Source organism: Cervus canadensis, chromosome 14, assembly GCF_019320065.1.
Source record: "Cervus canadensis isolate Bull #8, Minnesota chromosome 14, ASM1932006v1, whole genome shotgun sequence".
NCBI lineage: Eukaryota > Metazoa > Chordata > Mammalia > Artiodactyla > Cervidae > Cervus > Cervus canadensis.
Window position 1 is genome coordinate 1995057 of NC_057399.1, and position 256034 is coordinate 2251090.

At 43.2% G+C, this 256034-nt stretch overlaps 2 protein-coding genes, 1 long non-coding RNA gene, 2 other non-coding genes and 1 pseudogene across 12 annotated transcripts in view; 2 read left to right on the forward strand and 4 right to left on the reverse strand.

The window, feature by feature from the left end:
- HMBOX1 (homeobox containing 1) overlaps nucleotides 1-2555 on the forward strand; it is a 195021-nt gene extending 192466 nt beyond the window's left edge. For all 6 annotated transcript variants that reach the window (XM_043487169.1, XM_043487168.1, XM_043487167.1 and 3 more), the window contains one exon: nucleotides 1-2555. This exon is cut by the window's left edge and continues 3311 nt beyond it. The gene's annotated coding sequence lies outside the window, so the exon portion shown is untranslated.
- A 9207-nt stretch (nucleotides 2556-11762) lies between these two features.
- Nucleotides 11763-214265, reverse strand: KIF13B (kinesin family member 13B). Of its 2 annotated transcripts, XM_043487164.1 has the most exons (40): nucleotides 214116-214265; nucleotides 195579-195672; nucleotides 147249-147261; nucleotides 141242-141302; nucleotides 139556-139648; nucleotides 138167-138347; nucleotides 133894-133981; nucleotides 131600-131734; nucleotides 129605-129717; nucleotides 128333-128444; nucleotides 120073-120285; nucleotides 118424-118534; nucleotides 112706-112840; nucleotides 105254-105384; nucleotides 100598-100684; nucleotides 98162-98352; nucleotides 97155-97365; nucleotides 95913-96075; nucleotides 92970-93116; nucleotides 91674-91823; nucleotides 91265-91393; nucleotides 86954-87124; nucleotides 85288-85445; nucleotides 84200-84332; nucleotides 80195-80341; nucleotides 79582-79611; nucleotides 78006-78105; nucleotides 77350-77476; nucleotides 76457-76512; nucleotides 74322-74446; nucleotides 72662-72838; nucleotides 69742-69834; nucleotides 63508-63660; nucleotides 62192-62269; nucleotides 60416-60469; nucleotides 50472-50583; nucleotides 42609-42742; nucleotides 23410-23472; nucleotides 18782-19628; nucleotides 11763-16513 (listed from the first exon to the last, which is right to left on the reverse strand). In XM_043487164.1, the coding sequence occupies exons 1-40, from the start codon at nucleotides 214168-214170 to the stop codon at nucleotides 16227-16229; spliced, it is 5658 nt and encodes a 1885-aa protein (XP_043343099.1). In that variant the 5' UTR covers nucleotides 214171-214265; the 3' UTR covers nucleotides 11763-16226. The 2 variants fall into 2 exon arrangements, with proteins under 2 accessions (XP_043343099.1, XP_043343100.1); XM_043487165.1 differs by lacking the exon at nucleotides 23410-23472.
- LOC122453427 lies at nucleotides 90235-90341 on the forward strand. The gene has a single exon (XR_006273050.1). It is a non-coding gene; the product is annotated as a U6 spliceosomal RNA (small nuclear RNA).
- On the reverse strand, nucleotides 166366-166438 carry TRNAK-CUU. The gene has a single exon. It is a non-coding gene; the product is annotated as a tRNA-Lys (tRNA).
- LOC122453253 lies at nucleotides 169132-181147 on the reverse strand. The gene is made up of 3 exons (XR_006272987.1): nucleotides 181132-181147; nucleotides 177333-177338; nucleotides 169132-169297 (listed from the first exon to the last, which is right to left on the reverse strand). It is a non-coding gene; the product is annotated as an uncharacterized LOC122453253 (long non-coding RNA).
- A 1974-nt stretch (nucleotides 214266-216239) lies between the features above and the next one.
- On the reverse strand, nucleotides 216240-217643 carry LOC122453083 (annotated as a pseudogene). Its single transcript, XR_006272941.1, has one exon. The product of XR_006272941.1 is annotated as a keratin, type I cytoskeletal 18-like (transcript).
- Nucleotides 217644-256034: the final 38391 nt, after the last annotated feature.

Consider the following 256034-nt stretch of genomic DNA (forward strand, 5'->3'; position numbering starts at 1 on the left):
TATTTTGTTTAAGACACTTTCATTGAATTACTGCAGTCACATGGGTAAACTTCCTCCGCTTCTTAAAACAGATCCGTACAGAGGGACCTTTTAAAGATGGACCATCCTAATGCCATTTTTGCATTAAATGAGAACCTTAACACCAGATGAAGGCCAGTCGGTACCAAGTAAACAGTGTGGTTTATTTCAGAAGAGTTTGTAAGGTTGGAGTAAAGCTTAAGGCAGTTTTCTTCATAATCTCGGCCCTTTGAGTGTTAAGAGGAGTGTGGTTAGCGTCTCCCACCTTTCGGGTCTGTACAGTTCCCACGCTCCGGCCTTTGGCAGGGTTGGGTCTTCCCCCACATCCCCATTGTCCTTCACAGGAAGACAGAGCCTCAAACAGGAAGACCACTTAAGTCTAGTCCAGGAGATGGGAGGGTCCACACCCAGGCCTATAGGGTTGCACCAGCTCCTCTGTCCAGATGTCCAGGTATATCTTTACCTCAAAAGGGACAGCTCATGAAGAGCTGGTGACAGAGTTGCTTCAGTTCTCCCTACTTGGCCTTTGTGCAAACTTCCCTCTTGGATTTCAGCTTCCCGGTGTGAGGAAACCGTCTTGCGTCTCATCAGGAATCTACAGGCACCTCCTTTCTGTCTGTGGCTAACTCCTCTTCTCTGTGGGCTCCAGACCAAGGCCTCCTCTTGAGCTGACTTCCTGCTGGAATTTTCTCATGTTCTGCAGCAGGCAGAGTAGGGGGTGTGGTCCATCTTGTCACACAAACACTCCTTCCTGTCTTGCAGCCCTGCTTTTTGACTAGCTACTTATTCCAGTGACCAGCCATTCTCTCTGCCCACCCAGTGGGAATAATCCCTTTTTTCATAAATGAGCCCCTGCCCCCATCCTAAAAAAATGTGAATATCAAGTCCTTCTCTCTCTTTGGTCTTAAGAACAGTTTGGGTAGAAGCAGTCTTCCCATGCAACTATGGCTCTGCCTTTTAAAATTGCTTTTTCTCTTTTTGTTGTTGTCAGAGAACCACCAGAGGATTTTTTTTTCCCCAGTGAGTCTCAACAGATTCTTAGGCAATAAGTTCTCTTATTAATGACTTTGTGCACAGTCGCACGCGCTCTGCATTGAGTAGCCTGACCCTCTACTTGTGCGTTGGTTTTCTGTGCTAACCTGTCTGTGATTTAAATCTTACGTCAGAGTGGTGATAGAGTTTGTCATTTTGTTGTTGTGATCACATTAGTGTTTTACTGCTGTATTCACTGGGGCTGCGTTAACCAGCCAAATCCATTTATAGCTTTACTGAGCCACATTTGTTGTCAGGATTTCCCAAGCGCACGCTGGGCGCGCTGACCAGCTCCTGCTGGTGGTGTCTGTGTGGGGCGGGGGAGGAGTTACAGAAGACATTCCTTTTTGTGTGTTCACTCAGGATTTGGGGATCAGTTGTTGGCAGACTGAGCCGTGTGCTCTGGAAACCCTCCTCTGTTTCTTGATCTCCACACTGTCTAGTTGACCATTACCCGCTCATACCTAAGTTACCCAGTTGAGAGGTATTACACCACACCAAAAGCAGAAGGCTTTACCTGAGAGGCAGCCGTGAGTGCCCGGGCTCTCCTGAGGGAAAGTCTCCCAGAGCTGAGGGGACTGTGAGGGCCCTTCCTCTTCCAGTCCTGCAGGCTCCTTCACTATGTGCTCATCACTTAAGAGGGATAAGGAAATCTTTTCTGTAAAGAGAAACCGTGAACCCACTGTGCTCAGGTGGTGGGAAAGGCTTTCTAAACACATCCAGCCCACAAGCCCATCTTCCCCCACAGAAACCCCCTCACAAACCGGTCATACAAGAGGCTCTTCTTCATGCTCACTAGCTGTCCGTGCCAGCTGCTCATCTTGCCGTCTCAGAGGCGGACTCGCTACACGCTTATAAATTGAGAACTTTCCGTATCAGCTGCATTCTTCCTCCTTAGTGGGGAGGGAAAACAGCAGCAGAAGGAAAGCTAACAAGCTGAGAGATCTAGTTTTCTATAACAGTGCTTTTCTAATCAAGAGGGGAATAAATGTAGGCGAGAAGAGAGGGAAAATCTGGCTGCACCTGAGGATGCGGCAGGCGCCCTGGGAGTACAGGTATATCCGTCCTCAACTTAGTGCTCGTTCCCATAACACCTCAGGCCAAGCAGCAAGCAGAACTAAATCTAGTTCATTCCATTCAAGTGAACTCTAACTAGCATTTTTATACCCCCAACAGTTTACCACCCACATTTCACACCCATTAACTGATTAGCCAGCTCCCAACACGAGGAAAAGGACACTTTGGCAGGGGCCTCTGCCTTTCTCTCCTGACATCCCGTTTACTTGGAAAGTTCTGGGAGCCATCTGCCCCCGTCTGGACGGCAGCGTTGTGCCCACCAGTGGGCGTGGGGGCAGCAGTGGGATGGGGACCATTGCCTCGCGCCAGCCCGCGCACACAGCTCGCCTGGCGCTTCAGACACGTCGGGACGCTGGCTCCCTTGACTCTGTTCTCATTTTTCTCTCTTAAATAAAAATGGCTCTCTACAGCCATAATTAACTCTCAAATTCACATTGGTGTGCTGTGATCAAATGAAGGTTTGCCCGCATCCTTTCAAAGTGTAACCATGGTAATTGAGGGGGGTGGAACAGAATGAATATATAAAAATATAATGACAATTGTTCTGAATGACTGAGTGTCCTCCTGACATGTAATTAGCTGTTTTAGCAAGATGTAGATTGGCATGGTCATAATTAAAAGGATTTCTGTCCTTTATGTGACTGGAGATGGCAGATCTCCCGTTCCCTGTTCCCTTCGAGCATTAATGCTCCCTAGAACGTTTGGAACAGCAACTCAGTAAACTGAAATAATGACATAGTGTTTGCGTCCGCGCCGAAGTGAAAGGGAAGGATTTGGAGTGATTTCAGCTCCCAAATGGAAGCCTTTGATTAGTGCTCCCCAGTTGATTTCTAAGTCGCACTAAACCTCTCCCTTATATCCAGTCTCAGCCTGATCCATCTTTGGGATTCTGACTCGAGCTTCTGCCAAACAGAGTCCGCCACTGCAGAGCCTCCAGGTCACTCTGTCCCATATGCTGACCAGCTCAGCTACCGCATTGGCCTCACCTGAGGCTTCCTGCTTAATGGACTCTGTAGAATTCTCCATTTCTCCTTGGTCACTTGATGTCTCCATTGCTGTCACCATCAGAAAGTGTTTTTCAGACAAGAGCTTGCACTTGAGCTAAGTAAGGTTTTCATAACCTAAGGCAGCAGACACGATGAACACAGTTGAATGAACCAAAATGTAAAGAACGACGAGGCCTAAGTGGAGTACTGCTGTCTGCAGGGTCCCACCGTTACTGGCAGGGTAGGACCCGCCTGAGTTTCACCTAGGTCTGCTCACGTCACTGGCGGTTCCCAGCTTCCTCGTGTCAGCAGCCTCTGGTTCTTGAAGTTTTCCCCCTTGTGCCGCCACGTCAGTGGGGTTGTCCCCCGGCCCTTCCCCTTCCATGTTCCCTCCCTCCCACTTCATCCCATTGAAGACCATGGGCTCCTGACACCGTACGTGGCCTGCTGCCTCGCTCTCTAGAACAGGCCTCGTTTGGTTTCCCCATCAATTCGGTTGTACGATGCAGAGTGAGTCTACGTGAATACCAGCACCAGCAGAGTGCCAGCAGCCCCTCACAAGCCGCTTCCCCTGAGGCTCGTGACCGCACTGATGAGCCTGGCCCCTAAGCCCTTTCTTCTCCAGGCCTGGACACTCCAGGGCGGGGCAGCAGCCACCCTAGAGAAAATACAGCTCTTGTTTTTGTTCACACTTTGCTGCTGACCTTTGTGCAGCAGCCTTGCCCCCTCCACATATCAGAGGGACTCCTACACCAAACACTAAACATCAGTTCCATGAAAGTGCTGAGGCAGGCTGCTGCTTCATAACCATCCTCCCCCACACAATCAGGATAGTTGCTGCCTTGGGGTTCTTTTCTCCCCCCTCAAAATACTCCCAGCCCAGTGTACAGGGGTCAGGGAAGATATGCCATAAGAGGTTCTTCCTCAGTGCCACGTCTCCTGCAAGATCAGAAGCAGCTTACCCTGCTTCCGCCGTCCATGCTCGGTCATGGTGACTCTGGGGGTCCCCTCCATCTTCTGACGGTTGGATTGGTTGCGGGTTTATGAAGACCAGAGTAGCACATCTTGTTTTCCCAACTGCTGAAAGATAAGTGTCTCCATTAGAATCGAGAATCCGTCTTAAGATTAGCGATTCAGAAAACTGACCAGCTGAGTCTGTGATTTGTGAGCCATGCATTCAGCCAGCGAGCAGAACATTCTGATTATTTGCTTACATTCAAAGAAAATAGAACTATCACCACAGTTAAAACCTTCAAACACAATCTTACTATTTTAGGGATCAAAGTCTTAGATGTGCTGCTTAAAGGATAGTGCTACTTAAAAAGAACTGGAGCTGGTGAGATATTTCCCTCCCCAGATGCTTCCAGAAGCCTCTCTGGTGATTCAGGAAACCCTTCACCACCACAGCCCCCACTAAAAAAAGTAAAGCCAACTTACCAAAATGAGTGAAAACATAGATAGTGCTTATCCCTGACTATGTACTTTTTGGGAATAAAGTGCCAGAAGTAACCAGAGTACAATGCCGCCATCCTAAATTGGCACAAACTCAGACCGCCCAAGCGTCTGAAGTGCATAGGAGCTGCCAACACGCGCTAGCCTGTCCTGTCCCATGTGCCTGGCGCTGTGCTGAGTGTGTTCACTGTCTTGTTTATTCTTGAAGCAGGACCCCCCCTTGCATGGACTCAGGTAGAATCTCCAGGTGCTGCTTTGATCTTAGTAGGAAGGTAGCAGGATGTCCACCTGGCCTTGTTGAGTGAATTCTCTGCACTCCATCTGCTCCTCGCTCATAGGCAGTGCTGGCTGGTCCCCGCTGTTGCCATCATTTCTTTGCTGACACGGGGCCAGTGTCACCGTGATGATCTAGACACCAGGTCACCCCTTGTCCTTGGTTCTCCTTGGCACCGCTCCTCTGCTACCTGTGGTGACGGGCACACAGTGACACTTGGCACCTGTGACGTGAGCCCTCATTTCCAGTCCGCTGTCCCATCTCCACCCCTAGACGGCAAATGTGAAGGTTTTGCCCTTTCCTGGGAAGGAAGGTCTTGGCTCTGTCTGTCTCTGAGTTCCGGGGGGTGGGGAACCTGAATGTCCCAGCACTCGGCTGTAGCTGCGTTTCGTGGACGCAGAGAGTATCAAAGGTCACTCTTCCTGTTCTCTCTCTATTCTGAGCATCTTTTCAGTGCCTGTGTTTGGAAGTTTCGCTAAGCCATTCCAACTCACTCCACCACGCCCTCCATCAGGTCACAAGAGGTAGTGGGGCTGGGTCAGTGTCTGCTCCGCCGTGGGCTGTCCGGCAACCAGAGCTTTCTGATAACCATGGTTCAGCCCAGGGGCCAGCTGCCTGGATGTCGGTGTGTCCCCTCAATGACCGTTGTCAGGGACACGGGCTCCAAGGTGACCTGAGGACTTCAGCTTGACTAAAATTCATGTCCATTCTTCCCCTCTGCTCCAGCTGTTTACTTCCCAAAGTGGATGGTTCTCCAGGGGCCAGCTCTGTCACTTCTCTCTCTTCCAACCACTAAGTCACATCCTCAGGAGACGTGAGAGATGCAGGTTCGATCCCTGGGTTGGGAAGATCCCCTGGAGAAGGAAATGGCAACCCACTTCAGTATTCGTGCTTGGAGAATCCCATGGACAGAGGAGCCTGGTGGGCACAGTCCATGGGGTTGCACAGAGTCGGACATGACTGAGTAACTAGCACTTTCATGCATTATTGAAGCCCTCAAGAGTAGAAACCTCGCCAGGAGCAACGCCTCACTGGGAGTGGCCCTGAGAGAGGGTCTCCAGGTTGACAACAGGGCTCGGTGGCCCCTGTGATTGGCACCTGTTTCACTAGCTGGCTCGTGACTCCCCACCAAATAAACCCACCCTTAGAGTGAAGGGAAGAAGGTGCTGGTCCTGACTTGACATCTCGGGGGCTGGGGGGCGGTGGTTGGGGGCAGTGAAATGTGAAAAGGGAGACATGGACTCTCCCCGAGGAAGGCAGTGTGACTCACCAGTCGGGGTGCATGCCGAGCTGGTCACAGCACGCGGGTTCCTTTCTAACATCCCAGCGCTTCCAGGTCGGGTCTGATATCAGTCTGGCTTCCGTGGAGCATGGACACCTCCTGCTTTACTGGAACCGTGAGCCCTGCAAAAAGTGGTGAGGGTGATTTTTCCAATCCATCATTCATTGAAGCAATTAAACTGGAAATAGAACATTAGTGCTATGTTAATGTAAACAGCAGCCCGTCTTGGTGGTGTTACCCTGAAGTCTCTAGTTTTTAATGCCAGATCTGTGGGAGGCGGGCAGTACCTGTTAGCGATGGACTGAAGGGAGGTGAGAGACTCGGGCGTGGGCTGCTGTCAGGAGCAGGAGTGAGTCGTCATTTGCCTTGAGAAACACACCTCAGTATTGTTAGCGCACCCCTTAATCATGCATCTCTAAAAACGGGCGCCACAAAACCAAAGTTACTGGGGGCAGGGCGGGGGAGTGCTCTGGCGAGGCTGCTCTCGATGGCGCGCCGGTTCTCCTTGGACGCTCCTCTCAGAAGGGTCTCTCCTCTTCCTAATAGTTACTCTCATGCTGATCATAGAAGGCAAGTCCGTGCAGCCCACGCCTCCCCCTAGCCCTCTGGCCCTCTGCCTGCCCCTGCATGTGTTCTGCCCACCCTGGGTTCACCCGCTGTCCCCACCAGAAGATGCCAGGAACATCCTTGCCGCCTCCCTGGAAGAGCCCACAGCCTTCTCTGACCCCCTGGGCTCCCCTCCCTCCCATGGCCATGGTCACTCTGGGTACGCAGTACCTTCCGAGGATCAGTTTCTCTTTGTTTTTTAAGTGCCTGCACAAGGTACAGACCTCTGGGACCCGCCAGAGGGTCGGCCTGTGCCCTGCTCCTCCCTCCCCGACCCTGCACTTGGCCCCCGGGGCGCCCGTGGCGCCTGCCCCCTGCCTGGGTCCCCGGGCCCCACAGGCAGGACGGCTCCAAAGGTGAGCGCGGGGTGAGGTATCGAGGCTGGCTGTGTCACTCCTGCCTGCGCCGCGCTGCCAGGGCGTGTGTGCTGTTGGGTCACGGCCGCAGAGACTGTGAAGGCGCCTGCTTAGCTAGCGAGTGAGGAAGGTGGGAGCGGGGCAGCTGCCGAAGGTGCACCCAGACCCGGGAGGGCCACGAATCAGATAGAGTTGAGACCAGGATGACTCACACGCCAGTCACTGGAACCCTGGCTGCCCGGCTCACCCTGTTCTTCCGTGTGTGGGATCGAGGTGTCTGCCCACAGGGGCCGAGGAAAGCTGCCATCAGTAGGGGGAACGAGATCAGAAGTGCGCCTTTGAAGATGAGTGTGAGAGTATTCATTTGCTTCTCTCTCAAAGTACTTGGATTCAGGGCCTTGGCCACGTGGCAGGTGTACGAGGGTTCTCCTGTGACCGCGCTGTTGACGTCAAGGCACTGAGCAAGTGCTCAGGTGGAGGCTGGTGCATTCCAAGGTTTTGCAGAATGGGACAGTCCATACCCAGGCACTTTATTTTCATGAATAATCCAGCCTTTTTGTTCAGACAGTGGAATGACCCACACGCTGGGCCTCCCCATTTAACACATGTGGCATTTGCCGGAGGAACTGTGAGCAGGTGGCACAGGGGGTTTTGACGGAGGCAGTGGGTGGGCGAGTCTGCCACGGGGCGGCCACACACGGACCCCGGCTCTCCAGGGGCCAGGTCCAGGTTCCACCAGTGCCGGTCGGCTCCCTGGGTGGTAGTTGTGGTGAGGCTGAAGCTGGGGGAGAGGCTGGTTTCTCTCAGCTCACCTGGATGTGGGCTCCGGGTCGCCGGGCACTGGGTGATGGTTTGCTCCCTCTTCCTGGGCATTCGTCACGGGGATGGGAGCTAGCTGGTGCAGTGAATTCTAAAGTGGAAAGTGAGTTGACGATGGTCATTTGATCAGATGCCTCGGGACTGCCCGAAAGTATTTAGCATCCACCAAATAGTCGAGTACCTGACAGGCCGCAGGGCCCTGCCTGGGCGGGGGCCCTGCCCGGCGGGGGCGGCGTGTTGCGGGGCTCACCAGCCCTCTGCCCCCCGTCACGTCTTGGTCTCTGTGTCCCCCCCTGGCGTCTCCGGGTCCGTCCCCGTCTCGTGCACCGTGAGTCCCTGAGGGGGTCGCACCCGTGTCTTGCGTCTGCTGTAAGCTGTTCAGTCTACCTCAAGGGGTCGTCATGGTCAGCTCTGCCCCATAGCAGTCCTTCCAACGTCGCCACACACACTGGAATGTAGATCTGCCCTGGCCCCGGCCCGCCCTCGTCAGTTACCCTCCTGACCCCATCTCTTCCTCTGTCACCACAAACTCCTAGTGCAAATTGGATGCTGCTTTAAATGTGAAAACAATTGTTCAAAAGCTATAAAACCTGAATGAAAGCTAAAGCTGAATTTATAAGCCTTGTTGCATATGAGCCAAAAGTGCAAAAAGCTCTATATAATGAACTAACCTGCCACTCGTATAAATATAAATATATATAAATATATTAAAATCAGACTGTTCTACAAAATTGTGTATTTGTATTTTTGTGTACGTACAATTTTCTGCTAAGCAGAAGGAGGATGTAGTATAGGATGCTGTGAGAAGAGATTCGGTTTAATCCTGTTTCTTTGTTACTTATTTTTGTTAACATCAGATGCCTGTCTTTGTCTCACGTGTATGACACTGTTTGGAAATCTGCAGTATCTCTCTTCCTTAGGGCCAGCGTCCTCTAGAGAATGAGACCTGGGGTGGAGAGAGCCGTCCTGGGCACCAGACATGGGGCAGTGGCCCAGGTTGCCCGGGTGCCACTCGAGGCCCTGAGGTGGGACTGAGGGAACCAGAACTCCCCTTTCCAGAAATCAGCTTCCAAAACAAGACTGTCAGCTTTAAGGCAGACTCCCCACTGTGTGGTGGGGGCGCGCACGAGGGCCAGAAGGTCGGCCAGAAAGCCAGCCTGACTCCTGGGCTCTGGCCCCTCTCCCACCTAGTTGCTGCCTTTTTCAGATCAGGTTACAAAATGCCTCCCCCTCTGCCGAGCTGCTGGCGCTTCATCCCCCAGGCCTCCAGCCCCAGCTCCCTGGAGGGTCTCAGAACCCACCTTCCCGGTGCTAACACACAAGAGGCAGTAGCGCGGCTGCCGGCAGTGGCCAGAAATGAGCATCAGACTGGCTCTGCGTGCCCCGGGCAGCCGGCCTTCCCCCGACAGAAGGCCTGGGCCTGCCCCCTGCTCCCGCCCACTTCTCAGCGTGCTCCCACCAGCCAGCGCCCCCACCCCCAACCCCGACGTGAACCTTCTCTAGGGAGAGCGATACTGCACCTTCGCCTGTGGGACTCATATTTATAACAATGTGTGATGACTGTAGCAAACAGCCCTTGTTTCTGGATGTACAAGGTTCGAGAAACAAGCGCTCTCTTGTATTGATTAAAATAGTTCCAACGAGTCCTGTATCCTTGTATCTCCTATTCTGGATTAGTGCCTTTTGGACAGTAGACTGTTCTGTAATTAAAATGTAGTATACTGCTTTTTTGTACAGTTTTGTTTTAATAAAACTTTTTTTTAATTTGTGTTTATTTTAGTATTGTACCTATTAGAGAATAAAATGTATAACTGAATAAAGGCTGGCCGGGATTTCTTTGAGTAAGAACAGTCATTCGGGAAGTGCCCAACCCTTCTGTCTTGAACACTCGTCCCTTCGTGCTTTAAGAACAGTCTAGTGTCCCAGAGACCCTAGGAGATCACTGGGAAAGGGGTCCAGGGGATGATCAAGCATCTCCTGGTTGAAGGAATGTCTGCTGGGAATCTGGCCCCTGCTGCCTCCAGCCTGCACTCCCTTCGCGTCTGCCTGAATTCCCCAGGAGAAGCCACGCTTTCCCGTAGGTTCCCCTCCGTGGTCCCCCTCACCACAGGCACCACGCCCCATGTCCTGAAGTCACGAGGATGCCGGCAGCTGCTCTTCCACGAGGACCACAGCCCTTGCTTTGCGAGCCGCACCCTCAGCACCTCACTTTCCTACAGAAACCCTCTTCCCTAGGGCTTCACCTTCAGCAGTCAATAACAACGTGAGAGAAAGCTGAAGCTTTGTTATTTGTGTTTCTTTAAGGCATCTGATGGTTGGGAGCAAATTCTTAAGCAAGACCGAAGGACCAGGTGCCCAAGCTCCCATCTCACCTGACAGGTTTACCAACCCCTTCTCAAGAGAAAAGGAAGACGTGGTTTGTTTTCTCACACATGATGAGAAAAAGACTGTGCAAAGCTTTAAGCTGTCTTCAAGCTTTAGGTTGCCAATAGAAACGAGCAGGTTTTCGGAGGAGGGGGATGCCCAGGGCCGTCGCCACCCCATGCTCCCCCTATTTGGGCCAGAACTGCTCCTTCTGGCTGTGCCCACAGCATCCCATCCCTGCGCCTCATCTAGAGTCCTCCAAAGGACCCTCCTCCGCCCCCCAGAGCTCCAGGGCCCCCAGCTAGTGGGCACCACGCTCTAGCTCCATGACCCCGGGGTCATCCAGCAACACAGGCCCAGTGCAGGACGGCGCGCAGGTGTCCCGAGTGATCCAGCGAGTGAGCGAACGGACACAGTGTGACATCCCCACTGGCACCCATCTCAGGGTCTGAGCGACTAAAAGCCCCACAGCCTCATGCGGAGGAGATCTCATTGAGTTGCAAGAGAGTAAGTAGCCGCTCAAAAAACGAGATTTATCCTAGGAGCTAGATCCATCTGAGACGCTTGCCTCGGAGCAGGACAGCTCCTGGCTGCCAAATTTCTGTCATTATTTGGCAGCGCTTATCTCTGAGACCAAGTCCTGGGCACTTATGAATATAAACAAGTCCCGCCAGGACGTGCTCTGACTGCCGGCCACCTCCCCATCAGCCCTCCCGGCGGCTGTGGTCCTCACGTTTGCAAGTACATTTTATCTCAGGCGAGGCGCTGGCAGAGTGACTCACCAGTGTGGGGCCACCAGCGTGCTGGGCTGACCACGTCCTCGCGGGGAGGGCGGGACCCTGGGGCCACCGCAGAAGGCCTGCTCCTGTCCCCAGTGCTGTTCGGGTTCTCGCTGGGTGCCACGCCCTGAGGATGCTGGCCTGAGGCAGGCAGGACCCAAACATTTGCCATCAGTTTCCAAGACCAGTGGAGATGGGACCTGCTGGCGCCCACAGCCTTAATCTTCCTCCCCCATCCCCTTTCTGCGGAGGCTTTGAAGGTCCGCTCACCTGTGTAGCTGTGCAAGGAAGCCCTGCTCCCTGACTGCGGCGTCTGACGTGGGGCACAGCACGCAGATCCAGGGGGACACGAAGGCCGAGGCCCAGAGCCAGGACATGCCTGCTCCAGAAAAGTGGCCTTCCGCCGAGTTAGCCCAGAAGCTCCAAGTCTAAGGTCATCAGGAAGTTTCTCTTCTTGGTCCTTGGCTCCTGAAAGATATCTCGACCGACTGGCCACAAAACCACAGACGTGACAAAAGACCGCCGGGCCAGGGGGTGTGCGCTCAGGGGACCTGCTACTGCCCTGAGCCTCCCCTCCTCCAGTCTCTGTGCTGAAAAGCCCTGCCCCATCACTCAGAACCAGGCCACCCCGGCCTCTGGGGGACAGTCTGGAATGAGCCCAAACACCCCTCCCTGCCTTGGTGGGGAGAGGGGGAAGCAACAGGAAGACCACAGACGTAGGCAAGAGATCATCTGGTTTTATTTAAAGGCTGTTGGTCACATGGAGGGAAGGCGTATAAGGTACAAAATTACAGACGTTTAGTTCACTATACAATACAAATCATTAAGTCTTTACAGGTCATTACAGAGTCTTTGGGTTTTTCTTAACTCCCATTTCACGTGTAGGAATCAACAATCCCCCAATCAAAATCAGTTCCTTGTGTGAACCCATCATATTTACAGAACTCCACACAAACAGAGGCTCCAAGACGCCCCCAACACGATTAATGAGCAGCACGCAGAAGGCACGAGGGGTTCCCCCGAGAAGGGTGCACGCAGGGACAAGGGAGTTGGGGTCTCAGGCTGCACAACCTGTCCTGGAGGTGAGGAGTGACGGACGGACGGACGGAGCGGCGACCCGGGGAGCTGGAGAGGTGTGAGCAGGCAGGCCGCGGCCAGGGCGGCTCATCTCAGCCCAGCAAACCTCCCCGTGGGTCTCACAGACAAGGGAGCTTCATCCAAGAGGAGGGGGAGGGTAAGGAAGGGGGTGGGGGCGGGGGAAGGGGGTGCGCTGAATGCCTGAGCCTTTCCGACTCCTCAGGGGCCGTTCACAGCTCACTGAGCACGCAGGGCCCTTCTTGCCAGCCTGGCCAACCCGACGCAGCCCCACCGCTGGGTGTCCTCACCCTCCCGCTCCCTCTGGGCATCTCGGCCAGCCACCCCCACTGCCTCCCCGCACAGTCCCCTGGGGTCTGGGCTGGGCGACCATCTCGGAGCAGAGCCCTGACCTGTCCTCCGGCAGCCTGCAGCGCCCGGGTCACACGGCCCCCCACCACTCCTGCTGTCTTACCAAGTCCCAGAGCCTGATTGGCTGATGTTTAAAATGAGGTCTGTCTGTCAGCAAGTCAATGACAGAAGACAGAGGGAAGGGGGAGCCCCCCACTCCCGCCCACTCTCCAGCCACACCCTACCCCCAAAACTTCAGGCGGAGAACCGCCTGGCTCCTGGCCTAGGGACTGCAGCTCTTCAACTCACGAGCCGACATCAGTGTGCAGCAAGCAGCGGGAACAGGCGTGACAGCCCGGGGCAGGGCGAGCTGCCTGCCCCGCCTGGAAGAGGACAGTCCCCAAGCCCCCAGGAGGCGGGCGACAGCGCGCGAGAGGCCAGGGCGTCCCAGGACTCTGCTCCATCCATCCACACACTGACCCAAGCGATGTGAGGTCGTGAAACAAAGTGGGGTGTGGTGTGGGAGAAGGGGGGGACGATGGCTGCCCCCCCACACCCTGTGAGGACCCAGCAAGGCCTCCACGCCCCGCTGTGTGTAGCTCCCTCACTGCACTCAGGGTCCCAGGCCACCCAGGGGCCAGAGCGGGGTCAGGAGAGCCAGGCCAGCCCCTGCCCTGCCAGTAGCGCTGACGGGTGAGGGTGCCTGGGGAGGCCTGCGTGTTGACCTCCTGGCCCCGGGGACAGCTCACCAGGATGAACAGTGACGTGGCCTTCCTAACACCACAAGCATGGGCCCAAACTCGCTTCATTCTAAGAAAATCCCAGGCGAGCCATGGGCTACAGACTCAAGAGCAGCAACAGAGTTTCCCTCCCGGGAGGAAGGACCACCTCTGCACACAGGGGCCTGGCCGCTGCCCCCCAGTCTCAACAGCACGAGGCCAAGGGCTCTAAGGAGATGCCGCCTCACTGCGTAGGGACGCCAGGCCCCGGTGAGCGCAGGGCAGGGCCGGTGGGAGACGCTCAGGCAGAGGGAATTGGGGACGTTTGAAAGACAGGCCCCAGGAGAAAGGGGGGCAAGGCTGGGAGGAGAAGGGGGTCCTGAGGCCTCCTGGGACAACAGGGTTGGAAGGAGCTGACCCACATCACCTAAGGCTCCTCCTGGCCTCCCTCAAGGTTGGAAGGAGCCAGCCCGTATCACCCAAGGCTCCTCTCAGCCTCCACAAGCTCCAGCCAAAAACCTTGTGCGACCCTACTGTTGTCTCATCCACTTTAGCTCAACCAGCAACAAAATGAACGTGGCCCCTCGTGACCCAGCTGACCACCCCAGGCCAGTTCTGCGAGGTTGAGACGCCCGTCACGGGGCAGACGGGCCCCAGCAAGTACTGGGCTCCGTCCATGAGGATCACAAACACCCCGACCACTTTCTGCTTCCCCACATTGTCTCTCCAAGTGTGGGGTGCACGATTTTATGCCCTCAGGCAGGTCATGGGGGCTCTGGGAGCAAGGCCCCCCCCCCCCCAGGGACAGCAGGGTGTCCAGGGAGCAGGGTCTCACCCTGGAAACAGGTCTGAAGGAGAACGTCTATGCTGGGAAGGGGGCTGCGTAGAAAAGCTGACACAGAGGTGAGAGCACTTAGTTCAGGCACACGCCCTGCCTGGCAGGGGCTCCCCCAGCAGACCCGTGGAGGACAGGAGGGGGGTGCTGGGGGTGGCCCCACAGACGGGACCCCCAGCCCCCTGCAGACCTGGGGCTCCGCCAGTCCTGGCCCCGAAGGAAGGAGACAGGCTTCTTGTGGTGGAGGGCAAACGACCAGCCTTGGAGCTGCACCGGGGGAATGAGAAAGATGCCTTCTACCGGTCAGGGCAGCTGTCATGGGGAGTCCCCCACCCCTCCCCGGAACCCCTGGCCAGCTGTCTGCTGGGGCAGCAGATGGAGCGAGGGCATACCGGGCCAGGTCACTAAAACCTGCAGACTCTGTGCTGGGCAGCTGTGCCCTGGGTGGGCGGAGGTCCAGGTGGGCTGGAAGCCACTTCTCAGGGACACAGAGCCCGGATGGGGAATCAGAGGCCGGGGCTTCCACACTCTGGAAAAACCAGTAACTCTCCTTGGTTTCAGCCTATTCACTGTGAGAACCCTTCCAAGCTCCCAAGCTAGGAGTATTTGTTGAGACGAAGGGGTGCAAGCTTAGACTCCCGGGCCTGTCCCCGCTTCTAAATCAGGCCAGGGAGGCTTGGGGTGATGAGATCTTGTTCTGGGCGGGCGAGCCCATGCCGGCAGAGCCTGCACGTGGCTCCACCCTGTCCCACAGTCCCGGAGGTGACAGGAGGGTGCCTTGGCGTTAGCACGCCGGGTCGTGGAGGCCACTTCATCCGAGCTCCTTCCTGTGGCCCCTCCCAGGGGCAGGGAACCAAGGCCGCCTTCAAGTGAGGGGCTTCATGTTGCTAGAGAACCGAGTTTTGTTGTTCTTTTTTTTTCAAGCTTTCTGGCTATCATTTTTAAGAGTCTAAACATGAGAACTGAAGAGGCAGGCTAGAATGCTGTGTGCAAACTCCAGCTCCGAGCTTCCACCCCCGACTGCAGGGTGTCCCCAAATCTTGCTCACAGCACAGGCCCAGTGGCTCCCGCAATGACAGGCAGGGAAGGCAGCCGAATGTTCGTCACCAGGTCACTGGACCACCACCTTGGTAATTCGAGAAGCACTGATGGAAAAAGGGCTCAGGGCCAGGGCTGTCTGGCCCATGGCTCCTAGAGGCCCCCAGGGGTGAACCCTGCCAGGCTGCAGCCCTGGGCTGAGTGGGCATCAGGTCACAGAACTGCCATGAAGCTCAACTGGTCTAAGGACCCTCCCAGGCCCCAAACTGCACCAAGGAAGGCTGTGACGCCTCTGAACACAGAAGCACAACCACCACCTCCTCCCGTTTTTGCTGTCAGCTGAGAGTAAGGCCACTTGTGCATCTGTGTTTAAGACACAGGGAGGAGCTGAGTGTCCTCTGGGCCCTCCAGGAGCCCCATCCGAGGCAGCAGGCTGGCCGTTCTGCAGCGGTCACGGAGGCCGGCTATGTGCAAGGTGGGCCCTGGGTACCGGTGCTGAGTGGACGATTGTGGCTCGCGAACAATTTTAGACTTTGAAAAAAATAAATATAAATAAATATAATCCAGGAACTCTGTTAAGGGAATAAATGGCAAAGAGAGAAAACTTTCCAGGTATAAAAGCGCTGAAACACCCACAAAGGAACCTCTAAGAAACCCTGTGGAAAGAAAGCGGGAAAGAGGGGGCAGGCCCGGGGCCCAGGCACTTAGAGGAGCTGGCACTTGGGGGGTGTTGGGGGTAACTGGGGTGCAAGCCAGGACTTGAGGCGCTGGGGGCCGCCTCCATGGTAGTGACAAGGCACTAGTTAACAATTATGTTTTAAATTAAGAGGTTAACGGGGTCACCAGATAGAACAAAGAGCAACAGCGGCCGTGAGTGGGCAGCCCCAGGCCTAGGGACAGTGGGGACCTCACTCCGGGCTCCTGGAACCTTCCACCTGAGGTCCAGCTGAGACGCGCCCTCACCCCCTGGGGAGAGGGTGAAACGAGGGGAGGGAGGGGCGGGGGGGTCACCAGCCGCACGTCACCGTGCAAAAAGCATTCCTGGCCTGTGTCCAGGGGAGAGGGGCTGGAGGGCCCCCCAAGGACTGTCCCCGCAAAGGCTCGGAGGGGCCCGGAGCCCTCTGTCCATCACCCCGGAAGGACGGGAGGCAACTGCCCTGCCGCTCAGCTGGCCCAGGACTTGCGGTTCTCGGGGTTCCTATGGCCACGCTCAGCCCGCAGCGCCGTGCCCTCGGTCTTGGCCAGCGCCGCCGTCAGCGAGGCCAGGTTGCTGGCGGAGCCGGAGAGCAAGCCACTCCTGCGGGGCTCGGGGGCGCCCTGCAGACGGAGCCCCGCGCTGCGCCTCCGCCCCGCGCCCGCTGCCCTGCGCACGCGGTCCGGCCTCACCAGCAAGCCGTAGCCCGGGTTGCACTTGAAGTACTGCTTCCCGCCGATGGAGCCGTCATTCTTACCTGCGGAAAGAGAGGAAGGTGTGGAGGTGGCTCCCAGCCCCAGGGGACCCCCGTGCGCCCGAGCAGCCGCGCCCCGTTGAAGGCGTGGGGCCCGCGCAGCACCTCCCCGGCAGCACCAGTGGTCACTGAGGACAGATCCCTGTGGCCTCAGACTCGGTCAAGGCCTGGTCGCTTCTGATGCCCTGTGCCAGAGCAGAGCCCCCTGTTCTCCTTCGGCACTGACCATTTTCAGTCTGGACAGTCAAAATGCAAACCAAGCAAGGAGGTCATAAGGTAGAATGATTATTTTTTCTAAATCTATCAGATGGGAACTGGCAAATCACCAGACTGAAGCTAGAGAGATGGGCTTCCCTGGTGGCTCAGTGGTAAAGAATCCACCTGCCAAGCAGGAGACTCGGGTTTGAGCCTTTGGGTCAGGAAGATCCCTTGGAGGAGGAAACGGCAACCCACTCCAGTATTCTTGCCTGGAGAATCCCACGGACAGAGGAGCCTGACAGGCTATGGTCCATGGGGTCGCGAACAGCAGGACACAACTGAGAAACTCAACAGCAACAGCTAGTGAGCTGTCAGCCTGGTGTGTCAAGGTGGGGAGATGTTTCCTTCATAAAAGCAAATAGAAAGTGCTTTAAGGTGAAGGGCAGCACGGGGCGGGGGGATGAGGAGTGGGTCCCTGACCCCTACGTGTCCCCCAAGCTTCCGCTCAGGGAGCGGCCGCCCCGCCCCGGGACACAGGGGAGGAGGGAGAAAGGCAGTCAGGCCGGCGGGCTCAGCGTGTGGGCCGCAGAGAGCCGCCTGCAGCTCCTCAAGAGAAAGGACGTCCACACGAAACTTAGATGAGGATTCCCCGCTGCTTCACTCGCAACGGCCAAAAAGTGGAAGCAACCCAAATGTGCATCAACCGACAAGTGGATGAACACCACGGGTGGCCTTATGACGGGACAGCACGGGCCATAAAAAGGAACGAAGAGCGGGCAGGCGCGACTGGCTGGGCCCGGGGAACTGGAGAAGTGAAAGAAGCCAGCCACAGAAGCTCGGGTCTTTATGACTCCATTTATATGAAAGTCCAGATTAGGACCTTTCATATCAATTTTGACAAACAGTATAGATTAATGGTTTACCTGGGGCTTGGGGAGGGCAGTATCTCACTAATTGACCTATGGCTTCTTTTGGGGGTGATAAACCCATTGTAAAATCAGGTTGCACAACTCTGGAAATATAGTAAGAACTGCTGAACTCTACCCTTTAAACTTCTGGATTTTTTGTTATGTGAACTGCATCACAATAAAACTATTTCCAAAAAACAAAAAAACCTGCTGTCCATTTGCTATATACAATGTAGCTAGACCTAGAGGGCATTATGCTAAGTGAAATAAGTCAGACAGACAAATACTGTATGTTCTCTCTTGCATGTGGAACTGAAAAAATAAAACAAAGGACTATAACAAAACAGAAGCAGCCTCGCAGACACAGAGAACAAACTGATTTACCAGCTGGAGAAAGGGAAGTGGGAGCGGCAGGACAGAGACAGGGGATTTAGGAGGCACAAACTACTGTGTATACAACAGGCTATAAGCATACATTACATGGCACCCGCAACACAGCCAGTGTTTCAGAATAACTTTAAATGGAGTATAATCTATAAAAATTTTGTATCACCGGTTTGTAACCTGGAAACTAATATTGTAAATCAACTGTATCTCAATTTTAAAAAAAACAACAGGAAAACAATTGCTTAAGCCCTGCCCTCAGTTTTTCTGCAAATGATGATGTCTTGGCTTGAAGGTGGGCCGTTCTATACAGGAGACTCACCTCTCCTCCCATCCTCCTGCTGGGGGCCCAGGAGCCTGGGGGTGTCTGGGGAACACCTGAGGCATCTGAACCTCCAGATCGGCATCACAGTTTGTAACCTGAGCTAGCAGAGCAGACAGAGATGCTGTGACAGTTCAAATGCAGCCCTTTCTGTGACTAAAAACTAAAATCCAGGATTTAAATTCATTATCGAATATTTAGTAGCTTTCAATGAATGTCTTTAAAGTTCTGACAAATCTCTGCAAGTTAAAAAGAGAGAGAGAGAATCTGACTCTTAAAACACTTAGGAGAGTCTTATCTAGAGAAAATTCCTGATTTTGAGAAGTGGTAACTCCAGGGCTCAGAGAAGGCAGCGATGTGCCCAAGGGCACACAGCAGGTGCTTGGCAGTGCCCACACTTTTCTGCCAGACTGCAGTGGGCATGGGGGCAGGAGCCTGTCCCAAACTAGCATCACTCACCTGAAGGTAAGTCCAGCTCCACTCCAACCCAGGTGCCCTCCTGAAAGTCGGTGGGTCCCACGTATCTCACGATGCCCGTCTTGTTGGTGCCCACCGTCACATACTCCCCCTCCTTGAGCCACTCTGGGACCTCACTGGCTTCTTCAGAATCCGAGGAGACTTCCAGCTTTCCCAGGGCCTGAGCCCCAGCGCCACCGTCCCCCAGGTCCCCTGAGGCCAGTGGGTCCTCCGTGGTCCCCGAGGGGCTGCCGGGGTCCCCGCCAAGCATGCGCGTGAACGACTTCAGCTCCGAGGTCCGCACCTTCTGGATCCTGAATGGAGAGGAAGGAGCGGGCAACTGCAACCGGGGGTCTGAAGGCGGCGGTGGCCTGGAGACGTCGGACTCTGGGCCGGCGACTGGTTTCACCTGGGGCTGGGTGTTCTCTGGCTTCTGGGGGGCGGCAGGGTAGCTCCTGCTTGCCTGGTTGGGTGGTGGGGGGCCCGCTGCCTGGTTCTGCTTCTCTGCAGACGCCCCGACTGGGGCCAGGGCTGCACCATTGCCCGGTGCCTTTCCCTCCACCGAGGTGGCCGGGGGCTCGAGGGTGGCCAGGCCGGGGCCCGGAGGGGTCGAGGCCATGGCATCCAGACCCGGGCCACAGGCATCCGACAGGGTGGCGGTGGAGACGCTGTGTGAGAAGTAGCCGCTGGACGCTTCGCTCAGGGGGCTGGGGGGCCCCTCCCCACCCTCGGGGGCTGGGGAGGTGGGTGTCACTCTCGGGGACCCATCACAGGTCCTGGGCGCAGGGGTGGCCGGCGGGGCCACAGGCATGCTGGGGGCCACGCGCAGCCCCCCGTTCTCCCGCTGAGCCTGGAAAGGGGAGAGTTCAGAGTCAGGCATTCCTCCACAAAGCCGCGAGGCCAATCCTGCTGTCGGTGGAGACAGACAGCTCTGATGGCGACTACAGGGGCCGTGCAACAGGGCGGAAGGCTCCCACATCAGCTCTCCGTGCCACCTCTGAGCACGGACAACAGAGGCAACAGGCTCCAAGCCACTGCTGCCCCTCCCTGCCCTGACCCGGGCTGAGCAAGGCAGCCCAGAGTGCCCCTCATTGCCGCCCCCTTCCATAAGCACAGCTCCTGTAGCTGCCTGTGACGGTATGGTTTCTAGTTAAGAATTACACATTTGGTCTTAAATGTCTTGTTTTTTGGTATTTCCCAAATGCTAGAAACAATAAAGGTTTCCTGATACTCATAACAAGTCCCTTACAACCACATCTGAGTTTATGTTAAGGGGGGTGACTTTTGGAAAACCCCCAAGGGAGGGGCCGGAGAAGGCAATGGCACCCCACTCCAGTACTCTTGCCTGGGAAATCCCATGGACGGAGGAGCCTGGTAGGCTACAGTCCATGGGGTCGCTAAGAGTCGGACACGACTGAGCGACTTCACTTTCACTTTTCACTTTCATGCACTGGATAAGGAAACGGCAACCCACTCCAGTGTTCTTGCCTGGAGAATCCCAGGACAGGAGCCTGGTGGGCTGCCGTCTATGCGGTCGCACAGAGTTGGACACGACTGAAGTGACTTAGCAGCAGCAGCAAGGGAGGGGCTGGTTGCCAAGGGGACCAATCACACGACTAGAAGGGTGTAACTTTCCATCCCATCCTGACCTCTGGGAAGAGGCTGGAGGCTGACTCACTCACCAGTGGCCAACGATGTAATCAACCATGCCTATGTAATGACCTCCACAGAACACCTAAAAGGACAGGGTCTGGAGAGTTTCTGGGTAGGTGAACACGTGGCGATGGGGGCAGACACCGTGCCCAGAGAGCATGGCAGTGCCTTGCTTTCCCCTGCAGGCCTCTCCCGTCTGCCTGCTCCTGTATTACATCCCTTTCTAATAAACTGGTAGTCTAGTAAGTCAGATACTTCTCCTGGGTTCTGTGAGTCGCTCCAGCAAATCCACTGCACCTGAGGGAGGGGTCGGGGATCCTCTGGTCTGGAGCCTGCGGGACTTGGCGACTGAAGTGGGGGCAGTCGTGTGGGGCGGAGCCCTCAAGCTGCGGGCATCGGATGCTGTCACCGGATAGAGAGGGTCAGGTGGAGTTAACTGTGGGACACTCCCCTGGGGTCAGAACTGCCTGGTGGTGGGAACGCCGACGCGGGGCGGCAGCTGGGCAGTGTGGTACAAGACGGGCAGGCGAGCCTTCACGTCAAGCATGGCGCATGTGAACGCCCGACTCCCTCTTACACCGGCACTCAGGCCCGGAGCTCTGCTCTCTCGGGAATGGACACCCCCCACCCCCCGGCCCAGCACCAACTTCCTGGGGAGGCTGAGAGGATCGCTGGAGGCCGGGAGAGCACCCTGCTCCTGCAGAACTGAAACGGTGGCCTCGGCGAGGGATCCGGACGTGCCAGGGCACAGCTCGGGCAGGAAGCGACACCCCTGGGGCCGGCGGGGCCAGGAGGCAGGGGAAGAGGAGGGACAGAGGCTGCCTGAGGGCTGTACCCTTCCCCTGAGAGGCTGTCTTTCGAGACGCTGCTCAAGGCTGGTCCCACGGCCCAGGTCAGGGTCTCTGATCCTGGAGACTAGTGGGCCGAGGAGCAGCCAGCCCGGCGAGCAGGGCTGAGTGAGGCCAGAGCTGCGCTGGGCTCCCCGCCTCTCATCCCTGGGTCTGAGTCACAGCAGCAGAGCCACTCGGAGCCCCGTGCCCTGGGGACGCCAACGGCTGACTCTCCGCCGAGCTCCACGGGCCCCGACCTGCTCCCGGGTGTTCCTGCCATGAAAACTTCAGCCACCAGGAGAAGGCGGCAGATTATCTTTCTATTTCCGGTGCACAATAGCAGGGAATGGGAGGCGGAGTGGGAAGTGGGTTGTGGGGCGAGAAGGGTGCTGCTCAGAAAAAGAAATATGTTCTCAATATTTACGGAAAGATTATTTATCTTACAGGAACGGCCATTTTCCATTTGAAATACAGGATTTATTTGAACTGGGAAACAGCTGAGATCTATAAGTCTCTTACAGTTACTTGGCTTAACTCAGCAGTTTGATAAATCATGCATTTTCACGTGAATTGTCATTTATATTCCTGTCTCCGGAGGCCCTCCTTCCCCCACAAGGCACACTCTCAGGGTACGAAATTAACGGCACCTCTTGAGATTAACAACCCATTTTTGTGATGGATCTCTGGGCTGCAAAATTTACTAAATCCAGTAGATCAATAACTGTCACCAGCATAAATACTCTAAAAGATGAGGCAATCCTTCAATCATTTTTCTCTCGCAACTTGTACATGTTTTATTTATCCTTTTCTATTCTATTTTTAATCTCACTGACCAGGCAGGGAAGAATACACAAGCAAAATTTAGGAGACTCTGAAATCTGAACAGTAACCATGGTTCTGAAATAGTCTGCAGTTCCCCACTCCCTGGGGATAAGCCCCCACCCCACCCCCCGCCCCGCACCCGTTGCAGGATCTGCTGAAGGAAAGACTTAGTCCTGAGGAGTGGATGGCCCAGGGACAGCGCCTCAGAGCCCTATCAGCTTCCACCCCATCAGTTTCCACAGAGTCCTCTGATGCGGGCTAGAACGGACTTACTTTATGATGTAGCCCAGAGAAGCTATTCACCCAAAGCCTCCAGTAAGGGAAAAGCTGGGGATCAGAGGTCAGACCCACAGCAACAGGAAAGAGGAGAGGGGGGTGTGGAAGGTGATCTCTGACTACCCCAGTTCTTGGTTCTTTCCCGCTGAGCCAAGCGCAGCTCTGATCCTTCCGCTTTGGCACTGCAGGTTCCCACTCAGTTGGAGTTGCTATGTGAGTGGGAATCTCCCTGCCGTCTCTGGGTCACAGTTTAGCACAGACGTTCCTAAGGCTGCCGGAAAAGCCTAGATCTGAGCAAGCCAGCAGGGCGGCACCCTCGTGGAAGGGTCTCTCTCTGCCCCACTGGCCTGGGAGCCCCAGTCCTGCCTCGAGAAATCATCAACACAACTCATGGGGGCAGGGATGGGGGCAGCTCTACTTTTGGTTAAATTCGTGAACACCTAGGATTGAAATGGGCCACGCAGAAAGGAGTGAACTCTTGGACATCTGAATTATCTTTCAAATTATTTGGCCTCTTTTGCTCCTATTTTAAAAAATAAAAAGCTTCCTATGGAAGACACAGCATCTCCTCAGAGGATGAACGGCACAGTGGGAGAAAATAGATTTGCTATTCATAAGATGAGAAGTGCTGTTCATCTGTGGGAGATCATAAGAGATGATTTTCTGCCCCAGCTTAGCGTCAGTCTTTTCACGCTGATATCATGAATCAGAATAAAATGCAGAACTGAGAATGAAGCCAGCACTTGGGATAAGGAGAGGGTTCTGTTTATAGAAATCGCCTCTGCCGAGCAGTGGGCTATTAAAACAGCAGACGGCATTAGCAGTCAAGCACCTAAGAGTTTAGCAATCATATGATTAACAAGTTGAAAATAGAAAAGTGTAACAAGCAAAACAGAGGGAGAAGACAGTGACCTATATTATAGTTCATTATCGAGACGGGAATGCTAAAATTAAAAGCCACGGGCGTGGACTCCACAGTTACAGCACTGGGGCCACCCGCCGTATGTGGGACAGCCGCGGAGAAGGCACCACCCGGCCCGACCAACTCACCTCGGCCATCCTGGGTGACCCGGCGTCCGGAAGGGCCGGCTGCACCATGATTCGGGGCACGGGCTGAGGAGACAAGGGAGCAGGTGGGCTCGGGGCTCAGGGGGAGCAGAGCAGACAGAACCAGAGAAGCCTTCAACTGAAGAGACGGGAGAGCTGTCAGGAGGACCCACCCAGAGTGAACTTCTACAGCTTGCAAGGATTCTGACAAGTCACTGCCTGGCAGGGCTGTCGGGGGCTGGGTGGGGATGCTCTGCCGGAAATATACAAAGCCAGGAGCAGAGTCAGTGGCCCAGCCCCAGAGACACCAGACATGGGCTAAAGACAGTAAGGAGCGGAGGTGCTCTCTGAGTGCACGGCACACGTTAGCCAAGCGCTGGATCTGTACATGGAGCTTTCTGGATGGCTCAGTGGTAAAGATCCCGCCTACCAATGCAGGAGACGTGGGTTTGAGCCCTGGGTCCAGAAGATCCCCTGGAGAAGGAAATGGGAATCCACTCCCATATTCGTGCCTGGAAAATTCCAGGGACAGAGCAGACTGGCGGGCTACAGTCCCTGGGGTTGCAGAGTTGGACACGATAGAGCACGCATGAGTATCACTTATTATCTGTACACAGAAGCATTACAGGACCTAACAGAGAGACGTGATAGGACAGGAAGATCAGCAAAGGCTTCAGGGGAGGTGGAATATAAACCAAGCCTTGCCTGGCCAGGGAGATTCCTGGTCCAGAGGCGCACGGGCGGGGCCATCCCAGGCAGCAAGGGGGACGAGGCTGGACGCCAGTGTGGCTGGGGTACAGAGGGACAGCAACGTGAGCAGAGGCTCTGGGGTCTGAGCGAAGCTCCTGGGCGGAGGGGGCAAGACGTGAAGATGACCAACCTGGCGATGGACGGCAGACTGGCTGCAGAAACAGTGCAAGAGTGAGGTGGGCAAACGACAGGTGCCAACGACAGAGCAGGGTTGATGGGATAAGAGCCTGAATTGATGGGCACAAGTGAGATCACATGAGTGGAGCCGGTTCCTAATGGATGTGTGGTTCAAGGAACAGCTTTTTAAAACAGCTAAACAACACACAAAAACTAGCCCCAGAAGAAAGAAAAGCCGGGAGGAGGATCTGGTAACCCTGAAGGAGTTGGCAGCTGCTGCGTTCACAACGGCAGGTGGGCACAGAGCAGACGCAACCATCTTGAAGAAACCTGGGGTCTACCATGTTCTGCATTTATTTCCCCAACCAAGGTCTGGCCCCTTCCTGGGCCTGCCTGCTCCGATGCACAGGTCTGGAGGTCACCTCAGACAGCTCAGCTCTAAGAGGGCTCCATCCGGGCCAAACACCTACCCTCAATCCCGTTTCACAGGAGGAGTCAAAGCTGGGTGTCAGGGCTTGTTGCCACGCAGTAGCCTGATCTATCTAGTCTACTTGGGCTGGAAACCTTTTCGAGTCCCTTCCTCCAGCCCTGAGCACCTGGTCCCTCCCAGGCCCCTGGTGTGTCCGGGCGCCAGGGCTCCTCTGCGGTCATGACTCCCCAGGAGTCTGCAGGCATGAAGGCTGACGGCCCAAGTCGTGCTTCCTTTCTAGCAGCCCAGACTCTTAACTGAAGGGAGAAAGTCCATCTGGAACAAAACAGCCCACGGAGAAGGGTGTCGACCTACACTCACACACCAAACAGCTGCGTCGTAGCAAAGGTACTGCTGCAGCCAATCCTGCCCTGGGACAGCCTCTGGGAGAAAGGTGCTAGAAGGGATTAATTCTGCTAGAGGTAAGGGAACAGCGCCAGCATCCGAGAAAAAGGCCCAGAGACAGGGAAGTAGGACATGGTAGGAGATATAGCCAAACAGATGCGCAGACCTAAAGTAAACTAAGCGAAGATACACTCTACCCTGCAGACACTGCGGAGCTCCTCTGTGAAGGCCAAGGAGAGCCGGGATCAGAGGTGTGTTTAAGAAAGACAATGGAACAGAACGAGGGAGGGCGCCCTGCCAGCAGCAAGGCCATGAACCCCCCAGCCTCTCCCTGGATTCCCTGACCAGGAAAGACCCCCATGCCCCCCAACCCAACTCCCGTCACACATCTTGCCTGCCCCGGGCTTCCTCTCAGGGATTCTCCGTTTTAAGCATGTGCCCTCCACTGTCTTACGGCCCCTTCAGTGCAGGGGCTAGCACCTTCATTTTCATTTTCCCCATTGTGTCCGAAGGCCCCCACGAATGGAAAGGTGTTCAGACCACATCTCTCAGTGAGGGCAGAAAAAAAGTTTGTTAAGCTGGAACCCCAAAATACTTATATTCTTCAGTTATATCTTATTTAAAAGAGACGAGATTGAGATGAAAACATTCTCCTTTAAAGCACAAAAATGTAAAAATCCACCCAGGATGAAACCTTTTCTATGTCTTCCTAAATGGAGTACAGAAAAATACACTTTTCTTTATGATACAGAATAATTTTTTAAAAATCCAGTAAATGCTTGGGAAAGTATCTGCTTGACTGGGATGCAATACTGGAATCCAGCAGAGCCACAGGGCTTCCTGAGGGACAGGGCCCCAACTTCATGGCTCCAGGCTTCTATGCTGAAGACCTCACGCTTCCCCTCACTGTCCCTCACTCTCCACGACCACTACTTTCTGCAACCCCCACCCCCCACCCCACCACCACAACCACTTCTTCCCGAGTAGCTCAAACAGTAATGAATCTGCCCGCAATGCAGGAGACCTGGGTTTGATCCTTGGGTCAGGAAGACTCCCCTGGAGAAGGACATGGCAACCTACTCCAGTATTCTCGCCTGGAGAAGTCCATGGACAGAAGAGCCTGGCGGGCTACAGTCCATGGGGTCAGAGAGTCGGACATAACTAACACTTATACTTCTTGATCAGGCAACAGATCTGCTCCGTAGGGACACCCGCCCAACTCCTAGATACACCTGAAGTGGCTGGAACCTATGTCAACGATAAGATCACATCAGGTCTGAGTGGGTCCTGAGCGTAAACTCAGGTACTCCCGCCACACCTACTTCTCCGCTTCCCACACTAGGCACTTCACGTGCCCCCTCCTAGCAGCGGCTGCAGACAGCAGCTCTGGATGAAAGCACAGCACGCCAACTGTTCTCCAGCAGAGGGCATGCTCAAGAGGGTGGGCACAGACGCACAGACCGCAGGACTGGCCGCAGACACGTTTCCATGGAGGCTGGGTGACGAATGCATAGGGATCCACCACAGTATTCCCTCTATTTTTGTGTATTTCAAATGTTCCCACAATGCTGCCCTGCATGACAACTTAACTGGGGCTCTGCTTTGGTGGGGCTTTCCTTCAGCTCAACACGGATTCAGGGACTTCCCTGGTGGGCCAGTGGTTAAGAATCCACCTGCTAATGCAGGGTACATGGGTTCAATCCCTGGTCCAGGAAGACTCCACATGCCTCGGAGCAACTAAGTTGGTGTACCATGACTGCCGAGCCTGTGCTCTGCAACAAGAGAAGACGTGGCGATGAGAAGTTCGTGCATCACAACTAGAGAGTAGCTCCCACTCACCAGAACCAGAGAAAGCCCGAAGGTAACACTGAAGATCCAGCACAGCCTCCCCCGCAAAAAAATAAGTAAATAATTTTAAAATATTTTAAATATTTTTAAAAAAAAAGTAAGGACTCAGGTCTCAGGTGCACAAAGTGTTGCAGTAGTGCTGTGGGAATACGAAGACCAGAAGGATACGGGCTCACTCTTAACAAGGCAGCGACACCGTCTGGGGGAAGGACACGTATGCAAAAAAATGAAGACATCAAGGAAGATGACAGGTATCGGAACGAAAGTGTCCAAGCAGAGAAGATGCGGAGGAGGAAGGGGTAATCCAGGGACCAGACCGAGAACATCTCCATGGGGGTGACCACCTGGAGACAGACCATGAAGACACAACGGCTCCTGGCAGGGGCCAAGCAACCCATGAAGAGTAGGTGACAAAGGCAGGCTGCCCTTTCTGTCTGGAGGCTCCCTCCTCTCACTTCCCTGCCCGGGAAGAGCTTCTCAACCTTCCAGGAGGTCTTCAAGAGAGGGAAGGATCTGCAGTGACCAGAGCTGGGCAGGGGGAAGGGAGGTCAGGGCATGCGGAGGAGGCCTTGTGAGCTTATGGTGGATTTTTGCAGGCAACGAAGAGCTAGCAGAGGAACTGAATGAAGCGGTACTAAGAACTAGGCTTACAGAAGATCATCCCTAGAGGAGGAGACAGAGAATTTGGAGAAATCAATTAAGCAGTTGCGTCAGTGATTCGGCAGAGCACCAGTAATGTAAGAGCCTGAACTTGGCTGATAAGAGGAAAAGGAGACGGGAAGGAGAATTCAGAGAGGTGAAGGAGGCCACCGAACACCTGGAGACAAGCAGGGGCGAGAGTGAGACAGCGCCCAGGAAGAACAGGAGACAGGGTGAGGGGGACGCTGGCTTCAGAGGGGGCAGCAAGTCGGCGCACATGCACCCACGCGTGTGCCCGACCCGGAGGGAGCGCCAGCTTTCTGTACCGGGCGGTGGCCTTCGGTGAATTCAGCAGCCTCACTACGCGCACCAGCAATACCCTCAGAGTGTACCGAACTCTTCAGTGTCATCTGTCCTTCACACAGAAGGGCTCACATTTCCAAATGGTACTGTTTGCATTTTAATGCTCCTCTGCATATCCCCCATGCAGGCGGCTGCCTCCTATTTCGAGAGCTCAAAACATTTCAGATCATAAGTTCATTAATCCTTACGACACATCTGGTAACTATTAATAAAAATGACTGCAAAGTATTTTGCAGCTATAAATATTAAGAAGTCCCATGAGGCGCGTGAATATAAGTATAATTATCTACATTTCACACTTCAGAAAGCGAGGCTCAGAGGCATTCACCTAACGGTTAAAGGCTGGATGGCTACACCAGGGGTCAGAGACAGGATCAGGAGGGACTGTGGCCTCAAGGCCAGCTGAAGCCCCCAGGGCACTGTCCTGAGTGCGGCTCAGGTCTAGTGGACCAGCACGTGAGAGGCGCAGGGTGGCGCGGAAGTGTTGTGGGCAAAAGGTGACAGTTACTTCTCAGACCCTCTCTTGTCATTTTTAAACTCTGGCTTTCATATACCACCTGAATGAAACCAGAGCTCAGGATGTCCTAACTAGGCATAAGAGCTAATTTGTCTGGAATGAAGTCTTAACTCCTTGACACGATATGAAAGCACATCACCTCTCATGAGACTGAGCATGCTTCTTATCCAGAGACTTCCCCGCGCTGTCCCTTCCCTGAGGGAATCACCGCCCACCTGGTGAAGACTTAGCCATCCTTAAGTCTTAGCTGGAGCATGATCTACTCTTCCGGAAACTGCAGGAAAATTGCCTCCCCCCCCCCGCCACCTTCACTGTGTCACCTCAACACACCACCTAAAACCTATTTATCTGTCAATGTGTCTTGACGGGTGTCACTCTCAACTGCAAGCTCTTTGCAGGGTAGAGATTATGTCTCATTCATCTCATCCATAAAACAAGAACTTAATGTTTGTTGTCTGAACAAGTAAATAAGTGAATGAATGACTTCAGTGATATAAAGACTGAATTGTACACTTAGGATTTGGAAAAATCCTGTCAAATTCCAAATTTTGGGCACAGGGATAGGTAGAGGGGAGAAGAGATATCTGTTGAAGCAATTTAGTTAACACTTTGTTCAAAAACACTGTATTTTCTGATACCTTTTTTTTTCTTGTCTGAAAACGAACCTTTCCTAATAATCACCCCTTACCATCAATTTGATAAATTCTTTACAAGTCATGTTCTAATGGTTCCTAAGTAAATATGATCCTCTAAGTCTTTTTTTTTTAACTCCAACCAATCACTTTAATCCAAGCCTAGAAAAATACAACAAGAGATATAAGATTTATTCTTGCCATAAATACTCAATAGCCAACCTTTGATTTTCATGCTGATAAAGTGAGGAAAATATAAAGAACACTACCAAGCAGAATCCTTCCTCATCTTTGAATACGTTCTGGTAAGTAACAAACGTTAGATAAAATCAGACATGTACAATTACCTAAAGACCAAGAATCAGCAATGGCTTAAGCAATATAAACAGATTTTGAAAGGTTGTGTTAATCAGAGAGCAGGGTGCTGAGCCGGCAGCGACAGGGAAAGCTGGCGGCGGCCCCAGCCACCGTGGGGGGCTGGGGGGCACCCCTCAGGCCCGCTCCGCCTCACATAGCCAGCACCCCACCCCCTCTGCCAGGGGTCCATGGTCAACCTCACGATCTGCACTCTGGCTTTCCAGGAGGATCCGGCTAAGACCGTGCTGGTCACGGACGACACAGCCCTTGTATCCACCTGGCCGTCAGAGTTCTCAGTTTAAATGAGTAACTCTCACCCTAACCACTCCCTCAGTTCTATGGGTAAACCTGATCACCTCTGGGTTGCACACCTGGGAGTGGCAATCCAGTCCACAGGAATTCTCTGAGCAATGTCAACCAGGGAGAACGGTGGGTGGCCACCAGCTGCTCCTGGCCAGAGACACTGCTTCCCGACTTGCCACATGCTCCTTCCGACCAGCGACAAATGTCAGCAAGGGATGGTGACTTCCCTTCTCGGACCAGTATTACAACCCCTCATGAGGTTTGTACATTCACTTGAGTAGACTGCTCCAGTTCTATCCTCTTCCAAATCCACCTCCCAAACTGCAGTGAGAGGAGCCTCCTGAGACACACATTTGACCACATCACTTTCCTGCTTTAAGTCATCAATGCCTAGAAATAATTGTTTTTAGAAACAAATGGGCCAAAAACCCCAAAGACAGAGTCTACGCAGCGTTTTTCCACAGTATGACTAGCTCCTCCTTCCTACTCTATAGATTCATTCTATAAATATTATCACTTACTGTTTTTCATCAAATCCAGTGAAATCTCTTCAGGTCACAGTTGTGCATTAAATTCTGTTTCTTGACTGTGTCTCAGTCCTGCTCCTCACTGCGCACTGTAACCCTAGACAGGATGCTACCTCAGTGAGACTCATCGTCATCTCTGAGTCAGCACCTTTCAGCCTGTGTGTCCAGCATGGCGGCCACCAGCCAGGCGGCTTCTGAGCACCTGAAATGTGGCTGGTGTGACTAAGAAAGCGGGTTTTTTATTTTACTTAATTTTAATAACATATAAATTTAAAAATTAAAGTGCCTTTTAGTATGTTTTTGTAACGTCTTGGGCATGCGGATTTATTTTTTCAATTCTATGAACTCTGAATGCAGACCAAGTATTTCCAAGGAAAATTTAGTATCTGAATCGAGATGTACTAGAAATGTAAACTACACACATGACTTTGAGGACTCTACAGAAAAAAAAAGAGAAGGATATCTCAGATAGTTTTTTTATACCGATGACAGGTTCAGATGGCGATATTATGAATATACTGGGTTACATAAATTATTTAATTCAACCTGTTTCTTTTTACTTTTTCAAGTGTGACTAACAGAAATTTTTAATGACACACGTGGTTCATATTATATTTTCATCAGACAGCACTGTTGTTGAGCTGATGTATATAAAATCCCTGGCACAGTAGGCACCATGGTAACCCTAATTACTGAAATTTCATGCACTGTCTTCCCAGGTACTTGTCTAGATCTAAGTACAACATGTACCACGTGCCTGTGCTAAGCCGCTCGGCTGCGTTGGGCTCTGGGACCCCCACGGACTGCAGCCTGCCAGGCTCCAAGGAGCCTTCTATATTCTACAGGTTGTGTCAGGAGTTGAGAATACAATATGTGCAAAACCAAACATAAACACAGTCCTCCTCTTCAGAAAGAGGCACTCAGGGTCTATACCTGATATTTCTATTTAATTTTAATTACATAAACAACTGAAGGGCTTCCCTCATGGTCCAGCGGTTAAGAAGCCAGCTGACAATGAAGGGAACATGGGTTTGATCGCTGGTCCAGGAGAACCCACACGCTGCAGGGCAACTAAGGCCACGGGCCACGACTGCTGAGCCCACTGCTGCGACTGTTGACGGCTGCAGGCCGTCGAGCCTGTGCTCCACAGCCAGAGAAGCCACCGTGATGACAGCCTTCACACCGCGCACTCGCCACCACGAGGGAAAGCCCACAGCAGCAAGGACCCAGCACAGTCAAAAGTAAATGGATCTCAAAAAAACAAAAAACCTAAAAGGCACACTCTGTCAACATGTACATTATTTATCAGTTGATGAAAGTGAATGAGCCTGTCCTAACAGACTTCATGGTTGGATGGCATCACTGACCCAATGGACGAGTTTGAGCAAATTCCGGGAGATAAAAAAACAGGGAAGCATGGTGTGCTGCAGTCCACAGGGCCACAAAGAGTTGGACAGGACTTAGGGACTGAACAACTATATATGTGTTAGCTCAACATACTTGAGATCCCACGTATGGAAAATTTTAAACACTAATATTTCTGAAGTTGTCAGGAAAGACACAGTTTCTTATATATTAGTTTACTTTTTAAACGTCTACATGATAATTGGTAAAACTTAAGTATTTATGTGGAAAAAGATTTCTATTTTTAAAAAATAGAATGTAATAAGTCACTCTATCCACTCAGTTTCTCAAGTATCCATGAAGAATGAAGGATAATTTATGAAACATAGTGAAGTAAAAGTCGCTCAGTCATGTCCGACTCTTTGCAACCCCACGGACTATACAGTCCATGGAATTCTCTAAGCCAGAATACTGGAGTGGGTAGCCTTTCCCTTCTCCAGGGGATCTTCCCAGTCCAGGGACTGAACCCAGGTCACCCACATTGCAGGTGGATTCTTTACCAGCTGAGTCAATAGAATGGCTGTGAATCTAAAAACTTAAAAACAGAGTCTAAACCTAAACTGTCCCCAGCTCGGTATGTCCTACAAGCTAAGAATGGTTTTTACACTTTGAAACTATTAAAATATCAACAAAAGAATACTTTGTGACATGTAAAAATTATATGAAATTCAAATTTCAGGGTTATAAATAAAGTTTTATTGGAACAAAACCAGACCCATTGTTTGGCATTGTCTGCAGCCAGTTCTGCCAGCAAAGCCTAAAATGAGCCTAAAATAAAACTATCTGGCTCTTGATCAAAAAAGCCTGCCAAAGCCTGGGTCTACAGACTTATACAAAAGTACACAAGGCCCATTTCTGAAAAATAAGTGGAAGATGAGCCCTCTTCAAATCAACTCCTATCCTGCCTCAGAAACTATCTTCTTTTCATTATTCTTCAGATTAGCTACTAACCCTGACTCTGAAGACAACCTGGCCACTTAGTGTCTAAGTATGTCAATATCCATACATTTCTGGGACAAAGACAGATGGTAAGATGTAAAACAAAACAGAGATAAGAGTCTCATTTTGTAAAGCAGGAAGAATTGCCTAAGAATTCATCCACAAAGCCACTGAACAGAAATCATTTTCCTTGAATTTTCGTTAAAACTCTGTATTCCAAAAGGTCTGTGCACAAGAACAAACAACACAGCATAACATATCCAGATATAAACTACAGGGGAAAAGACCTTTAAAAAAACCTGAATACGTAAGGAAAACTCAACACTAGAAAACAAGGTCTAGATCCTTTTTCTTATTTTTAGTTAGTTACGATGATGAACGCTTGGTACTTCCCTGGTTGTCCAGTGGTTAAGACTCCAGGCTCCCAATGTAGGGTGCCTGGGTTCAATACCTAGCCAGGGAACTAGATCCCACATGCCACAACTTAAGCCTGGAGCAGTCAAATAAATTGTTTTGTTTTTTTTAAATAGCAGCTTCCTTCGAGACAAATTCCTACACCTCAACCAACTGAAATAGAACTTAAGGGGGATAAAAAAGATGATAAACCCTTAAGACACCACGGCAAGCATTTATACAGCCTATTTCATCAGAGGAGCCTGAGTAATGAAGAGTCTAAAACAGCATCTTAGTGCACAAGGGAAGAACCAGTAGCTGTGTTTGTTGCTCCTCATTCTGCACACGGAGCAATCACTCACATGAAAGCTGAAAGAACTACCTAAGCATCTCTGCAGCTGGGTCAGTGTAGGGCACTGCTTTCTCTACTCAAGGCTCTGTCCACCTACCACACTGGAAGCTGTGTTGAAACTGGAGACAGAAACACTTGTGGTCAGCAGGGCAGGCCTAAGCAAAGCCCAGGACACTGGAGAGGAGCTAAGAGTAGAGCAAGGATAGGCCAGAAATGTGGCTGTGTTTTTGATGGTAGAGATTAAATGTGAGCATTAACTCAGATGGTAAAGAATCTGCCTGCAATGTGGGAGACCTGGGTTCAATCCCTGGGTCAGGAAGATCCCCTGAAAAAGGGAATGGCAACCCACCCACTCCAGTATTCTTGCCTAGAGAATCCCATGGACAGAGGAGTCTGGTGGGCTATAGTCCACGGAGAAGCAAAGAGTCGACAGGACTGAGCGACTAATACTTTCACGTTTTCCTTTCATTAACTCCTTAATTCCCCAAATGAACCAAAGATGCCATTTGGAATTCAGAAGTTGAAGTACATAAATAGCTTCATCTGAACACCAACTTCTAGACACATGAAAAAAGCTATTATGCCAAATTAATTCAATCTAACTAATTAGAGAGCAGGAAGTTCTTTCAATTATTTTATGTGCTGTCTGAGAAACACACTTGAATATGAGTACAGATTTCATTAATTGCAGTTCATTATTTTCCAGATTCGTTACTAAACTTGCATCAGAAGGTCAGAGACAGCAATTTTGTCAGCTGCCACCTCTTTCGGTGCTTCTATCTTTTGCATTTCTGGAACTCAGACAGAAATTGATTACAAACAAAAAACAAATCTCCATAAAAATGAGAAACATAAGTTTTATAAATATGTTCAAGCCAGATGATTTTGTAAACTATGAGAAACTTTGTCTTTAAAGACTTCCTTAAAATCATTATTTTCTTTCTTTATAAATTTATTTGTTCCAGGATGAATTGTTAGCTTCTATCTTACCAGAAGAGATCCCTGAATCTTCTCAAATACTGAAATATGCCCCCCAAATAATAGAATTTTGATCTGAGAACCTGCTGATTCCAAAGAACAAGTTAATAAACACTAATCTTTTCATTAGCGATTATGTGTTTGTATCTTTGCATGAGGGACGGAACTGAACATTCTTGTTTGAAAATGTCAAGGACACTCTGATTAAAAGTACTTTTTTGTTAATAATCATTCCTTCATCACTTCTGCTTCTCTCCCACCTGATCTAACAAAGAAAAGAGGAAATATGACTGGTAGAAACAGGACCTATTTCATTCCTCGGTTCTTACTGGGAATACTCTTACATTTTCAAAATCTTATTTTTTAAAAACTAGAAGTGACTGAAATCCATGGCGGTTTTGAGAGAGGACCCTGCTATCTATAAATCACTGCACTCATTCACGGTTATTACCTTCTCTTCGTTAATATCACTTCGTCATTCTGTGCCTTTCATTCTGCTGTTTTCCTGGAACCATCCTTATACAATTCTTCCCCGCTTTCTGTGTTGCGATCCCTTGAATGCTTATACAGTCAGCTCTCTTAGTCATTGTTCAGTCAAGCTATAAATAACTCCTTTAATCCTTCCTCATAAATCATTTCTGATGTTATTCTCTGAAATAATTCCAGTTGGTCAATGGGACGCCCAGCAGTAAGGTGCCCAGAACCATGTGCTGTGATCTAAGTGTCCTCCAATGAGGCCAGAGAGCATCCAGGCGTGGGTTTAGGTGGGTTGCTGTGTCTCTGCTACTGTGACTCTTCCAGAGAAGGAGTTTAAGTCCCCAAACTAACTTGGGACAGAAACAGAAAAAGCAAGGAGCTTTAAGATCTTTCATCACAGTTAGGTGGGAAAGAGAGAGAGAAATGGCTTTGAAAACGCTGAAGAGAGAAACGAGAGTGTGCTTGCCTTACTCTGTGGCCTGCTGGGTGACTCTGGGCTGTGTCTGCGGTTCCACTGTTAGTGGATTTAGTGGATTTTAGGGGGTTTCTGTTTAGCTTTTAATTTTATTTCTTTACTGTTTCTGGCCATGCTGGATGTGGGGCCTTTCTCCAGTTGCAGCGATCGGGCTCCTCATTGCTTCTCTCATTGGGAAGCACGGGAATGAGGGCGTTCAGGCTTTGAGAGCTGCCGCTGCCAGGCCCCAGAGCACAGGCTCAACAGTCGCTCCTCGGTATGTGGGATCTTCCCAACCCAGGGATTGAACCCGTGTCTCCTACGTTGGCAGGCAGATTATTTACCACCGAAGCCACCAGGGAAGCTCCCCCTCTGTTTAGTTTTTTGTATCATCTCACATTGCAAATCTTCAGCAGTGCTACTATCTATTTATTATCTCTAAGTTTTATGACTATACCAAAGCCTTCGACTGTGTGGATCACAATAAACTGTGGAAAATTCTGAAAGAGATGGGAATACCAGACCACCTGACCTGCCTCTTGAGAAACCTGTATGCAGGTCAGGAAGCAACAGTTAGAACTGGACATGGACCAACAGACTGGTTCCAAATAGGAAAAGGAGTACATCAAGGCTGTATATTGTCACCCTGCTTATTTAACTTATATGCAGAGTACATCATGAGAAACGCTGGGCTGGAAGGAGCACAAGCTGGAATCAAGATTGCCGGGAGAAATATCAATAACCTCAGATATGCAGATGACACCACCCTTATGGCAAAAAATGAAGAGGAACTAAAAAGCCTCTTGATGAAAGTGAAAGAGGAGAGTGAAAAAGTTGGCTTAAAGTTTAACATTCAGAAAACTAAGATCATGGCATCTGGTCCCATCACCTCATGGGAAATAGATGGGAGACAGTGGAAACAGTATCAGACTTTATTTTTTGGGGCTCCAAAATCACTGCAGATGGTGAATGCAGCCATGAAATTAAAAGACACTTACTCCTTGTAAGGACAGTTATGACCAACATAGACAGCATATTAAAAAGCAGAGACATTACTTTGCCAACAAAGGTCCATCTAGTCAAAGCTATGGTTTTTCCAGTAGTCATATATGGATGTGAGAGTTGGACTATAAAGAAAGCTGAGCACCGGAGAACTGATGCTTTTGAACTGTGGTGTTGGAGAAGACTCTTGAGAGTCCCTTGGACTGCAAGGAGATCCAACCAGTCCATCCTAAAGGAGATCAGTCCTGGGTGTTCACTGGAAGGACTGATGCTGAAGCTGAAACACCAGTACTTTGGCCACCTCATGCGAAGAGTTGACTAGTTGGAAAAGATCCTGATGCTGGGAGGGATTGGGGGCAGGAGGAGAAGGGGATGACAGAGGATGAGATGGCTGGATGGCATCACCGACTAGATGGGCATGAGTTTGAGTAAACTCCGGGAGTTGGTGATGGACAGGGAGGTCTGGCGTGCTGTGATTCATGGGGTCGCAAAGAGTCGGACATGACTGAGCGACTGAACTGAACTGAAGTTTTATGCAATGTTCGTATCAATATTTATCCCTTCCTGTACTGGGAGAATTGATCCAGCTCTCTTTTAGGCATATGCACTGATTTCTATTTTTCTGGGTTCTTTCTTACACATTATTCTAAAATCTATGTTAAGTTTTTTTTAGAGTGGTATTGATTATTTAATGATTATTTATATAGGCCATTAAAATTAATGTACTAACAAGTCACTAGCAGCAAACAAAAACCAGAATCAAAATAGAGAGCAAACTTGGAGGTATATGTGTATTTCTTTATGATACACTAGACACCTCACCGGGGTACAGCAAAGCCAGGCAGTAGGCAGGGTGGTGGAGAATGTTAATCAGCATAAATTTTATCTTAGTCTTACTAGGTAAGTGACACAGAGGAAGGCATGGTGTCTCTCTGTTTCCATAATGTATCTAACAAAACCTCTTATAATCTCCTTGGTAGAAAGAGGGGGAAACAGGGGTAGGAGATGGCACTTACTGAACAGGCAGAGCTGAAACACATCCATTGGCCATTCTGTGGCTTTGGGAGTGAGCTCCAGTCACATATGACAGAGCTCTCTCTCACGCTTAATGTTCCATATTTTGTTTGTGACTCAAATGCAGAGTAGGCCCTTCAAAAGTTTGCAGATGCTAATAAGAACAAATGTATCTTTAAAATAATTATTCAAAGAATATCTTGTTAACCTAGGAATGCTGAAACAAAATCAAGCTGAAAAGTTTTAGGAATGAATCTGAAGATTCTTATTTAAGTATTTTTATGCTTCAACGAAGGGGCTTCTCTGGTGGCTCAGTGGTAAGGAACCCGCCTGCCAGGCAGGAGACTTGGGTTCAACCCCTGGGTTGGGAAGATCCCCAGGATAATAAAATGGCAACCTACTGCAGTATTTTTGCCTGGGAAATCCCGTGGGCTACAGTCTATTGGGGTCACAAAAGAGTTGGACATGACTTAGCAACTAAACAACATACTTCCAACTAAACAACATGTAATAAAGAGAGAAGTGCATTGGCCAGAGTGTAAGCAAATAAATAAGCAAATGAAAAGGGGGAACATTAACTGACCAGAAGCACAATGAACTAAAACTTAACCTTAAAAAAAAAAAAAACTGCTATCATGTGCCACTTTGGTAGAAGTACATTAGTCAAAAGAGGAAGACAATAAGTGCACTATTTTCAAGCAAAGGGATTATAGGGTCACTTCTGGGCTCCCCACTTTAGCAAGACCCTGGCAAGACCACTGAAGAATGATGAGGCATTTACTATAAGAGACAGAGTTGACATCTTTAGCTGTTAGGACTGGAGAAAGCCTAGTAGAGTAAAGAATCTTTAACTTCTGGGCAACAGCAGAAAAAAGCAGAGGAGAAGATTGGGTGGCAATAAGCCAACTTTTTTCCTGAAGGACTCGGAGGGTCCACAGGGAGGGAAAAAAGTAAGAACTTCAACTTTTGGGTATCAAGTCTGATTTCCAAGTGAATAGGATGCCATTATAGTGATGATTACTGTGAAAAACTGGGAAACACTAAAAAAAAAAAAAAAAAGTCCAGTTGGTACAGCAATGTACTTGGTGTTATTTTGAAATTCCATTGTTGCAAAAGTGCCCCATTTCCAAGGATGAAACATCATTTAGGTGGTAATGACTTAAAGCATATTTAAAGTGGCCCTAGTAAGGGAAACCTCTATATTGATATTGTCTCTGTATTTCTCTAGATTGACACCATATCCAAACTGATAGTGGAAATAATAATTTACTTCTCTAAAAGCTTTAGCAAAGATAGCAAAAATGAGAAGAACAGAAGCATCTCTGATCAACTAAGAACAGTTAGTCAAACAACTTTAAGAACAGCTCTTCAGTGGAACTTGCATCAGTCTAAGAAAGAAACTTCCTGAATATGCCTTGATATCTCAAACCCCCACTCGGGTGCAATTCTCTCACCTCTGAACGTTAACCACAGTCCTTTACACTGGGTATATTCCAACTATCTAATGCTAACATCTGTATATTCATCAATGGTCAACCAACATACACTTTCCATCAAATCTGCCTCTGCCTTCAAGGATTACATTGTAGAGGAGATTACCAGTGAACATATACATGTAACTCCTAACAAAAAATTAAATAAGGGAATACACTAAATTATGTACAGTAGAGGCTGCTGTTTTATTTAGTTTGGTTGCTCCAGCGCACACTAAATTCAAGCATATTTGTTTACAGTGGCCTTTCTTGACCCTTACAGTAGCAGACCAGTCTACTAGAGACTTACTAACCACACAAAGACTTTGGTGAGGAGCATTCCAAGTAGAAGGAAATGCAAGTAAGAAAACTCTTGAGACCAAAAGGAGCTTCATGTATTCATGAGATCAACAACAATAAAAAGGCCAATCAACGCAGCTTAGCATGGTGCACAAAGAAGAAAATAAAGGGAATAAAGATGAAAGGTCAGGGGGATAGATCACATAGGACACTGTAAACCACAGTAAGGAATTTAGACTTTATTCAGTTTCAGTGAGAAGCAATGGAAGGTTTCAAGCCATGAACTAATATAAGGCCTTGGGAGCTCGCTCTGGCTTCTCTGTGAGTAACAGACTTAGTCAGGCAAAGAGCATCAGTTGATCAGCTGGTAGCCTGCTGCACAATCAGGGCCAGAGATGATGGCTTGGATGAGTGATGAGAAATGGAGTCATCATACTGAAAGTGGTACCTATAAAATTTACTGATGGTCTATTTGTGAGGTGAAGCAACGAGGTGGACATCTGTGCTATACGCTGAGATGGGCATATATTAATATTTCAGAAGTATTCTGTATGCTGGAAGTAAACAGACTTGTGAGCTGAAACCGACAGCAATGACATGAACTTGTAAAATGTGAATGTCTAATTGACTTGTAAGTGGAAAAGCTGAACGGGCAGTTAGCTCCACGAGGCCAGAGCTCGGGGCGAAGCCTGGGCTGGAGATAGAAATGCGAGCATCAGAAGTGCATAAACAGTATAAGCCACAGAGTTGGATGAGGTCATCCAGAAGGGCACTCTGGAACCCCTGAATGTTAGCAGCTTGACGGAACAAACAGTCCCAGAACAGGCAACTGAGGAAAATGGAACAGTCAACAAGGGAAGCCCAGCACACAGCTCAGGGCTGAGTCTAGAGATGAAAATGTTTCCTGCATGATGTCAAGTCAGAGGACAGAGCAGTGCGGGCAGAGAGACGCGGCTCTGGTGACCTTGAGAAATGGTCCTCAAGGGACTGTGGTTTCATAAACCAACTGGGAACAGTTCAGATCCACCACTGGGCACCTTCATTAAGGCTACTTTGTATTTATGTTTTCATTTATTTATGAAATGCGAAGCACTGGGGGCCACTTTCTCCAACACCTTTGCGTGTGCGTGCCAAGTTGCTTCAGTCGAGTCCGACTCTCTGCGACCCCGTGGACTGTAGCCCGCCAGGCTCCTCTGTCCATGGGATTCTCCAGGCAAGAGTACTGCACTGGGTTGCCAAGCCCTCCTCTAGGGGCTCTTCCTGACCCAGGGCTCGAACTCGGGTCTCTTTTTTTTTTTTTCGAACTCGGGTCTCTTATATCTCCCGCACTGGCAGGAGGGTTCTTTACCACTAACAACACCTGGGAAGTCCTTTGTACATATATGCTCAAATAAAGTAAACAGAAAGAATATTACTTAAGGTATCTTCAAAGTATTTCAAGGTTACCTCTCTTAACCTGGACACTGCACGCTGCAGTTTCTACCAACCACTAGACTGCTTTCTAAACCGCTGCTCTTCCTCTCATATCCGGAAGAACCAATCACTCACTGGCAAAAGAGGACAGGTTGCTTCTTATGGTAGCAGGTGCTCTGACTCATATCAAAACCTTGAAGCAGCTTTAAAAGAATAATTGTAACTCTGGTCATCTGAGTCACTGACTTCTAATGCAATTCCAATTTCCTTTAGCTTATGTAACTTCCGTCCTCCCCAAACAGGAATTGAAAAACAGTGGATATCAAACTTAAATGTAAATGAAAATCACCTTACTGCGTGTGTGTGTGCTGTCGTGTCTGACTCTTTGCAACCCTATGGACTGGACTGTAGCTCACCAACCTCCTCTGTCCATGGGATTTTCCAGGCAAGAATACTGGAGAGGGTTGCCATTTCCTACACCAGGGCATCTTCCCAACACAGGGATCAAACCCACGTCTTCTGCATTGGCAGATGGATTCTTTACCACTAGTGCCACCTGGGAAGCCCTGAAAATCACCTTGTGGACAGAGGATGAGATGGTTGGATGGCATCACCGACTCAATGGACATGGGTTTGGGTGGACTCTGGGAGTTGGTGATGGACAGGGAGGCCTGGCGTGCTGCGGTTCATGGGGTTGCAAAGAGTCGGACACGACTGAGTGACTGAACTGAACTGACTGACATATGTTGTTCAGTTGCTAAGTTATCCCCGTCTCTCTGTGACCCCATGGACTGTCGCCCGCCAGGCTCCTCTGTCCATGGGGATTCTCCAGGCAAGAATACTGAAGTGGGTTGCCATTTCCTTCTCAGTTGTGTACTTATAAAATGCAGATTATCAGATGCCCCAAGGTGAGGAATGGGTTCTAAGATCAGGCCATAGTTTTAAGTTACCTTTTTAAAAAGCTACCATGGAAATTCTGGCACAAACAGTCCATGAATCATACTTTGTGAAACAACAACACAGCAGTTTAGAACAGAATAAGGTACACAGTAACAAACCCTGGAAAAATCCTTTTCGCCTACCCTAACCCCCACCAAGTATCAGGTTGGCTATTTCTTTTAGCTTTCACCATCTCAGATTCATCCTGATAACAGTCAAGCACCCTTTACGTGCCCAGTTAAATTTAAACATTTCCAAAATCTCAAAGTTTAATTTTTTTCATCCAATATGAATCTATGCTGATAAAATAAGCTCATATACTGCTAGCTTGAAAAAAATACCTGCACAGCAGCCTTACAAAACTATTACCTTGAATATACACTCATGAACTTAGAAAATTCTTTTAAAGAGTTAAGGTCTCAGGCAAGGACTCGCCTGCGCTTCTGCGACTTGAATGTTTCAGTGAATATGGAGAAGCTGATGTCAAAAGACCTATTTCAACAACTGAACTTGCACTGTATGTATTTTTGAATGAATATAAATAAATCCTCATTTATCATTTTCTGCTGAATTCACACCTAGAGAAGGCTAGAAACTGCACTTCCAACAGGCTTCCCATGCACCATCACATACAAGCAGTCTCCTGATGATCTGAAAAACCCTTTCACATCTTCTCTGAAACTTTTTCTAAGGCTGGATAGAGAGTTTCAAGAAAAAGGGGGCCTACGACAAGTGATCCCTTTTGATATTTAAGTGACAGAACAGGTAAACCACAGTAGAGGAAAAAGAGGTTGAGTGGCAAGGACGGGGATGATGTAAAATTGTTTGAAATAAGAAATGAAATCAAGAATTAAAAATAGAATTACATTTTCTGTTTGGCAATACACAAACAACGCTAAGTGCACTTCATAAATTTCACTATTGTTGCTCTAAGTGATATTACCATAAATCACATTAGGAGCGTACTTGGCATTTTTTAAAAGCAAAAAGGATTGAGAGTGTCAATACGTTTAAACAGCTCTGTTCTCTTCGACGAGAGTGGAAGAGAGACTATCAGAGCTTTCAGCAGGTCTTAAAGCCTGGCTCTGACACCCCCACGGATGCTCCCCTCTACCTCCCAGCTTCAGCGCAGCAAGGGGCAAGGCTGGGCCAGCGGCCTGTTGGGAGCACGTGCACGGTGCTCCCGAGATGCTTTTACCTGATGTGCGAGGGGAGACAGCTGTTTGCCCCTTTTCTCGTCACGGACCGGGAAAAGAGACTTCAGCAGCTTCGGCATCTGCGGCACCAAAGATTTCACCGGGTTCAAGTAGGAGGCTGCGAGGCTACTGAGTCCTGCCAAAAATATTGAAAGGAAAAGAGATAAGGCAAAAACGATTACAGAGATGCTCTCCTTACTATAAACTGGCCAAGCATTGTTTGTAAGCAAAACAAACAATAAAAATTTTAAAAGGTATACTGGAAAAATTAATACTCAAAAGACCATAATAGTACTCCACGTATTGTGTGCTCACTCAGTCTTGTCTGACTCTGCGACTCCATGTACTATAGCCCACCAGGCTCCTCTGTCCATGGGATTTCCCAGGCCAGAACACTGGAGTGGGCTGCCATTTCCTCCTCCAGGGGACCTATAGTTACCCTCAAAAACAATGATGTTTCCTTCTCCAATTAAACAGCAGCAGTTGGGGTATTTCTAAAATGCTCTAATATCCAGCGTTCCTATTAAATCCAAAGGGTCACCCAAGCCAGGCCTTGTCATTAACTAATCAAGTACTAACTTAGGCCCTAGAATGAAATGGGACTTTTTACTTTTAAATCATATAGCCAGTGACACACACATTAGTTCTCCATCTAGACTTTAACCTCTTTATAAAGTCAAGGACCGTATCTCATTCAACTTTAATTTTTCATGCTATTTACTGAATGAAGATGATGAAGCTGACCTTTCAAGAAGACAGCAGTGTTGGGTTGTGTTTACAAGTGAGGGACATGTCCTGACCAACCCTGCTCCTACCTGCTCTTCATACCAAAGGCTAGGGGCAGACACGCAGATGACGCCTGTGATATGAGGAGGCTTCTTCTGCCCCTTAGTGAATAAAACTAAATTTTCAGGAAAATCTAATCCAAGACATAAGTGATTAAAAAAACTGTACCCTAATTAACACTTTATAAAGAAGCCAGTCAACCTGAGGCATCTATATGAGAGGCTGCCTTAAGAGAAGCACATGACCACCCCTACCTCCACTCCCCAAAGGCCTGAGATGACACAAGTTCATCAGCAACACAGCTGGTACATGAACCTGCACGGTCAGAAGGTTTCACGTTTTCCTTAATTGAGTATGTTATCTCTAAGTAAACTATGAAAAGTTACGTAAGGTTATTTTGCAATCATAAGCACAGTCACTAAAAATATAAACCAAAGAGATAGCTATCTGCCACGAGCAATATCAAAACTGAGTTCAAAAATGTCAAACAATTTATGTGTGTGTGCGCTCAACCATGCCGACTCTTTGTGACCTCATGGACTGCAGCCTGACAGGTTCCTCTGTCCATGGCATTTCCCAGCCAAAATACTGGAGTCAGTGGCCATTCCCTTCTCCGGGGGATCTTCCTGACCCAGGGATTGAAGCTGCACCTTTTGTGTCTCCGGCACTGGCGGGTGGATTCTTTACCACTAGTGCAAACACTTTGTAAGAAAGCAAAAACACAGATGAAGAAACAAAAAACAGGAGTCAGGAAATTCCCTGGCAGGCCAGTGGTTAGGTGCCACACTTCCACTGCTGAGCGCCCCAGGTTGGAGAACTAAGATCCTGCAAGCTGCATGGCATGGCCACAGAAAAAAAAAGAGAGAGACAGACCCCAACACAAGAAAACTTAAGATGAATAAACAGCCAGAAGACAGAATCATCTAAATGCCAAGGGAAAAAAATTATGGACAATCCAAAGTTTTACATGCAGTTAAACTAACATCCCAGAGTGAGATGCTGTTATCATTGTTTGGTCACTCAGTCCTGTCTGACTCTTCACAACCCCATGGATTGCAGCCCACCAGGCTCCTCTGTCCATGGGATTCTCCAGGCAAGAATACTGGAGTGGGTTGCCATTTCCTCCTCCAGGAGGAGGAGATCCCTCCAGGGTATCTCCCCGGCCCAGGGATTGAACCCACATCTCCTGTACTGGCAGGTGGAGTCTTTACCACTGAGCCACCAGAGAAGCCCAAAGTGAGGATGATCCCTAATCAAATACATATCTAGTCAATGATTAACCAAAGGCTGATCACAAAAGGAGAGACAATCAGACATGATGTGTCTCCTAAAGGAAGTACATAAAACCACTCATTTATTTATCCTACCTTCCGCCCCTGCCTCAAACTAGCCTGAATCTGACCACGGCTGCAGATCTAACCACCAATTTACAGGAAATACACTGGGCAGGCAATTATGCTTAAATAACTTGGTTAGGATGGCAAAAATAAAAATATACAGAGTCTACGGCACAAAACCTGGTCTCCTCACCAAATACAAACCCAACAGGGAAAAAAGATGAAGAAACACACACTGACTGAACAGGTGTGTGTGTGTAGGTTTGTCGCTCAGTCACGTCCAGCTCCCTGCAACATCATGCACCGTAGCCCGTCAGGCTTCTCTGTCTGTGGAATCTTCCAGGCAAGAATACTGGAGTCGGCAGCCATTCCCTTCTCAAGGGGATCTTCTTAACCCAGGGATCGAACCTAGGTCTCCGGCACTACAGGTGGATTCCTTACCATCTGAGCCACCAGGGAAGCCCCAAGACGTATCAACTAACCAGAATGTGTGAACTTAACTTGAATTTTCATTCCAAATAACTAAGAGATGCTCTTGATTCAACTGGAGAACTCTAAACACTGGCTAGATGTTTAATAATATTTTGTGATTATTTTTAGTTTTTCTTCTTGAAACATCGCTGTGGGTATTCCCTTAGAGATATATGTACAAACATTTACAGATGAGACAGTGTATGAGATTTGCTTCCAAGTCACCCTGAGCAGCTGTGGAGATGTAGTGGGAGCACAGATACGTAAGCCTAGTGATGCCCTGATCATCCTGAAACCAGCACGGGGCACTCGAGGGCACCACATGTCACTCTTTCTACTTTATATACCTGATATTTTCCACAGTAGAAGGATTCTTCAAAGTGAGAGCAAAATAAAAACTTTAAACATACAAAAGAAAGAATTTGTCACTAAAAAAAAAAGATCACTGCTAAAGCCACTAGTGATGGATATATGATGACTAAAAAAGAAACTAAACTCAGAAGCATGCAGGGAAGAGGAGTAAGAAGCAAGGATGAGCAGAACAAAGCTCATTAGAATTTTTTTTAATTCATGGAATTTTAAAACAAAGTAATAGTCTATGACCAAATAATTTCACCCTGGGTATTTACTGCACAGAAATGTTACTAAAACACTGATACACAAACAAGTCACAGTAACCAAAAAGTGGGAACAAACCAAGTGTGGATAAACAGGAGAGCTGGTTAAAACTGTGATAAATTCCACTGTGGAAGTGAAGTCTCTCTCAACAGTAAAAAAGAATAAACTGCTGATACGTGCAAAGGTATGAATGACTTCAACAGATATGCTGAGCAAAACAAGCCCAACACAAAAGAGTACATACAATATGATTCCATTTAAGGAAACCAAAGAACAGGCAAAACAGTGAGATCTGAACACTGATCGACTGTGGCAAGTAACTGGAGTCATATAATCTTCTACAGCTTCACTGTGGTATAAGTTACATGAGTAAATAAATCTGTCAAAACTCATTATGTATGACTCATAGTCAAGAAAAATGCAGCCAGAAACAGATCATGAGAATGGTCCTGATGCTAGATTGAGCAGATAAGGATTTTAAAAGCGCTTTTTATACATAGGTACAAGGACAGAAAGAGTAATATGGCCTTAATATATAAAAAGGAAAGAAATACCAGCAGAGAAGTTAAAACTATTTTAAAAAGCAGCAAATGGAAATTCTAAAACTAAAAAGAATAATAACTGAAATTTTAAAATTCTTGGTTGTGCTTAATAGAAGACTATAAATGGCAGTAGAAATTATTCAATCAGAAGAAACACAAATAAGATAAAAAGACGAAAAACAGAACAGAGTTTCTGCGACCCATAGGACAATACTAAGCAATATAACGCGTGCAATTAGATTCTCAGATGGAGTAGAAAGAGAGAAAAGGACAGAGGAAGAAATGTAATGAACTAGCAGTTAAGTGTTTCACCAAATTGTTGGGGAAATCTCAATGTAGAGACCCAAGGACATTGGTGAAATCCAAGCCAGATAAACACTAAAAATACTACACCTAAGAACATCATTACCTGACTGCTGAGAAGAAAAATAAAGAGAAAAATTGGAAAGCAAACTATGTAAGCAAAGACATATTTCACATAGGGGGAAAGTGACATAAATGATGGCTGAGTTCTCATCAGAAAAGAGGTCTAAAAGATGATGCAGTGTCTTTGAAGTGCTAAAAGAAGACAAGCTATCAACTAAGAATTCTCTATCTGGTGAAAATATCTGTCAAAAAAAAAAAATGAAACAGAGACATTCTCAAAAGGAGAGATCTTCCTTCTTAAGGAAAACTGTACAATAAGAAATAATACAAGATATTCATCAGGTTAAAGAGAAACAGTATCAGATGAATATACGATCTTCAGGAAGGAGTAGATAGTGACAGAAATAATAAACAGGAAGGAAACTGTAAAAGATTATCTACAGTCTCTTAATTTCCTTAAAAGACAAATAGCTGTTTTAAAGCCAAAAAAAAAAAAATTAAGTGAGTCCATAACATCTGTAAAAGCAAAAGATACAACAATAATATAAAATAAGAGGGGTGGAGGAACAGGAAAAGGGAACTAGACTGTTGCAAGACTCTTATAATTATGCAGTGTGAAATGATAGATCATTAACTCTAAGAAGACTGTGGTAAAGTTAAGGATACCTACTAGAATTCTTTAACAAAGACATTAATAAATAAACGTTGTTTGTTGTTTTCAGTTACTAAGTCTCTTTGCACGTCTGACTCTTTGTGACCCCATGGACTGTAGCCCGCTAGGCTCCTCTGTCCATGGGATTTCCCAGGCAAAAATACTGGAGTGGGTTGCCCTTTCCTCCTCCAGGGGATCTTTCCAACCCAGGGACTGAACCCATGTCTCCTGCATTGGCAGGCAGATTTTTTACCACTAAGCCACCAGAGTAGCCCTAATAAATAAATACAGGTATTAAAAAAGCCAAAGATAAAATAAAATATACAAAATATTTTTCAATTAACACAAAACAAAAAAGATTATAGTGGAAATAAATAAAAAGGCCAAATAGTAACCAACAGCAACACGGCAGACATAATATTATATGTAAAAGAACTAAACATTGCAACTAAAAAGCAGAAATTGTCAGACAAGATTAAAAAAGAAACTCTATACCTAAATATGCTGTCTATAAGATAATCACTCTACAGATACACATAGGCTAAAATTTTAAAGACTGAGGAAAAGATACACCATGCAAGCAATCTGCAAAAGAAAACTGGTGTGGTGATACTAACATCAAGCACAGATTTCAAAGTCAGAGTATTACCAGAAAGGTAAAGGGACATTTCATAATGAGAAACTTCACTTTATCAGCAAAAAAAAAGAAACCCAAAAAACCCAATGTGTGTATACCCAATAACAGAGATTCTAAATTAATCATGCAGAAACTGATATAATTATAGGAAAAAACAGACAATTTCACAATCATATATAGATATTCAATGTCTTTTCTCAATGATTGATAGAACAAATATGGGGGGGAAAGTCAGTAAAGTTACAGCAGATTTGAACAAGGACATCAACCACCTTGACCTAACCTACATACACAGGAGACGTGGGTGCCCCAAAATAGGAGAGACCTTCCCAAGTATACACAGAATGTTCACCAAGACAGAATACAGTCTCAAAAATTTTTAAAAGATTGAAATTTTGAAGAGTCTGTTCTCTGAACATTACGGAATTTAAAAGGAAAGCAATAATAATAATAATACACCCTCGAGATATATAAAAATTGAATTAACATACTACCCAGTAACTCATAGGTGAAAGAATAAATCACAGAAAAATATCTGGAATATAATGATAATAAAAGCACATCATGCCCAAATTTGTAGAATGAAGAAATAACAGACATCAACAAAACGGAAAACAGAATCAAATTTGGCTCTGTGGGAAGATTAAGAAAACTTATAAACCAGTCTCAACTATATTAAAGAAAAACAGAAATTAAAAATTATCTATTCAGAATAAAAAGAAGGAACCTAACAAATTCTATAAACATTAAAAGATCAATAAAGCAAACTGTAACATTTATGAAAATTAAGTAATCTGATGAAACAGAAACTTCTCTAAAAAACATAATCTTTGAAAACTTACTTACAAAGACATAGAAAAAGTTAAACTTTAAAGAAACTGAAGTCATAATCTCAAATCTTCCCAGAGTGAAAATTCCAGACCCAGAGACCGTCACTGGTGAATCTTATCAAACGTTTAAGGAAGTAATAAGACCAAGTTCACATAAGTTCAGGAACTTCATCATAAAAGATGATGAAATTTTTCTCATCATATTGTCGTTCAGTTGCTAAGTCGTGTCCACCTCCTTGTAACCCCATGGACTTCAGCATCCAGCCCTGTCCCTCACTATCTCCTGGAATTTGCTCAAACTCATGTCCATCGAGTCCGTGATGCCATCCAACCATCTCATCATCTGTTGCCTCTTTCTCCTCCCGCCCTCAATCTTTCCCATCACTTTATGAAATCAATATAATCATGATACAAAACCTAAACAAAGACATTGTTATAAGAAAGGTATATATATTCACCGTAGGACACATACACGAAACTCTCAACAAAATATTAGCGAACAGAATCAAACAAATATGAAGGACAACACATCATGATCAACACATCATTTCTCACAGGAATGCAAGATAAAGTCAACAATCAAAACAATGTGACTCAACATATTATAAGAAAGGGAGGGGCTTCCCTGCTGGCTCAGTGTAAAGAACCCACTTGTCAATGCAGGAGAGAGCGGGTTTGACCCCTGAGCCAGGAAGATCCCACATGCCTCGGTGTAACAAAGCCTGTGTGACACAACTACCGAGCCCGCACCCTGGAGCCGCAACCACCGAGCCTGCGCCCCGGGGCCGGGAGCCGCAGCCACCGAGCCTGCGCCACGGAGCCCGGCCCGGGAGCCGCAACCACCGAGCCTGCGCCCGAGAGCCTGGGAGCCGAAACCACCGAGCCTGCGCCCCGGGGCCCGGGAGCTGCAGCGACTGAAGCTGGTGCCCTAGAGTCCAGGAGCCACAGCTACTGAGCCTGCGCCCTGGAGCCCGGGAGCCGCAGCTACTGAGCCTGCGCCCCGGAGCCGCAACCACCGAGCCTGCGCCCCAGAGCCCGGGAGCCGCAACCACCGAGCCTGCGCCCCGGGGCCCGGGAGCTGCAGCGACTGAAGCTGGTGCCCTAGAGTCCAGGAGCCACAGCTACTGAGCCTGCGCCCTGGAGCCCGGGAGCCGCAGCTACTGAGCCTGCGCCCCGGAGCCGCAACCACCGAGCCTGCGCCCCAGAGCCCGGGAGCCGCAACCACCGAGCCTGCGCCCCGGGGCCCGGGAGCTGCAGCGACTGAAGCTGGTGCCCTAGAGTCCAGGAGCCACAGCTACTGAGCCTGCGCCCTGGAGCCGCAGCTACTGAAGCTGGTGCGGTGCAGAGCCTGTGGTCCACAGCAAGAGAAGCCGCTGCAGTGAGAAACCCGAGCACACAACTAGAGAGGAGCTCTCACGCGCTGCAACTAGAGAAAAGCCACGAAGACCCAGCGCAGCCAAAGATAAGTCAGTAAAAGTACAGGAAAAAAGGGAAAAATTCAAACAGGCATTAACTAGTAGGACTTGGTAGAAAATCCTGGTTTAAATGATTTTTTTTTAATGTAAACTATTTCTGAAAGATACTCATATTTCACGAGAGTAACTGAAACACAAAAAGATAACTGACCTGGATCAGGAGAATGGTTACTCTGGGGAGAACCACGGAGGGCTGGGGCAGCTGGAGCGATTCCTTTGGAAACTGCAGTTTGCGAGACGTCCTGTTGACTTTCCCACCGGCCCTATTAAGGACAAAATCGGTCATTCTGACTATCAATCAATTGTTTAAAAACTTAAAGATATTGAAGAGAAGACTGTTACACATTGCTAAAGCTTTATTCTTGTTGAAGACATGAGAAATCTGATTACCTGAGCATAACACTGTTAACAGCATAATACTATTCCTCTTCTTTACAGAATTGATCTCCCTAATAATAATACTTCCCACTTGGATATCCCCTTCAGTTACAATTTATAGCCTCCTAATACTCTTTCTCCTGTATCACTGCGTCTCACAAAACATGTATATAATAAGGTATTTTCTGAAATGCTCCTCCTGCTCTGCTCCTTAGGCCCTTTCTTCTCTTGTTCCTCAAGATACACTTTCCCCCCCAAAGGACTGTTTTTATTTAGGTTTAAAATTTTTTTATTTTAAATGAAAATTATTTTTAAACTTAAAAAAAAATTGACTGGCCACATCACATGGCATGTGGGATTTTAGTTCCCCTACCAGGGATCGAACCCACACCCCCTGAAGTGGAAGTGCAGAGCCTTAACTACCGGACCACTGCGGAAGTCTCAAGACACCTTCTTTCACTTCAGATTCTCGACGGACACCCAGGAACCACTCTAATGCTGTTGAGGTTTCTTCTCCTCCGCTAACATACCATTCATGAAAGAAACACTCCAGAACAGTGTATTACCAAGCCTCTCATTTTTAACAGATACTAAAAATGAGTTCTAGTTAAGCCCAAACCAAGGAGTCACAAGTTCCCAATAACACAGGCCTCTCAATTAACAAATCTGATTGTTCTTTCAACTTGTCTTGTTGCCACTCGGTTGCTCAGTCCTGTTTGACTCAGTCATGTCTAACCCCATGGACTCCAGGAGTCCAGGCTTCCCTGTCCATCACCAACTCTCGGAGCTTGCTCAAACTCATGTCCATCGAGTCAGTGACGCCATCCAACCATCTCGTCCTCTGTCATCCCCTTCTCCTTCTGCCTTCAATCCTTCCCAGCATCAGGGTCTTTTCTAATGAGTTAGCTCTTCGAATCAGGTGGCCAAAGTATTGGAGCTTCAGCATCAGTCCTTCCAATGAATATTCAGGACTGATTTCCTTTAGGATTGACTTGTCTTGCAAACTCCCATGAAAGAGATTTTCTTGCATAATACAAGAACAATGCCCATCAGGTGATGGAGTAATTTACTTTTCTAGAACTTATGGTGAGCCATAAAAATGGTCGTCGCACCAAAGCCCTTTGAACATCAGTCCCACCCAGTAAAGAAATAAACCTCCGCCCACACTACCAGCACAGAAACCAGTAATGGAGAGAAGATGCAAATCTTTTCAAAGCTGTACATCCTCTTTAGTCCTTTGATAGTCGCTCCTTTTCCACCCCAGTTTTTAAAATGGTATTTTCTGTTAGATTAAGCTACTACTCCCCAGATGAGTGACCCTGATGATCAACTTGCGTCTTTATTAGTAATCGCCTGCAAAGTAAGCTCTTTGCTGCTCCTGAAGATGGATGGAGGTAGAAAGCCCTCTTAGGTTGCCAACATGTATTGGAAACCTATTTGCTTTTAGCAGCAACCTAAGTACCGATCATAAAATCAATAGGCCCTAAGTGATTCAGATCCTGTTTACTTAGAGAAAGCCACTTTCTGGGGGAACTCTCAGCACCTGGTATTTTTTTTTCTGTGTTTGCTTATTTTGGACTATGCTGGGTCTCCGCTGCTCAACGGGCTCTCCTCTGGTTGCGGTGCTCGGGCTTCTCCTGTCGTGGAGCGCTGGCTCCCACGCACAGGCTGCAGCAGCCGTGGCACGTGGGCTCAGCAGTCTCCGCTCCCGGCCTCCGGAGCACAGGCGCAGTTGTCACGTGGCAGGCGGATCTTCCCAGGCCAGCCATCGAACCCGTGTCTCCTGTACTGGCAGGTGACGTCTTTACCACTGAGCCACCAGGGAAGCCCCGGCACTTTATATTTTAGAATGTGGTCGGGTGCTCAGCATTAGGAAGCAAGGGGGCAAAAGACACAGAAGAGCTGACAAGGACGATGAACTCTGAGCACGTCACTGTAGGAGCGCTTGTGTTGCTGTGAACCACACACTGATTCACACACTTTGTTTCATTCATGTTTTCTCCTTTGACTTCAATTATCTGTCTGGAAGCTGCAGTTCTATGTGCGCTGGGACGTCATAATCGGGTGTCGGAACAGTGAGGTCAACACTTTGGAACTTCTCAGGGGATGTAAAAAGCTTCATGCTGTGTTCACGGGATTAAGTTCATGCCTGGCTGTTCTGAGACAACTTACTCGATTTGAGGATAAATTTGTTTCCATACTTTAGATTTGTCTTCCTTGTTTGGCAGCTGACACAGTAGCACTCTGGCCCTTAGGAAAACCAAGCAGCTAATTTGAAGTCAGCCCCTCAGCTGTGCAGTGTGGGTCCAAGGACAAATAACAGAGGTGTCACCTCTTCCCCAAGGCACACTCGGGGCTCTGCCAGCTTCCCGGGTAGTTCTTCCCAGCTGGCACTCCCACACACAGTGTTACTCCCGAATCTGAACAGAGGCAATAACTCCTGCTGTCTCATATATTCAAATATCTCAAGTGAGAACCTTTGAAAGGATGCTCACCGTTCTTCCACAGCGCCTCAGCCATATTGCTAACTCTACAGGAGAATGAAAAACGGAGACGTTTCATTCATCCATCTCCCTTAACCGTCATCTTAACCTTGAGAAATCTCACAGTCTTGCCGACCAGAGACAGGGACACAGAGTATCTCAAATCGCTCTGGGACAGAACGGGCTCTGCTTCCGAGGGAACAACAAATTTGGATGATAAACTGGGTACAGCACTGCACCCTCCTCTTTCTGACCCCCGCAGATCTCTAGGGAAACCCTCCACTGACATCACTCACCAGATTCTTCTTCTCCGGCAGCACATATCCATTCTCTTGCCAGAAGCAGAATCTGTGGTTCAGGGTCTAGCAACACACACTGCCCCCCAGGGACAAGGCAATTCGTGTCTTTCCAATAAATCTTACAGGGCTTCCCAGGTGGCTCAGCAGTAAAGAATCTGCCGGCCAATGCAGGAGACCCAAGTTCAATCCCTGGGTCGGGAAGATCCCCTGGAGATGGAAATGGCAACCCATTCCAGTGTTCTTCCCTGGGAAATCCTATGGACAGAGGAGCCTGGTGGGCTACAGTCCACGGGGTCACAAAGAGTTGGACACAACTGAGCAGCTAAACAACAAGAATAACAATAAATTTTATATCCTTGGCCACTCCAGAGTGATTCTCCCACTACTGAAATGTTGAGGGAGAAAAAAGGAAGCACCCCAGTTAAAGGTACTTCAGAGGGAGATGAACTCAAGACAATGAATAAAAAGGACTTGGCCAGACACTGGACCTTTCTGCCATCATATGGGCTCAGTTCTCAAACAGTATGGCTTTCTTTCTTTCTTTTTTTCACTTCTACCACCGTAACCTCCATTACAGAACTCTTGGAAAGATAATTCTGAGACGTTTCTGACACTTTTTACCTCTATCAGCCTTCAGGATCAGCCACGAAGGGAGGATGTGAGAGTGGAAATTCTGGCTTCGTTTTGGATCCCTAAACTAGCTTCATAATTAGTAGGAATTATTTGTGCTAACAGGCTGAATTCAAAGATATAAAACCCTATTCAAGATAACAATTATGCTTAAAGGCAAAACCCAACAGGAAAAAATGCAGAAGGCGGTCAGCTGACTTGAGGGTGTGGTTGGTCCCTGCAGGGACCTCCAGTTCTCCTGCTATTGTTCTCCAGAAAGACACAAATGCTTTGGGTGTTCTCTACAGAGACCTGGCTTGGATCAGGAAAGTGACAAAGAGGTAAATAAAGTGCCAGAGACACTCCAGGTCCAAAGGTGGCTACTAACGCAACTCAAGAAGAGGTGACTCACCTTTGGTACCAACCGTAACCAGTGTCGGGCTGAATAATTGCAGTTTTCTGGAAAGTGATGGAGCCAAAACATACAACTCAGCTTTCCTAACTGAATAGTCATTCAGACTTTTGGCTAAATTTTTTTTTTAATATTTATTTGCTGCATCAGGTCTTAATTGTGGCATGCAGGATCTAGTTCCCTGACCAGGGGTCAAACCCAGGACCTCTGCACTGGGAGCAGGGAGTCCTAACCACTGGACCACCAGGGACATCCCTGGCTACTTTTAGTTGCATTGAAAACTCCATTTGGAAGATGACAAACATCTCACTAACTTATTTAAAAATATATGATTTCATTTAAAATGGCTTTAGTAAGTAATATGTTGTTTTTCTTGACAGAGTTTCTTAAATCACTAACACTCTTAACACACAGCCATTGTTTAAATGGAAAAACGATCTGTTGGAATTAATTCTGCAACTAAACTGTGAATCTAATCTGGTAGACTGGTCATAACAAGTTTGCTAAGTTTTCATTATATCTATTAAAAAAAAAAACAACCTGCCTAACAATTATGATAAAAGAGCCAGTAACAGTAAATAAAAGCATCACTGCAACTAGGAATATTTAATATTTTTAATTGAAAAGCTTATCAAGAGTGATTTCTTTTAGGCCATAAGGTGAAATTAAAAGTTAACGGTAAAAAAAAAAAAAGTTAAGGGTAGCTAATAAAAATTCAATGTATCTTTCTAAGATTAATTAGCTCATCCATTCCATCTTGGTGGAGCTCAGTAAACAATTCCAATTTTCATAGGTATGGAGCATCAGTGAATGAGGGCAGGCAAAACGTGGCTGGCCGAAGTCCAGATGTTACGAGGTCAAAGTGTGAGAAGGCTTTAGTGCCTCACCACTTGCCCTCACGTCCCCGAAAGCACTAATCCCAGCGAGCTCTGCTCTTGCCTCCAGCCTCAGCTTTTAGTGTTACTCTGCTCCCAACTAACTAATCTCCGCCACGATGTTAACGAAAATTCGGAGGGAAAGGCAGACTCGAACCTCCTTTGCGGTCGTTCCCTAATTCTTTAAGTAATTTGAACTAATTCTGCTGTTGTGTTGTTACGTGGCAGGCAATAGAGAACAGCAGGTTCTCTGGTCCACAGCGCTGATTCCACAGTCAAGGAAAGAGGGACAGACACGTGGATAACGGGACAGAGAACCCGGAAGTAAGTCCCCACGAGTGTGCAAGGGAGATGCAACTAAAGGGATTATAGTTTTCAATTATTTTAAAATACAGTTTCTAGAGTTTTAAGCAGTGATTTCAGGTTAAAATTGTATTTCCAACTCAATTTCATTGTGTATTAAGTACTTCCATGCAAAGAAGCCAAGACGGAACCACTGAGCTACGTTCTGTGGTGTTGAAGGAAGGCCCAAGGCACTTCCGCTCTTTCTTTGCTCCTCTCCCCTTGAATCCCATGCTTGAGAAAAGGATGTCTTACAAATTCTCAAACATTTACTGTACCATCGGCTTCATTAATGAATTAACTCTACCCCCTCACATCCCAGAGCCTCCTACATTCCATCAGATGCCTTCATTCCTGGCATCTTCTGACAGATATTTTCACAGTCCCAGGGAACAAGGAACTGTATATCCTGACTTCCAAAGTTATTTTTACAAAAGGGTAAGAGCCAAAAAAAACTAGTACAGTGTCATAAAAACTACATTTAAAAATGCATTCGCATTCTCAAGGTAAAAGCAAGCATGTTTTCAATAGTAGGATAATACGTGTATCCCACTCATTAAGAAAAACCTAATGGATTAATTACCTCTCCCTGGATCTCTGAAAACTGAAGCATGCAGGAAGTCCCCAAAAGAAAAGAAAAATACATGAGTCTCTGAGGTTTTCCAAAACAATGTCCTCAGTAATCTCTCCTTGAGGATTCTGTGTGAAAATTATTACAGATAAAGCAACTGGAGAGTTTCTCAAACCACTACCTATAGGAGAATAAAATCTACCTACCATAAAGGGTAGAGAATAACATTTTTTCATTTTAATTCTTTCAATAGGTAATTTGTTCCCATGGTCCGAAAACCAAGTAATATAAAAAGGCACACCATGAGAAGCCTCCTGCTTTGGGTCCCCGCACACTCCCAGCCTCTCCCCAGACAGTAAGCAGTGGTATCTGTTTATAAAGCAGCCTTACGGGGTTTCCTGCATGTACGTGTACATCTACAAACAGCCACACACACTCTTCTCGTGCTCCCCGCTCCAGCACACAGCAACATACTGTGCCGCATTGCACTTCCAATCACTGCGTGCGCCCTGCTCATCTTTCCATATTAGCGCCTGGAGGGGTTCCTAATCATTTTCATAGCTGCACAGTGTCCCATTCGTGTGTGTGTGTGTGTGTGTGTGTGTGTGTGTGTACACAGATAAAACATATTTAACCAGGTCAAACCAACAGACACTTAACTTGTTTCCAATCTTCTGCCCTTATAAACAACATGGCAATGGCCCTCATGTACATGTCATTTCTTACCTCTATAAGCACTACTGCTGTATAAAGGGGTTTTAATAGCATCTAAATGATTCTTACAGCAACTAGTTTAAACACTACCCCATCCTGAGGAGTTCTGTTACAGGCAGCATTGTAGCAGTTCCGAATTCAAGGCAATGCCATAGTGGATGCAGTTCACCACTGCTTCATTTAAAAGGCCGAAGGGAGGACTCTCCTGTTCCTTGCTGCTACTAGTGGAGGGAAATATTTCTTTACCCTCTAGGAAGAAAACACAATTTTAAGAATATTTATTCTCTCTAAAAATCTTTTTAAGACGCTCTGCTTTAGATGATAAAACTAGTGAGAGCCCCTCATCCGCAAATGGGGAAGCCACTCTGCGCTCCCTGCTGAAGTGAGCCTGGAATCAAACCCTCTCCACCGAGTGTTTTATGGCTTTTGGCTTGGTTTCCTAACATCAGTTGTGGTCCTCTGTCACCTGAATTTCCTTACTCATTCAACAGGCCCATCCACTAAACCTGTCTTAGAGCAGTTTTCCTCTACCTCTCCCCCTAGTGACAAGCAAAGGGTCTCTGATTTAGACACTTGGACATTCATATAACCTACTGACATGGACACAGCAGGAAGTCAGGGGATCCCGGGTGACAGTGATGAGGTGGATGGAAGCCTGGCTATACCTGGTGACTGTGCGGGATCCGAGGGGACCAACAGTCTACAGGAAGATGAAGAGATGGCTCCACGGCTGACCTGGGAGCACAGTTAGGAATGGGAAGCTGGCCCTCCTGCTCTCCCTGACAAGACTGCCACTGTGTGTCAGAGGCCAGGCACACTGCCCATGCAGAGGGGTGAGACAGAAGACTCCAAACTGCTGCAGTGGGAGAAAAGGGTCCTTCTCTCTTGGAGGTGTCTGATGACAACGAAAACACGCGACACAGAGCAGGCAGAGCCAGCCCTTTGCTGCTGGGACGGCACCAGGATACCAGTCCAACCAGAGAGGGTGGAAATCAGACTTCCCTCATCTTCACTAAGTCTCCTATCCCTGACCCAGGGGCCCCAGGACATCAAGATGACTGAAAAGGGGAAGGTCTTGGTAGAGTAACAAAAAATGTGCAACATTATTTACTCATTTAATACATCCTGCTAGAAATTCCCTGGCGGTCCAGTGGTTAGGACTTCACGCTTTCATTGCAGGGGTGCATGAGTGCTCGGCTGTTTCAGTTACATCCAACTCTTTGCGACCCCGTGGGCTGTAGCCCGCCAGGCTCCTCCGTCCATGAGATTCTCCAGGCAACAACACTGCCATGGGTTGCCATGACCTGCCCTCCGGGGTTCTTCCCGACCCAGGGATTGAACTAGTGTCTCCTGCACAGGTTCTGTCATTGGTTGGGGCACTAAGATTCTGTATACTGCGGTCACAAAAACCAAAACAACCACCAAAAACCCATGTCCTAACTTCTCCCCAACCCTCCACAGAGACTGCCCTGGGAAAGGGCCTCCAATAAACTTCACTCTCACACCCAAAATAGTCTCTTCAGTCAGTACAGTCTCTGAAGCATCCAGAAGGAGTTCCTCCAGGTTCCCAGCTGCTCTCCCCACCACCTCTCATCTCTGAGGATGCCCGTCTGTCACCCTGGCCAGCTGCTCCCCCTGCACAAGCCCTTAAGCTTCACCGTCACCCCACACAACCTCGCCTCTCTGTCTGAACCTCTTACGGCCAATTCAGGAGACTCAGATGATTCCCTGGCTCCCCAATCTGTGTTCAGCTCAAGCTTCCAGACCCCTGAACTGGCTGACACACCTTCAATCCAAAGTTCAACTAAATCATGTTCTTCCTCAAACCTGCCTCCTCACATTATGTCCCCAGAACCCAGACTGGGGAGAACCCCAGTCTCCCCCTAGCTCCACCTCGATCCTCACGTCCCCAGAGTTCTAGAGGCTCCATTCTCCTGAGCGGGTCCTGACTCTCTTCCCCTCCCCTCCCACTGCCGAGACCTCTCCCGCCACCTGCTCTGTCCACCCTCACTTGTGTGTTGATAACAGTACACGTTTCTACTATACACATTATTCTAACGTAATTTTATGGGCCACAGCCAGGAACATAAGCGGGGTTGAGGTGGACTGCCTAAAAGTGGCCCAGCTCCCCAACAAGTTCCAAGTACATCACACAGGAACTTCTGAAACAAGGGCCCTCTCTCTGGGTTCTGACCTACACAGCACCCTCTGCTTGACTTGGGCTTCTTCCTCCCTGCATGCTTCTGTTCACACTCTTGCTTCAATCCCTCCCACTTGGGTAGATCTTACCATCCTTCAGCACTAAGCTTATGGCGGGGGGGGGGGGAGCGGTTCCCCTCTTTGCAGCCTTTCTTGGTCCTTGAATAATACCTATAAAAGTGTCCACTTCCTCCTCTGGGTTCCTACTCTACCTAGGCATACTTCTATTATAGCATCTATATTCCTTTATTCTATTTGAAAGTAGATGAGACAATAATTTTCTTTCAAGTAGATATTACTGTTTGGTTTTTTTTTTTCCCATTTTAAACATAAAGAAACTAGCAAGAGAGAAAAACTGAAAATCTTTTGGCCACTTTTTTCAATGAATTTATGATAGAGGATTTGGGTTAGATGGATTTCAAAACAAAAGTCATTCTTTTATAAATAAAAAAATAAAAGTTTTTCTTATATTTTCCTTAAAATTATTTATTATATCAATAATGTTATTTATAATCAATAATGACAGTTTTCCAAACACTCTGCTTTGTTTAGGTGATTACAACTATGCTATGCCAGTCACACTTATCAGCGGACCTGTATCAAGGAGTGCTAAACCCTAGCCCACTTTTAGACTCACGGTAGGTGGTCAATGAATCGATGAACTAGAGCATTCTCAGTCGTATCCAACCATCCACCTATGACTGTTTTGAGTGTGATCCCTTTAAGTAAATGATAATGAATTACCTATGCTTAAATTGGGGAAAGCTATATTAACAAGTACACAAATACATCCCAGCTAATGAAATTTCTGTTCCCTTATTTTTCTTTCTTCTAACATATAATATTAACTTTTAAACATAATCTTATTCTTCACAAATTTTTAATTACTTCATCAATATTTTAACTATTAAAATCTGAAATGAAGTTCCTTTTCTGACACAAACAGGAAGAATATATATTTCAACAGGAATAGGAACTTAAGCAACTAAACTGTTTAACCCTTAAAAAGCAGAGTAACAATAAAGTTTCAGTAACATTATTTTAACTGGCAGATAAAAAGAAATGAACTCTAAACACTTTCCAATAAATTTCACATAGTGCTGAAAAGTGGAAGAAATTTTGGCATGCACGACTAGCATGTGATACTTGAGAGGAGGAAAAGTTGGATGGGAAACAGGTCTAAGACTGACAGAAAACAGTTATAAGCACTTACCTTGTTGCTACCTAGACTGGAGGATGGGATAAGATCCTGGCGGCTGCCAGACAACTGAAGAGGAAACGAAGAGGAGAATTAGCCCTTTATGTGCAAAATCACATACATCCATGATCCTGGAAATACAACACTTTGAAAACCAAACCAACAGAATGTTAAAGTTGGATGAGAGAGGCTGCCAGGACCAAGCTGCAAACTAGACTCATGGCCTTTGGTTCCCTGTTAGGCACAGTTTTTGTCTGTGTTTTTAATTGAATTAACATTTTTAACATGGCAGGTCTGAATAAGATCAGGTGTCCAGCTTACATAGAGCTAACAGCCAGCTGGGCCCAAGTAAGGGACACGTGATCTGTTTATCCACTTCTATGTAAAGGATACCAGGCTACTAGTTTCCTTGTTGTTACTGTTGTTTAGTTGCAAAGCCGTGTCCGACTCTTGCAACCCCATGGACTGTAGCCACCAGGCTCCTCTGTCATGGGATTTCCCAGGCGAGATTACTGGAGTGGGTTGCCATTTCCTTCTCCAGCGCATCTTCCTGACCCAGGGATAGAACCCGAGGCTCCTGACTGGCAGACAGGTCCTTTACCACTGAGCCACCAAGGAAGCCCCCTGGTACCCTTATCATGTCCTGATCTGATGGCTCCTTTCTCTGGGTGCTGCAGTGACTGTCTACACAGAAACGATTTATCTTGCTTTATTTATTTTGTTGCTGTTGTTGTAGAAGAGAACAGTTATTTATTCATACTCTTATTCAACCCACATGTATTGAGTATCTGTATGTTCTCAGTATGTATCAGGTGTTTTTTGGGGTTTTTTTTTTGAAACTATTTATTTTATATCATAGGATTCTAAGTACAAAATCTCTGCAGAGATTTTAGTACATCTTTCACTGCATTTAGTCCTTCATTTTCTGAAGGAGTGAGAAGATGCTGAGTTAAAGGGAGGTTTATTTACTGTCTGAGAATGTTCCCAATCTTTCCATCTGAGATCATCAGTGACATCACTCAGTCGCAGGGAGCCACCTGTGCCCTCGAGCCTGACACCCATCCTGTCCTGTCCCTCACTGGGATCTCTCCAACACACCAAGGCTAAGGGTCAGCTGCGCTTTATTTCAACATTTATTCCGTGGTTTCCCTTGGTGTGAAGTTCAGACAACAGTGTGCTATTTCTCACATCCACCTCTTTATCAAAAGTAAGGAAAGTAGAGATAAATCACAGGACTCCAAGCATTATTTCTTTGTGAAGAATTATTTGTAAACTTCATATTCATGTAAATTTTATCTATATTTTAAAACACATCAACAAACCTAAACACTGTGACCAAAACAAACCTCACTGATTTGACTCCCTTATGCTCCCTGGATGACCTTTGAGCAACTGAGTTTATAAACATGGTCCAGACTTCTCCTCAGCCTGAAAGTAATTAAGTTCAGCCTACAAAATTCAAACAGCTTTCCCCAGGCACTACGCTAGCTTTGCTTTAGTTCAACACATGGTCACCTAACACAGTCACTGTGCCAGGCACTGGAGGTATGAAGATAAATGAGAAACAAATCCAGAGGGACTTCCACGGATGCTTTCCGTGTACCATTAGGAAGGTCAGAGATGGGGGGCTGCAACGATGCTACGGGGTAGAGAAGTGGGGACTTCAGTCAGTGCAGAGGAGGAAATGACACCCGAGATGAGACTTGCAGGGTGGAAAGGAGTTATCCAAGGAAAGAGGAGGAGCGAAAGCAGATCCTGGGCTGAGCACAGGCTGGGTTTCTGCGTACTCACTCTGTTCACATTAGGAGAGCTGATACTCCTCCTGCTCAGCTTCCCTTTTCCCGTCAACTGTTCCTTCACGGCAACTTCCTGTGGGTCAGAGAAAACACAGAGGAAAAGCACGCATGAGACACACACTTCCAGAGTAACAGTGTCTAAAGCGGGCTTTGAGCTATGGACATATTCCAAGTTCTTTATATACTGGCGTGGGGTGGCCATGCCACACAGCTTGTGGGATCTTAGTTCCCTGACCAGGGATCAAACCCATGCCCCCTGTAGCAGATGCACATAGTCCTAACCACTGGACTGCCAGGGAAGTCCCCTAGTTCTTTAAATGACAGCTGTTACTTCATACAACAGAATGACCCAATTACTGTCACGGTGGAATATTCAAAGTTAATTAAACAGCTGACAGGTTATGTGGTTCATCCCTTTCCTTATCTACTGATGGCTCCCTTGAAGTTGGCCACAAGTGAGTCCCAGGAGAAAGATTATGAAAAGCAGACCATTCGCTTTTATGTTTCATTAGTATTTTTGTTAAAAAAAAAAAAAAAAAGTCTGGGGACGTCCCTGGTAGTCCACAGTGTCTAAGACTCTGTGCTCCCAGAGCAGGGGGTCCAGGTTTGATCCCTGGTCAGGAAACTAGATCCCACAGGCCACAACTAGGAGCTGGCACAGCCTAAATAAATTTTTTTTAAAGTTTCAACATAGCCACATAAACTGACGTTTAGAGCTTCTCTGAGCCTTGGGTTTATGACTATTACCTCTCTTTTCCCTCCTGGAGATCCACTCTGAGGCTTGGAGGCCAAGAAAGGACACACATTCTGCCTCAGGGCTACATTTTTCTTCCGCGACTATCCAGTGTCAAGGAATTTGTAAAATACTTCTTAACCAGCAAGAGTGATATATTTCCTTCCACTACTGGCTCAGTCAGTAAAGAATCCACCTGCACTGCGGGAGACCTGGGTTCGATCCCTGGGTTGGGACGATCCCCTGGAGGAGGGCATGGCAACCCACTCCAGTATTCTTGCCTGAAGAATCCCCATGGACAGAGGAGCCTGGTGGGCTACAGTCCAAGGGATCGCAGAGAGTCAGACACGACCGCGCACAGCACTACCCAGGCAACTGGCTACCATTTAGGGTCTTGGAAAAAATAACTTCCAAATGTCATTTTTGTATCTTCGAAGACTCATCCGGCAAGTTTAATGTAAATTAATATGCTCCACTTAAGAGGTTTCAGAAGTTTAGACCTAACAACAGTGTGACTTGCGGAAAGTCAAACCCTGGGTCGAGCTGGCTGGCACCCCGCCCTGTCCCCATCGGCCGACCTGGCGAAGGCGGTCTAACGTGAGGAGATTCTCCACCGCCAGCACGCTCCTGAGGTACTTCTCGATGTATGCTTCCGAGTCGGCAGACGCCGTGTTTTCCACATCAGCTGCCATCCTTGCTAACGCCTCTCGTTCCTCGACTCCCTGAGCATCCTGGAGGATGGAAATTATACGTTAAAATTAAGTACCTTGCAGAAGAAAATGCTTCAGAGGCATCTTGATCTATACGAATCCACAAAGAGTGCCGAACCAACAAACGGGATGTATTTCAAGTTCCACTTTAAAGTCAGCTCTTGGAACTCAAAATGCGTTTTCCCACAGAAATCATGGTATACAGGGTGGCTGGGGTCACCCGAAAGGCTAGTTATACACAGAGCAGCTTGAAACACCGCACGTTTTCAACAAAACTGTCCTCGCCTGCATCTCCATCGTGAACCAAGACGTTCCCGGTCAGAGAGGACCTGGGGGACAAGCTGGAACCTGACCACAACAGTACTCTAGGGCCACACCTTAAGGGGCCGGAGGGAGGACTAAGGAGCTGAGGTGAGAGAGGGGCGCATGTGGGACCCAAACCACCCCCACAGGAGGCAGACAAAGTATGAAGGGTAACAGTGGGAAGGACGGCTGGATTCTAACCCTTTCAGTAAGCAGCCTCCCAGGGACTACACGCTCTCCACACAGGCCAATCCCCAACTCTGCAGACAGAGGCCCAAGAGCGGAAGTCGACCAAGCAGACAAGCCCCCAGGCATATTCTCCCGTGCCCAGCTCCACGGACACAGCTGGTTCAGGCATATCAAAGGGATGTTTGCACGTCACGGGAGGGATTTCGTTAATGTAATTAATTAGATCTTTCAAGCTCATAGTGCCTTATAACAAAGCACTCTTCTTGGGAAAAATCAGGTCCTTTACTTGTGAATTTTGTCATAACAACATCAAAACCTGCAAAATACACTGGGCTGGCCAAAAAGTTTGCTCGGGGCGTTACATACCATCATATGGTAAAACCGAACATTTGGTCCAGTCCACTGGTCATAGCAAACACCCTCTTCCAACAACACAAGAGAAGACTCTACACATGGACATCACCAGATGGCCAATACCGAAATCAGACTGACTATATTCTCTACATCCCAAGATTGGGAAGTTCTATACAGTCAGCAAAAATAAGACCGGGAGCTGACTATGGCTCAGATCATGAAATCCTTATTGCAAAATTCAGGCTTAAATGGAAGTAGGGAAAACCATGAGACCATTCAGGTATGACCTAAATCAAATCCCTTACAATTATACAGTGGAAATGACAAACAGATCCAAGGGATTAGATCTGATAGACAGAGAGCCTAAAGAACTATGGACGGAGGTTCGTGACACTGTACAGGAGACAGGGATCAAGACCATCCCCAAGAAAAAGAAATGCAAAAAAGCAAAACGGTTGTCTGACGAGGCCTTACAAATAGCTGTGAAAAGAAGAGAAGTGAAAGGCAAAGGAGAAAAGGAAAGATATACCCATTTGAATGCAGAGTTCCAAAGGAGAGCAAGGAGAGATAAGAAAGCATTCCTCAGTGATCTGTGCAAAGAAATAAAGGAAAACAATAAAATGGGAAAGACTAGAGATCTCTTCAAGAAAATTAGAGCTACTAAGGGAACATTTCATGCAAAAATAGGCACAATAAAGGACAGAAACGGTATGGACCTAACAGAAGCAGAAGATATTAAGACGACGTGGCAAGAATACTCAGAAGAACTATACAAAAAAGATCTTCATGACCCAGATAACAACAACGGTGTGATCACTCACCTAGAGCCAGACATCCTGGAATGGGAAGTCAAGTGGGCCTTAGAAAGCCTCACTATGAACAAAGTTAGTGGAGGTGATGGAATTCCAGTTGAGCTATTTCAAATCCTAAAAGATGATGCTGTGAAAGTGCTGCACTCAATATGCCAGCAAATTTGGAAAACTCAGCAGTGGCCACAGGACTGGAAAAGGTCAGTTTTCATTCCAATCTCTAAGAAAGGCAATGCCAAAGAATGTTCAACCTACCACACAATTGCACTCATCTCACATGCTAGCAAAATAATGCTCAAAATTTTCCAAGCTAGGCTTCAATAGTATGTGAACCAAGAATTCCGAGATGTTCAAGCTGGATTTAGAAAAGGCAGAGGAACCAGAAATCAATTGCCAACATCCACTGGATCATCGAGAAAGCAAGAGAGTTCCAGAAAAATATCTATTTCTGCTTTATTGACTACACCAAAGCCTTTGACTGTGTGGATCACAATAAACTGGAAAATTCTTAAAGGGATGGGAATACCAGACCACCTGACTGCCTCCTGAGAAATCTGTATGCAGGTCAACAAGCAAAAGTTAGAACTGGATAAAGAACAACAGGCTGGTTCCAATTAGGGAAAGGAGTACGTCAAGGCTGTCTATTGTCACCCTGCCTGTTTCACTTATATACAGAGTACATCATGGGAAATGCCGGGCTGGATGGAGCACCACTGGAATCAAGATTGCCAGGAGAAACATCAATAACCTCAGATATGCAGATGACACCACCCTTACGGCAGAAAGCAAAGAAGAACTAAAGAGCCTCTTGACGAAAGTGAAACAGGAGAGTGAAAATGTTGGCTTATAGCTCAACATTCAGAAAACTAAGATCATGGCATCTGGTCCCATCACTTCATGCCAAATAGATGGGGAAACAGTGGAAACAGTGGCTGACTTTATTTTTTGGGGCTCCAAGATCACTGCAGATGGTTATTGCAGCCATGAAATTAAAAGACGCTCACTCCTTGGAAGGAAAGCTATGACCAACCTAGACAGCATATTAAAAAGCAGAGACATTACTTTGCCAACAAAGGTCTGTCTAGTCAAAGCTATGGTTTTTCCAGTACTCATGTATGGATGTGAGAGTTGGACTATAAAGAAAACTGAGCGCCGAAGAATTGATGCTTTTGAACTGTGGTATTGGAGAAGACTCATTTGCGAGTCCTTTGGACTGCAAGGAGATCAAATAAGTCAATCCTAAAGGAAATCAGCCCTGAGTGTTCATTGGAAGGACTGATGCTGAAGCTGAAACTCCAATACTTTGGACAACTGATGTGAACAACTGATTCATTGGAGAAGACCCTGATGCTGGGAAAGACTGAAGGCAGGAGAACGGGACGACAGAGAATGAGATGGTTGGACAGCATCACTGCCTCAATGGACATGAGTTTGAGGAAGCTCTGGGAATTGGTGATGGACAGGGAAGCCTGGCATACTGCAGTCCATGGGGTCGCAAAGAGTCAAACACAACTGAGCGACTCAACTGAACTGAACCGAATGTATCCAAATGGACTGCATCTTAAGATGCCATGAACTTTAAGAGAAAATCATTTCATATATTACTAAGGAGGAAAAGAAAAAAGAAAAACTCAGCCAATTGACTTTAAGACAGCATCAATTTTAAAACACAATCTAACTTCAGGAATATTTTTTCTTTAAATTAACCTAAAGCCTTAGAACAGATAAGATACGGAAAAATTCAGAAGACAGCTTAAGTTCACAAAACTTTTGTCTTCTACAGTAATTCATTTGGGTCTAGGAACCATCCTCGTTTTACAGACAAGGAAAGAGGAAGGCTGCATAATTAGCAAGAGAGGCAGGACTAGAACTTAGGTCTCCTGACTCCTGATGTGAGTATTCTTTTCACCACTGGACACGGAATACTTTATGGTATCTGATGGGAACAGACATATCTTAGTTTTCTGAGAGAGAAGATACCTGAGTTTTAAAGAAATGTATTCACCCATGTTATCCACATCCCTCTCAAGATATAAAACATTTCCATTACTTCACAAAGTTCAACTCCTTCCCTCCCCTAAGGAAAGATCAGTTCTTTCACCACAGATTAGTTTTTCCTGTTTTAGAAGTTCACAAAAACGGAATGATACCCTTCTGCATCCGGTTGATCACTTAACATAGTGACTCAGAGATGTGGTCATCATGTAGTTCATTACTGTGTATGGCTGAGTAATACTCCACAGTATGGATACACCATAATTTATTTACCCATTCCTCCGCTGATGTTTGGGTTGTTTCCAGCTTTAGGTTGTTTTGAATTAAGCAGCTTTGAATATTCTTATGTAAATCTTTATGGATATATGTTTTTATTTCTCTTGGGTAAGGGCCTATAAGTGGAATTACTGAGTGATGGGGTATTCTATTTAACTTGATAATAAACTGCCAGTGAATGTATCATTTTATACTCCCATTAGCAAAGAAAGCATTCTAGCTGCTTTTAACCAAAAAAAAAAAAAAAAAAGGGAAGAAGAAAAAGAAAGGCAAAACCATCTCCTGTTGCTGTCTGTTCTACGACCACTTTTTTTTGCTACTGAGTCCTCATGGCCTCTGTAACATGAAACACAAAGAACTTTTCCAGGCTTCTTGATGATGAAACACAGCTTTTAAGAAGCTTATTTTGAAATAAAAAACAAATCCTTACACTGTAGGCTTTAAGTCTTATTTTTCCTTTTTATCATCAGGAATTGATAATGTGACCCTAACACCTGCCAACTTAGTCGTTTAGCAAATTATTAACAGGTAGCCCCATCACGTGAGGCTGTCTGTTTATCTTTCCGCTGATTACTGCAGGCTTCTGCCATTTGAAAACCACGTCACCTGAAGAATAAAAGAACTGGGAAAGAGAAAAAGAAAACTGCAAATGAGAAGGAAGGAGGGGAAGAAAGATGAAGGAAGAAAAGGATGGTTCATTGCAGTTGTGTTTCTCAACTGCATTCAAACCATTTATAGAGTTAAGATCTGAAACAACTGGAAAAAGAGAGAAAGCATTCAGATACAGAGAATAAACAGTAAACCTCGGCTACAAGCATACACAGAGCAACCTATTACAGACCCAAGATTCTGCAGCTAGTCTAACTCAAAAAGGGGTTCAATTTTTAAAGTTTCGGCAGGTCCAAAATTAAATAGTCAAACAGTTAGTATTTGCCTTGCAAGCCTGATACTTTGAAGAGCCAGGGAAGAATTTAGTCATTATTTGACATTATTTGAGAGCAAAAGTGTTCTGCAATAAAAGAACTCTAAAACGAAGCCCAAGTACTGTGTAATCTTCTCAGTCTTCCAAAACCTGATCTGTCTTCCAATATGTACTGTCCATCTATTGTTCAAATACTCAACAGAATCGATCGACAGACACTGAGGCCCTGAATGAAGAGCATGAAGGCACAGTGGTCAGTGTGCTTAGGTGGGAGTCCTCGCCCCAGGTCCCATTCCCATTTTCCACCCCCAAGAGCAGCACAGCCTGGACCTCCTCATTCTCTGCCAAATTCTCTGTAGTCAACACGGCGGAAGGAACCACTCTCCTTCACTTTGTCACAGAGTCCTTTCCTTAGACCCCTCGCTTCTCCTAGCCTGGTAAGGAAGGCCTGGTTACTAGCTGTGCAAATAACCAGGTGAACAAATCTGTCTAAATCAGGGAATAACTACTCGGAAGCATATAAACTACATTCTCTAGCAAGTCCCTGTCACGGGTATTTTCGGCTCCATTTGCTTGATTTCTATGCAATTAGCTCAAAAAGAAAAACAGTAATAAATAGTATTTATTAGTATTTAATAGTAATTAACAATTACTTAAAAAATAAAAACAATTTTAAATGCTACCCCATTAGTATTTAATAGTAATACTATTGCTAACTATAATGGCAATTACAATTTACTCTTTAGCATGTGTACAATTTGTGTATATTGTCTCATTTAATCCTTAAAAAACAACTCTGTATAGGAGGTATTATAACCCAGTTTGATAAACGAAAAAACTCAGGCTCAAAGTAACTTACCCAAGTTCACTTTACTAAGAGGTGACAGAAACAAGAGGTGACAGAATCTGTCTGATTCCAATATGATACCCTGGAACTCTGTATTATGCTATGTTGTCTGCCTTTAAGGGTTATATCCTCTTCTGTGGGTAAAATGGTGCTGATTTGCTTTTCAAAAGACTCCTCTTTAACAAAAGACTAAAACCAGAACCTTTAAGCCCACAGAAGTATTACATATGCACACACATTTTAGTACGAATCAAGTTACCATTACAAAATTCCTCTACAAGCCTACAGCATTTTTGTATACACACATTTTCATTTGATAGGTATTTCTTAGGTACGTGACTTTTCAGGGAGTAAGCTCTTTTTACATCTTTATTCTTAGTAAATTCAAATTTCATATGATCCTTCACCTCTGGAATATTGGAGACAATTTCAAAAGTCACTCCACAGCCTGGAATAGAACTTCGATGTGACATCTTTTTGAGGAGACTCTGAGCAAAACCCTAGAGAAAAACAAAATAGAAGATATGGCTTCCCATCTCAAAAACTGAGTTTTCATTAACAAAGAGGCAGCATAAAAGACACCTTATTCACTCTAGCCAGAAAGGAAACAAACATTATCTGCAATTTAAGTCAAAACCCAAATCACTGCGTGTAGGTCTCTCACCGTGTTCTCAGTGCCCCAAACAAACCCATTTCTGTGAAGCTTGCCCTGTGCCAGACCCAGTACATGAAAGTGCAGATCCTGAACTCTGGAACCACGGCAGGCATCTGGTTCAACTCTGCTTTAAAAGGGCTGCAGAAATCAGACTGTTGACTTCTACACAATAAAATGACCTTCCAACTAAAACGTAAAGAAAGCCTGGTGACTCTTTAATCTTTTTTTTCCCAGCACAATGGACATCTTGCACTATGAATATTGACAAGTTCAGGCATTAAATTCTTGACCAAAGCAGGGTCGTTACGGAGAATGATTTAAGAGTGCATGGTCACTGTTTATGCTGACTGCGCTCTCTGCACGCTTAAGAATTGAACTGTTGAATTAATGCATAGATGACTCATTTGAAGATGCTGCTAAGACTGAACATCCTGTAGAGGTTGAAGAGAGCAGGGATGAGGGCAGAATACAATTGGTGAATAAAGATAAGAAGGAGAGAGGATATTAAACCAACACTGAACCTTTTTCCCCATGCAAAAGCAAAGAAGGATATAGGTTTTTAAAATAACACCAAAAAACCAAACAGAACAGGGAAAAAGCTGTTTGGTCTCAGAGGTATGTATTTTCACAAACTTAGTAACAATTTAGTGATCTTTAGTTCATTTTTAAAAAATTTTTAGTGTGTAAGAATGCAAGAGCCTCTTAGAATGCATGTATCTCATCCCTTCACTCCTGACTCCAGCCTTCCAAGGCTGAATCATCGCCAATTACACTGGTCAAAGAACAGCTACAGTTCGTTTTCTTTTAATGGGTGGTGCGAGGAGGTGAGGGGGCCGCCATTATCTTACTTTTCTGTTTTCTATTTGTATGAAATTATTTTTTTTAATGTTTTTTAAATGTGGTAAAAGTTACATAAAATGTGCCATTTTAAACATATTTAACTGCACAGTTCAGTGGCACTATGCAATATTTACATTGTTGCACAACTCTTACCATCATCCATCTCCCGAATTTTTCATCTTCCTAAGCTGAGACTCGGTCCCCATTAAACACTAAGTCCTCATTCCCACTCCCCACCCCATCCCCCAGCATCTACCAACTGTACAGAATTACTGAAGCTAACTGGCATATATGAGGGTCAAGAGGAAGTCTCTGCTCTCGCTACAGAAAAGCAAATGCTAATGAACCATCTGAATTTCAGTTTGATATCAAATCATTTTAACCAGGGGGGAGTGCAGCAACTTCTCACATCTACAAATTTTAAAAATTAATTAAAAAAAAAAAAGCAAAAAACAGAAGAAACTTGGTGAGTTCACAACACACCTTTCTATTAAAATTTCTGTGGGGGGCTGCTGGTTGAACCAGGTCAGTCTCAGCACCTGGCAGCCAGAACCCCTAGTTCTGAAATGGCAAATAACTCTTCAAAATGCTCCCCAAGAGCAACATGTCTTTTTCCAATTCCTCAAAGACTTCTCAGAAAAGAGTGAATGGGAGACACAGCACGTACATCGGCAGCTACCCCATGACCTATATGTACTGATGCTGGAGTGCCAAGCCCAAGAGCTGAATTTTAACAGCATTACGGCCCGTCTTCATTCAAAGATTGATATCAGTGTGACATTTAGAACTAAAGATTAATTTTTAGGGGTAGAGATTACATCTAGGACTCTGTCAACCATGACTGTACTCTTCTAAATGAGAAGATTTACTTTCATCTGTCTGGTTTTAGCCAGTATATTGAGAAGAATCCCTAGACTCAACCTCTCAAATCCTATCTTTGCAAAACCAATAAGAGAAGTGGTTTCTATTCTTATCTAGAAGTTTTCTACTGAACCGGTTCATATGGCACCAGGTCCTTCATAGTCTCGCTGCAACTGTGTGGACAGGCACGGTCATGGCCTCTACAGAACACTCTGACCATCAGACTATGCTTCTCGTGGTCCCCAAGCCTGCCACGCCCTTTCCTCCCTCACCATCTCTGCACGTGTATTTCCTCCTCTCTGGGGAGCAGCCAACGAGTCCTCTGCCTGCCAACCGCTCCTGTCCGCAGCCGAGCGGCTCCAAGTCCCCTCCGCTCCGAAGCCCTCCCCGACTGCTCTCACACCTCTGCCCTGGCGAGCACCTGCAGGGCGGAGACGCCACCACAGAAGACAGGCCCCTGTTTACACACTCACGGGCCAGTGGACACGGGCTCTTGAAGGATACAGGCTATTTCTCATTCATCTTTCCACCCCAAAGCTCGGCAGAGGACTCTCTCCAAATACATGAATCAGTGAACCAGCGGAAAGGAAAGCGTGGAAAACCAAGGGTGAGGAGCGCAGACAACAGCTCGTCGGCAGCGAGCTTCTCATTTCATCAGACCCAGATGGAAAGTCAAAGACAAAACAGTGAACTTTGCCTTGACAGGGCTCTATGGCACCCACAAGAAGGGCTGAGCTGTGACTGCGGAGTCATAAAGATTCAGGGTAACAATGCAGTGCCATCTAGGAGGCGGTCAGGCTGACGGGCTCCGGGACTGAAGCAACCACGGGCACGGGACAGCCACAGTCGCCTGGCGGAGAAAAGCTCAGAGCGCCACAGAGCCCGGGGGTCAGAGGCCAGAGCGATCCTTCCACTGCCCCGCCCTTACGTCAGACCCAAAGTCGCTTCCTCAATGAGCATCAGTGACCCACCTGCCGGCCGTGAACATTAACACAAATGCGCTTGCGCAATACCAACTGCATGTCGGCTGGATGGCTGAGCTGGACAGTCACCCGCACGATGAGAAACACCCGCTCGTCCATGGGGGTGCCTTTACTCAGCTGAGGGCAGCCGTGCACGGCTGAGTCCCAGGAGGCTTCCGCTTTCACCTGCAGAGAAGACGCAAAGGACGGAGTCACCTCCTCCTCCTAAAACACAGAACCTCACAAAGGAAACATCTTGGCTTGGCCGAAGGGGAACAGACCAGTCACGAGGGCAGCGCTGCCTGCAGCATGACCTGGGAGACCACGGAACCCGGGGATGTGGCCTCGGGTACCTACCTGGGCGGGTACAGAGCAGGATGCTCCTGGTTGGCAGCGAAAATGTATTTACTTTGAAAAATACTCAAATGGAAAGCTGTAAATTTAGTACAATGAACTCCTGTGTTTCTCCCATACAGATTCATCAACTGTGAACATCTTCCCTTTTTTCCTCTTTCTCACACATACACATTGAGTACTGCTGTTGTTTTGGGGTTTTTTTTTTGCTGAATTACTTTGGAGTAAGTTACAGATGTGTAACTCTTTATCCTTGAACACTTCAGCAAGTATCTTTTTTTTTTTTTTTTTTAAGATTTTTTGATGTGGGCCAATTTTAAAGACTTTATTGAATTTGTTACAACATTACATCTGTTTGATGTTTTGGATTTTTGGCCCCGAGGCATGTGGGATCTTAGGTCCATGACCAGGGATCGAACCTCCACCCTTTGCATTGGAATGCAAGATCTGAACCACTGGACCATCAGGGAAGTCCCAGCAAGGATCTTTTAAGAGCAAGGACTTCCTCTGACCTAACCATATAGCAATGATCATATTCAGGAAATGTAACACCTGAACACTATTGTACAATACAGGGTCCATCCTCAGATGTTTCAGCACTTCTGATGTGGGATCTCAAACTACATTTAGCTGTCCTGTCCTTTCAGTTCACCTTCATCTAGGCTGGTTCCTAGCCTTTCTCTGCCATTCATGACACTGGCTTCTTAAAGAAGGGTGCAGGCCCACTGTTTTACAGAATGTTTTACTGTTTTTACAGAATATACCCCAGTTTAAGCTTTGCATCTTTGAATAATACAAAGTGTTGGTATGTCCTTCTAAGTATTGCACTGGCTTTCCTTCCTTAAAATCTTTCATAATTTTTCCAATATATTCAAAATTAGAAATTAAGCCCCCAGTGTATATTCATCACTCAGACTGAAACATTTTCATCTGGCTTCATCTATTCCTTTTCCCCCTCATTCAGAAGTCTTTACTAAAGCATTTCAAAGTCAGTGCCAAATATCGTGCTGTTTTACCTTCATGTACATTAGGAGCATTTCCCCAAAGAGTGGACCACTGCTGATCTGAACTGCTAATACTAACAGAGATCCTTTACCAGGAAGAGCCATACAACAGTGAACGGGCATAATCTGATTGGTCCTTTCCTTCTGGAACTGGTTCCGTTCTTTGCAGAAATCACAATTAAGATTTTCATTTTTATTTCTTGAGAAATGGAGGCACTGAAATGATAACTTTGCTGACTGTTCCCAAAGGCCTGTGGAAAGGTTAAAGGAACTACTTTTCACCCAGTCTTCCCGAGTTACACTTCATTTACCTCTCCGTCGTGCTGTTTCACGATCTGCAGCTCAAAGAACTCGTCCTCCTCTTCCCCAGCGAGGGTAGCATCCCATCCACTGGCTTCGGGGTCATCGAGATTATCCTGAGAGCTGAAATCATCAGCTAAAAGCAGAGGAGTTCCATTAAATACAGAGATCACTTTAAAGGATAACCCCTACCAGCTACATTTCAATGTGCTTAGTAGCAGAATCCTCCTGCCTCAAATTTCATTTGCTTTTGGCTCTGAAATCTTACATGACACAGAGGATGACCATTAAACAGTTCACACATCTCAGAGATGGGAGACGCCGCAAGAAATCATCTCAATCCAATCGCCTGCCTCCGTGCCTTATTTTGCATGGAAGGCGATCGAAGCCAAGAAACCCAAGAGGTTACTCAATGTCAACCCATAAATGTTAAGGATAGGATTATAACCCCAATTCCCTGGTCTTTCAGTGCACTGAAGACATGACAATGAGAGTGAGTTCTAATTATCTGACAGGTAAATTTAACAAAACAAATCTATTGGCTACATGAGCTAGAAACGGAATGGTTGCCCTGTGGTCCTCTGATTACTCACGTCCAAGCCTGGCCCTCCCAATTCCCCATCCATCTAAGCTTGGGGGTGAGCATCGAAAGTCTCTTTTCTAGGACGTGGGCTTTGTGGACAAAGAACAGACATAAGGCAGAGCAGGGTGCTGCTCCTGTCTTGGAATATCCATACTGCTTTAAGCTTATTCTTTTCCACTTTCCAGCCCTCCTGCACACACGTACACACCCCTCACCCATCTAGGAACCTAAGGTAAGGACAGGACAGAGTTGCCTTCAGTCTCCAAGGCTCGAGAGAACAATGCAGGGTAGAGTGCTGTGGCAAGACCTTAAAACCCCGATGGGCAGACAGTCAGCGGAAGTGGCTTCCTCTCTGACTCCCTGTGGATATACAAATCGCCCACACATCCAAGTAAGCCAAATGGTGCCTGCGGCTCAGCTGCTAAGCCACCAGGCTCTGTGACCCCATGGACTGCAGCCCGCCAACTTCACCTGTCCATGGGATTTTCAAGGGAAGAATACTGGAGAGGGTTGACACTTCCTCCTCTAGGAGACTGTCCCGACCCAGGGATTGAACCTGGGTTTCCACACTGGCAGGTGGGTTCTTTACTGCTGAGTCGCCAGGTAAGTCCAAGCCAAATAGTACAGATGCCGAAATGCACTTTCAGGGTGAGAGAGAACTAGAAGGGCATCCACGCTTGTCTGTTTAGGACAGTTCATTTTAATACACGGTTCTGCAGATGTCTTGGGCATTTAAATGCTGACTTTTAAATTATTTTTAGCTCTTTAATCTACCTTTTCATTTTCAGTTTCTCTCCTCAGACAGAATATATGTAAAATATAGCCATATCCAAAATATTTCACGAGAGTGAAAAAATGAGGGTAATTTTTAAAAGGCGCAGGGTAGGGGGGAGCGATGCATGGATGGATGGCACAAGAACCCACGGAAAAAGTGACAAATCCATTAGGTAATGCTAAGACGACGCCAGACAAAAGAAAACACGCTACACGACCATCACTAGTTATTAGTCATTTCCGGAGAGAAGTCTCTTCCTGAGAATTAAGTGCAGGAAAACATTACTACCATCCTAAATTGAAGGGAGAATAGAGCACACGGGGCAATATGGGCTGGAGAATGAAATGTGAGAACACATCACAGTGAAACATACCTATCACTGTTATAAAAACATTATGCTTACAGGAAATTCATTCTCTGTTGAGGTATTAGAGTCTTTTTGCACACATAAAATGGACCTGAACCTCAGGCCTGCAGAACTGCCTATCTGCATACCTGGTCAGAATCTAAATGTTACTTGGGCTTCCCAAGAGGCTCAGTGGTAAAGAATCTGCCTGCCAATGCAGGAGACATGGATTCGATCCCTGGGTTGGCAAGATTCCCTGGAGAAGGAAATGACAAACCGCTCCACTATTCTGGCCTGGGAAATCCCATGGACAGAGGAGCCTGGTGGGCTGCAGTCCATGGGGTCGCTAAAGAGTTGGACATGACTTAGTGACTAAACAACAGCTGTTACTCAGACATTAAGTTTTCAGAGCAAAGCCTTCAGAAGGGACTTCCTCACTCACCATTTAAGTCAAGGAATATGACAGGAATGTGTGTTTCCATCCCAGGAACTGGGGTCCTAAAACATAATGAACAACAGCATCTCAAACAAAGCAGCCTTTCTCAGTGGCATGTATTGGCTTGGCCAAAAAGTTTGTTTGGGTTTTTGTAAGATGTTATAACAAACCCAAAGTAACTTTTTGGCCAACCCATTGCTTTGTATCTCAGCTTTCATATATTAAGAGCTATTAGAGGTCAACCAATAGTAACACTGGGTACTGGGTTTGCTATAATTTCACATCAGAGATGCCACCAAGACCTGACGATCACCACTGCTGCTTTTCTCCGGTGCTCTCATGTAAATTATCATACACTCTGATACCAGAGCCCAGGAGACACATGCACCTGCTGAAAACTGAAGTTGGAGCTCCCTTGTTTCAACGCACCTTCTTACAAAGTTATATATCTAAGAGCCCCATGTGGCTTAATTCAATATTTTTAATTTCTATAAAGTGGCACAGAACATCTGCTGACAGTTAAGTTTAGGCCAACACCAAAATCAAAAACTCCTGGAGATGCAATTTTATTAGGAGTGAATCGTCTTTTAAGGGAATGACCCAAGTAATTAACATATTAACTATTTTTTTTTAAATGCTAAGTGTGATGGTACTAAATATTGATTTAGATTCTCAGAAATCTTAATTACTTGGGCCAATAACAATATTACTTAATAAAACACAGTTTTAGGGCACAGTTATTCCAACTCATGAAAATAATTTAACACTTCCTCTAATTCAGACAATTTTTTTTCCATATACCATGACTCATCCATTAATCAAAGCACAGGCAACATCCACAGCAGAGGTGGGCCCTAGGAGCACCGAGAACTTTGGAAGACAGATGGCTGCACCCATACCATTCTGCTGGGGCCCCTGGAATCCCGCTGCCGGCCGAGGGGACCATGACTGCGTTCCTCTCCTCCGTCAGAGTCAGCCTCATCTCTAGGAGCTGAGCTTCACGGTCGGCATCATCCTCTGTTTTATCTAGAACATTAGAATCAAGATCAAACACAGATAGTCCACTTCCTCCTCCTGCGTACGCTCTGTATATGCCAGGTACTGGCTGATGACTTTCAGCAACTTATGACTTCCCCAATTCCTGATGAAAAGTTCATGATAAAATACTGACTATTGGCTAGCAGGGCTGGTGCACGCTCACTGACAGGCCACCTTCAGTTCATCAAAGGCCACAGAGGAATAGAACAGAAATGATCTTGAGAGTCAGAAGGTTCGAGGGCTTCTAGACCAGAAACCAAAAAAGGCTTGCCTCTTGTGTTATTTTTGCGGGACAGCGCTTACTGCACATACTCTGTTTCCTCGTCACTGAGGGGGAAGGCAGACCTATGCAAAGACATCATTAGAACTGAAAGGTTGAGACACAAATCAGCACCGTTCCTGTGCTCTCGAGATTCCCATGATGGATGAGTTCGTCTACTTTTCCTTTCTGTGATGGCCAGTAGGGATTAACCACACTGATGCGGGGAAAGGGAAACGTTCCAGTTGCTTTTCGTACCAGGTTTACTGACAAGCTTTTGCAGTTGTTGATCTAAATACTCCTGACGTTTTGTTAATGCATTTAGCCATTTTCTACGGAGTCTCTCTAAATCCCGATCCTGGAAGTAAACAGAGGAACTTAGAGTAAATATGTTGTCAAGACAGTACATCTAAAACTCTATCTTAGCTTACTCTAATAGGCTTCAAAAATGTAAAGTACTACACCCTAACATTTTTGTCATCACTATTAGTTGACTTCAGCCATTCTTAAGAACAGAAACTTTCAGAAATTAAAGCATTAGTGTCCTATGGTAAGACCATTCCTGAAAGGGCATTCTCTGATATCCAGAACCAGTTTCATTTCTGTTGGCTCAAAGGATAGAACAGAACTTCAAGCCGTTGTACAGCAGAGCTCATCTACAAGGTCTCTTTGCTGATAAAAGTCACAAGTACTGGGACTTCCCAGTGGTCTGGTGGTTCAGATTCCACCTTCCAAAGGAGGGAGTGCACATTCGATCCCTGGTTGGGGAACTAAGATCCCACAAAAACCACAAATACTATTTGACAATCCTCACATTTATTTCCTTTAGAACCATCATAACAACTTTTCAAATTTCTTAACTACAGTCTTCAACATGTTCCACCAGTCTCTGTACATCATGTAAACGCTTCTTTCCTTGTTTCTGTGGGATTCTGGAGGGGAGTGTGTTATCAACAGACTAAAAACTACCAGTCAACACCTGACTACGCGCCCATCTTACCTCATTTCCTTCTGTAATAAAGTTACGAGACGGGTAGATCAGGGGAATGCTAAGCAGACTGGGCGTATCTGGGTTTCACTAAGGCACTTAACCAAATAACTCCTGACATTCTTGTGGACAAGATGGAGAAATATGCAATGGATCTACTTGGGCGAAATTACGGATGAATGAAATATCACATCCAAAGGACAGTGATTCATGGAATAACATCAGCTTAAAAGAAGTCTGTTCGGCCATGCCACAGGACTCCATTTAACCCTCTCCGATGCTAGGCTTTTATCAGTGACTTATAGGAAGACAGACATTTTTATCCAATTAGAATGAGGCCAAATCATGAGGGTGACGACACTGGATGACATATTCAGGATCCAAAGAGCTCTGACAGTCCTAGATGATGACTAACCAGACTGGCAAAATAAAACTTATCAGACATAAACAAAATATTGCAGGAGAGTAGGGAATGAAGCGGGGGAGAAAGCGAAAGAAAATCTGTATGACTCCAAGAAATGGGAAAAGGGGACCTGGCTTAAAGTATGGAAGACACCTAAGGGTGTGGCTTGACTGGAGCCCAGTCTGAGACCACTCTTTCGGGCAAACAGGAAAAGGATCTGAAGAAATGGGTCTGTAAGGACCTGGATGGGAAGCCCCAGGTTTGGAAAATGAGAAACAGTCACAAATGGTGGTTCTCGACTCTGTTTTAAAACTTGAGAAAAAGCAATACTTGAATCAAAACTAATTGTGTAATTATTAAGCGACAGGATGGCAAGACTCGAGAACCTGTAATTGAGTACTTTAATCAAGCTAATTTGATGAGGTTAACCCGTGGTTCATTACCTGGTAGCTGTCCATGTCCTCCTCTTCCTCCTAAAAGGAAAAATATATTATGCAGAGCTGAAACCAGCATTTATTGAAGAATCAGGCTATACTAAATAACCAAAATCTAGCTCCACAGTTTATATTTTCTAATTTTATGAATATGCCTTTTCATCTCCCACCAGCAAGGGAGTTGGAGTGAAACCTCAAGCTTCTCACCGGAAAGTGAAGAACACTCATTTGACCTTTTCGGGAGCTAGTACAATACTTTTCCTGCTGGGTTTATAGTCCTACTCCCCAGGGGAAATCAAACACCTGCTGGCAAAGAGTCTTCATAAGCCAGTAGGGGGTTTCCAGGGAGATGTGGGTGATGGGGGGGAGGGGGTTAATGACTAGCAGGCATGAGGAGTTCCTGAGATGGAGATGCTTTAACCCTCAGCTTGCCATGGACCAGGGACAACCAACAGTCTGGGGCAGTGATTCTATGCAAATGCAATACAGTTTGAAAAAAAGAGGACGAAGAGAAAGAGAGATATCAAAGGAAACAAAATACTGAAAAGAACTGTTCATGAAAGGCAGTTTTCTGACAGGTTCCCGAAGACTCTGGCCTGGCTGGCTCTGTCCAGAGACTCACATGGACGGTCTCGTGGGTCTTCGGTGACCGTGGCGCCCTGACTTTCACACACCCGATGCCGACCGACAGGATACGCTCCTCCATCAGCGGCAGAGTCCCAGATTCCTGCACAGACTTCACTTCCACCTGGACTCGCCGGGACTGCCCCTGCACCACACACAATTTTAAGTTTCTTAAAATCGGTCTGAGCTCCAAAATTTGGGTTTAGAGAGACCCCTACAGGCGAATGTTGAGAAAAGCATTTAGCTTTCAAGGTACTGACTCTTACACATTTAGTAGTAAAATACAAATTAAAAAACTAATCAAGAACAAATCTACAGTTTACATATTTTTTGAATGAAAAAAAAAACATTGAAAGAAAACATTCTAACCAAGGAAATGCAAAATCCTAGATAATACAAAATGTTCAATTTACTAATAAGCAAAATAATATAAAATGTCAAACTAATAATTAAAATAAGCATGAAATACCTTTACTTTCTCTAAACTAGTAATTATTGTTTAGAAAGGCAATTTGTAACATTGCCCAAAGTTTATGAAAAAGGCAATTACATACACTGTGGGTGGGAATATAAATTGGTAAAGTTTTCTGCAGGGCAGTTTGCCTTAAAAAATAAGTTTCATTTGACTCAGCTATTCAACTTTCTAGGACTCTGTTTTAATAATCATACATGCACATTAAGAATCTTACAGCACTATGAAGAATAACAAAAAATTAGGTGTAAATTAAATGTACAATATTCATAACACGAGCTCTAGTATATTAATGAAATATAAACTATCTATAGTATATTAGTGAAATATATACTGTAAACATTAAAATAATGCTATAGAAAAACATACATGATATATAAGTTAGAGTATGGTGGCAGATGTTAACTAGACTTCTTTTTTAAAAAAGCTGATTACCAAACTCAGTATTATAAAGATCCACTTTAAAAAGTAAGTAATCAGACTAATAAGAACAATTATATTATCCTGAATTCACTGTTCTAATGCCCAAGTAAAATAATTTTAAACCAAGTTGCAAAATAAACAACTGATCAGAAAGACACTGTTCCTTCTTTAAGCACATTTTCACAATAAATACTATATGATTTTGAACATTTACAATGAAGTAGCATTTTAAAAGAAAGTTCCCAGTACCCCCAATCACTGACTTCAAAGCTGGCTTATAAGTTTTACGAATGTCAAATAGAATTTGAAAAACAGAATCAGAATATGTAATTTTGAGTCACTCTTCCCCTCTTCCATTGGATTTTAATTCCCAAGAGTTTTGCATCATCAGGAAAATCAACTTAGGCAGTGATTGATCCTATCAAGCTAGATTTAAAGAGATGGGTTGCAGATGTCTTTGATTTAATATTTTCCAAGGACTATGTATCAGATATTTTGTGAAGAAAGTAACTCAAAAAACATTTTAATTGTCTAAAATAGTTTAGTCATTTCAATTGGCTACCTTTTGTTTTTACTTTGCTGAGACAGAAAGTGATCTGTTCTGAATGTGTACCCCAATGTGAAGGGTATCTACACTTTGGGGAAGGATACAGGAAAAGGAGAGGGAACAATGGGGGGAAAAGATCCAGGAATGGCTTAATGTTCCATAGAAAAGCTTTGAACAGAATATGTAACCTACTGAATTTCTTGTAACTGCTGCTATTTCACCATTTTTAAACTACAAAACTAGCAAATGCGTATGGCTAATCTCTTAATTTCTCCTCTGGAACTTTCCTCTTCAAGAACAGTAGGTTCCAACTTTGAAATATTGGGTTGGCCAAAATGTTCAAGTTTTTCCATACGATGTTATAGAAAACCCTGAACGAACCTTTTGGCCAACCCAAAATATTAAATTCTAATATGCCTACTATCCAAGGCCCTCCATGAATTAAGCAGCTGCCACAAGCCTCTATTGTTGTTGTTTAATCACCAACAACTGTCCGACCCTTTTGTGACTCCATGGACTATAGCCTGCCAGGTTTCTCTGTCCATGGGATTTCCCAGGCAAAGAGAATGGGTTGCCATTTCCTCCTCCAGGGGATCTTCCCAACCCAGGGATCGAACCCACGTCTCCTGCATTGGCAGGCAGAATCTTTACCACTGAGCCACCAGGGAAACCCACAAGCCTATATAACCCCTTCTGTTACTGCTTTCCAGGTCTTTCGATATATTTCTTTCTACACAAATGTGCCTAATTCACCCTTTATCTCTATTTCTGCCATTTACATATGAAGAACCTTTCCAGCTTGGTATGCTTCTTCCACCATCCAAGTCAAGACACACATCCTTCAAAAAAGCCTTTTCTGATAAATTCAAAATACCTTTGATCACTTTCAATAAAGGCTGCCGAAGTATGACAAACACTTAAATATTCAATTTATACCAAACCACAGAAAATTATCTGATCTTGCCTTCCAGGAGATGAATCTCTAAAGCATCCAAAGAAGATATATATAGTTTCAACAGATGTTCAGGAAAAGATGTTCTTCATGCCTTTCTGAATCCTATTTTATGTATATGTCTCACACTATAATTTAAACTAATTTCTTTTTGCTTTTAGTGCCTTGTCCATACGTGAATGAATGTGTTACAAGTCATTTACTAGGGTCAGAAAACAAGTGTTTATCATTTTTCTCCTCCCAAGACATTCAGAAACTGAAATATTTAAGCAAACTTTCTTTTGCCTTTAACCTTATATTTTGCTTTGAATGATTTCAATGTTTATTTTCTTGAGCCATTCTAATATTTTACTATTCTTTTAAAGTATGGAAACTGTCATAGGATACAATAACCTACTTAACATTGACTTCATGTAAAGAATAGCAAAAAAAGTGTTTTGTAAGTCTTACATGTAAATTCTATTAAGATGTTCTCTCTCATCTTTAATTTGCAGCACAGATACTATAGATTGCATCTGTCTGGAGTTAAGTGACAGTTCTCACACACGTCTTTGCTATACTGCTTTCTTGCTGGCAGGTATTCATATCTACCTAGCTGCCCTGATTTCACATGTCCCTTGTTAGGACTTTCCCAGTGGCTCAGTAAAGAATCTGCCTGCAATGCAAGAGACACGAGTTCAATCCCTGGGTGGGGAAGATCCCCTGGAGAAGGAAATGGCAATGCACTCCAGTATTCCTGATTGGAGAATCCCACGGTCAGAGGAGCCTGGCAGGCTACAGTCTATGGGATTGCAAAGAGTCAGACACGATTGAGCACGCACACACACACCGGCAAATTATGCCACCTGAGAGTCACAGGAACCCTTGATTATAGCCAAGTCAGACAGAAAGGTGGTGACCTGGGGCCCCAGCTGGCATCTGAAGTGAAGGCGGTCGTGTGCTTAAGTCTGAGCCCTTAAACCTGTGGTGTGATGCTCACTCTGGGTGGGCTAGGGTCCAAAAGGAATTGAATTACACGACACTCTATTGACCTCTATGAAGAAGCAGAGAACTGGTGGGCTTTAGGCCTCCCTACTTCTCACCTCCCCCGTCGCTAGCAATGGGCTCCGTATACAGAGTTTCTAATCCTCACACTAACCCTCCAAGGCTAGTGTTATCATCCCCTCCATATCACACCTGAGGCAAGATTCCAGAAGGTAATGAGCTTGCTCACAGATATAGAGCGAGGCCATGGGACAGCTGGAACCGAACCCTGGCATATCAGACTGCACAGTGCCTGTTCTTTCTGCCATATCACGGCCTCTCCACGTCTTTATAAATGCTCTAATGCTGCTTGACATGTTTGTTTTACTTCCAACAATTCAATTCTAAGTCACTTTAAAGCTTATCTTTTTCTTACTTCAACTTAACAGAAGTTGGTTTTAAATACTACAGATAGCGTTTTTTTATTAATGAAAGAAAATACACATGAGGTGAGAGACAACTTTAGCAGAAGAAATGATCTTGGCCAATCTAGGTTTCATCGTCACGGATGTTTCCACCAGAAGGAATCCAATATTAACCTTTATGGCACCAGAGAATTCCATGCTAGCGTTCGCAGTCTCATTACCTGCCGGAGTTGGAAGATCCCGCCTGTCGGCACGTCCTTTGCAGGAACCACCTCTACGGGGCAGTGCTCGCCACTCTCATTCTGCTCCAAGATTTGAACCCAAAACTCCACTTTCCTGGTGACTTCGCTCCACCTAGGACACAGTTGAGGTTCTTGGAAAATCATACATTTCTATTTCAATACAAGCAGCTTAGGACCCTACACATGAGAATGAACAAGGAAAATGACCTCCAAACAGAATAACTGTTATTATTAGAGTCCTCTGTAGTTCAATGAGGAATACACAGGTCCATTCTAGCAAATGTGATTGAAAGTAAAGTTCAACAAACAGTATCAGAACTAAAAGACGATGCCTTTATTTCATTCATAAAGGTGTGATAATTACAAACTATATCAGTGTGGTTATTCAAAAATTTAAGCGTTGTTATCAGAAGTACAGAAGCAATTCGCAGTGATGATCTTTTCATAGACAGGGGCAGCACTGTATGCTTTGGTGGCTAGACAAGTACCTCTGCTGAGGTCAGTAAGAGAATCAAGAAAAAAAAATCTCTGGGTCTAATTTAGTATTTGCTAAACCTTTTAAAAAGAAGGAAGAATATCTGGTTCTCATCTATAATTAGACGCAGTACAAATATATGCTCTTTCAGTCTTTTCCTTTGAACTCTTCTGTTTCAAATATTGGTCAACAAGTAAGCCTTCCTCCTTTCATGATTGATGCAACTTGAAAAGAACTCTGAGCTAAAGATAAAAATAAGAAATTCTGAATTCCAGAGAATATCCTGATTCATCTTCTCCACAGTTGATTAACTAGAAGTTATTTCATAATAATAAGCAATATATTCTCCAAAAATTCACTTTAACTCTTTATTCTTACTACCTGTTTCTTAACTTTTTCCCATCACTCTTCAAAAGTTCACTCCTCTAAGGAATTTTAAGTGTGCTATTAATACCCTGAACCTAACATCATCTATCCTTGGAATACTGATAAATGTTCAGGAAGTGGTAATCTTTATAAATGGCAATATTAATCTCTAGCAATTTTTAAAAAATTATAAATGGTATCAGATGGACGGATATCTCAAATTCACCTGTCCCGAAGACTGCGTGTTTTGGCTTGGATAATCCCCAAATCCCACAGGGCTGGGTTTTTCCGAGGATCATTCATCTTATGGCCGTAGACTTCAATTGCCAATGCCCCTTCTGAAAGATGCTCAATAAAGTCTTCAGTGACGCTAACAGAAAACTCCTGAAGGGAAATAAGCACAGAAGAAGAAACACCTTCCAGTGACCTGATTATACACCTCACATCATATCCTCACTTCATCATGGAGAAGAGAAACAGAAGAGAATGTTTTAGTTGTAGCACAAAACTGTCATCCAATGCCCATAAAGAATGCACAGATGGCCCAGGTCCTTAATTTTCACTACAACTTTTCTTAAAACTCTACACATTGAAAAATCTACTGTGAAAGACCAGCACTGTTTTCTATTTTGAGAGCAATATTCTGAAAGCATAAGTAATTATATGAAGAATGACAACACTGATCTACAATGTCTTGATATAAAAGTTATTACATCTAGTAAGGCAGCAGTGTGTTGGACAATTTTTCCTAGTTTTTAGGAAGTTAATGATCTCTGATAGTGAGAAAGAATGACTATTGTGCAAAAAAATCAACTAATTTTTTAAAATCTGTCCATCTTTGTAAGATAGATATGAAACAGTCTCTAGTAATAATTAGGATTAAGTTTTTAAATAATTTATTTTTAAAAGTCATAGAATTTCCTCTTTCTCAATCTTTAAAACAGAAAGACTTTTGATGTGCTAAATAGATTAGAAAGAGACCTCTCTCGTTCTAAAATAAAGAGATAGCTCAAGTGAGATAAAGTAGAAAACAAGAATCTAGAATCTGACAGTCTCAGCTCTGCTAGTTACTAGCCATGGGCAAAATGACCTGTGAACTGGCTTCCTCCGTTTAAAAAAAAAAAACCACTGTCCTCAAACAGAGCTATGAGAAACATCAGCAAACTGCAGAACAGAGCGGTAGGGGCCCTGAAATGTTTGCTTGTCACTCGTCTATCTTCACTTTCTCTAAAACAATAGTTTCCTGAACCTTCCCAGATGGCACTTTCTCCGGTAACTCACACAAAACACGGATTTTTTTTTGGAGAAGGGTACCATATACACATACACAGTCACACAGAAGTTAACGTTTGATGGTGGAGGAGTTACGTGCACTGACACTATAGTTGGGTTTTTCCCCAGCTGTGGTGATTGTGTTCAGCCGCTGAGTCATGTCTGACTCTTCTGCAACCCCATGGACTGTGTTACTGAGATATAACTGAGACACAGCGTTGTGTGAGTTTAGGATGTACATACCGTGCGCTGATGACACTTTAGTCTTTGACTCCAAGGGCTTCCCTTGTGGCTCAGAAAGTAAAAAATTTGCCTGCAATGCAGGAAACCTGGGTTCAATCCCCAGGTCGGGAAGATCCTCTGGAGAAGGATATGGCAACCCACTCCAGTATTCTGACCTGGAGAATTCTATGGACAGAGGAGCCTGATGGGCTATATAGTCCATGGGGTCACAAAGAGTCGGACACAACTTAGCGACTAACATTTTCTTTTTCTCACCACTCTAAAAAACTGATCCAAGACATACATAGGTACCAAATTACTCAATAAAATATGGGTTATTTTTATTTTGCTTTGACCTGAGTAATTAAACGCTGACCAGGTCTGGAAAACACACTCACATTGCAGTGATCAAAGACAACCATGCACTGAGGCTCCTTGCTGATGGGAGAAGACGAGGTGTCCACCTCGGGAGCAACGATGACTGGCTCCTGTTGATCCCAGAAGTCGTATTTGCAGAACACGAAGTGGGACAGATGCTGCGGCAACCCAGTGGCTTGAAGTATTTTCACCTGAAGAAAAAGGAAGGCTGTTTTTAACCCAGGTAATTCCAAGAAATACTCTGAGTCAGAGACACAGGTTCCATTCCTGACTGTGCCCCTAACACCTTTTGTTGATCACATCCCAGTCCCTTTCAATCTGGGCTGTATTTCTGCATCTGTGAAATGCCATATTTAGCAAGAGGTAGACCCAAGATAGCAATGACCTAGACTGTATACAAGTGGACATTTTAAAGCATTTACAGGCTGAAGAATAACATTTAAAATTCTAGTTTCTTATATCATCATCTTAAGAAGAAAGTTCTCAAACATCAACACCACTTAACCATACAAACCTGGCCAACCATGGATATAGCACAAGGACACAGGATTGTTAAGAATGATGAATGAAGAATGAAAACAGTGTGCACACCAATAAGCAGTAAATATTCAGAAAAATGTTTATCTGATATTTCAGTGTATAAAAAGGAATAAGGTTCTCAACTGGAATGCTAGTTACTACTAAAGCATTTTTGGAAAATCTGAAGCATCAGGAACGTATGCTTTGAAGATCTGGAGAGTGAATGGAGAAGAAAGATCGCGCCTGTTAACCCCTCTCTTGCACTAACAACTGCTGATGCGTTTTCCGTGCAGATTCAGAGAGGAGAGCTGGGTCAAAGGAAACATGCCTTGGGCTGCAGGGCTGTAGGGTTTTGTGATAACTACATAAAACTAGAATATGTGTTTAATCGGCCCCAAACAAAATTAGACCCAGGAGAAATACCTAGAATAGGTTTTAAAGCAGCCAACAGTCTAAATATTTCTTTCAGCAGGCAGCATCAGGTTGATTTTTAAGTGGGGGTTTTTGTGATAAGCTGTGACAGTATAAAACTTCTCCAACTACAAAGGAAACTAAATCCTAAAATTAACTAAGCTAAACTGAATTCTGACTTTATAATCAATGAGGCTAACCTCCAAGAGACTGCGCGCTGAGCATTTATTCACACCCTTCACTTGGTCACTTCTTGCATGCTGTATGATACAATCTAAACCTCCAGTGAGTAAATTTAACAAAAACAGATTTGAATATGTGGCAGAAGTTTACATAGTTTCATAACCACAAATATAAGTCTTACTGTTTCAGGAAGTATTAATAATGACACAGAAAAGCATGCAAAGCAAATGACTATCTTCTTCTCTACCAGGCACGTGATGGGAAAGCAATGGATGGGGATTCTTGTTATTATTCAGTTTTTCCTATAATAGCAACAAGATTGTAAAACATCTAGAGGGCAATTCCCAGGCTCTGGAAGATGATCAACTAACACATTCTATTTGTCCAAACCAAATAGAGTGATTGGTATTAATTTTTCATTAAAATTTCATTAAAATATTCATTTAAAAACCGTCCCCTTCTCATTAAGTGTTTAAAATATGTATTATATTCTTTAAGTTGAGGCAATGTGGTATTTGGGAAGACTGCAAGATTCTGGAGGACACAGATCTAAATATAAATCTCTGCTTTTTCTTAACTTCTGTTTTTAAACAAATTGCTTAAATCCTTAGTTTTCTTAGGCTCAGTTTTTCTTCTATACAAAACAGGATAGCTGCCTAATGATAGATGTGTGAGAACTAACCATACCAATGAAACACCATGACTGAAAACGCTACCAGGCATTAACTGGATGGATACACACCTCTTTGTGACTGAATTCCATCCGAAAGCTAATTCTCTTTCTTAGAAATCAATCTCAAGATGTAAATGAATAACAAAGCAAGATTTCATATGCTGAACTCTCATCCACAGGCAACTTCTCAGAATGAGACTGCCAGGAATAAAGAGTATTGGGAATAAACAAAACCAGGAATGATTATTATCTAGAACACAGGTTCAAGGTCTTGCATGCAGAAACCTAAATCACCACCAGGTGGCAGAATACCACAGACTTGGACTTGGCTGCTGCTCAACATGTACGGCCCAGAAACGTCGGGAGATAATGAAGTTGTTTGAAGTTTCAAATATACTGATTTTATTTAATACAACTAAAATGATCAGCATGTTTAATATGTACATACTTTTTTATCACAGAAAAATAAATGTAGTCTTCTTTTAAGGGTCAATAATACTCATACCTGTAATCTTTTAAGATATTTTGATGTGGACCATTTTTAAGTCTTCACTGAATCTGTTACAGTACTGCTTCTGCTTTACCTTTTGGTTTTTGGCCCCAAAACATGGTCTCTGGCCAGGGATCAAGCCCACACACCCTGCACCGGAAGGCGAAGTCTTTACCACTGACCACCAGGGAATGCCTTATCTGTGACACCTTAAGTGTGCCCAAACGGGTTTCTTCTGTTTCTGTCCACAAACATTTTACTGTCATATAGTTTGTCTGTCTTCCTTTTATGCAAAAAGCTATTACATGTCAGACTATGGTCTCTAAAAACCACCTCCTACTGGAAGGAATCCAGTTCCGTGGAGAAACGGCTGATTCCAGGTCTGGGATGAGAAATGTTCAGACTGCACGTGACCCGGGCAGGAAGGCCGGCACGGCCTCTGGGGGTAGGGCTGTGTCAAAGGACCCAGGAGCCCACCGAAGAGGCTCCTCCGGGCCAGAGATGGGGTTGTTTGAGCCTTGACGTAGGTAATAAATACAACAGATCACAGCGTATCAAGTATATTTAAATCCAAGAGTTTATATAATGATAACAAGACCCAAACCAAAAATACACCCTCACTTGTCAGTTTTGGATGTTAGAAGGAAAACCATTTATTTTTAAAAGCAGTCAATAAAGGGAGAGAATGGCGTATTCATCCTGCCTCTCTGATAAAAACTGTATCTGTGAATAGTAAGATACTTGAGAGAGAGTCACTCAATAGCACAATTCCAGCTAATAAATGAAGGGATGATAGAATCAGTGTTGTTCTTTTCTAACTCCTAATGAAATATCTAGGTGATAACCATCAATGATAGCAAACACTCCCCAAAGAAAACCAGGCATGACGGGCCTTCTGATGGAAGCAGACACCTCATTCTCCCTATGAAGTGTCATCCTGACTCCTCTTCTGCGTGTCACCTTTACATCTAGCTCCCAACTTACAGCAAGCCTACCCCAACCCAGTAAAGAATTAGCAAAACCCAGTGCTCGCTTCGGCAGCACATAAACTAAAACTGGAACGATACAGAGAAGATTAGCATGGCCCCTGCGCAAGGATGACACACAAATTCGTGAAGCGTTCCATATTTTTAATCGGGTGGAGAGGGAGGTGGGAGGGGGGATCGGGATGGGGAATACGTGTAAATCTATGGCTGATTCATATCAATGTATGACAAAACCCACTGAAATGTTGTGAAGTAATTAGCCTCCAACTAATAAAAAAAAAAAAGAAAAGAAAATGGAAAAGCAGAAAAAAAAAAAAGAATTAGCAAAACCCAGACTATGAGACCACGCAAGATGACAACCCAGCTTCTACACTAAGCAAAGCGTAAGATGGGAGAGAAGGTGCGCGCGCACAGGAGGGAGCAAGCACACGGGCCAGAGCCTGAAGAGCAAAACATAAAACAGGCCAGAGACACATCAGCCCAGACGACCAAGGAGAATGACTATTTCACAACGTTAAAGATGTATTAATTTTTGAGTGTGGTATATCCTGGCTAGGCTGGGTTTCTTTTTTTAAGTTTTCTTCTTCTGGAGACACATATTAAACTATTCTTGATGAAATACAATGTCTGGGATGCTTCAAAATAATCCAGGGGAAGGGGACAGTGGAGAAGCAGCGTGTATACATGAAGACAAGACTGACCAGGAGCTGATGGCTGCTGAGGGAGGATGAGTGGGGGTCAATAACAGTCTCCTCGGTACTTTTCTGTATGTTTGATCTCTCTCATAAACAAATCATACTACGTTTTAACTGTTATTTTTCTTTTTAAGTTTAAGTTACCCAGTGATAGAAGCCCACTTTCCGAGGAAGACAGTATTCTCCTACGCTGCTTCACTAACGGCAACTCTCACACGCTCATCTTTCACAGCGTGGCATGTCTGGTCCATCTCTATACAGAGGGCTACTACAGATGGAGTCAGCAAGGCTATGCTTCCATCTTTGATAACTGTATAACCTCACAGGAAACGTTCTGAAATCACGTACTACTGCTGAATGAGACGAGGACTCACCATGCACACGAGCCTGTTCTCCTGGGTCTCCTTATCCAAGGAGGCATCCATGGACTCGTCCCCCCCGGCAATCCTCTCCCCGACGTCACCACTGAGGCGCATCACTTCCACGTGCAGCCGGCCGGCCACCTACAGCAGGGAAAGCAAAAGAAGATCCTTGCTCTGCATTTTGGCCATCATCGGTTTGAGAGTCAAGTGGAGGACAGCTCGACGGTGGAACAGGCTCTAACGGTGACTCTTCCTCAAGTACTTGGAATAATCAGTGACAAGTAGTATGCGAACACAGGCATTGAAAATACACACAGATAGCGCTCGTTACTGATGGGAAACTGTTAATGACAGCTTACTGTCACCACCCTGTTTTCCAGAACTGCTCTCTGCAGGACATAAGGCACGAGGAGAAACTAACCTCTCCTTTCTGGTTGATGATCGGCACGGCATACTGTAACTTCACATCATAGAAGAGGGACTCCAGGAAGACATTGGCCACCCCGATGAGACTGTGATTTTCCTGCTCATCATAAAATGGATCTGCACGCCTGAAGTAAGACCGTATCACCTTTGAGGAGATATGAAACATACAACTTCAGAAAAACACTTAAAACAGAAGAATTCAACCCATCACTTCTTGACACAGTCTAATAACTTAGATGAAGTATAGCCCTGTGTTACACATGCAGGCATACACGCATACAAACACACACACTTTCTCATTCCCACTTAGAATGATGGTCAGCATCCTTCTTCCATGAGACAGTGAGACCAATAACACCTCACTGCTTCATCATTTCTTTTCCCTTATGAGGAAGCCTTGCCGTGAAAAGAGAGAAAACATAGGCTGACTGAAAAACTCAGCAGAGTGAATGAAACCAGTCCTCATGTCTCATTCATATCTATTCTACTCGTTCCCACCGAGACATCAGACACGATGCTGTCAATGAGAGGGGACCTCTTTACAGGAGCGTGGTTTGTGTTTTGTTATTTGTTGGTAATATGGTTTCACCTCTAAGCTGAAATGGGAGAGGAGTACAAAAGAAAGAAAAAAATGCCACCTAACTATAAGAAGTCATTTTTATTGACAAACACTTTTACAAAACAAGAGGCTAAGGAACAACTCTATGGGGCACTAGGACCAGCAGCATTGAAAATATACTAATAATTCTTATTTCAAATAGGTATAAGCTCATGGCTGACCTAAATGAGCAAACCTACAATTTGAGGGGAGCGTTCCAGAATTCAGATCTATAGCACCTACTTTAGGATCAAATCGTGTTCAAAAAATGTTCCTAATAGTATAAATATTAAGGCACCACGGATGTTCGATTAAAAATACAGATGTCGTAGGTTTATTATTTGCAAGGTTAAATGTGCTGAGAAATGGGAAAAGATATAGTAAGACAGTCTCTGTCCTGAATAAAACCATGGGACTCAAAAACGCATAATATGAACAGAAGCCAGAGAGAACACAGAGGATTCTACCTGAAATCCAGACGACACCAATGAGGAGAAAACAAAAGAGGATGCCAGAAAAATAGGTTATTAAAATTCTTGACTGGCTAAACAATTTACAGGATTAAAATAAGTATTTTATTTATAAAACTGTATTTTGGAAAACTGAACAGTTCTTCCCTAAAATGGATGAGACTCATTCCTGCATGGTTCCTTCTGTGACGATCAGCTCAGTAATTTTTGTCAAATGACCTACCGGGGTGTCTTCTTCACATTCCTTCCACTCCTGATAAAGGTCTCTCATATCCAGTAACCTGTTGTCCAGTTTTTCCAAAGACCAGATCTGCTTCCCTTTTCCTTTCCTTCTCACCTGGATGGCAGGTTCACTAAGGAGAGAGCCTCGCTGTGAAGACAGTGAGAATGACTTTGTGAAACGCAGAGACACTGGTACAACATGGGCATCAACCCCAACATTCTACTGATACACCCACCGGTCAAACGTCACCAGCTGAAATGGAAACCATATCGTTCTTTAATCTGTTCAGTGAGAAACTTTCCAGAAATCTTACAAGCTGAATATAATCCTTTCTAACTGCAGTCAAAATTTAAGAATAAATATAAATTTAAATCCCCGAAAAGTAGATCACGTTTAACCAGAAAGTCAAAAATGTCTTAACTGGGGGGCTTCCCTGGTGGTCCAGTGGTTAGAACTCTGTGCTTCCACTGAGGGGACACGAGTTTGATCCCTGGTGGAGGAACCAAGGCCCCTCACTCCATGAGGTGTGGCCAAAAATAAAGTGTCTCAATCGGACCATCATATGGCCAAAGAGAACCAGTGGGGAGGAAGAGGGTCCTAAGCAGTGAATGAGAAGGGCAAGTTTCCTGGAATGGATGGTTAAGAATCTTTTTCTTTCAAAAGTTTGAATGACAATTTTTTTGAATGGCTAGTATCTTAATGCAGTACCAAACACAAGTGATTAAAAGAGTCAATTGTGAAAAGTATCCTGTTTACTCATCTGGAGGCAACAAATGATACCAACTTCCAAAACACATAGTTTGGATTTATTATTAAAAAGTTAAAGGGCTTCCCTGGTAGCTCAGTGGTAAAGAATCCGCCTCCAATGCAGGAGATGTGGGTTCGATCTCTGATTTGGAAAGATCCCACGTGCCGTGGGGCAGCTAAGCCCGAGCACCACCACTGCTGAGCCGGAGCTCTGCAACAAGAGACGCCGCTGCAGTGAGACCCCCTCACGCTGCAGCGAGACCCCCTCACGCTGCAGTGAGAGAGCAGTCTCAGCTCACTGCAACCAGAGAAGCCGTGCAGCAGCGAAGACAGCCAAACAGCCACACACACATGAACAAACAAAAAATACTTTAAAAATAAAATGAACAAGTACAGAACCAGCTAGAGATGCTGGTTATATACAATATTGTGAACATACTACATGACACTGAATTGTTCCCGTTAAAGTATTAATTTTATGCCATGTGATGTCATCTCAGAAAAAAAGAAACAGTACTCCCTGCATTCTCCCAGCTTAGAACAGCAACATGCTTCTTTAAAAATATAATACGGTTTTACTACTTTTTAAAATATTTATTAATTTATTTGGCTCTACTGGGTCTTTGTTGTGGTGTGATAGGTCTTTAGTTGTGGCATGTGGGATCTAGTTCCCTGACCAAGGTTTGAACCCCGGGCCCCCTGCATTGGGAGCGTGGAATCTCAGCCACCGGACCACCGGGGTAGTCCAACAGTGTGCTTTTATGGAGGCAAAAATGTTAAACTTTTGGAAATCACAGAGCAGAAAGTTAAAATGCCTCTGTGTATCTCCCTCAGAGAGATGGACCTAGCAGACCTCTAATCAATCGAGATTTATTAGCATTTTTTAAAAACTGTTCTGTCTGCTTAGAACTTTATAGAGAATTTTGAAAGACACTCCATGTTGCCGTAACATCTGGCCTATTATTAGTTCCAAAGAAACAGAATTTACATAATGAAGAAAGGATTTTAGAACTGTGAAGTCCAAGAATTACCAAACTCTCACATATGGTAAAGGCCCTTCTACCTTATATTCAGCCAGAGAGGGAATGAATATCTGAATACAAAATCCTACCTAATCCACCAAAAATTATGTACTAATATGATCGAGAACTATAAAAGAAACCCATGTAAGAAAGAAAACAACTGAATGGCAAGGAGAGGAGATTTTGCTGGAAGGACTGATACTGAAGCTGAAACTCCAACACTCTGGCCACCTGATGTGAAGAACCAACTCATTAGAAAAGACCCTGATGCTGGAAAAGATTGAAGGCAGAAGGACAAAGGGATGACAGAAGATGAGATGGAGTCACCAACGCGATGGACATGAGTGTAAGTAGGCTCCGGGAGTTGATGATGGACAGGGAGGCCTGGCATTCTGCGGTCCATGGGGTCGCAAAGAGTTGGACATGACTGAGCAACTGAACTGAACTTCCCCCATACTTTTATTAGACTGCTTACATTATACAAAAGAAAGTTTTGTGACCTTGAATATTTATATGAAACAACTAGTGAACAGTTCTGCCATGCCATCTATTGACAAGTAGAAGATAACATTCTATAGGTAAAATGAACCCTTAACTTGGGCAGGGTAGGAAAGGATAGCAGAGGAGCAGAATGAAGGGAAGAACCACTTAGGGAAGATTTATCAGGAAAGACTTCTCGCAAATAATTTAAACAAACTTGAAAATAGGAGTTAAGTAAAAGAAATGGCTACAGGGACTTCCCCAGAGGTCTAGTGGTTGAAAATTTTCCTTCCAAGGCAGGGGACATGGGTTCAATCCCCCATCAGGGGACTAAGATTCCACATGTCCCTGTCCCAGGACAACTAAGTCCCCGTGCCACAACTAGAGAGACCCGTCCACCACAACAAAGACCCAGCACAGCCAAAATTTAAAAGAAAAAAAAAGAAGTTGGTAGATCTGGGGATGGGGGTGGAAGAGGATATTTCTAGTGGATAAAACCATTTATACACATAGAGAATTATACGGAAGTAATTCTGTTCAAGAGAGGCAGACAGGTCCCAATGACCTAGACTGTGGAGGATATGGGCGGGGATGAGGGCAAACTCCCCGCTCCCAGTGTTTAAACAACCCTGGTGAAACAGGAAGCTGTTTAATACAACGGTATCTTTGGTCATTTGATTAACAGCAACCCCACCTTCCTGTTGGCATCAAGACTGGAGGCGGGAATCTGGAGGGTTACTTTATATTCTGTTCGTTTATCCAGTTCTTCCGCGATGTAACTAGCTTCTCTCACCAGCAGATTGGCTTTCACAATTTGCTCCCTCAGCCTCATCAGGCTGTTACTCAGTGTTGCTTCTCTTTAAAATAAAAAGGGGGAGGGGATAACCATTAGAGCAGCACGTGGAAATATTATATAGCACATAAAACATGAAGGCCAAACTGCGAACCAAGCTTTACGACTGTCTTTTGCTCACAGGGACTACATCTGCGGCGCTGCCCTGCGCATGCACCCGAATGTGGGCTACGTTACAAGCGCCGGCACACGCTCCTGGGGAGGCTGGCCGAGGCGAGGGCTGGCAAACTTGACTGTATGCACAAATCACCTGGGAATCTTGAGAAACTGAAGATTTTCACTCAGTATATCTGGGATCCCTGCTGTGCATCCTCAGTCCCTGAGTCCAGCTCTCTGCAACCTCATGGACTGTAGCCCATCAGGTTCCTCTGTCCATGAGATTTCCCAGGCCAGAATACTAGAGTGGGTTGCTATTTTCTTCTCCAGAGGATCTTCCCAACCCACGGATCAAACCCACATTTCCTGCATTGGTAGGTGGGTTGTTTACCACTGACCCACCTGGAAAGCCCGTATCTGGGGTGGGAGACCTGAAATACTACATTTCTGTCAATCTCCAGGTGACAGAGATGCTACCTGTCTGCCGACCAAACCCTGAAGAGCAGGAGGTTAGTTAAGTCCACTCTGTAACCATGGCGAAGACATTCAGCGCAATGCTCATCAGCCCATATCAAGATCAAACTTGCAATCTGAATCTTACTGGCACCATGCTTTACATACCTGATATACCACCTCTCTTTCTGTCCTTTTATAAAAAACCACCTACCCACGCCTCAGAACCTAAAGCATGATACAAGGATAAAATATAACTTCTGAGTATACACACTGGTTTATTCAAATCCAAAAGCTATTTATATCCACTGAAAATGGGGTGGCACCTAAGAGGGGTGGCTTTAAATACATCAATATAAATGGATAACTCCCCCTTTTTATCCCCCCAAAATGGGGGCAAAAAAGACAAGGCCAAGTGGTTTTAAGCTGTAACACTTACAGTATAGTTTAAATTAAGGTCTAGATTCTTCCCCTCTATACGTTACGCAGATGGGTTAAAGGTGACGGGCAGCAAGGGCCCTACCATCCACCTACCTCTCTTCCGTCCACTGCCGCAGTCGCTGCTGAGCGCTGGGGGAGTGGAAAGAAAACCTGTCTGAACTGCGACAGTTCTGCTTCTCGGGGGACAGCCGTCTCCGGAGCTGCTCCAGCTCATGTTCGTACATGAGCCTCTGGCGCTCCAACGCAGACCGTTTCTCCTCTTCATGCTGCTGTTCCAGGCTGTTCAGTATTGACTGCATGGGATCTGAACAAGGTGGTTTTTTTAAGGCAAATAACAAACAAAAGGTTAACTGCACAACACAACACACATTAAATGCTGCTCTATACTGTGGTTTGTCACCCTAATTGACGTTTAACTTTTTTAAGCTGGAGGATAATTGCTTTACAATGTGGTGTCAGTCTCTGCTGTGTAACAATGCGAGTCAGCCATAAGCACACATACATCCCCTCGCTCTTGAGCCTCGCTCGAAACTGGGTCATTTGGCCTCCAACTAACAAAAATAATTGGGAAAAAAATCAAAAATAAAATAAAAAAAGAAACTGGGTCATTTGTATAGATGTGGGTGAACACAGAGTCTTTCATAAAGAGTGAGGTCAGAAAGAGAAAAACAAATACCGTAAGATTCTTAAAGACAGTTTAGCTTTCCTTACTCCCAATTACTAACCGTATTATCTATTCTGTCAGATACTTGCTAAACTATCTTCTGTATAGAAAAAGCAGGTCGACTGTATGGTCTACACATAACCTAAGACAGAGTTCAATGCTCCAGAAATCCACTACAATAATAAGCCAGGGACAGTCAAGTCTCAAACCTGAGAAATTCTACCAATGAGAACAGTTTGAAGTGACTTACATATCAAGGCAGAAAGAACAAGTTTTTATAAGTATAATACACTTAGGCCAAAGCCACAAAAGAATTGGGTACAGAGGAACATCATGAAGATGTCTTTTTGCTAATGTTTAAAACGTGTCCAATGTAAATATCTCTACCCAGTCCAGCGACTTTGAAAGACTCTAAAAGCAAAACAGGCCTGCTCACCGTTACTGCCCAGCGCCTTCATGGTCACCTCCATCTGGGCGTACTCATAATTGAAGTTGATCTCACTGGACACCTCACTGGACGAGTCTCCGTCAACATCCAGCTGCTCAGAACTGGTGTCATTCTTCATGGCTACGTCTTGGTCCTCATCGTCTCGATCTGCTTTCTTTTTCTTTTTAGGCAAATTAAGTCTTGAGAGGAAAAAAGAATATTATCTTTAAAAGAAAGATACACATTTATTCATTCCAGTCATTAAATAGTGGCATTTACTAGATGCCAAGGGGATACTATAAATAGAAGGCAACTGCTCAACTGGTAAAGAATCCCCTTGCAATGCAGGAGACGTGGGTTCAATCCCTGGGTTGGGAAGATCCCCTGGAGAAGGAAACCACTACCCACTCCAATATTCTGACCTGGAAAAATTCCATTGACTGTATAGTCCATGGGGTCACAAAGAGTCAGACACAGCTGACCGACTTTCACTTTTCACTACACTCAGAAGTTTATATTCCAGTAGCAGAAATAAAACAAACAGACACATGTGCCAATAAAAGAAGTAAAAAAGCTAGCTTAAAATGCCACTTGCATAAAACGAAGATCACAGCATCTAGTCCCATCACTTCAGGGCAAATAGAAGGGGAGAAAGTGGAAACAGTGACAGATTTTATGTTCTTGGGCTCCAAAATCACTACGGATGGTGACTGCAGCCATGAAAATAAAAGACGCTTGCTCCCTGAAAGGAAAGCTATGACAAACCTAGACTGCACATTAAAAAGCAGAGATATCACTTTGCCGACATAGTACATATAGTCAAAGCTATGGTTTTTCCAGAAGTCATGTACAGACGCAAGAGTTGGACCATAAAGAAGGCTGAGTGACGAAGAACTGATGCTTTTGTACTTTGGTGCTGGAAAAGACTCTTGAGAGTCCCTTGGACTGCAAGGAGTTCCAACCAGTCCATCCTAAGGGAAATCAGCCCTGGATATTCATTGGAAGGACTGATGCTGAAGCTCCAATACTTTGGCCACCTGATGTGAAGAGCTGACTCACTGGAAAAGACTCTGATGCTGGAAAAGACTAAAGGCAAAGGGAGAAGGGGGCAATGGAGGATGAGATGGTTACACAGCATCACCAACTCAATGGACATGAATCTGAGCAAACTCCAGGAGACAGTGAAGGACAGAGAAGCCTGGTGTGCTGTAGCCTATGGGGTCACAGAATCAGACACAACTTAGCAACTGAACAACAACCGTAAACCTCACAGTGGGATAGGAGAGGAAGGGATGAAAGAACAGGAACTCATCTGAGCTGAGCCTTAAGGGCTGAGGAGAAAGCAGGGCGTTAGGACAGAGGCAAAATGGAAACCCTCACAGCCTCTGGAGAAATGATAAATAAAACATAGAGATACACAAAATCTGTACAGCAAAAGTTGTGAGAGATAATGGTAGAAAAATCAACCTAATCCAAACTATGAAGGCTCTGTACACTAAGCCAAGCGATCTATGATTGATTTAATTTGAGAGAAAAACATGAACAACATTTTCCACATACTTTGTAGCCCTCTACTGTCTCAGAAATAATCAGGACGGCAGCTGGCCCACCAGCAAAGGGTCGAGTCAGCTTGATATCTGAAACACAAGTGCCAGTGACTTAAGTTTTATACTCTATCCAGCCCGCTGGTCCTCACCAACACAACAGCAGTTTTGTATGGGAAAAGATGTCTAGTCCCAGCTCAGACTTTCTCAGCCTCCCTTGCAGCTGAGAAGCAAATTCTAGTACGTGAGGGGTCAGAGGAAGGTCACTGGGGACTCTGGGGAGATTTCTGCTTCTTCTGCTCAGTATAGTCAGGGCTAGTCCTGCCACCCCTCAACCTTGCCTTCTTCGGGGTGTCTGAGTGCTGCTTTGATGCCCGGAGGGGCGTGGTCATCGTTAGACCACAGGGAAGAGGCAGGACAATGACAAGATTCTGCCATGACTCTTTCGAGAGCCTGAGCCAGTGCCAACAACCATCCTCCTTGGGAGTCCCTGTTTTGTCAGAGAAAGGAACGTTTAACCCAGAGTCAAATCTGCCATTAAATGCAGCTGGGAGCAATCCTAAATAAAACACAAGCCTCCTTTCTTAGACAAGGAAACTAAAACCACTACTTCTCAAAAAATAAAAATATAAGCATGTCAGACAAATAATAAGATGCCATATGGCAAAACAATCATCTTCCATTGGGAAATAAAATTTAAAAATATGTAACTGAATCAATATTTCTCCTGAATGCACTGTTCATGCGTCCCTCAGGCTCAAGCAGTATAGGGAACAAGCATGTGTATACTGAATAAATATCAATATATATGTGTGCACAAACCAATACATAATATTTATGGCATTAAGTTTTCTTTTTCTGTTACAGAGCACCTCCCTCTTTAAGAGCATGACCGTTGTACCTGAAGAAGTGGTTGTTCCCCCACAATATCCTGTCCCCGTGGTGCAGCTGAATAGGACTGGATACAGAGGAGCCATTTACAAATGTTCTGTGGAGAGAAGAGGCCAAACATGTGAGCAATGATTATCATATCCTCTCCTTCAATTTCTCCAATACAGGAAAAGCAAAATAACCAATTCCCCCAAAATAAAACGCCCTTGGCGAATTATTTTTTTTATTTCCTTCTTTGCTGATTTACCTAAAATGCCCATGGTACCAAGCGCTATAAATTATTAACTTCTATTTTTCAAAGCTCTAAACTTGTCATATAGCATATTAAGGAGTAAATATGGAACCATTACAGCTAGTGATACGAAGACAGTGGCAGCGTACATGACAACTAGAACAAGGATGTCCAATCTACACAGATAGAAAAAGCCAATCAACCAACTAAACCCAGAACTATCTACAGTGGCAGTAACAAGAAATGAGATCTGAAAAAAAAAAAAAAAAAAGAAATGAGATCTGTTCAATTCTTAACTTCCTATAGCACAGAAAAATGTCTATATCTTATCAATATAGAAGAGCTATAAGGTTCACTTGACTGCTCACCCTGACAATGCAGTTCAACACAAGAAATGGTGGGCAGAAGATTATTAAGGAAAAACTTCAGAGGGGTGGGAACTAAATAGAAAATCACGTATACCATTATAAGGCTGATATTACTGGAATATCTCTGTCATCATGTCTCTCCCACTGAGTGACTCATCTGCTTAGAGGATAAAGGTCTTTAATTTGACATTAAAGGCCCTGCAAAAGGAAACCCTCTTAATCTCCTCCTTTCCCTGTTCCAGTGAATTCTCAACTCCAGAAAAATAAAAAACAGGGAGAGGGTGTTACGCTCTGTCCACTAGACAATGATTTTCTTTTCCTCCAAAGCGAGGGTTGTCCCAATCCTATCACCGGGAAGAGCGCTCCTGTTCCTCTTCATCCCCCTGAGTCTCAATTCATGATTCCTCGCAAAGCTCAGTTTGATTTCTCCAAAGCCCAGTTTGATTTCTGCTTCCTCGGTCACTCCAGCCTATATTACCTTAATCTCTTTAAACTCCTAAAGCACTCACCTGGCTTTGTACAGATAGTTATTTTTAACGTATATGCACAGACAGAACCTTACTCTGCATCTAGACCCCACTTACCATGTGGGCTTTTAACAACTTCTGAAACATTTTTTGATTTTCTGCTGTACTGGGTCTTCGCTGCTGTGAAGGCTTTCTCTCGTGGTGGTGAGCAGGGACTACTCTGTGTGAGTGGGCTTCTCATCGGGGTGGGTTCTCTGGTGGAGCACAGGCTCCAGGGTGAGGGCCTCAGTAGTTGCATCTCCCAGACTCTAGGGCACAGGCTCAGTAGTTGTGGGATACGGGCTTAGCTGCCACGCGGCATGCGGGATCTTCCCGGACCAGGGGTCGAACCTGTGTCTCCTGCATTGGCAGGTGGATTCTTTACCACTGAGCTACCAGGAAAGCTCCATGTGGGCTTTAAACACTAAAAGTAATTGGTCTCTATGTTCCTACAGTCTGATTTATTCAAAGCATGAGCTCAAAAAATAGAGCAATGACAAGAGGGGACCTACTAAAAGTAGCAGATTTTAGCCTGTATGACACAAATTCCTTAAATACAGTGAGGAGTTTAATTAAAGGCAAACACATTATACAGGCTTATTTTCTAAAGCTCTAGCAGTTAATAAATAAAAGCATGACTATAATAACAGTTCTCAAAGTGTGGTCTGCAGGAGGTCCCAAAGATCAAATTTATTTGTGTAACAACACTAACCTGCCATTTTTCACTGTGTTTACATTTGCGTTGGCAAAGAACAAAACTATTGGTGTTTTTGCACAAATCAAGGCAAGGGCACCAAACACTTATTAGTAGTTCCTAGATTATTCGCTGCTGTGTACTCACAATTTTTAAAAATGTTTCATTTGAAAAGGTCCTTGATGAAGGAATAAAAATCAACTGTACTCCAATAAATTTTTTTTAAAAATCAGAAAGTAAAAATAAATTTATGACAACAAAACTTTAAAATTACTACTTTTGGTAAATCTTGACCCTTGAGTAGTACACAACTTCTTAAAACATTCGAGGTGACAACATGAGAAGCATACAAAGCTCTATGCTGAAGCATACCGAAGTATGACGACCGTCTTGAGCAAACACACACACAAAAGTGGTTTTCTGGCACATTTTCTTGAAAATGAACAAAGGTAGCCTGTCACCTTGACCAAAGTAATTGACAGTATTTGTTGTCAAGCTTTCCAGTGAAAATTAAGAGTTTCAGGAAATTTGTGTCGATGTCCTGCAACCAAAGACCACCAGGATCACTCCCGTAGTTGAGCCGGTTAGGTTTATCATTCATACCAAGGGAGAAGACACCACAGGAAGCCTGGGGGTGTCAGCAAGGGGGTAACGGGGACAGGCGGGGGGACTGCTGCAAGGAATGGGCTTCAGCTGGACAACCCAGCTGATGGCCTAAGGAGGTGGGAGTCCTATATATATTGGATGCTGTCAGAGAGCAGGACTAATTCTATGATTGGGTTTGTCAAAAATCTTATTCCCAGAGAGGAGACGAGGATAAAGTTGTAATTGGTAAAGAAATAGCCACTTACATCTGCTGAGAGGTGTCTGGTATTTTGGGTGTGGCACAGTGACCATGGGCTTCCCAGGTGGCGCTAGTGATAAAGAATCTGCCTGCCAATGCAGGAGACGCAAAAAGATGCGAGTTCAATCCCTGGGTCAGAAAGATCCCCTAGAGGAAGAAATGGCAACCTGCTCTAGTATTCTTGCCTGGAAAATTCTATGAACAGAGGAACCTGGAGGGATACAGTCCATGGGGTCGCAAAGAGAGAGACATGACTGAGTGAGCACACAGTGACCTTGGTTTTTGTCTCTGCTGCGACAAAATTCTTATATGACCTGTTTCATCTTATTCTGTCACAGCCTCAGAGTAACCTTCCCTGGGCTTGGTGTCTGTGAGAGTATTTAATGGGAGAATGGCATGCTTGTGCAAGCCAGGTTATGCTCTTTTCTTCTTCCTCATTTGCATCCTTCACCATGAGCTTGATAGCTACCAAACATTTAAAGACTTTATGGGTGAAATCAGTGATGATATTAATGATTTTTTAAATATGATGATGAATCAGCATTCAGAAGATCAGTATATCAATTAACCATCACTTATAATAGTTACATAGACAGTTACACAACAGGACAATAACAGTCTTAAAGCTGAAGGAGACAAACCAACAAATACTTAGTTTGTATAATGTTATGCCTTTTCATTACTTACTGAGCACTTGGATTATTAGTCTGGTGCGCGTGTGTGTGTATGCTCAATAGTATTCAACTCTTTGCAACCCCATGGACTACAGCCCACCAGGCTCCTCTGTCCCTGGAATTTTTTCAGGCAAGAATACTGGAGTAGGTTGCCATTTCCTCCTCTAATATTAGTCTGACATTATGCACTAAGGATAGAAAACCAAAAAAGAAAGGTCCTCTTCCTCAAAGGACCCCCAGGCCCATGCGGTAACAGAGGCTAGCAGCCCACAAGAACACAGCATGCAGTGCTAACATAACAGGAAGCGCAGAATGCGCTAGGAATATGCACTGGGGGGCCCTTATTTTAGACTCAAGTAGATAATGACAGAGCTTAACCTTGAAGGTCAAACGGGAGTTAGCTGGCCAGAGGAACAGCAGCTGCAGAGGAAGAGGAGATGAATAGGAGGGGCGTAAAGGACTTTGTATCAGGAAGAGCCAAAAGCCATCTGGCTGTATGCAGCATGGACCAGAAAGAAGATCAGGCTGCTGGCAGGGATTCCAATCAGGATTTGACTGGGGGGCAGGGAGGAATCCCCTGATGGTCTAATGGTTAGGACTCTGCACTTCCACTTCCCGGGGCCTCGTTCGATCCCTAGTCAGGAAATTAGGATACCACAAGTCATGCACAGCATGTAAAAAAAAAAGTTTTGATGGAGGCCTTACTTAAACAAGGTGACGTTAGTATGTACAGAGAGGAAGGATGGGTTTAAGCAATATTAAAAAGTTAACCGAGAGCCTGTTACACAGAGTGAAGAATGTCAGAAAAACAAATACTGCACATTAACACACATTTATGGAATCCAGAAAAATGGTACTGACGAACCTATTTTCAGGGCAGCAATGGAGACACAGAGAACAGACCTGTGGCCGCAGCGTGGGAAGGAGAGGGTGGGACAAACTGAGACAGTAGCAGGGAAACATATACATCATCGTGTGTAAAACAGACAGCTAGTGGGAAGCTGCTGAATAACACAGGGGCCGCGGCTCCGGGGTCTGTGACAACCAAGGGGGTGGGCTGGGGTAGGGCGCTGGCAGAAAGTTCAGAAGGAGTGGATATACGTACACTTACGGCTGATTCACACTGTTGTATGGCAGAAACCAACACTGTAAAGCAATTTCTCCCCAATTAAAAATAAATGTGAAAAAAGAAAAAAAGTTAACTACTAAGGACTTGGTAACTAACTATCTTCATTAAGTGAACATAAAAGCCAAAAACAAGGCCAAACGACCTTATACCACCCTCAGTTAGAGTACTTTCTGCCTCTTAAAAATTACTGTGACATTAACACTAAATGAAGTACATTACCTGGTGTTCTTTTGAGGAGTCAGCATAACCTGGCCTTCTGGTGTGATGTCTATGATGCAATGTTCAGGGAGAATTCCCATGCCACACAGTTGGATATCTTGGGAATTTGCTGAACCTATCAGTGTATGTTCCTGTAAAAGAATCAAATTCACTGATTAATACTGCATTCTCACACGTACACAAACTGAAACTGTCTACTCTCTGCTCTAGTATATTACCTTATACTCTCAGCTGTCTACCCACCACCTTAGCTAAAAGATCTTTAAAGCAAATGGAATAGCAGGGGGAATTCCTGGCTTTCTCTTAAATTCATTATACAGGCTGTATTTCCTTATAAGGAATAAGGCACTGAATTGAGTTATATAACCTTTAAACCTAAAAACTACAGGTTTATATTAATGGCTATACTATATTCTTTATTTTCCACTGCAATCTTGATTCAAAATATTCTATCCGACTTCAAAGCCTGAACCACATGTCAACTCAGTTCAGTTGCTTAGTCGTGTCTGACTCTTTGCAACCCCTCAGACTACAGCACGCCAGGCTTCCCTGTCCATCACCAACTTTCGGAGCTTGCCCAAATTCATGTCCATTGAGTCAGTGATGCTGAAGCTGAAGCTCCAGTACTTTGACCACCTCATGTGAAGAACTGACTCATTGGAAAAGACCCTGATGCTGGGAAAGATTGAAGGCAGCAGAAGGGGATGACAGAGGATGTGCCAATGACATACCAAAAATACGGATCTGAAAACTACAGTTACCCAGGTTGTACATCACCTACCTGGTCTCAATCAAGATGAATCGACAAAGATAAAGAGCTATTCAAATACAAGGAGTCTGAGTTATTTTGTAAATCACATGGTCTCCCGAGATCTCATAAAAGATACAGCAGACACATTCTTCTTACCGTATACCCCCAACTTCTCAATTCCCTAAGCCCCAATCACCAGGGTCACTTTTTGGCAAGTAATTGGAAAAAAAAAAAAAGGACAAAAAAATCGAGCCCCCTCTTCTGTGCTTCAACTTTTGACTGCACTTAAATGTTGGTATGACTGGGATCTGTCCCTAAGCCCACTTCTCCTATACACCTAGATCAGGGGTCAGACATGAAATACTTCAGGCTCTCTGAGTCATACACAATTACTCAATTCTGCCCTATAGTGTGAAAGCAGCCAGACAATACACAAAAGCACATGTACGGCTACTTCCCAATAAAACTTTACTTATGAACACTGAAATCTGAACTTCATACAATTTTCACATGTCCAAAATATTATGACTCTTTTGATTTTTTTCCCCAACCTTTTAAAAAACGCAAACACTACTCTTGGCTCCTGAGCCATATGAAAACAAGCAGGGGGCAAGAGTTAACCCATGGAAGTAAGTTGCTATCCACTGGCCACAATGATCTCATCCAGTCCAACAGGCTTTAACTATGTATCAATGTCTCTACCTATCTATCTAAAATCACCAACCAGGAACTACAGACTTTAGTTCCAACATTTTCCCACCTCCACCACCTCTGTCCTAGTCGCAGTCACCATTATTTCTTGCCCACTTGGTACAATCTGGATGTTTAACAAAATCTCAAAGTTAAAGGGCCAGGGCAGAACTTTTGCTTCCACCCCTCACCACCCCATTGAGTCTATTCCCTTCCCCAATACCAATGGCACCACCACCTCCAAGCTGCTCAAGTGAAAAGGCTCAGACGCTATCCTGCAGTCTTCTCTCCGTCTTACCAGCCCACTTCCAGCCCCAAGTCAATCACAAAATCCTCTCAGGCTCTTCCTCTGACATGTATCAAGACTCAGCTCACTTCCCATCTCCACATCACATCCTAGTCTCTTCCCTGGGTGAATACTGTGTTGTTGTTGTTGAGTCGCTAAGTTGGGTCTAACTCTTGGCGACATGGATGGTAGCCTGCCAGGCTCCTCTGTCCATGGGATTTTCCCAGGCAAGAATACTGGAGTGGGTTCACATTTCCTTCTCCAGGGGATCTTCTCAACTCAGGGATGAAACCTGAGTCTCCTGGTTTCAAACTGGCAGACAGATTCTTTGCTGCTGAGCTACCAGGGAAGCCCAGGTGAATATGAGCCTTCTATTGTTTCTCCACTTCCTTCCCACCCCATCCCACCTAACTTCCACTTTCAAGAGCTGATCACACGATCCCCCTACTAAGAATCAGCTATGGCTTCCCTTTGAACCTCTAGGAAGTTCAAATTCTCACCCAGGCTTACAAACCTCCTGTGATCTGGCCCTGGCTACTTCTTCTACCCCAGCTCCCAGAACTCTGCCTCTCCTGGAGCATGATCCACCCACACAGGCCTTTCATCCATTCTTTTGAGCACACTAACCACTTCCTCTGCCTGAAGAGTTCCTCCCCTGACGGTGATATTGGTAGTTTCTGATCATTTCTATCTCAGCTTTTAAGGGCACATCCTCAGAGAGGTGTATACTGAACTGACAATGAGAAAGAACCACCATCTTACTCTCATGCCTGAATCCCTTACATAGCGCTGACTGACTGTGGGTTTAGTGTCCATCTCCACAGCCAGCGAGGAAACTCTGAGAGAGAAGGCGGCAGCCTGTCCTGCAACCTACCGCCTCACCACTATATTCCAAGCATGTAACACAGGCCTGCTACATTGAGCCATTAAGTAAAAATAAAAGATAGATAAATGAACAACCATTTCCCTTAGCATCCTCCTCGGGTTCAGAGGAAGGTGATTCTCTCCTCTCCTTTGTCCACGAGGCCTCTAATTACACTCCTGGTTCCGATTCTTCCCATCTCTTCTGGGACCCCAGTCTAACAAACAGGCCTCTTCCCTTCCATCACTTTCACTTTCCCTCTTCTGGGGGTTTCCTCTCTCAAGTGCACTGCAGTGCGGTTTCCAAGGAAACAAAGAGCTGGGATCAGAATTGCGTTCTGGTATCCAGTTCAGTCCTCAGGGGATACATACGAGAAACACAGGGACACTCCAGGCCAATGTCTACTCCTCGATTTTGACTGAGGCTTCCTGGTCAATCCCTGGATTGACCTTCCTAACCCAGAGAAGGGGGCTTGACCAGGTGTCAACTACAAGGAATGCTTTAGTGACGTTCAGTAGCAGGCCAAAGGAATCCATTCCACACTCATCTCCCATCTTTCCTGTCTTAACACACCCACTACAAGGTGGGGAGAAGTTCCAAAGGGAGAGACAGAGAGTCTAAAGAGTAACAGAGCCTGAGATCACCTAAAAAAACAAAGACCCGACCCCCCCCCCACCCCCGCCAAAGCCCTTGGCTTAGGCTATTTCTACATACAATCCCTTTCCTCCTCCCATGAGAAATTCTGGCAAGAATCCTGTGACTGTGGAAGCCTTTTTGTCCTTGGGGACAAAAAGCAGAAGAAGCTATGAACTACCCCCGAGACTGGAGTGTGAAGTAGAACCACCTCCAGCTGCCACACCCCAAGACTGCACACGGGTTCACCCGCACGTCTCTGCCCCTGCTTTTGTTCTCTTTGCCCAAAATGCTCTCTCTTCTCTTCATCCAGACACAAAACATTAATATCTTCAATACTTACTTCTGCCTCTTCTTCTCCTTGCAGGTTTCACTAGTAGCCTACACTGACTTCTCCCTTCTCTGAACCCCCAACTACATCTAGAGTCAGCACCTCAATTTACTATCATATAAGTGTTGTTTTCCCGCTATTTAGGCAGCAACCTATACAGGACTCCTGCATCTTCAGCAACAAGCAGAGTCCGTGATGCACAGTGGGTGCTGCTCAGTATCAGCGAATAAACTGAATTAAAACAAAAACCATCAGAGGTGGGACACCAAACAGCAGAGTTGCTCCAGTCATGTCTGACTGTTTGACCCCATGGACTGTAGCCTGCCAGGCTCCCGTCCATGGGATTCTCCAGGCAAGAATACCTGAATGGGTTGTCATTTCCTTTTCCAGGGGATCTTCTCAAACCAGGGATGGAACCTGGGTCTCCTGCACTGCAGGCAGAATCTTTACCACTGAGCCACCAGGGAAGCCCCCAAACAGCAACGGTCTAATCCAAATTCCAGAAGGAAAACTATTTCTTTTTTCAACAAATATTACATTGACCTAGGCATTGTGCCACGAGAGATAAAAGATAGACATGATCCCAAATGTACAGCTTACATTATAAATGACGACTCAAGTGTCTCATTTGAGGTTACAATCCCTTTGATCAACGAAGTCCAAAAAGAGAGAAGTACAGAGTGGCATACTTCACACGAAGGCTTTTCCCACCCTGTGAGCAGAAAGAACAGCATATGCACACACTCTGTACGGCCGCTCAGCCTTATCAGGCCGGCCTCGCTTTGCACAAAGAAGCAGGACTGTAAAAAATAAGTGAGCAAGGAGATCTTAACCATCCGTGGGGAAAATGGCAATAATTCTGTGACAATTAAAACTGTAAAAACATGCAGAATTCTCTTGTTGCTATAATGTAGAGGGAAATGAAAAAACAATGAAACTATTATTTATTTAGTACAATGTCATTTAGAATATTAGAAACACTAAAATGGAAAGCATTTTATTTTTTTGTTAAAAGCTTATCGAGGGCCTCCCTGGGGGCTCATTGGTAAAGAGTCCACCTGCCAATGCCGGAGACACAGGTTTGATCCCTGATCTAAGAGGATCCCACGTGCCTGGGAGCAACCAAGCCCATGAGCCACAACTACTGAGCCTGTGCTCTAGAGTCCACGCGCTGCAACAAGAGAAGCCGCCACAATAAAAGCCGGTGTACCGCAGCTAGACAGTAGCTCCTGCCCGCTGCAACTAGAGAAAAACGCCCAGCAGCAACAAAGACCCAGCACAGCTAAAAATAAACAAACATCATATGTAAAGCTTACTGAGTGTAGCTAGAACAGTGCTTCCCTTTTTCTTCTCAACATATAACTTACAACATGGAGTGAGGATATTTTCTACGCCTTGGTGCACTGCTATACTCCTTTATGCCTCTCCCACTTTATCCTTTGAGCTTTCAGTGTTGTGAAGTATCTCCAAGAGTTCCTCTCACATGACGTGCTCTTTGGTTTAACCCTAATCCTTCGCGACATCTCCATTCTTCTCGTCACAACCACTTTCATCATTCACATTCGTAAGCTCACCTTCACTAACTTCCTCTGGCTGCGCATCTAGAATCGTATGAATGCCCGCTATGTCAACATTATTCCCTAAATCATGTCAACTGGAATCTGTGGAGGCTGGAACCATGGCACACAAGAGCTGCCTGTCTATACAAATAAGATGCAAAAAGACCCCATCAGTTACATTCTGCTTAGAGTTTGGCCACCATACCTTGCGTCTGCCAGTTCTAGACAGAACAGATAAAGAGAGGATTCTGTTCTGGAAGAGAACCATTCAACTTGGAAGTAGAAAGAATGTTAGAGGTAATTTAATCCAGTGGCCTCATTTCACAGACGGGGTGCTCAAAGTCACCCAGTGATGTGAAGTCATCTGCCCAGCATTTACACTGACATGGGAATGTGAAAGCAGAGAAACAAAAACCACTCGGCCTCTAAATTCCTCCATCCCACATAATGGTATCACTTTACTGAAGCAGAAACTGTTCTTGGACGGAGGTCATCCTTTTGAATGTGCTTTGTCATGAATATACTCTTGTCATGGGTTTAGCCTGGGCAGTAAGAAACCAACACTGCCTCAGACTTTGCCAAAGCAGGGTTGACCACACAGTCTGCATCAGAAGCCCAACACCTCCTCACAAGATGGCCTGAAATATTTTGACTGCCCTCCAACAGTCTTTAAATAGTTTCTTTGTGTAACTTTTTAGCGAAGGAACAGATAGGAATTGGGTTGTTTTTTTTTTTTTCATATTGAGTGTGCGTGTTTGTGTGTTCTGATTTGAACATCACGTCAGAAGACAAAAAGAATTCACAGTTCTGATGATCTAAAGGGCAAAACACTTAAGTCCCATACGAATACTGCATGAGTATCCCCAGCTGAAATTCTAACACAAACAGCTGCCAACGCTGTTAGAAGCATAGCAGGAGATGTGCCAATCCGTCGTTTTTTCCCAAAGGACAAGGGTGATATAATAAAGTACCAGAGGATCAAGTGAGAAACTGGTATGTGGGAGAAGGTATATGTCAGCAGGGCTTCCGTTTATAAAATGCTTCTATAGGTCAACTCCCATTTAAGCCTCCAGGAAGCCTGTGAGGTAGCCAGAGAAAACTTCCATTTATAGAGAAGGAATCTGTAGACTGCGGGGGTAAAGACCTTGAGAGAAAAACGGCTGTCAAGAAAGTGGTGCTGGACCAGAAATTCAGCGCATCTCCCTCCCACTGCCCACAGCACCTGAGCATGCTAACAGGAGCGTATGCATTAGAGACTCGACATAATGCACAGAGTAATAAAACATGATATGAGATACTTAGGAATAGCAGGGCCTTATCAAAACACTACAAAGCAATTACCCCAGACATGTCTGATAAAAACTGGGAAACCAGCCAACGTGTCATGAATTCTTCAGGCTCTTTAGAAATGAAAGGACACAAATCTCTAATTCTCACAGTGCTTCCAACTGTACCAGCTCATATCTTTGCTGTCCCAGTCACTAACTCAGTTAAACCCTCAGAGATAGTTCCTGTATTATGAGAGGAAAATTCCCCACCTAGTATTTATTAACTGCATGTCAGAGTAACTCATCTATGTTCTAGGCTTGGCAATTTTGGTGAACACCTCATAATTTCTATAGTGTCTGATTCATGTTTATCCTAAAGTTGTCTCATCTTCCTGTTATGTCCAACAACCTATATAGCTTTCAATGTACATGACTATATACATATATAGAATGTATATATATTTCTGTATATTTGGTTTCTTCTGCTCCAGGCTCTGACCCTCTCAGCCTCTAAGTGACTTACTCTTCTTTTTGTAAGTTGACAATTCAAAATGTTTAACTTTCCTAAGAGTTAATTTTTAACTTTCTTAAGAGTTACTGGAAACACAAATTTTCAAGTCAAGTGGTCCTAATTACTTTTTAAGAACATTTCCTCTTGCAAACCAGGACCACTCACCAAAAGGTGTGCTGCATGGAAACCCCAAGAGCTTCTGTCTACCAATGAAACCATTTAGTTTACAAGTCGTTCTTTAAGCTCAAGCTATCCACTTAACTCCCTGCTTTAATCACACTAAAGGATAGAAGTCAAGCTACTTAATTTGTTGGAGATAATATCAGAATACCATTTTGTATATTTACTAGGTTGAAAAATATATTTACGTCACTCAAAGACGAAAAAGAGAGACTGGTCTTAGAAACCCAAGATTTTTCTACACTGCAACTGAAGCAAACAAAAACAATTTGCTAACTCATTCTTTTTGAATATGCATGGTTCTCCGAGTATAAAGAAAGGATACTATGAAATACTGCTCTATTTCATGGCAGAAGACAGTAGACAAGCCTACGACCTTACCTTTAAGTAATAAACCAGAAGTTCATTCAGAGCAGGATCAGCATTCAGATTAACGAGGAAACATTTATCGTCCCCAACTTTAATTCCAGACGATTGAAGAGAGATTCCAAGACTCTCAAGCTGTTTCTGTCGCTCCTGTAAACGCATTAGAGAAGTATTAATTCCACAGCTATTGAGGCAGCAAGCTATAAACCGCCATATATGATGGTAATTATGAAATAACTTTATAACTCAAATATGTTATCTTTGGACATGGTATCATATAGATGACTGCATTTGTCCTCTTTCTAAACTATATAAACTCTATAGTTGAGAATGAGAACAAACTCTAATGTTGCTTTGTGAAGTAATTTCAAAAGTAAAGCCAATTACAAATCGCCACCAAATATACTAAGCTCTCACTTTTCATTCTTGAAAATATCTAACATCCTGAATTCATCTTTCTCATTTAATTCTTTATATATGAGCAAATGTACGTGTTTTCTATTCAACTGTGATCTTCCTAAAAAGCCAAGTATTTAATACACTTGGCAGGTCCCCAGCAAGGACGATAACCGAACTCCCTCAGCAAAGCCACAGGCCCTTCAGTCTGACCCACTGACTCCACGGTCATGTCCTGTCACCCCTCAACTATACACAGTTAATGGGGCATCTTCCAGGACCCTAGAGTCTCAACAACGCTCTCCCTAGCTTAAGGGATTTTACACCTATTCCTCCTAGCTGAAGCACATCTGTTCTCAAACCTGGTAACTTCTTACTCCATCATTTCTCTGTGAGGGCAGGGACCCTGTCTCCCCACTGGGGATTCCTAGCACCTCACAGAGTGTGTAACACACAAGAGCACTCAAATCGCCAGTGTTGTGAATTTTTCAAAATAAAATCTGCATATTCAGGAAAGCCCTATTTGCAAAAGAACATGGACCTTTCCTTTCTGTGCCTACCGGTCTCTGAATTCATACAACATACATGTGTGCACACAGGGAGACACATGTGAATCCTGCAACCGAGGCTTTGTTACCAGCGTACACAGATCAGGGCAGAGCAGGGTGTCTGACCGTGTACACACAGCAAATAGGAACAAGTCATCAAGAACCTTTGATTCTGACAAAAGGCAAGGCAAGCTGTGTTATTTAACTAGGGCCACACAGTAAGGCTGCAGGATAATTAAATTTCAAGCTTAGAATTTTGCTATTCTAGGCACAACCTCCTAATTTATACAGCCACTGCAACCCAAACAGTCTCTCCTAGAATACTATTGCGAGGGTAGAGAATGGGCTATTTTGGTTCTGGGTCTTTGAATTCAGTCTCTTTTCTAACAAAAAACCATTATTGGGTTTTTTCAGAAGTTCTGAGTCATTTAACACTAGCCATTAGTTTTCAGCACTCAATCCAAAGAAATTATTATTCTTGATAAAGAACCATGTTCCTAAAATGAAGAAAGCAATTCTAATATAGCTTGTATAGTCCCTTTTGAGGGAAACCTCTTTTAAATACATGGGGATATTGGTGTGATTAAAAAATAATTCCAATAATGAGAAGAAACACTTCTCTGTAAAAATATACATATTTTTTAAACTACAAATGAAATGGGTAGACACTCATGAACTAACATTAAATTTAAAATGCAGAGTGTAACTAGTACATCGATCTGTGCACTGGAAAATCCTGGAAGAAACCACAAAGATGTTAACAGTAGTTTTCTTTGGATGACTGGATCAGTTAAATTTTCTTCATAATAATCTTTCTGTATTTTCTATAAGTAAATACTACTTTTGCAATACACAGTTCCTTTTACTTACATTCTTCTTAGGACTCTAGTGATTTCATTTTATTTATTTTTTAATTGAAGGATAATTGCTTTACAGTACTGTGTTGGTTTCTGCCAAACACCAGCATGAATCAGCCATAGGTACATATGTCCCCTCCTTCTTAAACCTCCCTCCCATCTCCCTCCTCATCCTACCCCTCCAGGTTGACAGAACTCTGGTTTGAGTTCCCTGAAAGTCACTCAGTCATGTCCAAATCTTTGTGACCCCATGGACTATACAGTCCACGGAATTCTCCAGGCCACAGTACTGGAGTGGGTAGCCTTTCCCTTCTCCTGGGGATCTTCCCAACCCAGGGATCGAAGCCAGGTCCCCCACATTGCAGGCAGATTCTTTACCAGCTGCGCCACAAGGGAAGCCCTGAGTTCCCTGAGGACTCCAGTCATTTCCACTATGGAAATAATTATAAATTTAGAAGAAATTTCATTACTGTCATCTAGTAGCAAAATTTTCATTCATAGAGAGGCAAAGGTAAGCCTGAAAAAGAATGTATGACTTAGCAAAGGTAAAGTCACTCAAGAGAGAGGGAAAAGAGAGGACTTAAATGAGATAATATAGTAAACCACTGCTTTACCCTACTTCCTTACGCATTTTCCTATCTTTCGAGACTTTATAACGGTAGAAATACCATAAAATCTTTGTTTAAACTGAAGGGCACAACATTGAAAACCCATCAATTCACTGTTACATCTACCACCAAAAAACAGACTCGAAGTTTTTAATTATTAATAAACTACAAAAGTTTGCAACATCTAAGAGTCAGTTCCAAGAATAAACAAGTATTATATGATCAAATATAGTGATATTTACTATGTATTGCTTCTGTTTTCAGAGACTACTTAACTTTTCCTATAAAATGTCAAACAGTTCTTTTAGTCATCTGGGTTCAGTGGTCTCTGTCGCAAGCTACTTAACTCTGCTAATGCCATAAAAAATACTAAAACAAATAAGCATGGCACATTCCAATAAAACCAGTTATGAAAAGAAGTGACAGTCCAGGTTTTGCCCAAGGGCTTAGTTTGCTAACCCCTGATCTACCTCACTTAAGTGTACACTTCTTTACTGAGAACATAAAAGATGGAAATTAAAGAATTTGGTATCAAATATATGGCACTGGGCTGAGAAATCAGTCAACTTTGATTTCAAATTATTTAACCAAAAATATTACTGAGCATATACTTTCAAAAACTAAAAGGAGGACTTCTTTGGTGGTCCAGTGACTAGACTCCATGCCTCTAGTGCAGGGGACGCAGGTTCAATCCCTGGTTGGGGAACTAGACCCCACATCCACAACTAAAGATCCCATATGCTGCAACTAAGACCTGGCTGAACCAAATAAATAAAAATAAATATTAACAGAAAAAAACTGAAAGATATGGCTTTTTTCCTTGAGAATTTTATAAACTCATTAGATAATAAAAGTATACACGCACAAAAAAAATCACATGAATTAAGAGTCAAGAGAATATAGATAGGTTCCATAGGATTCAATGTCAGGAATAAGCTCTGGGGGCTGGCACGCCAGACGAAGATGCCACAGAACACAGAGGACTGCCAGAGAGCCTGGCTGGCTTGGAACAGACTCCCAGAAAGTTCTTACCAAGAGAAGTCCATTTGACTCAGTTCACCCAGATTTCCCCAAAGTTACCTGACCATGTACCATTTCTTTTCTCCCCAAAAGATTTATTAACAGTTGGTGGATAGACGGCCAGAAACACATTTTAGGGAAAACTAATCTGCACTGCAAAGAGGTTGATGACCAATAAACCAGCGACAGAGGAGAAGACAGCTGGAAGCACTGAAGCCGGGGAAGATGAGGTGTTGAATGCGGTGTTCGATAAACACCAGGCAGTCTGCAAAAGGGGCATGTGGCGGTGAGAAAGGACACTCAGGGCAGGGAAGATGCTGCGGGAAAGTCCCACCACACTGCACTGTCCCTGAGACCCGCCCTGCTGCACATCAGAGCAGGCAACCCAAGCACAACAGCACTTCAGAGTCAAGGTCTTACTTGCAGAGTAGCTCAGAAAGGCTCACGTACATTAGTCCCAAATCGGACAATTATCAGAATGACCTAACCTGTGACAAACAAAGATAAATGTGTAATGAGAAATAAAGCTCATACACTGGTGTATTCTCTGCGTGATGTGAGGGATGTGCTTTCAAATAACCCCGTGAAGGGAAACAGGTAAAACAAGACTGGTCATACGTTGACCTTTAATGAAATTGGGTACTGGGTATGTGTGGGTTTATCATACTCATGTTCTCATCTGTTTTGAAAAGGACTGTAATAAAAATGTTTAAAAATCAACTTAAATCCTAGTGTGCACTAATATAAATCTAACATCCACTTTATGCTACATAATAGTAGTACTGTCCTACAACATCTAATCTATCCACTGATTCTGGAAGCACACTGAGAGATAGAACTTGCTGAGTAATGAAAGGAGTAACAGTTCTATACATTCATGAATACCAGGAACAGTGAACACCAGAGATTTTTTAACTTTAGCAAAGGAAGGGAGGAGGCAGAGGTGATTTTAAATATCTGGGTAACAACAGGCCCTATCTTGCAGGGCTATTGGGAGGATTAAATAAAATACTGTATTTTAAAGTGCTTAGTCAACATTGTTTGTTAGTCGACGACATCCCAATACAAAATTAAAAAAAATTTTTTAAGTGCTTAGCATCAGGTGCAACATGTAAGTGTACTCAGTAAGTGCTGGCTGTTATTGTTATTATTAGCTACTGTGCACAAGTGGGCTTATTCTCAGCTTTGGAAGAACAAACTAAGGCCAGCGAGCAAAAATGGAAGAATAGAAGATTTCAGTTCAATAGCTACTACCATCAGAGTTGCCCAATCATGAAATGATTGTTCAATGTAGTACTGTGTTCCACATTATCATATATATTAGTATTTCTAAAACAGGCTAAATAAGCCTCTAACAGGAAAGCCATAGAGTAAATCTTTATGAAGCAGAGACTTGGACATTTTAGGATCTTCTCTAAACACTAATATTCCCACTGGAAGATTTCACAGCTCTATAGTAAATGGTCTAAAAATGAGACACAGTCACTTGGAACTTAGGTACTTCATTGTTACTTTTTACTGACTTGTCATATGGAAGAAAGCACGGAGCTTACAGCCTAAATATCCAATACTAATAATTTTATAGCTGGGTAAGTTTCTGAGGTTTGCAAAGCATTTAACAGAAATGGGTGTTCACGGCCAGTGGCTAGTTATATCATTTAAAAATTTTTATGGCCCTACAAATGTATTTCTTACATAATGAATACTCAATTAATTGTAGTTATGTTTTCCTTAAACTTCAAATTAACTTTGTGAAGTACAGACTCCTGGATTTAGGTCTTATTTAAATCAATTTGGGACTTCCCTGGTGGTCCAGTGGCTAAGACTCCGCCCTCCCAATGCAGGGGACGTGTTTTCAACCCCTGGTCAGGGAACTAAATTCCACATGCCACAACTAAAGATCCTGCAGGCTGCAACAAAAACTCAGCGAAGCCAAACAGCTTTTTTTTAAATAAACAAATCTGAATTGCTAGATTTGCTACATTCAAAGCTAAAAGTCAAACAGACATTACCATACATAAAATAGATAGCCAATGGGGATTTGCTGTGTGACCCAGGGGACCTCAAGCCTGGTGCTCTGTAACAATCCAGAGGGGTGGGATGAGGACAGCGACGGGAGGGGACATATGGACACCCGTGGATGATTCCTGCTGATGTTTGGCAGAAACCAACAGGATACTGCAAAGCAAGTATGTTTCAATTAAAAATAAATAAACTTTTTAAAAGGGGAACCAGAAGCACACTCAGCACTGCACTGCACAAGCTACCACAAGGTTTCTCTCTCCTTAAGCAGGAATCACGAACCTGGGCGATCTCCTCGGTTTTCCTTAGTTTCTCCTCCCAGGTCACAGTCATCTCCTGGATTAGCTTCTCTGACTCTTCCAGTCGGTCTTTCAGCTCTGGAGATTTCATTGCCTACAAGCAAAATGTTTATTTCATGAAATGCCTGCACGATGTCCTGGGAAAAGGATATCGTCACTAAACCCAAGAGGACCAGAGGAACAACGTGCCTCCTCGGAGCTCTACAGCTCGCTGAGGCTCCTGACCCGCCTAAGACACAAGGGCTGTCACTGACCCGCAGCATCCAGACTGCGGGTCACAGACTCACCCGGTTACCCAGTGCGCTTGAAGGAAGACTTAACTTCTTCCTTTTCCTCTCACCTATTGCTACTTTGAGGTCTAACTACAATTAGGGAGATAGAGAGTTCAAACTATCAAGGACTTATTTTCTTAAATCCCAGTAGGTCTAGACTCAAGACACGTGATTCATCCTAGTCTTCACTGATGTCTTTGGGTATGTATTCAAGGATACACAGACTAAGTATGTACATGCTACAAGCTGGATGGCATTATTATACCAGGAAGACAGAAAATTTCAAAGAATCTTGATGAACCGTAAAATTATTCCTGTAAAAACAGAGTAAGATTCAACAGGCAAAAAATACAATCAAGAGAATTATTTTGACCATGTAATTTACTGATGGTCAATGAGAAAGAATAGGTTATGGTCCCAGGTCCAGGAAAGAATTCCACAGGCTGGGAAATCATAGGAACAAAAATGTTCATTAAAGTAGGGATCTTGAATCTGACATTTTATCCCACTTTTGATAAAAAGATAAGCATTTGAAACCATTGTATACAGGATGGATAAATAACAAGGTCCCTCTGTAGAACACAGGGAACTATATCCTATGACAAACCATAATAGAAGAGAGTATGGAAAAGAACATAAATAACTAAATCACTATACTGGACAGCAGAAATTAACACAACACTGTAAACACACTACACTTCAACAGATTTTAAAACTAAAAAAGATCTGTGATTAGAATTGTGTAGGCTTCAAATTCAGTAACAGAACTATATACTATAGCATCTTTTAATACAAAGGATAGTGACATAGAGCACTATTAAAAAGATGGCTACTTCTCTGCCCTAGAATATTTTTTCTTATGAACATAATTAACCCATAACATGAAAAAACTAGATTATTATACTGTGCAAGACCATAGTATTTCTGTTTGGACTTCAACCTGCAAACATATGATTCTACAAAACTCCATTTGATGCCTCTTCTAATCAGCCTATGCCCACTGGCCACCGTGTGCCGCCCTATATTAAATTGTATCTGTTTTTTCCAAGCGCCTCTCTCTCCCCCCTACTCTACCTCTTCTCTCTTGTCTGTCATCTGTTCAGTGCAAAGGAGTATTTTCTCAGTTACCTTGACTCTCTCCTTCTAGTCAATCCTTTAACACCTGTAAAAACTATCTAAATTTCAACCATGACAATTTATCTGTCTTCCTTTATTACTCATCTCATATTTCTCTTCCTATAGGAAATCCAAAAATTCTGAGTCGAATATTCATCATTTAGGCCCCAAGGGAAGGCAATTCAGGTTCTAGATTTACTAGATTTTCCTAGACTCATAGGCGTGGCTCAGCTAGGCCTTATACCTCTGCTTTGGTTAGCTGCTCACGGAGTTTTTCTACTTCTTCCCGGAGATCCCGGATAATCCGTGCGTTGGGATCCTCGTTCACCACGGCGTGGTTCACGATGTGCTTGGCACGATCCGCATACCGTAAGGTTGAGAGGGTTTCGTCATAGTTGTCAGCTGCGGGGCTCACAGTAGCCACCATGGCAGTCTTGCTGTTACCCCCAAGGCTGTCCTGGAGGAGAAGAGAAATTGAACAGCTTTTTCAAGTTGGAAGAAAGCATCATATGGGAACGCTGAAGTCAGAAATGGTGAGATAATGTCCCCAGGTCAAAAACAGATTTAAGGGCAAAGCCAGGACTTAAATACAGGTGACCTGACTCCCAGTCCCTTGCTTTTTCTTCTTTGGCAAGCTACTTTTCTGCAAAAAGGAGCTTTGGTTTTTGAGAAAGAACAGGGAAATATTAATACAAAGAAGCCCCCTTTTATTTCAGTTTGATAAAAATTCATTCTAAGTCAATTTGTCATCTTTTAACAGGCAACATGATACCACAGGTCAGCAGACTGCTCAGAATAAAAAAGGATGCTTCCTTAAATACCTGCAAAATCTCCCTGAGAAGAACTGAACAATTCTAATAGCATTTGATCAAAGAGTGATTGCCTACAGTCTATTCCATAACACCATGTATCTGGAATGTCTATGAAGCTTAAATGATGTCTCAGAAAGTGGTGCTATTACAAGCTATCGAGCTCCTTGTACCTTTTTTTTTAAAAAAACATAAGGAATAATTATGGTCTTATTAAACAAAAGATACATCTTATCTTTTGTACAAAAGTACTACATCTTATTCCCTCTGACAGCACTTCAAACACTACTAAAACAGGCTTCAAGTTCTGTACAACCACTTCTAGAATTCAGACAAGGGTGTTAAAAAATAAAAAGATATTCATCTCCATTATACAAAACTGCTAACTAAATAAATGAGTTTTAGAATGGGCTCCAACCAATTCAAAAACCAACTTTCCCTTGACAGCATTAAAAATAACTAGATATAACTTGGAATTACAAAATGAGACTTGGAAAGTCAGATCTACCCCACACCACTTTACCACACAAAGGCTACATGAACTCCAACTGCAGGAGGCGGCCTCCAAGATGACCCCCAGAGATCTTGCCTCCTGGAATTCACACCCGGGGTCTCCCTTTCCCCAAGTGTGGGCAGGAATTGCTGATCTGCCTCTGAGGAAGAGAACACAGAAGTGATGGCCTGCCATGTCTGAGACTAGGTTACAAAAGACTGGCTTCTCGGGACTTCTCTGATGGTCCTGTGATAAAGCATCCGCCTGCCAGTGCAGGGGACATGAGTTCGATCCCTGGTCCAGGAAGATCCCACATGCCATGGGGCAGCTAAGCCTGTGCCCCACAACGAGAGAAGCCGCCGCAACGAGGAGCCCGTGGACTGCAGAGCAGCCCTCGCTTGCCACAACTAGAGAAACCCTGCACACAGCAACGAAGACCCAGTGCAGTTAAAAATAAATTAAATAAAAAAATTTAAAACAAGAAAAGGCTGGCTTATTTTGTGCATGTTTTCTTTAACTCTGAAAGAAACCACTGCCATGAAGTGAAGCAGCCCCAGAAAGAGACCACGGAGGTGAGTTTGGGAACACATCTTCTGAAGCCTGTCCAAAAGCACTCAGGTGAACAGATCCAACCCCGGCAGCCTGGCAAGGACTGCAGCCACGGGAGACACCCCCGCCAGAACACTAGGGCGGCACCTGGAATCCTACCCAGAGGAACTGAGGTAACGGATGATGGCTGTTCTCAGCTGCTAAGTCTTGGGGGTATTACACAGCTATAGGTATACACCAGCCCTGGATGAGAGTTACCCAGAAGACTTGATTCAACACCCCCTTTCACCAGTGAAGTATCACTGAATTACAGACTCACAATATTACAGAGAACATTCAAATAGCCCATTTAAGAGGAATTCATTAGGTCATAAGAAAGCCAACCCTATCTTTGGGTAGCATCAATCAATATAAAATTCTTTTTTTTTGTTTTATTTTCTGGCCAAGCCGTGCGGCATGGAGGGTCTCAGTTTCCTGACCAGGGATCATATCTGTGCTCTGCACATTGGGAACATGAAGTCTTAACCACTAGACCACCAGGGAGGTCTCCCAAATTCTCACTTTTGAAGACAGAAATTTTTTCCAGTATCAACATATCTAAAATTTGTTTGAACAACCTGTGATTTACAAAACTCTGTGCGTAGATGATTTAGCCCTCAGCCTTGTGTGAATTAATTATTATCCCCATTTTACTGATGAAAAACCAGAGGTTTGTTGTGACAAAGGAGGTTAAACAACCTGCCTATACGCCTCTGTCCATGGGATTCTCCAGGGAAGGATACTGGAGTGGGTCACCATTCCCTTCTCCGGGGGAATCTTCCTGACCCAGGGATCGAACCCAGGTCTCCTGCATTTGTAGGCAGATTCTTTACTCTCTGAGTCACTGGGGAGACAGACCAAAAAATATATTTCTAGGACCAGTGTCAAAGAGGTTACTGTTTTCCTAACAGTTTTATGGTTTCAGGTCTTGTATTTAGATCTGTGATCAATTTTGAGTTTATTTTGTATATGATGTGAGAAAATGTTCTAATTTTATTTTTGACATGTAGCTGCGCAATTTTCCCAGCACCACTTCTTGAAGATACTGTCTTTTCCTCATTGTATGTTCTTGCCTTTCTTGTAGAAGAAAAGTCTATTTTTAAGAAGCTAAGTTGTAAAGCTTTCAGATAAGATAGGAGGACATATTCATGACCTCTGAATAAAGACTTCTTAAATAAGACAGAGGTATTAGAATAAAGGATAAAAATGACAAAAAAAAAAAACCAACGTGCCTATAGATCCAGAACGAGTAAACAGAAAATATTCCAACCTAGTTGTATTCTACCTTCCAAACCATTATGATTTCCATCCCCCTATAGCTACCCACAATAGCACAGGAACAAAACATCACTTGGCAACACAGAGAGAGTTCAGACCTGAAACCTTTCCAAATTGTTCTGTCCTAGTGCCAGAAACAAAATAATTCCCAACATACTGCTAACAGTTCAACATAATCACTAACAATATGTCCACTTATTCATCCATTACTAAGATTTTGGTTTTCCACAGGAAACATAGCTAAAATAATTATATTTTTGAAGAAAGTACTCTTCAAAGCATGAAAAGGAAGGAAATAAAAGTAATCTGGGCTTTAGGAAGCAAAGGCAGTGTCTAGAAAGTCTGGATGGAACTGTTCGCTTCACTCCACTTCTAGACACGACCACACATCGCCGGTGCCCAGCCTTGGCAATTTGCAGAAAAAAATGTCAAGAAGAATCCCATGCATGGTAATGCAGTTCAAATATTATATATCAAGATCACAGGAATTACATCTCTGGTTGGAATTCAGTCCACAAGCAGCACCACCTAAGGCTGCCCTTCTAAAGCACTGCATTCTCTCAGCCCACACCAATAGCAAATGCTACTGGGGAAAAGCAGATTCCTAACAATGACTACCACAGGAGAAAAGCATGTGTATTGTGCTTCAATTTGTGCTGAGGAAAGGAAACCTGGCAAACGACAAATATTTGATATTTTAAAAGAGCTTGTGCCTGAGGAACAATATGCTTATATTCAAAAATGGCCTCATGCCACCAGCAAACAGGAAACAGCAACAAAAGAACTGGCACTCATTCAAGAAGAAAGTAGAATGCCTCTTGTTTACTCTTTAATTGTTTAATTAGGCAAATCTGATGAGCTTTGTTTTGGCAATGACAAATTAAATGGACATAAGAAAGAAATTTGATTTTGGAAGTCGGAATTTTTTGAAGCTGAGAGAACTCTCTGAAGTCATCTAATCGAGTCTCTTCATTTCACAGATGAGAAATTGAGACCCAGGAAGATTTACAGGCTTACCAAAGGTCATAATGCTCATGCAGAGAAGAGCTGAAATTATTCATCCATTCAGCTCTTCATGGAGTTTACCATCTAGAGGGTGATGCTGGTGAGCAAATCCTATAGGCTACAAACTAAAGTAGGGATGAATACAATATGGTCCGGGAAGACAGAAAAAGAGCAGAAAGCACAGCCCTCAAAGGTTAGGAAAGACTCCCAGAGATGCATGAGACAAGTGCTCAGGCCTGGTGCACTGGGAAGACCCAGAGGAATCGGGTGGAGAGGGAGGTGGGGGGGGGATCGGGATGGGGAATACGTGTAAATCTATGGCTGATTCATATCAATGTATGACAAAACCCACTGAAATGTTGTGAAGTAATTAGCCTCCAACTAATAAAAAAATTAAAAAAAAAAAAAGGAAAGACTCCCAGAGAAAGTGACATTTGACACCTAAATATGAATAAGCATCACTGGGGTAAAGGGGATGGAGAGGAAAGTGTGAAGCAGGGTGGAAGAGAGGAGCAAGGATGTGCCTGGCAGAGTAAGAGCAAAGTCTTCATCACTCGGCTAGACTTGATCATGTCAAGAAGCAAAAGCTGAACAATGAGAAGTCGGGAGGAGCCGAGTAAACCACCAGTCTGTAAAGAATTTGGACTAACATAAGGCCCTCTGGAGAGTTACTGGAGAGATTTAAGTTTAAGAAGAGCATTGATTTAGAAAGACAGCAACCTCACTAAAGCACAGGATGGACTAGGAAAACTCAGGAAAGGAGTTTCAATCATCCAGGAGAGAGAAGAAACCCTTCATTATTCATTAGGGAAGTGGCAGTAAGAATGCAAAAACAGATGAATTGGAAGGACTTCCCCCTGGTGGTCCAGTGGTTAAGAATCTGCCTTGTAATACAGGGGACAGTGGTTCCATCCCTGGTCAGGGAACTAAGATCCCACATGTCTCTGAGCAGCTGAGACTGTGCACCACGTGCCACAGTGGGAGAGTCCGTGTGCCAGCAATGAGAGACCCTGCATGACACGACAATGATCCCACAGGCTGCAACCAAGACCCAGTGCAGCTGAGTAAGTAAATAATTTTAAGAATAAATAATCTTTCAAAAGTAGGTGAATTTGAAACATATTCATTATTGGAGCATTCATTATCAGAAGTTTTCTGATGTTAAAGAGACATATTTAGAAAGTTACAGAGATAAGCAAAGATCATCTTAATACAAAATGGTTCTCTACTGACCACTGACGGAATGAGTAAGCATTCAAACACACCTGTGAGAAAAGGCAATCGCATCCATCAACCCCCCTCAAGTCACCAAGAGTGATCAGTTTCTAAGATGCTGTAACACGGAGGGCAGGACATAATTATAATGCATATACAATGCAAAAAAATTAAAAAGTTGCAAATCTTATAAAGGATGAGCAATTTTATGAGTTCCATGAAAGTTACATTGGAGAATAGTAGAATTGTACCAAGTTAAACAAGGATGAAGGAGAGTTAGGCTAATTAAGAACTAAAGAAGGGAAAATCAACAGGGACATAGAAGGCACTTCAAAGGACAATGATATGTGTATCAGTGGATTCTAAGAGGCTATGGGGAAAATCATTCAAACCCTGATATATTTTTACATAAATGTCCTACTTATGCCCTTACTGAAAAAAAAATCATGTAGTTTTTTAGAAAAGATATGAAGGAAACTATGCATTTTTTCAGCCTAAGGATGAACATATAGAAAGGACAATTACAGGGCTTCCCCTGTGGCTCAGTGGTAAAGAATCTGCCTGCCAATGAAAGACACACAGGTTTGATCCTTGATCTGGGAAGATCCCACATGCTGTGGAGCAACCAAGCCCATGCGCCTATTGAACCTATGCTCTAGAGCCTAGGAGCTGCAACTGTTGAGCCCCAGGGCCTCAACTACTGAAGCCCGTGCACCAGAGAGCCCGGCTCTCTGCAGTGAGAAGCCTCTGCACCGCAACTAGAGAGTAGCCCTTGCTCACTACAACTTGAGAAAAGCCCATACAGCAACAAAAATAAACAAATAAAATTATACAGTAAAAAGTTATAATTATAGCCTAATTTTATCAAAGATAAAATGAGCTTCTTTTTTTAAAAAAATAAAAGAAGTGTTTAGTTTTGCTCAAGTTCAATTATATTCAACAGTTTCTATCACATTTGGTAAAAAAGTAAGCGCTTCTCTTTCTAACGGAAAGAAACCTTTGGTAAGAAGAGCATAGCTTGGGCAACAATGGATGGCAGCAAGGTCAGCCCTGGATTCCAGTCTTGGTTCTCTCACTTGCTGGTTCTGCATATGTTGCCGCATCTGTAAAACAGGAACACTATCACCTGCCTTCCAAGGAGGCATGGTACATGATTCTCCTGACCCAAACTCTCCTGACTTCCAGCCTATCTATGGGATGGACACTCAATAATTAACCTAGGCCATGTTAACTATGTCAAGTAACTTAACAGAAGATTTTTCTTATTGTTAGGTTAAATGGACTGAAGTAGCAACATCAGAACAATACAGCAATGAATATATTCTTTTAAATCACGCACATCCAGAAATTACCATGAATGTGCAGGAGATGTTTCTATCTAAAGTGTGAGGAAGAAGTATCTCATTGAGAATTTCTTCTGGAAATGAAACAAAGGAAATTCAAGATAAATTACTAACACAGGAAGACAATTATTTCCTCAGTAATTACGTGTTTTATATACTGTATGCTTTTAATTCAAGAGTTATTTACAAGCATTTTTTTTCTTTTTTAAAAAATTTATTTTTAATTGGAGGATACCTGCTTTACAATATTATGTTGGTTTCTGCCATACATCAATGCGAATCAGCCTACAAGTGGTTTCAAAATCAAATTTTGTTTATCCTTTTGTTTTTAATGTCCATTTTTATTTCATTTTGGCCAAAGGAAGTAAGCTACCTGATTTTCTACTGTGGCAAATTTCACTTAATCAGGCATGCTCAAATGGTGTTAAGAGTTTTAGAAAGAAAAGTTGAATACTAAGCAAGCCTTTGAGAGGATGTAGAAACTAGGAGGAAATCCTTCTTCCTTCATAAGCACAGTTCTCTAAACATGTCAAGAATAACTCAGAAGCTGTGTGCTTTACTATGCTGACTGCGCTTACCTCTTCTTTACATGCTCAACCACTAGTACACTAACAGGTATTCAATAAATTCCTGACCAAGAAAATCAAGAGAATAGGCCAACATAAAACTAAACAGGGCTTATAAAATTATTTTTCAATTTTAAAAACATTTTTTTAAAGAGCATTAGGTACAGGACTTCCTAGGTGGTCCAGACTCCAAGCTTCCAGTGCAAGGGGCATGGGTTCGATCTCAAGCTGGGAAACTAAATTTCCACATGCCATGTGGCACAGCGAAGAAAATTTAAAAATAAAAATGCTAAAAAGACTTCCTTGAAAATGGAAAAAAAAAAAAAAAAGAGCATTAAGGTAAAATATCTTTTTCCGGGTTGGCAACTTTATAAGGAGTTAAACTGTCACTAGATTTTTATATCCTCTACCTTCCAATCCAATACCCAATCCATCATGGTGACTCTATCAAAGACAAAAGGGAACCTTGAAGACTAGAAGAAACCTGGAAACAGTCTCTCTCTTCAAACTCCTATTACATGTCATTTCCATCTCTCCCATGAAATCACCAACTCGTGGTATAGTGTTCTGTGCACACATCTCTCCCTTACTAGACTCTGAGGGATTACAGGACAAGGAGTGTCCAGCATTTCCTTACATCCTCCTCATAGCACTTCATACAGTTTATTTCTTCCTCATTTCCATTCCTCTCATTCACGCTGCATCAGTTAACCAGTGAATGACTGTGTGCTCCACTCTCTACCCTTTAACAGCACCTTTAAGAAGCCAAAAGCAAACCAAAATGATCATGAGTAGTCTGGAAGTTAAACAGGAAAACAAGGTCCAAAAAGTACATCAGACACAAGGAGTCAGTAAGAAGGCTGGAGCGGTCCAGCCGAGCCCGGAAGGAGTGGAAACCCCTTCTTAGGACTCACTCGGCTGTGAGACCGGCACTCGCTCTTTATTCTGGTCCCCGAGTCTGAGAGGTGACAGTGCAATTGATTCCATGCGCCCCAAGCCCCCACTGCTTCCAGGTTCTGGTGAAATCAGGAAGAATCCCATGCTTAAACCATTAAAATTATAACCACCATGTAAGAGTCTAATGATTATAAATTTGAACACTGATGTAGGAAATTATAATTGGGAGAAATCAAGAGTCTACTCTTTATTATTCCTTTTTTAACCAACCACCAAGAGAATCCCAGAAAGGGGGTTAAAGACGACTTACTTTGAGCAGCCAAGTGAGAACTGAATCACGGTATGGAACAAATTTATTCTTGTTTTTGCCAGCACCCTGATCTGCTAGGGCTGAGATAACCAGACCAAGGGTTGTGAGGGACCTGCATGTGCAACAAACCATAATAATCGTAAAAACCTGAGTATATCAAATGTCACATTTAAGCACAAAGATTGAACACCAAGATGCCTTTGTGCCACCCTGAGACTTCTGTCAGCGTTCTGCTGCTTAGGTTAAGAACACACAAACTCTAATAGCTGATAGCCTTCTAATACTACTGTAAGCTATAAAATTGCTTAGCTCGAATTTTTTTTTTCATTTTTGTATAAAGAAAATGTAAGCTGTAAACCACTAGGGCAAAATAATGACACAAATACCATGTATCTTTAAGAAAGGAAGCCATCAAAAAAAAAAAAGAAAGAAAGGAAGCCATGAACACAATGCAATTAACTAAAACATAGTACAAGGCAAAAACATTCCTACATATATAAATACATAACAGCATGCAACTGGACGATGGTGTTCTGTGATCTCCAGCTGGTTACTGATGACTGTCTTGCTATGTGTCCTTCTGGGAGCCACAAAGATGGAACAGATTCCCGCCCACTAACAGGGGCTAGCAGTTCAGCTTAATTTAGCTTAAGGTAAGAAAATATGTAACCATATGTAGGACTTGATGCACCAAATATTATTTTGTAAAGTAAAATCTTGGTATAAATAAGGACCACAGTTTTCATAAAAGGAAAAGTCCAATGTGGTCAGCACACATGCTGTTGTTTATTCAGACACACCCTTGCCAAGGTTCTGATACTGTGATTATATTTGTCCTCTTCTACAGCTTAGACCAGTGGCTCGCACCTTGAGGGTGACTGCGTCTCCACAGGGAGCACCCGGCAATATGTGTAGATAACCGGGGTTGTCACAACCCGGGGTTGGGGACGGCGGGAACTGGCGCCCCCTAGTGAGCAGTGGTTGGGGCACGCTACCAGGCCCAGGACTGCTCCCTGGACAGGGTTCCCGGGCCCGAACCTCGGCAGGGCTGCCCTTGGAGAACCTTTGACTTGACCGAGGCTGTGCTCCTGGGCCCCACCAGACATCTCAACAAAACACAGAACAGGCTCGGCCCTTAAAAAATACTATGAAAAAAGTTCTATTTATTCTGTATAGCCTCACTCATTCTGGAATCCTATTCTTTAAAAACTACACCAGTTCCCTCTTGGGCTAAGTCACCGCAGCAGTGGGGTGGGCTTCCAGATAACGCACTTGTTGATGTTGCTGCCCTCTTTCAGCCGGTCACCTGCTGCTCCTGTTTTCGTTGCTCGCTCGCTGCCAGCTAAATCGACCAAGCTCAGCTTGCCCACCTTCTCTCCAGAAGTCTAGGGAGCAAATCAACAAACACTAAAAGTTAAAGAACACAGAAAGTGGTACATTTCTACCAAATGAGTTTACTGTCTGAATCCTTTTTAAAGCATATTTGTCATTTTAAAATTAATTTGGGCTGCTACAAAACAGTGTAAGAAAACTAAACAACCCAGTGGTAGATACATACAAAATCATACACAACTACTAATCCAGAGAGAAAATTATCTCCAAAAAAAAAAAAAAAAAAAAAGTGACTCCAAAATGGTACATTTTGAAGGGAACCTAACAAAACTTTCATAGATAAGTATATAAAAGCATTACAAGTATAAATTTTAATATATGAAACTGTGCTTAAAATTTCATATATACTTACTAATAATCCCGAGGGAAAATATTTGCATTTCTTATGATATTAAAAAAAAATTGTGACTTTATCCAACAGAAAGATCCCTCAAAAACCTAATGCATTCTAAAATGTTTTCATATTGTTCATACAATAATTCTCTTTTCCATAATTTCAGGTATTAAGTTTACATATTTTTCTGGTTAAGGTATTTATATATACTGGCATTTTCCTTTATCAAAAATATTCTATTATCATATCACAGACATAACCGATATTCTATACTTTAGCAGCAATATAAGAAATGTGAGAAGCCTCATTTCTGGATCACTTTTTAAAACTTCCTTTTAAAATATACATTTATATTTATTTCCATAAACAAACATGTTACTAACAAAAGGGAATTCAGCTTCCCAAATCAAAAGTGCTTTTGGTTTGAAAAAAAAAAAATGTCAGAATGTTTTTTGTTTTATGCTGAAAAGGAAATAGAAAACAAAGAACTTTTTGTCATTATACTAATCTTGCTGTGACGGTAAAAGAAGAAAACTATGCTCTCAGCAAACGAAAATCTTGCCAAAATATAGCACTTTGCCAGGGTGATCATTTTAGCTTCTGGTACTTGAAATTGATTCGCTGGAGGGTAATAATAAAATATGCAAAAATTCACATAAGAAGGAAGAGGGGGAAAAAAAATGTATGAGTCAATACAGAAGTTTTCAGTGTGGCAGAAGCATATCTATCTCTGGTTCTGTTAATCTTCAAAGGTTTCAAGACCAAATGCTCAAAAAATGATTCTATGAATCTAGAATCTTAGGGTGCAAGCTCTCCAGTACAACTTACTCCTTCTAACACTCAGCTTTTTAGCATAAGGTAATACTTCAAAGGAAACCTCACTAAATCAGCTAGGGTGTTATTAGCTTATATAATTTGCCATCAGAGTTTAAAGTTCAAAAAACGCTGGGGCACAACTGTAGGCCATCAGTTGGTATAACTTCCGTTCCAACTTCCTTCAGGTGAAGAGAGTAGAGAGCTAAAACCTACATTTATCAGACTCCCTGCGGCCAGTGTTCAGGATGTGATTTCGACTCTGTCAATCAGATATTCTTGCTTCAAATTTAAAAAGCAGAGACACAGCAGAGGTCATCCCCTGGCCCATTCTGGCTTTTTCTGCTGGCAAGCAGGAACATGGGTATATGATGGGTCACAGCTCTGGGATGTGCCTGTAACTCACAGGTCTGGGGGCGGCCGCAGAGATAGTACTTTCCTCACTAGAAGAGATCTGTGCTGTTCTGGAGATTATTTCTAGAGACTGAGTCCAGAAACCACTCCTCAGTAGGTCTATCAACACCTGTGTAATCATCCAATTCCCTCCACTCAATCCTTTCTGTTTACCTAGAACGGCTTCTATTTCTTGTCCTGAGTCCTAACTGATACACGTCTGGTTACAACTTTAAGTCATCTAACATGAGAGAGGAATAAGATAAACCATGATCCACTTTAGAAATTGGAAAAGAAAAAAAAAAAAAAAAGAAGTCATGCATCTGAATACCTACCCCAGACTTCACATCGTATAAAGTGTGTGTGAGGGTGATTTTGAACACCGCATGTGATCGGCTGCTCTCCTCATTCATGTTGGTTGCAGCAACTGTACGGGATTTGTTACCCTCAGACATTAAAGACTCGATATCCTACATGGAAACAAGTCATAGACACACATCTTATTATCTAATAAACATGAAAACTCTGCTATGCTACGAAACGCATTCCAAGTTTTACTGCTTAGTCGGCCACAACTGGAGTTTATATTCTGGTTTTCAATGAACATGAAGCCCCATAGAGTACAAGAACCAATACTATCTCTGAAAACACAAAGAAAATACATTATTTACTGTAGGTGTAGAATAAAGTGTCAGCTCTGACCAAGAATTAGGAAACAGTAGAAGCTGCATGTTGAAGTCCCACAAGACGGACAAACATGCCTTGCCTGTCCTCATCTCACCTAGAAATTAGAAAATCTTTAGCTTATCTAGTTATAGCAATAGAAGCTGTTAAATCAAATTAGACTGTATGAATAAACAGCAAACAAAAATAGCTTGTAACCCATCCCTGCAGGCACAGAACTGGATCACCACATTAGTGTATATCTTACCAGACCTGTTTTTAAAAATGAGAACGAGACTAATTTTCTGCATGGATTTACTAAACTTCTTTGCCATTATAGCTAAAATGGAGACAGAAAGATCATGGGATCTTCGTTTTTTAAAAAATGTTAAAGGCTCTGAAAAATTTATTTAAGCCATCTGAAACTTGGTTTCACTACAGTGGGGCTCCCAGGCGGCACGGGTGGTAAACGACCTGCCCGCCAGTGCAGAGACAAGGGTGTGGGTCTGACCCCCAGTCAAGGAGATCCCCTGGAGAAGGAACGGCAGCCCACTCCAGGATTCTTGCCTGGAGGACCCCATGGACAGAGGAGTCTGGCGGGCTACAGTCCATAGGGTCACAAAGAGTCCGACACGACTGAGTGACTTAGCAAACATACAAGTAACAATAGAGCTATTACATCTACCTTTCAGGGATTTAATGAGAAATAAGAAAGATACACTTGTGAGAGAGTCTACTAAGGGCTTCCTTTTATCCAGTCTCCTGTACTTTCCAGTAAAGGAACCCCATCTTTAGCTGAGCACACTGCAGTGGAACTAAGGGACTGCACTTCTCAGAGGCCATTGCAACTCAGTCTGGCCATATATGCAAATGAGACAAGAGTTTACCTAATAATACCTAACATTTATATGATACCCTAGAGTTTTTGAAGACTTTTCACGTGCATCAACTCATCTGATCTCTTCCAGGAAGCCTTCCTGGATACTACCCTCCCAAGATACCTACATATCCATTTAAGTTAGGAACTCCTCGTTCAAACTACCATGAATCTGAAACATGCATCTCTCACTGCACTTAAAATCATGTTTTTTTATAATACCTTTAAAACATGTGTAAGCATCTTAAGGAAACGGACCTCATTCAGTTTTTTATTTCTCAGCACTTAGCACAATGTCTGGCACAGGAGAGGTGTTCAATAAATGTTTACTAAATGAAGTACCATTGACCAAATGACAGAATTTGATTCATGAACAAAGGAACTACTGAATCTACTTCAAAAGATAGTCAAGACAATAAAACTAATTTCCATTCTAAAAATGAGGACAGAGAGGCTTGGTGAGATGGGAGTAAATGTTCCAGAGTCATATAGGAGTCACATGAGAGGACTGTCACCAAATCAAGTCTCTGACTCTTAATTCAATGTATATTACATCACAGCTCACGCCACCCCCATTTCCCCAAAGAGGGAAGCCTAGCAGATTCACACAAAGCATAACTATGATGTCTGAAAATGAAGAGAACTAGTAACTATAAAGGCCATTGAGAGATTCTCTCAAATTAGAAACAGGCTTTGAATTCCAACTACTCAACTCATATATTTAATTTCATTAAATCACCAAAATCATAAGCAACATCATTATTTTATGTACTACTATGGAAGAAAAAAATTCTGCCATTTATCATTTTAAGATACAACTGTAAGGAATATCAGTTTCAGAGCTCATAAAATATGGAAAAAAATGTCTCACAATAGATGAACAGGTATGCCTTGCAAAAATGTATACCTTCCTTCAAAATTGAACCAACTTAACAACCATATATAGCTTTTTAATAAAGAGTTTTGTAAAAAAGTTGACTTATTAAAGTGATGCTATAACTTTTTTAGTTGCAAAAAAATATCACAAATTCAACAACAACAAAATTTGCTACTGTGAATCTTAGCAGTTGACATAAAGGATGCTGTTACCTTGTAGCTTGTGACAGCCAGTTTAGACAGTCCATCCACATAGGGTCCCAACACACTGTGCTCTCTGACTTTTAATGTCTGACGGCTTCTGCTCGTTAAAAACAAAAGAAACGATTTTCAAACAATAACCTGTTTAGAAAAAGACTCAACCACGGCTCCATAAAAATACAGACTGAATTCAATAAAGATCCCAAATAAATAGAACAAACAGACTTGATCCCAGAAGAATTTAAACCAAAACTTAAGATTCTTGACTAGTAAGAAAAACTTCATAATGGGGTAAAATATCACATAATTCAAAAGGGTACACTGTGGGATGTCCACTACCACAAAGAATGCAGAGTTGAATAAATACAAACAATCTGCTTGTCACATCACAGAATGTGGCACAGAGAGCAGAAAACTAAATAAATGTAAACTGCGCCAGAAACAAAGTGACAGACCAATCTCAATCGTGAATAAAGACAAACACAGACAGACAAAGAGAAAGACAGCAGGCTGAATCTAACAGTGATTTAAAAACATAAAACTGGACTGCCTGGGGCTGCGAGGTGGTTTAAACATTGAGAAAAGATTCATGTCTTTTATCACAATGATAAGACTAAAGAGGAAAAAAAAAAAATCATTTCTGTATAATGATTTCAATAAACTGAAAATGATTCAGTAAAATTAAATACTCATGAGTTAAACAATAAATAAATAAACCTCTTACAAACAAGGAACTAATAAAACCAGTAAAGGGACCTGACAAAACCCTACAGCTTACAGAGCACTTAATGATATCAACCAAAAAATAATAAGGATATTTGTTACTGGCTAACTATGTGAAAAAAGCTCTTCACAAAGTATAAACATTACATTTTTTCTTTTTTTTTTTGGCTGTACCATGCATCTTTTGTGATCTTAGCTCCCCAACCAGGGACTGAATCTAGGCCCCAACACTGAAAGTGCCAAGTTCTAACCACTTAACCACCAAGGAATTCCCTAAACACTGCAATTTTTAAAAAGAATACTGATGGTAAGATTAGAAATGAGTCTTGTTCTATGTAACTCATTATTTTCTAATGATTTAGAATCTACAGTATCCTACGATCAATCACCAAAACTTACTACTATAAAACTGTATATAAAAGTGCATAAAGAGTATTCAACTTAGTTCTGATCTCTGGATACATATTCTATTACAACTTTTTTCCTTTCATTTTCCCCTATTTCTTAAAGATAGTGCATACTGCATTATCTCTTGAGTAAAATATAACTACATTACTACACATAGTACATGGTGAATTAATAAAATCAGTACTTGAATAAAGTAACAAGTTTCTCTCAAACAATCCTTCATTGAAAAGGAATCATAGAGCTTTTAATTCACTCACTCTGGCTCTTCAGAAACACTACAGAAATTCTCAAGAAACTTGCATGAAGGAAACAACCACAGCTAACACTTATTGAGCACTTACTATGTGCCAGTAAATATTCCAAGATCTCAGTCTATCTTCCATGACAGCCCTCTGAGATATTACATAATGTTATTACCCCTTCTGGACAAATGAGGTCTAGAAAGCATAAGGAACTTGCTCAATAGGTAACAAGTAGAAGACCAGGATCCAGAGCCAGGTGATTCCAAAGCCCATGCAGTTAATTACTAAACTATACACAAGACAAACATACAAGATATTATTAAAGACTTAGCAGATCGTAGCTAGTGAAGCTCAAGTTAGGGCTTCCGAGGTGGCTCAGTGGTAAAGAATCCACCTGCCAATGCAGGAGACGCAGGAGACTAGAGTTCGATCCCTGGGCTGGGAAGATTCCCTAGCATAGGAAAATGGCAACACACTCCAGTATTCTTGCCTGGGAAATGCCATGGAAGAGGGGCATGGTAGGCTACAGTCCATGGGACTGCAAAAGAGTCAGACGCAACTAAGCACGCACGCACGCAAAGCTCAAGCTATTCACACAAGCACTGTGGAGTATAAACATGAAAACGAAGTCAGCTAAGAAGTTCTGGGAAGAGTAGGTCTGGGTCTCAAGGAAAGTGATGCTCTTCAGAGATGAAGGTGCAAGAAAAAGTACTGAAGGCAGAACAGGAAAAGTATGGGGCATGATATTTAGCAAATGTGGGTACCCAGGCCATGGTCTTCCTAAGATCTGGACTCTGGTTTCCTGTTTTGACATCTGTACATCTGTTCTCCAGGCCACTGGACAGCTGGGTCCCTTTTCAAATCCCCGACTTCTCCACATCTCCACACTCGGGCACAGCTGTCCTCTATGCCTGAATTGTTCTCACCCAGCTTCTCAGTAACAAAGTCCTACTCAGCACAAAACTCATCAAGCACTCTCAGTGAAATCATCCCTTCTCTCCTGAGCAAAGACAGTCACTCCCTCTTTGCTCTCACCTACTTTGTGTAAGCCTCCTTTACTATGTAAAAGCATTACTGCATTGATTTCTTAACTATTTGTTTCCAAAACTCCCAATCTGACTGGATAAAGATGTGGTACATATATACAATGGAATGTTACTCAGCCATTAAAAAGAATGAAATAATGCCATCTGCACAAACATGGATGGACCTTAGAGAGTGTCATACTGAATGAAATAAGTCAGACAGAGAAGGAGAAATATTATATGACATCCCTTACATGTGGAATCTAAAAAGAAATTTTACAAATGAACTTACAAAATAGAAAGAGACTCACAGACTTAGAAAACGAACTTACGGTTGCTGGGAGGGAAGGGATCACTAGGGGGGTTGGGAAGATCATGTACACACTGTTATATTCAAAAGGGACAACCAACAAGGACCTACTGTGTAGAACACGGAACTCTGCTCAATGTTATGTGCCAGCCTGATGGGAGCGGGGTTTGGGATAGAATGGATACATGTATGTATATGGCTGAGTCCCTTCACTATTCACCTGAAACTACCACAGCGTTGTTCATCGGCTACACCCCAATAGAAAACAAAAAGCTTAAAGTCTGAAAAAAAAAAAGAAAAACTCACATTCTGTCCACTGTGAGCTCTCCATCTACGACTACATGGTGCCTGGCACACAGGGGTTGCTCGAGAAATGTTATGTGAGGTTTTGAATAGAAACACTAAGTGCCAAGGATTCCGTGGCAGTGCAGGGGCCAAGGTTCTATTATATATCTGGCTGAGGAACTGAGATCCCACAAGCCACACAGTGGAGCCAAAAAAAAAAAAAGAAGAAAACACTAAGTACCAATTCAGTCTCATTCAGAAAGGCCTGCAGATGGTTATCGTTGTTGAAGCAATCAAGAGGCCAGTGAGGAGCTGATCAGTTTGGTTTCTCCTGATGGAGGGTCACTGACTTCACTGCTTCTAAGACCAACCCTCCTTGATCACCCTTCTCACCCAGACATAACTAGATGTGCCCTAGGCGCCCTCCACACTTTCCGTAAGCCTCGGCTCACGTGGCTCTCTGACCTCCCCACTGTTCTTACGGCAGTAAGCCACAAGCTGCGGTTACTATCTGCTTCTTTCTCTCCACTGTTGCACTTCCTGAAAATCTGAACTCTGAGAACTCTGTGCGATGAGCAGGTTTCCTCAGATACCCCCTTATCTTCCTCATTAGCTCCAGTTATGACTGCAGAGTGAGGCCATCATTTTTGAAGGCTTTCTAACACTTTGAAGCCACTTCTTTCAAAGTCTATGCCACAAAAATGATGAGGGTCAGAAGTCCTTAGTACAAATCACAATGTTAGGGCTATGAGGTTAGCGCTGTTGTATTAAATAAAACCAGTTTCAACACATGAGGAAAAAAATCAAAGTCTAGGCCATGAAATGCGACAGTCTTTTCTCCTTCTGAGAAAAATTAAAATGAACCCTCTGAATTCTGATTATGCCTCTCCCTCACTTCACAGCCTACAAACAAATGGATGAATTCCATCCAAAACTTCTTGTTTTAAAACAAAGAAACACCCTACTTGATTAAGGATACCAGTTATCCTGATACGCAGTAAGTTAACTATCATTACATATTTTTTCTTTGTGGCTTTGAATATATCTGAGAGAGGCGATATACAGTCCAAACACATGCCACTCAACCATGCTTCCCAGCCCAACTCAGCCCAAGTTCAAAAGCCCAGAACTGGCTGCAGGAAGCCACTTAATAAAATTAAAAACAAATCCCAAAGACAGGAACTAGATAAATAACTCTACTAAAGTTCAGTATAAAACATTTCACTTAAGCCAATTCACGAAGTCTGTTTTAGTCTCTAATATCATAACATTCAAACCTCAAAGTCATTTACCCTTTGGGATCAAGAAGGTCTCTAACTTTTTCATTATAAATTTCCATGTAGGACACTTCTACTTTAAAACTCTGCTCTTCATTTTCCTCTTTCTGGGTTCGCTCAAAGAGCCCACTGCAGAGTCTTGGAATTAATCCAGGTTGGTCAGCTGTGCCCATCATGGTGTAAGATTTTCCAGATCCTAAAAAAGTGGAAATCATAGTTATTACTGTCTCCTTGAGAAGTTTAAATACACAGCCCTCTTTCCATTGCTCACAGTAAAACCCTAGCACTTAGGAAAATGCCCAAAATAAGGAATATACCCAAATACCATGATGACACTCATAAGCAGACTAGCTTTCCTATTTGTACATGTAAAAGTCACTGGTACACATTCTTTAGGAAGAAAAACAAAAACCTTCTTTAACCACCCTTATACTTAAAAAAAAAAATTACCTAAAATGACTGAAAAATTGTGAGGTCTGAATAGTTCTCTAAAATTGAACTGGAAAGATCCATATGATGAAAGCTATGTGCTTGCTCCCAACCACTAATCATAGCACACAAAACATATATGCCATCTCTGCAGGCCCCAGAGCAAATTAACTCTCTACCACTACCCTCTGGCAACGGCATAGAAATCAGAGTCATTTTTTTTCTAGTACAAATTTATCTTCTCTGTTGCACCAAAAATACATGTTCATTAGAGAACACTTACAAGACATGAGAAAACAGAAAGGAAAAAATTAAATCACTCATAGTCCTGAAAAGAATTTTAAGTCTTGAATATATCACAGGCATTTTTCTCTTTAAGAACAAGCTATACGATAAATCCTGATAAAAATGTGCGTGTGCATCAGTCGCTCAGTCGTGTCCAACTCTGCGATACCAAGAATTGCAGCCCACCAGGCTCCTCTGTCCAAGGGATTCTCCAGGCAAGAATACTGGAGTGGATTGCCATTTCCTTCTCCAGATAAAAATGACTCCTTCACTTTTGTTATTTTAATCTAAAAAAAAAAAGTTTTTTTTTTTTGTATTGAGGTATATGGCCTGTTAACAATGCTGATGGTTTCAGGAGAACAGCAAAGGGACTCAGTCATACATACACATGTATCCATCCTTCCCCAAACTCCTCTCCCATCCAGGCTGCCACGTATCATTGAGCAGAGTTCCTGTGCCATACAGTAGGTCCTTGTTGGTTATTCATTTTAAATATAGCAGTGTGTACATGTCCATCCCAACCTCCCTAACTGTCCCCTTCCTTTCGTGTTGACCACAAAGGTACAGAAGTCAAAGCACTCCTTCATCAATCATAACTGCTAAGATGCTAGCGATATGTATTCTTTTTGGTATTTTCTTTGTTAGAATTGTTAAAGCTTTAAAAAAAAACATAGATTATTTAACAATTACCAGTCTGTCCATAAGCAAAGATACATGCATTGTAGCCATCAAAAGCATTCTGCAGGATATTCTCACCAAGGCACTTGAAAACATCATCTTGACCTGAAAGAGAAAAACAGAGAAAACGGATGTTTTAAGCCAAAACCACATATGAACAATTAAAAACAAACAAAACCCTCAAAAATGCACTTTTTTTCAGTTTGTTTATCTACCAAACAAGATTTTTAAACTTGATGAATGCTTCTTTGGAAGCAGGTCATTTCTAGTTAGCATATGACAGAAAATGAGTGAAAAGTTCCTGATGATATGAACTTGAATAAAACACTGGCCAAAAAAATAGACCAATGAACCTCTATTTTATAAAGAATCTGATATATATGCTTGGGACCTGGCTGGACCTGAATTCAACTATGGACCACTCAGCCAATGCTTCCACTGAGTGAATGGTAAAGTTCAAAACAATGGTATGTATCAAATTCCCTCTCCTTTTGCCTCAATGAAAATGTTCAATTACAGATCAGCTGGGAGAGGGAGGAAGGTCTGGGCCATTTCTTCTAGCTTTCAATCATGAACATAAAGAGTAGGGTCAGATTGCCTTCACAAGCTAAATTAAATGTGTCAATAATCAAGTGACCTGGACAAATTATTTAACTTCTTTGAGTCTTGAAAATAATATGGAAGAACTGGATGCTGTTATGTTTGTTATATTTTGTATGCTATAAATAGCATCCCATTGTGCCTCATTTCCTAATTAATTTACCAGGTTAGTGCATCACCACAATTCTGACACGGAAGCAATCCTTTTTTTACCCCTGGGCCATGCCGCATGGCTTGTGGGATCATAGCGATCTGCAATCAAACCAGGGCCTTCAACAGTGAAAGTATGGGATCCTAACCACTGGAGTACCAGGGAATTCCCTGAAGCAATCCTTAAAAGTCATCACTGGGCCCAGCCAGCCTAAATTAACCTCAACTTTTTCAAACAGCTGTAGAATGAACTGTTTCTCATGATAAAGGTCAACAAGACACTCAATATTTAAAAGATTTCTTACGAAACAGGCATCACAAGCAATTAGGAATAAAGAAAATATAAGGCTGCCACTGTAGTCTTTTTTAGATTTTTTTTAACTAAAGTTGGCAGTCGCTATAGTTTTAAACCTGTAGTGAAAAGGGGCCTGAGACAGTCATCACTGAGGAGAATAAAAGAACAGAATCCCAGTACAAATTTAGAGGGAATATGGCATATTCCTCTCCACTAAAGAGGAAATAGGAACACCGAAAGCCTAAGTGATTTATTCAAAGAAACAGCCAGGACTGGAGCTTGGTATTAAACTCAGGGTTCCCTTTCCTTCTTGGCTAGAGTTCTTTCATTTCACCAAGCTGCCTCTCTTGACCACATCACCAACATCTAAGGGAAGCGACATGGCTACTGCATGCTATGGTCCCACGTAAGGCCCGGCATTCATTTAGGATAACCTCACCTGTGAGCCCTGTTCGTCTAACTTGACCATCTTACACCACCAACACTGCACTGTTCGTCTCCCATTTCCCAACTGAGGTAAACACTCTTAACAGCAAAGACTGGAGGAAGGTCGCTGTATAGTTTCTAAAATTATACCACTATGAAACTTTATAGAAAACATATTAAAACACCTGTCTATGTTATCAGGAGTTAATAGGATGCTGGACTCTTACCTGCATACTTTTCTCTGACAGATTCATCCATAGACCAGAAACAGTGATCATACGCAAACACCTGTTGGAAAATAAAAATAATGAAGTATGTGTTAAAAACAAAACGTAGCCAATGGGAATTCGCCACCTGACTCAGGGAACTCACGCTGGGGCTCTGTGACAACCTAGAGGGGTGGGACTGGGCAGGAGGCTGGAGGGAGACTCGAGGGGGGGACACATGTGCACCTGTGGTTACTTCATGTTGACATATGACAGAAAGTAAACCCATACTGTAAACCAGTCAACTAAAGGTAAATATTTGTTAAGAAAACTGTAACATACTCATGATGTTATAACAATGGCATAACTCTGCTAACATGGTTCATAATACTGAAATAAAAACAACTCGCTGTCTTACAATGGAGGTCAGTTATTTACAGGACAGTCTTACAAAGACAAAGCGCCCTGCACATAATATAGATCTTCAATTCACACGGAAAACTCTTTACAATGTGATGTGAAAAGGGAGGGGGTTACAAAGCAATACGTACAATATGATGACTGTTAAACACACGGAGTTACATATATAAAGTTCATTACTGTGTGGTAAGATTACTGATATCTTTGCTTTCTTACGTTTTTATGTATTCTCTACAGTCTTACTATTCTTCAGAGAAAACAAATTTTTTTTAAAAAATGTAAAGATGATTACCACAGCATACTGAAAATGCAGCTTCTTTAAATAAACTATAACACACCCATAGTCAATATACTATGTAGCTTTAAGAACATAGAAGAAGGGCTTCCCTGGGGGCTCGGACAGTAAAGAATCCACCTGCAATGCAGGAGACCCGGGTTTGATCCCTGAGCTGAGAAGTTCCCCTGGAGGAGGGCATGGTAACCCACTCCAGTATTCCTGCCTGGAGAATCCCCATGGACAGAGGAGCCTGGAGGGTTACAGTCCACGGGGTCGCCAAGAGTCAGGTATGACTGAGCGACTAAGCATAGCACATGAAAAAGTCTGGACCATGATCCCATCTTTGTACAAAAATCGGCACATGCAAAAAGTAGGAAGACTATACAATGGAAATACTGGTAATACATAATGCTACTTTGTGAGATACCACAAATGATTTGCCTTGACCTTTTATGCTTATTACTTTCTAAAATATGCTCTTTTTTAGAGACACAGAAGTACAGAACAGACTTTTGAACTCTGTGGGAGAAGGTGAGGGTGGGATGTTTCGAAAGAACAGCATGTATATTATCTATAGTGAAACAGATCACCAGCCCAGGTGGGATGCATGAGACAAGTGCTCGGGCCTGGTGCACTGGGAAGACCCAGAGGAATCGGGTGGAGAGGGAGGTGGGAGTGGGGATCGGGATGGGGAATACGTGTAAATCTACGGCTGATTCATGTCAGTGTATGACAAAACCCACTGAAAAAATAAATAAATAAATAAAGGAGAAATTGGAAAAAAAAAATAAATAAAATATGCTCTTTTTTAAGCAATCTTTTAAGTCTTTTTCACTGATTATAGTTTTAATTTTTTGGATTTCATGTTCAATAATTTAGTCTTTTAAAAAGTTTTAAGGGTAATTGCTTTTCAGTTCATTTCAGTTTGCCCTTCAAACCCTCCCACGTTGAGTGTGCTGTCTCACTTCCTGATGACAGTTTTCCTCTTGGCTTCATAGGTTAGTTTGCAAGCACATCTGAATTGGGAGCTTGTTTTATGGTTTACGTGATTGCCTGTTTCGTTCCTCTTCCTTTGGCCACATTTACACTGCCACTCCTAGCTACTGAAGCCCAGGTCTGGATCTTTCCCAAGCCCAGTATCTCTACTCCCTCCTATTTATACAGAAATTAGCTCAGTGTGCATATGTGTACATGCTCAGCCGTGTCCGACTCTGTGACCCCATGGACTGTAGCCTGCCAGGCTCCTCTGTCCATGGAATTCTCCAGGGAGGAATACTGCAGTGGGTTGCCATTCCCTTCTCCAGGGGATCTTCCCAACTCAGAGATCAAACCCGGGTCTCTTGCATTGCAGACAGATTCTTTACCATCTGCAGCACCAGGGAAGCCCAATTAGCTCAGTGTTGGTGGCCAAAAGCCTTTATTAAGCCTTCTTTCATGATGGAGCCTCACCCAAATCAGTTTTCACATGGATGAATTTCTCAGGTCCTTAACCACACATCAGGGTCCCCTCTAGTCTGCAAGGGCTGCACCTCCGAGGACCTGGGTCTGATCTCAAGGCCCAGTAAACACACTAACTCAGCCCCAGGCTTCTGCAAGCCCTCAAAGTGACATATGTTGTTTCTGAATACAAGGAAATGATTTCTAATATTTTTAAATATGTTATCTGTCCCTGCTCTGAGTTTGGAGTTGGCAGAAGAATGTTTCTGTGTGAACTCACAAGGCTGTCTGGACCCTAAATCTAAGAGTTAAGTTTTTAAAATAAGGAAATTAGATTAGGTTGGTAAATGAAGTATGCATGCCTATATCCACCTCCACCTGAAATTAATTCAAAATGATGGAGGGAGTAAGGCAAAGAGCCAAAAAGGGAAAGAAAGGAGGCAAGGAGAGCAAGTTTTTGAAAGTTAGATTGCTCGTCGATACGTGGACCAGGAATTGAGAAACCCTGAAAAACAGCTGCAATGAGACGGATGGCGGGTAGAGTGGGGTGGGGATCATGGGAGAGCACAGGGCAAACAGCTGCAGGAGGAGATGGCTGCAAAGCTGAGAGCAGCCCCGGGAGGATGCCAGGGGCAAGTTATATGAGTGGTGGGGGCCCGGGGGCAACCAACTATATGACTGGCTAGAAACACCTTTAGCGCAAGGAAGGATCAGAACACCCACATCTGTGCAAAACAGTTGACACCAGACATTTGTTCCCTGGGATGGGACAGTGATGCCGAAGCAAGGATAAAAAGGGTTACGAAGTTCAGTATCTGACAACACCCCCAAAGAGGTGGGAGGTCTGGAGCCCAGCAACTACCACCCAGCCTCAGCACTATGTCATGCATTACTAATCCTCAACATTTCCCCAGAGCTAACCATGTGTCTATCAGCAGCCGAGGCTCCCTATGTTAGCAATTCCCAATAGGGAGAGGAGTACATCAAGGCTGTATATTGTCACCCTGCTAATTTAACTTATATGTAGAGTACATCATGTGAAATGCCAGGCTGGATGAAGCACAAGCTGGAATCAAGATTGCCCGGAGAAATATCAACAAGCTCAGATATAGATGATACCACCCCACTGACAGAAAATGAAGAGGAACTAAAGAGTTTCTTGATAAGGGTGAAAGAGGAGAGTGAAAAAGCTGGCTTAAAAACTCAACATTCAAAAAAACTAAGATCATGGCATCCGATCCCATGACCTCATGGCAAATAGATGGGGAAAAAGTGGAAACAGTGACAGTTTCTATTTTCTTGGGCTCCAAAATCACTGCAGATGGTGACTGCAGCCATAAAATTAAAAGATGCTTCCTCCCTGGAAGAAAAGCTATGACAAACCCAGCATATTAAAACACAGAGACATCACTTTGCCAACAAAGGTCCGTATAGTCAAAGCTATGGTTTTTCCAGTGGTCATGTATGGATGTGAGAGTTGGACCATAAAGAAGGCAGAGCACCAAGGAACTGATACTTTCAAACTGTGGTGCTGGAAAAGATTCTTGAAAGTCCCTTGAACTGCAAGGAGATAAACTTGTCAATCCTAAAGGAAATCAACCCTGACTATTCATTGGAAGGACTGATGCTGAAGCTGAAGCTCCAATACTTTGGCCACCTGATGAGAAGAGCTGACTCACTGGAAAAGACCTTGATGCTGGGAAAGACTGAGGGCAGGAGAACTGAGATGGTTGGATGCCATCACTGATTCAATCGAAACGAGTCTGAGCAAACCCTGGGAGACAGTGGACAACAGAGAAGCCTGGCATGCTGCAGTCCATGGGGTCACAGAGTCAGAGACGATTTAGCAACTGAAAAACAACAACAGAGAGAGGAAAGAAAGAAGAAGGAAGATGGTCCCAAAGGACCGTGGATCAAAACTTCCGGTGGGAGTTGCGTTTCAAAGAACCTCTGTCAGCAGGGTGAGATTAAATACAATGTGAAGCTCAGATTAAGTTTTTTCTGCTCCAGCTTTCAGCTCTCATGTCTTATCACTTTTTTTATTCTGCTCTTACCAAGGTTAAGTAGAGACCATCCCAAGTCTTTGCTTGCTTATAAGCTTAGCTCACACTTGAACCATCCGAGGGCACTTCTCAGAGATCAGGCTCTACGTTGCTCTCTTCTCCCTATTACTACAGGTTTTTCTTTTCTTTTTTTAAATTTATGGATTTCTTTAACAAGTCTTACTCTAAATTCGAGTAGAGAAGTAACAGCAACAGCTGATACTACACGGGAGGCCCTAGGATACAAAGAAGTCAAGGACTGGTGGCTAACAGGTGTGGGGGAGCTGGCAGCTGAACTCAGCCTTGGAGCCCATGTCTGCTCCCCACCTGGGCTTCCCAGGCGGCGCTAGCGGTAAAGAACCCACCTGCAGGAGACTTCAGAACCACGGGTTCGACCCCTGGGTTGGGAAAATCCCCTGGAGGAGAGCATGACAACCCACTCCAGCATTCTTGCCTGGAGAATTCCATGGACAGAGGAGCCTGGAGGGCAACAGTCCATAAGGTCACAAAGAGTCGGACACAACTGAGCGACTTAGGACGCACGCTTCTCCCCACCAGGCCCTTCATCACAGAGTGGCTGAGCTCTCCTCCTCAGTAACAGGAAGGCACCAGAGCCTGGTACAAAGGTGGGAGCTAGGAATGCTAAGGTCTTGTTTACTAACAACACTGAATGGTCCTCTTTAAATTTCAGCTGTTTTGTAAATTACAGGTATCTTCCAGCCATGAATTTCCTAAAGCAAACAGGCCCCTCTTTTTTCCCCTAAATAAATATTTGTCCTTATTTTTTTTAAAAATTTCTTCTCAAGTAACAGAGAAGAAACACACATTGATTATAGCAAGGCAAATAACACAGAAGCATAAAGAATAAATGACTCCCATTCACCAAGCATATTTCTCCTTAGAGGGAACCACTGTTAAGAATGTAGTGTTGGCCCTTCCACATCTTTTACATTAACAGATTTTCTCTAAACGGTAAGATAGAGTTGAATTAAATAAAACATGAATATTTTTAAAACTGTCACGTGATGTTTCTTCACATCATTACTGCAATATCCAGCCTCTGCTCCATCAGAAAATAAGAAAACAAAGATAATCCAGCCATCTTTTCACACAAAAGATAAAACTGATCAAATTAGTTCTATTACATATAAAGAAGTCAAGTGCCATATTAAACTTTTTTGTTTACTCATTCAGAGTCCCAATAGCCAAGTCTATACATACTTCAGCAAAAGTAATATTGAAAGAAATTACTGTTTCACCACAGATTCTAAAACAAAACTCCAATTAGGTAGATAAAAATATAAATTTCCTGGAAAGTTCCCAAGAATGATCAATACAAAACACAGTCCTTGTCCCTACTCTGGTACAACTGCATTCCTAAGGGACACAGGAACCAAAGTTTCTTGAGAATCTGGGCTCAAAGCTAGGATGAAAGTACATTTCCCTGAGGAAGCTGTGGGCCAGGGCAGGTTTCTGTTGGCCTGAGACCGTGTCCCCGGCTGTCCCAGGAGCACCATGGATGAGTCTGCCTAGTATTGGTTCTGACCGCAGTTTGGAACGAGAAGTTCCCAGCCAATCTGTGGTGACCATCAGGGCACAAAAGGAATCTGTGTTGTAGTTGCCAGGAGACTGGCCAGAGTTGGTCAAAGTACAAAAACAGCTTTTCCATAAACCTCCAGTGCTTCTTACGCCAATAAATGGCTTTGGATCTATGAATAGGCTGACGGCTTGCATTATTTTTTTATTTTAAAAGTGACAGAGAGTATTTTTATTTTTCAGAAGAAAATACCAGTACAAAAAAATACACACATACAACTTGAACAAGCATCTCGTAATAAACCAAATCTCTTACCTTTGGTTGGCTTCTGAGTTCCCAAAAGAGGTGTCATCATTGACATGAAAGAAAAGAGTTTAAAAATATTTTTTTGGTTAGAAGGTGCCTTTTGAAGGGTAAAATGATAATAAATATTTACATGATATTTATTAAGAACACAAAATATTAACTTTGAAATCAAACAGCAACTTGAAAGGAAGGATAATTAATGTCTACTAACTAGTAAGATAGAATGCTAATTATAGAGAACTAACTTGTATCTTTCAGGTAGAAGAAAGATTGTCTGAGCACTAGATAATTTTTAAAGTCCTAATATTTCTGCCTTCTACATTTTGCTTATCCTTGTCTATGATTTGTAAATATAAAAATATTCTTCTTAGCATCTAATTTCACTTCCAAGTAGTTTCCTTTGCTCTGATAAAGCAGCAGCTTACTCTCTCTCTATAGAGGATCTTCTACAAAAAAAGTCCTGTTCTAAGGAAAAAAGGTTAAAGGAACAACTAATTTTTTGCTAGTGAGTGACTGCTAACTGAATTACTCACTTATTACTTATTCCTCCATGCTGACTCAGGTGCCTCCAAACTCCCTTCCTCTGAAAAGGCCACTGGCTTACATGGCCTTCGAGTATAAGAATATAACTTAATCCAGTGTAATTCTGAGATAGTTAAACTCAGAGAAGGGCTTCCCTGGTGGCTCAGTGGTAAAGAACCCAGCTGCCACCGTGCAAGATACAGGAGACTCAGGTTCCATCCCCGGGTGCGGAAGGTCCTCTGGAGAAGGAAACGGCAACCCACTCCAGTATTCTTGCCTGGGAAATCCCATGGACAGAGGAGCCTGGTGGGCTGCAGTCCATGGGGTCACAGAAAAGTTGGACACAACTTAGAGACTAAACAACAACAAACTTAGAGGAAAGCTGTAAGAAAGACACAAAGAGCTCCCCATTAACACATATGGCATTGTCCCCCTCCCTCTCTCCCCTCTTGTACACACACACACACACACACACACACACACACACACACACATACACACACACACACACACACACACACACACACACCCCCCTGAGGGTGAGTTACAGACATGCCCCTTCAGCCCTAGACACTTCCATGTTAACTCATAAAATCAATGATGTTCACTCCACAACCACAGGAATAACTGGTCTTTCAGAGGATCAAAAAGGCAAGTCAGACCTGCAGCTTGAAAGAAAATGGTGCATGGAAACGCTTCCCTTCAATTGTTTGGATATCTTGTGCCTTTTCGCATAAGATTTTCTTTTAAATTTAATATTCATTTGTATGGAAAGATTTCAGGTCTGAACACTAAAACGCCAAGGAAAGCAGCAAATGAGTGACCCTTGTCTAACAGATTTTGGAGTAACAGTCAATATTGTTATGACTATTGTGTGACTAGCACATAATAGAAAATAATTTCTCTGGGATGAGAGATATGGGGAAACTTCCCAACAAAAAGACTTGGGAAACACCAGCAGAGGTGACTGACATATGCTACCACCTTTTTGTAGGTCTTTATAAGCAAAGCAGAATCTCATCAATTTCAGAAGGCCCAGTTATAAACCCAGTTGGAGGTAAGAACAGAACCAGCATATATGAGATGCCTATGTGAGGTCAGGTATCGGGTTGACTCAAAAGTTCCTTTGGGAAAACCCAAAGGAACTTCTGGGCCAACCCAATATACTGCAAGCTACTTCACTGAATCATCACAGTAACTTTGAAAGGTGCTATTATCATTCCAGTTTTACTGATGAGAAACTGGAGGCTCAGAAGAGTTAAATGACCTGTCCAAGTCACAATAGTAATCAGTGATAGATCTGGGATTCGAAAGTAGGTCTTCCGATTCCAAGTCCATGTTTTCTTCTTCTGATACACGGGTCAAAACAGCCTCATCAAGTTTCTCCTAGACTTAAGAATCTGTGAGTCATACATTAACAACTGCTCCTGGTAACAGAAACATTTCCCAGTGTATTAACTTCCTCCATTCTAATTATTATCCAATAAAAGGCCACCATGCGGTGCTTATGCCAGTGTAAGTTTACTTATTCATTATATTTATAAAAGCTCCAGACAATCTTTGCTAGGAGGAAAAATAAGATGTTCAGTGTGATATTTCCATTTTAGGTAAAATATTTTTATACAAATACCAGCTCTTCCTAAAAGACAATTGACAAATACGAAATTCGACAATATATGACACACAGCAGAAGAATCTGTGGGACTAACCTGAATCCAGAACATGATAATAAAAACAGAAACAAACCAGTAAATTAATTACAGAGCTAAGTTTCCAGCTATGGCTCCTGATGGCTACAAGAGCATTGCTCAAATAACCTGGAGTCACTGGAAACCCAAAGATGTAATTACAGCTCTGTACAAAAATAAATAAGTAAATTAATTAATTAAACAGAACCTTTCAACTTGTAGCTGCAATCCGATAAGGCAATGCCTCCCTACTTCAAAATCCCTTATTTAGAAACCTCAGCTATCCAGATTACAGTGGAGATTTAGAGGAAGCAAAGAAAACCAGTCCCTTGACCAGAAGAGATCGCATAAAGTAGAAGGATGAGAGTCTGAATTTCTGAGCTTCTGTTGTTGTTAAACTCATTTTGAACTTTCACACTTACAAAAAGTTCCAAAAACAATACAAAGAACTCCTGTGTACTCTTCACCCTATCACCCAAATGATAACATCTTATTAAAACTGCAGTTACAGTGATCAAAAGCAGGTTATTAACCATCAACACAAGATTTATGAAATAATCTAGAGCAAGCCTTATATAAATTTCTTCCCAACTGCCCTCACTGATGTCCTTTTTCTGGTGCGGGATCACACATTCATGGAGTTGCCATGCCTCCTCCAACTGGGGGTGGTGTGTCTCTCATAACCAGGACACCTGAAGGGTACTAGGCAGTTATTCTGTAGAACGTGCTCACTACAGGTCTGTCTAATGCTTCCTCCAGACTAAATTCAGGTTAGGCATTGTGGCAGGCACCACAGAAGCCCTTCTAAGTACACCAATGACAGAAGGCCATCACTATGGAGGACAGCATGGAGGTTCCTTAAAAAACTAAAATATGATCCAGCAATCCCACTCCTGGGCATATAACCAGACAAGACAAAAACTCTAATTTGAAAAGATACATGCACCCCAGTGTTCCCAGCAGCACTATTTCCAATAGCCAACATATGGAAGCAACCTAAAGGTCCATCAACAGATGAATGGATAAAGAAGATGTGGTACATATATACAATGGCATATTACTCAGCCATCAAAAAGAACTAAATAATGCCATGTGCAGCAACATGGATGGGCCTGGAGACTCTCACACTAGGTGAACCAAGTCAGAAAGAGAAAGACAAATATCATATGGTATCACTAATACGTGGAATGTTTAAAAATGACACAAATGAATGTATTTACAAAACAGAAATAGACTCACAGGCACAGATAACAAACTGTGGTTACCAAAAGTGAAGAGGGGTGTACAAATAGGAAATCTGGGATTAACAAATAAACACTGCTAAATCGCTTCAGTTGTGTCCGACTCTATGCAACCCTATGGACTATGGCCCACCAGACGACTCTGTCCATGGCATTCTCCAGGCAAGAATACTGCAGTGGGTTGCCACTCCCGTCTCCAACACATATACACTACTGTATACAAAATAAACAACAAGGTCCTACTGTACAGTACAGGGAACTATATTTAGTATCTTGTTAATAGCCTATAATGGAAAAGAATCACTTGGCCGTACACCTGAAATATTGTAAATCAACATTTCAATTTTTAAAAAATACCAGAAGGCACATGATGATATCCTGATTTCACTACTGATGATGGTAACTCTGATCATGTTACAGTTGTATCCACCTTTCCACTGTAACATTACTAGTTTTCCCACTGTAGCTTTTTTCAGTGTCCATTGATGAATCTTGCATATAATTACTGTTCCCCAAATGCGGTCTAGTCACTAAGATGTTAACAGCCCAGGTGAAGCAACATACACAGATATGGTTTTTAGAAAGAGGGTGGCTCGGGAAACAGCAAATGATTTGATTATATATTTTGGATAGAACTGTTTCTATGAATAAGCCACTCACCTCCTTCTTTTTACTGGCCTGGGTTAGGGGCTTACGCCCACTTTTCTTTTTAATAATAAAGTACACCATAAAATTAAACTGAATTATAGTCCTAATCTTAGACTGCCACAGTAGAAGAAGAAACTTAGTGATGATTTTATATAAATTTAGAAATTTTTATTAAAACTTCTGACCATGACAAAAATAAATTTTGAGTCCAAAAATAAGCCACACAGTACTGTGTTATGTGTAAAACAAGCTATACCAGAACGATGAGTTACAAATCAATTACTGCTATCAACTACCAAAATCAAACATGACATCCAGATCTCATCGACTCTATTAATTTTAAAGATTTAAGTTTCTGAAACTTCCATAAATTGCGACATCTGGAATCTGTTTTAGTAAGATCCCTCTCCAATCCACTCTATAATGGCTGTGTTACATCACAAAGAGCTTATTCTAATACAGCCATACTACGTAATGATATTGTTTCCTTTCTAGACTTAAACTGGCAGTACCAGCAGCAAACAACAATCTGTGTGACGATCAATCATTTTTCTTTGTTGCCCCTCCCCCACTGTCAGTCTTTTCCACGTCAAGAATAAAGCTGACCTGACAAAAATTCAGACACTGACTAGATTCATAGAGGAAGCTTATCAATCTCTGCTTATCTGGCTAATGTTAAGATGGACAATTAAAAGCCCTAGTCATTGTTTCCTCAAAATCTGGAATACTACAACCAATTGTGAAGAATAAACTTTAAAAGCATCATTGATAAAGTTTTCTGGAGAATAGTATTTGGATGTAGAGGGGTTTAAAAAATGATACCAGTGAAAGGATAAAATCAAAGAACAGAAATACATAGCCTGGACCAGGGAAGACTAAAAGACAGTTTGCCACCTCAGGTAGGATCTAAGGAGAATGTTAAAAACAAAAAAAGGGAGAGCTGTTTAACAGAAGAATAATTAGCACTGGGTTAAGCAGCCAGCTCACTATTAGTGGAGTTATCTGAAGAGAGAACAGGAAAGCATCTGCTGAGGATGTTGAAGAAGGAATGAGAATTACTTGTGCAACTCTGTGTTTACAATGAGAAAGCAAACATCAGGCATTCGACAAGTTATATTTCAGCATTTCTATCAGGGCCACGGTGCAGAGCGCCCGCACATCAGAGCTACAGGTCGACCATCACCTCCCACGCAACTCCCATAGGAGGTCCCTCCTCCCCAGCGAGCTGGTGTCCTCCTGCATCCCACAAGCCTGCATTCGGGTAAAGCCACGCCCTCTGACAGCTCTATTTGTTCAAGCCCTACTCATGCGGGAAAAGCTCGGATCAAATTCCATCTCCCTCGAGACCCCCTCCACAAGAACCCCAAGCAAAAGTGAGTCTTCCTTCCCCCATTTCTATTAGCAAAAACTCCCTACAGATCACGTATTAGCTATCGATGTCACATGATATAAACTTTCTAAGATTAATATAAATGGATTATCTCCCCAACTAGACTACAAGCTTCTGAAGGACAGAGTGTGTCTTCCAGGGTTCATCAGTGTCCAACACAAGGCTTTCTGCTTATTTAGCGAATGTTGTTTACAGTCCCTAGGTGACCTGGCCTCGCCTTCTATCTCAACCATATCTTGGGCCATCTTCCTTTCACCCTCACTGGCCTTTTTCTAATTGGCCCAGTGTACACAGCTTCCTAGTCTACGGGCTTTCACTGGTGGTTTTTTTCCTACCTTGAAATCTTAAGGCTAAACTCATTTGTCATTTCTTAGCTTATTATTTCTCTACATGTATATTTCCTGAACATCCCATCTAAGTCAAGTCACTCATGTTACTCTCAATCACAATACTCCTGACTCCTGATAGAATAAAAACATTTCCACCACCATCCAGGCTCCCTAAAACCATCCCCCAAACAATAAAGGAAACAAGAAACAAATACAAATTCTATCTTCAGTGAAACTAGGAGATAATTACACATGAAACATATTACACAAAGGCAGGAGACACCTTCACTGTAGGCAAGGAAGGGTGAGAAATGAGTGGCGCTGAGCACCCCAGACGGCGGGGAGGGGCGCCTAAGAACAGGAGGCATGTTCAAGTCACTACCTCCCATAAACGTCCTCAGAGAGACTTCTTTACATCCAGGGAAAAGACAGTTTTGACAATCCTCTATTAAAATCTTCCACCCACACAAACGATACTTGGTTGAGAACAGAGGGACATTCCAAGAACACGGTCATTGAACCACAACTGGCATATTTCCCAATCACAGAACTTTAGAAAGATGAAACCTCCAGTGAACAAATTCCATAAATTCAAATTACCATATATTGAAATTGCACCAAAGAATACACTATTAAATAATCATTTGCAAATCACCTGCTTCTTCTCATCTGTTAAACACACAAGCAGAGTAAGTTTTAAAACACTGTCCACTTTTACTACAAGAAAGTTTAAAATCTAACCAAAGAATTATACTAATCTTGATTCATTTGGGGGTTTAATAAAATACATTTCACATGCTACGTTAACAGAGAAATACACATTCATTGTAAAAATTAGATGTGAAAATAACATCAAGGTGTACACAGAAATTAGGATAGATTATTAAAGCACTCATTGCAAGAAAATGCTTATAAATTTTTATTTCAGTATTTTTAGTTATCATTGGTTTTCAATTTTATGAGTCTATATTTATCTAGTTTCCCTGAATGGATTGATGTGATTAGATTTCTCTGGAAAAAAAATTTTTTTTTTCTTTTACTGAGTATGAAATTAACTCTCCAGCTCTCTTGCCCTTTCAGACCCAGATCCACACGTCAGGCTCTGAACCTGAGGGCAGACTCAGTGTTCACAGGCAGCACAGCTCACAGCTGTATTGTGCCTAATCCTCACAATACTGACCAAAACCAGAAAATCAGCAGATTTCACATTAGAATCCTCTTGAAAGTTCAGAAGATGTGGAAACGCTAGGCCTAAACGTGCACACGCAGACCCTGGCTAGACCTGCACTGCAGTGCCTTCCACATGGATCTGCTGGTAGGCAGGTGGCTGAGTTTTAAATTCCTGCTATGAAGAAAGCAGAAGAGGGTTTTCTTCACACTCAAAGAAAACAGAGACCTACAAATTCATACCAATAAAGACAATGTTTCCAAATCTAATCCCAAGAACCTAAAATCAAGGGCCACCACAATCTGATGAGGACTACCCTACAGATTCTCCCCACCCTAGTAAAGAATACAGTCCCCTTTAATATCCCAACAAAGAATCCTAAGTATCAAATCCCAAAAAGGAATCCTAAACGCAAATGTCACTTGGAACAGTAATGTCATTTAGAATTGTTGCTGTTTAGTCACTAAGTCATGTCCGACTCACTGTGACCCATGGACCGTAGCCAGCCAGGCCCCTCTGTCCATGGGATTTCCCAGGCAAGAATACTGGAGTGGGCTGCCATTCCCTCTCCAGGAGATCTTCTCAAGCCAGGGATCAAACCCACGTCTCCTGCATTGGCAGGTGGATTCTTTACCACTGAGCCATTAGTAGCTATGAAACAGAACTAAAGGTGAAGTTCTTGTCCTCACTATAAGCAGTGGTAGGTCTACAATTCAGACTTGAGTTGGAAAGCCTGGGGGCTTCAAGCGGGGAAGAGCAAACATAAAATACCGGTGCACCTACATTTCTGCATCAAGAACGTTAGGTCCCATCAATACTGTGGTGATGATCCATGATTCAATGTTGATCTGAGGTTCAAGTCAGCCAGTGGGTTGAGAAAAACTAAAATTTCTAGCCCATTACTATAATTCCTCCCCAAACTCACTGCTTAGCAAAGACTTCTTTAACTTCCTTATAGACTTCTTTAACTTCCTCATGTGGAAATTCAATTTCCAAGCATTCTCCAGCTAAATAGTTCACTACTCACAAAGGTCTAAACTGCCTGGTGAACTGAAGCCTGAAGCGTTTACCACTTTCTTGAGGGTATGGTTTTCATCTGTGAAATGTCTCTCCAACCCATCCCCTTTCCTTCTCAAATTCACTCTTTCACTCAGCAATATTTACTGAGTACCTGCTAAAAGCCAGATGCTAATGTGGTGCTAGAGAAACTGCGCTGAACAAAATCCTAAGAGCAGGACTTCCCTGGTAGCCCACTGGTTAAGACTGCACACTGCCGATGTAGGGGCTGCAGGCTCAATCTCTGATTGGGGAACTAAGGTCCACATACAGGAGCCAAGAGGTTTTTTTAAAAATCCTAGGAGCCTTTTCTTTACATCTGTGTTTCTTTTGCTGTCTTACATATAGGGTCATCGTTACCATCTTTCTAAATTCCATACATTTGCGTTAATATACTGTATCGGTGTTTCTCTTTCTGACTTACTTCACTCTGTATAATAGGCTCTGGGACAACCCAGAGGGGAAGAATGGGGAGGGGAGTGGGAGGGGGGTTCAGGATGCGGGGGGTGATTCGTGTCAATGTATGGCAAAAACCACCACAATACTGTAAAGTAATTAGCCTCCAATTAAAATAAATTATTTTTTTTTAATGCTAAGAGCTTCAATTCTTTTACAACAGAATCAATGACTGAATGTGTAGTAAGTGCTATGAAAAAAATAAAGTGAAAAGGGGGGAGAAAGCTGTAAGCAAGAAAAGCTCTTCACAGTATCACCTCTTCCCGCCTGTCCTCCTCCCCCAAGACCTCATGCTTCACACACACATGTACTTGTCGGCCCTGCAGGCGTGGTGACATTTGTACTTTTCGTTACCTGTGTACCTCTCCCACTTTCTGCCCTAGTGATAACCTTCTTGTCCTTCAGAAAACAGTCACCTTCTCTGTCCTCTCTTAGGAACTATCACCTCCCTTAGGCCTTCTTTTCCTTAGCAGGTACTGGAGCTGTGTTGCCTCCTCCTGGACTTTGAGCTCCAGAGCGCACAGGGCAGTTTCACTCTCCTCCATTTCCCCAGCACCTGACGTTAAGTAGGCACTCCACAGTGCCTGCTGGAATTTACCAAGACGTGATGAGCTTGTCTCAACTGCTCAGTAGCTAAGTTAGCTCCTGGTTTACCCTGTCCCAAGCTCTCTGTAACTCCTGACACTCACCCACAAAGTCTTAACTATTAGATACATATAGTAATATAGCTTTTAGACCAGTAATTAGAATACCATTTAGCACCAGATTTCCTGGTGGCTCAGACAGTAAAGAATCTGCCTCCAATGCAGGAGACCGGGGTTCAATCCTGGGTCGGGAAGATCCCTGGAGAAGGGAATGGCAACCCACTCCAGTATTCTTGCCTGGAGAATCCCACAGACAGAGGAGCCTGGTGGGCTATATACCCCATGGGGTCACAAAGAGTCAGACACAACTGAGCGACTAACATACACATACACAGCAACTATTCAGAATATACTTGAAATGTATATACTTGAAAACATACTTGAAAAATGCTTCTAGAAACAGACCAAAACAGAAGCCAAGCTTCTCTCCACAGATGAGACTAGGGCCTACAGACCTAATACTGTAACTGTAATGTAAGGTTATGAGGGCTGCCAGGTGGCTCCATTTGTTGTGATCTACACAAAGGCTTTGGCATAGTCAATAAAGCAGAGATAGATGTTTTTCTGGAACTCTCTTGCTTTTTCAGTGATCCAACGGATGTTGGCAATGTGATCTCTGATTCCTCTGCCTTTTCTAAATCCAGCTTGAACATTTGGAAGTTCATGGTTCATGTACTATTGAAGCCTAACTTGGGAGAATTTTGAGCATTACTTTACTAGAGTGTGAGATGAGTGCAATTGTGCAGTAGTGTGAACATTCTTTGGCATTGCCTTTCTTTGGGATTGGAATGAAAATTGACCTTTTCCAGTCCTGTGGACACTGCTGAGTGTTCCAAATTTGCTGGCATATTGAGTGCAGCACTTTCACAGCATCATCTTTCAGGATCTGAAACAGCTCAACTGGAATTCCATCATCTCCACTAGCTTTGTTCGTAGTGATGCTTCCTAAGGCCCACTTGACCTCCCATTCCAGGATGTCTGGCTCTAGGTGAGTGATCACACCATCGTGATTATCAACCCTAAATATTCATTGAAAGGACTGATGCTGAAGCTTCAGTACTTTGGCCACCTGATGTGACGAGCCAACCCATTGGAAAAGATCCTGAGGCTGGGAAAGATTGAAGGTAGGAGGAGAAGGGGACGACAGAGGATGAGATGATTGGATGGCATCACAGACTCCATGGACGTGAACTTGGGCAAAGTCCAGGAGATGGTGAGGGACAGGGAAGCTTGGTGTGCTGCAGTTCATGGGGTCAAGAAGAGTCGAACATGACTTGGCAACTGAACAACAACAATAGATGAAACCCCAAGTGGGATATAATATAACTCGAAAGACACCCTATGTCACTTCTGTTCCCTTCCAGCTCATCAACAAGATGCGATACAAGCTTTGGGCAGGTATCGAGGTGATGAGCCTCATGTCTGCTCTGTGTCTTAGCTGGTGGAGCCGAAAAGGATCCAGGGTCAGCACTGAAAGGATCATTGACCTGCCCTGTGAGAGCCAGGAAGCAGTGGGGTCAGGATTTGGACCAAGGAAGGAATAAGAAGTGTAATTAAGACACAAGAGTAAAAAAAAAAAAAAAAAAGACACAAGTGTATTATATATTTGAAATCTGCTAAAAGGATAGATATTACAAGTTCTCATCTCACACACACACAAAATTGTAACAGTGTGGTGATGGATGTAGTTTTAACGACTTACTGTGGTTATCAATTTGCAATATATACAAACATCAAATCATGATGAAACTTAATATAATGTTCTGAAACTTAATATAAAGTAAAAATCAATTACATCTCAATTTTTAAAAAGAGGAGTAATGTGCTTCCCAGTAGGCACAGTAGTAAAGAATCCACCTGCCCATGTAGGAGACACAAGAGATTCGAGTTTGATCCCTGAGTCAGAAATGGCAAACCACTCCAGTATTCTTGGCTGGGAAATCCCATGGACAGAGGAGCCTGGTGGGCTACAATCCATGGGATCCCAAGAGTCAGACATGACTTAGCTACTAAACAACTGAGAACTGAAAAGGAAACATTTGGTCTTAAGATATTTATTAAAATGGATCCCTGAGACTTTTTCTTACACTGATGATTCAAAATAAAATAATGTGAGTGACCTTTTTCCTTGTCCTCAGTCGTGTCTTTGCGATGCCATGGACTGTAGCCCACCAGGCTCCTCTGTCCTTGGAATTCTCCAGGCAAGAATACTGGAGTGGGTAGCCATTCCTTTCTCCAGGGAATCTTCCTGACCCAGGAATTGAACCCAGGTCTCCTGCATTGCAGTCGGACTCCTTCCCATCTGAGCCACCAAGCTGTCTGCTATAGGATCAGTGCTCAATGTAAGTCCAAAACTCTAGCTATGACAGAGTTCTAACTGGCTCTAGCTTTCATTCTCATAAACAAGAAAACTGCACAAAAGACATGAAGCAAATGTTTTCAGACAATGGATAAGAGGCAGTGTGGGGGAGTAACTCAGAGAGAAAGAAAGCAAGTGAACTGGGCCCTACAACTGCCCAGGCTTCCCACCTACAGATGCTAGGGACACCAAGAGGAAACCAAGGCAGGACACGGTGGCCTGAGCGGAGATGGTGGAGACTGAAGAGCTGAGGCAGTGGGGATTTGCTGGCCAGAGAAAAGGAAGCAACCCAGAGGAAGAATTCTAGGAATCTGCAAGGAGTTTCCTTCCACGTTTGACTCAGTGCTAAACGGCACATGCAGAAGGTAAGGCCCCAAAAGGCCATAAAAACCAGCCAGGAAAGAACTACTGTGGCAGAAGCGGCTGTACACTGAACAGTTTTCAGGGTTCAGACAAGAGGTACAACCAGCCACAATGGAAAGATCTTCTTGAACACCAGGAGGCATTGGTTTAGAGCCCAGAAATTTCATGGTTGAGGAGTAGTGCTACACTTGCCCTACAATAAAGGCTCTTCTGGCCCCAATCTAACAAAGCTCAACAAGTCAAGATCCAACTGATCCAGGAGTAAATAACTCACAAGGAGCTTCCAAGGTCTCGCTCACACCAGTAAGAAGTGGGGCAATACCCTCATTCAATTTGGACTATTCAGACATGGAATCATGTAGACACAAGCTTAACACAGAGTTTTTTCTCAAGGAAACGATAACTGAGCACCAAGCCCTACATTAAGTACTTCATTTTCATCACAGCAATCCTATGAAATATCCTCATGTTACATCTGAGTTACTTAGCATTCAGAAATTAACACAGCTGGTGGAAGTGGAATTAAGATTCAAACTGGTCTCTGCCTGCTTCAAAGCCCCCATTCAAGCTGCTGCTGGTGGCAAATTCAAGGCGCTCAGCCAGCCACTTTCCCAGGTCAAACACATGGTGAACATCACTAACGAACCACAACACTCCTGTTCTTCATTAAAAGAAACTGCATCCGGGGCGCCCTCGGAGGGGAGTGCTGAAAGCATTAAATATTAAATAATGCTAAATGTCAGAGAAGAAAGCAATAAGAAATACGATATTTGGCTATAACTTAGAAAATTACAAAAATATACGTCATAGGATGAACAGAGTACTTTCACTGTAAGCTTTCAAGTCAAATTTGAAAGTGTATTTTCAATCAAGTTTAAATACAGTATTAATATTCATCTCTTCTCCCAAAAACTAACTTGACTTTAACTGCTACATGTCACAGACACAAATAGTCTACCGTTTTTTTTGTTTTTTTTTTTTTTACTAAAAGTAAAACCTGAAATTCAAAGGAAAATAAGACACCTATTCCTCAGTGTACAATTATGTAGCCTTTTGCTTTTTTTGGAAGCAGGAAATGTGTTGTAATGTTTACCTCATAACATTTCCCAAAAGAAATGCTTTATGTCACTCGAAATAAACCATGCTTCCATCATTTCCATGTTTGTCACTGTTGATTTTAATAGGCAAACGAGTAATAGGGAAGGTAAAATGAATTTAAAAAAAGCCTTGATCTTGAAGAAATGGGTGAGGATGTGGAAAGAGGAAAAGGATTAAGAATTAAAGCATAAGTTGAGGCCATTGGCATACAGTGCTAGCATTTTTCAGCCTAAGGAGGAAGCTGTGTGGGCCTTCCCTGGTGGTCCAGTGGTTAAGACTGTGCTTCCAATGCAGGGGTGTGGGGTTCGACCCCTGGTTGGGAAACTATGATCCCACATGTTGCATAGCACAGCTCAAGAAAATAAGCTGTAGACATAGATATTTTGAGGAACCAAATATGCCTGGACCAGCAAAAGCCGGAAACCCCTACATTAGACAGCAAGAACTCCTTAAACCGCATGCATCAACACAGTAACCCAGGTTTCTTGAACTAGCTAACTGGTTAACAAGGAAAAATTGGCTCTACACTGGCGGCTAAAGGAAGATTGGATGAGGAGTTAAGTACTAATAAATCGCAGAGAAGGGAGAGTTCAGTTAAACCTGGGCATTTTCTTAAGAGTTACCAATTCTGATGTCTTTTAAAAATGCAACAGTTTTTAAGATATAAATTACCTAATATATTCTACATATCTATGTAGTTTTAACAGTTTTATTGACATCATAATTTATATACCATAAAGTCACCCATTCTAAGGGAATGATTCACTGACTTTTAGGAAATGTACAGGGTTGTGCACCCCCCACCCCAACCTAGTTTAAGAACAATTCTGTCACTCAGGAAAGTTTCCTCAAGCCTGACTGTACTCAGTCCCAGGTCCTTCTCCCAGCCCTAAGCAACCACTTAACAATTATATCTGCTTTCAGTCATTCTTCTGTGAACATTTCATATAAATGAAATTATACAATATGTGGTCTTTTGCATCTGGTGTCCATCACTCAGGCATGACTTTGTTCATTTGTTTGTTGGTGGCGCTATGCAGCATTTTAGTTCCCCGACCCAGGACTGAACCTGTGCCCCTGCAGTGGAAGCAAAGTCCTAACCACCGGACCACCTGGGAATTCCCAAATTCAGGCATGTTGTGAGGTTCATCATCTTGTTATCAGTTCCCTGTTCCGTTTTATTCCTGGTAGCTGACAGGAATTTTAGAGTGTTTCCAGTTTGGGGCTATGATGAACAAAGCTGCTATGAACAATCAAGAACAAATCTTTGTACAGACGTTTATTTTTATTTCTATAAATCTACGCAAGTATAGATAACCTAACCAAAGAACTGCTGCATCATAGGGTAAGTGTATATCTATCTTTACAGGAAACAATCAAACCGTTTTCCTAAATGTGTGTGCCAGGTTACATGCCCACCAGCACCAAGTCAGAGTCACAGGTGCCCCACCTTCACCATCTTTTAGCAGTGTCTGCTTTACATTTACAGCCATTCAAGTGGATTGACGTGGCATCTTGCTGATATTAATTTGTATGTCCATAATGACCAAAGAGGTTAAGAGTCTTAACATGTGTTTATATTTCACATTATATAGTCTAAGAACTGACCAACTCCTGGTCAAATACACACTGTTTCCTTTTCATTCATGCTTATTCCTCTGGACCATTTCTATTACTTTGTTCACTGCTTTTACCTCTTTAACCACTTTTGATTTTCTTCATAGTTTTTGTGGAGACATTAATTTTTCTCTCTCTTGGACACCTAAAACTGCTTGGTCATATGGTCAGCATCAATTTAACTTCATATTTACTATTTGTTTTATGATCCACATGTGCAAAACTGCCCATCTGAAATTTAGGTCAATCTTTTTTGGATCAAGCTCAGTATGTAAAAATTTTAGTAAATTTTATTTAATTGCTAATGTCCATACTGAATGATTCAAAACATACACTGGAGTCAATATACCCAAGTCATTCTTACTGCATTAAGCCTTGAGCGTCTAACTATTTCAGGCCTATAATCGGATGGCACCAAGGACATCAGAGCTGAAATCCCTAAGAAGCTTGCAATATAGTTGATAAGATAACAGATCAGTAGATATCAAAGACACTGTCTCCATGGCATGACGCTGTAGGGAAAAGTACTTTACACTAGCAATTACAAACCCTTCATTCAGTTTTCATTCTGCCCTGCTTTAGTTTTGTGAGCCCAGTGGTCACTTAACCTCATCAAACCTCTCTGCTACTTCAGAAACCAGGCAATCACCTACATAATCTGCTTCAGGCCACCATGCAATACCCTATGTGGTATGGAAAGAACGTGGCTTGGGAACTAGACAGATGAGGGTTCAGATCTAGATTCAATACAGGTTTGTGCTCTTATCAGGTCCACACTGCATTCCATGTGTTATTTTCTTTAATCTCCACAACAACCCTAAAGAATAGATTCTATTATCCTCATTTTACAAGTGAGGCAACTGAGGCTCAGCAAGATTAAGCTGCTTGCTCAAGGTCAACAATTAAATATTAAAGATTCAAACCAAGGCAGAAGCAATACTCTGCTGAAGTGACACAATCAAAAACATGTAGGTCATGTGAGAGCAATACTGAGTCTTCTTTCATGGCCCAACCTTCTCTGCATTATTTTTTCAAGACTTTGTTTCTGTTCTTCTCTCCTTCATGAAGTCTGGTTTCCTGACTAGGCAAAGAAACCTTAAGGAAATATGTTGTAGTCCCAGGAGACTAAGTTGTACATTTGCAAGGGGGTGCAGGTGGAGAAGACTTGTCCAGCCTACCTAACAAACAGGCAAAACCCATCACTTTTTGTCCAACACAGAGTGGGGCAGAAGGATGACACACAACATGGGGAAACGGTTTAGAAAAGAAAACATCGCCATCCTTTGGTTCTCTCATATTCCAAGATACAACCAGCTAACTCTTAAGGAGCAGTATGGCTTCAGAATTCAGGTATTCTTAACTAAACTAAACTGTCTTAAAGAAAGAAGCGTCCATCCGCACCAAGCTGCAGAACAAGGAGCATGTGATTGAAGCCCTCCGCCGGGCCAAGTTCAAGTTCCCTGGCCGTCAGAAGATCCACATCTCCAAGAAGTGGGGATTTACCAAGTTCAATGCAGATGAATTTGAGAACATGGTGGCAGAAAAGCGACTCATCCCGGACGGCTGTGGGGTCAAATACATCCCTAATCGTGGTCCCCTGGACAAATGGCGGGCCCTGCACTCATGAGCATCAGCTCTGTTCCCTCCTTAATCACGCTCACCAATAAATGCTATTTCCTGTCAAAAAAAAAAAAAAAGAAGCGGCAATCTTAGAACACATTAGCTTGAAGGACAAAGAAAAAAGCACTGGAAGCTTTTGAATGCAAATTTAGACTCTTGGAAATAAAATAGTAAATGAGGACATGAACTGAAGTTTAAAATTCAATCTGCACACAACATAGGTAACAGGTACTGTGTACAAGAGGAATACTTGCATATTAGTTCTGTACACTCACCTACAAACACAGGTGTGTCAGCAATACCAGACAATACAGCCAAACATTAACTGGTATTTCCATTTCCCAGAGAGGTGAAAAAGAGACTTGCTTAAGAAATTTGCTTGTGTAAAACTGCTGGAACTGCCAAAAATTTTTTAAGCATTCTACAAGTTTAAGTCAGTATTTCTTCATACCTTTCATAGTTTACAGTGGGTAAAGAGACTGGGCTCGGGAATCAAATTGCTTGATTTTGAATCCCAACTGCAGCGTTTACTGTGTGACCTGAGAAACAGCTAACCTGTCTGTGCTCCAGCTTCCCTTATCTGTAAAACGCAGACAATAAGAGAACCGACGTCAGGGATCGCGATGGGGATTAGAACAGGACCTGGCACAGAATAAGTACCAAGTGAAGAGGGGATATTGTGTATGGATTTCCTAAAATCTCAACAGAGAGATTTCAAAAGTAGGAGATGATGAATGCCTTTTGGCTACGGAGGCAAGATGGTGCAAAGGTCTTATTCTTCTCCTGGGTGAACTAGTTTGGAAAAAATTCCAGAGTAAGAGCTGGTCCAGAGGCGATAAGGCACTAAGGGTGCCTAGTTTTAAGATCTTCCATTAGTCAAAAATTCACTTGCAATAGTATGATTTTTTTTTTTCCAGGGCGGAGGGCTGTCAAGACACATCCTCCCAAGATGGTTCATTGTACTTTGCTATATTATTCGAATCTATTGTTCATTAAAAATAAATGGTTAAGTTTGGTGGCATTTTTTTTTCATTTATTTTTATTAGTTGGAGGCTAATTACTTCACAACATTGCAGTTGGTGGCATTTTTTAATATCATCTCTTCCTGCTCCTTCTCTCTTATGGGTAACAACTGGATCCCCATTGATGTTCATAAACCTGTTTCCTATCTAAAACGCCCCTGTGTCTTGGGACACTATGGCCACAGTTATATCATGCTTATCGGAAGGCATAAGAGAATTACAGCAATTAAAGGTGAAAACACAAGGTTCCCAGAACTCCTTGAATATGCTTCCTTGTGACAGACACTACACTATACCAACTGCTTACAGGGACACCAGGAGCCGGAGGCCTCCATCCCGGCCCCCACCCCAGCTCCTTCACCTTCACACCTCAGCGCTTATACTTAGCCCTTCCAGACTGTAGGCATCCAGTGAATGTCTACTGAAATGACAGACTAGGAGTTAGGTTAACCATCACTATGTCCTACATAAAATAAAATCTCTCCTGATAAATAATCCCTCACCAGGGATTCCCTGGTGGCTCAGATGGTAAAGAGCCTATCTGCAATGCAGGAGATCTGAGTTCAATCCCTGGGTCAGGAAGATACCCTGGGGAAGGAAAAGGCAACCCACTCCAGTACTCTTGCCTGCAAAATCCCATGGACGGAGGAGCCTGGCGGGCTACAGTTCAGTGTTGCAAGGAGTTGGACGTGACTGAGCAACTTCACTTTCACTTTTCAAAGCCTCTCCAGATACTACTTTTCCTATGCATATTCCCTGTCAGGGTTTTGTCCTTCCTTTATTGTTACACATTAGACTCTAAACTACCAGTTTCCTTAAGAAACCATGATCCAAAAATGTAAAAGAGCCAGAAAATGTTAATTCTTCCCCACTAAATTTCAGGTAACAGTTATCTAGGGAGTAACCATAAGACAGAAGGCTCAGAGACAAAGATCTTTGGAGGGAAATAATAAAATTGTATAGCTAAGGATCTGAAAGAGAAAAATTTAAGAATATGCTGAAGACAGAATTGGGGCTTCCCTGGTGGCTAACGGGCAAAAGAATCCACCTGCAACACAGGAGACTTGAGTTTGATCCCTAGGTCAGAAGATCCCCTGGAGAAGGAAATGGCAACTCACTCCATGGACAGAGGAGCCTGGCAGGCTATAGTCCATGGGATCACCAAGAATTGGACACAACTTAGCGACTAAATCACCAAAGACACAGTTAAAAAGTAAACAAAACCACAGGAAAAATAAAAAGCTTACTCAAGTGAGTCATGGTTTAAAATGTGGTACAATCTGATGCAATTGACTGAATTTAAGAAAAAGAGAAATTTATTTTAACTTTATGCTAGAACAACCCCATCAAATAGCCTATGAACCAGTTCTGATAACAATCCCAGGGAAAGACAGGAAATCTAACACACCATTTGGTCTAGCACTGAGACAGAGGGATAGACAGATGGACGGATGGGCAGAGAAGCCAGTGAAAGAGTAGATGGATGGAAGGATGGATGGATACACACATATATATGTATATAATAATGTCAACTTATGAATAAAGCAAGTGGGCTATAAGAGGACAGAGAAAGGGGGAAGGGCAGGATCTCATCTTGGTAAAGAAGGAATGAAGAGACAATGTTCAAAGTACAATATATTCTGTAAAAACACCACAGAGATGACTATGAAAGGTGAAAGTGTTAGTCACTCAGTTGTGACTAACTCTTTGCAACCCCATGGATTGTACCAGGCTCTTCTGTCTATGCAATTTGCCAGGCAAGAATATTGGAGTAAAGGAAATACTTCACCCCTGAAGTATTTCCTGAAATACTGAAGGAAATAGCCATTTCCTTCTCCAGGGGATCCTCCCGACCCAAGGACTGAACCCAGGTCTCCTGCATTGCAGGCAGATTCTTTGGGCAACCGCCGAAGGTGGGGCTTGAACCCATGACCCTGGGATTAAGAGTCCCATGCTCTACCTATTGAGCTAGCCAGGCAGCCTGAAATGATGGTAGAAGAAATTAAATATAAAAATCGAACAGTAGGAGAAGAGGTAAAAAGTTTGTACATCTTAAGCTAAAATCTTCTTCAGGGAGTCAATGAACATATGTCTAAGACTAATAAATCTAGGTATGTACATACCTGGAATAGTCTTCAAAAATTTCTTTGATCATGTACCCCCCAAAAAACCTCCTCATACATTTAAGTTGTCATATAAAGTTATTCAAAAATGGGTTTAAATAGTTGCAAAGAATTCCTGAATTTTTATATTTTTAAATAGAATTTCTTAAATTTATCCACTGGAATCCAAGTACCATAAATTTATATAAATTTAAATAATGATATTTTATTGTTGATACAATCCACTGTTTTTTAAATGAAAAAAACTCTTTTCTTTAATAGCCAAAAATTTCATACCTTTACTTCTTTCCCATCAAGTCACCCAGTGATGTGAAGTCATCTATCCAACATCTGAACTGACTTGAAAATTTGAGGGCAATGAAAAAGAAACACTCGGTCTCTAAATTCCATTCTATTGATAGTTTGCACAAAACATTTTATCCTAATGTAAAGTCTTTTGTTAACCCTCTATCATGCTTTTCTGCAAAAATATCTATAAATTTCTCAGGTTACTCTTCTTCTGCACTGAGCTAACAATACAATTATTAGTAGCACATAATTGACTAGAGCAAAATAAATACATCACAAATTTTGATAAACACAATAAAGTAAAAACTGTAATGGAAAAGCATCTTATAATGAAACGAGTCCATGCGGTTACTATAACTTACTACTGACATGAGCTGGCATTGAGCATTCATGGTACTGCTTTCTTCTGTACAGAAGTAAGGCACTGAAGGGGCTTCCCAGATGGCGCCAGTGATAAAGGAGCTGCCTGCCAGCGCAGGAGAAAACCAGAGACGCGGGTGTGCTTGCTGGGTGGGAAGATCCCCTGGAGTAGGAAATGGCAACCCACTCCTGCATTTTTGCCTGGGAAATCCCAGGGACAGAGGAGCCTGGCGGGCCACAGTCCATGGGGTCACAGAGTCGGAAGAGACTGAGCACACACGCGAAGCACTAAAAATCTTGCTAAAATATGTAAGAGAACTGAACTGGAGGGAGGTTTGTTACAGTAACGTCACTCAAATCTTCACACTCCTGCCATGGTACACAGCGAAAAAAAAAAAAAAACAAACAGAATGATCTAATACCAAACATTATTTTTAAGGCTCTATAAGCTAATGAATCAATTAGGTCTCCTGAAAGCAAAAACTAGAAACTACCTGACTGGCAAAAAGAATGTAACCCAGGTCATAAAGCATTCATTTTTCTCAGCTTCTTGGATAGAGGCCAAAGACTCTACCATAACTTCTCAAGTTAATCACACCTGCTATTGTTTCACTTATCAGAACTTTACTTAACCTCTAAAACTCAGAAAGGATTGAAAAAAATCACATCTTGTTAACTTCATTATGCCTCGGACAAAAGAATACTATTTGGCAAAATTATTTCATCTTACAACGTGCTTTCAATATATTTTCATAAAAACACTGAAGCTACACATTTAGCTGATTCAATTTATGGAAAAGTTTGCACTATAACTAGAATGTGACTTAATTATTAAGTCAGTATCTTACATATCTTATCAAATCTTGATTATCTTATTATCAAATTAATCAGGTATGTCAAACACATTTTCCATACAAAACAACCTGACTTCATTTTTAAATTCTAATAAAAGTGTTAACATTCATTTCAAGGAGGTGTATATTACAGAATACATTTTGTAAGATAGATTACTGAAAGTAATTAAACAAGTATTTAAATTATATACATCTAGTAATTTAAAACAGATAAAAGATGTATCAATATGTTGCTTCTCATTAATTGATCTGTAATAATAAAATTTAATGTGTAACTAAAACCAGAAATTATTTACAAAACAAGGAATATGATGAAGAAATGGTGTTCCTTGGGTTAACATGTATATTACATTGGTATATTGAGCTTTCTTCTAATAATTACATAAGAATGAGAAAAAAAGTCCATTAACCTTTTAAAATCAAGATCTGATTTTCCTATGTATTTAATGAAACAGAAGAGTGCAGTCATCCCTTGGTACATGTGGGGTTAGAGAGCCCCCCCATACCAAAATCTGAAGATGCTCGATTTGCTAATTATTAGAGAAATGCAGGAAAAGCTATGACAAACCTAGACAGTGTGTTAAAAAGCAAAGACATCACTTTGCCGACAAAGGTCTATATATAGTCAAGGATATGGTCTTTCCCGTACTCATGGATGGTTGTGAGAGCTGGACTATAAAGAAAGCTGGGCGCCAAAAAATCAATGCTTTTGAACTGTGGTGTTGGAGAAGACTCCTTGGACTGCAAGGAGATCAAACCAGTCAAGCCTAAAGGAAATCAACCCTGAATATTCACTGAAGGACTGAAGCTGAAGCTCCAGTACTTTGGCCACCTGAAGTGAAGAGCTGACTGTTGAAAAGACTCTGATGCTGGGAAAGACTAAAGGCAGAAGGAGAAGAGGGTGACAGAGGACAGGATAGTTGGATGGCATCACCGATGCAAAGGACATGAAACTTGAGCAAACTCCAAGAGATGGTGATGGACAGAGAAGCCTGGTGAGATGCAGTCGTGAAGAGTCAGACACAACTTGGTGACTGAATAACCACCACCATCTCACACTGGTCAGAATGGACACCACTAAAAAGTCTACAAATAACAAATGCCGGAGAGTATGTGGAGAAAAGGGAACCTTCCTACACTACTGGTGGGAACGGAAGCTGGCACAGCCACAACGGAAAACAGTATGGAGGTTCCTCCGAAAACTAAAAATAGCTGCCATATGATCCAGAAATTCCACTCCTGGGCATAAATCCGGACAAAACTATAATTCAAAAAGATACATGCACTCCTATGTTCACAGCATGAAGCTATGATTTGATCCACAGATTTCTGATCATAGCACTATTCAAAACAACCAAGACATGGAAACAACCCAAATGTCAATCAACAGTTGAGTGGATACATAAACACAATGGAATGCTACTGACTCCTAATAAAGAAGGAAATAATGCCATTTGCAGAAACATCGATGGACATAGAGATTATCATACTAAATGAACTAAGTCAGAAAGAGAAAGACATATTGTATGATATCACTTGTATGTGAAATCTAAAATGACACAGATGAATCTATCTATGAAGCAGGAACACGTTCACTGACACAGAACACAGACTTGGGATTGCCAGGGGGAGGGGAGGAGGCGAGGCAGACTGGGAATTTGGGGGTTAGTAAATGCAAACTATCAGGTACAGAATGGATAAAGCACAAGATCCTCCCGTACAGCACGGGAAACTGTAAGTCAATGTGCAGGGATAAACCATAACGGAACAAATATAAAAAAGAACGTATACACATGTATAACTGAGCCACTCTGCTGGAGAGCAAAAACTAACACTACACTGGACATCACTATACTTCCATTTTAAAAGTAGAGCTCAGCTACCTTATTCAATAAAGATTCAGTAAGGAGAGAAAAGGGCATAAATTTTATCTGTGCATTTAGCCACTGCATCTTAAAATAAAAATCCCATTTTCCTGCTTTGGCTGTTTGAAAGTACTTTGCCTTCCAAGGAATGCCTTGTCCTAGGGATGAGTATTAAGAATAGAAAAGAATTGTTTCTATTTTCCAGCCTGGAAACCTACAATTTGATAACTGCAATTAACAATTAAACAGAAGTTCTATATTAAGAAATCTTAGCTTAAATCACACCATTAGTCTGTCAACAAGAAAGTGAAAAATAAAAACATGGAAATGAAAAGTGGGAATGTAGAAGAGAGCATATTTGAGTGACTATGAGGGTGAAAATGTTAACACTTCATATTGAATGACCCGAAAATTCTCATTGCTTTACGGCAGAATAAAAGCAAATCAACGATATTTCTGACCAGAAATATCAAGGAGTTGAAGTTAAAGATATCTGGGCCTGCAAAAGGGAAGAAGCAAGGGCTAGAAGGATTGTGTGGGTGAAGGAAGCCCGCCCACAGGCGCCTAGGGAACGTCTGTCCAATCAGTGAGGAGCTGGATATGGACTCGGCCAATGGAAAGCTGTGAGTCCAGGAACCAACGACTCCACCTCTCTGTAAACACTGACCGTGGATTAGTTATGTTTTATAAACTCTCATATAGCTCTGATGATCTATTACGTGGAGAACTATGGACCCTGGTTATTTATCCATGGAAGTTCACATTTTTGGAGCCCTCTTGAATCTGTTTAAGGGAAAACTCACTAAGCTGCCAGAAACCTCTTTTGCAGGGCTTAGCAAAGTCAGGACTGAGGGGGTGTTTGCTGTATTTCACCTCAAAGATGAAACAACCCTACTCCAGTCCCTGAATGAATGGTTAGTCAGCGCTTGACCTAAAGCTCTTCCTCCCACTTCTCTGAGTTTTCTCAAACTGTGAGCAAATAAGCCAGATTCTGAACGTTTCCTCTGCTCTGACAAGGCGTTGGTACCTTTTACACCTGTAAGCTTAGTCACCACACAACCTAATATTGGCAAACTGTTCCCCTGGTGATCCTAGGTAGGCAAGTGGCTACAGGGGTGCTCACTGTAAATGCTACCTGGTGATTATAGTAAAATCCTGCCAGTAATGAATATTCTGCACTCAGGAGAGAACTGGTAACACAAGCATTCATTCAGCCAAGTACATATTTAAACTGGCTGGGGAAATTTCTCTCCACTCGGAAACACTAGACTTTCATCTCCTATTCTGTGGGTGTTCTCACTCGAAAAACATCAATGCGCAGATTTCCAAGACGAAAACTCTTTTCACCTGTTCTCAACACTCAGTGTTCAGGCCACCTTTAGCATCTCTTGCCGCATCATTTTAATAATCTCTGACCTGATTTTCCAACCTCCCCTCGCATTCCCGCCTAATCTACCCTCCACAGTCATCAGTGTAATCTCACACTGAGTCATTTTGAGTCCAGTGGAGCCAGACAAGGCCTAGTTTTGACTCTGAGCAAGATTCTTAACCTCTCCATGCCTGTTTCTCCATCCGCAAAAAAATGCAAATAACAGTAAGACTGCTGTGAGGATTAAATAGCATGTATAAAGTGCTTAAAGCCGTGACTGGACAATTATGTCACTCATGTGTGGAAGAACCTTCCAGGCTCTCCCACTGTCCATGCCAACCATCATGCTATTCTTTGTATCTGAAATGTCTTTATTTCTGGGCCAGACAGAAGAAAGTCCTAATCATGTTTTTCTGTGATGTCTTTTTCAACCTTCATAAATTATAGTACTTGCAACTTTCACTCTGCCTCCCCTCAACTTCTTCCTAACACTGCATTCGTGTCTGTCTAGATTGTCTTATCATGATGTCTTTATTAAGATTCTTTTGTCTTTATTTGAAAATACTTCTGAATAGTCCCATAGCACTTCATAGCTCTCTCCTAGGGAACTTTCACACACTGCATTTGTGATTTGTACAGTCTCATTATCCCTACTAATTATTTTTAAAAAGAAAAAATAGCAATAAAGGCGAGTGTTAAGTTTTAATCCATTAAATTAAGTTTAATTTCTTGACATTCGGTATCCTAATCACAAATATACACTCCAGGCTTCATCAGGTGACAGAAGATTCTAATCAAACATTCACACTCCAGAGGGAGGGGACATATGTACACCTATGGTTAATTCATGCTGATGTATGACAGAAATCAAACCAATACTGTAACCATCAATTAAAAATAAATAATTATTTTAAAAATGCACACTCTAGAGTAGGGATTCTTAACCCTGATAGAATGAATGGGCATCTGCAAAAATGGTTAGGGGAAAAAGTTACACTTTCATGTTTTACTATCTAACAGCAATTTAGCCATTACCCTCAATCATTAATATAGGCAATAAATTACAGAATTAGCAGTCATTTTGTCATCAACAAACACTACAGCTATTTTCTTATCATTACAATTATTGTATTTATATTCATCACAACTTTGAAATGAATTATTCCCAACACTAGATCTTCATAGTCAATACAGTAATAAAGAAGCATGTAAAAAAAAAAAAAAAAAAGAAGCATGTATTACTGCACTACACGTCTTTAAAAATATTCTGGAAACTGTATTTCATTATATTTGGCTTCTTTTGTAATCCTTTGCATTTTATGCTTTTGAAAGATTATGCTGAGAAAGGTCTACAGACTTTATCAGATAGCCAAATGGGTTCATGCAAAAACAGGTCTGGCTATCTTTTCTTCTGAACAACATTCCAGGGTTCATTAATCAGCACACGGAACACGAGAAATAATTTTTAACTAGTAAAATGTGCCATGTTAAAACTCTGCACACTGACTAGAAATCTCACACAGGTACCTCCATTCTTGAGAGACAAATTTAAGACCCTAGCAACCGTGGCATCTTGTGCCATTGGTCTGGGGTTCTCTGCTTAGGACTCTAGGCAGACCTGAATTCAGACTCTGCCACATAATTCTAAGCAGAGGGTCCTGAATCCTGCTCCGCTGGTCTCATGGGAAGCTTTCGGGCAAGGCACCTGTCTGAGAGCTGTGACTTCACAGAGCTCACAGGAACAGGCTGTATGACTAACACTACGCCTGCTAATACCTTTGAGAGGGAATCTGTCAGATCATCATGGCTGACACACTGTGTGTGTGTGCATGCATGTGTTCATCAGAACTTCACGGCTGACATACTGTGTGTGTGTGTGAGAGGGAGACAGCATTCATCAGATCGTCATGGCTGACATACCATGTGTGTGTATGTGTTCATCAGAACTTCGTGGCTGACATGCTGTGTGTGTGTCTGTGCGCGCACACTCAGTCACTTAGCTGTGCTCGCCTCTGTGCAACCCCAGAGATTAGCCCACCAGGCTCCTCTGTCCATGGGATTTCCCAGGCAAGAATACTAGAGTTGGCTGCCTTGTCCTCCTCCAGGGGATCTTCCTGATCCAAGAATCAAACCCACGTCTTCTGCATGGAGGTGGATTCTTTACCACTGTGCCATGTGGGAAAGCCCCAGCTCTCATCGTTGGAGCTTATTAATGTCTGATTATAAATGACCCAAATGTCTTAGACCAGTTTGTAACACCCGTGATAGACTAAGATGCTCCATGAAGCCTGGGACCAAATTTCTTTCTATGCATCATGGTTCTCTAAGGGTCAATACTATACTGACACACTTACAGGGCATTCAGCAAATAGTTGTTGAATGCATTAACAAATGTAATATCCTTAGGTGTGTATGTGTTTCCTGAAGTCCAGAATGTAATTCCTTTAAAAGAAAAAAAAGCAAGTCTGGACTTCCCTGGTGGTCCAGTGGCTAAGACGCCAAGCTCCCTGCAGGGGGCCTGGGTTCGATCCCTGGTCAGGGACCTAGATCCCACGTGACACAACTAAGAGTCCGCTTAGCCAAATATATATACTTATAGAAAAGTTATGACAAACCCAGGCAGCATATCAAAAAGCAGAGACATCACTTTGCCAACAAAGGTCAATCTAGTCAAAGCTATGGTTTGTCCAGTAGTCAGGTATGGATGTGAGAGATGGACCATAAAGAAGGCTGAGCATCAAAGAATTTATGCTTTCCAACTGTGGTGCTAGAGAACTCTTGAGGGTCCCTTGGACTGCTAGGAGATCAAACCAGTCAATCCTAAAGGAGATCAACCTTGAATATTCACTGGAAGGACTGAAGCTGAAGTTCCAATATTTTGGCCACCTGATGCAAAGAGCTGGAATGGAAAAGACCCTGATGCTGGAAAAGATTGAAGGCAAGAGGAGAAGCAAGCAGTAGAAGATGAGATGATTGAATGGCATCACCAACACAATGGACAATGAGTTTGCGTAAACTCTGGAAGACAGTGAAGGACAAGGAAGCCTGGCATGCTGCAGTCCAAGGGGTCACAAAGAGTCAGACAGAACCTGGTGACTGAACAACATAACAAAATATTAAAAAAAAAAAAAAAAAGAGCAGGTCATACTTATCTTTCCCTTCTCAGGCACCTTGCCAGGGTACCATGTATTAGATACCAATCAATAATTGTTGAATACCCACAGTTTTGCTCTAATCTGAATTTACCAACTATATTTTTCTTTTTTTTTACTTTTCTAAAAGTAATTACATTTTCAAACGTCTAAAGATCAAGAAGAGACTCTTCTGTGAAATCCTACAAAGCAGTAAGAAGCAGTGAGTATAGGTGGCTTTGGAGGGATGAGCTCATGCAGACCTGAGTTCAAGTCCTAGTTCTGCCACTTACTATGTGTTATAACAGCTTCCTGCCTCATTCCTCTTCTGAAAAATCTGAGATAATCATGGTGCCTATATTTTCTGTTTTAAGTGCTTTTACTGAACTTGTAGGTAAAACCCCTGGCAAAGGATCCAACACACTATAAGAAATAATAATGCCTACAAATGCTATTTATCATCAGTGAGAAGATCCCCAAACTAAATTCTCTGTTCACTTCTTATATTTCCAAGAACACTATCCTAGCTGTCTCTGCATTATTTACACGTTCTAAGTGTTCAAAGACCTTGACCACGAAGTTGCTTTGACTATGATAATAATAGCTCTTTGCTCAGAACAAGGAAACCAACTCTGAGAAATATTATGCAAATTGATACTCTTTAGAGGAAACCCACAATGCCTGAAACAAACATCTTGTACTTGCTATCTGGAGGGTTAATAAACCACACTTAGAGTTATAGCTTAAGTCACCTAAGATAACTGCCAATTATCATTGCCAATTAAGAAGCAAAAGGGCATGATTTGTTATTGCTGTTGTTAGCCTGGGCTTCCCTGGTGGCTCAGATGGTAAAGAATCCGCCTGCAATGTGGGAGACCTGGGTTTGACCACTGGGTTGGGAAGATCCCCTAGAGGAGGACATGGTTATTAGTCTAACCTGGCCAATAAGTATGCACCAATGTTGCCTGGAAAAAAATTACTTAAAATATGATGTATTTCAACGAGTAAAATTTTTATAATGAAAAAATGATCAGAAGAAACAAATCAAGGAATAATAGCACTTACCATCTACTAAGTACCTAACCATGTAGCAGGCATTCAACATAAATAACTCATTTATGCCAATAGCGATCTGGCAAGATCTGTATAATGGTGTCCTCACCTCAATTTTACAGAAAAGGAAACTGAAGCTCAGGGAAGTCATGAAAACTCCCAAAGGCACACCAGTGGTAATGGGAAATCCAGAAGGCAAACCTTAGTCTGAGTCGTTCTCCTCTGATGCCCTTCAACCAACTCTCGCCTTCTCCTACCCTTTCAAGCAGTGATGACGGCTAATTCCACCGATAGCACCTCAGTCCTAGATCCTATCTACTGCTTCTGAGGTGGACAGAATTAAAAATTAATCCCCACTGTGAAGAACAGACCTAACCTGTTCCTAATTTTTAAATTCAGAGTCAGGTTAAAATACAACAAGCCAACTGTAATGTAATACAGAGAACTCGTTTAGTGTACAGGCCGAGGGCAGGCAAAAAGGATGTTCTTAGCGTGGATTTCTCAGAGACCAAAGACCCAGGCTTGTCCTGGACTGCGGCCCCAGAGCAGAGGGGCAGGGGAGTGAGGCATGAGGTGTCAGCCTGTGTCCACGTCAAGCTGGGCTGGGTCCAGTCTGAGTTGGCAGCAGCCAGGGGTGAAGAGTGATTAAAGGCTCTTGGGAGAGTAAGGCCAAGAGGTTCCGAAGCGGCACAGAAGAGGTGTCTGACACAGAGGATAAAGATGAAGTCAGTGTCAGAAAATTCAAGGAAAACCTATGGAAATGGCAAGGCACAAAGTCCAAGTTTAGTGCCAACGTCTGACTCAACCAGTCTCTGTCCCAGTACCCTACTTTTAAGCATCCTTCCTGATAGGAGCAGATAAAAAGACGAACGTATGTGTTCAGTCCTATTAAATCTAGCTTTCAGAGAAAGGACATTCATACAATAGGGTTTTCCTGTAGTACTTACATAACTTAATTAGAATGACTCATGCGAAATTGTACCAAATGTATATTCAATGTCTGGTTCCTCCCATTACATGGCAGTTTCCAAGCCCCTGAAGAACATAGCAGATTACAAGGGCGGCTGACTAGACTAATGACTCAGTGGAAGTAAAAACTGAACAAAGATCTTGCTTACATACAGGGTTTCTGTTGTGGTAACATCTGATGAGAATGAAGTTGAGCAAGCAAGTCTATGACATGTGACCAAAACACCAAGTCTCCCATTTTTCTACATAGAGGAATATGTTAAGTCTGACAAAACAATAAAGGGCAATTATAAGCTACTATGTATCGATTCTCATGGTGGTTTTCATTTCATAGGGTAAAATTTATTTTTTAAAACATTTAAATGGATAAACAAGGTTGTACTGTACAGCACTGTGTGTGTGTGTGTATATATCCTGTCATAAACCACAAAGGAGAAGAATATGAAAAAGAATATGAAAAAGAATGACTCACAACTGAGTCATTTTGCTGTACGGAGTAATTAACATATTGTAATTCAACTACATTTCAATAAAAAATAAATTTTTACAAAACATTATTTAAGTGTTTGTTTCATCTAAAAAATAAAGAGAAAAAGATCTGCTTTAACGTAGACTTAGATATACATCAATTATTGCATAAAATTGCTATAAAAATCCCAGTTTGCAAAACAAGGAACTCCAGTGAAAACTGCTTATGCATTACGAAGTCAACTTCCAAAGTCCTGCCAGCTACATAAAAACTGACAGGTATCCTGAAATTTGAATTACTGTACTTATGAGTAAAAATTAAAGTAAAATTAGTCTTGCATTCCTTTTTTCCCTCACAGTGACTACTTTCTGCTGACATCCGAAATCTTGACAGTTATCTATCTTTTTACTTAGGAATATTTTTAAACTTTATTAAAGTTTTTGACATATAAATTTATAATCAAGCAAGCCCACCTTGTTGACAGTAACCAGATATTTGCTTTGTCGAAGATTTCTTGCTTTTTTCCAGATCAATTTTTAAATTTTTTTGAAATACAGTTGATTTACAATGCTTAGTTTCAGATGTACAACAAAAATGATTCGGTTATACATATACATAAATATATATATTCTTTTTAATACATATTCTTTTCCTGCCTTTTCTGTCTCCTTTAAATATCCTGGTAGACACAGGAGTGTCACATAACCCACCCTGTGGAGAACAGACCAATCCTGGGAGTCTAACACCCAGAGGAGTTCCTTCTTTTTTTTTTTTAAGATGTTGTTGATGCAAACCATTTTTAAAGTCTTTTTATCAGCCAAGAGCCATGTGGGAGCTTAGCTCCCCGACTGGGAATCGAATCCGCAACCCCTGCATTAGAAGACGAAGTCCTAACCACTGGACCACAGGAAAGTCCTAGGAGCTCCTTCTTGCAAGGCAGAGCAGAGACCACGTCATCAGAACCTGCTCCCCTCAGGCAGTGAAAACTGAGGCCAAAGCCCCTCCAATAGTAAGTTAAACTGGCTTAACTACAGTCAAAATCACATCTAATCTTATCTTCTCTGCATACACTCTAGCAGGACTTTCAGAGCCTGTTCCCGTTCTACAGCATTTTATGAGATGGATGCTAAGGACTTTCCTCTCTCCTCTCAGGGCAACAGGACAATATACATGGCGATAAACATTGTGTTTTTCAGTCTAAAATTATTGTCGGAGCACCTTGGCCTCTGCTAGATCCTAACATATAAAGACACCCATATCCTACAAATCCTTTAAATCAGAAGGGTAATTAGATAGGATTCAATTTCTAAACCAAAGTGATTTAAAAAATAGTTGGAGAGACAAGATAGGTATTTGCAACTAGAGAACAAGGAAGATCCATGTGTCCTAGCTACACACACTGTTCTACTTGAACAGCTGCCCAATCGAACTGGTCCCTGCCCTCGCTATGGCTGCTGGGAATTTCTCTCCATCCTGCCTACCCGTCTCTTTCTATGTCACCACAGCAAAACAGTTCCTCTTCTCTACCCATATCTTCCTTTAACTGTTCAATTACTCCAAGGTGAGGACTCTATGACAAGACAGAGCAAGCCAAAGTGCAGAGAGAAAGAAAAAAGACCCCCTCCTTGCTTCAGGGGACCAGTAAAAGGTGGATGGATAAAAAGAGGCAACTGGGAAAGGGGGAGCCCGCAGGAACCTGCTTTTCCAGGTTGTTCACCCACAAAGGGAAGCAGGTGAGATTACTTCATGCCCCTCTAACCTCCAAGTATCCCCAGCTTTCTTCTCGACTGCTCATGCTTTTAGCCCTCTAGCATCTGAATCTTGTTTGAAAGTCTCCCCACTAAAATCTCCAGTCACAACAAAATTCCATCTCAGATCTTCAAATCCTCTTCCCACTGTTCATACAACAAACTCTCTCTACCATGAGTAAGAGAACAATCAGGAAGGCTTAATTAATAGAACCAGAGAATCCCTGGCCTCCTACCCCAAAAGACACAGGGTTAAATTTCTTGGCATTCTAAATTAGAAGTCCAAATTCACAGAATCATTTGCCTAAACGTCTTAGTTAAACAGCATTAAACACTTTAGAAATACCATGGGTTCAGCAGACTTTCGCAGGGACCTAGTGTTGATTCATATGATATTGCTTATGATGGAAAAAATAATTATGTTCTAAAATTTTGGTGAGTGCCTTAGACAATTCTAATTGACCTGAGCTAACACACTGTCCTTTAGAATCAGAGATTCTCAAACTTTTTGGTATCAGAACTCTTTTACACTCTTCAACAACTGAGGATCCTAAAATGCTTCTTTTTACATGGGTTATAGCCTAGAGAAAAAAAAATTTAGTTAGATATTAAAGCCAAGAAACTCTTAAATATGTTATCAATTCATTTAAAATAGCAAGATTACATAAATAACATATTTAAGAAAAAATACTATAAAGCAAAAATATATAAAGATTATTTACTGAAGAGTAGCATCATTTTACACTTTGCAAACAATGTGTTATGATAATTTATAAAGTCGTATCAACAATTATTGAGTTCACATGGTTAAACAATAAACCAACCATGTGAATTCTTTAACTGTTGATATGACTTTATAAATTATCAAGTGTTCAATGTAACTCACTGATTTGGAAAAATATAAAACGACGCTCCTCTTCAGTAAATATATGTTTACAAGTTTATGTATTTTTGTTTCTGAAAATAGCATTTTTTTTTTTAATTGAGCCTAGTGGGCTACAGTCCCTGGGGTCACAAAGAGTTAGACATGACTGAGCACTTACACAAACAATAAACTAAAGAAAAATTGAGAACATAAGATATTCAGTACCAGTACAGAGGTTAAGAGTTTCAAAACTCAAAAGCCTGGGGCCCAGGTCAGGAAAGGACATGTTTGGTGACAGAAGCTGGTAAGGATTTACACCAAGGATTACATGGGAAGGTCTACAGGGACCGGACAAACAACAGAAGTTATTTGCTGCACCCACCAACTGGGGATCTAAACAGCTCATGACCTTATCAGGGAGAAAGAGCTCAGTGATGCCAGATTTTCAAGTTGTTTAGGAAAAACTACAAATTTGAATTTTTATGTGAAACTGTTTGATTTTTAGGTATTGAAACTGCAGGCCAAATAAACATCTATATGTAAATGGAGCCTACAACACCCCCAGTCTGCAATATCTGTATATCACAAATAGAACTGTTTAATCTTTGAATAATTCTTCCCAAGGAAATTTATCCCACAGTATGGTCCGAAGATCCCCAGGAAACAGCATACTTAAGATATAATCAATGAAACAGCATTGGAACAGAAGGTTGTTATCAAAACATGAAAAGCAAAACAAAGCAATACAGTGCCATGAGTCAACAGGCGATAGAAAGCCGCACCCAGCATGGTGGGGTGGGTTTGAGATGGCTCATCAGGTCCTACCATTGTCCTGAGAAATACTCTCCATAACACCTAACTCCCAGACTCGCAAATCACCTTTCCAACTACTAACTGGGGCTAACATGAGGATAGGGAGCTTTAGAGAACAAGCACCACAGGACGATAACCAGTCAAGAGACGTTTACGGAGCACTTCTGCCTGCAGAGCACCGCACGAGGCCCAAGGTTTAAGTGATCCCACCTTCAACTGTGACCCCAGTTCACAGCCTCAAAGGGGAGGGGACCCAAAATACAGACAAAACAGCGAAACAGAACGAGAGTTAGAAAACAAGGAGGGGGACGTGCCTGGTGGTCCAGTGGGGAAGACTCCACGCGCCCAATGCAGGGGGCCTGGGTTCAATACCTGGTCCAGGAACTAGATCCCACATACTGCAACTAAGATCCAGCACAGCCAGATAAAAAATAAATACTTTTTTAAAAAAAGGAGAGATGAACATATAAAAGATGTCTCCCAGACACCGACATTTCTTAATTAGTAGAAATAAGAAAAAAAAAAGAAATAAGAAAGGCTCCAAATTCAAAAGACAGATTACAGGATGCACGAGCAAGCTTGAAGGAAGGTTCCAGAAACCAGCTAGAAGGCAATTATGGTCCCAACTAGGGTAACCTCAGAGAGAACAGAAAGGCATGTCAAGGTAAAAATATCTGCAAGAACTGTTGGTGGGAATGTAAACTGATACAGCCACTATGGAAGACGGTATGGAGATTCCTTAAAAAAACTAGGAATGAAACCACCATATGACCCAGCAATCCCACTCCTAGGCATATAGCCTGAGGAAACCAAAGTTGAGAAAGACACATGTATCCCATTGTTCTTTGCAGCACTATTTACAATAGCTAGAACACGGAAGCAATCCAGATGTCCACGGACAGATGAATGGATAAAGAAGTTGTGGTACATATATACAATGGAATATTACTCAGCCATCAAAAGGGGAGTCAGTTCTGATGAGGTGGATGAACCTATTATACAGAGTGAAGTGAGTCAGAAAGAGAAAGATAAATATCGTGTTCTAATGCATATATACGGAATCTAGAAAAATGGCACTGAAGAATTTACTTACAGGGCAGCAATGGAGAAACAGACAGAGAGAGTAGACTTATGGTCATGGAGAGAGGGGAGGAGAGGGTGAGATCTATGGAAAGAGAAACACAGAAACTTACACTACCATATGTAAAATAGAGAGCCAACGGGAATGACTCAGGAAACTCAAACAGGGGCTCTGTGTCAACCTAGAGGGGTGGGATGGGGAGGGAGATGGAAGAGAGGTTCAAAAGGGAGGGGACATATGTATACCTATGGCTGATCATGTTGAGGTTTGACAGAAAACAACAAAATTCTGTAAAGCAATTATCCTTCAATTAAAAAAATAAATGAATTTAAAAAAGAAAAATATCTGCAAGAAAAATCAGTATTTGCCATCTGACTAAATAAGTGCACTTATCAACCCATCAACAGAAGGAATGATCCCATGTCTTCAACAATCAAGGAACCAATAAATTAAAAGACATAACCCAGTCTCAACAGGTAGACCATATTTGGATGCCCTTCAAATCAAACTCGGGGGAAAAAACTTTATGAAACAATTGGACATGTGAACACTGACTGAAACTTTGATGCTACTACATAACTACTGTTAATTTTTAAGGTGTAATAATGGCATTTTGGCTATGCTAAAAAAATAATAAAGATATATTAAAATATTTGTGGGTAAATGGGATTTACTTCAAAATAAAATGGGAAAAAGGAAAGAGCTGAAGGAGTGGACAGGACAGGATTAGCGGTGGGCTGATGGCATTGCGGGCTGAGAATCGGCACAGGAGGTTCATTATACTATCACGGCTACTATGGCCGATCTTTTAAATTCTCTGTAACAAAACATCTTTAAAAATTAATGGCAAATACAACTTTCACCTACTTATGTAAATTCTACTTTAGTTTTCCTAAAAGTGGAACAAAAACATTACTGATTTGTCTCATCTGTGGGTCAATACACAAAGATTATCATCACTCTTAATTATTACCCATTCTATAGGATTTTTAAAATTATAAATACATAAAATTAGATTTAATAAAAAGTGAAACTCACCATTACACAAGATTCTTCTTTAACAAATTCTAAGGAAGTAGGATAAAGGGCTCCAGAACACTACACTATTAATTTGCAAAAGAAATCACTTTTCCTTTTAGCTAAAAATCACTCTCATAAGAACAGGCACAACGATCAGAATTAAACAACAGAGCCATTTCAAATCTGAGCCTGCAAAAGTCTAGCCTTACAAAGTCCACAATAATTCAACTTCTCTTTCTGCTTTTCTGTTTTGCTTTGTTTTTTGTTTTACTAGTATGTTTACAGACAAATTATGTGCTAAAAATAATTTAATCACAATTTAACGGAACTAAGACTAAATAAAGGTTATCCTAACTTTTAGCTTGATACTTGGCAAAAAGTTGATGTTCAGCCGCTAAATGGATCACAAAGAGTCCTAAGATACTGTGATATGATACAGCAATCTTTTAGATAGAGTGGTTTCTCATGTCACATTTCCTCATAGATTACTGCTACCTCCATCTTTAAAATGTAAGTCTAGATTCTTACACAAAATGTGCTTTATTAGCAACAACTCCTACACTGATGACTTAGAAAGAGAACCCTAAAAAAAAAAAAAAGTATTGCCAAATAAAGACAAATTTTAAAAACATCAATAGTGGGACTTCGTAGTTTTTACCTAAGCCTTATTTGTAATTAGATATCTTATCTATTATATCATATGGGATCAGATAATTTTATGCTGAATCCAGAATTCTGGGGAAATTCAAAACATTTAATTCCTATTAGCTATAACTTAATCTAATTAGTAGCCACACACACAAAACTCTGCATCGTCATTATATCCAATGTTAGTAGCTAAGCAGTATTTCAACCACAGGTATAATGACTCTCTTTTCTTGAATTAACAACAACAAAAAAAACTTATTCCTTCTTATTTTTGGACCAATCAAAGCAAAAACAAGATACTTATATAACCAATGACAAGGCTAAGATTTCATAAATTCTACCAGAACAGTCTAATTCTTGTTAAGTTTACTAATCAGCTATCAAACAGTTCACTTGAGCAACCTAAGCTTTTGTTGGTAAAATTGTGAAAAATCTGGGTTTACTGCTATTTGATTCTCTGCTTCTATTAACTATGCAGCGATATGAATTGAACTATACATACTTTATTACCTTTTTAGCTCTTAAGTGTTCCTGATTCATTTTCACAACTATATTCCAAAGTAGTAAATGGTTTGTACACTCAATGTCTGCAGTATTTTTTTAAAAAAGAGGAGGAAGACTCCTCTGAAATTCCTGAGTATGTAGAACACTGTTCTCCTCACTTTACTGACATAATCAGGGTGGACAGACTCCCCCAGGAAGAGCCTCTTTATGAAATTAAAACACACCACATACTATTCTCCAGAGGAATAAACTCTATTTGGGCAGGATTATTAGCCTCACTCAAGTCATTTCACAGCAGAGAGAACAAGCAGGTCTATTGTATATACCATAATTACATTTTGCATGACTTTCTTCAATTAAAATCTTTACTTAAATTAGCATCCATACAGCGGCAGAGAAATTTTAAAAGTCATTATCTAATATGACCTAACGATGACTTCTACTAACAAGAAATTAGTCTGAAAATGACTTCATATATTTCAAAGTAATTACTGGCATTAGGCCCTCCCTTCAGTAGTATTACACAATACATTTGTCAGAGAAATGTACAAGTCAACTCCACTTAATTCTGCATCTATCTGATAAGTATTTTTTCTGCATATGTTCTTTCATCTACCAGGAACAGAATACTTTGAACCTCCAAAGAAAGACTGGATATATTTTGCTCATATTAGGTACTCCTTAATTATCTAATAATCTTAACTAAGATCTGGTGTCTGGTAAACAATCAGAAGGAATAAAAATGTTTTAATGACCTTTCTGACAAGAACTGGTTAAGAGCAACATCTCAGACATTCTTTTCACTGGACTGGCCATTATAACCTTCACACTATCAATCTATTATTAGGTTAAACATAACCAAACAGGAAGGAGTGGAAAGCCCCATAGTTATACAAGAACACAAAAAATCTGCATATCTATATGTCATCTATAGCTAACTCCATCCATGTTGGAACGTCTCTCCCACATGTACTAAAGAACAAGTCACTTCACAAACCACCACAGGAATCAGCGTTCAGGTTCATTACGATCTTGAGGTCTCACTCTCCAAATGTTTTCTACTTCAGAAAATTCTGGTCTTCAAAATCTTACACTTTGGGGAATTCCCTGGTTGCCTAGTGGTTGGGGCTCTGCGCTTTCATTGCCGCGGGCACGAGTTCCAGCCATGGTCAGGGAACTGGGATCCCACAGGCCACCCAACCAATAACAATAATAAAATCTTACACTTGATGGGGCAGAATAATAAAGAATTATAAAAGAAAGTCTATATACAAATACACACACACACACACAATAAAGAAAAGAGAGGAAGAAAGAAAGAAGAAAACGGATTAACTGACTAAGGGATTCTCAGTACAATTTAAACTGATTATTCCCTTTTAGTTCTGTTGTTTAAAGCAGCACCTCTGAACAGGCATAGGTCACTGATTCAGTCTCTCAGAGTTGGAAGTCCACTAAAATAATTTTCCTGCCACATTTGCTTGGAATTCACTGCAAACAATAGATGGAGGGGGAGCCTTTTTTTTATTTTGGTTTTTTAAGAGGAAAAAAGGAGGAACAGGGTATTTGATAAAATAGGAACAATTAGCTTTCCTCCCCATGCTAAACCTGTGATATTATTTTTGGCTCCTCTTAATACAATTTTTTTTGCCTTTAAAACTCAGGCATTATGCTTTATGAGTAGTCAAATCTTTTTTGAGTCACGTATCTCTCTGACTTTTGACTAGAAAAAGGCATTTGTGGACACACAGTATTGTGCAAGCAACTTCCAAACACACACAGTGAAAATGTAAAGAAATACAAGGGAAAGAGAAAAACCAAATTCAGGAAAAGTTGTTAACTGTGGTGGAGAAGAAAGGCATGCAAACTGGAGACTGTTCACAAAAGGCTTAATTGTACTGGTAATGACGATTTGTTAAGCTGAGTGATGGGTACATAAAAGTGTTTTAATCTTTAAACTTTTTACACATTATATTTTCTAAAAGTTTGCGAAGAAGTACCACTCAACAGAAAAGTATGCTAGAGTCTGAGGTTCCCAAATCAGTAGCCAAGAGCTGAATCAGCCAAGACTGTTAGTTTGGACAGCAGGATGTTCTGTTTTGCTTTTTAATTGTAATCCGAATGCCTTCGGGCAAGGCACGCACCCTCCAATTAGCCCGAGTCACCACCATTTTACAGTGAAGAAGAGTTCTTTGAAAGCCAAAGAAACTGGAATCCTCATAATGTAAAAGACTGCAGCCGCTTTAGAGAAGTCTGACAATTCCTCAAAATGATAAGCAGAGGTACCACAGGACCCAGCAACTCCACTCCTAGACATCTACCTAAGAGAAATGGAAACGTGGTCCACTGAAAGACCTCAACAACTGCTATTCACAACAGCATTATTCACAATAGCCCAAATTATTCACAGATATCCATCAACTGATGAATGGATAAACAAAACAGAATACGATGAAAAATTATTCCCCCCTAAAAAGGAATAGTACTGATAGATACCATAACACGGATAAACCTCAAAAACATTAACCTAAGTAAAAAGAAGCCAATCACAGAGGACTGCAAGGAGATCCAACCAGTCCATCCAAAAGGAGATCAGTCCTGGGTGTTCATTGGAAGGACTGATATTGAAGCTGAAACTCCAATACTTTGACCACCTCAGGCAAAGAGTTGACTCTTTTGAAAAGACCCTGATGCTGGGAAAGATTGAAGGCAGGAGGAGAAGGGGACGACTGAGGATCAGATGGCTGGATGGCATCACTGACTCAATGGACATCAGTTTGAGTAAACTCTGGGAGTTGGTGATGGACAGGGAGGCCTGGCGTGCTACAGTCCATGGGGTCGCAGAGTCGGACACGACTGAGCAACTGAACTGAACTGATAGATACTATAACACGGACAAACCTCAAAAACATTAACCTAAGTATAAAGAAGCCAATCACAGAAGACCACAAATTATATTTCATGTATATGAAATGCCCAGAAGAGACAAACCTTGCATATAGAGATAGAGTGTAGATTAACAGGGTGATAAAAGTGTCATAAAATTAGATAATGGTGCTGGTAAACACAATAAAAATCATTGAGCTGTTCACCTTAAAGGGGTGAATTATATGATACGCTTATTATATGTCAAGTAGTTTAAAAATAAACCAAAGACATCCATCCAGTCTAACTTTAGTTCTCAAACTGTGGTCTGAGGACTCCCCAGTGTTTCCTAGAACTTATCAGTGGATCTGAGGTCAAGACTATTTTCATAAAATCCTGAGACATGTGCCCTTTTCACTGTGTTGATATTTGTACTGATGGTGCCAAAGTGACGGCAGATAGTCAGGGAGTCTGGTATGGTCATGTACAGACTGCTATATTTAAAATGGGTAACCAACAAGGACTGACTGAATAGCACGTGGAACTCTGCTCAGGGTTATGTGGCAGCCTGGATAGAGGAGAGTTTGGGGGAGAATGAATACATATATATGTATGGCTGAGTCCCTCTACTGTTAATTGGCTATTCTCCAAAACAAAATAAAAAGTTTAAAAAAAAAACCTGCTGTCACCTTTGGCTCAGTGACACCAAATTATACAGGTTACTTACAGTCAATGTATTCTTTATCTCACCTACTCACAGCAAAAACAAACTTTACTGTATGAATTGTGGGCCAAACTGGGCATTTTGTTTTAACAAACTAGCATTTCTTTTTTTTTTTTTTCAGACTAGCATTTCTACTAGAAACAACCATCAATTCCTCTTGGAAAATGCATTCCTATTTCCAAAGTCAAAGAAACATAACTCTCATAACACAACTGTTTTGTAAAGTGAAAGCGGCCACTCTCCATGGGAAATCACACCTCACTCCCTTTGAAAACATTTTTTAACCAGAGTGATCAGTAAAGTCCAGTATGGTGGATAAAGGAGGGAAGGAGGCAAAAGACAGAATATAAAACAGCCTAAGAAACTATTTTGCCCTATCATGGTGACAAGTACTATCATTAGCATCTTATTATAAGAAAGAAGTCTATTAAGTTTTAAGATAATTCAAACAAAACAAGGCTTAAAGATTTTGTTATTTAAAGGAGGACTGTTCTACATAACATCATTATTGTAACTCATGATAAAAGGGACTTAAAGAGCTCCAAAATGCTAAAGATCACACACTGAGAACTAAACTTGCAGAAATCCACCAAGAATAAATAATGAATTAGTCATGTATTAGCCCTAAAACATGATTTGCAAATATGTTGCTAAAGATTTGGGAAACCCCAAGGACCAATCCAGAAAACTAAACTGATTTAGTGCAAAAGGGTAATTCCAAAAACACACTTACTGCACTAGTAATGTAGGCAGTGTGGCTCTGCTGGAGAAAATAAAAAGATCAAATCCATCAGTGTGTATTCAGTACTAAACAGAGAAAAAGAAGATCGTGCTGGAGGACACAGGTATCTCAGTCACTAGGGTGTTTGAGTGCTGTGGAAGGGAAAATCTTCTCTGTACTTAGTAAAACGTCCCTTTGTTCTTACTCTGTGTTCACAAGCAATGTTTTGACCTGGCTTCCCAAGTTAGTTGATACTAAGGAGAAGCCCAGATGACAGGGATTAATATTTTGTTCACTGTAAACATAAAATCAAGGGGCTGATCTCTCTGATGGCATGTGAGTCCCTACGAGCCCCATGAACTCTGGGCAAACTAGATAAAAGTTTCTTTGTTTGCAAAGTTGAAATTCTTCTAGAGCGAGGTGATTTTTTAATAGGCATGTAGACTCAAATACTGAATATATTTTTGTTTCAAAAATTTTTATCTCCTTTATGAAGTTATAATATAGTTCACAACATACCATGGACACACCTTAAAATACAGGCCATAATAACACCAATTAATAACCTTGGATATGCAGATGACAACCACCCTTATGGCAGAACGTGAAGATGAACTAAAGAGCCTCTTGATGAAAGTGAAAGAGGAGAGTGAAAAAGTTGGCTTAAAGCTCAACATTCAGAAAACTAAGATCATGACATCCGGTCCCATCACCTCATGGGAAATAGATGGGGAAACAGTGGCTGACTTTATTTCTTGGGGCTCCAAAATCACTGCAGATGGTGATTGCAGCCATGAAATTAAAAGACACTTACTCCTTGGAAGGAAAGTTATGACCAACCTAGACAGCATATTAAAAAGAAGAGACATTACTTTGCCAACAAAGGTCCATCTGGTCAAGGCTATGGTTTTTCCAGTGGTCATGTATGGATGTGAGAGTTGGACTGTGAAGAAAGCTGAGCACCGAAGAACAATGCTTTTGAACTGGGGTGTTGGAGAAGGCTCTTGAGAGTCCCTTGGACTGCAAGGAGATCCAACCAGTCCATCCTAAAGGAGATCAGTCCTGGGTGTTCACTGGAAGGACTGATGCTGAAGCTGAAACTCCAATACTTTGGCCAGTGAAGAGTTGACTCATTGGAAAAGACCCTGATGCTGGGAAAGACTGAGGGCAGGAGGAGAAGGGGACGACAGAGGATGAGATGGCTGGATGGCATCACTGACTCAATGGACACGAGTTTGGGTGGATTCTGGGAGTTGGTGATGGACAGGGAGGCCTGGCGTGCTGCAGTTCATGGGGTCGCAAAGAGTCAGACACGACTGAGCAGAACTGAGTAACAGAATGGGTAAGAATCAAATAGCTAACTTTTATATAAGATTTACTGCACATCAGGCACTGACACTGCATATTTTAACTCATTTATTCCTCATAACAACCGATAGGCAGGTACTACTATAATCTCCACTTCACTGAGACAGAGGACAATTAAGCAACTTGCTCCACACCACACATGTTAAGTATTGGGTTGGCAAAAAGTTTTGTTTGGGTTTTTCTGTTACACCATATGGGAAAATCTGAACGAAACTTTTGGCCAACCCTACAGTAGAGCTGGAACTTCCCAGGTGACTCCTGCCAATGCAGGAGACATGGGTTCTATCCCTGGGTCAGGAAGATCCCCTGGAGGAGGAAATGGCAACCCGCTCCAGCATTCTTGCCTGGGAAATCCTATGAACAGAGGAGCCTATTGGGCTGTGTATGGTCCATGGGGTCACAAAGAGTAAAACACATAAGCGACTCAATGATCACATCAGTAGAGCTGAGACTCAGTCTGTCTGACTCCAAAGTCAGCATTTCTTAATCTCTGGTTAGCTGTGTACCACCAATTTTCTGAATTTTAAGCATCTTATTTTTCAAAACAGTTTTGAAATTCAATATACAAATGTTTCCCAAATTCCCATGATTAAGCTGTTAAGCTGAAAATTGTCTACCTATTCATTTTTAAATGGCTTCTATCGCCTTTAATAAGCATAAATATCAAACCATGAAATTTTCAGAAGTTAATGCAAAATTAATCAGAAAAATATACAACTACTGTTTTAAAATGTATACATATTCACTTTCAAAGTATACTAACATAGGTTATTAAGTACACATATAAAATTAGTCACAATTTTAGATTAATAAGATTGGTGGACACTATTCTAAAAAGAAGGATATTGTAGCTTTTAAAGGAAAAATATTAGTTTGAGTCTTTATGACTATTGATTGAAACTGACTCCAACCACTTTTTTTATGTTAGTTTCAAATCCCTGGCGCTTCAGCTGCAAGTATAGCTCCTATAAAACCGTAACTTGTTTTACGGGTTAGTCATTCTCCAAACTAGACTGTAATTAATCTTAACTTTGTAATTTGTGCTTTCCCCTACTATCTCTCTTTTAATGAAGCTAACATATACCACCGAACTGCTACATTCCCAAATTTTCATTTTCTCTTTTCACTTTGACATTAAAAGAAAAAGTACTTCTTATGAGGTGGTCTTTTGTCATACTTAGGGCTTCCCTGGTGGCTCAGAGCTTAAAGCGCTTGCCTGCAATGCAGGAGACCCGGGTTCAATCCCTGGGTCGGGAAGATTCCCTGGAGAAGGAAATGGCAACCCACTCCAGTATTCTTGCCTGGAGAATCCCATGGACAGAGGAGCCTGGTGGGCTACAGTCCGTAGGGTCGCAAAGGGTCGGACACAACTGAGCGACTTCACTTCACTTTATCATACTAGTAATGTTCTTGTTTTTAATCTGGGCACCAGTTACAGGACTCTGCTCAACTTATGAAAATTCATCAAGCTACATATACTTTTCTATACATACATATATACTTCAATAAAGAGCTGTTTTTTAAGAAGCTGTGCTTCCCAGCTTTATCTCACCAAAAGCCATGACGTACCAACCTTGACGGATGTCACTTCTGTTTGTTTTTGAGAGCTGTCACTTCTAAGTCTTTTTTAAATCAGACAGCACTCTACAGTTCTGAGTTAACATTCAATCTGTATTTTCAGCACATGTAATAAGAGTCATCTAAGATAATCTGTGGAACCAAAAAGTGCTATTTAATTCTTTCACAAACCCCTGAGACTTAAAGATCTCTAAAGGAAAGAAAACATTATTTTATATTCTATGTGCTCCTTTTAGTCTCAAAATTACCTCATCAGTTAGACATCACACACTTGTGGATGGAGCCACAACAATATATTTCCCACCAAAAATGCTTCCCGTAGGTGACACTAATGTTTCTCCTCTTGTTGAAACTGTGTAGAGCTTTATACCAGCCTTCAGCATGAATATGTGACAGAACTGTCATTGTGTGACTGCCAAGGTTACAACATCAAGGATGGGGAAGGAGGGAAGCTCAAGAGAGGGGACATATGTATACATATAGCTGATTCACTTTGTTGTAAAGCAGAAACACAACATCGTAAAGTAATCACACTCCAGTTTAAAAAAAAAACAAAACGCAATACTGCTCCCACCTGGCTTTCTCATGCTCTCAGGATACTTGCCTTTGGAACTTGCCACCTGACTGGGAGCAGGTGTTCTGCTCACAGCCCCAGCGACATCTCCAGCTCCAGCTAACAGGTAGCATCAACCACCCGACCCAAGTGACCTGGTGAGCCTTCTGATTGCAGCCCCTCGCCTTCACGTCTTCCTGGTGAACCCTCAACAGCATGGACTGGAGCAAGCCATTCCCCCTGAGCCCTATCTGAATTCCTGAGCCACGCAAACCACGAGATAATGATTACTGGGCTTCCATGATGGTTCAGAGAATCCCCCTGCCAATGCAGGGGACACGGGCGTGATCCCTGATCCAGGAAGATTCCACATGCCGCAGAGCAACTAGGCCCAGGTGCCACAACCACCGAGCCCATGCGCTACAGCTACTGAAGCCCGCGCGCCCTACAGCCCGCACGCCCTACAGCCAGTACCGTACAGCCCGCGCGCCCTTCAGCCCAGTACCCTACAGCCCGCGTGCCCTACAGCCCGCACGCCCTACAGCCCGCGTGCCCCACAGCCAGTACCCTTCAGCCCGCACACCCTACAGCCCGCGCGCCCTACAGCCCAGTACCCTACAGCCCGCCGCCCTACAGCCCACGCGCCCTTCAGCCCGCACACCCTACAGCCCGCGCGCCCTACAGCCCAGTACCCTACAGCCCGCCGCCCTACAGCCCACGCGCCCTTCAGCCTGTGCTCTGCAACAAGAGAAGCCACCACAGTGAGAAGCCCACACACCACAACAAAGACCCAGCACAGCCAAAAATAAATAAACCTTAAAAACAAGTACATGATTACTATTCTTTTAAGTCAGGAAGCTTTTGAGATCATTTATATGTTACACAGCAATAGAAAATGGAAACACTTTACAAATAAAACACACAGGAAGATAACCATGCCAGCAAGTGGCAAAGGCAGAATTTGAATCGTCAGTCCATATATAAAGCCCCAATTTTTTTCTACCAGAGGGTACTGCCTCCAAGTTTGCTCAGAGTGACCCACATTTCCAAAGAAAACAACAGTACTCAGACTGAAAGCTCTAAGAGCAATATATACTCCCCCAAATTAGTGTTTTCAGTTAACACTCAGGACAGTAGGTCATTCCATTAGCAGGCTCAAAATTCCTGCACCTCTGACTCATCAATATCTTTCCCACCCTAGTAACAGCATCTCCTAGAGATGTTTAAGAAACATCACTATGTCAATAATAATAAACCTCAACATTTACAGAACATTTCACAAAGCACATTAACGATCACTAATTTGATCTTCAGGAAACCCCCCTATGAAACAGATAAGGCAGGTATCATACAGACAAGGCTCAAAAAAGGTATAACTAACTAACTACAGGGCTTCCCTGGTGGCTCAGGACAGTTCAGTTGCTCAGTCGTGTCTGACTCTTTGCAACGCCACGGACTGCAGCACACCAGGCCTCCCTGTCCATCACCAACTGCCGGAGTTTACTCAAACTCATGTCCATTGAGTGGATGACATCTCATCCTCTGTCGTCCCCTTCTCCCGCCTTCAATCTTTCTCAGCATCAGGGTCTTTTCAAATGAGTCAGTTCTTTGCATCAGGTGGCCAAAGTACTGGAGCTTCAGCTTCAACATCATTCCTTCCAATGAACACCCAGGACTAATCTCCTTTAGGATGGACTGGTTGGATCTCCTTGAAGTCGAAGGGACTCTCAAGAGTCTTCTCCAACACCACAGTTCAAGAGCATCAATTCTTCAGCGCTCAGCTTTCTTTTAGTCCAACTCTCACATCCATACATGACCACTGGAAAAACCATAGCCTTGACTAGATGGACCTTTGTTGGCAAAGTAATATCTCTGCTTTTTAATATGCTGTCTAGGTTGGTCATAACTTTCCTTCCAAGGAGTAAGCGTCTTTTAATTTCATGGCTGCAATCACCATCTGCAGTGATTTTGGAGCCCAAGAAAATAAAGTCAGCTACTGTTTCCCCATCTTTTTGCCATGAAGTGATGGGACCAGATGCCATGATCTTAGTTTTCTGAATGTTGAGCTTTAAGCCAATTTTTCACTCTCCTCTTTCACTTTCATCAAGAGGCTCTTTAGTTCCTCTTCACTTTCTGCCATAAGGGTGGTGTCATCTGCATGTCTGAGGTTATTGATATTTCTCCCGGCAATCTTGATTCCAGCTTGTGTTTCCTTCAGCCCAGCATTTCTCATGATATACTCTGCATATAAGTTAAATAAGCAGGGTGACAACATACAGCCTTGACGTACTCCTTTTCCTATTTGGAACCAGTCTGTTGGTCCATGTCCAGTTCTAACTGTTGTTCCTGACCTGCATACGGATTTCTCAAGAGGCAGGTCCGGTGGTCAGGTATTCCCATCTCTTTCAGAATTTTCCACAGCTTATTGTGATCCACACAGTGAAAGGAGCTGGCACAGTCAATAAAGCAGAAATAGATGTTTTTCTGGAACTCTCTTGCTTTTTCAATGATCCAGCGGATGTTGGCAATTTGATCTCTGGTTCCTCTGCCTTTTCTAAATCCAGCTTGAACATCTGGAAGCTAACGGTTCACATACTGTTGAAGCCTGGCTTGGAGAATTTTGAGCACTACTTTGCTAGCGTGTGAGATGAGTGCAACTGTGCGGTAGTTTGAGCATTCTTTGGCATTGCCTTTCTTTGGGACTGGAATGAAAACTGACCTTTTCCAGTCCTGTGGCTACTACTGAGTTTTGCAAATTTGCTGGCATATTGAGTGCAGAACTTTCACAGCATCATCTTTTAGGACGGTGGCTCAGTGGTAAAGAAATCTGCCTGCCAATGCAGGAGACGCAGGTTCGATCCCTGGGCTGGGACGATCCCCTGGAGTAGGAAATAGCGACCCATTCCAGTAATCTTGCCTGGGAAATCCCATGGACAGAGGAGTCTGGTGGGCTACAAATCATGGGGTCACAAAAGAGTGGGACACAACTTAGCGACTAAACAGCAACAAACTACCTAACAATAAAATAAGTAGGGATTCGATTTCATATTTTCTGACTCCATGTCAAGCGCTCTTTTCAACTCAATTCAACTCACTTGAAAGAACTTTCATGGAGTGCCTTTGGGTGTACTTTCGTAAACAGCACTGTCTCTGCAACTATTCTGAAGCATCTACTTGGCACAAAGCGTCATGGTGGGCACCACACATTCTCCACTTTCAGGAACGGCGCAAAAACATCTCTGATCGCTGATCTCTACAAAAAGCCAGTCTTTCCCCACTCTGATCCACTCTTGACACCGCCATCCAACAATCTTCCTAATTCACTTCCTTAATCACAATTCAAAAACTGTCAAAGATAACTTCCCATAAAAATAGAGGCCAAATCTCATCTGCTTCCAAAGTCTTCTATAAACTGACTCTAACTTACCTGGTAATTTCCCGGCACTTGCTAAGAAAAACCGAGTTAATCTCTTCCTTCCTGTCCATGTTGGCTTTCTTTATAACCTTCTTGCTCTCCCTTTGGTTCATATGATCACTCAAACCCAGAAGTGAGGCTCAAGTATTTCATCCCCAACTCCCGACAGAGAGTCCCTTCCTTCCAAGACCTTAAAATTTACTGTTGAGCTATAATTAATAATTCAAAACAACACACCATAATTAAATTAGGTGGCACAGATTATAGCTCACAGTGACTTTAAGGAGAAGAATCCACCAAGGGCTGCAAGAGAGTCTTCAGGAAGAAAAGAACACTTGAAATGGGTTCTGACTGATAGGCTAGGATAGGAACTGGCAGAAGTAAAATCACCCATGATGAGGAGCAACGGAAAAGCCTTCCCTTCTTCCCATTTACATCTCACCTAAGCCTCCAGCCAATATCGTCTCCTTCAGGAAGCCTTCCTCAGGAACTTCACACTCTAACCAACATTCTCTTCTCTGCGCTTCTAATACCATCACTGTACCACCCATGACACTGAATCAGGCCCTCAGTCCTTCTATATTATATTAACAAACCTTGTCTCACTGATCTGGCAGCAATATGTCCCCACATAGAAAGCACTCAATATTTGTTCAACTGAACTCAGTTCAGCAGCCACTGTTGCCTTCTGTCTTTTAAAAACCCATCGATCATAACACTGGTTCTTAACTTACCGGGCATCGCCTTTGGAAAGGTTGGTATTTACAGGATTGAGAATAACCTTGTTTGCGTCTACATCCACCACACATTTGGTGTGCAAGTCAATTTCTGCCAGATTGAAAAAGCAAAAAATGAGTCATTTTTGAAGCAGTGTATGTCAGAAAAAGCATTTGACCAAAAAAAAAAAAAAAAATCCAACACTCTTTCAGAATAGAAACAGTCAACAAACTAGAAATAGACAGGAACTTCCTCAATTGACCTGATAAAGGGCATCTAAAAAACTTGCAGCTAACTTCACACTTAATGGTAAAAGACTGAACAGCCTACCTACTAGCATCAGAAATAAGACAAGGATATCTATACCTGAAACATTTCCCTGGTGGCTTAGAGGGTAAAGCGTCTGCCTGCAATGCAGGAGACCTGGGTTCGATCCCTGGGTTGGGAAGATCCCCCGGAGAAGGAAATGGCAACCCACTCCAGTACTGTTGCCTGGAAAATCCCATGGACAGAGGAGCCTGGTCAGCTACAGTCCATGAGGTCACAAAGAGTCAGACACGACTGAGAGACGACACGTATACACCAATAAAAAAAAAAAAAAGATGAGAAGGATGGCTACTATTGAGCCTATTCAAGGATATACCAGAACTTCTGGTCAGGGCAGTTAAGCAAGAAAAACTAACATAAGGCATCTCAACTGAAAAGAATAAATAAAACTACCTTTATTTGCACAAGATAGGATCTTATATATAGAAAATCCTAAAGAATCCACTAAAAAGCTACTAGAATAAACAGGTTTTGCAAAGTTGTAGGATATACACTCAATACACAAAAATCAGTTGTTTCCATACACCTGCAATAAAAAATCCAGAAATGAAGTTAAGAAAATTTCATTTATAACATTTTTGATTCATTTATATCAAAAAGATTTAAATGTTTAGGTAAAACCTTAAAAGAAGTGCAAAACATATACACTGAAGATTCCAAAATATTGTTGAAAGAAATTAAACACTTAAATAGAAGGAAATTATATTCATGAAGCGAAAGACTTAATCCTGTTAGGATAGCAATAACTCCTCTATACAAAAACTCAAGGCAATCCCTATCAAAATTCCAGTCAACTTTTTTTTTTTTCCCCAAAAGTTAACAAGTTGATCCTAATTCTATGTGGAAATGCACAAGACCTAGAATAGCCAAAAAACCTTGAAGAACAAAATACAAAGACAGCACTTGTCGATTGTAAACTTACTACACAACTACAGGAATCATGGTACTAATAAAACGAGGACAGATACGTGGATCAATGGAACAGAGAGTCCAAAATCAGTCAGATTTATGGCCAAATGACAACAGTGCCAAGAAAATCAATGGGCTAAGTACAGTCATTTCAACAAATGGCGCTAGCACGCCCTCATCAAAATGAAAAACTTCTGTGCTTCAAACGATACCATCAAGGGAGTAAAAAGATAATCTACAGAATTGAGAAAATATTTGTGCATCATCTATCTAATAAGGGACTTGCATCAGAAAATATAAAGAACTCTTACAACTCAATAATTTTAAAATGGGCCAAGACTGGGACTTCCCTGGTAGTCCAGTAATTAAAACTCCATGCTTCTAGGAGGCACGGGTTCAATTCCAGGCTGGGGAACTAAGATCTCACATGCCACATGGAACAGTCAAAATAATAAAACAAAATGGGCAAAGATTTGAACGGACATCTCTCCAAAAAAAATACAAAAATGGCCAATGACCACAAGAAATGACGCTCAACATCATTCATTAGACAATGGGGAAATGCAAATGAAAACCACAAGATACCACTTCACACCCTCTAGCATAACTAACCAAAAAGACATATAACTAATATAAATACTGTCAGTGACATTGCAGTTTAAAAAAGAACAAATAATAAAAGTGTAAATTGGATCATGTCCAAAAAAAGCCAGGTAAGTATAGGTGAGGACATGGAAAAATTGGAACCTATATACAGTACTGGTGGGAATATAAAATGGTGCAGTCACCTTAGAAAGCAGTCTGGCAGTTCCTAATGGTTACACATAGAATTAGCACATGACCCAACAATTCCTACTTACAGAGATATACCCAGGAGAAACCTATGTCCATACAAAAGTTTATACATAGAAGTTCATAGCAGCATTATTTGGCTATTCATAACAGCTAAAAAGTGTAAACAACCCAAGTGTCCTTCAACTAATGGATGAATAAATGTGGTATATCCATAAAACAGAACACTACAGCAATTAAGTAGGTACTGACACATACAGTGGCAGACTTTATTTTGGGGGCTCCAAAATCACTGTGGATGGTTATTACAGCCATGAAATTAAAAGACGCTTACTCCTTGGAAGGAAAGTTATGACTAACCTAAACAGCATACTAAAAAGCAGAGACATTACTTTGCCAACAAAAGTCCATCTAGTCAAGGCTATGGTTTTTCCAATGGTCATGTATGGATGTGAGAGTTGGACTATAAAGAAAGCTGAGTGCTGAAGAATTGATGCTTTTGAACTGTGGTGTTGGAGAAGACTCTTGAGAGTCCCGTGAACTGCAAGGAGATCCAACCAGTCCATCCTAAAGGAGATCAGTCCTGAATATTCACTGGAAGGACTGATGCTGAAGCTGAAACTCCAATACTTTGGCCAGTGAAGAGTTGACTCATTTGAAAAGACCCTGATGCTGGGAAAGATTGAGGGCAGGAGGAGAAGGGGATGACAGAGGATGAGATGGTTAGATGGCATCACCGACTCAATGGTCATGAGTTGGAGTAAACTCCGGGAGTTGGTGATGGACAGGGAGGCCTGGCGTGCTGCGGTTCATGGGGTTGCAAAGAGTCGGACATGACTGAGTGACTGAACTGAACTGATACATACTAAAACACAGATGAAGTTTGTGCTAAGTAAAAGAAGCCAGTCACAAAAGACCACCTATTGTATGATTTTACTTATTTTTAACATTCCGAACAGGCAAATAGAGACAGAAAATAAACTAGTTATTGCCGAGAGCTGAGGCCTGACTGTCGGCGGGCATAAGTGTCTACTGGGGGTGATGAAGACGTACTAAAATTGTGCTCATAGTTTTCACAACTGCATGAGTGCAGTAAAAACGACTGATGTGGCTGAACTGTATGAAATGTGAACTGTATCTTAAAGTTTTGGGGGTTTTTTTTAATGTATATAGGCCACATCGTGTTCTCTTATTTTCATATTCCTCTACATTTCTGACCCAAAGTATGAAACAGTTTCTCTTTGCCTTATCTCTACTACACAAAGATATGCTCTAACGAAACAAACTGCCCTCCACTGGAGTCATTTTGTATTTTCCTAAGAACCTTGGCCAAATGTCAATGTCAAACTCATTACAACTTTAGAGTATTTCCACTGCCAGCAAAGAGGATTCATTTTTTGTTTGATTGCTTTAACTTACGTAACTGAGACAAATGAAAAACAAAACAAAAATTTCCTTTCCTGTCCTACCAAAACTCAACTTTTCTCATATCAGTTATTTTATCAATACATTTGTTTGCAAAGACATAATCTATAAGTACGAAAAATTCAGTGGTCGGGCTTTTAGCCAATACTTTTTTCAGGCAAAGAGAACTGAAAAGAAAACAGAGCTATGTTTTATCCAGGTGTGGAAGACTAACTCCTGAAGGCTTATATTTCACTGTGGTCAACCAATATTAAAGTCTATTTCTAATACTTGTGTTTAAATCCACTCTATACTGTCACAGAAATGCTGCAAGAAAGCCTTAGTCACAACGAAGAAACTTTTCAAGCCCTTATCTTTACTTCTTCCTTTCCTTAGGCCCAGGCTTCCCAGGAGGTCCCAAGGTAAAGAATCTACCTGCCAATGCAGGAGACACAGGTTCAATCCCTGGGTTGGGAAGATTTTCTGGAGAAGAAATTAGCAACCTACTACAGGATTTTGGCCTGGGAAATCCCATGGCCGGAGGAGCCTGGCGGGCTACGGTCCACGGGGTCGCTAAAGAGTTGGGCACGACTAAGCGTGCACAAAACGTTCCTTAGCCCCATAGCTCAAGAAAGTTTGCACACATCATACTTTGTTAATACCACCCCTTAATGACCTCTGACCATGCTATATTGGCCAGCCCCATATGTATATATTGTACACAAGTGCATTATCGAGCCTCCGGAAATTGTACTGACTCAGAATCTGCTATCTCACCACCCACCACAAAGCTAGATATTAGTTTCTTGCAAGAATGTCTGGTCTGAGCAAAGGCGCTGCATGTATAGTTCTGTATCAGAACTGCACATCTTAAAAAAAAAAAAAAAAGAAGTGCACATCTAGAATGCATGCCTGCAAAGCTGTAAATCAAATACTTTCCCCACGCCCACCAGAGTTTTGCCTTCATTTCAGATGATCTGGAATTGAGAAAGCATTCAAACATTTTCCTTCAATATTTGTAGGCTTTTCTCCTATACTCTTCACAGCTCCTCCATCTTACCCCTCATGACTTCACTAGATACATTAATAATTTGAAAATATTAAATGGCATGATTAAGGAACCAATTCCCAGAAAATCCTTTATAATTCAAAGAACTACCTAATAGCTAATATAGTCAACCTAAACTCATTTTGTCCTAAAGAGGGCAATCCTAACAAATGTGCCTACATTTAACCCTCTGGAGGTGGCCTTTAAAATTATAAACTATCTTCACTTTTTTATTGCTCAGTTTTTATTATCAAATAAAATTCCCACCCCAATGCTGTTACAAGAAGGTTTTTCACAAGACTGTTTAGAATATGGGTGGAACATCCAGGACACACACCCAAGCAAATAAGAGCAGTGAAGAGAGTTTAAGGGTCAGATTCTCTGGTCGCTCAGACGGTAAAGAATCTGCCTCCAATGCAGGAGACAGGGGTTCCATCCCTGGGTCGGGAAGATCCCCTGGAGCAGGGAATGGCAACCCACTCTAGTATTCTTGCCTGGAGAACTCCATGGACAGAGGAGCTTGGTGGGCTATAGTCCATGCGGTCGCAAACAGCCAGACATGACTGAGCAACTAACATACACAAAAAATTAAGGGTCAGATATACGAAAAGCATTTTACATCTAAATGTGATCAAAGCTTGAATAAAATTATACTGCTTCAAAATTCTAAATATGACACCTCCATTGAAAACTTCTTGCTCTATACTTCTTAGAAAGCAAAGAAACGGAAAGTGAAGTCGTGTCCAACTCTTCGCGACCACATGGACTGTAGCCTACCAGGCACCTCCATCCATGGGATTTTCCAGGCAAGAGTACTGTAATGGATTGCCACTTCCTTCTCCAGGGGATCTTCCCAACCCAGGGATTAAACCCAAGTCTCCTGCATTGCAGGCAGACGCTTTACCGTCTAAGCCACCAGGGAAGCCCCTTAGAAAGCAAAGCCATGATTAAATCGCAATGCCAAATTTAGGCCTTAAATTTAAGCTGGATTTTAAAAAAGAAAAAAATTTAAACACCTATCAAAAATCCAAAAGATAAACACCTTCCTCTTAGTCTGGAACAACACTTTGGTTAAAAAGATAAAGACCTAGCTGTTATGTTCTACCTGTGTAAAAATAGCATGAAAGTGAACATGAACACACATGAACAACCATGTTCACAAAGCTAAAAGGTGGAAGCAACCAACTTTCCATCAATGGATGAATGGATAAACAGAATGTGGTATGTGTATATATATGTATGTATATGTGTATGTATCTATTTTTTTTCCCAATGGAAAATGATTCAATCTTTAAAAAGAATGAAATTCTGCTAAAACATGTACAAACCTTGAAGACATAGTGCTAAGAAAAATAAACCAGTCACAAAGGATAAGTTTTGCAGGATTCCACTTGTATGAAGACACTTAGAGTAGTCAAAGTCAGAGATAAAAAGTGTGACGGTAGCTGCCAGGGGTGGGGCTAAAGGGTCCACAGGGAGTTAGTATTTCAAGGGCATGGAGTTTCAGTTCTGCAAGATAAAAAAGTTCTAGAGATGGATGGTGGTGATAGTTCCATAACAATGTTAATGTACTTAATGCCACTGAACTGTACACTTAAAAGTGGTTTAAGATGGTCAATTTTGTATCTATGTTACCACAATAAAAAAAAAGCACTAAATACTCATCATTAGTATAATAAGTAACACATGGACAACAGCTTACTCCCAGGGAAGCATAAAATAATAAGATTGGTATTTAATTAGCACTATGTCTGAAAACCAATAAAAAATGAGAGTGATCTTAGAGTTAAGTAGTGCTGTAAGTTTATGTTATGACTAATCAAATTTTACAGTACTCAGAACCACGAATGCTTTGATGTATCCATGGTCCTTAGAAAAAGACAGACAGAAATTTACTCCACTAACATTGAAGCTCCCATATTATTTTCCAAACAGGATCTTTTTCTAGGTCAAGTTCCTCAAGATGAATAAAATATCAACAGCTGACAATTCAGTTTACTCAGCCAGCAAATTAGTCACCTTATAAAAGTGAACAATAATTTGAAATGAGTCTTTCTGCAATGCATAAATCAGCGATGGCTCTGTCTCCAATGACATCATAGTCAAAGATGGGCAGGGCCTGGAAGACTCCCTTTATATAACTCATGTTCTGTCTGGGGAGATGCATCATTCTCAGAGTGGACAAAATAATTCTGAGTTGTCCATTTATTAATCTGCCTTTCTAATTCTCCAGAAAATTAATAATAATTTTCAGACCAAACCTACTACTCAGAAATACAAATAAACCTCCCTTTATCTATCTATAACTTACTGTTAAATTTACAAGTAAAATTCACAAGGAAGATAGTAAATTATTAATAACTGTAAGAGTCACATCTTAGATTGCAAATTTTGCATGCTTTATATGGTTCTATTTTCAATAATCTGTGTCATAAAGTTAGTATTTTTACACGTCTGGGTATGCTCGTAATATTCATCACTAATATTTCATATATGAAGTGCTTGTTTTCCCAAATGGAATGTAGTAGTCTTATTAGAATAGGAAATAAGACTTATATTCTTTACTATAATTACAAGTGGCTTGGGACCCTTTTGAGGCCCACTGACCCAAGGAGAAAAAAAGGACGTGATGCCAGGGAGGCCTGGAGAGCTGCAGTCCACGGGGTCACAAAGAGCTGCACACAACCAGGCATGAACAACGACCCAAAGAGAAAAAAAAGAATGTGATGCCACACAGGAAAGAGAGCAAGGAAGTAGTTTGCTTTCTAGTAAGAGATATATAAAATATCCTAATCACTTACTTCTATGTTTTTACCACTGAACATGAGAATCTATGCAATAAACAAAAGATAAAATATAACTGAGTTCTAATACGGCTAAAGAAATGACTGAGGAATGAAGGAAAATACTAGACAAGATGCCTGGTAAGGGGAAGAGAGATGATAACACCAAAACAACTGAAATACTCTTGAGTCTGTTTTCAAGAAACTCATCAACTTCCCAGGATTAGAAAGTAGGTCTTTAAAAACTTATAAGGCAAAACCAGAATAAACAAATTTATCTTGAAAAAAGAAGAACAAAGCAGAAAGACCAGTGTCACCAATTTCAAACTTACTACAAAGCTATACTAATCAGACAGCAGGGTACTAACCTAAGAACAGACATATAAATCAATGAAATAGAACTGAGAATCCAGAGATATGCTGTCACATTTATGGTCAACTAATTTTCAACAAGGGTGCCAAGACAATCCAATGGGGAAAATATAGTCATTTCAACAAACGGTGCTAGGACAATTGTGTATCTACGTGCAGAAAGATAAAATTGATTTCTTCCTCACCCCTCATTCAAAAGTTAATTCCAGGGGTTTCCTGGTGTCCTACTGGCTAGGATTCTGGGCTTCTGCGGCCAAGGGTCCAGGTTCAATCCCTGGTCAGGGAACTGACATCCCATAAGCCACGCAGTCAAAACAAAAATAAATTTTAAAAACTAACTCCAAACAAATCAAAGACCTAAATAAATGCATGAGCTAAAACTATAAAACTCTTAGAAAATATACACATTAAATTCACATGACTGTGAGTTAGGCACTGGCTTCTTAGAGATCAAATCAAAAGCACAAGCAACAAAAGAAAAAAACAGATAAATTGGACCACATCAAAATGAAAAACTTTTGTGCTTCAAAGGACACCACTGAAAGAATGAAAAGGCAACCCACATGCTCAAGAAAATATCTGCAAATCAAGTATCTGTTACAGGACTGGCATCCAGAATATATAAAGAACTCTAAGAATTCAATAATTTTAAAAAAAGATAAGCCAATTTAAAAAATAAGAATAGGGTTTGAATAGAGATCTCTGAAAATATATACAAAAGGCACATGAAAAGATGCTTAATTAACATTATTAGACATCGGGGATAAGAAAATAAAAAATCATAATGAGACTGCACTTCACACCCATTAGGATGGCAATCAAAAAGAAGGCCGATAAAACTGATGGGGAAGACGTGTAGAAACTGAAACCCTCACATATTGCTGAAGCTGGTGTAAAATGGTGCAGTAACTCTGGAACACCATTGAGCAGTTCCGCAGGAGTTAGAGTTACTACATGACCCAGGAATTCCACTTCTATATTTATACATACTCAAGAGAAAGGAAAATACACAATAACTTATTATTACATTACACAAAAGTTCATGATTCATTAAAAGCCAAAAAATGGAAACAAGCCAGATGCCCATCAACTGAGAATGGGCATCAAAGTGCAGCATATCCATGTCAGAACACTGCTGTGCTGTGCCTAGTCACTCAGTCCTGTCGGATTGTGTGTGACCCCATGGACTGCAGTCCGCCAGTTCCTCAGTCCCTGGGGATTCCCCAGCAAGGATCCTGGAGTGGGTTTTCCATGCCCCCCTCCAGGGGATCTTCCCAACCCAGGGATTGAACCCAGGTCTCCCACATTCCAGGCGGATTCTTTACCATCTGAGCTATCAGGTAAGCCCCAAAGAATATTATTCAGCCTTAAAAAGGAATGAAGTATTGATTCATGCTACAACATGGCTAAGTCCTAAAGGACTTATGCCAAGGGAAAGGAGTCAGATACAAAAGTCCATAAATCATATGACTCCATTTATATGAATGTCCAGATTAGGGAAATCCAGAGACAAGATGTAGATCAGGGGCTGTGGGGAGAGGGGAGGGGATGGGAGTGCGGGTGGATGGAGAGTAACCACTAACTGGAGAGCGTCTCTCGTAGGGATGATAAAAAATGTTCTGGAATCCGGTAGTGGTGATCATTGCACAACTCTGCAAATACACTAAAAGCCACTGAATTATACACTTTTGATAGGTGAATTACATCTCAAAAATAGCTCAGAAGGAATGGTCCCACTACCATCAATGGATGTAAACTATGGTTCAAGTCCCTCAACCACACTTCTAAATAATCACTACTTTGAAGAACCCAGCCAACCCAATTCTCACTCACAATTAATAACCTCACATTCTACCTCATCAAGAAAACTGAACACTCTAGGGCTTTCCCATTGTATAATGATCCTCTCCCCTCTATATTTCAAAAATTCTCCACTCTAATGACTATTTCTCCCTGTTGATAAAAAGGCTCAAACAACTCCCAGACTTGGGTTGGCAGGGAGCGGGGGAGGCCTGTTCCTCATCTCCAGAAGACCATTCTTTACCATGGCTTTCTATACGCCATTTCTTGAAAGAAAACTCCCGTATACTCACTGCCTCCATATGAGCACACACACTGATTTCTCAGCCCACTACCAACCCACCAACAGCAATTCATTCATTCAGTCGAAATTATTCTTTTGCCATTCTTCACCCTGGGCCACCACATTACTTTCACCTGCTTTTCCTTACGCCTGTCTTCTCAGCCTCTGTGACCTCCTCCTTCAGGAACATGCCTTAATTTGGTGTTCTATAAGATCTTCTAAATATAGTAACAACTTCCATGTCTACCCGAATCTCCAGTCCCTTATTTTCAGCCTCCTGTACAACAGCTTTCTCGATCCACCCCTTGGCTGCACCTCAGAACCTAAAACTCAACAAGTCTGTTGCATTTCTTCCAGGCATACACTACATCTCATCTGAAGATGTAGGTGCAGTGGGTGGTGTGTGATAAGCACTGACTAAATACTGTTGAATGTCTAACAAGAGAGCTCATAACTTCCCATACCTCTACCTTAAAACCTGCTTCTCCCACATTTCTAATCTCAGTTGATGACACCGGCACTCATTCACTTAGTCATCTAAACTGGAAGCTTTGCAGTCATCCTATATTTCCTAGGGCTTCCCCTGTGGCTCAGTTGGTAAAGAGTCCACCTGCAATGCAGGAGACCTGGGTTCAATCCCTGGGTTGGGAAGATCCCCTGGAAAAGGGAAAGGCTACCCACTCCAGTATTCTGGCTTAGAGAATTCCATGGACTGTATGAGGTTGCAAAGAGTCGGACACAACTGGCAACTTTCACTATATTTCCTAAATCTTGGCTGCTTTCACACCACCTTGAAATGCAAGGCCACAAAGGGTCTTTGCATCACCCACCTCTCAGGAATGCGGCCCCAGCCAGCAACCTTCAGGACAAACAGCAGGTCTGCTCACCGCTTAAGAGCAATGGGGTTCCCAGCTCAGTGCTCCTCAGATGCAACCCAAACCCAAACCCACTGCCTGCAGAGCATCCGTCTGGACCCCTCCACATCACTCCTGTGGGATTTGCAGGCGAAATCTGACCCCAAAGTCCTGTGTCTTTCACCAGCATCCATCTAGGAGTAACAAGCTCATGTATCAGCTTGTGAGCAAGGTAAAGATGCAGACCTTAATTTCTCTTCCGAGAGCATCTCTGTAACAGTGCCACTGCCCCTTTCAAAAACCTAGACATTTGTGACAACACAGATGGACCCCAAGGAATGTACTGTACTAAGCAAATCAAACACCGTATAGTTTTATTTATATAAAAAAATATAAATATGAAGAATATAAAACAAAACAATCAGGATGGGGAACACATGTACACCCATAGGGGATTCATGTCAATGTATGGCAAAACCCATACGATATTGTAAAGTAAAAAAATAAAGAAATACAACTAAAACAAAAAAAGTCTCACAGACACAGAGGACAGACCAGTGGTTATAGAGAAGAGGGTTGGAGGCTGGCAAAATGGATGAAGGGGGCGAAATTGTTTGGTGACATGGTTACTAGACTTATTGTAGCGATCACTTTTTAAGAGTTAAGTTGTACACCTGGAACTAATATGTTCATACCAATTTTACCTAAAACAAACCTACAGTCATTGCACCCCTTATCCTGTCCTAGATCCCCCCTGAATCTGCCTGGACCTCACTTCGGTAACTTCATTCGGCTCTGCTCCCCACAAACTTCTCAACTTCAGTGAAGCCACCTTCCATCACTCCTCACATCCCCCACTCGCCACATGCTTCCAGCTTTTCCAAGAAAGCACAGAATTTAAGGGCTGTGGCTCCAGAGTTGAACTGCCCACGTTCCAGTCCTCCGTTCCTCTACTTGGTAATTATGTGATTTGGTGCAAGTAGTAACTTTGTCCAAGTTTCCATTTTCTTGTCTGTAAAATGAGCTATCGTATAAATTCTTCCTAGAATTTTTGGAAAGACTGATCAAAATAATCTAGTTCAGTGCTCTGGATATGTCAGCACAAGGTAACCTCTCTAACTGTTATTTACAAGATACTGTCTGCTTCCTGCTGCTTGAATGTTTACAGCTAACTTCCCCGCTGTTCTTGCAAATATCTGGCTAATTCCACCTTTTGCTAAGCTCAACAACTCATGCTATGCACCCCACTTGACTTGTCTTCCTCCTTGTCAATTGTCTTCAACCCATTACTCATCATTCTCAAGTCCCACCCCCATTTCTTTAATTCATAAGGCACTGCTCGGACTTCCCTGGAGCTCCATGCTTCAAGTGCAGGGGGCAGAGGTTCAAACCCTGGTCAGGGAACTAAGATTCCACACGCCATCTGGCATGGCCAAAAAAAAAGCACTGTTGCTGACTTGTGTACTATCTTCTTGTGTGTGTGTGTGTGTGTGTGTGTGTGTGTGTGTGAATCCACCTGCCAGTGAAAGAGACGTAAGAGACTCAGGTTGGATCCCTGGGTTTGGAAGATCCTCTAGAGGAGGACACAGCAACCCACTCCAGTATTCTTGTCTAGAGAATCCCATAGACAGAGGAGCCTGGCGGGCCACAGTCCATAGAGTCAAAAAGAGTTGGACACGACTAAAGCAACTTAGTATATATAGCATGCATGGACTGTATCCTTATAACTGACTCACCCTGTGTACCTCTTATTACCAACCAGACAGTAAGTTCTGTTGGTCAAGGATCATGACTTATGCTTCTCATATATCGTGCACATCTTTGAAAATTACGCAAACTCAGGAATGCAGCATCCTGTGAAGATCATCATGTCTGATACGGCAGTAAAAGCACAAGCTTTAATGGCAAAACAGGAGAAATTCAGGCTCCAAAATCCTGCTTTTGTAATTCTGGGCAAGTTACCTAACTTCTCTGAGATTGTGTTCAATAGAAATTCTATAACCACCTTTCAAACTTTTGTTTCAAGAATAATGTATAAAAAGGAATGAACAACAACAAAAAAAGGAATGAACTTTGTAGCTCACAAATAGAAAACTCTCAAAAAGTAGCTATGATTTTTTTCCTCCAATCAACACATGTTAAATTGAATAGGCTAATTCATTAATGCTTGTGTCTATCAGCCACTCTGTCGTGTCTGACTCTTTGTGACCCCACAAGACTGTAGCCCGCCAGGCTCCTCTGTCCATGAAATTCTCCATGCAAGAAGACTGGAGTGGGTAGCCATTTCCTCCTCCAGGGGATCTTCCTGACCCTAGGATTGCAGGCAGATTCTTTAACTTCTGAGCCAATAGCAGCTTTTAAAGATATCAACAGCTTCTGAGAGGTAAAGCCCAATACCAGTTAAGTTGTGGACTTCAAGTCCCTTACACCAGCCAGTTTCACACACTTTCCTAATGAATACACTGCTTCTGCCGGCCAAGCTTTTGAACACAAAGGGAAACTGATCAGCGAGCAGAGATCAATAATAAATACATTTCCACCCAGTAAGCAGCTCAATTCATCTGCTTAACCAATAGTTTTGCCGGTGGCTTCTTCCATCTTCAGAACTTAAGAAATGGAAAAGTTGACACTGGTCACTGTTTTATGGAGGTGTGAGTCAAGGCAGGGGGCTGGGGGGAACGGAGCAGTGGGGAGGAATGGACATCAATGCCAATTCAAACAAATTTTGATTTGATAAACCTGTACTTTCTTCTTCAAAAGCCTCTAATCCAATGAGTATAAATCCCATTTTCAGTCACTGAGTTGACAGTAGAAACAGAAGAATGTTGTGATAGATGTGTCTCATCCTCTATTAGCATATCGAGCAGATGCTAATAGAACAAGAATCTTCTGTTTCAGAAATGTATCAGAAATTTCCATCCACAGTCATCTCTAACTCCAACACCAGTTCTCTCTCTCTGAGAAGGCTTAAGAACCACCAGTGGGTTTGGAGTCAAAAAATACCTTCCTGTTTCAAACATGCTCCCGCCCCACACTGCACCTTGACTTTCCGGGGATCTCCTGTTCTCCTGGACCACCAGGGTCTTCCAACAGTCCTTCCACAGGGACTCCTACAGTCCCAGTTTCGCCTGCCTTTTAAAAAATTTTTTTTTATTGAAGGATAATTGCTTTACAGAATTTTGTTGCTTTCTGTCAAACCTCAACATGAATCAGCCATAGATAAACATATGTCCTGTCCCTTTTGAACCTCCCTCCCTCACCTGTCTTCTGATTCCCACCTGCTCACTTGGTTTTGACTGGTCTCCTTCCTCTTCTGGGGGCTTCATTTTTCACCACGTTGCCCAGTGATGCCCTGAATCAGTTTATCTCACCCAGGCTTTGCAGCCTGCCCTGAGATCTGGCTATCTTTCTAATCATGCATGTGTCTTGAGACCCACACAAAGTTCTATTAATAAAAAGCTGAACGGCGCACATGGCCCGGCCACCCTGAAGCCAGACTTCTGGGCCCCCTGCAACTTGGCCTGACCTTTCTCATCTCACCAGTCTCCGATCCCCCTGACGGAACCCCCCTGCCAGGGAGGAGGGTTATCTTATCTCAACTCTGTGCCTAACCTAGCCTGGCTCACTCCTACCCTTGTGCCTTTGCTCTCAGGCGGTACTTCCTTCTCAAAAAACCAATTTCCCCCTACTCCCCTCTTCTCCCACGGGAAACCGTTCCAACCATAAGCTCCCTCCCTCCACACAGAAGACTTCCCTCATCACCAGGCTTTGAAGGATCTCTCTAAATTCCTACATCTCCCTCTCATACACCTGGCATTTAGTCACTAGCAATCTGCTACAGGTTTTTTACCTTTCAATCCTATCTTTTCATATGACAGTCATTTCCTCATGAGCATACAACATTAAGTACACTTTATTTATTTTGTTTGTCTTGGCCATGCCACGCAGCATGCAGGATCTTAGTCCCCTGACCAGGAATCAAACTTGTGCCCACTGCAGAGGAAGTGTGGAGTCCAGACGACTGAACCACCCAGGAAGCCCCCCCTGTAAAGCACACTTTAAAAAATATTAATGCTCTAATAGCAGCCAACACCAAGAGAAAGTGTTCAGGAAATAAAATTCCCCCAACAAGAACAACCAATCTCATTTTTTCACATTTCTTTCGAGCCCTTGCCTGTTCCTGTTGGTATTTTTACATAGTAGTATCATGATAGTAGGTCCAACCATACAGTTACACATACTGTTTTACAGTCTGCTTTTTCTAACATAAGGAAGTCTTCCTTTTTAAATGGTTTTGATTTTCATCATTTTTAATGTCTATAAATATCTTATTCACTGAGATATTAAACTGTAATTCACTTAAGCACTGACTTCTACTTGACATTACATTAGTTTTTGTATCTTTCACCATAATGATGATTCTTCTCTGTGACTTTCACTGCATCAAGACTGAAATGCAAACCAAACCCTTGAGAAATCCCTGCTAAAATAGATGTATTGACCATGCTTCCTAACACCCAAAATAACCCATTTCACCGGTTTTTCTTCTTTCTAGCTAAATTTCTAACATAATTTTTGGTTTCATCACACCTCAGCAAATGTACTTCCCAAACAGTTTTTTACCTAGATTTATTTTGATAGTTAATCTCACACATATTTAAGCCACGAGAAGTCCCTTGAGGAAGGCAATAAAATCCCATACTACCTAATATAAGATAGACACCTGGCAGGCATTCAATGAATATTAAATATTTTTTAAGCCATCTACAGTTATAAAACATCAAATTACTGAACAGGAGATGTCGCTGACCTAACTAGTGCCATCAGTCATTCGTGTAAAACTTCGGCTCATTTAATAATTAGATTGGTTAATAATGCATGAACAGGTGTTCCTTACAGTACACAGAACACAACCAGGTTACTTGGTGAGCTGTACACGTCTCAGAGATGACATGCAGAGACGGACAAATAGAACTGCAAACAGAACTCCCAGATCTCGTGACAAAACAAGCTTGACCCCTTTGACTTCAGCTGTTCAAGTTCATACTTCAGAGGAAGAAAAGCGGGAAAAAAAAGTCGTAGTATTGAAACTATGTAGAATTACACAGGCATGTGAATACAAACTGGAATGAAAGTAAGAAAATGAGTGTGAATTGTTATGGTGAAAGAATGTTGGAGACTTCTTCCTTTTTATTTTTTGTTTAAATGTATAATGTTTGTATAATGTTAAAATGTATAACAATAAAAATATTCCCGACAAATGCATATTCATTAACCATTACAATTCTCGCTATTACTGAAGTAGGCCTAAAGCTGAATGTTCAGCTAAGTTCCCCAAGCCCACATATAGTTGAGCAAATGCAAAGAAACCAACCATCCACCTTAATACCTAAGCCCAGTCAGACACTGAATCACAGGAAGAACTTACTAGTACACTAGAAACTTCTTGCCAATTTAAGATTTTCCTTAACAGGTAGCTAATGGGATTCCAAGTATCATTCAGAATGATACATGGCAGAAACCAACACAATATTGTAGAGCAATTATCTTCCAATTAAAAATATTTTTTTAAAAATAGAAGAAATATAAAAGAGAAAAATATTATACAAAAATAAGTAAGTCTTTATAGAATAAAACTACATCGTCCCAGGAACCCATTCTCATCTCATTCTCACTGGTAAAGTCATTTCTGAGATTGCTTCCTGCACTAACCTGCCAAGGGAGAAACAATTATGACGAAAAGTTTACCATTCATCATAATTATATACTATTACTTAATACATTAGTTTTTCCAGAAGTAATAATTGGTCAAATAATTTTTTTCAAAATTACTGGAAAGGGATATGGCTTGGTTTTAGCCTTTTTAAGCAAACTCTACACAGCAGTTTAAAAATCACTGGCTTTAGAATTTCACTCCATTGTATTCCACTAGATCCTCAAGATGTATGTAAATGACTCCTTTAGGACAAAATAGAAATAGAACCACTTGTAATTCTCTACAGCAATCACTGAAAAAAAAAGTCCACGTGCACTCAGGAACTATAAGAGATGGCACTAAATTAAAGAGGCAGTTTACCACAAATAATGCACTTCTATTTAAAGGGTAAAGGATCTATGCATACACTTTAATTTTAAAATGAGTTCAAAAGAATAGCTAACATCTACTCCAAAACTGTAAGTATTATCCTATGCATCCCTTGAAACTCTAATACTGACACTTACAATCAATGTCTAATCAATGACTATGTATAAGTAAAAAGGTTAGTACTTCCCCTGGAAAACTGAAATTCAAAGTAGGGGGAGGGGAAGAATGAAGAATTTTAATTGAGAGTTAGCTGCCTCTTTTTAGCACTGACATTTCCCAAGTTTTCTGTGAACAGGAAATTTTTAAAATGTGCTGAAATCACCCTTTCAGAATCAAATCCCAGCTACTTTGCCTTTTCTGTGGCTTAGTGTTTTGCCTTGTTTCTAAATCACTGTGATGGTAATATACTTGAAATGAACTGAAATAAAGCTGCCTGAACTCCTTTAAGACCAGAAGCTTTCGGGAAACTTCCACAGTTCATCTAAGTTCTTTCATTGTGTCAGAGTGTGGAGTTAGTAAGGCCGAGACTGAAGACCCAAAACGTGCACTCTTTGAGAAGGTAAAGTAATTAAGTTCTTAGGGAAAACTTCTTCTGTGTCATCTGACAGCCTTTAGCCGACCAAGCAGGAACAGGAGGAATCACCAACTCAAAAAAAGAAAAAATGCCAGTATGCCAACCTGTTGATCTGTGTGTCTCAACATACAGCGAAGACAACCAGAAAGCAAGCCAATTTCTACACAGACCTAAACCACACTGAACTATGAACAAGTAAGTTGTGAAAACGACTTAATGATTCTGTTACTTACACAAATGATTTGCACTGAGAGCCTTACCAATTGAAAAGTCGTCTCCTGGGACTCTAATGATTTCCCCACTAGTATTACCTGGTGTAGGAGGTGTTTTCAATATCTCGTTTAAAGTAATCTGTCCTGTCACGAGCCTAGTTAAGCATTAAAGCCAAGGCCCAGCCCACCTCTTCTGACTTGAGTCGGGTTCTCTCTACTCCATCTGACTCTTTAAAGAGGATTTAAAATGTACTCGGTTTATCTGCTTTCTCTACCCTCCCTGCAGAATTGAGAGAATGCTTGAAAGATACAATTTCACAAGAATCTTGGCACCTAAGCTATTTATTGTTGAGAGATGACGAATATGACTTCAAGCAAAAGCAAAACTTTCTCAACAGTCAAAAAAAAAAAAAAAAAGCGGGGGGTGGGGTGGGGGCGGGCAACTCCTCTCCCCAAGTTCAATCAAAGTATTTACAAGTCTTTCTGACCGTCCAGGTTAAAAGGGATATTAAAGTTAAACACCAAGAGAAAGGAGTTTTTCTCTAGAGCGCTTTCTCAGGAGTAAGCCCAACTCCCTGCTCTTCTTCCTGCCGCGAGCCACGGGTGAGCGGGGTCTGGACGCCTGGGCCACCGACGTGGGGCCTGGGGGTCCCCGGCTGTCCCGGCCAGGCCGGAGGGCGAGGACCCCCGGGGCGGGGCCGCTCTGACAGCTGGAGGGCCGCGAGCGGGGGCGCGCGGGGCACGGGACCCGGGGCCGGGTGGAGAAGGAGGAAGCGAGCCCGGGGCGCTGGACGCGGGCGCCCTCCTGAAGGGCAGGGAGACCGGAGGGCGAAAGGGCAGCGGGGCGGGAGCACCGGCGGAAGGGCAGCGGGATGGGACGTGGGGCCCGCGGCGCCCCGGGACGCGGTGCCGGCGAGGGGAGGGGCGTCCCGCGCAGGCGGGGCGGGCGCGGAGGACGAGGTTTCGGGGTGCGCTGGCCGCCCCCCTCGCCCGGGCGCAGATTTCAGGGGCGGGGCCGGCCGGACCCCACACGGCGGCCGCGGCCAAGGCAAGGGCGCGCCAGGCACCTGCCGCCTCCGCCGCGGCGGCCCCGGGCTATCTGGGCTCTCACCTCTTCGGTTCATGGGCCGGATCCGGACGGCCACTTTCACTTTGGAGTCTCCCATCCTGCCGCCGCCGAGGTTCTCGCTCGGCTTCCGTCTGCCGCGGCCACCGGGCAACTCTTTGGGGCTGACCGGGCGGGAGGGGGCTACGGGAGAGAGAGGCGTGGCCAGGGCGGGGCCTGTGGGGGCGGGGCCGGCCCGGGGCTCCCGGCGCGCCCCCGCTGCATGACGGGACTTGTAGTCCCCGTCGGTGGTCTTGGGTAGGCCGGCAGAGCTTCGGGCGCGCTTCCCTCTCTGGAGTTTGTAAATTCCCTTCTGCTTCAACACCATCCTCTCCCTTGTGGTTAGTACTGAGACATAAGCTGTCTATGAGCTGATACCTCACCTGAAAACAAACAGTTGAAAAATGGCATTGGCGACCTTGCGACCTCTTTCAGACTCATTTCCTGACAATCTTGTGTTTGATCCCAGGCTCAAATTATCTCCTCTGCCTGGATTGCCCTCCCCACCTTGTTTGCTGAAATCACCCTTGAAGGCAAATCAAAAGTTACCTCTTCCAGAGATCTTCATAAATCCACAGGTTATCCCATACCAGCCACCCCCTGTCCCAGTCAAGACCTTGGGAAATCAGGCATCAAGCTGGGTTCAAATCCACCCTAAACAGTTTCCAGCTGTGTGACCAGACAAGCAATTTGACCACTCTGTGCTTGTCTTTTGCATATTTAAAATGAAGACCATGAGAGTGCCTACTTTATAGGTTCCTAGTCAGGTTCAATGAGTTAATATAGATGAAGCTCTTAAAACTCCCTGGCACATATGTGCTTAGTAAAAGTCATTATTTTGCTCAGTTATAACGTTTATGCTGCAACACTGTCTCTCCTATCTTGTATTTTAAAAACTATATGTTATATGTGTAACCTAGCCTGTAGTAGAGACTCGGTAAACATTTATTACATCAATGAATCAATGAGGTCACACTAAAATGTGGTTTTTGTTAAGCCCTAGCAGAGATGCTACCTGGTGGCCTGTGGGCAAGATGAGGCCTGCAAATATGTCACATCTGGCCCAATGGAATTGGCTAATGCATGAAAATTGGGAAGTTTTTACATGCAATGCTGGGCCTACATTACATATGAGGAATACTGGTAAAAACAGTCACAGTGGCCACCTTTATAAGAGGCAGATCTGCTTGGATGTATTTAAATGATAGAATAGAACTCAGAACAATTTTACAGATGAGTAAACACAGAAAGCTGGCAAGACTTGCCCTTGGGTCAACCATCCTATTGTTGGAAGAGCTTCAAAGAGTTGTCCAAAAGTTTAAAAATACCTCTAAGAGATGTTTAGTATAATAAAGAGATATATAATAGGAGGAAGCATATTCAGTATCCTATGATAAACCATCTCGGAAAATAATAAATATATATGACTGGTTGACTCCACTGTACCGCAGAAATTAACACAACATGAAATGAGCCTGATACAAAAAAGAAAGCAGTGTATGATTGCACTTATTTGAGGTACCTAGAATCATGATTCAGAGACTGAAGGTAGAATAGAGGTTGCTAGGGGCTGAGAGGAAGGGGAATAGGAAGTTAGGGTTTCTGTTTGGGAAGATTAGAAAGGTTCATCAACAACTGAATGGACATGAGTTTGAGCAAACTCTGGGAGATGGTGAAGGACCGCGAAGCCTGGCTTGCTGCTGTCCATGGGGGTTGCAAAGAGTCAGACACAACTGAACGACTGAACAGCAACAGCAGCGGGGACTTCCCTGGAGATCCAGTGATTACGATTCTGTTTCCAAGGCAAGGGGCACAGGTTAGATCTTTGGTTGGGGTGCTAGGATCCCACATGCCATGCAGCATGGCCAAAAAAAAAGAAGGTTCTACAGATGGATGGTGGTGATAGTTCCACAAGAATGTGAATATATTTTATGCCATTGAACTGAACACCTACAAATGGTTAAAATGGTACCTTTGTTATGTATGTTTTACCACAACTAAAAAAACAATATGTTCTACACCTGAAACTAATATGTTAATTATACCTCAATTTAAAAATAAGGACGGAAAAAGATTAAAAATAGAAAATGCAACCCCAGAGGCACTCTTTATAAGAAAGAAATTCCCTTCTTTTTTTTTTTTTTTTTTTTTATGCAATAACGTCTCAACTTTTATTGACTCCCTGCTCCCCAGGGGATCCTGCTTCTGCTGCCTCAGTGCCTCAGAACTTTGGTGTCTGAGGTCTCAGACACCACTTTGCCATCCACGAGCCGGAGGGTGGTGGTCTTATGGATGGTTTGCTTGGAGTTGCTGCTGTCCAGAGCATCGCCAAGGCTGAAATCCTCCCCATCTTCCAGCAGGCGGCGGTAGGTATTGATCTCAGCCTCCAGCTTGACCTTGACATTCAGCAGGGCCTCGTACTCCTGGGTCTGGCGTTGCCCCTCTGCCCGGGTCTGGGCCAGCTCTGACTCCAGGTGCAGGAGGACTCCGTTGAGCTGCTCCATCTGCATGGCGTAGCGGGTCTCCACTTCCCTCAGGCTGTTCTCCAAGCTGGCCTTCAGGTTTCTCATGGAGTCCAGGTCGATCTCCAGGGACTGGACGGTGCGCCTCAGCTCTGTGAGGGTCATCTCAGCAGCTCCTATCTCGGCAGTCTGCGAGGTGACCACTGTGGTGCTCTCCTCAGTCTGCTGGGACCAGTACTTGTCCAGCTCCTCTCGGTTCTTCTGAGCCAGCTCGTCATACTGGGCCCGGATGTCTGCCATGATCTTGCTGAGGTCCTGAGGTTTGGGGGCATCTAACTCCACAGTCAGCCCAGAGTTGGCAATCTGGTTTTGTAGACCCTTTACTTCCTCCTCATGGTTCTTCTTCATGAAGAGCAGCTCCTCCTTGAGAGCTTCGATCTCAGTCTCGAGCTGCAGCCGGGTGACATTGGTGTCATCGATGACCTTGCGGAGCCCGTGTATGTCACTCTCCACAGACTGGCGCATGGCCAGCTCCGTCTCATACTTGACTCTGAAGTCATCAGCAAGACGGGCATTGTCAATCTGCAGAACGATGCGGGCGTTGTCCACAGAATTTGCAAAAATCTGAACCCTCAGGTCCTCGATGATCTTCAGGTAATGCCCCCAGTCTCTGACCTGGGGTCCCTTCTTCTCCAGGTGTTCCTGGATTTTGCTTCTCCAGTCTCCGGTTATCAGCCTCCAGGCTCCTCACCTTCTCCAGGTAGGAGGCCAGGCGGTCATTCAGGTCTTGCATGGTCTCCTTCTCGCCCTGGATGCCCCCTACACCCACCAGACCCCCGGCCATCCCGGCGCCCAGGTTCCCGGACCCCCAGCCGCCCCGGACGCTGGTGGAGCGGGACACGGAGATCCGGGAGCCCGAGCCCCCGGCGCCTGCATAGACGCTGGCCGCGCTGCTGACCGGTCGGACCCGGTGGCTCGACGACTGCACGGAGCCCAGGGACCGGTAGTTGGAGAAGGTGGATTGGGCGCTGAAGCTCATGATGTTTGTTCACGAGGAAGGAGCGAGGCCAGGACTCAGGTGCTGGACCGTTAGAAATTCCCTTCTTATAAAGAGTGCCTCTGGGGTGAGATTTCAGAGGATCTTCTCAGCTGGAGAAGCAGTAGGTGTTGGACAAAATCTTTTGATTTTCACAGCCCAGTAAACAAATAAGGAGAACCAATTTAAATTTTCCAACTTTTTAATTTTACTAAGTAGATTCTTTAAAAACTAATGGACCGACAAATTGCTATTTACTATCAGTATCATTCTTTAAAAAAAAAAAAAAACACAGGTCACATAGAATGTATTTTTATATTGAAATCATTTCCTGGCTAAAAAAACCCTCACTCCTACACTTTTGCCCTTCTTTGGCATTGAAAACAGCTTTCCAGGTGGCTCAGTGGTAAAGAAATCTGCCTGAGAATGCAGGAGACGCAGGTTCAAACCCTGGGTCGGGAAGATCCCCTGGAGGAGGAAATGGCAACCCACTCCAGTGTTCTTTCCTGAGAAACACCATGGACAGAGGAACACTGAAAAAACATCGCTGTGGCCCTTGAACTGATTACCAGAGTTTATTCTGGACTAAAACATATTTCCTATTAACCATCTCACAATATGCAAGTTATAACAAATAAAGGTTTGCAATGTGCCGAGGTTCCTGGGCATCCACTGTTCACTTGATATTTCTTTTATCACCTCGTGGTGTGGTATTCCCATCTCTTTAAGAATTTTTCAGTCTGTTGTGATCCACACAGTCAAAGGCTTTGGCGTAGTCAATAAAGCAGAAGTAGATGTTTTTCTGGAATTCTCTCACTTTTTAGATGATGCAGCTGATGGTGGCAATTTGATCTCTGCCTTTTCTAAATCAGCTTGAACATCTTGAAGTTCATGATTCACATACTGTTGAAGCCTAACTTGGAGAATTTTGAGCATTACTTTGTTAGTGTGTGAGATGGGTGCAATTGTGCAGTAGGTAGAGCATTCTTTGGGATTGCCTTTCTTTGGGATTGGAATGAAAATTGACCGTTTCCAGTCCTGTGGCCACTGCTGAGTTTTCCAAATTTACTGGCACATTGAGTGCAGCACTTTCACAGCATCATCTTTCAGGATTTGGAATAGCTCCACTGGAATTCCATTACCTCCACTAGCTTTGTTCATAGTGATGCTTCCTAAGGCATCATTTTACTTCCCATTCCAGGATGTCTGGCTCTAGGTGAGTGATCACAAAATCATGGTTATCTGGGTCATGAAGATTTTTTTTAATAAAGTTCTTCTGTGTATTCTTGCCACCTCTTCTTAATATTTCTGCTTCTGTTAGGTCCATACCATTTCTGTCCTTTATTGTGCCCATCTTTGCATGAAATGTTCCCTTGGTATCTCTAATTTTCTTGAAGAGATCTCTAGTCTTTCCCATTCTGTTGTTTTCCTCTATTTCTTTACACTGATCATTGAGGAAGGCTTTCTGATCTCTCCTTGCTGTTCTTTGGAACTCTGCATTCAGATGGGTATATCTTTCCTTTTCTCCTTTGCCTTTCATTTCTCTTCTTCTCACAGGTATTTGTAAGGCCTCCTCAGACAACCATTTTGCCTTTTTGCATTTCTTTTTCTCGGGGATGGTCATGACCACTGCCTCCTGTACAATGTCACAAACCTCCATCCATAGTTCTTTAGGCACTCTATCAGATCTAATCCCTTGAAACTATGTCACTTCCACTGTATAGTCATAAGGGATTTGATTTAGGTCATAACTGAAATGTCTAGTGATTTTCCCTACTTTCTTCAATTTAAGTCTGAATTTCACAATAAGGAGTTCATGATCTGAGTCATAGTCAGCTCCTGGTCTTGTTTTTGCTACTGTATAGAGCTTCTCCATCTTTGGCTGCAAGGAATATAATCAATCTGATTTCAGTATTGATCATCTGGTGATGTCCATGTGTAGAGTCTTCTCTTGTGTTGTTTGAAGAGGGTGTTTGCTATGACCAGTGCGTTCTCTTGGCAAAACTCTATTAGCCTTTGCCCTGCTTCATTCTGTACTCCAAGGCCAAATTTGCCTGTTACTACAGGTATTTTTTTGACTTCCTTCTTTTTCAGTCTAGTCCCCTATAATGAAAAGGACATCTTTTTTGGGTATTAGTTCTAGAAGTTCTTGTAGGTCTTCATAGAACTATTCAACTCAGCTTCTTCAGCATTACCAGTTGGGGCATAAACTTGGGTTACTGTGATATTGAATGGTTTGCCTTGGAAACGAACAGAGATCATTCTATCATTTTTGAGATTGCATCCAAGTACTGCATTTCAGACTCTTGTTGACTTTGAGGGCTATTCCATTTATTCTAAGGGATTCTTGCCCACAGTAGTAGATAAAATGGTCAACTGAGTTAAATTCACCCATTCCAGTCCATTTTAGTTCGCTGATTCCTAAAATGTTGATGTTCACTCTTGCCATTTCCTGTTTGACCGACACTCCAGGGCCTACCGTCTTGTTGGACATGGAACAACAGACTGGTTCCAAATCAGGAAAGGAGTATGTCAAGGCTTTATATTGTCACCCTGCTTATTTAACTTATATGCAGGGCACATCATGAGAAATGCTGGACTGGATGAAGCACAAATTGGAATCAAGATTGCCAGGAGAGATGTCAATAACTTCAGATATACAGGTGACACAGCAGAAAGCAAAGAAGAACTAAAGAGCCTCTTGATGAAAGTGAAAGAGGAAAGTGAAAAAGTTGATTTAAAACTCAACATTCAGAAAACTAAGATCATGGCATCTGGTCCCATCACTTCATGGCAAATAGATGGGGAAACAATAGAAACAGTGACAGACATTATTTCCTTGGGCTCCAAAATCACTGCAGATGGTGAGTGCAGCCATGAAATTAAAAGACGCTGCTCCTTAGGAAAAAAGCAATGACCAATCTAGCATATTAAAAAGCAGAGACATTACTTTGCCAACAAAGGTCCTTCTAGTCAAAGCTATGGTTTTTCCAATAGTCACATATGGATGTGAGAATTCGACTATAAAGAAAGCTGAGCACCAAAGGTGATGCTTTTGAACTGTGGTGTTGGAGAAGACTCTTGAGAGTCCCTTGGACTGCAAGGAGATCCAACCAGTCCATCCTAACAGAAATCAGTCCTGGGTGTTCATTGGAAGGACTGATGCTGAAGCTGAAACTCTAATACTTTGGCCACATGATACAAAGAACTGACCCATTGGAAAAGCCCCTGATGCTGGGAAAGATTGAAGGCTGGAGGAGAAGGGGATGACAGAGGATGAGATGGTTGGATGGCATCACTGACTCGTTGGACATGAGTTTGGTGAAGCTCCGAGTGTTGGTGATGGACAGGGAAGCCCTGCGTGCTGCAGTCCATGGTGTTGCAAAAAAATCGGACACAACTGAGCAACTGAACTGAACTGAGCTGAACTGATCACCTCATAAATTTTCTTTTTAAAAGGCCAGTTCTGATGACAACTTGAATCTAGCTTTTTGAACAGAAACAAGAGAGGCAGAAAAAGAGAAGGCTACCAGTTTCTGCAGAAACACTGTATTTCAATTTAAGCTCAAATTTCCAAGAGGAGAAAGCCCCTGAGGAATTGAAGAGGTGGGGGAATATAACAGGGAAGAGGTGAGGACTCTGTCTAAAGTTTCAAAATCATTTAAATTGTCCTGGAAACATGCGATTGGAAGAAATAACAGAAGCTTCTCAAGGGACTGTAGAGAAACACTCCTAGGAGCTACACTTCCTTTTGACCTCTATTTCACACTCATCTCCCTCTTTTGACTTCTGCAATAAAGGTGAGGCAAGTGCCAGAGACTAGGAATGCCTTTATCTTATCAGGGAAGATCTTCCTGAGATAGAGAGAAAGACTGAGATGCAAGTTACAACCTGCTGCCCAGCCCAGGACCCTGGGGGCTTTCACACCAGGTAACCTGAGAGCTCCCCTCACCTGGCTGAGAGTGCTGTCTCAGACTCCCTTCAGGAGAGAGGGAAAGTCAAGGTTCCTCTCTTTTGAACTGAGAAAACTCATATATAAGGCACTCCTGTGGACACTGTCTTGCAAAGCAAGGACTGAAGAACTCAGCTGATATTTATGGGGTAGATGCTGCAGTCAAGACAGTTGAATTTTGGCTGTGTTGAAAAGAAGGGCCCTCGGGTTTTTTGCCCAGACCCTTTGCAGATCTACTTATTCTAAAACAAATTGTTAATTCTACCCAATGCTCTGTGGTGACCTAAATGGTAAGGAAATCTAAAAAAACAAATGGAATATATGACGTGTGTGTGTATGCTCAGTCACTTTAGTCATGTGTAACTCTTTGTGACCCCATGCACTGTAGCCCTCCAGGCTCCTCTGTCCATGGGATTCTCCAGGCAACAGTACTGGAGTGGGTTGCCATGCCCTCTTCCAGGGAATCTTCCCGACCCAGGGATCAAACCCATGTCTCCTGCATCTCCTGCCTTGCAGGCAGATTCTTTACCCACTGAGCTACCTGGGGAGCCTGGATATATGTATACATACGACTGATTCACTTTGCTCTACAGTAGAAGCTAACACAACAATGTAAAGCAACTATACTCCAATAAAAATTTAAAAATAAAGCCAACTTCCAGTTTACCATCTTGTTGCTTTGATCTGCAGTTTCTGGTGGTCCCTGTGCAGATTGAGAAAGACATTGTTCCCTGGAAGACTGTCACTTAATAGAATAAGGAGAACTCGAAAACTGAGTGATCACCATGTGCCAGGCACTGTCCTAAGGGTTTACATGTATTAACTCATTAATCCCCACACTAACTCTGTGAAGCAGTGACCACTCCCCTCATCTTACAGAAGGGAAAACTGGACCAGATAAACTTATTGAAGAAGCCACTGTTCTGCTCTCATGCTCTGACCCCAGCTCTACAATACTTTACAGATGAAGTGTCCCCGGGCAGATTGTTCAGCCCGTAGAAATTTGAAACATCTAATTTTTACCATTTTATTTTCCAAAATAGTATCTAAAACCCTATTATAGTTTAAAAAAATAAAAGGGGAACTAGAAGCTACTTTATATATATATATATATATATATATTTTTTTTTTTTAAAGGAGGGAATGAGCTAATCTTCATCAGGGTGGGCAAAAAAAAAAACCTTTCCAGAATAATTAAGGATTTCTCTGCATGCCTCGAATTCAGCTTTGCCAAAGCTCTAAGTTTCTCCAATGATAACTGTCTCTTCCTGTCCCTTCTGGTATTCTATGAGCATGGGAGAGTGTCTTTTTCAAGTCTGTCTATCTCCCACACCCAGTACAATCCCTGGTACTTAGTAAGTAGTCACTTGATACATTGGGGCAAAGATATTAACAACTCAGCATGGTGATTAACCACAGACAGGTGAAATGACTTGTCTCAAGTCATCACAGGGCTAGTAAGCTGCAGGGTTGGAATGCAATCACAAATTTTATTCTGAAAATCTGTGCTGCTTCCACAAAGAAGACAATCCCCAAGTGCCCTTGTCTGTGTTTTTCATGTCAGTGCTCTTCCTGCACACACACCATAGCATTTATTTTTCAGATATTTATCAAGTGCTTATTACCAGGTATTGTGCTCAGCACCCCACATCCATGATCTTAGTTTTCACAATGATCCCATGAGGTGTGGTGATATGATTACCGCCTTTGACAGATGGGGAACTGAGACTTCACAGGACGAGTTAACTTGTACACTGGTCTGAGTAAGAGGTTCCTAAATGCAAATTCTGGGTCCCCCTGTGTGCCCTTGCATAGGCCTTGAGACCACGGCCGCCACCTCATCCTGCTTCACATAGCATCTGGTGCTTCCTTGGGTCTCTCAGCCTTTCCTGATGCTTCATCAGCCACCCACTGGCAGGACCACACCTGAATCTTGCCATGATCTAGAGGGTTCCACCTATGAAACTCAATAACTCATCCACGGCCTCAACATCATCCAACATGACTCACTGTCCTACTGCCAAGCGTGAACGCACTGTTTTTAAGCTCCAGCTCCTCAGCTTACCTGCTTCCTCGTACTCAAGCTCCCTCAGGGGCTCGTTTTTCTTACCTGCGTGCATACGAAGTGGCTTCAGTCACGTCCAAGTCTTTGCGACCCTTTGGACTGCAGCCCACCAGGCTCCTCTGTCCATTGGATTTTCCAGGCAAGATTACAAATGCCATGCCCTCCTCCAGGGGATCTTCCCGACCCAGGAATTGAACCCACGTGTCTCAGGTCTGCCTGCATTCTCAGTTGGGTTCTTTACGCCTAGTGCCACCGGGAAATCCCATTTTCTAACATCTCTAGTTTAAACTTCCCTCTCGACTGATCCGTCACCACCACTCATGCCCTCCAAGTTCCCAAACTTAGGTCACTTCCCTTCCCTCGTGGTCCCATACTTGGTCAGTGTCACGCTGTGATTTACAAGAAATACATATTTGGTCACTCAGAGGACCAAAATCTTTGTCTCACATGTATTTGACCTTCATCAGCAATTGCTTTGCTGGCCCATAGACTCCCCAAATCCTTGAAATTTTCTAAGGGTTGAGAATGATCTGGGGTGCCTTTCGTTGTGTTAAAGAAGCGTCTTTTGGAAAACATCTAAGGGTGGGGGTTGATTACCAATGGAACCAACCTGTGATTAACCTCCAGGAAGGGGGCTTGAGGTGAACTCAATCGCCATGATTGGCCAAGGATTTGTCAACCATGTGTTTGTAACAGAGCCTCCATAAACCCCCTAAAAGGACAGCTTTGGGGCCCATTTTTGAAGTTTCCACTTGGAAACTCTGGGCCCCAAGCTCTATAAGGACAGACACTCCTTTGTCTGAAAAAGTGAAAGGAAGTGTTAATTGTGTCCAGCTGTTTGCAACCCCATGGACGTAGCTTAGCAGGCTCCTCTGTCCATGGATTCTCCAGGCAAGAATCCTGGAGTGAGGTACCATTCCCTTTTCCAGGGGATCTTCCTGACCCAGGGATCAAACCCTGGTCTCCTGCATTGCAGGCAGACTGTTTATCATCTGAGCCACCAGGGGACCACATCCTCTATACCTCTTCATCCAGCTGCTGATTCCTATTCTTTAATATCTTCTTATAACAAATCTACTGAGTAAATGTGTTGTCCTGAGTTTTGTGAGTCGTTCCAGCAAATGAACTGAACCCAAGGAGGAAGCCATGGGAACTTCTTATCTACAGCCCATTGGTCGGAAGTACAGGTAACAACCTGGACTTGCAATTAGCATCCTGAATTAGGCAGGGTCATTGGAACCCCTAACTCAAAGCCAGAGAGTCAGGAGCACAGGTGACAACCTGGGTTTCACCACAGGCATCTGAGGTGGCAGGATGTCTTGTGAGACTGTCTTTTACATGTGGAATCTGATTCTATGTCCAGGTAGATGGTGTCAGAATTGAGTTGAATTCCCAGTCACTGCTGGGGTCCAAGAATCGCTTGTTGGTGTGGGGAGCCCCCCCCCACACACACGCACACGCACACACACACATGTGCTGGAATTGGGCCCAGAAACCCTGCTGGAGGAAGCACACGCCCAAGCACCTTGGTGCCCACAGAAATCTCTGCTTGTTGCTCTCAGTGTGGCCCTCAGCCCCCTCTCCCATTCCTCCAGGGCCTTTATCATCTTCATCACTTTCCCTCAACCCTGAGTCCACTTCTAGTTACCAGCCTTTCTGCCTCCTCCATAGCCAAGCTCCCCCAGATGATCTACACTCACTGTCTTCCTTCCTCACCTCCCTTAGTCAACCAATTCAATCACGCTGCCAGCCCTTCAGCCCCCTTAGAACCATCCTGTCCAGGTGTACCATCATGCCTCAAATAGCAAAGCCAGCAGAGTGCCTTTCTGTTCTCATCTGACCTGATTTCTCTGTGATATTTAGTATTATTGACCATCCCCTTCTTGTTGGTCCTGCTTTCTATGACATCACTCTGTTCTCCTTCTTTTAATCTATTTATTATTTTAGTGAGCTGAGACTTTCCTGGCAGTTCAGTGGTTAAGACTATGTGCTTCCAATTCAAGGGGTGCGGGATAGATCCTTGGTTGGGGAACTAAGATCCCACATGCTGGGTGTTACAGTCAAAAAACATTTTTTTTTAAATTTTTAAAGTATTTTAGTCAACAAACTTCCCTACCTTGTGCTTGGCATTACAGTGTTCGGTGCTTGGGATACAAAGATCAAAAACAGGTGGTAACTCTCCTTAAGGGCTAAGAAGTTTGGTTCAGTTCAGTCACTCAGTCGTGTCTGACTCTTTGCGACCCCATGGACTGCAGCATGCCAGGCTTCCCTGTCCATTACCAACTCCCAAGCTTGCTCAAACTCATGTCCATTAAGTCAGTGATGCCATCCAACCATCTCATCTTTTGTCGTCCCCTTCTCCTCCTGCCTTCAATCTTTCCCAGCATCAGGGTCTTTTCCAATGAGTCAGTTCTTCACATCAGGTAGCCAAAGTATTGGAGTTTCAGCTTCAGCATCAGGCCTTCCAATGAATATTCAGGTCTGATTCCGTTACGATTGACCAATTTGATCTCCTTGCAGTCCAAGGGACGCTCAAGAGTCTTCTCCAACACCACAGTTCAAAAGCATCATTTCTCCAGTGCTCAGCTTTCTTTATGGTCCAACTCTCACATCCATACATGACTACTGAAAAAACTATAGCTTTGACTAGGCGGACCTTTGTCGGCAAAGTAATGTCTCTGCTTTTTAATATGCTGTCTAGGTTGGTCATAGCTTTCCTTCCAAGGAGGAAGCATCTTTTAATTTCGTGGCTGAAGTCACCATCTGCAGTGATTTTGGAGCCCAAGAAAATAAAGTCTGTCATTGTTTCCCCATCTGTTTACCATGAAGTGATGGGAGCAGATGCCATGATCTTAGTTTTCTGAATGTTGAGTTTTAAGCCAGCGTTTTCACCGTCCTCTTTCACTTTCATCAAGAGGCTGTTTAGTTCCTCTTCTCTTTCTGCCATAAGGGTGGTGTCATCTGCATATCTGAGGTTATTGATATTTCTCCTGGTAATCTTGATCCCAGCTTGTGCTTCATCCAGCCCAGCGTTTCTCATGATGTACTCTGCATGTAAGTTAAATAAGCAGGGTGACAACATACAGCCTTGACGTACTCCTTTCCCGATTTCGAACCAGTCCATTGTTCCATATCTGGTTTTAATTTTTGCTTCTTGACTTGCATACAGATTTCTCAAGAGGCAGGTAAGGTGGTCTGGCATTCCCATCTCTTGAAGAATTTTCCACAGTTTGTTGTGATCCACACAGTCAAAGGCTTTGGCGTAGTCAATAAAGCAGAAGTAGATGTTTTTCTGGAATTCTCTTGCTTTTTCTATGATCCAACGGATGTTGGCAATTTGATCTCTGGTTCCTCTGCCTTTTCTAAATCCAGCTTGAACATCTGGAAGTTTTCGGTTCATGTACTGTTGAAGCCTAACTTGGAGAATTTTGAGCATTACTTTGCTAGCATGTGAGATGAGTTTGGTTAGATTCCTGGAAATTTTGTAACTTCTTCATTTGTTTTGCTGCCTCTTTTGTTTGTTTCTCTGTGTGGGAAACCCCTTTAAGGGCGGTGTGCTGAGAAAAGAGGAGGTTCAGAGGACTGCTTTGGGAGATCATGGGGAGGTCAAAGGTAAGGTTCCTCTGACCATTTCCAGAGCTGCTGGAACAGGGAAAGAGATAAGCCAATAGCTGGAGTAGCAGCTGAGAGATAGAGAAAGCAGGCATGAAAGAAAGGGGACAAAGGACAGAAACACCAATCTGCGTAAGAGCAGCTACAAGAGTATAAATTGCAGGGGACTCCTCTGGCGGCCCAGCAGTTTAGGGGCCCAGGCTCCATCCCTGGTTGGGGAACTAAGATCCCACATGCCACAGCTATGACCCAGCAGAGCCAAAGAAAGAAAGAAATATTTTAAAAAGAAGCTCTGTCTCTAAAAAAAATAAAAATTAATAACTGTAAAAAGCTCCTATGAGTTCCTTGCCATCAAAAGCCATGTCTCTTGTATCTGTTTATTCCATCCCTGTTGCCACATGCCTCTTCTAAGACTTCTGCAGTTCTGGCTTTCAGAGACTCTGCATGACCCCTCCCCCAAAGATACCTCTGGGCAGAAAGCAAGCCTTCCTCCTGGGCAAGGGGTCATGCACTTTGGGGTCATAGAATTAGGTTTCTCCTGAAATCATAAAGCCACAACTCGGGCTCAGGAAACTTAATGGAATTGCTTGGATTGTGAGAGATTTTGACGTTTGGGAGAGTTGTCTTGGGTGCTGAAGGCTGAAGGTATCCCCTGACGTGTGCTCGATAGGGTAGACCCCTCTTTCCCTGGGATTTCATTTGGAATGAGGTAGGGTTTATGAGCCCTAGAGAGCAAGGTATACCTCTGAAACTTGATTACTTAAAAATCAGTTTCCTTTTTTAAAAAGTATCTGCTTATTACTACTTTTTAAATTTATTTGGCTTTACCGGGTCTTAGTTGCAGCATGTGGGATCTAGTTCCCTGACCAGGGATTGAACTCAGGCCCACTGCATTGGGAGCAGAGTCTTAGCCACTGGACCACCAGAGAAGTTCCTAGTTTCCTGCCCCCCCCACCCCCCGCTTCTCTTTGTGCTTAATAAACTTTTAATTTAATTTTTATTTTTACTGGAATATAGTCTTTTTGTAATTTCTTTTAATATATTTATTTATCTAGTCTGTCCTGGGTTTTAGTTGCAGGATGCAGGATCTTTACTTCAGGCATGTGGGATCTAGTTCCCTGCCCAGTAATCGAACCCAGGCCCTCTGCATTGGGAGCACGCAGTCTTAGCCATGGACCACCAGGGGAGTCCCCATATTGGAGTATAGTTGATTTACAATGTTGTGCTAGTTTGGGGTGTACAGCTAAGTGGTTTAGTTATATAGATACACGGTCCCATATATATGCATCTCTTTTCCAGATTCTTTTCCCATAGAAGTTATCACAGAATATTGAGTAGAGTTCCCTGCGCTATACAGTAGGTGCTTGTTGATGATGTTATATACAGTAGCATGTCTGTGTTAATCCCAAACTCCTGATTTATTCCTCCCCCATTAGTAAATTTTCCTTAAATGTATGTGTATTTGACCTATGCTAGGGGGAAGCAAAAGAAGGGACTTTTGACAGAGCTTCAAAAGGGAAGAAATCTGCCTCTGAGGCTGACGTGGTAAAGGCTGTGGGGATGGGGGAAAGACCACAACACAAGTCAATCAGCAGTAAAGATCTGAGACCCCAGGGCTCTCATACCAACCTTACACCCCTGGATTTTACTTCATTGTAGAAGGTGGCATCCCCTTACTTATAGGAGAATGAAATGGCAAACCACTCCAGTATTCTTGCCTGAAAAACTCCATGGACAGAGGAGCCTGGAAGGCTACAGTCCATGGGGTCACTAAGAGTCAGACACAACTGAACAAACACAAAAACATCCCCTTACTTTCCCCTCATGACTTGGGAGGTCCCTCTTACCCTGCACTTTTGCTCACGTTTCTATATTTCCTAGGATGTCCTCCCTTCCTCTGCCAGTTAACTTCTAACCACTCGAACCCTGTTTTCTTCTATAGTCATCCTCTGCTAGTCCTACACATGTTAATGTTCACTTCTGGCTCTGTCCCATATGAGCATCCGTGACACGCTGGTGTGAGTAATGTGTGTGCATGCGAGCTAAGTTGCTTCATGTCTGACTCTTGGCGACCCTATTGTCTGTAGCCTGCCAGCCTCTGTCCATGGAATTCCCCAGGCAAGAATACTGGAGTGGGTTGCCATGTCCTCCTCCAGGGGATCTTCCTGACCTAGAGACTGAACCCGCATCTGTGTAGGTCTGATCTCTGACTATGTGGAGAACCCAGTCATGATGATGTCTTGTCTTTGGTGCCGCTCCAGGTGACAGGCACACAGCCAACTTCATCTGTACCAGGAGACTGGACTATTTCAATTTAAAACACACAGGATGGAAGCCCCAGGAGGCCAGAGGAGGGCTTTACATTCATTATTTTGACTGATATTCTACAGGGACAAGAAATTCCAGGCATAAAATAAGCACAGGTGATGGGCTGGAAGGTCTTTTCAAACATCACATTGCCCTCCTTATTGAGGAAATATAAACCCCTCTTTGGGCTTCCCTGGTGGCTCAGTGGTAAAGAACCTGCCTGCCAACGAGGAGACACCAGTTTGATCCCTGGTCCGGGAAGATCCCACATGCCATGGAGCAACTAAGCCCAGGCGTGCTCCGCAGCCTGAAAACCCACTGAAATGAGAAGCCTAGACAGTAGCCCCCACTCGCCACAGCTAGAGAAAAGCCTGAGCAATGAGGACCCAGCATAGCAAAAAATAAGTAAATAAAATTATTTTTTAAAAATCCTCCTCATCCCTGAAGATCCAGAAGTAAAAAGCCTTCCCCGAACACACAGATTTCACAGTAAACCCCCCCAAAGAGTTCACTCTCCTTATGAGCATAAACTTAACTTCCCTCTTTGTTGAAAAGTGTCTGGAAATACCATCCATACGGAATCTCTTATAAGCCTAGTTCATCTCGATAAATCATTCAGGGCCAAGGTCAGGAGAGGGTATTCTTTTGGTATTATTCCAGGTGGCTGTACAGTTCAGGCCCCATTAATGAACACAAAAGGACATCCGTAAAATATTCTTAGGTTGTAGGACAAATACATCGACTCTGAGGGGACCCACTGCCGAAGGGATGAGATTTGTCAAATCCATGGTTGCAGCCGTCTGCTCCCTTAAACTCAGAGATTTCCACAGCTCATCAACAAATTTGATTTAGAATTTAAAGACTTTTTTTTTTTTGAAGCCGCAAAAGAAAGTTAGCTGCAGATGAACTATCTTGCCCAGATCTCCCAGCCATAGCTCCAATACTTTGGCCACCTGATGCAAAGAGCAGACTCATTGGAAAAGACCCTGATCCTGGGAAACATTGAGGGCAGGAAGAGAAGAGTGTGACAGAGGATGAGATGATTGGATGGCATCATCAACTCACCGGGCACAAGTTTGAGCAAACTCCTGGAGATGGTGAAGGACAGGGAAGCCTGATGTGCTGCAGTCCATGGAGTTGCAAAGAGCTGGACACGACTGAGCAACTGAACAAAACTCAGTCTGAGGGGCTTCCCCTGTGGCTCAGAGGTAAAGAATCCATCTGCCAATGCAGGATTCACGGGTTTGATTCCTGGGTCAGGAAGATCCCCTGCAGGAGGGCATGGCAACCCACTCCAGTATTCTTGCCTGGAAAACTCCATGGACAGAGGAGCCTGGTGGGTTATAGTCCACAGGGTCGCAGAAGAGTCAGACACGACTGAAGTGGCTAAACAACAAGATCAACAACAACCCACCCTGAGAAGCAGCCTGACTTCTCACAGGGAGGGCCATCTGCAGAAAAAGCAAGACCTCCCAGGAGAAATACTGGATGACGTTAGAGTTGGACACACACAAAAAGAAATCCCCCAGAAAAGTACCTGGGGAGGAATCCCTGCTGTGAAAGGCTCTCTCCGCTTATTAAAATAGATAGCCAATGGGAATTTGCTGTGTGTCTCAGGAAACTCAAACAGGGGCTCTGTACCAACCCAGAGGGGTGGGATGGGGAGGGAGATGGGAGGGAGGTTCAAAAGGAAGGGTATATGTGTATACCTATGGCTGATTCATGTTGTGGTTTGACAGAAAACAACACAATTCTGTAAAGCAATTATCCTTCAATAAAAAAATAAATAAATGTTTTAAAACATCAAAATTTGATGGCATATGTAATCAATGCAAGGTACTTGCCTGATAAGGAATCATACTCTGTGTTTCCAGGTTAGAATTTACTGGAAAATAATGATGCTGTTCCAGTGGAAGGAAAAAAACTGTCCATCAAATTCCTCCTTGGATACTGTAGGGAATTAAGAAGATCCCGTTCTCCCAGGGAAGCTGTCACATGGGGCAGCTGCAGGTGGCTGAGGTGGAGGCCTGAGCCTCGCTGAGGAGGAGAGAAGGCGCATTCTGAGTCACCCCAGATTCTGATCTAGGAGGTGTCACCTCTGTAAGAAGCATGAAGGCGGGTGGGGGAGGGGAGTGCCAACAATGCTGGCAGGAAGAGAGGGCAGAGGAAATGGCCCCTGGCCAGGATTCACGCCTCTGTGGTATGAGTCTTCTAGACACCTGGCACAAAGCGGTTAAAGTGAAACCCAGGGCAGCTACAGCTGCCCGGGGGCTCCGTAACAGAAGTGTCCTAGAGTTCATTTTTCTGTGCCACTGAGGAAGGCTTTTCTTTCAGCTGGAACTCAGTCTGGAAGCTGTTCTACCCGCTAGAAAACCAGAGGCTATAACCACACACACCCCCCACCGCCCTCCAGGGCCACAGCACAACTCAGGGGCGGCTGAACAAGGCCCAGGACGGAGCAGGGCAGCTGTGAGCATCTTGCACTTCGGTACCACCTACGGAGGTGCCTTAGAAATAGAGAACGAGGGCTACGTGTAAACATGTAGCTGATTCATTTTGCCCTACGGCAAAAACCAACACAACATTGTATTAATAAGGCAACTATACTCCAACAATGAAATTTTAAAAAAAAATTTTTAAACAAAAAAACTCACAAAAAATCAAATTTTTAAAATGGTTTCAAAAGGAAAAAGGAATAGAGAATGATGTAGCCAGCCTTCATCAGTATAACTTCCAGACTCCAGACACATCCAAGGTTGTGAAAACCTGAAAAACTAAGAGAAGAAAAAGAGGGAATATTTAGCTGGGCTCAAGCGAAAAAAGAAGTCGTCACTAATAGGAAAAGCGCTGAGAAACTTGTTTCAGGTCTGTAGGCAAAACTGGGGTCTCTGCTACACCAGAGCCTTGCTCTCCTTTAAGAAGAAAATAAAAACAGGTAGTTTGGAAAACAAATATCTCTTAAGCATGCCAGAAGAGATCACCAAAAATGGAAAGAAGCAGTAACAAAGTGGAAAGTTTTGGCAATATGCAATAGTAACATAGAACTATAGTCCTAAAGAATACTTATTTTTAAAAAAAAAATGCACAAATAAAGAGACCAATTGAAGGTAACAGGCTATTTCCTAAGAAAGAAATGTGAACACTGCCTGAGATACATAAATGTAATACTTTTTAAACAAAGAGTGAAAATACAATAGGGCTAATTCTACAAATGTTAACCTATATTTAAGAGAAAAGCTCAAAGACATGTTTCTTTTTCTCCCATAGTACCATAGGATACTTTTACTCTTCCCACTTTACACTGAATAGTCACTCAGTCGTGTCTGACTCTTTATGAACCTATGGACTATAATCCCGCCAGTGTGCTCTGTCGATGGAATTTTCCAGGCAAGAATTGAGTGGGTAGCCATTCCCTTCTCCAGGGGATTTTCCTGACCCAGGGATTGAACCTGGGTCTCCTGCATTGCAGGCAGATTCTTTACTGTCTGAGCCACCATGGAAGCCCCAAGTTTTTTTACCTTAGTTTCCTTTTTTCAATAACCCAGAGCCTCTTTCTTTGCTTTTGTGTAGTGACAGAATATACTCAAATGTAAAATTTAGTTGATTCTTACCATGCGCACATGACACTAATGTCTGCTGGCAGTCTTATGTGATGACAACAAGCTAACTATCCTCTCAACAAAAGCATTCGACATAGAATATGTAGGATTTTACTTACTATTAATAGCAGGGTTTTAAACTTGTGGGAATTTGTCTCTAGCTTTCTAAAGATGTTCATCAACTTTGTATTTACAAGCTTGTTTCAGTAGGTCAGCTGATTGTCAATAATGTCCTTTACACCTATAAATTATTCTTAAAATTTTTTTTTTTTTTTGGTCAGTATCAGGTCTCACTTGTAGCACAGGAATATTTTCGTTCCAGCATGTGAACTCTTAGTTTCAGCATGTGGGATCTACTTCCCTGACCAGGGATTGAACCTGGGCCCCCTGCATTAGGAGGATGGAGTCTTAGCCACTGGACCACCAGGGAAGTCCCTATAAATTCATCTTACAGACTGTCCATATCAAAAATGTCCATCATTTGTGAACACTCTAAAACATCTTGAGTGACATCATGAGCTAAATTTCTCTCAGGGAAGAATAATCTTAAAGCATGGATGTAGTCTGAATTTGTGAAATCAAAATTTGATTCCAAATAAGTTATAGCTTTAGGAAAGAAATGAGAAAGTCCAGTTTAATTTGGTAGCCCTTTTTTGGTGACATACTTTCTTCTCTGAGTTCTGAAGCCGTCTTAACTCCACAATATTCGTTATGAAACTTTTTGTCAACCTACACATCACACCAAACAACTCAAGCGGGCTCAGTCCATCCTTGGCTGGGCTCCTTACAGCTTCTTCAAAGATTATCAGATTGATTCTCCTGGTGGCTCAATGGTAAAGAAGCTACCCACCGGTGCAGGAAACACGGGTTTGACCCCAGATCCAGGAAGGTCCCACATGCCTCAGAGCAACTGAGCCTGTGCTCTAGAACCCAGCAGCTGCAAGTCCTGAGACCATGCACCCTGGAGCCCCTGCTCTGAATCAAGAGAAGCCACCACAATGACGAGCCCGAGTACCACAAGCAGAGAGCAGCCCCTGCTCACCACCACTGGAGAAAAACCCTCATAGCAGCAAAGATCCAGGCAGCCAGAAAGAAAGAAATAAATAAAATTATTTTTTTAAAAAACCCATCAAACACTTTTGGAGAAACAGCATAGAAATCTCTGCTTTACAGTCCTTTTTCCCTTTTGTATTCCCCTTGTGTTTTCAAATTAGAGGACAGCCTCTTGGCGCTCATTTGGAAAATATAACTTTACGGACAATATTTAAGATCTTTTCTATAGCTAGCAGCAAAGATAGCCTATGTCTAAGACATGTGTCATATGTCTAAGAAAGCGATCTCTTTCCATTTCTAAAAGTCAACTATCTCATTAAGTAATTCTGTAGTTTTCAGGGAACTGAAAAGTGACCACAACTTTCATAATGAAAACCTTAACTTCCCAAGTGAGCAAATCATATTTCGCTCTAGCAGTGTGGTGTATAAGGTATGTAAAACATTCAGTAGGAAAGATCTTTTTTCATTGTCTTTGGTTTAAAACAAATGTATAGACTGAACCTGTCAAAATTTACATTTGGACTGCTCCCAATAGGCAGATAGATAAGCAAGGTCTAGTTTGCAGTCGAATAATATATCAGCAAGCTTTTGCTTTATGTTTTCTGTAGTTTCATTTAAATCTTCATAAAAATCAAGAACATTTGAGATTCTGTTTTTCACATCAAAGTAACTAAGAATATATTGTTAGACTCACAACCAGTTGCAGATGTGACTGGCGATGGAAGTATAGTCCGATGCCGTACAGAGCAACATTGCATCGGAACCTGGAACATTAGATCCATGAATCAAGGTAAATTAGAAGTTGTCAAACAGGAGATGGCAAGAGTGAACATCTACATTTTAGGAATCAGTGAACTAAAATGGACTGGAATGGGCGAATTTAATTCAGATGACCATTATATCTACTACTGTGGGCAACAATCCCTTAAAAGAAATGGAGTAGCCCTCATAGTCAGCAAGAGCGTCCAAAATGTAGTACTTGGATGCAATCTCAAAAATTACAGAATGATCTCTGTTCGTTTCCAAGGCAAACCATTCAGTATCACAGTAATACAAGTCTATGTCCTAACCAGTAATACTGAAGAAGCTGAAGTTAAACAATTATATAAAGACCTACAAGACCTTCTAGAACTAACACCGAAAAAAGATGTCCTTTTCATCATGGCGGACTGGAATGCAAAAGTAGGAAGTCGAGATACCTGGAGTAACAGGCAAATTTGGCCTTGGAGTACAGAATGAAGCAGGGCAAAGGCTAACAGAGTTTTGCTGAGAGATTGCACTAGTCATAGAAAACACCATCTTCCAACAACACAAGCGAAGACTCTACACATGGACATCACCAGATGGTCAGTATTGAAATCAGATTGATTATATTCTTTGCAGCCAAAGATGGACAAGCTCTACACAGTCAGTAAAAACAAGACCAGGAGCTGACTGTGGCTTAGATCATGAACTCCTTATTGCCAAATTCAGACTTAAACTGAAGAAAGTAGGAAAAACCACTAGACTATTCAGGTATTACCAAAATCAAATCCCTTACAATTTACTGGAAGTGACAAATAGTTTCAAGGGATTAGATCTGATAGACACAGTCCCTGAAGAACTATGGACAGAAGTTCGTGACATTGTACAAGAAGCGGTGAGCAAAACCAACCCCAAGATAAAGAAAAGGAAAAAGGCAAAATGGTTTTCTGAGGAGGCCTTACAAATAGCTGGGAAAAAAAGAGAAGCTAAAGGCAAAGGAGAAACTGAAAGACATTCCCATTTGAATGCAGAGTTCCAAAGAATAGCAAGAAGAGATAAGACAGCCTTCCTCAGTGATCAATGCAAAGAAATAGAGGAAAACAACAGATTGGGAAAGACTAGAGATCTCTTCAAGAAAATTAGAGATACCAAGGGAAAATTTCATGCAAAGATGGGCACAACAAAGGACAGAAATGGTATGGACCTAACAGAAGCAGAAATATTAAGAAGAGGTGGCAAGAATTCACAAAAGAACTATACAAAAAAAGATCTTCGTGACCCAAAATCATGATGGTGTGATCACATCACCTAGAGCCAGACATCCTAGAATGTGAAGTCAAGTGGGCCTTTGGAAGCATCACTACGAACAAAACTAGTGGAGGTGATGGAACTCCAGCTGAGCTATTTCAAATCCTAAAAGATGATGCTGTGAAAGTGCTGCACTCAAAATGCCAGCAAATTTGGAAAGCTCAGCAGTGTCCACAGGACTGTAAAAGGTCAGTTTTCATTTCAATCCCAAAGGAAGGCAATGCCAACGAATGCTCAAACTATTGCACAATTGCACTCGTCTCACACGCTAGTAAAGTAATGCTCAAAACTCTCCAAGTTAGGCTTCAACAGTATGTGAACCATGAACTTCCAGATGTTCAAGGTGGATTTAGAAAAGGCAGAGGAACCAGGGATCAAATTGCCAACATTTGTTCGATCATAGAAAAAGCAAGAAAATTCCAGAAAAACATCTATTTCTGCTTCATTGATTACGCCAAAGCCTTTGACTGAGTAGATCACAACTGTGGAAAATTCTTCAAGAGATGGGAATATCAGACCACCTTACCTGCCTCCTGAGAAACCTGTATGCAGGTCAAGAAGCAACAGATAGAACTGGACATGGAACAACAGACTGGTTCGAAATTGGGAAAGGAATACATCAAGGCTGTATATTGTCACCCTGCTTATTTTACTTATATGCAGAGTACATCATGAGAAATGGATGAAGCACAAGCTGGAATCAAGATTGCCGGGAGAAACATCAATTACCTCAGATATGCAGATGACACCACCCTTATGGCAGAAAGTGAAGAAGAACTGATGAAAGTGAAAGAGGAGGGTGAAAAAGCTGGCTTAAAACTCAACATTCAGAATACTAAGATCATGGCAACTGCTCCCATCACTTCATGGTAAATAGATGGGGAAAGAAAGGAAACAGTGAAGACTTGATTTTGGGGGGCTCTAAAATTACTGCAGATGGTGACTGCAGCCATGAAATTAAAAGATGCTTCCTCCTTGGAAGGAAAGCTGTGACCAACCTAGACAGCATATTAAAAAGCAGAGATACTGCTTTGCTGACAAAGGTCCATCTAGTCAAAACTACAGTTTTTCCAGTGGTCATGTATGGATGTGAGAGTTGGACTATAAAGAAAGCTGAGCACCGGAGAACTGATGCTTTTGAACTGTGGTGTTGGAAAAGACTCTTGAGAGTCCCTGGACTGCAAGGAGATCCAACCAGTCCATCCTGAAGGAGATCAGTCCTGGGTGTTCATTGGAAGGACTGATGCTGAAGCTGAAACTCCAATACTTTGGCCACCTCATGTGAAGAGTTGACTCGTTGGAAAAGACCTGATGCTGGGAGGGATTGGGGGCAGGAGGAGAAGGGGATGACAGATGCTGAGATGGCTGGATGGCATCACTAACTTGATGGGCATGAGTTTGAGTAAACTCTGGGAGTTTGTGATGGACAGGGAGGCCTGGCGTGCTGCCATTCATGGGGTCGCAAAGAGTCGGACACAACTGAGCGACTGAACTGAACTGATGGACAGGGAAGCCTCACATGCTGCAGTATGCGGGGTCGCAGAGTGGGACACAGCTGAGCAACTGAACTGATTGAAGAGTATCTTGTTTGTTATTGGGGAGGAAAAAAACTTTTCCTCTACCCTTTTAGATCTGTACCTGCGGCCAGTACATTAAACTGGCCCAAGACCGATTAATAGGAGAAAAGGCACAATTTTTACTTAACATGGGTAGTTAAAGGCACAGGAGTTCACAGAAAAGACGTGAAACTTAAAGAAGCAGTTAGGTTCAGGAGCTTATATACCATTTTTAGAGAGGAAAGGACTTTGGACTTCAAAGGATACGAAATGGTAGGGAAGTGATTAGAAAAATATATGGAGGAATAATTACTTTAGTAAGGCCTGTTTATGCAAAATTTATCTCAGTGTCAGCTCCTTATCTCGTGATAAGAGTGCTCTTCCTGGTAGAAGGGGTTGGTGGTGGGACTCGGAGGAGGAAATTGATCAACCTCAAGGGGAAATTGATGCCTTGCTTTTAGGCATATGGAAGAGGACAGACAGTCCTTCCTGCATCTGCTGTTACTCAAGTGCCTTTAGTGCAAAATAATATACCAATTTTGAGGTGGCCTATCCCGACCGCCTTCATTATTGCTAATGTTACTGTGGTTTAACCCATCACTTGATACACTGTAGAAAGCATAGTGGTTGGTAAGTTCTGCCAGAATTAGCCCTGCATTGTTAGAGGCCAACACATTTGTGATCATGATTTCTTCTTTTGTTTTCCCCAGAGGACACTTTAGTTTTAACCTTTGGATCAGGAAATGAAGCTTTACCGGGTTTAGCAGAGCAATCAAGGAGCAATAGGAGAATGTGTGTTCCCTGGTGTGCTTTTATGCACATGAAGGCAGAAGCAACTCCTGGGGAAAAAAAATTGATTTAGAAGAACTTGCCTACCTCATCCCAGACCTTTAAGATTCAGTCTTCACGTGTGCCTTTACATCCCGTTCTGCATCATGCTCAACTGCACTGCATTTTCTTTTTTTGCTGTGCTAAATCTTCCTTGCTGCACATGAACTTTCTCTAGTTGCTACAAGTGGGGGCTACTCTCTAGATGCGGTGCACGGGCTTCTCCGTGCGGTGACTTCTCTTGTAGCAGAGCGCGGGCTTTAGGCTGTGGGCTGCAGTAGTAGTGGCCCATGGACTTAGCTGCCTCAAGACATATGGGATCTTAGCTCCTGGACCAGGGATCGAACCCATGTCCCCTGCCTTGGCAGGTGGGTTCTTAACCACTAAGCCACCTGAGAAGCCCCCACTGCATTTTCTGCACCTGTTTAGTACACTCCGTTTTGGTCGTTTCCACCTCCCTAATCACATACCCATGTCCTTCCATTAGTCATTAAAATGTCGCAGTCTTTTTAGCTGTGACGTCTAAGTCATGTTGGTGCTGGCATTGTAATCTGAACTCTTAGAAAACACGAGCCCAATATCCACAATGCTAAAAATTAAACTAGCATTTGGTACAAGCAAATTCTCAATAGAAACACAGCAAGGGGTGATCCACAGGCCAAGCTGAAGACAGACTGGTAAATATTACAAGGCATTTTAGTTGCACACCTGAGTTATATCACACCCAGTGATGTCACAGTGGATGATCTGCTATGGGAACCGAAAATCATAGTAGCCAACCTCGGAAGTCAGTGACCACAGAAGGCGGGTGATCTATGCCCCGTCCAACTGACAGAAAAGGTTTGTTTCAGCCCCTAGGTGGTTTCCTGTCTTCCCTCCATCTTTCACACTCACAACAAAAACCATCCTTTCTCATGTATAATAGTGGGGTTTCCTGGAATGTGGAACTTTAAGTGCTAAAACCACAAGAGGGCAGTCCCTGTGAAAATAACACTTTCAGATATTTCTGGTCGGAAGTATATATTGGTCCACTTTTTCTAGCGAAGTAGCTTAGATGTGAATTTCAAGAACCTTGAACAGAACTTTGAACCAGTCTCTAGGAAATTCATCTTAAGGAGATAAGGAGAGGAGGTCATAAACATTTGTGACTATAGAGAGGCCAACTGGATTTTACTTTTCACATTTAAAAATTGAAAATAGTTTCAGCTTTCAACAATAGGGAAACAGACTGTGATACTGTTTACAGTGAGATGTAGTAATTAAATGCAATCATTAAAATTCATGTTTTGGGAGAATGTTTAATGGTGTGGAAAAGTGCAGTCTAACAATAACTTTGAGGCATTTATAGTACAATTCCATTTTTACCTAAATATGCATTTAATTTGTATATTTATTACACACACACATAAAACTATATAGTAAAAAGAAAAAAAGAAACTAGAACTACCCCAGAGTGGTACTTAAAAAAAATTTTTTTTTGGTCTTACCTTGAGGCTTATGGGATCTTAGTTCCCTGACTAGGGATAGAACTCAGGCCCTAGGCCTTGAAAGCACAGAGTCCTTACCACTGAACCACCAGGGAATTCCCAGAATGGTACATTTGAGTGGGAGGGTTATGGCTAATTTTAATTGTTTATTATAATTTTCCCAGTTTTCTGTAGTCAAATTTTTTTCTGATGATTTTTTTCCTATTATAGTATTTATTTAATTAATTTTTTGAATCACATCTTTTAATGGCCAAAAGAATAGCTGTATAAAAATAAGATGGGGAAAAAATTAATTAATTAATTAAAAAAAAAAAAGGTGGCGAAGGAAATGGCAACCCAGCATTCTTGCCTGGACTTTTCAGTCCATCATCCAATGCACGCATGTGTGCTCAGTCGTGTCTGACTCTTTGCAACCCCATGGACCGTGGACAAATATTGTCAGACTCAATAAGATTTTTTAAATGGGCCACATCAAAATTTAAAAGGGAAGTATTGTGATTGTTGACAGTCTACTAGGATACCCAATGCATTACCCTCAGGTTCCTAAAACCCATAGAAAGGTAAATTGTGTTGAATAACCCTCCAAACCAGCCCTTCCCCTTACACTGGATTAACCTGTTTCAGACAAGGCTCTTCCTTGTTCAGTGTTCAGCTTATCACCCAGCTGTCTATCAGAAGGGTAAGGGAAAACCAGCCACCCAAAAATCACCAAGATCCAGGGTTGGGGGCTGAGATGGGGTTAGACCTGTAGGAGGAAAGCTAGAGTTTGTAGACGCTCACAAGGCAGGATCTATCAAGGTAGAAATCAGGAGGCAAAGCATCAAATGCCAAAGAAGTCATCAACTCCTACTAGTGTGGGACCAGGGAGGAGCCCAGAACACAGGAGAGTCCAGCCCCAGCCAAGGGGTGAATAGGTCACTCCAAGGCAGAAACTGGTTTTCCATCGAGGATGTTATCAGTAAGCCGTAAACCGGATCCAGAGAATCCAGGAAGCCATGGGTGTGAGTCAAGGTGTGTTTGTGGCCTGATTTGAAGATAGGGCTTATTTGCATCAGAAGGTACCTCTTTACAAATCCTTCAGGGCAGGAGCCTGTGTGACTTGGGCTTATACCAGGCAAACTGGGAACAGGAAAAGCCAGCAAGTACCTGAAAACAGTGTGGTTGCAGGTGAGTTGGCAGGAAGGTTCTACCACTTGTGACAAAGCAGAGGGGGCAAGGGCGCCACTCAACAGACCTACCTGGGGAGTTTTTTTCAATCCCAATATCCAGCCACACCCCAAACAAATTAGATTGGAATTTCTGGGTGTTGGGTGTTGGAATGCTTTAAAAAGCTCCCGGGGGAATCTGAATAGGCAGCCTGGGACTGGCAACCCTGAATTAAAGGTAGGTTCACAGAATTGTTCCCTAGAAGGCTGATTCTGATTGAGTCATTTTCTCGTGACCAACTAGTCATTACAAAACAAGCTTTACAAAAATAGTATTTAAAGAAACATTTACACAATAATAGATATGTTTTTAAAATCAAGATAAATCAATACCTACTAAAGCCAAGGGGTTTGCAGTTTCACCCAACAAGGAAGATTTTGATCTGAGAATGATATGACACAAATGCCAATGTAGGAGGAGTAATTGGACAGTGAAGTGTAGGGTAGGGCCAGTTTAGTACAGCAAATATTTATTAGTGAATTTATGGTCACTAGCATTTATGGAGGCAAGCACTGCAACAGACTTGCTCAATCCTGCCTACAGTCCCATGATGAGGATAGTTTGGGTAACTTGTTGTATGTATTTTTATTTGTTTTTATTATTTTCTTTTGGCCGTGCCATGCAGCATGCGGGATCTTAGTTCTCCAACTAGGAACTGAACCTACGCCGCTTGCATTGGGAGTCTTAATCACTGAACCACCAGGGAGTCCTGGATAATACTCATTTTACTGATGGAGAATCCAAGGGTGAGAAAGGTTAAGTGACTTGCCCAAAGTCACTGGTGAGTAAAAAGAGAAATGTTAGGATTCGAATCCAGAGCTCCCTTCACAATCACCTATCTGCTACATCTCTCATGTCATGAATGACTGTGCCAGTGTATTCTCTGTAGACACACGATGAATGTCATAGTCCCCGCCTTCAAGACAGGCCAGACAAGTCTAGAAACATCCACCATGATGTGTATAAGTGCTTAATGGTGTTCTGACAACACAAATGGTGCATAGCAACATCTGCCTCAATGCTAGAAGAAAACAACAGTAGACTTGTCTCGTTCTTAAGGGAGTGGGGACGAGTGGAAATGGGGAGGTCAGTTAGAAAGGGACTTCCCTGGTGGTCCAACGGTTAAGAATCTGACTTGCAAGGCAGGGGACTTGGCATAGTCGGGGAACTAAGATCCCATAATCTTGTTGTTGTTCAGTTGCTCAGTAATGTCCAACTCTTTGCGACCCCATGGACTGTAGCACGCCAGGCTTCCCTGTCCTTCACCATCTCCTGGAGTTTGCTCAAACTCATGTCCATTGAGTCGGTGATGCCATCCAACCATCTCATCCTCTGTCGTCCCTTCTCCTTCTGCCGTCAATCTTTCCCAGCATCAGGGTCTTTTCCAGTGAGTCGGCTCTTCACACCAGGTGGCCAGAGTATTGGAGCTTCAGCTTCAGCATCAGTCCTTGCAATGAATAGTCAGGGTTGATTTCCTTTAGGGTTGACTTGTTTGATCCCCTTGCTGTCCAAGGGACTCTCAAGAGTCTTCTCCAGCCCCACAGCCTGAAAGCATCAATTCTTCAGTGTTCAGCCTTCTTTATGGTCTAACTCTCACATCCATATATGACTACTGGACAAACCGCAGCTTTGAGTATATGGACTTTTGTTGGCAAAGTGAGGTCTCTGCTTTGTAATAAGCTGTATAGGTTTGTTTCCCCACTTCCTGGTTTATCAATAGTCTTTTGTCCTTTGGTGAAAGGGGTGAAGGAGCTCTGTGGTCTCTTAATAACTGCACTAATCCCATTCATGAAGGCTCCACCCTCATGACCTTATCACCTCTCAGAGGTTCCACCTCCTAACACCATTATACTTGGAGTTAGGATTTCAACATATAGATCTGGCAGGGGGCGGGACAGGCACAAACATTCAGTCTATACAAATGAGGCAAGAGAGGTCCCTAGGATGCGAAGCTTAAGGAGGCACCCACTCTCAAGGCTGTCCCCACACTTGTGCTACCCTGAGAGTGGTGCCACCTTAAAGGCTGTCACCCCAGTTTGCCTCACTCTAGGCCCCTTGCTTCCTCACCTAGTTTTGGCCCTGAGGGTCTACTTGGAGAGAGCCCTGCTAAAAGAAGACTCAGGCATTCAATCACCTTGAAATGAAGAAGTCATGGTGAAGTGACTAAGGTGTCAAGCTTAGGTTATCGGGAGAATAACATAGCAGATAACATGAAATAATGATGGGCTATGACAGGATATCAAAGTGGAAACATGCAACCAGCACTTAGAATGCAAGTGGATCTTGTGACTGCTCAAGACGGCGGTTGCTGGTTTGGGAGTCATGGGAATAGATGCAATAGAGTTACTGGAGGTGAGAACAGAAGGCTGAAGACCTCCCACAGGTAGGCTAAGGCTTGCCCAAAGGAAAACAACTTTGCACACGGCTTTTCAAAAACAGGCAGTAATGTTCCCAATAAAGTTACTCCCTAAGGCTTGACAGTGAGTGCCAACAACGGGAACACAAATTATTTAACACCTTTTATACTGTTACTGAGTGTTTCCTGCAATCAACAAACTACTCCTATAAAAGCACTTCCCTATAATTGCTACCAGCATTTATAATTACATTTTAAAAAAGTATTTATTTTCAGCTGTGCTGTATCTTCGATGCTGCATAGGCTTTTCTCTAGTTGTGGCGAGTAGGAGTCACTCTCTAGCAGTGGAACATGGGCTTTTCATCGCAGTGGCTTCTCTTGTTGCGAAGCTGGGGCTGTCGGGGTCACAGGCTTCAGTAGTTGTTGTAGCCTGTGGGCTCAGTGGTTGCAATTCCCCGGCTCTAGAGCTTGGACTCAGTAGCTGTGGCATGGGGGCTTAGCTGCTCCTTGACCTGTGTGGTCTTCCCAGATCAGGGATTGAACACACAGCTCCTGCCTTGGTAAGAGGATTCTTTACCAGAGTCACCAGCGAAGTCCTACAGTTACCAATGAGCCCTGAACAACCGGGGCGTTAGTGTCACCAACGCTCTACAGTCAAAAATCCTCATATAAATTGTAGTTGGGCCTCCATATACGTGGTTCCTCTATATCAAGGGTTGCATATCTGTGCATTCGACCAACACATATCGAGTGGTATTGGTGGTATCTATTATTGAAAAAAATCCAACAGTAAGTGAACCCAGGCAATTCAAACCCATGTTGTTCAAGGGTCAACTGTATAAACAGTTTTGATAGTGGTTCCCCTCTGATCAAACTGAGCCCAGAATATAGGAGTATCTTAGGGACTTCCCCTGTGGTCCAGTGGTAGAGACTTGGCACTTCCACAGTAGGGTTCAATCCCTGCTTGGGGAACTAAGATCCCACATGCCACATGATGTGGCTAAACAACAACAACAACAACAAAAAACCTAGCTTAAAGACTTTGCAAGTCATGTGATATTCTAAGCTACATATTCAGTAAATGGAAGATGGAAAGCACACGTTTGCTGAACCCCAACTATAAAGTGGACATGACTTAGCTGCTCAGTCATGTCCAGCGATTTGCAGCCCCATGGACTGTAGCCCACCAAGCTACTCTGTCCATGGAATTCTCCAGGCAAGAATACTGGAGTGGGTGGCCATTCCCTTCTCCAGGGAATCTTCCCAATGCAGGGGTTGAACCCGGGTCTCTTGCATTGCAGGCAGATTATTTACATTTGAGTGACCAGGGAAGCCCAATCACCAGCTATACACCAGGCACTAGTCCCTGCCCTGACATATGCACCATCTCATTTAGATTAATAACAGCCATTAGTACTCTGTCACATCTTTGGTTCAGTCATACTAATAAATTAAAACTCACTGAATGGAATCCCCTGGTGGTCCAGTGGTTAGGACTGCTGTGGCCTGGGTTTGATCCCAGTTGGGGGAACTAAGATCCTGCAAGCTGAGCTGCTCAGTCAATAAAGTCAAAACAAAACAAAAACCCCCAAACAAGCAAACAAACCAAACACTCACTGAAGAAAAACCAGTCCCTGGGAAGGAAAGAGTTAATTTCAAGCCACCTGATCCCTGAATGAGGAACTGAGGTTTCAACACCTTGATGTGGCCTTTCAGGGAATGCAGGTCTGCTCTGTGTTTGAGACAACTCATTAAACAACAGTGAAGTTTGGAATGTAGACACACTCTCAACGGGAGCATGTCTGGGGAGAGGTCAGACTCTTGGAGCCAGACGATGTGACTATCGACACCCCCAGCAAGGGGAACGCCCAGCCCCTTCCAGCTCAGCTGAACAACAGCGGGGTGGCAGAACCTTGGACAGGCCCCACCAACGGGGACCCCAGTATGAGACCAGGGTCACCCAGGAGACCTCCTGCCTTCCCACTGTCTTCCTGAATCCTGGGCAGGTGCCTGATCTCGTGAGGCCCCTTTCCAGTGATGGCTGGTCTCAGAGAAGACAGAAATCTGAGGACAGGAGACTTCAGCTCCCTGCAAGGAAGATCTATGTCTGATCCGAAGCGGCACTGAACATAACACTTTCCCAAAAGCTGAAGTTGGTGGTGGCTCAGAAGCGCCACTTGCTTACAGGCAATCTGAGTCCTCCATCTCGTTTATCCTGGGATGGATTCTTGGTGGTGTTGATCTCAAAAATTAGCTTCCCACCCACCTGGTTGAATTACATCTCTTGTGGCTGAGCTCTCCTGGGTGATTTTTCTTTAAAACAGTTTCTGATTGTGGCAAAACACATATAACTCAAATTGAACATACTGCTCTACACGGTCAGGGCTTCCCTGGTGGCTCAGCTGGTAAAGAATTTACCATTTTAACACTTTTAAGAATACAGTTCAACAGCATTAAGTACCAAAAGAAATATTTGTAAGGGATTTTATATCCTGAGCTGTACGAAGGTTTAATCACCTTTGTTCTGTCTAATACCAAAAATGTGGCTGTTGAGAGCCCAAGGTCATTCTAGAATGGAAGAGTCTTACCATGGAAAGGGGTTTTTCTGTTTGTTTGTTTTTTGACATCTATGCTATCCTGAGAAAGAAATTCCATTTTTTTGGAGGGGGGAGGATTATATGAAGTATTTACATAGGAACTCACCGATCTCTTAAAAATCTCTTCTCTATTAAGACAGATTTATATATATATATTAGCTTCTTTCTCCAGGCAAGAATACTGGAGTGGGTTGCCATTTCCTTCTCCATTTCCAGAATCCCATGGACAGGGAAGCCTGGAAGGTTATAGTCCATGGGGTCAAAAGAGTTGGACACGACTTAGCAACTAAACCACATAAAATGTTCATCAGTTACAACACAAAGAATGAGCCATAAAGTAAACTGTGGATTTGAGTTAACAACAATGTAATGATATTGGTTCATCAATTGTAATAAATGTGCCACACCAATCCATAATAAACTCTGTGTGTGTGTGTGCATGTGTGTGTGTGTGTGAGGGAGAGGGGTAACATGGGAACACTTCATACTTTCTGCTCAATTTTTCTGTAAATTGCTCTAAAAAATAAGCAGATGGTTAAAGAAAAGACATAACTGAACAAATAATAATTAAAATTAAGATAGCTAATATAGTAATAATAATAAGCATAACAATTAATTCCTAAAATAAATCCTCTTTTTTTCTTTCGGTCATGCCCTGCAGCTTGTGGGTCTTAGTTCCCCAGCCAGGGATTGAACCCGGGCCCTCAGAGTCCTAACTACTGGACTGCCAGGGAATTCCTTCCAAATTCTCTTTGACACAGTCTATCATCCTCAGAGTTTCCAGCTGTGCCCCACCAGGAACTGTTCACCTCTAGCTTTCCAATCTTACCTAAGAGGGAAAGAAAATGTTCAAAAATACTGCATTCCTTAAAAAACCTACTTCTGGGGTTAAACTCTCCCTTTCCAAACTGGCATTCCCTCTCCCTCCCATTTAAATATTTCCACTTTAAGCCAGCCCACATTTCACCCTCCTCTCTGAAGTCTCATTAACTCATGCTGCGTTACCATCATTAACACCATCTTCTCTATGCCACAGGCTTCCCTGTGATGATATTTATGATCCCTCCCCTCTTTGAAGAAAGGAGTAGCGGTTTCCTGTTTATAGAAGTTCTTAATCCCTTCCCCTCTACACTCTCAACTTGCTGATTCCCTGAATCCTTACAACTGGGTTAGAGACACTCCTGTATCAATTTCTCACTCTTTCTATTTTGAAAAGCAAGCTATTTCCAGCAATCTTCCAAACTAGGTGGCAGACCTGGATTCAAAATGAAATGAAGGTGCTTCCCCGGTGGTCCAGTGGTTAAGATCCCTGCTTCCAGTGCAGGGTATGCGGGTTCAATCCCTGGTCAGGGAACTAAGATTCCACTTGCCTCACACTGCACCCCCAAAATGAAACGCACCTAGCCAAGGCTGGTGTAGTTATGGGCCTGAGACAGTGCACACAGGCAGACCAGCCTGAAAAGGACTTAAGGAATCCAGGGTCAGCAGGGTGGTCACCACACCTGCAGGCAGCTAGGTCAGCCTGGGCCAGCATAGAGCATGCGTGCAGGTGAGGTCCAATGCCAGCTAAACCAGGGTCCAAGGTTTCAGACTGGAGGGGCCTCACAAGACCAAGGAGAAATCAAGGCAAATGTTCATAACCCTCCATCCAGCCCTGCCCTGTTTGAAAGAGCTGGTCTGGTTTCACTGCAAGGGCAGATCTTACTATCAAAAGATCACAGACAAGCAAGTGGAATCTGGAGAACGGCTGAAACAGTTGGGTATTTTTCCATCACATCACCTTTCAAGGTTATAAGGCAGCCGTAGGCCAGTACCGGAGGTTTTTCCTGGCTCTGGGCCTCCCCTCTTCAATCTCTGCCCCTCTTTCTACCCCAGTTCTCCCTGACGGGGTCCCCGCTTCCCTCCTGGGACCCAGTGGAACTCTCCTGAACCCCCTCCACAGATCAAAGCAGAATGTCTACAAGAGACATAAACTGTGTCCTCACCAGGTTAACCTTTCATGGCATCGTTTGTCATGTCTTTCATGAGGAAAGACCACATTCCCACCAGGAAGGGGAGAAACAGAGTGAGAAAAGGACAGAAAGCTTGATCTTTGGTTTTGCGCACACTTCAACTAGAAGGTGGGCTTTCCCGGTGGCCCAGACAGTAAAGAATCTCCTGCAGTGTGGGAGACCTGGGTTCGATCCCTGGGTTGGGAAGATCCCTTGGAGGAGGGCATGGCAACCCACTTCAGTATTCTTGCCTGGAGAATCTCCATGGACAGAGGAGCCTGGTGGGCTACAGCCCATGGGGTTCCAAAGAATTGGACACAACTGAATGACTAAGCACTCACAACTAGAACATACCTTTTGGTCCTGAGTGGGGGAGGGCTAGGTGGTACCCTTCCTCCCCTCCCCATACCCCCACCAAGAGCAGGACCCTTTAGGTCCTACAGAACAGGAAGAATAACAGAAAGTATAGCTTTTCTAGGGCAGACCTGAGCTACATGCTCTAAATCTTTCCTGTGTTTGAGGGGAGAGCTACTGGTCTTCAGGTATCTTTGGGTGAAACTAGGGGTGGGGGAAAGGTCAGTCCAGGACATGATGGGCTAGGTGAGTGGGGGAGCTTGGGAAGATGCTAACTCATCATCACAGCATCTGTGTTTGTAAGTCAGTCACCCCTGGGGCCAGTGAACAGGGCAACCTAACCCACCACCTGGACAAATAACTAGGTCTGTATTGTGCCCATGTAGCTATAGTATTTGATTCTCATATCTCATGTGCATGTGTTTAGTCATTCAATCGTGTCTGACTCTTTGCAACCCCATGGACTGTAGCCCTCCAGGCTCCTCTGTCCATGGGGATTCTCCAGGCAAGAATACTGGAGTGGGTTGCCATGCCCTCCTCCAGGGGATCTTCCCAACCCAGGGATTGAACCCAGGTCTCCTACATTGCAAGCAGATTCTTTACCAGCTGAGCCACAAGGGAAGCTTCATCTCTTATACAACCACTTAAATTATGCACTTCTCATCTGGTCCTATTTTTTGGCCTCACTATGACATTCGGGATCTTAGTTCCCCAACCAGGGATTGAACCTGTGCCTCGCTGGAGCCTTGGCATCTTACCTACTGGACTGCCACAGGAGTGTCTCATCTGATCCTTAAATACTAGTCCATGATTATACTTCTTTTGATTCTTTAAGTATGTAACATACCTATCATTTACTTTCTTGTAAGGAAGTTCTCTTTCTGATACTTTCCAATCATTCTTCAACAGACCCTGATTTCTCAAAAATTTATTTTCACCTAGGCAGGGATTTTATAATAATGCCCTATGTCTAGTTTTTCCTTGTTTTATTGTGAGTAAAATAGAACACTAAGCTATATAATAGTTCCTCTTTTATCTTTTTTAGCCACTCACTTTTGCAGCTGTTTTAGGCTATGTCACCCTAGAGGCTGTTAAAATCAAATGGGGTGATATATATGAAAGTATTTTCAAAGCATGAAGACGCTACTCAAAAAGACTCTTGTTGGCTGTTGTTATTCCAAGTGGCCTTTAAAAGTTGTGGCTTTTTGGCTTTTTATTTTTTCATGACCATACTCATTATTGCTTAGAATTATACAAAACCTAACAAAATCACCTACCCCAAACAGCCATCAAATTTACTGTTTTTCTAATGGTTATTTGTACGTTTTTCATAGGAAGCTTTTTCCTTCTTTGTTTCTTTTTCAATTTCTTTTTCTTTTTTTTTAAACTTCGCTTTTTTAAAGAGCACTTTTAGGTTTATAACACAATTGAGAGGAAGGTTACAGAGATTTCTTATATACCCTCTGGCCCTACCCATACAAAGCCTACCCCCTTATCAACACCACTCCCTAGAATGGTGCCTTTTTACCAAAGATAAACCCACATTAGCACATCATAACTGCCTAAAGTCCATCGTTTACCTTAGGACTTACTATTGTTGTTGTTGTTTTTTATTTTAGTATTTCTTTTTCTGGCTGTGCTGGGTCTTCGTTTCAGCAGGCAGGATCTTGTAGATGCAGCAAGAAGGATTTTTGGTTATGGAACGTGGGATTCTAGTTCCCTCCCCTGCATTGGGAGCCAGGAGTCTTAATCTCTGGACCAGCAGGGAAGTCCCAAAGCTCATTTCTTTTTAGCTTTGAGTAATATTCCACTGTCTGGATGTACCAAAATTTATTGATTGATTTATTTACCTTGGTGTCCTTCAGTTTGGGCAATTATGAATGAAGCTGCTATAAAACATCAGTGTGCAGGTTTTTGTGTAGACATGTTTTCAGTTTCTTTGGATAAATACCAAGGAGCACGACTGCTGGATCTGATGGTAAAAGTATGTTTAGCTTTTCTAAGAAACCATCAAACCGTCTTCCGCTGTGGCCGCACCGCTCTGCACTTCCACCAGCAACGAATGAGTTTCTGTAGCTCCACAGCCTCTCCAGAGTTTAGTGTTGTCAGTGTCTGGATTTTAATAGGTGTGCAGTGGTGTCTCGCTGTAGTTTTAATTTGCATTTCCCTGATGACATTATGCAGAGCATTTAAATTTTAAAAATATTCTATTTACTTCAAAACATGAATTAAAAATGAATTTGCTGGACACTTAAGTTGCTTCCATATCTTAGCAATTATAAACAATGCTCCCATGAATATTGGGGCACATGTATCTTTTCAAATTAGTGCTTTTTATATACCTCGGAGTGGAATTCCTGGACCATATGGTAACTTACAGTTTTTTGAGAAATCTCCATATTGTTTTCCATAGTGGCTGCACCAATTTACAATTCTACCAGCAGTGTACAAGGGTATCTTTTTGTCCACATCCTTGCCAACATCTGTTATTTGTGTCTTTTCTGAAGATAACCATTCTGACAGGTGTGAGGTGAAAACTCATGATGACTGGTGATGTGGAGAATCTTTTCATGTGTCTATTGGCCATCTCAGAGAAGGCAATGGCACCCCACTCCAGTACTCTTGCCTGGAAAATCCCATGGACGGAGGAGCCTGGTGGGCTGCAGTCCATGGGGTCGCTAGGAGTTGGACACGACTGAGCGACTTCACTTTCACTTTTCACTTTTATGCCTTGGAGAAGGAAATGGCAACCCACTCCAGTGTTCTTGCCTGGAGAATCCCAGGGATGGGGTCGCACAGAGTCGGACACGACTGAAGTGACTTAGCAGCAGCAGCAGCGTTGGCCATCTGCCTTTCCTCTTTGGAAACATGTCTATTCAGTGCTTCTGTCCATTTAAAAACCGGGTTGTTTGTTTTATTGATGTTGACTTGTATGAGCTGTTTATATATGTTGGATATTAATTCTCTATTAGTCATATCATTTGCAAGTTTTTTCTCCCATTCAGTAGGCTGTCTTTTCCTTTGTCAAGGGTTTCCTCTGCTGTGCAAAGAAAATGAACAGAGAAAGAAGACACAATACGCACGGACACACACACACACACACACACACACACACAATGGAATATTATTCAGTCATAAAAAGCTAAAAAATTTGCCATTTGCAGCACCATGGATGAACTTGGAGTGCGTTATGCTAAAGTGAAATAAGTCAGACAGAGAAATACAGATACTGTATGATATCACTTATATGAGGAATTTTTTTTATGAAACAGGGCTTCCCTTGTGGCTCAGCTGCTAAAGAATCTGCCTGCATGTGGGAGATCTAGGTTTGATCCCTGGGTTGGGAAGATCCCCTGGAGAAGAGAAAGGCTACCCACTCCAGTATTCTGGCCTGGAGAATTCCATGGACTGTATAGTCCATGGGGGTCACAAAGAGTCAGACTCTGCGAATTTCAGTTAAAAAAAAAAAAAACTAATGAATACAACAAAAAATTAGCAGACTCACAGATATAGAGAATCAATTAGTGGTTACCAGTGCGGGGGAGGGGTAGGGCAACATAGGAGTCAGGGAGAGGGAGGTACAAACTATTGGAGTAAGACAAACTCAAGGATGTATTGTACAACACGGGGAATACAGCCAAGATTTTGTAGTAACTGTGAATGGAAAGTAACCTTTAAAGCCCTACTAAGAAAAGGAAAAAAATTTTAAATGGAAACAAGGAAAAAAACTTTGAAACTCAAACCTTGAGGAGCATATTCCTAGTGAAAGGTGTGAAAGTGAAAGTGTTAGCCGCTCAGTCGTGTCTGACTCTTTGCAACCCCATGGACTGTAGCCCACCAGGCTTCTCCAGGCAAAAATACTGGAGTGGGTAGCCATTTCTTTCTCCTGGGGATCTTCCCCACCCAGGGATCAAAGCTGGGTCTCCTGCATTGCAGGCAGATTCTTTACCATCTGAGACACCAGGGAAGCCCAGTGGGAGGTATAAGGATGAACCGATAGTACTTAATTCAGATTTATCGGTACATTATCATGTTTTTTATAATAAAAATTTTGTGTTAAAAAAATCTAATTTTTTTCTAATTGCTGCACTGGCCTCTACTTTTCCTTTTTTCCTTATGTTTTGTAATGTTACGATTTACATCATTTACTCTTTCATCAGCCCCTCATCAATCACAGGGTGAGCCTGTGATGGACAAGCAGGCACCAATTGCAGTTATTTTCTTCTTGACACTGTGTGTTTCTAAAGCGGGTCTCAGTCTCTCATGACTGGGTGCTGAGTTGTTCCCATCCGTGTGGACACCCCATAAATGTAGGTGTGTCATCTAGGGGTCTTAATTACAAGCAATAGACACTGACTAAGCTGATTAAGCAGAAAGGGAGTCTGTTACAAAGATAACTGGGCAATTTTGTTGGAAGGGCTAAAAGATCCAGCCAGGCTTGGCTTCCAGAAGCAATGTCCAAACCACACTGCAAAACTGGTTTGATGAGGACCCCCTACAGGGACAGTCTTGCACTAGATTCTACGGTTGGTACCATCTGAGCCCCAGTCTGCTGGAGGGCTTCTGATTGGCAGAGTTGGATCACATCTGTGCCCTAGTAGCAAGGGATGCTGGGAACGGGAAGTGGATTATTCACAGCATGAGAAACTCCCAGGAAACAGGAAGGGTGTTCAAAAGACGTTGGGTGGCCACAAGTGTGACCAACACTCAAGACAGTGGACATGATGATCCCATCTAGATATGACATCTTGGAAGACCTTATCAGTTTATCTGGCACTCTAGTTCTCCTTTGTTATCCGCATAGTCTAAACCTCTTTCTTGAGAGAGCTTTTGCCTCCTGCCTCTCCTCTCTCATGAGGGTTCATGGACTTCCTAGAACAAGGTTAAAATCTACTGGGACTTCCCTGGTGGTCCAGTAGTTAAGACTTCGCACTCCCAGGGCAGGGGGCCTGGGTTTGATCCCCAGTCAGGGAACTAGATCCCACATACTGCAACTAAGGGTTCACACGCTGCAACTAAGACCCAGTGCAGACAAATAAATAAATAAATATTTTAAAAAAATCTGTTGAAGGACCCTTAAAGAACTGAAAAGTCATGGATCTTCTCTCCAGAAAATACACATGCAAAGTAGATTTCATAGGTAGTTTCAGGAGGTACCTGGGTCCCCCAAAGCCCATGCGTGGGACCCTTGTTTAGAAACTTCTTCCCTCAAAGAGGTCTGTGGCTCAAAAGAAGGCTAAAATCCATAACTGCAAAGTGTTCCACAATTTCTCTCTCATTTACCAGAAGTTGGACTTTCTCTGGGGAATCAGACAGTCCTGGGTTTGCGCCCTGCTGGCTCCACCAGCTTAGCTGTGTGACGCAGGGCAAGTTACGTAAACTGAACATCAGTTCCCTCATCTGCCAACCAGAAATAATAATAATACCAACCCACTAGGTTAGTATGAAGGTTCAACAAGATCTATGTGCAGGGACTTCCCTCATGGTCCAGTGTTAAGACCTCACCTTGCAATGCAGGGGATGTGGGTTTGATCCCTGGTTGAGGAGTTAAGATCCTACATGTCCCAGGGCCAGAAAAAAAAAACAAAAAAAACAAAAACCAACCATAAAACAGAAGCAATATTGTAATAAATTCAATAAAGATTTTAAAAATGGTGCCCATCAAAAAAAATCTTACAAAGAAAAAAAGATGTATGTGCAAAATACCTGGCTCACAGAAAATGTCCCCATACCAAGTATCTGCTTCCTCCTCTCCATCTTATTACTTTTCTGTACCTTTTATCCCACCTGGTTCTCAGAGATTCTTAGATGGAAAGGACCTCCAAGGTCACCTACTGACGATTATCTACCTTCCTCAGTCTCTCTCCTTATCTCCTTTAAAATGACTGCATAAAGCCCCTCCTGCTCCATCGCTCCTTGCTGGAAGCACTGATGCCCAATGGCGTGGGCTCAGGTATCACCCCTCTTGGGTGTTGTTCCCATGATCTTCTCTACTCTCCCAGCTATGATGTTGACCTGCAATTCACCCTTCATTCCCTCTGATCAAAAGTTTAATGCTAGGACTTCCCTGGGGGTCCAGTGCCTAAAGACTCCATGCTTCCACTGCGGGAGATGCAGGTTCGATCCCCGGTTGGGGAACTAAGATCCCACACACCTCGAGGCCAAAAAGGAGAGAGAAAGAGAAAGCTTAGGTCTACCATTTTCTTTGACTCTCAGCCTAGACCTGTCACTCTGGCTCCAGAAACAGTTTGATGAGTGTGGGACCCCTCTGTTAGCAGCCACTTGCCTGCCAGTTTTAGATGAAGCAGCTCACCTCTGCATTTTTTTTTTCATTTATTTTTATTAGTTGGAGGCTAATTACTTTACAATATTGTAGTGGTTTTTGCCATACATTGACATGAATCAGCCATGGATTTACATGTGTTCCCCAGCCCGATCCCCCCTCCCGCCTCCCTCCCCATCCCATCCCTCTGGGTTTAAAAGCCACTCAACCACAACTTGCTTTCTATTCTGAAATGCTTGTTGGAAGTCTTCAACACTTCTCCAAGGATGCAAAATATTTTCTTTTCAGAATCTCTTATCTCTCATGGCTTTTTCAAGTTGGACAGGCAGGTGATCTGATTTTATAGGAGGTGAGCAGATCCAACCAGTCCATCCTGAAGGAGATAAGTCCTGGGTGTTCATTGGAAGGACTGATGCTGAAGCTGAAACTCCAATACTTTGGCCACCTCATGCGAAGAGTTGACTTGTTGGAAAAGATCCTGATGCTGGGAGGGATTGGGGGCAGGAGGAGAAGGGGACGACAGAGGATGAGATGGCTGGATGGCATCACCGACTCTATGGGCATGAGTTCGAGTAAACTCCGGGAGTTTGTGATGGACAGGGAGGCCTGGCGTGCTGTGATTCATGGAGTCGTAAAGAGTCGGACATGACTGAGCAACTGAACTGAACTGAACTGGGCATGTGTGCTGCGTGAGTGCTAAGTCACTTCAGTCGTGTCCTTACGGACTGTAGCCTAGGGAGATTCTCCAAGGAAGAATTCTGGGGTGGGTTGCCATTTCCTTCTCCAGGGGATCTTCCCGACACAGGGATCAAATGCATGTCTCACTACGTCTCCTGTGTTGGCAGGAGGGTTCTTTACCACTAGTGCCAACCTGGGAAGCCCGGGTGAGCATGAGGGAAGATTTTTTTTAATATTTATTTATTTATTGGCCGTACGAGGTCTTACTTGTGGCAGGCAGTACCTTTGTTGCGATATGTGGGATCTTTTTTTAGTTGTGGCATGCAGGCTCCAATTCCCCGACCAGGGATTGACCTCACGTCCCTTGCAGAGGAAGCTCAGAGTCTTAATCACTGGACCACATAACATTCATCCATCTTGTAGCCTGTGTCAGAACTTTCTTTTTAAGACT

Bases quoted from the DNA above. Each gene is read 5' to 3' on its own strand.
- KIF13B (XM_043487164.1), bottom strand. From the start codon at position 214,170: ATGGGAGACTCCAAAGTGAAAGTGGCCGTCCGGATCCGGCCCATGAAC. The intron at 76,513-77,349 runs GTATGGGTGCAG...ATTATGTTTTAG, and splicing joins CCAGGGGCCCCAGCAGAATG to GACCCCAGTTCCTGGGATGG. The intron at 60,470-62,191 runs GTGAGTACGCAG...TTTCCTCTTCAG, and splicing joins GCTCTCCTAATGTGAACAGA to TTGTCTGGCAGCCGCCAGGA.